Consider the following 227037-nt stretch of genomic DNA (forward strand, 5'->3'; position numbering starts at 1 on the left):
CTAAATGGAAGAGCAAAAGCGGTGTGTGTAGTATGTCTATTGGGATCACTCTGTAAAGCAGGCAAAGAGAGACCGATGAGTTTCCAGAAATAAAGGGAGGTTCAAACCCCAGAAACCTAAAGCACACAAGGAGATTATTTGGTTCATTTAAGTTAAGTTAAATTTAAGTTTATTTATTGATGCCACAAGTAAGTTGAGTTCTTTGAAAATGTAACAAACAAGCTGGATAATGGGGATCCTGTAGATGTAGTTTTTTTTAAAGTTTATTTATTAGTGTCACAAGTAGGCTTACATTAATATTGCAGTGAAGTTATTGTGAAAATCCCCTAGTCGCCACACTCTGGCGCCTGTTCGGGTACACTGAGGGAGAATTTAGCACGGCCAATGCACCCTAACCAGCACATCTTTCGGACTGTGGGAGGAAACCAGAGCACCCGGAGGAAACCCACACAGACACGGGGAGAACGTGCAGACTCCGCATAGACAGTGACCCAAGTCAGGAATTGAACCCGGGTCCCTGGCGCTGTGAGGCAGCAGCGCTAACCTCTGTGCCACTATGCTGCCTCATTTTGTTGATGCAGAACAAATCCCAAACAATATTGAATTTTTTGTTTTTAAAATCGCTATTGTTGACATTGATACGAGCAGCTGTGGAGGGATAGAATGGCTCTCTTCTTTTCCCACTCCTTGTTTGACCGTGACATTTTAAAAAAATGAACACATTTGCCAATTCAGTGAGTTTTTAACTGTTTAAGTGCTGTGACTGTAAAAAACACACTTGGACAGGTTTCCTTCTAAGTTTTTACAAAGAGGAAAGAATAATATTTATTGTAGTCAAACTTAGTGTAAAAAAATAAAAATTCACCAACTTTCACACACACATGCATTCAAGGGTTTACACACATACACACCGTGTAGTTACAAAGTGGGAGGGTAAATGAAGCAGATTTTGTGAAGTCCAATAAATGTCAGTAGGATATGTGTCTTCGAGATTGATAATTTGGATGGTTTCAGTCTGGGCTTAATAGTCCCTCAGGATTCACATCAAGATGGGTTAAAGAGAGGTTGATATGGTTTATTGAGCAGGGGCTGGGTTGATTCTTAAAACACTGCCTGTAGTGAGTGGACGGTCAAACAACAGGCAGGGCTCAAGTTTGCAGAATGGATGGAAAGAGAGAGAGAAAGGGATAATGATCTGGAAGATGTACCTGAGGGCATGGTTGCTAAATTTGCGGATGAAACAAAGATATGTAGAGGGACAGGTAGTGTTGAGGAAGTGGGAAGGCTGCAGAATGACTTGGATAGGCTAGGAGAGTGGGCAAAAAAGTGGCAGATGGAATACAGTGTGGGAAAGTGTGAGGTTATGCACGTTGGTAGGAAGAATATAGGTGTAGACTATTTTCTAAATGGGGAGAGGATTTTGGAAATCTGAAGCACAAAGGGACTTGGGAATCCTTGTTCAAGGTTCAGCTGGCAGTTAGGAAGGCAAATTCATTTCTAGAGGGCTAGAATACAAGAACAGGGATGTACTTCTGAGGCTGTATAAGGCTCTAGTCAAACCCCATTTGGAATATTGTGAGCAGTTTTGAGCCCCATACCTAAGGAAGGATGTGCTGGCCTTGGGGTGGGGTGGGGGGGGATGGGGAGGGATGGATGGATGGGGCAAAGGAGGTTCACAAGAATGATCCCAGGAATGAAGGGTTTGTCATATGAGGAGTGCTTGAGAAGTCTGGGTCTGTACTCAATGGAGTTTAGAAGGATGAGGGGGGATCTAATTGAAACTTATAGAATACAGAGAGGCCTGGATAGAGTGGATGTGGAGAGGATGGTTCCATTAGTGGGAGAGACTAGAACTCGAGGGCACAACTTCAGAGTGAAGGGAAGCTCCTTTAAAACTGAGATGAGGAGAAATTTCTTCAGCCAGAGGGTGGCAAATCTGTGGAACTCATTGCCACAGAGGGCTGTGGAGGCCAGGTCATTGTGTCTTTAAGACAGAGATAGATAGGTTCTTGATCAATGAGGGGATCATGGGTTACGGGGAGGAGACAGGAGAATGGGGATGAGAATCATATCAGCCATGATTGAATGGTGGAGCAGACTCGATGGGCCGAATGGCCTAATTCTGCTCCGATATCTTATGGTCTTACGGTCTTGTGGAGAGAGTCTGCTTAGGGATCTTCTTCTGTTTTCTCCTGTCCTGGAGAAAAGCAGTTTCTTAAACATAAAAGCGGGGTTAGCTGGCTTATCATCTGCTCTCTGCTGTTACGACCAGCTGAGGAGGAATGAGTTTGTTCCCCTGTTTGTTTAACCCCTTCAATTAAACTGTTTAAAATACTTTCCCCATGGATGCCTTTTTCCAATCCAAAAGCATTTACTTTTTATAAGGAGCTAATTCAACCGGGTTTTCTGTCAAAGAGATACATTTATTAGTTATTAAAAACTGAGGACAAATAGTAAAATAAGTTGGCATTGCTAAAAATGAGTCAATTCTCAATCAGTAATTGCCATGGTGTTTTATTGACATTTTCCATTGCATGCATTGCAACTGTTAGAGGAACAACATTGTGTTCAGTACTGTACAGAAGCTTTGTGAAAATACAATTAACATTCAGAGGTAGGATTTCTTCCTTACCAATGTTACAGAACGGCTGAATGAACATTTCAGCGACAAGGGGGGATTGTCACTAAAGATTTGACTTTCAAAGTTGTTTTTCAACTTTATTTTTTAACAGCTTTTGATTTGATTTATTATTGTCACATACAGTGAAAAGTATTGTTTCTTGCACGCTATGCAGACAAAACATACCGTTCATAGAGAAGGAAAGGAGAGAGTGCAGAATGTAGTGTTACAGTCACAGCTAGGGTGTAGAGAAATATCAACTTAATGCGAGGAAGGTCCATTCAAAAGTCTGACAGCAGCAGGGAAGAAGCTGTTCTTGAGTCGGTTGGTACGTGACTTCAGACTTTTGTATCTTTTTCCCGAAGGAAGAAGGTGGAAGAGAAAATGTCCGGGGTGCATGGGGTCCTTAATTATGCTGGCTGCTTTGCTGAGGCAGTGGGAAGTGTAGACAGAGTCAATGGATGGGAGGCTGGTTTGCGTGATGGATTGGGCTACGTTCACGACCTTTTGTAGTTCCTTGCGGTCTTGGTCAGAGCAGGAGCCATTCCAAGCTGTGATACAACCAGAAAGAATGCTTCCTATGGTGCATCTGTAAAAGTTGGTGAGAGTCTTAGCTGACATGCCAAATTTCCTTAGTCTTCTGAGAAAGTAGAGGCGTTGGTGGGCTTTCTTAACTATAGTGTCGGCGTGGGGGGACCAGGACAGGTTGTTGGTGATCTGGACACCTAAAAACTTTTGAAGCTCTCGATCCTTTCCAATTCGTCCCCATTGATGTAGACAGGGACATGTTCTCCTTTACGCTTCCTGAAGACAATGACAATCTCCTTCACTTTGTTGACATTGAGGGAGAGATTATTGTTGCCGCACCAGTTCACCAGATTCTCTATCTCATTCCTGTACCCTGTCTCGTCATTGTTTGAGGTCCGACCTACTACGGTGGTGTTGTCAGCAAAATTGAAAATCGAATTTGAGGGGAGATTTGATAGAGGTGTATAAGATTTTGATGGGTATAGATAGAGTGAATGCAAGCAGGCTTTTTCCGCTGAGGCTAGGGGAGAAAAAAACCAGAGGGCATGGGTTAAGGGTGAAAGGAGAAAAGTTTAAAGGGAATATTAGGGGGGGCTTCTTCACGCAGAGAGTGGTGGGAGTGTGGAATGAGCTGCCGGATAAAGTGGTAAATGCGGGGTCACTTTTAACATTTAAGAAAAACTTGGACGGGTTCATGGATGAGAGGGGTGTGGAGGGATATGGTCCAAGTGCAGGTCAGTGGGACTAGGCATAAAATGGTTCGGCACAGACAAGAAGGGCCAAAAGGCCTGTTTCTGAACTGTAATTTTCTATGGTTCTATGGAATTGGAGGGGAATTTGGCCACACAGTTATGGGTGTATAAGGAGTATAGTAGGGGGCTGAGAACACAGCCTTGTGGGGCACCGGTGTTGAGGATGATCGTGGAGGAGGTGTTGTTGCCTATCCTTACTGATTATGGTCTGTGAGTTAGGAAATTCAGGATCCAGTCGCAGAGGGAGGAGCCGAGGCCCAGGCCATGGAGTTTGGAGTTTCATGGGAATAATAGTGTTGAAGGCTGAGCTGTAGTCAATAAATAGCAATCTGACATAGATGTCCTTGTTATCTAGATGTTCCAGGGTTGAGCACAGGGCCAGGGAAATGGTGTCTGCTGTGGACCTGTTGCGGTGGTAGACAAACTGTAGTGGATCAAGGCAGTCCGGGAGGCTGGAATTGATTCATGCATTGGCTAACCTTTCAAAGCATTTCGTAATGATGGATGTCAGAGCCACTGGCCGATAGTCATTAAGGCACGTTGCTTGGTTTTTCCTAGGTACCGGGATGGTGGTCATCTTCTTGAAGCAGATAGGGACCTCAGATTGTTGTAAAGAGAGGTTGAAGATGTCTGCCAGCTGATCCACGCAGGATCTGAGTGCACGTCCGGGTACCCCACCCGGCCAGTTGCTTTCCGTGGGTTGACCGTCAAGAAAGCTGCTCTGACATCTGCAATGGAGACCCCAGATACAGGTTCATCCAGGGCTTCCAGGGTGGAGGGCATGCTCTCGCTGGCCTCTTGCTAAAAATGGGCATAGAATGTATTGAGCTCATCAGGGAGGGGTGCGTTGGAGCCGGCGATTTTACATCCTTCATCTTGTAGCCTGTTATGTCTTGCAGACCTTTCCATAGCCGGCAGGGTCGGTGTGACTAGCCTGGGACTCTAGCTTGGTCTGGTACTGTCTTTTGGCATCTTTGATGGATATCCTTAGATCGTATCTGGCTTTCTTGTATAGGTCAGTGTCGCCTGACTTGAACACCTCAGACCTGGACTTCAGCAAGCAGTGAATATCCCTGTTCATCCATGGTTTCCGGTTGGGGAACAGACGGATTTGCTTCTTTAAATCATAAATTACTGCAGCTGAATTTCAGCAGAAAGGTCACCATCTGTATGTAGTCTTCATGGGGCAAAGCCGCTGGTGCTTCCTTCACCATTTTGCAGGACTGGAAGAATTGGTGCTCCTGTTCTTGTGGGTTTACAGCAAATATTAAAAGTTCACTAATTCCCCCATGGTCTAGTGTGAAAATGTTTGATTCAACATAATACTAAGTCAAAATAAAAGCAAAATATTGCAGATGCTGGAAGCTGAAACAAAAGCAGAAATCTCAGTAGGTCTGACAGCACCTGTGGAGAGAGAATAGAGCCAATGTTTTGAGTCTGGATGACTCAAGATCATAGAATCACAGAACCCTACAGTGCAGAAGAAGGCTATTCGGCCTATTGAGTCTGCACTGGCATCAATCCAGCCCAGGCCCTATCCTCATAGCCCCATACATTGACCCTAGTTAGTTCCCCCTGACACTAAGGGGCAATCTAGCATGGCCAATCCGCCTAACCCGCACATCTTTGTACTGTGGGAGAAAACCGGAGTATCCGGAGGAAATCCATGCAGACATGGGGAGAACGTGCAAACTCCACACAGGCAGTGATCCAAGCCAGGAATTAAACCCGGGTCCCTGGCGCTGTGAGGCAGCAGTGCTAACCATTCTGCCACCAAGCCACCCATCCAGACTCGCAACATTGGCCCACAGGTGCTGTCAAACCCGCTGATAATTCTAAGTCAATTCAATTCCAGATTTGGTTCCGATTTGGTGTTTTCTGATCTCAGCACAGGATGTAGTTGAGTGGAACATTCCTAAGGCTAGAATTCCTGAGAACAATCATTATCCATTGACATGAGCCGGCAATTACACCCATGTCCACATTGGTTGAGAACGGGCTTGATGTCCTCTGGTTAATATTCTGCTGATTCCAAGCTTACACAAAGGATGGTCATTTGGAGGAGGTGCTACAGGATTAATTGAACCTGTGGGACGCTATGCTATTTCCTTCATCTATGTCAACCTTCCTCTGGCTTCCTGACCCATTCTCTTTTTGCAGTCTTGCCTGCATTTCGACTAAATTATAAGTGTTGATAACGCCATTGAAGATAAGGTGCACCCATCATCTTGGGGATGTATGGTCAACAAGCTACTTTATAAATTGCATCCCTCCAGTCACCGAGCTTTGTTTCAGCCCTTCAGCCACAGCAAACATCAGGGAGCCATTGAGCCATTTACCAGAACAGAAAAAAACTGGAGAAAAATTAGCGGGCCACTAATGGAGAAGCGAAGAAAGCCAGTACTTAAGTTGTGAAAACACGGAAATTCAATGATTAGCAGTGCTTAGTTTCCAATATTGTTTGTGCTGTGTTGCACAACACCAGTGAAAACCTGTTGCTTTTTCATTTTCCCTCTTTGTGGCCCCCAAGTCAGGGGGACAATTGTCGGAGAATCATCCTGAATGATTTGTCCCACCTTCTATCATCTATCTGGTAGGATAGCATCTCAGGATGGCATCTTACCAATGGAAGATGTACAACATCAATGCCAAAGAGAAACTGGGAGATTATTTTCTCTTAAATTGCTAAAGTGTTTGGGGATTTTCACAGTAACTTCAGTGCAGTGTGAATGTAAGTCGACTTGTGAGTAATAAATAAACTTTCACTTTACAAAAAAGTAGTGGAGTATATATCTGACTTCACTTTTTTTTGCTGGTTCAGTTTTATTTTATTGCTTTAACCTTCATTCATTCACTGGACAGACTGCTCTCCCGCCCCCCACAGCTCAACTGGACACATCCTTCTCCAGCTAGCAACTTTCCTCCATTGGGTGGCGCTGTCTGCGGCTCCATACTTCTCCAGTTGGTGGCGCTGCGGACCAGCTTCGCTCTTCCCTCCAGCTGGTGGCGCTGTCTGCGGCTGACTCGCTGCGCTCTTCCCTCCAGTTAGCTGCCCTCTCTGCGGCGGACCCGCTCCGCTCTTTCCCTTCAAGTTGGTGGCGCTCTCAGCGGCTGACGCGCTGCGCTCTTCGCCTCCAGTTGGTGGCGCTGTCTCCGGTGGGCCTGCTCCGCTCTTCCCCTCCAGTCGGCGGCGCTATCTCCGGCGGACCCGCTCCGCTCTTCCCCTCCGGTTGGCGGCGCTGTCTCCGGCGGACCCGCTCCGCTCTTCCCCTCCGGTTGGCGGCGCTGTCTCCGGCGGACCCGCTCCGCTCTTCCCCTCCGGTTGGCGGCGCTGTCTCCGGCTGACCCGCTCCGCTCTTCCAATCCGGGTGGTGGCGCTATCTCCGGCGGACCCGCTCCGCTCTTCCCCTCCGGTTGGCGGCGCTGTCTCCGGCGGACCCGCTCCGCTCTTCCCCTCCGGTTGGCGGCGCTGTCTCCGGCGGACCCGCTCCGCTCTTCCCCTCCGGTTGGCGGCGCTGTCTCCGGCGGACCCGCTCCGCTCTTCCCCTCCGGTTGGCGGCGCTGTCTCCGGCGGACCCGCTCCGCTCTTTACCTCCGGTTGTGGGCGCTGTCTCCGGCTGACCCGCTCCGCTCTTCCCTTCCGGTTGGCGGCGCTGTCTCCGGCGGACCTGCTCCGCTCTTCCCCTCCAGTTGGCGGCGCTGTCTCCGGCGGACCCGCTCCGCTCTTCCCCCCCCAGTTGGCGGCGCTGCATCTTTAAGTCAGGCACGGTCTTTTTCCGACCGTGGCGGCCCAGGGAGAGCGGTCACGAAATGAACACGTTAGTATCTGCTGGGAATCACTGCAAATAATTTGTGGTCAACACAGTAAGAAGTCTCACAACATCAGGTTAAAGTCTAACAGGTTTATTTGGTAGCAAAAGCTAGTGGCGTTTGCTACCAAATAAACCTGTTGAACTTTAACCTGGTGTCAGACTTCTGACTGTGTTTACCCCAGTCCAGCGCCGGCATCTCCACATCACTATAATTTGTGGTGCCAGCGGGGCGGGAGGTCGAGGCTTCAGCCTGGAGCCAGGCCTCTCCTGTGGGAAATGGCCTCGGGTTTTCCTGAAGGGGTTTGGGAGGAAGCCGCGCTCCCAGGATTAGGAACATAATCCAGCCGGGATCGCACTGAGAATCTGTGACCAGTGGAATACTGGGCTGTAAACACTGTGTAACTATTTACACTAATGTACACTAAGTCAGCTCACAGTCTCACAACACCAGGTTAAAGTCCAACAGGTTTATTTGGTAGCACCAGCTTTCGGAGCACTGACCTTTCATCAGGTGAATGGGGGATTGGGTTCACAAACAGAGCAGTTATAGACACAGACTCAATTACAAGATAATGGTTGGAATGTGAGTCTTAACAGGTAATCAAGTCTTTACAGCTGCAGGCAATGTGAGTGGAGAGAGGGTTAAGCACAGGTTAAAGAGGTGTGAATTGTCTCCAGCTGGGACAGTTAGTGAGATTTTGCAAGCCCAGGCAAGTCGTGGGGGTTACAGATAGTGTGACATGAACCCAAGATCCCGGTTGAGGTCGTCCTCATGTGTGCGGAACTTGGCTATCAGTCTCTGCTCAGTGATTCTGCGTTGTGTGTCGCGAAGGCTGTCTTGGAGAACGCTTACCCGAATGCTGAGTGGGCTGAATGCCTTCGACTGCTGAAGTGTTCCCCAACAGGAAGGGAACACTCCTGCCTGGTGATTATCCAGCGGTGTCCATTCATCCGTTGTCGTATTCTCTGCATGGTCGTCTCCCCAATGTCCTGGATTCACTTGATGAAGGGGCAGTGCTCTGAAAGCTCATGCTACCAAATAAACCTGTTGGACTTTAACCTGGTGATGTGAGACTACTTACTGTGCCTACCCCAGTCCAACGCCGGCAACTCCACATTATACATTAACACTGTAATGAAGTCACTGAAAATCCCCTAGTCGCCACACTCCGGTGCCTATTCGGGTAAACTGGGGGAGGATTTAGCATGGCCAATGCACCTAACAAGCACGTTTTTCGGACTCTGGGAGGAAACTGGAGCACTCGGAGGAAACCCACGCAGACGTTGGGAGAACGTACAAACTCCGCACAATCACCCAAGCTGGGAATCAAACCCGGGTTGCTGGCGCTATGAGGCAGCAGTGCTAACCACTGTGCCACCGTGGTGCCCTATGTGTGGACAAAACCAGGAACCCAGCAGAAAGCCGAGTGTTTGGCAAAATAGATGTAGAATTCGGAATTGCTGAGACATGGACAATGTATGTGACATTATAAAACCAGGGATCAAAAATGTCAGGGAGAAACATGTAGTTGTCACTGAAAGTAAGGTGAAGTCACCCTAACCCCAGATGACTGTAGTCCGCTCTCCCCTTTAAGGTGATTTTAACCTTAGGATCGCCGTCAGGCATGGTTGAGCTATTGCTTCTTGGCCTTTTGGCTAAGATCAAGTATAGTTTCTGTTCTTAATCAGTTTAATATATGTCCGAAAGACACGCTGGTTAGGTGCATTGGCCATGCTAAATTCTCCCTCAGTGTACCCAAACAGGTGCCAGAGTGTGGCAACTAGGGGATTTTCACAGTAACTTCACTGCAGTGTTAATGTAAGCCTACCTGTGACACTAATAAATAAACTTTAAAACCTAAATATCTGATATGTCCACTATCTGGGGGCCAAATATTAAATTGATTTTTGGGACAGTGAGGTGGAACAGGGGCTTGTTTCTTCCACTCTAAGCATCAACCTAGTCTTGCAGTGTCTCCAGGAATGGTGCACCCATTCCTCTTCGGAGAATTTTTAAAGTTTATGGGTGGTATGGTGGCACAGTGGTTAGCACTGCTGCCCCACAGCACCAGGGACCCAGGTTCGATTCCCGGCTTGGGTCACTGTCTGTGCGGGGTCTGCACCGTGTCTGCTCCGGTTTCCTCCCAGTCAGAAAGACGTGCTGGTTAAGTGCATTGGCCAAGCTAAATTCTCCCTCAATGTACCCGAACAGGCACCGGAGTGTGGCGTCCAGGGGATTTTCACAGTAACTTCATTGCTGTGTCAACATAATCCTGCTTGTGACACTAATAAATAAACTTTAAAAACCTTAAAGAAGTCAGGACCTTCACAAATAATCTCAGCCGGTATGGGAATTGAACCCACGTTGTTGGTGTCGCTCTGCATCATAAGCCAGCTTTCCAGCCAACTGAGCTTCCTCACCCCACCAACCCACCACCATTAGCAATGCCAGAGAATAGAGCTCACACATTAGTGCCTGCAATCAGAAATGTCAACATACAAAATAATTTGTGAATGACCTGCCACTTGGCGCAGTATTTAGCTCTTGTTGCAACAGTTTGTTGTTTAGTTGTGACAGTTTGTTTTCATTGTCCTTTTTGCCCTATTCAGAATCAGAGCTGGTACAGCACAGGAGGTCATTTGACTTATTTCTATGCCCGCTCTCTGTAAGATCTAGTCCTAACCCTCCACCTTTTCTCTGGATCCCTTGCGAATTTGTTCTTGTCAGATAATTATCCAATTCCCCTTTGAAAGCCACAATTTAATTATAACTCCGGGTCCCTGGCAATGCATCCCAAATCCTCACTGCCTGATGCGTAAATACGATTTTCCAAATGTCACCTCTGATTCTTTGCCAATCACCATAAATTGGTGCCCTCTGATTCTCAACCCTTCTGCCAATAGGAACAGTTTCTCCCCTTTAAAATTAACAGGGGTCCCAGTTAAAAATTAACAGGGATCCGTTCAGATTCCTCTTGATGTGGATTTCTCTTTTTTTTTTCCAAGGAGACCAGCCCCAGCTTCACCGGTTTACTGATGTAACTGTCTTTTACCCTGGCAGCATTCTTGTAAATGTTTTCCTACTTCAGTTCCTTCCCATCCTTCCTAAAGCCCAATGTTGAGGCCCAACTGACGTTTTATACAGGTTCACGAAAACTTCCTTGTTTCTATGTTATTTGTAAAATCTAAAAATCCTTCTGCCTTATCTCAACCTCAGTAAGAAGTCTCACAACACCAGGTTAAAGTCCAACAGGTTTATTTGGGAGCAAATACCATAAGCTTTCGGAGCGATGCCCCTTTGTCAGATGGAGTAGTTTGGGTAATGGGTCAACTACTCCATCTGACGAAGGGGCATCGCTCCGAAAGCTTATGGTATTTGCTACCAAATAAACCTGTTGGACTTTAACCTGGTGTTGTGAGACTTCTTACTGTGCTTACCCCAGTCCAACGCCGGCATCTCCACATCTTATCTCAACCTGCCATACCACCTTCAATGACTTGCGCCTATATCGCCCCAGGTCTCTCTGCTCCTGAGCCCCTTTTAAAATTGTATCCTTTATTTTATACTGACTCTCCTCATTCTTCCTATCAAAATATATAATTCCAAACTTCTCTGCATTGCCAAGAACAGCTTCTTCCCTGCTGCCCTCAGACTTTTGAATGGATTTACCTTGCATTAAGTTGACCTTTCTCTACACCCTAACTATGCCTATAACACTACATTCTGCACCCTCCTTTCCTTCCCTATGAACGGTATGCTTTGTACAGCGCGCAAGAAACAATACTTTTCACTGTGTTAATGTGACAATAAATCAAATCAAATACCGTCCATTCCACTAACCTATATCCTCTCACTGCTTCACAATACTTCCAAGTTTTGCCTCGTCTGCAAATTTTAAATGTGTCTTGTCTTCTCTGCTCTTGTTAACTGAGACTGTTGAGACATGTTTTAATATTTTTCTTTTCCCCTGGTCAATCCACAGCCCATTCTAGCCCTCCTGAAATGTTTGTAGAAATCCGATAATCAAAGGCGTTTTTATTTGCAATTTTCCCATTCGTTAATGGTGAGTTGCCGACTCTGCAGACTTGCTCACTCATTAATATCTTGCCCTGATGCAGGCATGCCTCCCATTGGCTGATGACAGGTTTCTGGTTGTCGCAGTTATGTCCAAGACAGGGGCCGGACGGCCTACAGGGTCGAGTGGAAGATGTGCAGAGCCAGGTGAAGGAAAGATTGAGGTAAGTTCATTGTCCAAGTGATTGACTAAATTTGGGTAATGGGTCAATATCTTTAAAATAAAAGTCATGAATCCCAAAACCCCCCATCCCTCTCCTTGAAGTCGCTTAAATCCTATGTTTTTGACCAAGCTTTTGTCCAAATGTCTTTGGCTATGTGTTAGTTTTGTCTGATTATGTCCCTGTGAAGTGTTTTGGTTCATTTTACATCGATGTTCATGTCTTAATGTTAATGTTCCACCTCACCTTGGCTTTCCTGAACACCATGTAACATTGTCTACACAGATCTGATAGTTGGAGCACTACACAGCAGTCAATCAATCACAATTCACCTCTTGTGATTGAAATAATTATCTCCAAATAAGAGTGCCTCTTCTCTGCTCCTGATAGTTTTGACAGCAGCTTCTATATCCTCTCACAGCTTGAGGAAGCCCAGAGACCATTAATGTCTCCTGGAAAAGTAAAAGGATCAGTGGGGAATAAATGGCCAAATATTTTTTGAATGGAATATGGTCGCAGTTGGCAAGACCAACGAGTACTGTCCGTACCCAGCTACCCTTGAGAAAGTGGTGGTGAGCTGCCTTCTTGAACCATTACAATGCCTGTGGTGTAGGTATTCTCCAAGAGTGCTTTTAGATAAGGAATTCCAGGATTTTGACCTGGTGACAGTGAAGAAACGGTTATATATTTCCAAGTCAGAATGGTGTGTGATTTGGAGGGGAGGTGGTAGAGTTTGAGAATTTGGGAGGTGCTGTCGAAGGAGCCTTGGCGAGTTGCTGCAGTGCATTTTGCAGCTGGCACACACTACTGCCACGGTGCACCTGGATGGTGTCGAACCGCTTGAGTGTTGTTGGAGCTGTACTCACCCAGGCGAGTATTCCATCACTCTCCTGATGGTGGACAGGCTTTGGGAAGATGGGAGGTGAGTTACTCACTCCAGAATTCCCAGGCTCTTACCAACTCTTGCAGCCAGAGTGTTTATGATCCAGTTAAGTTCCTGGTCAATGCTAACCCCCTCCCCCACCCCAGAATATGAGGATTCAATGGTTGGAACGCTGTTGAATATGAAGGGTTTTTGGTTAACTGTCTCTCGTTGCAGATGGTCATGCCTGGCAGTTGTGTGGTATAAGTGTTACTTTGAATTATCAACTTGAGTATTGCTGAATAAAGAGACATTCTGTCAAACTTTTTCATCTTGCATTCATCAGGACAATTTGCAATAATACCAATGTAGGAGAAAGCACATTTATACTGTTTGAGAAGAGAGCGTTTGTTTCTTTGCTGTACCCATCACTCCTGATAGAAGTCTACAAGATTATGAGGGGCATGGACAGAGTGGATAGTCAGAAGCTTTTTCCCAGGGCGGAAGAGTCAATTGCTAGGGGGCACAGGTTTACGGTGCGAGGGGCAAGGTTTAAAGGAGATGTACGAGGTAGGTTTTTTACACAGAGGGTGGTGGGTGCCTGGAGGTAGTGGAAGCGGATATGATGGTGAATTTTAAGGGGCGTCTGGACAAATACATGAATAGGATGGGAATATGTCCCCGGAAGGATAGGGGGTTTTAGTTCAGTCAGGCAGCATGGTCAGTGCAGGCTTGGAGGGCCAAAGGGCCTGTTCCTGTGCTATAATTTTCTTTCATAGAAATCATAGAAACCCTACAGCACAGAAAGAGGCCTTTCGGCCCATCGAGTCTGCACCGACCACAATCCCACCCAGGGCCTACTCCCATATATTTTACCCACTAATCCCTTTAACCTACGCATTCCAAGACACTCAGGGCAATTTTAGCATAGCCAATCAACCTAACCCGCACATCTTTGGACTGTGGGAGGAAACCGGAGCACCCGGAGGAAACCCACGCAGACACGAGGAGAATGTGCAAACTCCACACAGACAGTGACCCATGCCGGGAATCGAACCCAGATCTCTGGAGCTGTGAAGCAGCAGTGCTAACCACTGTGCTACCGTGCCGCCCTTTGTTCTTTGTTCTATCACCACTTCCTTTGGCTTTTGTACCATGAAACCTTTTGTCATTTAATCCCTTCTCCCATCCATCCTATCACAGACCTTCCCTTTTGTTCTTCCTCCCCCTCCTCCCTTTCACTTGCTCAAAACATTTCTGTCTTTGATCAGTTTGATGAAGGGTCATCGACCTGAAACATTAACTCTGTTTCTCTCCACAGGTGCTGCCTGACCCAGGGTTTATGGCCAAAACTTGCTTTGTGTGTCCATGATTCTGTGAGGTGGTGGTGGGAATCGATTATTCCTTTTTCCTCATTTTCTTTCTCCCTACTCAGGCAAATGTTGGGGTACATTTTAAATGCACAGACAACACTTCTGTACCACATTGTTAATCAGTCTGACAACACTAGGTTAAAGTCCAACAGGTTTATTGGGAATCACGAGCTTTTGGAGCGCTGCTCCTTCATCAGGTGAGTGAGTGAGTGGACTGATCTGAGGAAGGGGCAGTGCTCCAAAAGCTTGTGATTCCAAATAAACTTGTTGGACTTTAACCTGGTGTTGTGAGACTTCTTACTGTGCCCACCCCAGTCCAACGCCAGCATCTCCACATCATATTGTTAATGTTGACAAGATGCAGTGGCAGGCTTTTTAGTTCTTTTGTGGGAAATAAGTGTTGTGGAAAGGTCAACATTAGTTTCTCATTCCCAGTTGCACTTGGGAAGGTGGTGGTGAGCCGCCTTCCTGAACCACCATTGGATTCAGGTGCACCTACTGGTTGATACCGGAGATGAGGGGTTTGGATTATGAGGAGAGGCTGAGGAGATTGGGTTTGTACTCGTTGGAGTTTAGAAGGATGAGGGGGGTTCTTATGGAGACTTATAAGATAATGCGGGGGCTGGATAGGGTGGAGGCGGAGAGATTCTTTCCACTTAGTAAGGAAGTTAAAACTAGAGGACACAGCCTCAAAATAAAGGGGGGTCGGTTTAAGACAGAGTTGAGGAGGAACTTCTTCTCCCAGAGGGTGGTGAATCTCTGGAATTCTCTGCCCACTGAGGTGGTGGAGGCTACCTCGCTGAATATGTTTAAAGCGCGGATGGATGGATTCCTGATCGGTAAGGGAATTAAGGGTTATGGGGATCAGGCGGGTAAGTGGTACTGATCCACTTCAGATCAGCCATGATCTTATTGAATGGCGGGGCAGGCTCGAGGGGCTAGATGGCCTACTCCTGCTCCTATTTCTTATGTTCTTATGTTCTTACTGTGCCATTCGGAAAGTAGTTTTGATCCAGTGACACTGAAGGAATGCTGTTATAGTTACATGTCAGGATGGATTGATGGGGGGAGTTTGCAGGTGGTGATGAGCCCACGGTGGTAGATTCTAAGTGCCAGAGATCGCAAATTTGAAAATGCTGTCGAAGGAACCTTGGTGTGTTTCTGCAGCGCATCTTGTATTTGTTAAAAATTAATCCAAGGGATGTGGGCGTCGCTGGCTAGGTCAGCATTTATTATCCATCCCTATCTGCCCTTGAGAAGGTGGGTGGTGAACTACCTCCTTGAACCATTGCGGTCCATATGGTGTAGGTACACCCACAGTGCTGCTAGAGAGGGAATTCAGGGATTTTGACCCAGCCACAATGCAGGAATGGCGAAAAGTTCCAAATCAGGATGGTTTGTGATGTGGAGGGAGGGGAACATGCAGGTGATGGTGTTCCCATGCATCTGATGCTCTTGTCCTGTCAGGTGTTTGTTTGGAAGGTGCTATCAAATGATGGAGGGAAGGTCATTGATGAAACAGCTAAGATAGTTGGGTATGAGGCACTCCTGCAGTGATTCCCTGGGACTGAGATTCATTGTAGAATACAACATGTTCAGTCCTATGCTCACCCAGTATCCAGGCCTGCATGCTTTATTAGTGCTACTCATTACAGCAAGACAACACGTGGAGACATTTGTTTTTCTTCCTGGTTTTTAAACTTTCCTGCTACTCTGTGTCTTGACAATGAGAATTGTTTAGCATCACAACCAAACCTGACTCGGGCATCACCTGGGATCCTCTCACTCCCTGCAGAACATAAGAACTAGGAGCAGGAGTCGGCCATCTGGCCCCTCGAGCCTGCTCTGCCATTCAATAAGATCATGGCTGATCTTTTCATTGACTGAGCTCGTCTTACCCGCCCGTTCACCATAAACCTTAATTCCTTTACTGTTCAAAAATGTATCTATCCTTGCCTTAAAAACATTCAATGAGGTCGCCTCAACTGTTTCACTGAGCAGGGAATTCCACAGATTCACAACCCTTTGTGTGAAGAAGTTCCTCCTCAACTCAGTCCCAAATCTGCTTCCCCTTATTGTGAGGCCATGCCCCCTAGTTCTAGTTTCACCCGCCAGTGGAAACCACTTCCCTACTTCTATCTGATCTATCCCTTCATAATCTTATATGTTTCCATAAGATCTCCCCTCATTCTTCTGAATTCCAATGAGTATAGTCCCAGTCTACTCAGTCTCTCCTCATAAGCCAACCCTCTCAACTCCGGAATCAACCTAGTGAATCTCCTCTGCACCCCCTCCAGTGCCAGTATATTCTTTCTCAAGTAAGGAGACTAAAACTGTACATAGTCCTCCAGGTGTGGCCTCACCAGCACCCTATACAGCTGCAACATAACCTCATTGTTTTTAAACTCCATCCCTCTAGCAATGAGGGACAAAATTCCATTTGCCTTCTTAATTACCTGCTGCACCTGCAAACCAACTCCTTGAGGTTCCTGCACAAGGACACCCAGGTCCCTCTGCACAGCAGCATGTTGCAATTTAATAATAGTCCATTTTGCTATTATTCCTACCAAAATGGATGACCTCACATTTACCAACATTGTACTCCATCTGCCAGACCCTCGCCCACTCATTTAGACTATCTATATCCCTTTGCAGACTTTCAGCGTCCTCTGCACACTTTGCTCTGCCATTCACCTTGGTGTCATCTGTGAATTTTGACACACTATGCTTGGTCTCCAAATCATCTATGTAAATCGTAAACAATTGCGGTCCCAACACTGATCCCTGAGGCACACCACTAGTCACTGATCGCCAACCAGAAAAACACCCATTTACCCCCACTCTTTGCTTTCTGTTAGTTAACCAATCCTCTATCCATGCTAATACATCTTATGAAGCAGTCTTTGGTGCGGCACCTTGTCAAATGCCTTCTGGAAATCCAGATACACCACATCCACAGGTTCCCCATTGTCCACTGTACATGGAATGTTCTCAAAGAATTCCACCAAATTAGTCAAACATGACCTGCCCTTCATGAACCCATGCTGCGTCTTACCAATGGGACAATTTATATCCAGATGTCTCGCTATTTCTTCCTTGATGATAGATTCAAGCATTTTCCCTACAACAGAAGTTTAGCTAACCAGCCTGTAGTTACCCGCCTTTTGCCTACTGCCTTTTTTAAACAGTGGGGTTACATTTGCTGTTTTCCAATCTGCGGGAACCATCCCAGAGTCCAGCGAATTTTGGTAAATTACCGCTAGTGCATTTGCTATTTCTCCCGCCATCCTTTTTAGTACCCTGGGATGCTTTCCATCAGGACCAGGAGACTTGTCTACCTTTAACTTACCCAACACTACCTCTTTCGTGATAATAGTTTCTAGGTTCTCACCTGCCACAGCCTTCCTGTCATCAATTTTTGGCATGTTATTTGTGTCTTCCACTGTGAAGACCGACACAAAATACCTGTTCAATGCCTCAGCCATTTTCTCATTTCCAATTATTACATCCCCCTTCTCATCCTCTAAAAGACCAATGTTTACTTTAGCCACTCTTTCATTTTATATATTTGTAGAAACTTTTGCAATCTGTTTTTATATTCTGAGCTAGTTTTCTCTCATAATCCATCTTACTTTTCTTTATAGCTTTTTTTGTGGTTTTCTGCTGACCTTTAAAGATTTCCCAATCCTCTAGGTTCCCACTAATCTTTGCCATATAGCTGCTATATAAACAACCTGGCCAATATTCCTTTCTCGAACCCCAGAATTACAGAGCCTAACTATAGCAGTCCTTGGCTGAGTAAGCTGAGTACAGACTGGCTTTGAATTGAGACTTCCTTGATCTCTTCAGCTGAACTGTTCACTGGATAAACTCAATGAGCAACTGGGAGATTTCCTTTTGATGAAATCTGCCTTTCACTTGTGGAAAGTCAAAAAGTGATACGTTAATGCATTTCCCCATTTTCAAACCACACATTAATCAACGTTTGCAACTGGAAGATATTGTTTGAATGAAATGAGTCAAGCTAACCACAGCTGTTTTCTTGATCACGCAGCCGGTTGATTAAATTGTGTATGGAGAAATGGTGGAAGTCATTCTGTTTCATATAAAATTCCTCTGCTGTGCAAGATACCTTGATCAATCTGGGCGGCATGGTGACACGGCGGTTAGCACTGCTGCCTCACAGCACCAGGGACCCGGGCTCGATTCCCGGCTTGGGTGACTGCCTGTGTAGAGTCTGCATGTTCTCCCCGTGTCAGCGTGGGTTTCCTCCGGGTGGTCCAGTTTCCTCCCACAGTCCAAAAGACGTGCTTGTTAGGTGCATTGGCCATGCTAAATTCTCCCTCAGTGTACCCGAACAGGCACCGGAATGTAGTTACTCGGGGAGTTTTGCAGTAATTTCGTTGCAGTATTAATGTAAGCCTATTTGTGACACGAATAAGTAAACTTGATGATTGTTACAGCTAATAATATGCATTTTATAGAAAGAAAGTGCATTTATATAGCGCCTCTTATGACCGTAGGATGTCCCACAGTGCTTCATGGGCAATGAAGTAGTTTGGAAGTCCAGTCATTATTGTAATTCAGGGATACATGGTAGCCAACTTTATGCATAGCAAGGTCCCACTGACAGCAACGAGGTAAATGATCAAAAATAAGTGATGTTTGTTGATGGATAAATGTTGGACAGGAAATCCCCTGCTCTTTCTGGAGTAGTACCATGGGATCTTTTTCATCCACTTATCGAGTCATAGAGGTTTACAGCATGGAAACAGGCCCTTCGGCCCAACCTGGCCATGCTGCCTTTTTTTAAACGCCTAAGCTAGTCCCAATTGCCCGCATTTGGCCCATATCCCTCTATACCCAACTTACCCATGTAACTATCTAAATGTTTTTTAAAAGACAAAATTGTACCCGCCTCTACTGCTACCTCTGGCAGCTTGTTCCACACACTCACCACCCTCTGTGTGAAAAAATTGCCCCTCTGGACACTTTTGTATCTCTCCCCTATCAGCTTAAACCTATGCCCTCTAGTTTTAGACACCTCTACCTTTGGAAAAGATATTGACTATCTAGCTGATCTGTGCCCCTCATTATTTTATAGACCACTATAAGATCACCCCTCAGCCTCCTACGCTCCAGAGAAAAAAGTCCCAGTCTATCCAGCCTCTCCTTATAACTCAAACCATCAAGTCCCGGTAGCATCCTAGTAAATCTTTTCTGCTCTCTTTCTAGTTTAATAATATCCTTTCTATAACTTGAGGGTCCTACATGTCCCACGTATCACATGACCAGCGGTGTGCCTCAGGGATCAGTGCTGGGTCCACTGTTATTTGTCATTTATATTAATGATTTGGATGAGAATATAGGAGGCATGGTTATTAAGTTTGCAAATGACACCAAGATTGGTGGCATGGTGGACAGTGAAAAAAGTTATCTCCAATTGCAACGGGATCTTGATCAATTGGGCCAGTGGGCTGATGAATGGCAAATGGAGTTTAATTTAGACAAATGCGAGGTGATGCATTACTGTCTCCTTCACATTTGTGCAATGTGATAGCTATCATGTCCTTCAGCCCTCAGGAACCACTTCTTTATCTCAGATTAGCATGTGACCCCAGAGCGAGGGGTGTGGGTGGGTGGATGGGTGGGAGAGTTACTGTTTTGAAGGCTGTGAACCTCCCTGTACTGATCCCCAGCAACTAAGAGGGAATTCCTCGGCCCTCTTTGTGATATGAAAGCTTGTGCCGCCTCCCTCCTGTTTGACGTCTCTTCCTGTCGCTGCTCCCTGTGGCTCGTCCTCCCCTTCCCTGCTGCTCGCCAACTGTCCCTTCCAACTTGCAGTTTCCCTGTGAATGAGGGCTGAACAGAGGGGTAGCAAGAGGGCAGGAAGCAACCGAGGGAACAAGGGAGGCAGCGAACGGGAAAGGGAGTTGGTGAGCAGCAACATTCTATAGATCCATTCAATAACTTAATTTGCATACACTTGTCAGCTTCTTAGTAAATTAGATATTTCCGAATTAAAAATCTTTCAAGATGTGCATGTGAGGTGGTTTGTGGGTCTAAGAAAATGAACACAATTTGAAAAGTCTTCAGGAATATGTGCAATCAGTGGAATCTCTCAGTTCCAACTTGGAGGGCATGACCAGTTTGAGAACATGATTCAGGCAAATTGAATCTTGAACCAACATAAAAGATAACGGAAAACACAAACGTAAGCATATTTGGGCATAACTCACACTTACTTTGCATGTTTTCCCCGTGCCTACGTGGATTTTCTCCGGGTGCTCCGGTTTCCTCCCACAATCCAAAGATGTGCATGTTAGGTGGATTGGCCATGCTACCTTATCCCTTAGTGTCCCATAATCTGTAGGTTAGGAGATTAGCAGGGTAAATGCATGGGGTGAAAGGGATAGGGCAGGGCGGGTGGGCCTGGGTAAGATGCTGAAAGTAAGCATGCAGGCACAGCAGGCAGTAAAGAAGGCAAATGGTATGTTGGCCTTCATAGCGAGAGGATTTGAGTATAGGGATAGGGATGTTTTGCCGCAATTGTATAGGGCGTTGGTGCGGCCACATCTGGAGTATCATGTGCAGATTTGGTGTCCTTATCTGAGGAAGGATGTCCTTGCTATAGAGGGAGTGCAGTGAAGGTTTACCAGGCTGATTCCTGGGATGGCAGGTCTGACTATGAGGAGAGACGAAGTTGGTTAGGATTATATTCACTGGAGTTTAGAAGAGTGAGAGGGGACCTCATAGAATTATAAAATCCTCACAGGGTTAGACAGGGTGGATTCAGAAAGAATGTTCCCAATGGTGGGAGAGTCCAGAACTAGGGGTCATAGTTTGAGGATAAGAGGTAAAACGTTTAGAACTGAGGTGAGGAAAAAATTCTTCACCAAGAGGGTGGTGAATGTGTGGAATTCACTCCCACAGAATGTAGTTGAGGCCAAAACGTTGTGTGATTTCAAGAAGAAATTAGATATAGCTCTTGGGGCTAAAGGGATCAAGGGGAGGGGGGGGGGGGGATAGGATATTGAATTCGATGATCAGCCATGATCAAAATGAATGGCAGAGCAGGCTCAAAGGGCTGAATGGCCTCCTCCTGCTTCTAGTTTCTATGCTCTGTCAGAGAGTCGGTGCACACTCAATGGGCTGAATGGCCTCCTTCTGCACTGGAGGGATTCTGTGATACTTAATCCTGTGTTTAAAACTCCATCTTTATGGAAGTTCATCTGATTGAACTTGAAATTGGGCACACAATGAATGGAAGCTCCTATCTTGTGAGTGGGATTTAACACACAGCTCTGGATTCAGCTGAGCAGTAAGAATGTCAATGGATTAAATCAGTGCAAACTGACAAGGTAGTTGAAGATGCCAAAACAAATGGCATCAGTTTTGTGGATGCTGAGATGTGGGAAATTGCGACTGAGCCAGGACTTGATGCAGGCGAGGCGGGAAAATTCAACTTGAAATTGAATAAAAGTGGTTCCATACTATGGAAGATTTTGGGTTGAACAATCTTTCCAATGTCCGTTCACCCACTGTTCAAGTAAAAATTGTCCTTGTGTTAATTACCAAAATAATCATATCTCAAGAGTAATTGATTTATAATCATTTGTAACAATGGTGGTTGGGACTTTTAGTTTCCCATTCAATATAATATAAACTTTAAAAATAAAAAGTACAACAAAGTTTAATGCAACTTCTCTGGGCTCAAAGAAATTATCTTTCTGATTGTGAGTTTACACTTCAAATCATAATACTGAACAGTGACCAAATTAAAAAAATGGCATTTGCGTGTATTTATTCTGACAAAGTTGAAAAAGGGATTTGCTCAGAAATATATTTTTATGATTGTCACAAGGTATCTTAGTCACTTCCTGCAGCTTAAGTCGTTCCGAAACCTTTTCCCTGCCAAGGTTGTTCTAGTTATGTTGTAGTTCTGTTCACTGATTCCTGCAATCCATCCGAGGATAACTCTCCCAAACACACTGGCATTTCACCACTTGGTAAGTTAAATGCTGCTAAAAGTTAGACTATGCAGACTATGTTTTCAGATGTATTTTTGAAACTATGTTATTCAAATCACAGTGCTCTTAAAATCTGTCTTGTATTTCCTAAGAAAGTGGAAGCAGACGAGAACTGACTGTGTCACCACACTCTCCATTTTTCTCTTTCTAACTTTCCTTTAGATATTACCATGCTTTGCATCTGTTACTGATTATCAATTAAATTTCCTTCCACGTTGAAGTACAAAAGGGATTGTTGTTTTCTTCTTAACTTGTCCAGTCCTATACCCTTTTGCATAACGTGTGCAAACAAGACTCAAACAGAAGAGATAGGTGTAATGAATACAGTGCTTTTGCCCAAAATGCTTCAGGCATACAGATGTCCTTTTGTTTTCCTGCACAGTGACTGTTGGAACTAGTTTCAAATCACAATGCATTTCTGTGGAACTACATATGTACTGTTGTGGAATCAATCACATGTACCACAAACATATGAAATAGGAGCAGGATTGGGGCAATCAGCCCCTTGAGTCTGCTCCACCATTCAATAAGATCATGGCTGATCTGTTTGTGTTTCAAATTCCACATTCCCATCTATCCCAATAACCTTTGACTCCCTTGCCTAATAGGAATCTATCTATCTCTGCATTAAAAATGTTCAATTACCCGCCTCTACCACCTTCGAAGGCAGCGAGTTCCAGAGTCGCACAACCCACTGAGGGAATTAAAAAATCAACTCTGTCCTAAAAGAGGGACCCTTGGTACTGTGTGCCCTAGTTCTGGCCACAAGAGGAAACATTCTTTCCATGTCCACTTTGCCGAGACTGTTCAGGACCTTATATACTTCAATCAGGTTACCCCTTACTCTTCTAAACTCCCGCAGAAACAAGCCCAGTAAGTCCAACTTTGCCTTATAAGACAACACATTCCTTAAGGAGGCCAAAGCTGCACATAGTATTTGAGATGAGGTCTCACCAATTCCCTGTATAACTGAAGCATGATGTGGAGATGCCGGCGTTGGACTGGGGTGAACACAGTAAGAAGTCTCACAACACCAGGTTAAAGTCCAACAGGTTTATTTGGTAGCAAATACCATAAGCTTTCGGAGCATAGCTCCTTCGTCAGATGGAGTGGAAATGTGCTCTCAAAACAGTGCAAACAGCCACAAAATCAAGTTACAGAATACTGGGCTTGCAGAATCTCACTAGCTGTTCTGTCTGGAGACAATACACATCTCTTTAACCGGTGTTTAATGCTCCCTCCACCCACATTGTCTGTACCTTTAAGACCTAGCTGGCTGTAGGGATTCGCATTCTAATCAGTATTCTGTAACTTGATTTTGTGTCTGTTTGCACTATTTGAGAGCACATTTCCACTCCATCTGACCAAGGAGCCGTGCTCCGAAAGCTTATGGTATTTGCGACCAAATAAACCTGTTGGACTTTAAACTGAAGCATAACATCCTTATTTTTATGTTCAATTCCTCTTGTAATAAAGGACAGCATTCCATTAGCCTTCTTAATTACTTGCTCTACCTACATTCTAACTTTTTGTGACTCGTGCAGTTGAACACCTAGATCCCTCTGCACTTTGGAATACTGAGCGGTGTGCCTCAGGGATCGGTGCTGGTTCCACTGTTATTTGTCATTTATATTAATGATTTGGATGAGAATTTAGTATGCATGGTTAGTAAGTTTGCAGATGACCTCAAGCTTGGTGGCATAGTGGACAGTGAAGAGGGTTATCTCGGATTGCAATGGGATCTTGATCAATTGGGCCAGTGCGCTGACGAAAGGCAGATGGAGTTTAATTTAGATAAATGCGAGGTGATGCATTTTGGTTGATCGAACCAGGGCAGGACTCACTCAGTTAATGGTAGGGCGTTGGGGAGAGAACAAAGAAAATTACAGCACAGGAACAGGCCCTTCAGCCCTCCAAGCCTGTACTGACCTGCCTGACTTAACTAAAACCCCCTATTCTTCTGGGGACCATATCCCTCTATTCCCATCCTATTCATGTATTTGTCAAGACGCCCCTTAAAAGTCACTACCGTATCCACTTCCACTACCTCCCCTGGCAATGAGTTCCAGGCACCCACTATTCTCTGTGTAAAAAATTGCCTCGTACATCTCCTTTAAACCTTAAACCTGTGCCCTCTAGTAATTGACTCTTCCACCCTGGGAAAAAGCTTCTAACTATCCACTCTGTCCATGCCTCTCATAATCTTGTAGATTTCTATCAGGCCACCCCTCGACCTCCGTTGTTCCAGTGAGAACAAACCAAGTTTCTCCAACCTCTCCTCATAGCTAATGCCCTCCATACCAAGCAACATCCTGGTAAATCTTTTCTATACTCTCTCCAAAGCCTCCACATCCTTCTGGTAGTGTGGTGACCAGAATTGAATACTATATTCCAAGTGCGGCCTAAATAAGGTTCAATAAAGCTGCAACATGACTTGCCAATTTTTAAACTCAATGCCCCGGCCGATGAAGGCAAGCATGCCGTATGCCTTCTTGACTACCTTCTCCACCTGCATTGCCACTTACAGTGACCTGTGTACCTGTACACCCAGATCCCTTTGCCTATCAATACTCTTAAGGGTTCTGCTATTTACTGTACATTTCCTATCTGCATTAGACCTTCCAAAATGCATTACCTCACATTTGTCCGGATTAAACTCCATCTGCCATCTCTCCGCCCAAGTCTCCAACCGATTTATATCCTGCTGTATTCTCTGATGGTCCTCATCGCTATCCGCAAATCCACCAAACTTTGTGTCGTCCGCAAACTTACTAAAGCGAACCAGTTACATTTTCCTCCAAATCATTTATATATATTACAAACAGCAAAGGTCCCAGCACTGATCCCTGAGGAACGCCACTTGTCACAGCCCTCCATTCAGAAACGCACTCTTCCACTGCTACCCTCTGTCTTTTTTGACTGAGCAGTTTTGTATCCACCTTGCCAGCTCACCTCTGATCCCATGCGCCTTCACCTTCTGCATCAGTCTGCCATGAGGGACCTTGTCAAAGGCCTTACTGATGTCCATGTGGACAACATCCATTGCCCTACCCTCATCAATCATCTTTGTCACTTCCTCGAAAAACCCGATCAAGTTCGTGAGACACGACCTCCCCTTCACAAAACCATGTTGCCTCTCACTAATACATCCACTTATTTCCAAGTGGGAATAAATCCTGTCTCGAAGAATCCTCTCCAATAATTTCCCTACCACTGATGTAAGGCTCACCAGCCTGTAATTACCTGGATTATTCTTGCTACCCTTCTTGAACAAAAGAACAACATTGCCTATTCTCCAATCATCTGGGACCTCCTCTGTAGCCAGTGAGGATACAAAGATTTCTCTCAAGGCCCCAGCAGTTTCTCCCTTGCCTCTCTCAGTATTCTGGGGTATATCCCATCAGGCGATGGGGACTTTTCTACCTTAATGTTTCTCAAGAAACCTCCTTTTTGATCTCAACATGACTCAAACTATCTACACATCCTTTCCCAGACTCATCATCCACCAAGTCCTTCTCTTTGGTGAATACGGATGCAAAGTACTCATTTAATACCTCGCCTATTTCCTCTGGCTCCATGCATAGATTCCCTCCCTTGTCCTTGAGTGGGCCAACCCTCTTCCTGGCTACCCTCTTGCCCTTTATATATGTATAAAAAGCCTTGAGATTTTCCTTAATCTTACTGCCCAATGCTTTTATAGAACAAAGAGACCTAGGGGTACATGTTCATAGCTACTTGAAAGTGGAAGAAGGTATTCGGCATGCTTGGTTTCGTTGGTCAGAACATTGAATACAGGAGTTGGGACTTCTTGTTGAAGTTGTACAAGACATTGGTAAGGCCACACTTGCAATACTGTGTACAGTTCTGGTTACCCTATTATAGAAAGGATATTATTCAACTAGAAAGAGTGCAGAAAAGATTTACTGGGATGCTATCGGGACTTGATGTTTTGAGTTATAAGGAGAAGCTAGATAGACTGGAACTTTTTTCTCTGGAGCATAGGAGGCTTAGGGGTGATCTTATAGAGGTCTATAAAATAATGAGGGGCATAGATCAGTCAATATCTTTTCCCAAAGATAGAGGAATCTTAAACTAGAGGGCATAAGTTTAAGGTGAGAGGGGAGAGATACAAAAGGATCCAGAGGGGCAATTTTTTCACACACAGGGTGGTGAGTGTCTAGAACAAGCTGCCAGAGGTAATCGTCGAGGTTGGTTCAATTTTGTCTTTTAAAAAGCGTTTAGACAGATACCTGAGTAAAATGGGTATAGAGGGATATGGGCCAAACACGAGCAATTGGGACAAGCGTAGGGGTTAAAAAAAGGGGAGGCATGGACGAGTTGGGCCGAAGGGCCTGTTTCCATGCTGTAAACCTTATGACTCTACTGCAGTCATTCTCTGTTTAAGTAATACCCTGCTTTTTTATTCTTCCGGCCAGAGTGAACAACCTCATATTTTCCCACATTATACATCTTCCAGATTATTGTCCATTGACTTAATCTATCTGTATCTGTCTGCAACCTCCTTATGTCTCCTTCACAATATACTTTCCTACCTACCTTTGTGTCATCTGCAAATTTGGTTACCATGCCTTTGCGTCCCTCATCTAAGTAATTGATACAAATTGGAATGAGTTGAGGCCCCAGCACATCCTGGCAATCAAGCAAAGAGCACTTGTGCATATTCTCTGTTTTCTGTCAGCCAGCCAATCTGCTATCCACGCTAGTATGTTACCAGATGCCTTGGGTGACTGTGTGGAGTTTGCACGTTCTCCCCATGTCTGTGTGGGTTTCCTCCGGGTGCTCGGGTCTCTTCCCACAGTCCAAAGATGTGCAGGATAGATGAACTAGCCATGGGAAATGTGTGGGGTTACTCTAATTTCTTTCTCCTGATTAACCTTTTGGTCATTCTCCACTATTCTTTATATTCTGACCAATCATCTGACCTGCCACTTAGCTTTGCACAGTTAGATGTTTTTTCCTTAAGTTTGGTACCCTCTCCTAACTTCTATAGTTAACCATGGATGGTGGGGCCTCCCATTCAAGTTTTTCTTTATAATAGGAATATACTTGTACTGAGTATTATGAAATAGCCCCTTCTCCATGGATCGATCCTCTAGCCTAGTATCCCGATTCACTCCAGTTAGTTCAGCTTTCATGCTCACATAATTGCTCTTATTTAAGCTTAAAATAATTGTCTTAGACCCACACCTCTCCCTTTCAAACTGGATGTAAAAATCATTCACATTGGACATTTATGTAAATCTGCTTTGCTGTACTCCTTCAAATGGTAAGAAGTCTCACAACACCAGGTTAAAGTCCAACAGGTTTATTTGGTAGCAAATACCATAAGCTTTCGGAGCACAGCTCCTTCGTCAGATGGAGTGGATATCTGTTCTCCAACAGTGCACAGACACAGAAAACAAGTTACAGAATACTAATTAGAATGCAAATGGTAACAGAGAAGGCATCATTATAGTGGGACTGTTGGTCTGTCACAAACTGGCTTGACATTGTTGTCACTAGGATTTCAGTAGATTCTAATGGTGAGCATGTGATATTTCTGTGCATTTATTATGTTAAAGATCTGAAAAATAGCCAAGGTCACATCTAGGTTTTATCTCATAATCGTCATGAACTTGGGTTGTGTCTGAGAGAAGTTTGAGAAATTTAACACTTTGTTAAAGTACCAATGTTCACAGGTGTCTCATTGGTGGTACAGAACAGTTATCAGTAATGGATTGAGTATCACATGAGAATCATACTTTAGCGTCAGCCTCAATCGTTGAGTGCCTCTTAATTGTACAAGGAAAGACTGTTGTTGGTTTATGTCCCACAAGCTCTGTTTATTTAATCCACTGTTTCCTTCAGGTTATTATCACCCCTTATGTGCAGCGATCCAAATGGTGAATTGTACCCATAATTTATGGTGTCCAAATTTGTCCATTTGGTTTTTGATTTGAATCAGAAAGTTTTGGGGAGGGTGGGAGAGCCCTCCTACTTGGGCTGATTATCTAGGCAGTCATGCCAGTCAGGTACTAAGAGAGAGTGCTGTATAATGGTGCCAGCTTTTGTGTCAGACTTTAAACCAAGGTTCTGTCAACCTGTTCAAGAACAGCAATGATTTCTGGTCTTGTCAGAAAAACGCATTAACTGGCCACACTCTTATTTTATAATTCATTCACACAGTGAAGAACTTTGATTTGTTTTCTTTAAATCGGAAATATTCTTCGACGTTAATTCTGAAAGACTTCAGTGAATAGGCCATACAGAAATCAAAGGCTTAAATATATGGGCTTGTGTGCATTCATTTGTTCAAATCATTAATGAATTTAATACACAACTGGCTTTTTGAAAAGGAATGTGATCTGAAAAGCACTCAAGCCTCAACTAGCTGTTTGAAATAGTCCTTTCAGTTTTATAAAACATTACTGTTTGGACTTGAGCAAGAGTCTCTCCCTCCGTCACCTGTACCAGATTGCTGCAGTGTGTGGAGGACGGTGAATACAGAACAATGGGTTTAGAGGACATTTTGAGCTGGGTGTTCTCAGGCTTCTCAGTCACAAATTGAAGAGTCAGCCTCTTACCCTCTTGGCTCTCCCTGCTGCCTCTCAGCCAGGCAATGTTGTACAACACTAAGTGAGCTTGGAGTGATGGGGGAGAAAATGATTAATCCAGCGGTGAAACTCTATGGAATAGGAGCATCTGTTTGCTTGAAGCTGGAAAATATTGTATAATACAGCACCTCTCCATCAGAACTCCAGTGAATGCCATCGCACCTGGAAAGGATCTAATTGGTTGAGAAGATGACTGCAATTTCCTGCTTTGTCAGTTTTTCAATGTAATGGGACACTTGGGTGGATAATGAATCCAACACATTCTGGAGTTTCTGCTCCTGTTCTTGCACATCCACCTGTTCCCTTATAGACAAAATCATTCACAGTGCGCCCGACCAATGGATTCTCTATTTTTTTTTGTGGTGCACAACCGATTTGTTTTAGTTCGCAGGCCCTTTAGATTTTCTTGTACAACTGAAGTAACTTAGAGGGATCGACTTGTGCATGGCCTGTGTGGGAACCTTTGGGTGCAGGAACGCACTGCATCCAACATGTACAGTACTGACAGAGCATTTCCTAGCATATTCCCCTTCATTTGCACCATAGTGATGCTGGATGTCAAGGGCACATTTTGACCTATGGAGTAGGAATTTTTGCTGACTATTCCATGGTGTTCAGCTATATTTATACTTCATTTAATGAAGCAGCTCGTCAGCCTATCGCCAGACTTGAATAAGCATTCAGTCTTGGGCTAACGGGATAGAGATAATGTTTGTGTGACAGGTAGTGACCGTATTGAACAAAAGTAAAGCCTGGCCACCTCCCCTCGATCCAGAATCGCACCACCATCAGCAAGGCCCCCCTACCATGAATGTCTAGAGGTCAACTTTGGACAGAAGTTGAACTGAACCAGGTATATAAACACCATGGCTACTTAAACAGAACAGAGGTTGGGCTCACTTCATGACCTTTCAAAATTTCTCCACACTGGAGTCAGGAACTTGATGGAATACTCACCCCTTTTCTGGATAGGTGCAACCACAACATTCAAGTTGCTCAACACCTTCCAGTGTCGAGCAATTCACTTGGTGGTGCCCTTGCTGCTGGATTCAGTGAGTACACAGCCCATCCATTACAGATGCATTGTGGCTGCAGTGTGCACCCCCCCGCTCTGAGAGGCACATTTTTGTGGCAGGCATACCCCACCCACAAAATCCCAGCTACAATGTTTTCAGCAAAAACAAAGGGAAGAGTTTCAATAGATGCGATTTACTCAAGAATGATATGAAATACAAACAGAAAGTGCTGGAAGTGCTCAGTTGGTCAAGGCAGTTTTCATGGTGAGAGAAACGGGAGTTAATTGTTCAGGTTGCTGACCTTTTGTCACATTTCAGATTGGTGAGTTTTTGTTGAACGATAAGAGTTGAGCAGGTAATACTGCAGTGATGAGTCTGTTTTCATCTTTATATAGCGTCCCAAATGATAGGAGTTAACGGTAAAAGAAATCTTTTGAGTTGGGCTATTATTTCAGCATTTAATAAATATGTTTTAATAAAACTGTCGAAGAATCGTGAACACTGATTTGAGAGGTGTCCACAAGGCATCCTCTTTATTTTTTCCCTCAAACATTATTTTACCTGTTTCTGTTAAGTCACATCAACCACAGTCTTGTTTCATTTCATGTTGGATTTGCACTGTTTTGAATGTCAGAGAACTGTAGAAATGGTTCCTGAAAATATCCTCCCATGGGTGAGCTTAACATTTCCTTACCAGAGAGGCTCACCATCAACAGTCCCTTTTACCTTCAGACCATAGATTTCGAATTGCACATGCCATGAGTGTCTACTGCTGTTATTCCTAGTGTTCTTTTCTGATGTTCGAATATTTCTAATTTGCAACCGAACATCAGTCGGTTTCAAGAACACCGACAGTAATACACAGCCGCAAAAATAAAACCACGGATGCTGGAAATCTGAAATATAAATAGAAAATGTTCAACAGGTCAGGCAGCATTTGGGGAGAGGGAAATATTAGTTTACATTGCAGCACCTTCCATAGCTCCTTCCACAGCTCAGCTGCTAACCTTGTGTAAACACAGTAAGAAGTTTAACAACACCAGGTTAAAGTCCAACAGGTTTATTTGGTAGCAAAAGCCACACAAGCTTTTGCTACCAAATAAACCTGTTGGACTTTAACCTGGTGTTGTTAAACTTCTTACTGTGTTTACCCCAGTCCAACGCCGGCATCTCCACATCATGACAACCTTGTGTAAGACAGACCTCTGAACATGCAGCGTTTGGTCTGCTTTGCAAATTGCCTCTAAATTTAAAAAAAAATCACTTTGCATCGGTGTATTCTCTTTTCTCCTGGTCTGTTTTGTCTCTTAACACATTTTAATTTTGCTCCTGCTAGGGGAATTTCACAGTAACTTCATTGCAGTGATAATGTAAGCCTTACTTGTGACTAATAAATAAACTTCAAACTTTTTAAATTTTGCTTCTGCAGTCTGCAGCACTTCATCACAACCCACCCACCTGCCATTTAATCTGCTTTGTTGTAAATAATTGTAAATGATGTCAATAGTTTTTTGGCATCCCCTCACAGGCCCCTGCCAATTTTTTTTTTAGCCTTTCTCCTGGACTGGGGAAGTGAATGGGATGGGCGCTGGATCTGGGGCAATGAGGAGAAAAACAGAAGTGAATGGAAGCCAAAGATGAAGCAGCTTATCCTGCTGACCGTTTTTCAGTTTTGCTCCCTGTTTACTTTTTGCCAAGCTTGCCCTTTTACCTCCCCAATCATATCTTTTTATCTGACGCCCCTTGCTTTTTTTTTCCTCTTCCACTCCTCATTTTTGTTTGGACCCTCCAGTGCTGGACATATTGTTCAGTTCCATTTACTAGACTGTCCACCACCCAGCTTTTTAAAATGTTGCTTTATCTTTGGCTCTCATTCACATCAGTTTTTCTCCTCATTGCCCCTTTTCACTTTATTAAGGTATTGCTGCCCACACCTATTTATCACTGTTGCCTGTTGCTTTAATGTACTTAATTTTATTATTATACAGCTGCCAACTAATCCATTAGTTTTGTTTTTAGTTCTTCACTATGCTCTTCAGTATATTTATTAATGGTGTTCAGGCTCTCCAACTTTATTGATTCAGTGGTTGCTGGTGCTGTATTGACTCAATGCTGCCTGTAACGCTGTTTTGCAGTATCCCATCAGTGGCCTTTTGTTGTTGTCTGGGTGTTGTGATGCATGTGACTTGTGTTGGTTTTTGTAGTTTGGGCTTTACTGTTGCAATCGTATAATGTCTTAAAAACACATGTTTTGTAATACGTTAATTTTTTTTTGTAACTGTTTATCCTGTTAGTCTTCAATCACCTATTACACTAACCACTTACATTGTCCACTGTTCTATGGCTTACTGTCATCACATTCTTTCGAAACATCAAAATAGAACTTTACAATGTTGTATGGACCTTGCCTCCCCCCATGCACAATGGTCCAGGTTATTAACTGGTATATATTTAAAAATAAACCAGAGGAAGACTGACAAAATGGTGGCTTTCATGAGGCCACAGGACCTAGTTGGAGCGTGAGAGGAAAAATTAAATATTCAAACAATAGATTAATGAATTTGTTCTACAGTGATTGCAGAACGAGAAACCTGGTTTACGAAATTTTTAGTGCAACCTGCTTTCTTTTCCCAAAGGTGGACATTCTTTATGTTATCCCATGAATCGACACTAAATTGAATTCTAACATTTTATTGCTGTTAGTGTGAGAAGATCATTACTGAAGAGTTGAAAGCAGTTCCTCTACACTACTGTCCTGAGTTTGTGGAGGCCTGTGCAGACCTCATCAACGAAGAATGGAAGAGGAGCAAAGCATCTCGGATTCATTCACTCCAGAAATCCTCCAATTCTTTCCCAGTTTGTCTTGTGTTGATTAGGACTCAGAAGAATGACTGCAACCCTAGGAGTGAAACCAAAGGCCAATTGGTGGGTCACAGCAGGCTCTCCCATGTAGTTGGCAAACCCGCTGCCTTGTTTGTGGAGACAGTTGTTATTGCTAAGGAGCTTCGGGGCAAGGGTTACGGTAGAAAACTAATGGAGGCCACAGAAGCCTATGCCAAGCGCCGTGGGTTCAACACTCTGTATCTCACTACTCATGATAAACAACATTTCTATTCCCACTTGGGATACGAGTTATCCAAACCAGTCCAGAATGCAGGGTCAATGACGACATTCATGCACATGGAATTTCTTGAAAGGCTATCTCTGGGTTCTACTGTGCAATCCTCATGTAATTCCAGTCTCCCTCAATCATCAGGGACAGTTTCAGGTGTTGTATCGTCAGGTACTTCTCCCCACCCTATATCTGCTAACTCCTCCTCAGCTCACGCATGTTTACAGACCCCAATCCCAACTCCTAACCCTCCAGCTATGTCATCACCACTTCTCCCTCGCCCGTCTTTACAAATAACTTCTCCACCGATTTCTTCATCTGCTCAAATATATAGAACTAATCCTCCTCTAACATCTCATCCCATCTCACCTTCACATTCAATAAGTTCTCCATCCACTTCTATTATTACATGCTCTTCACAACCTGGACAATATCAGGCTCCCGTGTCTTGTATCTCAACCACTCCGCAATTAGAAGCCTGTACTCCTATTCCACCCCCACCTCCACCCCCACCTCCACCCCCACCCCCACCTCTACTCCCACCTCCACTCCCACAATTATCCCAATTTCCTTGCCATTCTAATACACCAGGAGACAAGCATAAGTCATTTAAGGACAAAGGAGACACCACACAGAACAAGTTGGAGACCCCCTACCGAGATGTCAAAGGCCTTCCTGTCTTCTGGATGAAGAAGGACATGTAACTTGATTTTTAAAAAATGTTTCAAATGCATTAAAGAAGCTGCTTGAAGGCTGTCTTTGAGCCAGCTGTACCACATGGAATACAATGGGAAACAATCTAAAATGACTACCTTAAAGACAGATGGTTGGTGGTCTTAATATTGGGTCAAGCTGGCATTGTTGCATTATTCAGATGAAAAATATATGTCTTATACATGTAAAAGCAGCTCCCTAGAAGTTCAAGATATCCTGGTCAAGGTATCTTTCAAAGCAATAATGTATTCAGTTACTTCACTGTTTTGAGAAATTTATGTTTCAGTTGAATGCACAAAGTATAAGGTTTACATGATCGATTATAGGTTTATTTCACTTGTATTTTGCTCAGTATCTTTAGATCTTCTAATTGGACAAGTACCCTTTCACAGATCTGCTCTTGTGCTAGCTGTTCTGAGTTACTGTTTTCCATCAGGGATGGATGTACCATCTTAAGTTTAAGCAAAACACATGAAGTCTCTCTTATCAAGACAGGCATGATTATACTTGCTTTGTGAATGTCTTGTTAGTAAGGATTCTAACATGACAGTAGGACACAAGACAATCCTAAATGGATTATGTTGAAACTAGAAAGAGTATAGTGTCTTACAGGCCACTGCACAATGGAGATGTCATAGAAGGGGAGCTCTGCAGACAGTTCACAGACAGGAACAGGGCAGCAATTATTAAAATAAAGATAGCGTGTAGTTAAGTGGGGAATGCTTTTTAGAATGAGTCCAGTCCTATTTCTTAGATCAGTATGTTTCTGATTCAAAGAAATACGAGTGTGAATAAATGGATTTCTATGATTGGCAGGAAATGATGAGTGGAGTCCCGCATGGGTTGGTGCTGGAGCCTCAACATTTTACAATTTCATCAGTAACTTAGATGAGGGGAACCAAGGCATGATAGCTAAATTTGCAGAAGACACAAAAAATAGGTCGGAAAGTAAGTTATGAAAAAGACATAAGGAGCTTGCAGGCAGATATAGATAGAACTATAGAATCTCTACAGTGCAGAAAGAGGCCAGTCGGTCCTTCGAGTCTGCACCAACCCTCCGAAAGATCATCCCTCCCCAGTTTAAAGCTAACCTGAACCTAAAAAGATGCACAGTGTCAAACATTAACTCTGATTCTCTCATGGAAGTGTTGAATATTTCCACCATTGTCTGTAATTATATGAACCAGTTAATATTATTTGTGGGAAAACTTAGAATTCATAATCCAAGATAAAAGTCATGTTAGAAATGCGTAAGTTTATGAAGGGCAGCCAGCAAGAATTCACTAAAGGCAAACTGTGTTTGCTAAACTTGTTGGAATATTTTTGAATAACTGAGTGATGTGACGAAGGCATAGGCTTAAATATATGGACTTTCAGATAGTATTCAATAAGCTGTCTCACAAGAGTGGTTGCAAAATTACAAGGATATGGTGTAAGAGGAAATGTAACAGCATAGATGGAAATTCGATAATGGACAAGAGATGAAGATCAGTGTTACTTGGATTGGAGTAGCATTGAATCCAGTTTTGTTCTTGTTATGTAAAAATGTTTTTATTTGGGCATAAGGAGAGAACTTTTCTAACAACTCGAAAGTAGGGGGCTTGACAACCAACATTTCATCTAGATTTTAAGGTTGTGAGAATATACTTAAAATGGCATTATAAAAAAGGACATTAAAACCTCAGAGAATATATTACATAGATTCACAAGTGTGATGCCAGCAATGGAAAGCGAGGAGGAGAAACTGGAGACCAATGGGCTAAAGAATGAGGAAATATACGAGGAAAATTACAGTGAGGATTATTGGAACATGGAATGCTCGGTCATGTGGATTGGTTGCAGCAAGGATTATTGTATCTTTTAAGGTCAAATCAAATAACAGGACAATTGGTAGAATGTGGTCATTGAACCCAGGTTTGGACTGGACTAGCAAAGCACAGCTCAGACACAATAAGCTAAATTGTTGTTTTCTATGATATAAGACTCAACTTGCATGGTTAATGCATGTTCGGCCCATGAACACCAAATTGGCAAAGTTAGTTGTCTGTTATATTTTGTTAATTCATTTACATGTGATTTTGAGTACTTATTTGAACGCTTCAGAATAAAACATTGTGTTCCTGTGATATGTTGCTTTGTATTCTGTTAACCAATCATTCGGACACTGGAGTAAATTAAATTATAAGTGAGTTAATGTTTCCATGAATCTGAGTTAGTTACCGTTCCCAAGTGGCTGACGTGGGATTGCAAACTTGATGTGCATTGGAAACTTGCATTTTTACCTCTACCACTGTGTCAGCCCAAAAGCAGTTAAATTGTTCACCCAAACTGATTTTGTTTATTTTATTGTGTAATTACTGCACTCGTTACACACACTGAATCAATATAGTGCCATTAGAGTTGCTTTGCAATCTATGCAATACTGTTGCTCTACAACCTTGGCAAGTTAACTATTTTGCAGAATGGTGCTTGTTCAATCGAATCAGTAACAATAACTTGGATTTAATTCTGTTCATTAGGCACAGAATATAGATTCATTTCAGTTCATTCCCTTCAGCTCATACTCTGCCAATTTTCCCGTTGGCTTTTCCATTTTGTTGAATTATTGTACTCCAAGGTGAGATTTATCTTTGCTAAAGAATGAAGCATCACCTCTACCTGATAATTGTGCTATAAAATTAGATTATCTGGTAATTTGAAACAAGCAATGCAAATAACACAGTAAAGTGAAAATTACATGCTTAAAAACGATCAGATAATTCAAATTGAACAAATTGAGTGAACTAGTTTGCAATTTTTTTCACCGCTCCAGGAAAAGGGGTAAAACAGGTTGGATGTTAGTTTTAATTGCCTTCCACGGTACTCTATTAATGAGTCTTAAACTTATTTATATAAATGTGCTATTTAAATTTCCCACACAATTTCCTTTTATGCCCCTTCTGAGTTAGGCTGCTAATTCAATAATTAATTAGTGTTAGTTTTGTTCTTGAATTTGCACGTGCTAGAATTGTGGTGAGGCTTCTGGTAACTGATTTCACTTCGGACCTGAATAATGCATAAAAGAGGAGGCTTTCATCCTGTTGATCCAAGCTGACATAGATCTTTGGTCACAGTACTTAAAGGACATTTTTTAACCTGCCTAAGACATCCCACCCCTTGACCTTTTATTTGAAATGGGACTTGTATATTCTGCATTGTAGGGGCACACAATTAATTATGTACTCTAACCTTCACAAGCAAATGAATAGGCCATCATCTGTAGTAGGGAAACTGTGGTAATACTGTCCCATTAAAAGCTTGACACTACACAGTATCACACATGTTGAAGGCCTTGATAAAGCTCTCTGCTTTAGGCCTAGTTCTGGTACGATAACAATGGAGCTTTTTTACTGCTTTTGTTATCAAAAGAACAAATTTCTGCTGTACAATAGAGGGAAATTCATTCTATAACATTTTACTTTCACAGAATTCCAATGCAATCAGAATTTCAATCTGATGTGACGTATGTACCTTGAGATTCCCACATGGATATTATTGGGATTCAGTGTTAGTAATGCTGGTGCTATAACAGACGCGTGGTGCTTTTGTTATTTCAACTATTTCTTCAGAAATGCCATTTAAAATTTTTAACTTTGGAACGAAACACAGGAATGTTCAACTGCTGGTTAGACACCTTTTTGAGAAAGTTGCTGTTTGTCGCTCGGACAACATTGAAGTTAATTTTACTAATAGAATGTTCCCATGAGGTTTACTAGCCATTGCATTTCATACAAAGTATTATTTTACTAATCAAATAGTCATTGATCTTTGAATGCAGCTGGTGATTCTTGACAAGTCACACCAAAAATTGCAATGGTTTTGAGATTTTATTTCCTCCCAGTTTCCGTAGAAACTCACTTGCATATTACACAAAATCTGTCACCCGGCATAATTGAATATTGTTTTGAAATGTTAATTTTAGAAAAAGAAAATTTTGTTTCAAAAAATTCCATCATGTGCTTCAGTGTGGTAACTTGGTGAAATTTGATTCGTAGAGCTGAAAATGGGTTTAAGAAGAAATTATATATAGCTTTTGGGGCTAAAGGAATCAAGGGATATGGGGGGAAGGGGGGGTTAAGGATATTGAATTTGATGATCAGCCATGATCAAAATGAATGGCAGAGCAGGCTCAAAGGGCCGAATGGCCTACTCCTGCTTCTAGTTTCCATGTTTACCACAAAAAATAAGCATTCTTAGTCTGTGTCAACTACTGCCTGTGAGTAACCTAATTATAAATGACTGTAAATTACTTTTTTAAAAATACAGAACCATTTCCTTGTTAGATTATGGTATAGTGGCTTATAAAAAACACATTCTATATCTTTTAAAACACTCCTATTTATGTCCTTGTGCACAAAGGACACAATTTACTCTTTGGAACCCCATTGAAAGACTGCAAACAAGTGCAGTGAGTGGAAACCCCCAATGGTGATTAATTCATACCACATGTGTGGTCAACTTTGCGGATAGGGCTTGCACCAAGAAGACTAGTGTAATCAAGTAGAAATTCCAGGTACTTCATGTCAAACCTCAGGTTTGCACTAAGGAGGAACTAGGATCATGCACTGAGCAGAAGGTATGTGGTGCCCTTTTCCTCCTAAGATTATTTTCTTGTCATTTGGTGGATTTTGTCTGGCTCATTTACAGAGGAACCCAAAGGACGTGGAAACATCATTTGTCCTTTAACGGATCATGTTTTTTTGTTTAGTCCAGTTTCTCCCTTTCCCATAAGTGCTTACCCCTATAAGACTCCACAACATCAGCAGACCCCTGGTAAGCCCTCTCAAGCAGGTAACTTCCATGCCTGTGTCTAGGCAGTGAGTGACAGCAAGCCAATTTCAAGGGAGGACATCAGAGCCCACTTGCTTCTGTTTACATTGTGTATCCATGTACACTTGGTCCAGCAAGGATCTCCATTTAATATTCAGAAGCTGGAAGTTGTTTTTATCCTTTTTATTCCAGGAGTGATAAAGAATGAAGCGTGGGGCTGGATTTTACAGTCTCAGCACCCTGCCACACGACCGCTGCGAGTGTTTCGACAGGGTTTGTGGCGGCCGAGCGAGAGAAGGCCACATAATCTACAAAGGGTGGACCACCACCTCACCCAATCCGAAGCTATCACCCATAATACAGAGTGGCTGGGCATGTGCCTAAACCCGCAGCCTCCAGCCACATGTAAATAAGTAATTCAAAATTGAGTTTGTTCACATGCCACAGCTATGCTGCCCATACTATAACATGGTCAGCATGGGCAGGCAGCCAGGAGTGGGCAACTCGGTTTTTGAAAAACATTTTTAATGGTACAGGAAGGAAGGGGAATACTATCTTCAGGTGGGTGCCCTTTGTTCATTGGGGAATATCCCCTACCACACACACCCTCCCATTCCACATCCATAGGTTTTATGTGTGTAGGGGCATGCCCCTTTAAGTGAACAGATCAGGTGACCTGGGACTCGAGCACCACCCTGGGTGGAGCTTACTTCGCCAGTCTCATGCTAACTGTGCTAGGAATAAGACATGTTAATAAACTGTCCCAGTTGGTTTGCTACCGCTGACCTGGCGGTCTATTATTTGTCGCAATATCAGACCTCAACCATAGTAACTGGTGACGACGCAGCGCCATAACCCACGACTGCATATCACCGCTGATTTTTGGGAGAGGGAGGAAGATTGAAGTTGCCGTCCTGGACTCCGAAAATGGCAGAAGTCACTGAGGTACTGGGGTACACTCGAGGGCACAGGCAGATCGAGGCATCGAGAGGCACGATCGCAAGGGGACGTGGACTGCGTTCGCGCTGCAGAAGGATTTGATTTATTATTGACTGAAGGTAGTGGTCATGAGGGGTCTCAGGCTACAGTCGGAGGCCAGGTATAGGAGAGGGATCTCCACCGGGAGCACCGAGACCCATTGGGAAGGAAGCAGTTGTGAGGGGCTGCGGATGGCAACCAACAGAAAGTAGGGAAAACAAGGGAGTGGCGCAAGATGTGTGCAAGAAGCAGCTACAGAACAGGAAGGTGGGAAAATCTCCCACCAAAGGAACCAGGAAATGGTGGGTCAGTTCGAGGCAATGGGGCCTTTCAGCGAAGACATGAAGAGCTGGACTCTGCATGGAGCATTTCAACGATTAATTAAAGATAAATAAGGTAAAGGATGAACTAACAGTAACAGTTTTCTTGAGCATTTTAGGGAATAAAATGTTTGCGACACCAAACAACCAGAGAAACCCGCAGAGCACCCCCTAGCAGAGCAATCATTTTGCCTTGAAGCCACTTATGATAGCAGAACAGTTCCAATTTTATAAGAGAATGCAATTGGAAGGTGAATCCATTGCGCAATTTGTGGCTGTGTTAATGAGACAGGCTGAGCACTGTGAATATGGCGCTTTCCGACAAGATGCCTTGAGGGACTGTTTAGTGTGTAGGCTTCACAGTGAAGTGATACAGTGGAAACTGCTGACTAAAAACAGTCTAGATTTTTAAAGTGGCTTTTGAGATAGCTGCTTCCATGGAACTGGCTACAAGTGAAGCAACACAGTTGGGTGTCGGTACCCCAGTGCACAAAGTAGCCAAGGAGCAACAAAATGTGGTGTCAACTATAGAATATCGCCATTGTGGCAAGTCCGGCCACTAAGAATCCACATGCTGAACTCTCAAAGCCCAATGCCGCCGGTGTAAGTGGGTGGGGCATATTTTCCGGAACTGTAGGGTGCAATTAAAAGAGGAAAAAGAGAGTTGGAGTGGAGCAAACCTGAAGACTAGGCACAAGATGCATGCCGCCAGCTTAGGAGAGGACAGGGATTCTGCCAAGACTGCAGAAGAACCCAAATCGGCAGAATTTCAGTTGAATGTTTTATCGATTGGAAGAGAAGCAGATATATTCTGGGTCCGTCCAAAGGTGGAAGGGAAGATAATCAAAATGTAAGTAGATATGGGGGCAGCGGTATCACTGATCCCAGACTCAGAATACAGTGACAGATTGGAAACACTGCCATTGAAGCCTTCAAAAATCACCTCACATACTTATACTGAAGAAGGAGAGTCCCAACCACCTCTGACGAAGGAAGTGTCTTCCTTTTGGGATTATGTCGGCACCAGCTCTTTTCCAAAGGGCATTGGACCAAATTCTAAGTGGGCTACCTGGGGTCCAGTGTTACCTGGATGACATTTTGGTGAAGGGCTCCACCGCGGAGGAGCATTTGAAGAATCTTGAAGAGACCCTCAGAAGTTTGCAGGAACATGGCCTGCAAGTAAAGAAAGAGAAATGCGAATTCTTTACAGGTTCGGTGAGTATCTGGGCCTTGTCATTAATAGTGAGGGACTACACAAGACACCCAAGAAAATGGAGGCCATCATGAAAACTCCCAGGCCAGAGAAAATATCACAGTTATGATCATTCCTGGGATTGATAAATTATTATGGTAAATTTGCGCCAGATTTGGCCACTGGACTGAGACCTTTACACCGTCTGCTGGGTAAAGGGCGACCATGGAGAAGGACCCAGAGGTGTGAAGGGGCTTACTGGGAGGTAAAACATGCCTTACAAAGGTCGGAAGTGTTGGTACTCTTCGATCCGAAGTTGCCATTGCAATTGGCCTGCGATGCCTCACCTTGTGGGGTTGGTGCAGTATTGTCACACGTGTTGTCCAATGGGGAAGAAAGGCCCATTGCCTTGGCGTCAAGGTTCCTGACAAAAGCAGAGGAAAGATATGCCCAGGTTGAGAAGGAAGGGTTAAGTATTGTATTTGCAGTGAAGAAATTCTCTCATTTTCAATACGGCTGGTATTTGTGCTGTTAACCAATCACAGGCTCCTGACCACCATCTTCGGGCCATACACAGGAATATCATCCATGACAGCAGCACGATTACAACAATGGGCACTACTTTTGGCAGCATATTCCTTTAACTTGCACTATAGACAATCTGAACATCATGGGAACACTGTGCACTTTTAAGGCTGCCTCTCCCGGTAGGAATGGATGTTCCTGATTGGCATTTGAAAATTATGTGTTATCACCTAGACGATAAAGTACCTGTATCAGCGACCCTGGATCGGAATGCAACAAGAAACAGCCCAGTCTTAAGTAAAGTAATGGATTTAGTCTTACAAAGGAAGACTATTCATAGAAATCTGTCTTATTTGAGTACCTACCTGTGAAAGAGGTGGGAGATGTCTGTAACAGACAGATGTCTTTTATGGGATATGAGAGTGGTCATTCCTCCCATGTTGCAAAGCAAGGTGCTGGATCAAGTGCAACAAGGGCACCCAGGTGTGGTGCGGATGGAAGAGTTTGCCAGGAGCTGTTTTTGGTGGCTAAGTGTTCGCTCCCAGATTGAGGAAGAGGCAGGTGCTTTTGAATCCTGTGCGGTAGTGCGGAAAGCTCCGCTGTTGTCACCCCTCCACCTGTGGGAATGCCCTGAAGCTCCTTGGCAAAGGATCCATGTAGACTTCGCAGATCCAATGGAAGGAAAGATGTTTTTGGTGGTGGTCGATGCCCACTCGAAATGGCCAGAAGTTGCAATATGAATTTGGTGTCCAGATAAGACCAAAGATGAGTTGTTTGGACGTCACAGTCACAGAGTGATTAACACTGCTGTCTCACAGCGCCAGGGACCCGGGTTCAATTCCAGCCTCAAGTTACTGTCTGTGTGGAGTTTGCACATTCTCCCCGTGTTTGCATAGGTTTCCTCCGGTTGCTTCGGTTTTCTCCCACAACCCAAAGATATGCGGGTTAGGTTGATTGGCCATGCTAAATTAACCCTGGTGCCAGGAAGATTAGCAGGCTAAATATGAGCGGTTATGGGAATAGGGCCTGGATAGGATTGTGGTCGGTGCAGACTCGATGGGCTGAATAGCCTCCTTCTACACTGTAGGGATTCTATGAATTCTAAGTGCTTGTTTTAGAAGCCCTGATCAAATCGTGAATGACAATGGGCCACAGTTTGAGGCAAAGGAATTTGAACTACCTCGACCAACAAGGGGTTTGCCAGGTTGAAGTCGGCTCCATACCACCCTGCAACAAATGGCCAAGCCGAAAGGTTTATCCAGACCTTGAAACAGGCACTGAAGATTTCCCAAGGGGTGGGTTCCCTTGGAAGGCGAGTGAATTGATTCTTAAGCACATATCACACAACACACCTCATGTGATGACCCAAGTTTCCCCAGCATCGTTGATGTTTGGCCACAGATTGAGGACCACTTCTGACCTGATGCGGCCACAGGAGACACGAGAAGTGGTAACAAAGAACCAAAAAGGGCAGATGGCCAAAAGAGAAGGAAAGATAAGGAAGTTCGGGAAGGGAGAAACCGTATTGGCAAGGAACTACATGGTGGGGGAAAAATGGGTTCCTGCCACCGTGGTGGCCCAGACAGTGCCAATGTCATACACTGTTCAGACCCAGGACGAATGGCTCTGGAGGTGATACACGGATCAGCTGGTGGCTGTTCCACATCACAGAAGGGAAATGCTCCCTGACATGGAACTGTTGCAAGAGGGCCCTGAGGAACTGACTCAGCCTTGTGTTCCTGAAACTGGGGAAGTTCTGACCAGAGAGGAAATGTCGACAGAAGCTGTTGAAGGCAGTAGCCAGCTTAGAGAGGAAGATCGAGAGCTTCTGGAAATGCGGGGAAGAACACCTGAGAGGAGCCAGGTGGCAACGAGATAGTCATCCAGGAACCTTCGTCCTCCAGATAGACTGATCGTGTCTATGTGGACCTTTTATTGGACGTTGATATTGTCATTCACAGTTGATGTTCATGTTTTTATATATAGTTGAATTGCGTATTTATATAATTGTGCTAAAAATGTATCTACATTATTTGGGGGTTTTGAAGTAAAGAGGGAGGAGTGTTATGTATGTTGGGGCATGCCCTTTAAGAAAATGGGTCAGGTGACCCGGGACCCGAGCTCCACCCTGGGTGGAGCTTGCCCAGGCAATCTTAAGCTGACTGTGCTTGAAGTAAGATGTGTTAATAAACTGTTCCAGTTGGTTTACTATCACTGATTTTGTGGTCCATTGTTAGTCTCAATATCAGACCTCAAAACGAAATAATGGACACTCCTGGTGTCTCATCATGCTAAACCAAAAAGCAGTACACCATCAAGGATTTGTCTTAACCAGGTTTGAGCCCACCATTTAAACCCAACTGGTTTATAACTAGATTCAGGAAAACCATCTTTTTTGTTGCTTTATTGCAATGTTTCCTGTAGGGTTTCTATCTGCAATAGGAAGCACCCACAGGAAGACCTGGAAAATCACTACTATGGGATTGTAATGGCTGTTGCTACTTAAAATGAGCTGGTTACCAACCACCCCACCTATTACACATCTGCACCTCGCTGCCCCTTCATTGTATCATTGCGGCACAGAAGGAGGCCATTTGGCCCATCAGATCAATGCTGGATCTGTACAGCAATCTAGTCAGTCCCCTTCTCCCCACTCAATTCCCATTGGTTTACCTCAAGTGCCCATTCAATTTCCTTTTGAATCACCTCGGCTTCCACTACCATTCTCAAGCATCACACCAATCCGTTTAATCTGTAAAACACATTTTTAAATATGGAGTATCTGTATGGAATGTAAGACTTACCAATGAGTATGTGAACAAGCTTGAAAGAATTAAGGGGGTCGGTTAGCTCTGTTGGCTGGGTGGCTGGTTTGTGATGTGGAGCAATGCCAACAGCGTGGGTTCAATTCCCACATCGGTGGAGGTTATTCTCAAACTTACCCCTCACCTGAGGTATGGTGATCCTCAGTTTAAATGACCGCCAGTCAGCTCTTCCCCTCAAAGGAGTGAGTAGCCTATGGTCTTCTGGGGCAATAGCGACTTTATCTTTACAAGTGTTTAAGTTTTTAATGAATTCAACATGACAGCATGGACATTAATACAGATGAAGAGTGCCCTAGAGTAGACCTTTTTAGACCTTGGCACACACAGTAATTAACACAGCTGCCTCACAACACCAAGGATCTGGGTTCAATTCCCGGCTTGGTCTGTGCGGAGTCTGCACATTCTCCCCGTGTCTGTGTGGGTTTCCTCTGGGTGCCCTGGTTTCCTCCCACAGTCTGAAAGACGTGCTGGTTAATTGACCATGCTAAATTGTCCCTCAGTGTACCCGAAACAGGCGCTGGAGTGTGGCAACAAGGGGATTTTCACAGGAACTTCATTGCAGTGTTAAAGTAAGCCTACTTGTGACACTAATTGATAAACTTAAAAAACTTAAAACTTACATTTTTATTCCGTAGATTAAGGAGACCTGCATTTTGCCGCATATTGTAATTATTTGAATACTGGAGTTATCATAATTGTGCAATCCTTTTATTATTTTATACAATTGTATTTATTTGATTGTAACTATTATGAATCATGATTACTTGTTTTATTTGTATCATCAATTTGACACCTGCCACCACCATAAGTTTTCAATAAAGAATTCTCTATCCGTTTAAAACATCCCAAGACACATCACTGGACAGACAAAAAAAAATCAACACCAAGTCAACAAAGGAAATATCAGGCAGATGACTAAAAGCCGAGTCAAACAAGTAGGTTTTAAAGACTATCTTAAAGGCGATTATCCATCAGCTTAAGAATCAGTTATCTCAAAATGTAAGTGTAATCTTATCGCTGTTAATTTGTGTCGAAGAAAGCCACTGTTAAGAGTTCCACAGAAGACCATTGGCTGCAGGGTTTCCCAACATGAAGCAGCCATTGGCTGCAAGTTACTCTGAAACATCCTCAGGATGTGATGAAGCAATAGATAAGGGCAAAGTCAAGTTTGTTTCTTCAGCCTTTCTGCTGGGAGACATAGAAGTACTAGCTCAGACAGTGGTAAGTCTTTCACATGTTGGCTGTGTATAAAACATTTTTAACGCTTTACAAAATATATATAATGACAGCTTGTAGAATCGGAGCTCCTGTTCCCTGAGGTTTATCTAAATCTGCCTTTAAAAACAGAACAATTATTGGTGATGTTTATGAAAGTACGGTTATTTTTCAGTTATTAAAATAAGAGTACTTACACCGCATGTAGTCAGTGAAAAGACTATCGTTTGGCCTCTTTGCAGCAAGAATCAACAACTATTTTTACTCAAGAGTACCACTAAGGTGTAAAAACGGCTGGAGAAAACTAACACTTAAAAATGTGGCTCCAGAAAATTAGTACAGTAAGAAGTTTAACAACACCAGGTTAAAGTCCAACAGGTTTATTTGGTAGCAAAAGCCACACGTGTGGCTTTTGCTACCAAATAAACCTGTTGGACTTCAACCTGGTGTTGTTAAACTTCTTACTGTGTTTACCCTAGTCCAACGCCGGCATCTCCAAATCCAGAAAATTAACCAGATATTAATGATGCAATTTGAGTAAAGTATTTTTGCTGCAAGTTATGATAGGAAAATAGAGATTGCACCAAATTGAAGTTGTGGGATCTATGTAGACACAGGTTGGACTAAATAGTATGGTCATTAGACATATATGCTGTATGAAAGTAGACCATGGATGGAGTCAGTATACATGTGTTACATACTAGTTAAACATAAGCATGGAAAACAGTATTCGTACGATATATGTGAAATATGCAGAAGTGTAGAGATACCTGCACTGAATTTAAGAAGCATGTAAGCTATTTTCAACAACCATGAGCTGTAAAGTTGAGCAAGAATGTGGTAGAGATCTTGATCATTTGTGTAGGGTTGCAACACAATGTGGCAGAAGGAGGAAGTGGGGGGTCCCAGATGGATCAGTGATGGGGACACTGTGTTCACACTTAATGTTAACAAGTTAGATTTAGAAATCAAAACCACAGTTTCTAAATTTGCAGATGGCACCAGATAGTCATTACTGAGGAGGATTTCAATGAATTGCAAGAAGACATTGACAAAGTTTCAGAATGGGTATATAATTGGCAAATGAATTTCAACATAGATAACTGATAATGTTGCATTTTGGGGGAAAAAATAAGAACAAGAACAATACAACACAGGAACAGGCCCTTCGGCCCTCCAAGCCCGTGCCGCTCCCTGGTCCAAACTAGACCATTCTTTTGTATCCCTCCATTCCCACTCCGTTCATATGGCTATCTAGATAAGTCTTAAACGTTCCCAGTGTGTCCGCCTCCACCACCTTGCCTGGCAGCGCATTCCAGGCCCCCACCACCCTCTGTGTAGAAATATGTCCTTCTGATATCTGTGTTAAACCTCCCCCCCTCACCTTGAACCTATGACCCCTCGTGAACATCACCACCGACCTGGGGAAAAGCTTCCCACCGTTCACCCTATCTATGCCTTTCATAATTTTATACACCTCTATTAAGTCTCCCCTCATCCTCCGTCTTTCCAGGGAGAACAACCCCAGTTTACCCAATCTCTCCTCATAACTAAGCCCCTCCATACCAGGCAACATCCTGGTAAACCTCCTCTGTACTCTCTCCAAAGCCTCCACGTCCTTCTGGTAGTGTGGTGACCAGAACTGGACGCAGTATTCCAAATGCGGCCGAACCAACGTTCTATACAACTGCAACATCAGACCCCAACTTTTATACTCTATGCCCCGTCCTATAAAGGCAAGCATGCCATATGCCTTCTTCACCACCTTCTCCACCTGTGACGTCACCTTCAAAGATCTGTGGACTTGCACACCCAGGTCCCTCTGCGTATCTACACCCTTTGTGGTTCTGCCATTTATCGTATAGCTCCTCCCTACATTATTTCTACCAAAATGCATCACTTCGCATTTATCAGGATTGAACTCCATCTGCCATTTCTTTGCCCAAATTTCCAGCCTATCTATATCCTTCTGTAGCTTCTGACAATGCTCCTCAGTATCTGCAAGTTCTGCCAATTTTGTGTCGTCCGCAAACTTACTGATCACCCCAATTACACCTTCCAGATCGTTTATATAAATCACAAACAGCAGAGGTCCCAATACAGAGCCCTGCGGAACACCACTAGTCACAGGCCTCCAGCCGGAAAAAGACCCTTCCACTACCACCCTCTGTCTTCTGTGACCAAGCCAGTTCTCCACCCATCTAGCCACCTCCCCCTTTATCCCATGACATCCAACCTTTTTCACCAGCCTACCATGAGGGATTTTGTCAAACGCTTTACTAAAGTCCATATAGACGACATCCACGGCCCTTCCCTCGTCAACCATTCTAGTTTCTAGTCACTTCTTCAAAAATCTCCACCAGGTTAGTGAGGCATGACCTCCCTCTCACAAAACCATGCTGACTATCGTTAATGAGTTTATTCCTTTCTAAATGCGCATATGGTGCATTACTTGGAAAATAAGCAGCCATAAAAAAGCAAAGCAAACACTCGGATTTACTTCCAGAGGAATGGAATTGAAAAATAAAGACATTATGCTGAACATGTATTGAACCTTGGTTAGACCATACTTGAAATACTATGCACAGTTCTGGTCACTGTTATAAAGACAATCAAGAGGCATGGGAGAGAGTGTGAGAAATGAGAAGAATGGTACCAGAAACTGCAAGGGAAAATGAATAGGCTGGTTCCCTTTCTCTGGGAAAGAGAAGGCTGTAGAATGACCTAATAGAGGTCCTTAAACTTAAGGAATGTTTTAGACACTGAGAAAGTAGGCAAAATCTTACCAAAAAATGGCAGATTGTTGGTTCTGGTGCAAAAAACGAGCGTTCCCCTTTGACGGCGCCAGCGTGTCTTTGGTTTGAATCTTACGGTTCATTCGTGTTAATTTTTATTCCCATGAGTTTCACGCCGCTGGAGCGGCGCGTTCCCTCTGATTCACCCACCAGATAACGGCTTAACTGCTGCACGCACTGGGGAGCTCCATATAAACGACTCCCCAGCGCTTGTTCCACAATGACTGCAGGGGATGGCAGGCAGGAAGGCATTTCGGAGGGGGCCCTGAACAGACTGCTGGATGGAGTGGAGCAGAGGAGGGAAATGCTGTACCCGCACTTCAGCGACTGCAGTCCAACAGGGTGACCCTGGGATGCAGTGGCAGCCCTGGTCAGTGCATGTGCACTCTAGAAGAGGATGGGACAGCAGTGTCGAAAGAATATGAATGATCTTCATCGCTCAGCCAGGGTAAGTGAACCATCCCCAGTCTCCCACTGGACCCCCTTTCACCCCAAAGCCTTGCACCTTCATCCTTGCACCTCCAACCCTTTCTCTCACTCAGCCACCTTGTCCTCTGCTAACACCTGGCACAAGGCCCCACCTCCCTTCCACAATCCCCCCCAGTCGCTGCTATGCTCCTCACACTCCGGCTCGCACCTAAGCCCCACGCTTACCACACCTCATCGCCATCTTAAATGTCAACACTCCCACTTACACTCTCCCCATCTGTGTCATTGCAGGACAAACTCTATCACAATGCACATGAGCAGGCACAGCCACCTGGAGCAATACTGGATCTCCAAACCCTTACACACTTTGAGGAGCGCGACTTGGCCGCAGAGGAGGAAGAGCGTGCCTGCACTGCTGGTGAAGTGGGGGCAGCAGAGAAATGTGAGAATCTTCAGCACATATGCTGTTATTCCTCAGGTCTCGAGTGAGTGATCAATGTTCCCTCCGTATCCCCTGTAATGCACTGATGCCATCTCCCTTCTGACTGACCTCTGGAACAGGCTGGACCATCCTTGTGCCCCCTGGACCCACTGGACTCCAGCAGCTCCAAGGAGGACTTCTCCAACCTCGCATTGAGGAGGCGTCACAGCTGTCACCCGCACCCAGAACCAGTGCAGATAACCACACTTCGGTGGGCCCAATAAGTAGGCAGGCCTCTGGGTCATTCACTGGCGAGCACCTCACAGCTGAAGATCCACAGTAGGTGGAGACAGGGACATCCCATAGAACCGGCACTCAAAGGGATGCCAGGGCCCAGGACTCCGCTGAGCCCCTTGCGGATGATGTGCTTCTGGGACCGGTCATCCCACAGCTGCTGGAGCTTCAAAGGCAGAGTCATGAGTATCAGGAAGGGATGACAGCAGCAGCCCTCCAAAGCAAGGCCGTTGGAGGAGTGCCATCGCCTTCTATCTGAGGAGATGCCATCACTGCAGCGCAACAAGACCAACACTGCGAGGTTGGCATCCGCGGTGGAGACTTTGGTGCAAGATATGCACTCCATGGCAGGAGATGTCTGCACCATGATGTAGGGCTTTGGTGCCTGGTGCACCCGCTGGTGGGAATCCACGAGTGTCATTGCCAAAGGACGTTGGGGCTCCTAGATCTCATCCAGCTGCACCTCCATCTCATGGAGGAACCCAGGGCCCCTGGGGATCTGAAGGGAAGAGGATGAGCAGGAGTACAGCCTGGGGGCCTCCAGCCAGGGAACCGTGGGTGTCTCCAGCCCATCTGACACCACCCTCCCTGTGAGTGACACACCTCCAGCCCCTGAACTGGAGAGGGAAGCAATCAATCATCTGTGTTGTCCTGAAAGCAGACCTGGATCTTCAAGGTCCCGGCCCCCCAGGGTTGCCCGCCAGGGTTAGCTGAGGCAGAGGGATGTGGAAGTCAGCAGGCCACCTCAACCTCCGCTGTGGATCCTGGAAATACACCTAGACATCGTGGGAGAGTCAGGAAGATTGAGAAACAGTAGGCACTTGGGTGAATATAGGCACCAATGTAGATAGGTCACCATTTTGTTTTGAATGTTTGGCAATAAATTTCACTTTGTGCACTCAGAGAGTCTCCGTCCTGTCTGTTCATGCCACCAAGCTTGGGGGAACATCCGTGCGTCTCATCTCTGTGGAGTGTGAGAATAGCAGTGCTATTCCCTCTCACCCTCTTGCCAGCCCCACTAAGGAAGGGCACTCCCTCCGCTGTGATATGGACAGGAACCCAGGAAGGAGGACATGGGAAGTGCTGCCTGCAAACCAGCCCTCACAACCCTTTTAAAGCAAGGGGTGCCCTGACATGAAAGAAAAGTGAAGCCTGCAATTGACCCCTCCTGACCTCTCTCCCCAAAATGGCGATTCTGGACCCTGAGTTAACTGCATCCCCCGAGTCCTCTCCGGTGCCCCCTGAGCAGTGAACACCGCGGAGGGAGCTGGCTGTCTGAGTGCTCACGTCTAAAAGATGAAGGCGCCAAGTTCATGCTTCGGTAGACCTGTTGTAAATGGTGCCGACATAACATCCAGTGAGGGAGGGAAGTCCTGGAGAGATTGCTCATTAATGACATGCTAATGTATTAAAATGAGCGTTTTGCAGTCCCGCAGCGGGTTTCACGCCACTCCACTGGCGACGGGGCTGGTAAGGTTGGAACTTGGAAACTGGCCAGCATGAAACGCACTCTCTGGATTCTGAGCATATCCTGCCATTCCTGCAGAAGGTACGGATTCAAAATCGCCCCCAATGTTTCCATTTGTGGACAAGAAAACCAGAGGCCATCAATGCAAGGTTGTCACCAAGAAATCAAACTGAAGAAACCTGTCGAAACCAGAGACTGGTGCAAAAGTGGAACACTCTACTGAGGGAAGTGGTTATACATATACATGCATTTAAGGGAAGTCTAAATGACTTTTTGAAAGAGAAGGAAATAGAGGGTTATGCTGATAGAGTTAGATAAGGAAAGATGGGTGGCATGGTGGCACTGTGGTTAGCGCTGCTGCCTCACAACGCCAGGGACCTGGGTTCAATTCCGGCCTCGGTGACTGTGTGGAGTTTGCACATTCTCCCCGTGTCTGCGGGGGTTTCCTCCAGGTGCTCCGGCTTCCTCCAACAGTCCAAAAATGTGTGGGTTAGGTAGATTGGCCAGGATAAATTGCCCCTTGTCAGGGGGATTAGGAGGGTAATATGTGAGGTTACGGGGCTAGGACAGGACCTGGGTGGGATTGTTGTCGGTGCAGGCTTGATGGGCCAAATGGCCTCCTTCTGCACTTTAGATTCTATGATTCAGTGGAACATAAATCCTGGTTAGGCTAAATGACCTGTTTCTGCGCTGTGTATTTCATATCATTGATTTAACATAATTATCACAGAATTGTTATTTCACAGAGGGAGGGCATTTGGCCCATTATGTCTGCACTGGCTCTCCAAACGAGCATCATGATTTAGTGCCATTCCCCTGCCTTTTCCCCGTACCTATGCAAATTGTTCCTATTCAAGTAATCATCTAGTGCACAAAATGTTCTACACTTTCCACTTCACAGTTTACGATACTTCTAAATTTTGTGTCATCCACAAACTTTGAAGAAAGATCCAGATTATTAATATATAATTGGAAAAGCAAGGGTCCCAATACCAACCCCTGGAAAATACCATTGTAAATCTTCTCCAACTCGAAAAATATCCAAGGACCGTTATCTCTGCTTCCTATTATTCAGCCAATTTTGTATCCATGTGGCTCCTGTCCATTTCATTTCATGAGCTATAACTTTTCTCACAAGTCTATTGTGTGGCACTGTATCAAATGCCTTCTGAAAGTCCAAGTACACCACATTAACAGCATTACCCACATCAACCCTATTTGTTACCTCCTCAACAAACTCCAGAAAATTAGTTAAATATGATTTCCCCTTTTGAAATCCATACTGGCTGTTCCTAATCAACCCACATTTTTTTATGCGACTACTAATTTTATCCCAAATAATTGTTTCTAGAAGCTTGCCCACCACTAATATTAAACTGACTGTAATTGCTGGGGCTATCCTTCCAACCTTTTTCAAGCAAGGGCATAACTTTTGCAATTCTCCAGTTCTCTGACACCTCCCTGAGTCTAGAGAAGACCAGAAGATTATGGCCAGCATCCCTGCAATTTCCATTCTCACGACCTTCAATATCCTTGGGTGCATCTCATCTGGTCCTGGTGTCTTGTCAGCTTTCAGGACTGACAGTCTATTCAACACTTTCTCATCAATATTGAACCCTTCTAGGGATAGAGGTTCCTTGTCTGTCACCATGTACTAAGTAGCATCTATCTCCTTAGTAAAGATGGATACCAAGTATTCATTTAATACCTCAGCTATGCTCCTAACCGCCATGTGTAAATTTTCTTTTTAGGTCCCTGTTTAGTCCGACTCTTCCTTTGACCAACTTTTTACTATTTATACACCTATAAAAGACTTTGGGATTCCCCTTTATGTTAGTTGCCAATCTTTTCTTATTGTTCCTCTTCACTTCTCTCATATGCTTTTTCACCTCTCCTCTTTGTTCTCAACTGTATTTTCTACCTGACACCTATCATAAGCACACCTTTTCTTAATTTCTACCTCACTTTTAATTGAGGGAGGTCTGGATTTGTTTGCTCTACCTTTCCATTTTAAAGAACAACACCTTGACTATGCCTGTACCATTCCTGTTTAGCCTGTCGGTCTTGAAAGCTGATAAGACAACAGGACCAGGTGAGATGCATCCAAGGATATTGAAGGAAATGAGAATGGAAATTGCAGGGTCATAATCTTCCACTCTACTCTAGACTCAGGGGAGGTGTTTGCGAAAGGTTTTTTTTCATTCATGGGACATGGGCATCGCTGGCTGGCCAGCATTTCTTGCCCATCCCTAGCTGCCCTTCTTGAGAGGGCAGTTGGGAGTCAACAACACATTGCTTTGGCTCTGAAGTCACATGTAGGCCAGACCAGGTAAGGACGGCCGATTTTCTTCCCGAAAGGACATTAGTGAACCAGATGGGTTTTTCCGACAATCAGCAATGGTTTCATGATCATCGGTAGATTCTTAATTCAAGGTATTTATTTATTATTGAATTCAAATTCCACCATCTGCTGTGGCGGGATTTGAACCTAGGTCCCCAGAACATTAGCTGAGTTTCTGGATTAATGGTCTAGCAACAATACCACTAGGCCATCACTCCCCAATAAGGATAGCCCCAACCCATTGTTCCGCTCTAGTTTTTCCTGCCAATCTTTCATTACCAGCACAATGAAGTTGGTTCTCCCCCACTTAATTATTTTTACTCTGGATTGCCCATTATCCTTTCCTATCATCATCCTAACCTTATGATACAATAATCACTGTCTCCTAAATGTTCCCTTACTGACACTTGAACTACTTGGCCCATCTCATTTCCAGGAATCAGGTCCAACAACAGTGCATCCTTTCTTGTTGGAATGGACACAGACTGCTGGAGAACATTTTCCAGAACACAGGAACTTTTGCTTAACATTCCTACTGTCCCAGTCTAGTAATTAGGGGAATTAAAATCCCCCATTATAATGTTTGCATCGCTTTGTAACTTCCCTGCAGATTTGTTCTTCAATAGTTTGAGGAGAAAATTATTGGAAATAAAGAACAGTAATTACACTTAATGAGCAGCCATTTAATGAGCAACATTTTAATCCATAAGCATGACACTATTATTTTAATATTAATCCATTACACATTAGGTTTGAAAATCATGATTTTAGAGCGGGGATTGGGGCATTAGTTCAGCAGACCTATTTAATTTGCACACATCCATCATCTCATGGCTGTGGACAACTAAACAACTCACTGGAGGAGGAGACTCCACAAATAGCTGACTCTGACGTAGTTTCCAGAATCGGTGGATTCTGGTGGGAATTCGGGGAGGCAGGCACTGTGGAGTCTACCACAAAGAGAAGGGACAGAAAATTACTGCTACATTTTTATGGAATCTGTAATAGCTTAAAGAGACCTGTTGCCAGAAAAACATGTCTCAGCAAAACCTGGAGTTTTTCACACCAATTGCCCACTTTGTGGACTATTTAACTGCTGAATTGAGCTCCACCAATCTTAACAATCACCTGTTGCACACTGGCATTATTAACGTCCAACATTTGAGGGTAAATAATTAATTTACAGGATGTGGGTGATGCTGGCTAGGCCAGCATTTATGACCATCCCTAGTCACTCTTCAGAAGCTGGTGGTGAGCTGCCTTCTAGAGCCGCAGTCCCTGAGGTGTAGGTGCACCCACCGTGCTCTTAGGGAGGAAATTCCACGATTTTGACACAGTGACAGTGAAGGAATGGCGTTATATCTCCAAGTCAGAATGATGACTGACTTGGAGGGGAACCTCCAGGTGCCAATGTTCCCATGTGACTGTTACTCTTGTCCTTCAGGATGGTAGTGGTCATGGGTTTGGAAGGTGCTGCCTAAGGAATCTTAGTGAGTTTCTGCAGTGCATCTTGTTGATGGTGCATATGGCTGCCACTGTTGGTCGATGGTGGAGGGCGTGAATGTTTGTGGAGCAGATAGCAATCAAGTGGGCTGCTTTGTCCTGGATAGTGTCAAGCTTCTTAAGGGTTGTTGGATTTGCATTCATCCAGGAAAGTGGGGAGTATTCCATTACACTCCTGACTTGTAGCATGATGGCATAATGGTTAGCACTCACAGCACCAGGGAACCGGGTTTGATTCTGGCCTTGGGTGACTGCCTGTGTGAAGTTTGCATATTCTCCCTGTGTCTGCATGGGTTTTCTCCAGGTGCTCCGGTTTCCTCCCATAGTCCAAAGATATGTAGGTTAGGTGGATTAGCCATGGTAAATGCACAGGGTTATGAGGCTAGGGCAGAAGGGAGAGTTGGTGCAGATTGTTTCTACATGGGAGGGGTTCTATGGTGGACAGGCTTTGGGAGTTAGATGAGTTACTCGCCACAGAATTTCTAGCCTTTGACCTGCTCTGTAGCAACGATTTCTGGTCAATAGCAACTCCAGGATGTTGATAGTGGGAGATTCAGCAATGTCATGGGGCGATGGTTAGATCCTCCCTTGTTGGAGGTGGTCATTGCCCAACACTTGTGTGGCGCAAATGTTACTTGCCATTTGTCAGCTCAAGCCTGGATATTGCATTTGGATGTGGATTGCTTCAATATCTGAGAAGTCACAAATAGTACTGGACATTATGCAGTGATCTGCAAACATCCCCACTTCTGACCTTATGATGGAGGGCAGGTCATTGATGAAGCAGCTGAAAATGGTTGGGCCTAGGACACTAAGCTGAGGTACTCCTGCAGTGATGGCCTGGAGCTGAGATGATTAACCTTCAACCACCGCAACCATCTTCCTTTATGCCAGGTATGACTCAACCAGCGGAGAGTTTTTCCCTTAATTCCCAAAGATTCTGGTTTTGCTAGGGTTCGTTGATGCCATACTCGGTCAAATACCAAGGGCAATCACTCTCACATCATCTACGAGTTCAGCTCTTTTGTCCATGTTTGAGCCAAGGCTGTAATGAGTAATAGTATTGAACTTCTAACAGGCTATCATTTAGATTAAAATAATAGATGCCACTAATATCATTGTAAGAAGTCTCACAACACCAGGTTAAAGTCCAACTGGTTTATTTGGTAGCAAATACCATAAGCTTTCGGAGCGTGCTGCTCCTTCGTCAGATGGAGTGGTTATCTACTGTGAGACTCACCACCAGCTTCTGAAAACAGATAACCACTCCATCTGACAAAGGAGCAGCACGCTCCGAAAGCTTATGGTATTTGCTACCAAATAAACCTGTTGGACTTTAACCTGGTGTTGTGAGACTTCTTACTGTGCTTACCCCAGTCCAACGCCGGCATCTCCACATCACTAATATCATTGTCAGCCTTGGTGATTTAGAACTGTTTGTTTTATGGTTTTTCTCTACTGGTGAAGACACAGGGGTAGATCTTGACTTTGTGCAGTCGTGTAAAATTGGGTGGTAGCCAGACAGCAGCCCCTTTACGTCTCTCTCAACTGAAGTCAGTGCAAATAACAATCATAAAATTAGCTACCACCTGCTTTATACTATCACACAAAGTCAGGACAACCCATTAATTTTTACTCGGTGTCGTTTTATCGGTGCAGGTACTTGACTGAAGTGGGTATTCTTCATCTTTAAGTGAGGTATTGATCAATAAGTTATTTTACTAGAACAAGTGCTTGCTGTCATCTGGTATCAGCACACAGGCACAAACTTGGTATAGCCTCAGGTCAATGGTAGCATTCCAAATGCTGTTCGGGCTGAGGCCACTTAACACGGAACAGGGATCAAACTTCGGTCCTCCTTCATTGCATATCTATTATATAATGGATCTAGAGTGTTTGTGTGCATAACTATTATTCAGTGGATCTAGAATGTTTGATAACTTGGCATTTCTTTGATTTCCAAATGAGCTTTTTTTGGTTCATATCTTACAGAATGATCTATTTGGGAGATCTTTACCAGCTACTGAGAAAAGAGCCACAGTCATGCTATCAGGCCTCGCACTGCTCGCATGCACTTTATTTTATCTCTCCACCCATCCAGCCAACATATGGGGGGTAGAATTTAAACCAACATCGGCCTCACCAAAGATCCACAGTAAACCATTTATTGTGATTTGGAACACACCTACTGCAGGCTGTAAGACTAAATTTAATGTTGATTTGGATCTGAGTGTCTTTGATATTGTTGAAAATGGAAATGAGAGCTTTGTCGGGAAGAATATCACCATATTTTACAAGAACAAATTGGGGCTCTACCCATACTATACCAATGAGGAGATCCCAGTGAATGGTGGCCTTGTGCAGGATGCCAGTCTATCCAACCACCTCACAGTAGCTTCAGAAGACATTGCCCATTTGCTGGACCAAGACTTCCACGGTCTTGCGGTGATCGATTGGGAAGAGTGGCGACCACTTTGGGACCGTAACTGGGGTCGTCTACATATCTACAGGGAAAGATCTGAAGAGCTAGTAAGAAGCAAACACCCACATTTGCCTGAGAGTGAGATTCTCCGGATTGCCAAGAAGCAATATGAAGCTGCTGCACAGATGTTTATGAGGCAAACACTAAAACTAGGACAGACCCTGAGACCAAAGGGCTACTGGGGCTTTTATAAATTTCCAGACTGCTATAATTACTTCAAAGAAGATGCACCAAATAATTACACTGGTCATTGTAATAAGAAAGATATCCCTAGAAATAATCAGCTAACATGGCTCTGGAAGATGTCGCGATGCCTGTATCCCAGTATCTACATCCCTGAGGACCTAAAGTCCTCACATAAAGTTCAAAAGTTTGTTCACTACAAGATTGAAGAGGCTCTCCGCGTTGCTGCCCTTGATCCAGACAGAGATGCCCTGCCTGTTTTGGTCTATTCCAAATATTCATACATAAAAACACTTGACTTCCTCACTGAGGTAAGCAACACATTGTTCCAAAATAAGTCAAATGGTGTTTGATAAAATAATTTGGGTTGTTAGTAGCATGGATTGCGAGACTCTGATTTCAATCCCAGTTTCAGCTGTTTTTGCATTTGGGCTTTCTTCCTGTTGTAGGGAGATGAAGCTGCAAGCAAAGGTGTGTTAACAGACTGTCAAAAAAGGCAAACAAATCTCCACCTTCAATACTCTTACACTGTACTGCTGGCTAGGAAAACTTCTGGAATGTTCAGCTATCCTTGCAATGGAGCTTTAAACTCTGGAATTGCTTCCTTACACCTCCTCATCTCTTTTAGCGCTCCATTAAGAAGTATTCCTAATTTCTTCTGCAAAGTGCCTTTGCTATCAAACTGCAAGTTGTTGTTTTCTGGAGACTAGTTGAAGCTGGCCGTGGAGGGAAGGAATTTGAGCTAAGGTATGACGGGATAGAAAAACATTTAACTATCAAAGTAGCTTAAAAATGATATACGCAACTTGAAAGTAAAGGGACTGGAATTTAGACTGAGCAATGTTTTGGCAGGCTCACTGGCAATCCTTTGATAGTTGATACGGAGAAGTGGGGAGAGGCACTATGTGCAGGGAAAGGGGGTGTGGGACCCATGGGGTTGGGCTTCCCCTGGACACATAGGGGGCCTGTAAAGGAGATGCACCGCCCCTTGCCCAGTCACCAACTTGCCCAGTGAAACTCCCAGGCTGCACACTTGGTGTAGGCCACTCCTGTTGCGGGTAAAATAACAGCAACGGTGGAAGGGCCTCCTGATGCCTCCCCCGCCACTGGTAAAACTTTGGTGAGTGTGAGCAGGTAGGTACCCAATTTTATGCCCCTCCCCCTCTCGCCTTGCCAGCCAACCCAATCCTAAGGGTGCCAGTAAAATCCAGCCCAAGGGGAAAAAAATAGGTAGTTGGAGCAATGAGCTCTTTAGAGCAAAGTATTCAAACACTAATATATTGTGAGATAGATTTCCCACCAGAGCAATGCTGGGGAAATCGTTTCCAAGCTGTTCCTCCCCCCTGCATTACTCTCCATCACCTTTGTTATTTACTCCGTTCAGCTGTCAATAAATGTGGAGTCATATTGAAATCTTCCATCTCTCACAAGCTGATATCAAGACAATATTCACAGGCACCAGGATTGATGTCACTGCCCACTTTCTGTTAGGCAATGGTACGTGGCAGAGGGTGAAACTAAAAGCTGAGAAAGGGGAAAGGATCTTAAAGGAATCAGAAAGGGAGGGCTTGCGAGAGGTGGCAGTATAACAACCTTGGGGACACCTAGACATGCACTCACAGTGAGATTTTTAATCTAATATGAACTCTATATGAGGAGACAAAAAGAAAAGACAGCTAACCTTGAGATGCTTTTGAGCACTGTCCATCAGCTGGCTCGAGATTCCCTTTAGTCAGCATGAGGGAGCTTCCCCATTTTGTTTTCCGTTATCGCGTGTGCTGTTGTAAAGTAGTCTAACATAACATGAAAAATAGTTTGAACTTCTAATGAGTTGAAACTCAGCTCGATCTAGAGTACCTGATGTTTCCAATCTATAATTCACATCTTTACCTGTCTTTTTTTTAGATTGATTTGGTTCACACCATTGGAGAGAGTGCAGCCATGGGGGCCTCTGGAGTGGTTCTATGGGGGGATATGGACTTTGCACGCACCATGGTAGGTATTTAATTCCCAGACATGTAAACACATTCAATTGAGGACAAATGAGAAGTAAAATAAAAACAAAAAAAGACTGAATAATTGAGCAGGTCTGGCAGCATCTATGGAGAGAGAAACCGAGTTAACATTTTTAGTTCATATGAACCCTTCTACAGAACAAGAGGCTGTGAGCTGGAGACAACCTTCTGTGATGGCCCAACCTTGTAATCTGGTTGTATTGGGTGGCACGGTAGCACAGTGGTTAGCACTGCTGCCGCATAGCACCAGGGATCCGGATTTGATTCCTGGCTTGGGTCACTGTGCGGAGTCTGCACGTTCTCCCCGTGTCTGCGTGGGTTTCCTCCGGGTGCTCCTGTTTTCTCCCACAGTCTAGTTAAATGCATTGACCCAAACAGGTGCCGAAGTCTGGCGATTAGGGGAATTTCACAGTAACTTCATTGCGGTGTTAATGTAAGCCTTGTGACTAATAAATAAACTTTATTGAGTCATTCCCACCTTCTGCGTCTTCCTCAGATAATCGACTGGAAGTTGCCCATTGTAACGTGAGAACCTAAATCTGTTACTTCATGGCAAAGCTCACCAATGTGCCTAAATCCCTTGTTAACTTTTTCTTGAAAATGTAGCACTGAACCTTAAACTCTCTTGACATGTGTGTGTACTTTTTCTATTAGGAACGCTGTGAGGCACTGAAGGGTTACATTGACAAGGAGCTTGGAAGATATGTTCTGAACACTACCATAGCTGCCATGTTGTGCAGCAAGGCTGTTTGCAATGACCATGGACGTTGTGTGCGGAAGGATCCTGAATCCAGAACTTACTTGCAGCTTGATCCCAAAAGCTTTGAAATTCTCTCTGATCTTAGTTCCACTGTGTTAACAGCCCGTGGAGAACTGCATTCTGAAGATGTGCAAAGCATGAAAGAGCAGTTCACCTGTCAGTGCTACAAGGGATGGATAGGGTCCCATTGTCAGGAAATGTCAAACTTTTAGATTGGGAATTGCGCATTCTTCCTCTGTTTTTACTTTATATTTCAACTGAAGGTGGTGATTCTCAATTGGAATCATAAGGTACGACATCTAAATGGATATTTTTCTCATAAGAGATTAGAGTGAAAGTCTCAGTAGGCTAATTCAATGTTACATTCCCCACATGATGTGCACTTTTCAGCAGGCAATCACAAAACAGCAATCGCGAACCGGAACCGTGGAGTCAATGCAGGTTGGTCAAAAAAAAAGGTGTGCACTGGTTTGCCAGTTTCTAGGCTGTCGTGATTTTGAGACCCATCCTCACCTGTATTTTAACAGGTTATCTGACAACTAGTGCTCACTGATCTTTGGTCTTAGGAATGTTAGCCAATCTGGCAGAGACCCTGGATGGGTGCTCAGAGGAGAGGGAGTCAAAGCCAGGATGGGGTGTGGCCGGGCCAGTAGTGCGCTGCAATATTTCTGTGGAGCCAGAAAGAGCACTCCTGTTCCGTCTGACTCCACAGTTACAAATGCCAGTAGCCATGGATGGAGAGTTTTGCATTGTACCTTCCACCCATGTGTCACAAACTTGCAATCGAGACCCTAACCATGGCATTCAGGACCTAATTTGCATGGCGAAAAGGTCTATCTCTGTTTCAGCCAGATTCATCAGCACCCTAGTGATAAGGATACCAGCTGAGCCCTTTCCCATCCTAACACCAACTGTTGGTAGAGGTAGACAAAATTGGCAGAGAAAGGTACGTGTGTGTCACCCTGATAGAAAATATCCATGTCGGCAACTCAGCTAATGTGTAAATTTTAAGTCTTCATCGCAGTACTTACACTAAAATTGGGTAACTGAAGAGGCCGTTGATGAGTTTTCAGACACTCAGCCTTGGCAACAGTGTAGTCCAAAATTGTACCCCAGATGCCCTGTCATTGTGCTTGCCACAGGAACATTTGTTCTATAGCCCTGAAGTTGGTCATTTTGGGTTTGTGTCTATGAGTCACATGCTGCACCCACACCAAGAGCAGGGTGGACTTGTCACACGAATAACTGAGTGGCTAAACAAATTGCAATAAGTTCCTAGTGTCTGGAAAACAGACACTGAGACCCAAGTCCATTAAAAGATAGAAATAATTAGTGAAGAAACCAAAGAAATATTATAATCTTGGTCGAGACCATAAAGAAATCTGAAATTCCAATTATTTACTGAAGGAATGAAGCCACAAGATTACACAGTTTAAAACAAAATATTTTTACATTGCACAGTAAGAAGTTTCACGATTCCAGGTTTAAGTCCAACAGGTTTATTTGGTATCACGAGCTTTCGGAGTTCGTGTTACCAAATAAACCTGTTGGACTTTAACCTGGTGTTGTGAGGCTTCTTACTGTGCCCACCTCAATCCAACGCCGGCATCTCCACATCATGGCTTTTATATTACAGGAATCAAATAAAGCAAACACTAAATACTACCTTGTATTACCACCAATGCTCTAAAACCCAGAATTAACGTAAGTTCAATGTGAACGAACAGGCAAATTGTGGTAGATTGTAAACTATAAATTACACATTAAATGTTTGCAATTATGTTACATCTGATATAAAAACAAAATACTGTGGATGTTGGAAATCTGAAATAAAAACAGTAAATGCTGGATAACCTCAGAGGCAGGTTCTGTAGAAGGGTCATTTGGGTCTAAATTTAGACCTGAAATGTTAACTCTGTTTCTCCTTGGTGCTTACCAGACCTGCTGAGTTTATCCGGCATTTTCTGTTTTTATATGTTACAATTAAGACAGATCTTATGAATTGACTGAGCAGTCCATTCAGCACATACATCATTTATCTCAGTCACAAAATACTTCCAAAACTCTTGTCTTCCTCCCTAAGAATTAAAGCTCTTCTAGAATTTCAGCTCTTCTAGAATTTAGCCTGATCCCTAGGAGAGCGCACCCAACCCAAGTTCCATGGGCATGGTTTTCACCAAAAATGGCACACGTCTGCAGAACCTCCTCAATTCTGCTTACAAGGGTCAAGAGGGCTTAGATACACCAATGTTTTCCTCAAGTGATGGAAACAGCCAGAGCGACTCTATATTCACTTATTCTCAACTTGTGGATCTTGCCTCTGTCTTTTTCAGCCTGCTTGTACTGCACCACTGGAATCAACATTGGAGCTCTGATGGCTGTGTCCCTTCATATGGTTTCAGTCAGTTTCAATCTCCCAAATTATGCTTTCCAATCTCAGCTTCAGGCTTGGTTTCCTTAGAAACTAGAACGATCAGTTTTGCAATTAGGGTCTGTCTCAAAAATACATGCTTTGAAACTACGGATTCCATCACAATATAGAGACCTGCTCCGAAGCACCCAGCCGTGCCATTGTCTAGCTCAAAATTTGGAGCTGCTAAAGAGAGTGCCAGTGCAATATTTTCTCCTGTTCTCATGTACATCTCCCCACCCTCTCAGCCAAGAGTGGCACACACAACGGGGAAAGCAAAGTGAAGAAACATAACAAAGTACCTCTGACTTGCTGCATTCCAAAGTTGCTAAACGTTTCCTTAATATGCCAAAACACATCAGCTCACAAGGGGGTTTCTTTTAATTCCCAGGGAGTGGGCATTACTGCTTAGGTCAGCAAATGTTGCCCATCTCCAGTTCCCCCTGAGAAAACACTGGTGAACAATCTCATTGGGTACAACTGAGCGGCTTACTCAGCCATTTCAAAGGGCAATTAAGAATCAATCACATTCCTGTGGGTCTGGAGTCACATATAGACCAGACCGAGTAAGGACGGCAGATTTAGTTTCTCAAAGGACATCAGTGAAACAGATTAGTTTTTACAACAATCCAGAGTTTCATGGTCACAATTAGTGATGTGAAATGAAATGAATTTAAATTCCCCACCACCATGGTGGATATCTCTCGATCATTATTCCAAGCCTCTAGATTGCTATGGAAGTAACGTAAACACTGTGCTACTGTAGCATAACTGCATTACTTTAACATAAAAAAGGAACATAGAGTTTTGATGATACTTTTCTAGTTATACTCGATTGCCAGCTCAGAAAGAGATAGAGGAAAGAGATCTTCGGTCATCAGGAGTTAATATAAGTGATCAAAAGACTTAGCTCAAGGTACTTAGTGCAACATATAAAATAACGTTCAGGTGAAGATCGGTAGCTCAACAACAATCAGCACAAAAATTCATCATACATAATAAGTGTCCTCTTACAGCCTTACTGGATTCCTGTCTCTGTTCATTGCTTCATCTGCAAAGCACATAGAGCCTCATACTTGTCTGTGAGGGTCATTGCCTCTCAAAGTTGCCAAGTGGAAACACTTCACTCAAATATTTTTCATTTGATTTATTATTGTTACATGTATTAGTATACAGTGAAAAGTATTGTTTCTTGCGCGCTACACAGACAAAGCATACCATACATAGGGAAGGAAACGAGAGAGTGCAGAATGTGTTACAGTGATAGCTAGGGCGTAGCGAAAGATCAACTTAATGCAAGGGTAGGTCCACTCAAAAGTCTGATGGCAGCAAGGAAGAAGTTGTTTTTGAGTTGGTTGGTACATGTCCTCAGACTTTTGTATCTTTTTCCTGATGGAAGAAGGTGGAAGAGAGTATGTCCGGGAAGCGTGGGGTTCTTGATTATGCTAGCTGCTTTTCCAAGGCAGTGGGAAGTGTAGACAGAGTCAATGGATGGGAGGCTGGTTTGAGTGATAGACTGGGCTTTGTTCTCAACTCTTTGTCGCTTATTACAGTCTTGGACAGAACAGGAGCCATACCAAGCAGTGATACAACCGGAAAGAATGCTTTCTATGGTGCATCTGTACAAAATTCGTTAGAGTTGTAGCAGACATTGCAAATTTCCTTAGTCTCCTGAGAAAGTAGAGGCATTGGTGAGTTTTCTTAACTATAGCATCCGCATGGAGGGACCAGGACAGGTTGTAGGTGATCTGGACACCTAAAAACTTGAAGCTGCCAACCATTTCTACTTCGTCCCCATTGATGTAGACAGGGGCATGTTCTCCTTTACGCTTCCTGAAGTCGATGACTATCTCCATCGTTTTGTTGACATTGAGGGAGAGATTATTGTTGCTGCACCAGTTCACCAGATTCTCTTTCCTGTACTGTGTCCCATCATTGTTTGAGATCCGACCCACAACTGCGGTGCAGTTCATCTTGCTTCCTGATGTCAAAGAATTTCTTTTTAGTCTATTGCCTAATCTATTTATCTGGTATACAATCAAAGCTGGTTTTGCTCAATCTTTGCTTCTTTATAGTATTATTTTTCAATATCCTGTTGACCAGATGCTTGCAGTGTACTGTAGTTATGCTTGTGTGAAGGCTATTGTTTGATGCACCATACAGTAGGGCCTGGAGTGACAAAATATGATGCTACCGCTGAACACATCTTCCTTTCACTCCCTCTGTCAGCATTCCACAGAGACCGTTCCCTCCAGGATAACCTAGTCCACTCCTCCACTCTTCCCAACACCTCTCCCGTCACTCATGGCACCTTCCCATGCAATCACAGAAGGTGTAACACTTTACCTTTTCCATGCTTACCATCCAAGGTCCAAAATACTCATCCAGGTTAAGCAGCATTTCACTTCTGCCTTTTTCAATTTCATCTATTGCATTCGCTGCTCCCAATGTGGTCTCCTCTATATCGGAGAGACCAAGCGTAGACTGGGTGATCGCTTTGCTGAGCACCTTCGGTCTGTGCACAATCAGGATGCTGACATTCCAGTTGCTTGCCATTTTAACACACGATCCTGCTCCCATGCCCCACATGTCTGTCCTTGGCTTGCTGCAATGTTCCAGGAAGCTCAACGCAAAATGGAGGAACAGCATCTCATCTTCCGGCTCGGCATTTTACAGCCTTCCGGTCTCAACATCGAATTCAACAACTTCAGATGATTTGCTCTATCCCACCTCGACCCCTTTGTTTTCATTTTATTTAATTTTTAACTGTTCTCTACCTTGTATTTCTTCATTGAATTTATTTTTCTTCCCCCCCACTTTTTTCGCCCTTTTTTATCCCCCTTCTCTTACCTTTACTCCCCATTTGCTTCTCCTTTCCCCCTTTTCCTCAATTTTATCTATCTCCCACCCATCTCCCCCCCCCCCACCCTCCCCCCACATCTCCATCTGTCACAGTTTACCCTCTGATTTCAGCTTTTCTGCTGTTTGGCCATTCACACCTTCTATTCCCTCTATGGACTGCCATTAGCGTCTTTCCCCTTGTTTTGTGGCTATGACTAATCTTTCATTACCTCACCCTCCAGTATAAATAGCTCCCACTCTCTATGCCTTTTAGCTTCGACAAAGGGTCATCTGGACTCGAAATGTCAGCTCTTTTCTCTCCTTACAGATGCCTCCAGACCTGCTGAGATTTTCCAGATTTTCTCTTGGTTTCAGATTCCAGCATCCGCAGTAATTTGCTGTTATCCAGTGACAAAATACAGCATGACTGTAACTTTTCACACACTGAGCTGGTCACAGCAGTGCTGTTATCAGTTTAGAGCTAAGAGGAGTCCAGATTATGGATGGAAAGTTGCAGATTGTGTCACCCCAGAGCCGCCCAATTCCAGAGCAGGATTGAAGGTGGTCGAAGAGAAGCTTGTCTACTTGCTCTCTCAGCTGGACGAGATGCCCGACAGAGAGGGAAAGGAGAGAGAATGACTGAAAGTATTGGCTTATAAGGAAACAAACAGGGACTTGGCTCAAAATCTAAATAGTTAAAGAAAGCTTCAGCTGGAACAGTTTTGTAAGATAAAAAGTGTGCTTAAACATGATTTTAGATTAACAGCTACAAGATAGCAAACAGCTTAAAAATTAAAAAAACCTGAGGTATCTTGTCATTGCAAACAAAAGAAAGGCATTTGAGATAAAGCAATTAAGATACTTATTTCACTGCAAGTGTTTTGTAATTCTCTGCTAATTTTCCAGCATTAAGATTTGCCAGAATGCATTTTACTATTACGTTTTGTTGGACCTTTTACTAATTTTAATAAAGAAATAATGAGAATAAAGCATGTTGTTTAGGCTGGGATTTCTTTACAGTTTGAATTATTAGTTTCGGTCTATAGGAGGAACCTGCCCAAACAGACAAGTCTGAATGAGCATCAACACCTCATATTAGATTAGAATAATTGTTGCAATGTTAAAGTGTCGCTCATTAGAACAAATGCTTGCAGGCCAGAAAGAGGAAAGCATTGTAACATGAAAGTATGAATAACAATATTCCCATCGAATGTGCCTTAGCCATAGTCATGCTCATTAAGACGTCACAATCAATTGTAAAGCTTTCCATCAAGAGTTGTTGTTCATTCTTACTGGCTAAAGGATTTGATTTGATTTGATTTATTATTGTCACGTATTAGTATACAGTGAAAAGTATTGTTTTGTGCACGCTATACAGATAAAGCATACCATTCATAGATAAAGAAGCGAGAGTGCAGAATGTTGTGTTATAGTTATAGGGTGTAGAGAAAGATCAACTTAATACAAGATAGGTCCATTCAAAAGTCTGACGGCAGCAGGGGAAAAGCTGTTCTTGAGTCGGTTGGTACGCCTCAGACTTTTGTATCTTTTTTCTGATGGAAGAAGGTGGAAGAGAGAATGTCCGGGGCACATGGGGTCCTTAATTATGCTGTCTGCTTTGTCGAGGCAGCGGGAATTGTAGACAGAATCAATGGATGGGAGGCTGGTTTGCGTGATGGATTGGGCTACATTCACGATCTTTTGTAGTTTCTTGCAGTCTTGGGCAGAGCAGGAGCCATAACAAGCTGTGATACAATCAGAAAGAATGCTTTCTATGGTGCATTTGTAAAAGTTGGTGAGAGTCGTAGCTGACATGCCAAATTTCCTAGTGTCAGCATGGGGGGACCAGGACAGGTTGTTGGTGATCTGGACACCTAAAAACTTGAAGCTCTCGACCCTTTCTACTTTGTCCCCATTGATGTAGACAGGGCATGTTCTCCTCTATGCTTTCTGAGGTCGATGACAATCTCCTTCATTTTGTTGACATTGAGGGAGAGATTATTGTCGCTGCACCGGTTCACCAGATTCTCTATCTCATTCCTGTACTCTGTCTCGTCATTGTTTGAGATCTGTCCCACTGGTGTCATCAGCAAACTTGAAAATCGAATTGGAGGGGAATTTGGCTACACAATCATAGGTGTATAAGGAGTATAGTAGAGGGCTGAGAACACTTGTGGGGCACCGATGTTGAGGATGATCGTGGAGGAGGTGTTGTTGCCTATCCTTACTGATTGTGGTCTGTGAGTTAGGAAGTTCAGGATCCAGTCCCAGAGGGAGGAACTGAGGCCCAGGCCACGGAGTTTGCAGATGAGTTTTGTGGGAATAATAGTGTTGAAGGCTGAGCTGTAGTCAACAAATAGGAGTCTGACAAGTTGTCTGTTATCTCGGTGTTCCAGGGTTGAGTGCAGGGCCAGGGAGATGGCATCTGCTGTGGACCTGTTGCAGCAGTAGGCAAACTGTAGTGGATCCAGGCAGTCTGGGAGGCTGGAATTAATTCGTGCCATGACTGGCCTTTCGAAGCACTTCATAATGGCGGATGTCAGAGCCACTGGACGATAGTCATTGAGGCACGTTGCTTGGTTTTTCTTAGGTACCGGGATGATGGCCGTCTTCTTAAAGCAGGTAGGGACCTCAGATTGTTGTAAAGAGAGGTTGAAGGTGTCTGCGAATACCCCCACCAGCTGATCCGTGCAGGATCTGAGTGCTCGTCCAGGCACCCCATCTGGGCCAGTCGCTTTCCGTGGGTTGACCTTCGAGAAAGCCGCTCTGACATCTGCATGTCAGAGAAAAGGGGAAGGAGAAATTGATGGACTGGAACAACAGTTGCGATAAAGGGTGGTTGGAACATTTAAGTTATAAGTATGTTGCTGCGCCTGCCACACAGTCTGTTTTAACCCTTATATGGTGGACAAAGAATTGCGAATAGACTTCTTGCTAGTACAATAATATTTATTAACACACAAATATTAATCACCCACCCAATCAACAATAAGTTAACTTACAGAATACTAAAATTCAAGTACAATACTAGACCTTGACTTAACTTCTGTGTGACTGGCAAGTACCCAGGCAGATATTGGCCTTTATCTGCGTCTTGGTCTCCATCATCCTCTGCGTAGTCTGATCCTTTGGTCTGGTCTGACACTCTGGCTCTGGTCTTCCTTCCTTGTGTGTGGTGGCTCTCCTCGTGCTGGTCGTTGCTAGTGATGGTCACAGTTGTTGTTGTTCGTTCGTTGGGGGAGAGAAAGAGATTCTTCTGTTGCACAGCACCCTTTATACCTCGTTAGTTTTCTTGCCCTTTTTGGCCGTTGCCAATCAGTCGATCAGGACTTGATCACCCTGATCGATAAGGTCCAATCAGATGCTGCCACACAGATCTCTGGGTGTGTACCCAACGGCCATGCCTGTAGGTGGTGGAGGCACATAGGTCACATACCTCCCTCCCAAATAAGGGGTTAAAGTGCCCCAATGTCTGATAAACAACCCAGTTTGACCAGAAAGTGTCCTTTGTCCTGGAGATGGCCTATATCCTATGTGTTCCAGCTCTTGCAGCTGCAGCCTGTTTATCTCTGTCCAATTTCTGTTTCTGTTCTTGTCCAATTATCCTAGCATGCTCTTGCAATCTTAGGTGACCCGTTTGGCCACAAGTAGGGAACTCAAAATTAACTCAGAGTAGAGCATTGAACAAGGAGCACCAGATGAGTGAATGCGGACAAAATTGTAGAGGGTGTGTAGAATGGAGTCATGGCTTCTACCCAAAGGGCGATATGATGTGGAGATGTCGGCATTGGATTGGGGTGGGCACAGTAAGAAGTCTCACGACACCAGGTTGAAGACCAACAGGTTTATCTGGAATTACGAGCTTTCTGAGCGCTGCTCCTTCATCAGGACGACAGACGATATAATTCACAGTTGCACATTCTAAATTGCTTCCTAACTACTGCAATCTCCTCATTCTTACTGGTGCCAAATAAAGTCATAACGACGAACAATCGGTGTCAGTGTTAAACAATTGAACAATGTCCAAGAGACTATGAGAGGAAATTGAAACTCCAAAGAGTTGAAATGATTTTGTTGTTTAGCCATTGCCATATCCTGAAAATGTGTCTGATCAGCAACGAATTAAACCAATCCTGGTGGAACCAAAATCTACAATTTTTTGGAAGCCATGCCTAATATGCTGATAGCTTTGAATTTTTAGTGTATGATATACGGGTAATGGTGTACAGGTATTTATCAATAAACATTCTACATATAGAAATAAACAGTGTGTGTATGGTATGTGTAGCATGTTCAGAAATGTGACTTCTATAAAGGCAGGCTTGGTAGCAGGCAGATACTGCAAAGAGAGAATACATTTTTAAACTTCCTATGATGGTGTTTGTGGGTTTTCGAGGTGTAAAATGTGGTGTCACACCAAATATGAGCCACACTGCGATGAGGTCCCTGTTGCTTGGTTTTGGAATTGAAAGCTCTTGGGGGTGAACTTTGACCTGTAAGACTAAAGCCAGACTGGTTTTTGGTAATGCTTTCTACGTGTGTAATGATTTGTTCTTTCTGCTCAAAATACCATTAAAGATTGGAACCACAGATCCTTAAAATACAGAAGGAAATTATTTGGACCACTTTATCAGTGCAAAACTAATCCTATACAGTATTGTTTGTTTACTTTTTAAATCATTATTGTTGATATCCTTTAAGCAACTTCATGCATTGTAGCAGAGTTGTGGTGAGATGTAAGTGGTTATGTACGCAAATAGATCCTGCATTTTAAAAACTGAGGGGGTGTTCTTGAGCCCATGATGGCTGTCCGTGTGAATGTGAATAGGGGCTCAAGATCCGGAAGTCACAGATCCCGCCTGTGAGATCGCAATCTTGGATCTTTCCCGCCCCTCGCTAGCGACATCATCAGGTTCACACCCAAAACGTTTAATATCATTAACCCACCCCCTCGCCAGATATTAACCCCCTGCCTTGTATTGACGCCACACCGACGTGACGTTACAACAGGTTCGCCCAGACATGAACCTGTGGAGGTGGGGGAAGGAGCTGATGATGTGAAGCGAGGGTTCAATGGTCGGGAGGGGCTGGAGGAAGGGGCCAATGATTGGAGCGAGGGGAGAGAAGTGCCAACTCTGATCAGGGGTGAGGAGGGAAGCTTCTGAGACCTCTATAGTGGACTGGGGTGGGGGCTAGGGAGATGGAATATTAAAAAAGGACTTTGTGCCTTCAAATTGACCCAAGTTTAACCAAGACAGTTGCTGACCAGAAAGTAACTTCAAGCTGTGAAAGAATATTAATGAACTTACTGATAGGAAAGTCAATGTTCTAAATGTATCTGTTCAAAGGTGACGTTTGTTTTAAAAAATGTATTGATCCTGGGTCACTCAACTGTAATCACGAGTCATTTTTGAAACATAGATGATATTGTGCCTGAACTAATAAAAGTAGAATTGTTCAAAGCTGTAGATGCAAAGAGTGAGCATTGACAAGTAATATCAAATGAAGCACTGGCCGTTTCAATTCCATTTGGAAGATACATTCCTGTGATACAAGTAGCTGTATATGTCAGGAAACAATTCTTGAGGCTCTTGAAATTTTGGATGGTGTCACTATCTATCATTGGAGATTACATTATAATCCACATTTTAGATGAAAGAGACCATGTTTGGATACTGGACACCCCATTAAAAGTGATGCCTTCAGAAAAATATCAAACTGAACAAGGGTAAGATGAGAAATGAAAGATTTAGTCAACAGGTTTCTTAACATGGACCAAAACAAACTCCCAAGAAGTTAGAGCGGCAATTAAAAAACTTCCCTCCTCCCACAACACCCCCCCCCCACCCCCCCCCCCCAACACCCCCCCCCCCCCCCAACATGACACAGTGGTTAGCACTGCTGCCTCACAGCGCCAGGGATCCGGGTTCAATTCTGGCCTTGGGTGACTGCGTGGAGTTTGCACATTCTTCCCATGTCTGCATAGGTTTCCTCCTGGTGCTCCAGTTTCCTCCCACAGACAAAAAGATGTACAGGTTAGGTAGATTGGGGCCATGCTAAATTGCTCCTTAGTGTCCCAAGATGTGTAGGTTAGGGTGAATACCTAAGTGAATACATGGGGTTACGCGGATAGGGCCTGGGTAAGATGCTTTGACAGTCGGTGCAGACTCAATGGGCTGAAAGGCCTCCTTCTGCACTATAGGATTCTATTCTTCCAGGACAGTGTTGATGGAATCAGCCTTAAGTACAGAGTGGATGGGAAGCTCTTCAACCTGAGGAGACTTCAAGCTATTACCAAAGTGAAGGAGACTGTTCTGAGAGAGTTCCTCTTTGCCGATGACTGCGCCCTGTATACTGGCTCAGAGCCAGAGATGCAAGTCGGTATGGACAAATTTTCCACAGCTTGTGACAACTTCGGACTCGCCATCAACATTAAAAAGACCGAAGTCATGCACCAGCCTGCTCCTCATGCACCGTACACAGAACCCATAATCACAATCAAAGGGCAGAAACTACAGGCAGTGGACCAGTTCACTTATCCTGGCAGTACCCTCTCCCAAGCAGTGACTATTGATACAGAAGTTAACTGCAGAATAGCAAAGGCAAGTTCTGCTTTCGGTAGACTGCGTTCCACTGTATGGGAACATTGAGGAATCAGCCCAGCAACAAAACTGAAGATCTACAGCGCCGTGGTACTCACTACCCTCCTGTATGCCTGTGAATCGTGGACTGTGTATCGAAGGCATGCAAGACAGCTCAATCATTTCCACATGACTTGTCTTCGCAGAATATTATGCATCAGATGGCAAGACAAAGTACCAGACGCTGAAGTTCTCTCTAGAGCAAGTCTACCATCAGTCCACACACTGCTGATGAGAGCACAGACCCGGTGGGCAGGTCATGTCATCTGTATGCCGGACGAGCGCATACCCAAGCAGCTCCTTTTTGGGGAACTCTCTGCTGGAAGACGCTCGCATGGAGGGCAGAAGAAACGTTACAAAGACACACTCAAGGCCTCCCTGAAGTCGCTTGACATAGACACGACCACCTGGCACAAAACCGCCCTACCTGGCGCTGCCTCACCCACAAGGGCTGTCAAGCTTATGAAGCAAGGTGCAATGCTGAAGCACAACTTAAGCGCGAGCTGCGCAAGTCCAGAGCCACCAGCGCAACAACTACAGCGCCTACACAAGTTTGCCCAATATGTGCCAGGACATTCCGTGCCCGAATTGGCCTGACCAGTCATCTTCGGACACACCGCATCCAGCCTCATAATGACTAATGGTGTCGAGATCTTCATCGACGACGATGGACGAACAACAACAGGATTCTATTCTATTCTATGAACAGCAAACAGGATACCCAAAGGATTTTTGAATGGTTAGATTGATTTATTTAATCCAAAATTATTAGAGTAAACCACTTCTCGTAATCTGCTTAATAGAAAAGCAACTTTAAATGAGACTTTCACTGTGAGTTTGTCAAGGATGACAAAGAGATCGCTGTTCAAGCATTACTTTGATCATCAATAAGGAGATATTCTACTCTATAGTAGGCAGGTGTGCTTGTATAATGGGAAGAAAAGGTTCATGCTCAGGATGAGTACTGTCCATCAGAACAAACCAATGGCTCAATCTCCATCTTTGGTTTTGACCTGTATTTTTTTCCCTTTTCCACAGGCTTCCTCCTCCAGTTTATCTTGCTTCTATTTCCACATGCCTTAGCTCCTTTTCTGTGGCCAGTAATTATCTTTTACCTGCTTGATTCTTTCATGTTAATATCACTTCAGCTTTTTAATCATCTCCTGTGTCTAGTTAAGTACTTTACAAGGTGGGCGGCATGGTAGCATGCTGCAGCTTCACAGCACCGGGGACTCGGGTTCGATTCTCGGCTTGGGTCATTGTCTGTGCGGAGTTTGCACGTTCTCCCCGTGTCTGCGTGGGTTTTCTCCGGGGGCTCCGGTTTCCTCCCACAGTCCAAAGATGTGCGGGTTAGGTGCATTGACCCGAACCGGCACCGGAGTGTGGCGACTAGGGGAATTTCACAGGAACTTGATTGCAGTGTTAATGTAAGCCTTACTTATGACTAATAAATAAACTTTACTTCTGTTTCTACTCTGGTGTGTGTTTTATTGTCTTCTGCACACTTTCCCTTTGTGCTGTTCCTTTTAAATTAAGAATATTCTGCGGAATATTCCGATTTGGACAAGGGTTGACAATATTAATGTCGGTATCATGTGTTTATTTAGCACCTTTAATATAATAAAAATTTCCCAAGGCACTCAAATTAAGGTGTCAATTTCACTTCTTTTAACACTTTGATTATGGGTTTCAGCTGTGGCTTAGTTGATAGCACTCTGAGTCAAAAGGTTGTGGGTTCAAGTCCCACTTCAAATGAGTTGGGCACAAAAATGTAGGCAAAGTTGCCAATGCAACATTAAGAAGCATAATATTTGAGATGTTAAACTCAGGCCTTCTCTGCCTTCTTAAGTTCTAAGGTGAATGTAAAAGATCCTATTGTAAGAAATCATAGAAGTTGGAATATAGTGTTCAATTCTGGTCGCCACACTACCAGAAGGATGTGGTGGGTTTGGAGAGGGTACAGAAAAGATTTATCAGGATGTTGCCTGGTATGGAGGGCATTGGCTATGAGAAGAGGTTGGAGAAACTTGGTTTGTTCTCACTGGAAAGACAGAGGTTGAGGGGCGACCTGATAGAAGTCTACAAGATTATGAGGGGCATGGACAGAGTGGATAGCTAGAAGCTTTTTCCCAGGGTGGAAGAGTCAATTACTAGGGAGCATAGGTTTAAGGTGCGAGGGGCAAGGTTTAAAGGAGATTCATAGAATCCCATCAGTACAGAAAGAGGCCCTTCGGCCCATCAAGTCTGTACCGACCACAATCTCACCCACACATTTACCCTGCTAATCCCCCTGACACTCGGGTCAATTTAGCATGCCCAATCAACATAACCCACACATCTTTGGAGTGTGGGAGGAAACCGGAGCACCCGGAGGAAACCCACGCAGACACGGGGAGAATGTGCAAACTCCACACAGACAGTGACCCAAGGCCGGAATTGAACCTGGGACCCTGGCGCTGTGAGGCAGCAGTGCTAACCATTGTACCATCGTGCCGCCATTTTATGATGATATGTACGAGGCAATTTTTTTTACACAGAGGATGGTGGGTGCCTGGAACTCGCTGCCGAGGGAAATAGTGGAAGCAGATACGATAGTGACTTTTAAGGGGCATCTTGACAAATACATGAATGGGATGGGAATGAAGGGATATAGTCCCCAGAAGGATAGGGGGTTTTAGTTCAGTCGAGCAGCATGGTCGGTGCAGGCTTGGAGGGCCGAAGGGCCTGTTCCTATGCTGTAATTTTCTTTGTTCTTTGTAATTTTAGAACATCCTAAGAAATGTATTGGATATTTTTTCCTTAGTTCCCATTGTAGTGTCTCAGACTAACAAACACAAGACAGCAAAGACTGTTATCTCTGCCAAGGACATGCCTCTAGCACAAGCTCTGAAACAACAGTGCTAATCTTGCTAGAGGGGGCAAGTGGTGACCTTATGTCCCATATGTAAGCCAACTGTCTGAAGGTTGAATAGCAGGATATCCTAACAAGTGATGAGCCACAAGGCTTCCTACTGAAATAGGAGGAGTTACCTTGAATACCTCATACTCATAGTGGACAAATGGATAAATGTTTGGCAAAGCCTCCCAGAAATGAAGTATAAAAATGGACACTCAAGATGGAAAAACAACAGTCTGAACAAAAGAGGGTTTTTCGAGGTGGATGAATGCTGGCTCCGGCTGAGTAGCTTGGTTAGCTCAAAACAACTGAAAAAAACAGAAGAAACTGCTGCTTTCAACCCTCATTTGATTTGATTTGATTTATTATTGTCACATGGATTGGGATATAGTGAAAAGTATTGTTTCTTGCACGCTATACGGACAAAACATACCATTCATAGAGTACGTAGGAGAGAAGGAAAGGAGAGGGTGCAGAATATTGTGTTACAGTCATAGCTAGAGTGAAGAGAAAGGTCAGCTTAATACATGGTAGGTCCATTCAAAGGTCTGATGGCAGCAGGGAAGAAGCTGTTCTTGAATCGGTTGGTACGCGTTCTCAGACTTTTGTATCTTTTTCCTGTCAGAAGGTGGAAGAGAGAATGTGCGGGATGTGTGGGATTATGCTGGCTGCTTTTCCAAGGCAGCGGGAAGTGTAGATGGAGTCAATGGATGGGAGACTGGTTTGCGAGATGGACTGGGCTATGTTCACAACCCTTCATAGTTTCTTGCAGTCTTGGTCAGAGCAAGAGCCATATCAAGCTGTGATACATCCGGAAAAGATGCTTTCTATGGTCCACTCTGTAAAACATTGGTGCAAGTCGGAGCAGACATGCCGAATTTCCTTAGCCTTCTGAGAAAGTAGAGGCGTTGGTAGGTTTTCTTAACTATAGCGTCAGCGTGGAGGGAGCAGAGCAGGTTGTTGGTGATTTGGACACCTAGAAACTTGAAGCTCTCCACCATTTTCACTTCATTCTGATTGATGTAGACAGGTGCCTGTCCTCCACTACGCTTCCTGAAGTTGATGACTTTCTCCTTCATTTTACTGACATTGAGAGAGAGATTATTGTCACAGCATTTCACCAGATACTCTATCTCTTTCCTATACTCATCAAGGAGAGGACAAAGAACTTCTTGAGATCACAGCCAACTCAAGGAAGCAAAGAAGAAAGAGAGAAGACTGCTGTCAACAAACAGACAAGAGGCTGTCACTTCCAGCCATAGATGTCATCTTCATCCATCTGTTTCTCTGATCCGGGACCAATAAACCATCCTGAGGAAACTGCCACCTCAGTCATGGCGATCAGCATCTCCCCTTTTCCCTCATCCATTATTCCGATTTGGGAGCAGTAAACAGTTCTCACCTTTCTTTTATTCTTTCATGGGATGTGGTCATCGCTGGCTTTGACAACATTTATTGCTCATCCCTAATTGTCTCTGAGAAGGTGCCAGTGTACTGCCTTCTTGAACCGCTGCAGTGCATATGGTGTGGGTGCACCCATAATGCTGTTAGGGAGGGAGTTCCGGGATTTTGACCCAGCGCTGTATTTCCAAGTCACGATGGTTTGTGGCTTGGAGTGGAGCTTGCAGATGGTGGTATTAGGAAGATAGTAACAGGAATAGGCCATTCAGCCTGTCAAGCCTAGTCCGTCATTCAATATGATCATGGCTGATTAGACACTTCAATGCCTTTTACATACACTCTCTCCATAACCGTTTACGTTATTGTTAATCAGAAATTTATCAATCCGTACCTTAAACATACTCAATAACTGAGCTTCCAAAACCCTTTGAGGTAGAGAATTCCAAAGATTCACAACCCTCTTTGTTTTGAAATTGTGTCCCCTGGATCTAGTTGCCCTTGTCTTTCTGGATGATGGAGGTCGCTGGTTTGGAAGGTACTGTCAAAGGAATCTTGGTGAGTTGCTGCAGTGCATCTTGTAAATGCTACACAGTACTGCATTGTTGGAGCTGCAGTCATTCAGGCAAGCAGAGAGTATCTGAACACACTCCAGACTTGTGCCTTGTACATGATGGACTGTCTTTGACAAGTCAGGAGGTAAGTTACTCTCCATAGAATTCCCAGCCTTTGACCTGCTCTTGCAGCCACAGCATTTAAATATTTCAAATCAAATTATGTTGATAGCGTGGAATTCACCGAAACATAGAAGATAGGAGCAGGAAGAGGCCATTTGGCCCATTACAATCATGGCTGATTGTCCAACTCAATAACCTAATCCTGCTTTCTCCTATAAACTTTGATCCCATTCACCCCAAGTGCTTTATCTAGCCACCTCTTGAATACATTCAATGTTTTGGCATCAACTACTTCCTGTGATAATGAATTCCACAGGCTCACCATTCTTTGGGTGAAGAAATGTCTCCTCCATCCTAAATGGTCTACCCTGAATCCTCAGACTGTGACCCCTGGTTCTGGACTCCCCCACCATCAAGAACATCCTCCCTGCATCTACCCTGTCTAGTCCTGTTAGAATTTTATAAGTCTCTATGAGATTCCCCCTCATTCGTTTGTACTCCAGCGAAAACAATCCTAACTTAGTCAATTTCTCCTCATAATCAGTCCCGCCATCCCCGGAATCAGCCTAGTAAACCTTCGCTGCACTCCCCCGAGAGCAAGAACATCCTTCCTCAGAAAAGGAGACCAATACTCATAATACTCTAGGTGTGGCCTCACCAAGGCCCTGTATAATTGCAACAACACATCCCTGCTCCTGTACTCGAAACCTCTCGCAATGAAGGCCAACATACCATTTGCCTTCTTTACCGCCTGCTGCACCTGCATGCTTACCTTCAATGACTGATGCACAAGGACACCCAGGTCCCGCTGCACACTCTCCTCTCCCAATTTACAACCATTCAGGTAGTAATCAGTCTTCTTGTTTTTACTTCCAAAGTGAATAACCTCACATTTATCCGAATTATACTGCATCTGCCATTGATTTGCATACTCACCCAACCTGTCCAGATCATTCTGAAGGATCTCTGCATCCTCGTCTTGGTTCACCCTCCTACCCAATTTGGCATTATCTGCAAACTTTTAGATGTTAAATTTTGTTCCCTCATCCAAATCATTAATATATTGGGGTCCCATCACCTATCCCTGTGGCACCCCATTAGTTACTGCCGACCAATTCCTCTCTGCCAACCAGTTTTCAATTCATCTCAATACACTTCCCCCCAATCCCATGAGCTTTAATCTTGCACAATAATCTCTTGTGCGGGACTTTGTCAAACACTTTCTGAAAGTCCAAATGTACTACATTGACTGGCTCCCCCTTGTCAACTCTACTAGTTACATCTTCAAAGAATTCCAACAGGTTTGTCAAGCATGATCTCCCCTTCATAAATCCATGCTGACTCTGTCTGATCCTGCCACTGTTTTCTAAATGCTCTGCAATAAAGTCCTTGATAATGGTTTCGAGAATTTTCCCCACTACCGATGTTAAGCTTACTGGTCTGTAATTCCCTGTTTTCTTTCTATGTCCCTTTTTGAATATTGGAGTGACATTAGCTACCCTCCAATCTGCAGGGACTGTTCCAGAATCTTTAGAATGCTGGAAGATGACCACCAATGCATCAACTATTTCTAGAGCCACTTCCTTAAGTACTCTGGGATGTAGATCATCACACCCTGGGGATTTATCCACCTTAATTCCATCAATTTTCCCAGCACCATTTCTCTACTAATATTAATCTCCCTCAATTCTTCCCTCTCACTAAATCTTGCATTCTACAACATTTCTGGCATCTGATTTGTGGCCTTTTTTGTGAAGACAGGATCAAAGTATGTATTCAGTTGCTCAGCCATTTCTTTGTCCCCTATTTTACATACCCCGTTTCTGTCTGTAAGACATTTGTCTTCACCAACCTCTTTCTCTTCACACATCTTGAGTGTCAGTCTTTATGTTCCCTGCAAGCTTACTTTCATACTCTATTTTCCCTTTCTTAATCAATCACTTGGTCCTTCTTTGCTGAATTCTAAACTGCTCCCAATCCTCAGACCTATTATTTTTCTTGGCCAATCTGTATACTTCTTCCTTAGATTGGATATTCTCTCTAATTTCCTTTGTAAGCCATGGATTGGCCCTCTTACCCATTTTGCTTTTGTGCCAGACAGGAATAAACAGTTGCTGCAGTTCCTCCATGCGTTCCTTGAATGTTTGCCATTGCCTATTCACTTTCATCCCTTTAAGTAACTCTCTCCAATGTATCAAGGCCATCTCACACCTCATATCCTCAGTTTACTTTATTAAGATTCAGCACTCTAGTCTCTGAATCAACTACTTCATGCTCCATCTTGATAAAGAATTCTGTCATGTTATGGTCGCTCATCCCCAAGCAGTCTCGTACAGCTTGATTGGAAATATTTCCCTTCTCATTACACAGTACCCAGTTTAAAATGGCCTGCTCTCTAGTTGATTCCTCCACATTTTGGTCAAGAAAACCATCCCGTATACTCTCCAGGAATTCCTCCTCTATGGCATTGTGGCTAATTTGATTTGCCCAATCTATGTGCAGATTAAAATCATCCATGATCATCAATATTCCCTTATCACATGCATCTTTAATTTTGTGTTTAGTGCCATTCCCAACATCACCACTGCTGTTTGGGGGTCTGTATATGGCACCCACTAACGTTTTTTGCCCCTTGGTATTTCTCAACGCTACCCATACAGACACCGCGTTGTCAGAGCTAATATCTTTCCTCACTATTGTGTTAATTTCCTCTTTAACAGCAGTGCCACTCCACCATCTTTTCCTGTTTGCCTGTCCTTTCTAAATATTGAATCCCCTGGAACATTCAGTTCCCATCCCTGGTCACCCTGCAGCCATGTCTCAGTAATCCCAATTATATCAAATCCATTTACATCTATCTGCGTGATTAGTTCATTGACTTTATTGCAAATGCTACACACATTAAGGCACAGAGCCTTTAAGCTTGTCTTTTATTGCCTTGCTCCCAATATTTTTCTCTATAGCCCTGCTTGAACTTTGTCCTTGGTTTCTCTGCCTATCACTTTTCTTATTCCCTTTTCTACCTTTTGTTTTTGTCCTTGCTCCCTCCTTCTCTGACATAGGAATATAGGTTCCCATCTCCCTGGAATATTAGTTTAAACCGTCCCCAACCGCTTTAATTCAGCGGCCATAATGCCATTGAATGTCAAGGGGAGATGGTTGGGTTCTCTCTTGTTGGAGATGGTCATTGCCTCACACTTGTATGGCACGAATATTACTTGCCACATATCAGGCAAGCCTGATCTTGCTGCATATAGACATAGACTGCTTCAGTATCTTATGAGTTATAAATGGTGCTAAACATTGTGCAATTATCAGCAAACATCGCCACTTCCGACCATATGATAGAAGGAAGGTCATTGATGAAACAAATGAAGATGTTTGGGTCTTGGACACTACTCTAAGAAACTCCTGTCGTGATGTCCTAGGACTGAGATGATTGACCTCCAACTTTGTGCTAGGTATGGCTTCAACCAGTAAAGAGTTTTCCTTCTTATTCCCATTGACTGCAATTTTCCTCAGGCTCCTTGATGCTATACTCAGACAAATACTGTCCTGATGTCAAAGGCAGTGACTTTCACTTCCTCTCTAGAGTTGAGCTCCTTTGTTTGAACCAAGGCTGTATGTAATAAGTCAGGAGTTGAGTGTCTCTGGCAAAATCCAAACTGATCATCAGTGAGCATGTTGTTGCTGAGTAGTGCCTCTTGATAGCACTATCAATGACACCTTCCATCACTTTGCTGATGATTGAAAGTAGACTGGATCAAAATTGGTCAGGTTGGATTTGTCCTGCTTTTTGTGGACAGGACACCCCTGGGCAATGTTGTTACTGTACTGGAACGGTGTTCCTAACTCTGAGGCACAAGTCTTTAAAACTATTGCTGAAATGCTATCAGGGCCCATAGCCTTTGCAGTATTGAGTATTTTCAGCTGTTTATGATATCACATGGAATGAATCAAATTTTCTGAAATCTGGCATCTGTGATGCTGAGGACCTCTGCAGGAGGCCAAAATGGATCATCACTCAGCACTTCTGTCTGAAGATGGCTGCAAATGCTTCAGCAGAGGGACCTGGGTGTGCAAGTCCACAGATCCTTGAAGGTGACGTCACAGGTGGAGAAGGTGGTGAAGAAGGCATATGGCATGCTTGCCTTTATAGGACGGGGCATAGAGTATAAAAGTTGGGGTCTGATGTTGCAGATGTATAGAACGTTGGTTCGGCCGCATTTGGAATACTGCGTCCAGTTCTGGTCGCCACACTACCAGAAGGACGTGGAGGCTTTGGAGAGAGTACAGAGGAGGTTTACCAGGATGTTGCCTGGTATGGAGGGGCTTAGTTATGAGGAGAGATTGGGTAAACTGGGGTTGTTCTCCCTGGAAAGACGGAGGATGAGGGGAGACTTAATAGAGGTGTATAAAATTATGAGAGGCATAGATAGGGTGAACGGTGGGAAGCTTTTCCCCAGGTCGGTGGTGACGTTCACGAGGGGTCATAGGTTCAAGGTGAAGGGGGGGGAGATTTAATACAGATATCAGAAGGACATATTTTGCACAGAGGGTGGTGGGGGCCTGGAATGCGCTGCCGGGCAAGGTGGTGGAGGCGGACACACTGGGAACGTTTAAGACTTATCTAGATAGCCATATGAACGGAGTGGGAATGGAGGGATACAAAAGAATGGTCTAGTTTGGACCAGGGAGCGGCACAGGCTTGGAGGGCCGAAGGGCCTGTTCCTGTGCTGTATTGTTCTTTGTTCCTTGTCTTTTGCACTGATGTACTGAGCTCCTCCATCAATGAGGATGGGGATATTTGTGATGCCTCCTCCTTCAGCTATTTGTTTAATTGTCCACCACCATTCGTTAATGGCATTTGTCTTGTAGATGGTGGAGTGGCTTTGGAGAGTGAAGAGGGAAGTTATTTACAGCAGAACTCCCCACCTCTGACTCTTATGACCACATATTTATATGGCTGGTGATCCACTTAAGGTCGGTCTTGTAGTAGTGATAACATCCCAGTCTCTGCTGAGTTGGTTTCTGCTCAGCCATACTGCAGAAAGCAAAGGCAAACCACTGCAGTAATTTGCCAAGCATAATCATCCAATTCAATGGAAATCCGTGGTCACAAGCACACTCTGTCTGGAAGCAGAGGTAGTTTTAAGTGATCTATGGTTGTACTGTTGGATATTAGAAATAACATAAGTGAGTTTAATTTAATGTTTTTGTGTAGGAAAGACTTTAGTGAGATTCATGTTAAACAGGTGTTGGTTTGGGGGGGGGGGGGTGGCGGCGGGAGTTGTTTCAATTCAAACTATCTCTATTGTGCTGAGGGAGAGTTTATGACTGGAAAAGTGAACACAAGCTTGAAGAAAGAATGAGCTGTTGCTAAGTAATCAGGGTTCACCTTTGAGACAAAACCTTTTGAGTGTATTTAACTGCACAACTTAAAGGGTTACGTGTGGAGAGCACAGGAGTTCTCCCGGAAAGCAAGAAGAGTGTAAACATGTGAGAGCTGCTTTACAGATGCACCTTTCCGGATGCATCATAGCTTGCTATGGCTCCTGCTCTGAGCAAGACTGCAAGAAACTACAAAGGGTTGTGAACGTAGCCCAGTTCACTACGCAAACCAGCCTCCCATCCATTGACCTTGTCTACACTTCCTGCTGCCTCAGAAAAGCAACTAGCATTATCAAGGACCCAATGCACCCCGGACATACTTTCTTCCACCTTCTTCCGTGGGAAAAACATACAAAAGTCTGAGATCACATACCAATCGAATCAAAGATAGCTTCTTCCATGTCATCAGACTTTATTGCACTGACCTTTCTCTACACCCTAACTATGGTTGTAACACTACATTCTGCACCCTCTCCTTTCCTTCTCCCCTATGTACTCTATGAACATCCATACATACAGTGCAGGAGACAATTTGGCCCATCGAGCATGCACCGACAACAATCCCATCCAGGCCCCATCCTTGAAACCACAAGTGTTTACCCTGCTAATCCCCCTAACACTGAGGGGCAATTTACTTTGGCCAGTCAACCTAACCCACACATCTTTGGACTGTGGGAGGGAACAGGAGTGCTCAGAGGAAACCCATGCAGACATGGGGAGAACATGCAGACTCCACACAGACAGTGACCTGAGGCCAGAATTGAACCGAAGTCCCTGGTGCTAAGGCAACAGTGCTAGCCACTGTGCCGTGCATATGGTATGCTTTGTATAGTGAGCAAGAAACAATATTTTTCACTGATTCCCAATATAAGTGACAAGAATAAATCAAATGAAAAAGTACTTAATAAACTGTTATTGTTATAAGTCCTGATGTAGAGATGCTGGTGTTGGACTGGGGTAGGTGTTTCCTTCCAATCAGGGAACACTTCACCAGGTTAAAGTCCAACAGGTTTATTTGGTAACACAAGCCACAAGCTTTTGGAGCGCTGCTCCTTCATCAGGTGAGTGGGAGTCGTGTTCACAAACAGGGCATATAAAGACACAAGACTTGATTACCTGTAAAGATTCACATTCCAACCATTATCTTGTAAATTGAGTTTGTGTCTTTCCATGCCCTGTTTGTGAACACAACTCCCACTCACCTGATGAAGGAGCAGCACTCCGAAAGCTTGTGCTTGTGCTACCAAATAAACCTGTTGGACTTTAACCTGGTGTTGTGAAACTTCTTACTGTGCTTACCCCAGTCCAACGCCGGCATCTCCACGTCGAGGGAACACTTCAGCAGTCAAGGGCACTCAGCCTCTGATCTCGGGTAAGCGTTCTCCAAGGCTGCCTTCAAGACACACGACAACACAGAGTCATTGAGCAGAAACTGATAGCCAAGTTCCGCACACATGAGGACAGCCTCAACCTGGATCTTGGGTTGATGTCACCCTACCTGTAACCCCCATGACTTGCCTGGGCTTGCAAAATTGGCTTGTGACAATTCACACCTCTTTAATCTGTACTTAACCCGCTCTCCACTCACATTGCCTGTACCTGTAAAGACTTGATTACCTGTTAAGACTCACATTCCAACCATTATCTTGTAATTGAGTCTGTGTCTATAACTGCTCAGTTTGTGAACCCAATCCCCCATTCACCTGATGAAAGGTCAGTGCTCCGAAAGCTGGTGCTACCAAATAAACCTGTTGGACTTTAACCTGGTGTTGTGAGACTTCTTACTGCTATAAGTCCTTGGTTGCTAGTCATTGGAATATTGCACATCTACAATGGTCATTGTCTGTTTCTGGACGGGAATGATGGGGAGAATTGCAAAAGAGGAATAACAAGGGCAAAAAAAATGTTGCAAAAATAATCTAAGCCAGAGCTGCGCGGGAAATTGGAATCCCCTGAATGACCTGTTCCCGCCCTGGGAGCGCCGCCGGATGGTCACGTGGTGCCGCTGCCCGCGGCCAGAGCGCGTCAGGCCGGATTGTGAGTCCGCGCCTGCGCCACCTGAGCGGGGCGTGCCGGGATTTGTAGTTTGTCCCCGGGCCCGCGGCCGCTGCCCGGGCGAGAGGCTGTGCGCCGGCGCGGACTACAACTCCCGGCAGCGCCCGCGGCACCGGCCGGCACAGTGTGGGAGTGAGAGGAAAGATGGTGGAGGTGTGCGCGTGGTTGTCCCCTCATCATAGCCAGAAAATCCACCGCATCCAGCCTTGTAACCAGCGCGGCCGCTCGTTTGTGACAACCCTCGACCGTGTCAAACCCCGGAGTCGGTCTCAAAGGCGGTTGGCGTCTGTTGGCTGATACAGGGCCCCTCACCAGCCGCCAGCCAGAGGGTCGTCCCGGCCGAGTCCAAGCGCCAAATACTCGAGAACGGAGATGCCGAAATCGCGGGGCCGGACTGGCCACAAGAAGGGTGAGAGGCAGGCTCGGGGCCCATGAGGGACAGAATACAGTCTGTACCAGTGCTGGGGGTGAGGGCGGGAGGGAGGCAGGGGAAGAGCCAGGCTCGGTTTGACATGTGCTGGGGATTAGAGATCTCTGCTCTGGGTTCGATATCTACCGAGAGTAGTAGTTTTCTTCTTGGGGGGGGGGGGGTTAGGGTTCCATGTGTTTATAATTTTTTTTTATTTATTAGTCACAAGTAAGGTTTACATTAACACTGCAATGAAGTTACTGCGAAAATCCCCTAGTCGCCACACTCCAGCGCCTGTTCGGGTACACTGAGGGAGAATTTAGCATGGCCAATACACCTAACCAGTGCGTCTTTCGGACTGTGGGAGGAAACCGGAGCACCCGGAGGAAACCCACGCAGACACGGGGAGAATGTCTAAACTCCGCACAGGCAGTAACCCAAGCCGGGAATCGAACCCAGGTCCCTGGTGCTTTGAGGCAGCAGCGCTAACCACTGTGCCACGGTGCTGCCCTCAATCCCTGGTCTGGGTTAGATATTTACTGAGACTCAGAGTTGGGGGGGTGCAGGCCTCCATGTATAGGTATGTACTGGGGGGGGAGAGTGGGTGAGAGCCTTAGACACAATGGACCAAGTTCTCATGCAAACACACATCACCCTGACTTGGAAATATATCACCGTCTCTTTACTGTCAAAATCCTGGAACTCCCTCTGTAACAGCACTGTGGGTGTACTTACACCACATGGACTGCAATGATTCAAGAAGATTGCTCTCCACCATTTTATTTCAGAGGCAATTGGAGATCGGCAATAAATGCTGACCTAAGCATCCATGCTTATGTTTGTACTGTTTATGAAAATATGCTTGTCCTGGACTGAGAGCTGCACAATGGTTAGCACTGTTGCATTACAGCGCCAGGGACCTGGGCTCATTCCAGCCTTGGGTGTTTGTCTGTGTGGAGTTTGCATGTTCTCATATTTACGTGGGTTTTCTCTGGATTCCTCCCACAGTCCAATGTACAGATCAGGTGGATTGGCCATGCTAAATTGTCCCTTAGTGTCCCAATATGTAAGAGTTAGGGGGATTAGCGGGGCAGTTACGAGGATAGGGCCTGGGGTGGGATGCTTTGTCGGAGAGCTAGTGTGGACTTGATGAGCCAAATAGTGGCCTCCTGTACTGTAGGGATTCTATGAAGGTAGGCTCGACTTCATTGTACGTTGGGGTGGGCGAGAACTGGGATTGATGTTTGAAATGTACCAGGATGTGGGGCTGATGAGAGCTGGGCCAAAGTTCTATGGGTTACTTGTGGTAAGTGCTGGGGCTCATGTCAGAGGTGAGCTGGGGCCACCAACAACTGAATTGTAACAAAGTGATCTAATATGCAAGGACTTGCATTAGTTTGGTGGGGTGACAAGTCCTAAGTGTCATTTAATATTTACAATGCAGAATCATGGAAAAGAATCATAAGAAAAGTAGCGAAGTAAAATAAAATTCTGACATTCTACTTGTCATAAGAGCAGACGTACGTTTATGTAGCACTGTTTGATTTTGAAATGTGATGTAATCACTGTTAGAATCTAGGGAAACGTGGCATCCTGTGGCAAGGTCCTATATTACAGAGCTCAGATTCCGATCTGGGTGTCCAAAAGGTTAGCGTGCAGGTACAACTAAGAGAATGTTATTTATTGCAAGAGTAACTGAATACAAGAGTAGGGAGGTTATGTTTTAGTTATACGGGGCACTGAGAAGACCACATCTGCAGTACTGTGTACAGCTCTCCTGATTTAAGGGAATATGTAACTACGTTAGAAGCAGTTCACAGAAAGTTTACTAGACTAATACCAGGAATGGGCGGGTTGTTTTAAGAGGAACAGACTAGGCTTGTATCCACTAGAGATTAGGAAAGTAACATTGACTTGATTGAAGCATTTAAGATCCTGAGGGGTCTTGACAGTGAATTTGGAGGGGATAGTCCTCTTGTGGCAGAATCTTGAACGAGGGGTCATGTGTTAAAAATAAGTGGTCACTCATTTAAGGCAGATGAGAGGATTTTCTTTTAGGGTTGAGTCTTTAAAACTCAGGCAGTGAAAGGGTTTTTGAATATTTTTAAGGCAGAGCTAGCTGGCGGTTCACTGATTAACAAGGCGATGAAAGGTTATCGGGAATGTGGAGTGGATGTTACGATGAGATCAGCCATGATGAAGGGTTGTCCAGACCCGAAACGTTGGCTCTATGCTCTTTCCACAGATACTGTCAAACCTGCTGAGATTTTCCAGCATTTTCCATTTTTGTTTCAGATTCCAGCATCTGCAGTCGTTTGCTTTTATATCAGCCATGATCTTCTTGAATGTTGGAGGGAATTGAGTGACCTAGCCCTTGTTTGTTTGGATGCTGGAAATATGAAATACAAAGCAGAAAGTTCTGGAAACATTCAGCAGGTCTGGCAGCATCTAAGGAGAGGGAAACAGTTAAGGGGTCAAGTCCAATATTTTCTTTGCAACTGAAAAGAGGTAGAAATGTGGTGGGTTTTATGCTGTTGAAAATGGGGAGGTGGAGCAAAATAAAGGTGAAGGGATAGGTTACAGGGTAGGAGAGATTAAATGACAAAGATGTAATGGAACACAAGACAAAAGGATTGGTAATTATAGTATTGAACACTAAAGCTTTGGTCCAGATGAGGTGTTAATATCAGAATAAAGTCAATGCTGTCTGAATAGCAGAATGTGTTAATAGCAAATAAAGGGTCAGCGTGATAAATAACTAGATCATCTGTTTTAAGGTATTCGTTCAGGGATAAGTTATTTCACATACAGAGCCTTGGCTTAACGTCACATCCAAAAGGTGATGCCGCTTAACAGTGCAGCACTCCCTCAGTACTGTACTGAAGTGTCAGTTGTTTTATGGGCATGACAGAATTAAATAATTTAGATTTACTAATAGAAGGTTAGATCATTGAAGCTGTTAGCACATAAAGATGATGCACAAGTTCTTGGCAAGTACAGATAAAACAGCAAAAACCTCAGGACATGATCAAGTTGCATGAATACAGTTTCAACCCTGCTTGTGAGTTCCATGCACAATTCTGGTTCTTTACACTGAGGATGTGTGTACCCACACATTGAAGCTTGCTCAGTGAAGAGCAGGTAAATTACCTGGGATACACTACCTGAGTCATAATGTGTTTATATTTGAGAGATCTTTAATGGTAAAATGATTGAATTATTCAGGATCCTCAGGGTATCAACGAAATAAATGATAGTATGTTTAATACAATAAACGCGCAGCCTCAAACTTAGAAGAGAAAACTGATAAGTGTTGACATTGAACTACATCAAGGGCTGTGAATTCTTTGGAATTAATTCTAGGATCGGTGTTTAGCTGTCAGGGCCAGTATTTATTGCTAACCCCCAACTGCCCTTGAAAAGATGCTTATGAGTCGGTTTCTCCAACCACAGCAGTATTGTGTGATGACGGTATTCCCATAGTGCCATTAGGCAAGGAGCTCCCTGATTTTGACCCAATGACTTCAAAAAGAATCGTGGAATGTGACCACATCAGACTGGTATGTGGCTTGGAAGTGATGATGCTTCCATGCACCTGCCTTGACCTCTTAAGTGGTGAAGATTTGGGAAATCCTGCCATCTTTAGATTGTAGACATGATACACAGCTGGTGGAGGGAATTGATGCTTAGGCTGGTGGATGAAGTGGCAATCAAATAGAGCTCTTTTCCATGAATGATGAGTGCTCTTGCAGCTGCCCATGGTGTCAAGCCATTTACTGCAGCCTTTGACCTGTTCCAGTTACCATAGCATTTATGCGACACGGTAGCACAGTGGCCTCAGAGCACCAGGGACTCTGGTTCAATTCCCAGTTTGGGACACTATCTGTGCGGATTCTGCGCATTCTCCATGGCTGCGTAGGTTTGCTCCAGTTTCCTTCCACAGTCCAAAGACGTGCTGGTTAGGTTGATTGGCCATGGTAAATTGACCCTAGTGTCAGGGGATTATCAAGGTAAAAATACATGGGGTTGTGGTGCTAGGACCTGGGTGGGATTGTTGCCGGTCCAGACTCAATGGGCCAAATGGCCTCCTCCTGCACTGTAGGGATTCTATGTGACTGGGTGCAGTTGAATTTCTAGGCAGTGGTGACCTCAGGATATTGAAAATGGGATTTCTGGTGATTGTATTGTCATTAAATGTCGAGGAGAGGTTAGGTGCTCTGTTTGGCAATGATCAGTGCTTGGTACATGAGACACCAATACTCTTGTCATTCATCTGCCCTGCCTTGGATGTTGACCAGGCTTTGCTGCATACAAGCATTGATTACTTCACAAATAGAACTGAACACTATGCAATCATCAGCAAACAGACTCACTTCGTACAATACCGATGACTACGTGCCATTTGATTGTACTGATAATGGCTTCTTACATTATTTGCAGATGGGAGCAGCCTTAAAGGGTTGTGATTGACCCGGATAAATTTTTTCCTGCTTTTTGCGAACAGGACGTACTTGTGCAATCTTCCATATTGGATAGATGCCAGTGTTGTAGCTGTATTAAAACAGTTTAGTGATGGACATAGCTAGTTCTAGAGCGCATATCATTAGCATTACTGCGAGGACGTTGTTAGATACCCTAGCCTTTACCATATATAGTACGTTAGGAATACAGCATTTAAATTTGAGCATTTCGTGACAGGAAGGAGATTAACACAATAGTGTTTGATGGAGGTTCACTGAGATGTTCACTAGGATGAGGAATTAGTTATTAGGAAAAAGTGGATACAAAAGTAAAAGGAAATATCATTTATGTAGCAATGGTTCATATACTCAGGATGTCCCAAAGTGTTTCCCAGTCAATTAATTTTTTGTGTGTATTACTGTTGGATAGCTAATTTTGAACAGTGAGATCTCACAAAACAGCAAATAAAATAGATGACCAGATAGTCTGCCTTATAATCTTGGTTGAGTGATCGTTGCTGTCTGGGACAATAGGATAATAGGACAGGCAAAGGTGGACTCAATGAAACCATAGCCATCTGACTGTAGGAACAGGGAGAGTCCTGTTCAAAGCCCTTGATAGAATTGCCCAACAAATATTGATCAGTCTGGGAATTGCAAGTTCCATTGACCCAGCATTCAGTCTTTTAGTGAGAAATTTCAGATTTCCAACAGTGTGTTAAAAGGTGCTTTCTGACTCTTAAATGGCCCATCAAGCCACTCGGTTCAAGAGCAATTAGGGATATGGGCAATAAAAGCTGGTCCAACCAGGGATGCCCATATCCCATGAGCGAATTTTTAAAAATTCAATCTTGTATGGCCTAGTTCTGATTTTAAGATTGAAGCCATTTGTTTTAGATTCCGTTAGCAGAGGAAATGGTTTCTCTGTGGCTATTCTATTTAAACATCTCAGTTAAATCATTCCCCTTGAGATCATACCTCGAGAAGGATATGCAGAAAACTTTGTGTTAACGTCCAACCGGAATTTTCTAGTAACTGGAATTTCTGACAACTTGATTTTTTTTGAAAAGCCAATCACTTTGTGTTCAGAAAATCCACTCTTTAAAAATAAACTTTATGGGGGGATTTGAGGGCAAACCTTTTTACCCAGAGGATGGTGATAGTCTGGAATGCACTGCCTAAGAAAGTGGTGGAGGCGGGATGTCTCTTAGTACCTGGATGAGTGCTTGGCATGCCAAGGCTATGGGCCAAATGCTGGCAAGTGGGATTAGGTGGGCAGGTCAGGGCCTTTCATGTGTCGGTGCAGACTCGATGGGCTGAAGAGCCTCTTCTGCGCTGTAGGATTCTGTGATTCTGAAACTGATAATACTAACAGGAAATTGTAAATCTGCAGAATTGGTCTTGGCCATTACATTAAAATTGTTAAATTATTGGATCATTGTTTACTCAGGCAAGAACAAGCTATACTGCAGCTTGTTTTGTGTCCAGCGTAAGGTAATTCTCTGTTAATTGACGTCACTCATTCCCGAGCTTGGCAGATAAAGACTTTACTGTATTGGGCTTAAAGAGGGTGGGGTGGCAACACAGATTAAGCAGAATGATACATGGATGCAAAGGTTTAAATTTTGAGGACAGATTGCATAGACCATCTTTGTATTCCTTGAATGTAGAAGATTATCACGTGACCTAATTGAAGGTTTGATTTAATAGATTGAGCGAAAACTAGAAATAAAAGTAGGCAATTTGACCCATTGAATCTGCTGCACCAATGAACAAGATTGTGAATGATCTTCTATTTCAACTCCAGCTTCCCATACTTCTTAATTCTCCTGGGCTGATAGATTTTTGGGCGCTATGTCATGAATATACTCAACGACGGAGCATCCCAGTTCTCTGGGGTAGAAATTTCCAGAGATTCATAATCCTTTGAGTGAAGAAATTTCTTCTCATCAGTGCCAAATGGCTGACCCCTTATTCTGGTATTGTAACCCTGTGTTCTAGATTCCCCAACCAGGGGAAACATTTTTTGTCAAGCTGGTTAAGAATTTTATATGTTCCAGTTAGATCATAATTAATCCTTCTAAACTTTGAAAGATGCAGGTCATTCTACGCAATCTGTCCTTATCGGACAATCCCTTCATCCCAGGAACCAGTCTAACCAGCTTTTGTTGCACCCCTTCGAGGGCACCTATGCCTTTCCTAAGATAAGGAGGCCAAATCTGCGCACTGTATTCTAGCTGTGGCCTCACCATTTCAGCGTAAAGACTTCCTTATTCCCCAAGCCCTGCGAAACAAAAGCTAACATGCCATTAGCCTTCCTAACTGCTTACTATTGTTACAGTTATAAGTTTACAAACAGACATGTTAATTAGGAGTAGACGACTTGGCCCCTTGAGCCTGCTCCGCCATTTGATAAGATCATGGCTGATATGGTAGTAACCTCAACTCACTTTCCTGCCTACCCTGATAACCTTTTACCCCCTTGTTTATCAAGAATCTATCTAGCTCTGCCTTAAAATGTTCAAAGGCTCTGCTTCCACTGCTTTTGAAGTAGAAAGTTTCAGAGACACTCAACCCTCCAAGAACAAGAATTTCTCCTCACATCTGTCTTAAATAGGCGACCCTTAATTTTTAAACAGTGACCCCTAGTTCAAGATTCTCCAACAAAAGGAAACATCCTTTCCACATGCACCCATTTAAGACCACGCAGGATCTTGTATGTTTTAATCAAGTCGTCTCTTACTCTTCTAAACTCCAATGGATATAAGCCTAGCCTATCCAACCTTTCCTCATACGACAACCCACCCTTTCCAAGTATTAGTCTGGTAAACCTTCTCTGAACGGCTTCCATTGCATTTGCATCCTTCCTTACATGAGGAGAAAAATACTACTCCACATGCCCTGCATAACTGAAGCAAATCCCTATTTTTACATTTAATTCCCCTCACAAATAATATTCTATTAGCTTTCGTAATTACTTGCTTTACCTGCAAATTAACCTTTTGTGATTTATGCACATGTACATCCACATCTCTGTATCTCAGAGCTTTACAATCTCTCATCATTTAGATAATATGCTTTATTTTTCAATTCTACCTGCCAAAGTGGACAATTTCACATGTTCCCACATTATACTGCATTTGCCAGATCTTTGCCCACTCATGTAATCTATCGGAATCCCTTTGTAGCCTCCTAATGCCCTCTTCAGAATAGGTTTATAAGTTGCTGATGTTTCAGGGCTGCGTCTCTAATTTGAGGTGAAATGAAGGAATTCATGTGATCAGTCCTGAAGTCTGCTTGACAACAAGCCTGGTTTTGATTGTTAGAGATTAAAGGGGGCCCAAATTGTTTTGCTGGGAAGACGGTGCAAAGTGTTTACTCTTGGAGACAATGGTAGCAGCTTGTCTGCTAACAGTGGACAGACCATGTTAAAAATGTCGGGCTGTAAATAGTTGTGCTTTAAACTTCATTTAGTTCCAAGGTGGAAGAGAGTTGGACTCTTGTGGATAACTAATCAGTATTTTTACCTGGATACAAGGCCAACGTGATTTATGTTGCCATGGAGATGGGCTCTGAGAGAGTAGCGATTTCTAAGATATCCCTGGAAACACTCAGACAAGGTTAGTCTTCCAGGGTCCAAGAGGGAGAGTGTAGCAAGTCTCTATGGTTCTCAGCGCTGGAAAAATTAAATTGAAAGATTCACCTAGTTTACACTAGAGGAAGGATTTCTAGTAACCCTGTCACTGAAGGACAGTTCTGGGGATAGAAGTTCCCAGGCTTAGAAAGAAAAAAGAACAGAAGTAAACCCCAGGAGCCAAGAATCATTTTAGACTGATTTCAGGAGAATTAAATAACTGAAAGACAGTGCCATGAATATCTATGAAGTGTGTTTTCTTGGTAGTGCCAAAACAAGGAGGAGGGTATTCTGTTCTGTGGTTTTTAAAGTACAATTTACCTACAAAAATAATGTTTAGTCAATCGAGCCTTTAGCCTTTTATTACAGTAAACGTCTTAAAATGTGAAATCTTATTTCAGATATTAACTGGAAGTTCAAATTTCTTTAGCAAAGCTATTGGTCTCCACGGGGATTGTAACACAATACTTGGATTTAAAATTTATTGTGATTCTTGTACAAGAGCATCCCCTCTGAGTGCAGATCTTTTCCTGTCCCTCACCATTTCAAAATATAGTCTGTTCTTTCATTTTTCAGGTAGAAAGCAAGGCAGATAGATATAGCTGCAGGCTTATGCCAGTTAAGCTCAGATTAAAATCAACTTTATGTGAAACTAAATGACTGCATAAAGGGATATCGTAATGTAAAAAGGAGTCACTTGCTGACATTAACATTTTGCTTGTTACTGAGTTTCTTGAAAGTGAAATGTAAAACAATGAAAATTAATGGAAGTGACCCCAGTTGTAAGGCTACATTTTGTGCTGGATGCCAAAATAAATTTTTTAAAAGCACCAGGTGTTTGGCAGGATGTTATCTCATTTCATGTAGCAATATGCTGAGAACAATGCTGTAGAATAAAAAACATCCATACTTTCCCTGTGTTTTATGTATAATCTGCTTGATGACAGCAGTAAGTGTGGGGAGATGAATAACCTTAAATGATGCGTTTTAACATAATTGCCCAAATCTAGAGTGGACTCTGATGTCAATGGTAATGTTTATTTAATAGACGTCTTAGGAATAGATCAGTTGGCATGGGTGAGAACAAGTCGATTGCTTTGGACGATTGCCTGGAATTTTTACTGACAGCTGTGTTTGCATGGCACGTATTGTCTCTGGTAGAAGAAATAGGAGTTCGTTAAAAATCCGTTAACATTCAGAAATGGTATTTTAACAAAATTATTTACCAAGATTTACTGAATAGTGAACATTTTGGCAGTGAGGGGAAGAGTCGCAAAATGCTTGACTTTTAAAGTGGTCTTCCAACTTTGTTTTTTAACAGGTTCTTTAAGACATGAACTACTACAGCTGAAGGTTTCAGCCAAAGTAGCTCAGCAGAAAGGTACATAGTCATCATCTGTAATCTGCATGATGCATGGCTACTGTTGCTTCTTTCATCATTTTGCGGGTTTGGAAGAATTGATGCTTCTACTCTTGGATTTACAGCAAATATTAAAATGTAAAGCTGCACAAATCCCAGTGATCTAGTGTGTAAAGGTACAATTCAGAGTAATACACTATTTCAATTCCAGATTCAATTCCTGTTCTGTCTTAGAAATAGAATCATAGAATCCCTACAGTGCAGAAGGAGACCATTCGGCCCGTCGAGTCTGCACCGGCAACAATCCCACCCCAGGCCCTATCCCCACAATCGCACACATTTACCCCGCTAATCCCTCTAACCTATGCATCCCGGGACACTGGGCAATTTAGCATGGCCAATCGACCTAACCCACACATCTGGGAGGAAACCGGAGCACCCGGAGGAAACCCACGCAGACACGGGGAGAACGTGCAAACTCCACACAGACAGTGACCCAAGCTGGGAATCGAACCCAGGTCACTGGAGCTGTGAGGCAGCAGTGCTAACCACTGTGCCGCCCCTTATCTGATGTCAATCCAGTATGCAGTTGAGTGTGATAATTGACCTTGGGGCTGGGAAAGGGTAAAATCAGCTAGAATTCCTGAGAGCAATCATTATCCATTGCTATCTGCTGGTAAATGCACCCATGTATATAATGATTGCGAGAAGGGTTGATGCCCCTCTGCTTAATAATCTACTGACATTTGTACTCCAGGTTTATATGAATGACCATTTGGATGAACTACCAAAAGGTGGGTTGATAATAGTAGTACGCTATTGCCTCTAGGAAGTGGGTGAGGGTGCAAGTATAAAACATTCTTGGATTATTTTGTTACCTTTCCTGTTTTCTTAATCTTGTTCAAACTTCATCCGGATTCCAGCCCATTTTTTGCAGTCTTGACAGTTCAGTCTGGGTAAAATGTTGATAATGCCATGGGAGATAGGGTATACCCATAATCTTGCTGAAGTTGCTATGTTTTCTTTAGGCCAACAGCAGATTGTCACCTTACCAGCAGGTGGTGTGTAACATCAAGGTCCAAGAGAAACTTGGGGATATTTTTCTCCTAATTTGCAATGCAGGTGAAGGAGGTATCAGCTGGAGAGACAGTGAGAGACCTGTTTGCCCCTTTGGAGAAGGTCTGCTGAATTAGAATCCCTACAGTACAGATGGAGGCCATTTGGCCCATTGAATGCACTGATGCTCAGAAAGAACAACTTATCCTGTAAGCCCCTATCCCTATAACCCCACTGATTTAGAAATCATAGAAACCCTACAGTGCAGAAGGAGGCCATTCGGCCCATCGAGTCTGCACCGACCACAATCCCACCCAGGCCCTACCCCCACATATTTACCTGCTAATCCCTCTAACCTACACATCCCAAGACTCTAAGGGGCAATTTTTCAACCTGGCCAATCAACCTAACCCGCACATCTTTGGACTGTGGGAGGAAACCGGAGCACCCGGAGGAAACCCACGCAGACACGAGGAGAATGTGCAAACTCCACACAGACAGTGACCCGAGCCGGGAATCGAACCCGGGACCCTGGAGCTGTGAAGCAGCAGTGCTAACCACTGTGCTACCGTGCCGCCCCACGTGTTTCTCACTAACTACCCTGCTATTCCCCCTAACCTATGCATTTTAGGATACTCAGGTGGATTGGCCATGCTAAATTGCCCCTAACTACACATCTTTGGACTGTGGGAGGAAACTGGAGCACCTGCAGGAAACCCACGCAGACATAGGGAGAACACAGAGGGTGGTGGGCGAGTGGAATCGGCTGCCGTCAGTGGTGGTGGAGGCTAACTCAATAGGGTCTTTTAAGAGACTCCTGGATGAGTACATGGAGCTTAATAGGATGGAGGGTTATAGGTAGGTCTAGAAGGTAGGGATGTGTTCGGCACAACTTGTGGGCCGAAGGGCCTGTTTGTGCTGTAGTTTTTCTATGTTTCTATGTTTAACTTGCTAAATCCACACAGATAGTCGCCCAAAGCTGTAATTGAACCCGAGCCCTGGTGCTGTGAGGCAGCGGTGCTAACCGCTGTGCCACCTGATAAATTGAGTCAATCAGGCAATTAACACATAATGGATGGGCCTTCCAGAACCTCGGGCCGTAGGTCCTCCCACCAAGGGCTGCCAACCATTTAGTTAACCTGTTTGAAAACAATGTGACAATATATGATCTGTGGGCTTTAATACAAAATGCAGAGTGCAGTAGACCTTTCATTTTTATTCCGTAAATTAAGGAGACTTGCATTTTTCAATGTACTGTAATAATTTGTATACTGAAATGGCTCTAACTGTACAATCCTTTTGTTATTTTAACTGTTATGAATTATGAGTAATTGTTTTATTTGTATCAAGATCACAATTTGACTTGTGTCACCGTAATGATTTTTCGCAATAAAACTATCCTAATTTTCTCTCTTCACCTGTTTAAAATACTTTTCCTACATTACTTTCCTATTTGTTATCTCCATGACAGTGTACTAAATTTTATTTGGGGGGGGGGGGGGTTTATGCTATCGTTATTTTTATAATAAAACTGCTTCACTTTCACACTCCCATTTAATATGCAGTGCAGATTGTTTTTGATCTGAGAAAATGGGAAATACATATTTCCTAGGCCAATCTCTGGAGATGCTCTTAGACCTCCTTTATGCACAATGTGGTTCACTAGATGGAGCATTTCCATAATTTATAAAGGTTCACCGTTTGTTTTTTTTACAAATTGTTTGGCTTGGCCAGGAGGGAGGAGAATGGTGGAGATTCTTCAATCCTTTCTTCCTTCCTTGTATTCCTATCAGAAATGTGCAGGTTGATTAAGGTGTTTTTAGTTTAGAACTTTTGCTACACTGCTGTCAATAATGTGTCTGATTTCAGACTCCAAAATCATAGAATTCCTACAGTGCAGAAGGAGGATATTCGGCCCATCAGGTCTGCACCAACTCATGTCTTACCCAGGTCCCCATCCCCACCTTATCGCTGTAACCCTGCACATTCACCATGGCTAATCCAGTCGACCTACATATCTTGGAACACAAAGGGACAATTTAGCATGTTCAGTCAGCCTAACACACACACCTTCGGACTGTGGGAGGAAACCAGAGTACCCGGAGGAAACCCACGCAGACACTGGGAGAATGTGTAAACTCCACACACAGTCAGTCAAGGCTGGAATTGAACCCGGATTCCTGGGACTGTGAGGCAGCAGTGTTAACCGCTGTCCCACCCAGATGATTGTGGTTTAATTTGTACGGTGTTTTGCTTCTTGTATCTAATATAGTTTCTATAATCTTTTCTGTGTCAAGTTTAGCAGCCACTGCTTGCTTTCCTCCTTTCCCCATCCTAAAGCATCTCTGCCGAATTTTCAAGCTTCGCTTCACTTCTGACCTGAAGGCTGTATCTGTTCCACAGCCGTGGGATACAAAAGTTACAAATGCCTAGTTTTGTGGTCAGACTGTGTTGTGATGGAACCAAATTGGAGCAGGCAGTTCCATTCAACAGTGTGCAGAAGTCTTCTAGCTTATCACCACTGATGTTCAGTGCCACTCACCATGTTGTGAAAATTGTAGGTCAGTGTTTTACACTGCGATAACTCAGAATTGCTACTGATTGGATATATGGTATCCAAACCCAATTGTAGCTGCTCTTGATCAGATGGCAGCTTATTTCTGAATGCTGCAGTGAGAAATTAAGTGTATATTGGATGATTAAAGTAGCATCTGCAAATCTCTGCTATAGAATAAATACAAATAAATTATGTAATAAAATTCACCTTTATCTTCTAGCCTGCATGTAGAAGAGATTAATTATTCTAGAGAAAGGTGCTTTATGTACTTGAGATTATATCAGGGAAAGGCACTTCATGTGCTTGAGATTATATTAGGGAAAGGTACTAGATGTGCTAGAGATAAGGATATGTGAGATTGAGTGCTGTTCAGTGAAAATATTGGCATTGTTACGTGATCTGAGTTTTCTTTAGTTCTCACCAACAGCATATGTTTTTATCAAAAAGCTGCCTTGTGTGGGAAGTCTGTGTTGTTGGTCTTTAATCTGGACAGAATGATTTTCTGCTTATTTAGTACAACGTTCCTTGTGTTACTTTTTAAAATGCTGTGTTCACATTTGGGGCTCTGGTTCAGCACACAGATAAAATTTTGATAACTCAATTTTTATTAATTTTCCTGACTGAGGAACCATCACCGTCACCAGTATCCAAAAGAGAAATCAGTTTGTGAACGAGGTTGACTCAGGGACTCTTGCACCACCTGTCTGGTTTCCCCATACTGGCAGTCACCCATTCTCTCTCTTTGCCTGCTAACCTGCGGTGTACCACCTCCCTAAGCATGCTACCTACGTGGTTCTGTGCCTTATGCATGCATTACAGTGACTGCAACCGCTGTTCAAGTTCCACAGCATGTGATACTGTTGAAGGTCAGCGTATTTATCATTACATTCCATCCACCACATATTCCATTAGGAGCTTTCCAACACCAATATTTAACAGAAAAATAAATACGCATTAGCAGTTATCTCCGATTGGCTGCTGAGAGTACCTGGATTTTTCAGTGGTCGGTAATATAGCCATCCTATTTCCATATATTTTCACTAAAACATTATTTTCAGTCATTAGATCAATGAAAACACCTGTGAGTAAATACTTACCTTGGGAGAGTTACAGATGGATTATCTTTGTTGCTGGTGACGGCGAGTATTTAGATGTATGTTGGGTTCTACTGCAGCTAAGGTGTTACGATAGATGGCTAAGAGCCAGGCTCATACAGGAACATTGGGGTGGATGTAGGCCATTCGGCCCCTTGAGCCTGTTCCATATTCGGTGAACTCATGGCTGACAACATCCATTTATCTGCCTTGGCAACACATACATTCCTTAATACCCCGGATAACAAAAATCTATCAATCTCAGTTTAAAATTATTAATAGAGCTTGTACCTATTGTGCTTTTGTGGGAAAGAATGCCACACACCCATTGTGTGAGAAAATATTCCCTAATCTTTTTGCTGAATGGTCTGATTCTGATTTTAAGGCTATGCCCTGTTATCCAAGATTGTCCCACTAGTGGAGAATGTTTCTCACTAACTACCCAATCAATTTCTTTCAAAATCCTTTAGCCTCAATCAAATTGATCCTTCGCCTCTTGTATTCCAGGGAATGCAAACCTGGACTATATAATCTCTCGTAAATTAATCTTTGGAGTTTGATGATGTTTGAGTGAATCTACACAACATTCCTTCCAAGGCCAGTGTAGCTATGTTGCAATACCCAGTACTGTATAGTTACTGCAGATGTGGTCTGACCACGTTTATATGCAACGTTCCCTCACTTTTATTTTAATCCTCCTAGATATAAAGCCTAACATTTAATTAGCCTTTTTGATTATATTTTGTATCGAGCCAGCAGCTGTATGAAAGGATGAATATAAAATTCATTGGATGTGATTTATCAATATTCACAAAGCACTTTTCTCCTTCCTTCCTGTCATCTGTGCTGTTGCTTATTTCAGTTATTTTTCTGTATTCTGGCTACGTTTGAGACCAGTTTCCAGTTGTGAAAGGGGTTCTTGTTCCATTCACTGTTTCACAGCTCCTCCTGAATACCAGAGATTTTGTTTGCGGAAGAGAATTATAATCCAGGTGTTGTAAGGGTATGCCAAATGTATGCCGCCATGAATATCTTGAGCACCAATATTGCCTGTTTTTGTCATTAAGTTGTGTAGGACAGGTACTTTTGTACAGTGAAGGGAGGCTCCATAAGTTGCTAGGCTGCATGGGTGCTGCCTGTCAGGATTTATAATGGCATTATTGAAGGCCTTGAAACTAGTCATGAGCTTTAGATGAAATGATGTATGCTCTGACAGAAGAGTGAAGATGTTTTATAACATACAGTTTAAAACAAAATCGCATGCTTGGAAAAGGTTATAAAATTATCGTATTGAATATCGCTGTTACGGGCACGAGGGCGAGGTGAATTGAATTATTATTACCGTTCCCCACTTCTGTCCATGACAGTGGTAGTTTTTGTTTTGAATCTAATTTGTTTCCCTTGGTATCCTTTGCCTTGTTAAAATGGTGTGGAGATGCCGGCGTTGGACTGGGGTAAACACAGTAAGCGTTTTAACAACACCAGGTTAAAGTCCAACAGGTTTATTTGGTAGCAAATACCATTGGCTTTCGGAGCACTGCTCCTTCGACGAAGGAGCAGCGCTCCGAAAGCTAATGGTATTTGTTACCAAATAAACCTGTTGGACTTTGACCTGGTGTTGTTAAAATGGGCCATGGCGTGTATCCCAAACCCGGCTTATGAGGTCCAGTATTAAAAATTACCCCACAGCAACTCTTTAAGGTGAAACAAAACTCGAATTTATTAGTGCGTTCAAACCCCAAGGGATGGATTTTGACACCTTCATACATGCTAGTATACAAGGTAGAAAGGCAGAGAAAGAAAGAGGAGGAAGTTACAAATTGCAAGTTACTTAAAAGAAAATCAAAAAAGGTATTGGCATTAATTTACGTCCAGTAAGTCAATGTCCAATGATGGTTCTTTCAGGTGGCTTTTTTGATTCGATTTATTATTGTTACATGTATTAACATACAGTGAAAAGTATTGTTTCTTGTGCGCTGTACAGACAAAGCATACCATTCATAGAGAAGGAAACCAGAGAATGCAGATTGTAGTGTTACAGTCATAGCTAGGGTGTAGCGAAAGATCAATTTAATGCAAGGTAGGTCCATTCAAGAGTCTGACAGCAGCAGGGAAGAAGCTGTTCTTGAGTCGATTGGTACGTGACCTCAGACTTTTATATCTTTTTCCGACGGAAGAAAGTGGAAGAGAGAATGTCCAGGGTGCGTGGGGTCCTTAATTATGCAGGCTGGTTTGCGCGATGGATTGGGCTACATTCTCGACCTTTTGTAGTTCCTTTGTCTAGCTGCATTCCTGGCCTTAATCCTGGGAATTAGGTGAAGGTGGTTGAAGATGCAACAAAGTATTCTTGTATTCTGGGAGTTAGTTCACCCTGTAGGAATCCTTCTGGAGATCTGACTTAGAGAAAAATGGAGGTCAGAGGCAGCCTGCTAGCTCAGAGTCCGATTTCCTCATCTGGGGTTAAACCGCAATGTAAAACCGAGTCTAAAAGCTGTATAATTAAATTAATTCAAACAGTTAAAGTCTCAGTCGTGACAGGTTGGTTTCAGGTCGAGCCATTCGGCTAACCATGTACTCTAAGGACCCTTGTTGAAAGTCCATTGTATTTTGAGCAGGTAATCGTGGCACCATTAGCACAACATTGGGGATGAGGAGTCACCAATAGCTCTGCTTCTGCCCAGAGGCGTTTTGAGTAGACATCTCATCTTCTGGTCCTTTGTGTTGGCTTGGCTGGAATGTTCATGCAATACAAAGTGAGGTTGCGTTCCCGGAGGATGATGAGTTAGCTTTTATCCCTTTGGAATGACTTAGAATCTTCCAGAACTACCAGCATTAGACCAACAGCGACCATTTTATAAACAACTGTCCATTTTTTAGAAAACAGAATTTAAAGCAGAGAAAGTGGAAGGGAAATAAATTTCTTTTAGTTTTTTTTCTTCATGCCTTCTCGCAAAAAAAAGTTCGCATTTTGGTAGCATTGAAAAGATTGTGATGCAACTTGTATTTTCAAACTATTAAAGGGAAGAAAAGCATGGTTCAATGCAGCGCTTTACATGTGTGTCACAAATGTCTGAAAGCTTTTCGTCTGCAGTGGATTGTAAATGCATGTGTAGTACCACACAAAGCAGTGCTTGCACAGTTACAAATTCGAGTTAGCCACACCACAGCACTCGTACCCTGTAGAGCCGGAACGCTATTAATTTTACTATACTTTCTCTGCAGGAGGACGGAATGGAATTAAGGGGGAGACTCAGGCCAGTGATGATGATCTTGCCAGTGAAGTGCTGAGCCATTGCAGCAGTACCAGTGAGACGGCCAGTGTGCCTGAAGAAGGTAGTAATCTGATGCATTTCCTTTGATGTTTTGAGACCTGGTACATACATTTGAAGCGTGTTCCAAGCCCTTGGGTTTTAAGAGTGTGAATGTGAACCACCTTGATGCTTGGGACTTTACAAAGTAAACTGCAGGTCTATAGCTTTGCTTTTATACTTAATTATCATTGAGAAGAAAGCGAATTTTGCTTTCTGTCCTTCACCTTTAGAAGTCCTAACTGGTGTTTCAAAGTTTTTTAAAGTTTATTTACTAGTCACAAGCAAGGCTGACATTAACACTGCAATGAAGTTACTGTGAAATTCCCCTAGTCGCCACAGTCCAGCGCTTGTTCAGGTCAATGCATCTAACCAGCACGTCTTTCAGAATGTGAATGTCTTTCACATGTTTGAAAAGATTAGAAAAGCTGTGGGGAATCATTAATTGTGGTTATTCTGCACAAAGTGCTCCCTAGCCACATTTACATGGCAAATTTTCCAGGTATGTCCTGTCTACAAAAAGCAGGACAGATTCTATTTAATCAATGGTCCCCAATAGTCTACTTTTAATCATCATCAAAGTGATGGGGCAGATTTGTTGTACTAACAAACAACACTTATTCAGCAATAACCTCCTGAATAACCTCACTGGTACACAGTTTGAGTTCCACCAGGGCCACTTGGCTCCAGACCTCATTCCAGCTTGTGTCCAAATGTGGACAAAAGGACTGAATTGCAGAAGTGAGGTGAAACCACATTTGACTGTCAAGGCGCCCTAGCAAAACGGAAGTTAATATGAAACGGAGGGGAAATCGTTCCACTGGTTGGAATTGCATCTAGCTCAAAAGAAGGTGGCTGTGTTGTTGGTAGGCCAGTCATCTTAGCCCCAGGGTATCCCTTGCCAATGTTACTTGCCACTTACCCATCCAGACCTGAATGTTGTTCAGACCTTGCTTCATCAGGGCATGGCAGCTTCATTATCTGATGAGATGCAAATGGAACTGAGCACTGTAATCATCCGCAAGCATTTCCATTTCTGACCTTATGACAGAGGGAAGATCGTCTGTTGAAATATTTCTACATTGTTTGCGTCAACCACCCTTTTTGGTAATGTGTTTCACATTCTTTACCACAATCTGACTATTTTGCAAGAACTAATTTTGCAATTAGATGCTGCACTGCTCTGGAGAGTTAAATATCCTTTACAGTATCATCCAGATTATGATGATCAATGTTCAGTGGCAGGTTTTATAATATGTTCTTTTATTGTTAAAGATTTCATTTGTTTCCCCCTCACCATTTTCTTGCTAACGTCCTAGGAGATGGGAGAAAATTGACAAATATCCCTGTATTCTTTTTATTTTTAGGAAATGAAGCCATTAATGAACAAATGGCCCAAGAGGAAGCTGAAGATAAATTGAAGGAATGTATTGATAATACAATGGATAAAAGGTGAGGCAGGCTTGAGAGCTTTGTATTTGCGTTTGGGTTTTCATGCTAGCTGGAGTTATTTATCATTGTTTTTGTTACATTCACTCATTTTCTATTTTTAGTGCAAAAACGAGACAATATGCCCTCGAAAGCCTCAAGTTAGCATTTTCTTCCAAAATCCTGTCAGACTTCTTGGTGGAAAGGAGAATCACCCTCACTGACTGCTTGGAACGCTGCTTAAAGAAAGGTGCGTGTGTCTTGCGAAACTGAAGTGGAAGGTTCAAAGATGGTTAGTTTGAAGAGGTGACTGGTGGATCCTTATCTTGCAGAACTGACCTTGAACACAATGAAATGCTTGTAATAATCTATTTTCACCTTCTTTTGAGCTGGATGCAATTCCAACCAGTGGAACGATATTTTGCCATGGTGAACTACATGGCAAATCTATTTTAAATCTAATTGATTTGAAATAAAATGAAAACACTGAAAATGGGTCAGGTAGCGTTTGTGGAGAGAGCAATGACGGTAGCATTTTGCAATGATTTTGATTGGCAACCGGAAGATGTTGGCAAAGAGCTGTTCTTAAGCAAGTAACTGAGTCAGTGAAAGAATGAAAGTGAAACATCTGGTAGGATGGAAGGCAGGAGGAATTAAATGATAAAAAGGGACAAAGGTGCAAGGCAAAGGGAACTCGTAATGGGGCAAACACAGAACCAAAGGATAGGCCCAGCAGAGGTGTAAATGGTTCCCAAAGTACCGAGGGGAAAATACTGATAAAATTTAAAAACAACTATAATTTTGTGTTTACTTTTCTTTCTAAAGGGAAAGGTGAAGAACAAGCCATTGCCGCTACTGTCGTATCCTTACTATGTGTTCAACTGGGGTCATGCAAAGAAGGAGAAGATGTTTTCAAAACCCTGAAGTCTGTCCTAATTAATATCTTTACTGACAAATCAGCTAGCTTGGCTGCCAGACACAGTGTAAGTATTGTAATTTCCAGGTGATACATGTGCATGCTTCAATGCTTCGTCCTTACGCCCTAATGAGGCCAGAACACTGTAAGGCAGTGGACTTGTAAAGCTGTGCCTAGAGATTCTTGAAATAAATACTGAATTGAATTTTTGACATTAAATCGGTGGCAGTAAAGTATATTTAGGAAATGGGAGTGCTTCATACTGTATGAATATAACCTATAATGAGAGATTCTGAGGCACAAAGCAGATGTTTGTAGCATTGTGCGTAGAGAGTCCTGCATTTGGTCTTCAGCCCCATGCTTCCATAAACGTCTAGGACCTATCAACCAGTTGATCCATATCCAAATGTTCTTGCCCTTTCATTGCCAACGTTTGGGACAGAGATGTCAGCCTCTCCTATAGCAGTAGACAAGATTAGACAAATGGAGTCAAACATTCTGTTTAATTTGACTTTCCCAGTTCTTTCCTTTTGTTTAGGGTTCCAAGGAGACACGTACCAGCACAAATTGACGCAATTCCAGAGAATGCTATAGTCTTTGTTTTTGGGCATACAAAAAATAATAAAAAGCTGGGCATGTCTTATTATGTGGCCGATCCCATGGTCGTCAGCAGCCATGTACAAAGCAAATAAAGCAGGCTTTAAACAAAGGATTGATTATAGGACAAAGCACAAATTGAATTTTACCGCAGACTGGCCTGTACGTTATACCCATCTATACCAATCTATGCAATGCATCATGCAAATCAAATGAAGTGCCTCATACATGGGAGGCACTTATCTGCATCAGCATCAGCCAAAACCTATACACGTGCAAAATGCAACAGCACAACAGGCTTTTGGATTGTTCTGGGGCGGCACGGTAGCACAGTGGTTAGCACTGCTGCCTCAGCGCCAGGGACCTGGGTTCGATTCCCGGCTTGGGTCACTGTCTGTGTGGAGTTTGCACATTCTCCCCGTGTCTGCGTGGGTTTCCTCCGGGTGCTCTGGTTTCCTCCCACATTCTGAAAGACGTGCTGGTTAGGTGCATTGACACGAACAGGCGCCGGACTGTGGCGACTAGGGGAATTTCACAGTAATTTCATTGCCGTGTTAATGTAAGCCTTACTTGTGACTAATAAATAAACTTTCAAACTTTACAAAATTTCCGTTCCCGACCAGGGTACTGTGACTGCCCAAACTTGCCTCTCATCAGAATCGCGCAGAAAGAATAGTTTATAATAACTTAGCTGAGCACATTAAAGTTAAAACTTCCATTTGAGTTTTGTAGAGAAAATATCAGCTTGTCTGTGCTGCTGAAGCATGAATCCCACGTGGCTCAAAAAACTACATGATTTTGTATAATGCTGGAACAAACCACACCAGACAGCCAAGATAATACAACCCTTTCATGTCCCAGTTGCTGATTTTTTTAAATAGGTATCTGAAAAATAGGAACAGGAGTAGGCCATTAAGCCCCTCGAGCCTGGTCTGCCATTCAATGAGATCAGGCTGATCATATAAGAACATAAGAAATAGAAGCAGGAGTACGCCATCTGGCCCCTCAAGCCTGCTCCGCCATTCAATAAGATCATGGCTGATCTGATAGTGGGTTCAGTTCCACTTACCCGCCCGCTCCCCATAACCCTTAATTCCCTTATTGACTAAAAACCTATCTATCTGTGACTTAAACACATTTAATGAGGTAGCCTCTACCGCTTAATTGGGCAGAGAATTCCAAAGATTCACTAACCTCTGGGAGAAGAAGTTCCTCCTCAACTCTGTTCTAAATTGACTCTCCCGTATTTTGAGGCTATGCCCCCTTGTTCTTGTTTCCATTGTAAGTGGAAACAATCTCGATGTTTCTACCCTGTCTAACCCCTTCATTATCTTATATGTCTCTATAAGATCTCCCCTCAACCTTCTAAACTCCAAAGAGTACAGGTCCAGTCTGCTCAATCTCTCCTCATAAGCCAACCCCCTCATCTCTGGAATCAACCTAGTAAACCTTCTCTGCACCCCTTCCAAAGCCAATACATTCTTTCTTAAATAAGGGGACCAAAACTGTACACAGTACTCTAGGTACAGCTTCACCAGCACCTTGTACAGTTGCAGCATGACCTCCCTGCTTCTATACTCCATTCCTCTCGCGATAAAGGCCAACATTCCATTTGCCTTCTTGACCACCTGCTGCATCTCCAAACTGAGTTTTTGTGATTCATGCACAAGGATCCCCAGGTCCCTCTGTACAGTAGCATGTTGTAATTTTTCACCGTTTAAACAATAGTCCCTTTTCCTATTATTCCTTCTAAAGTGGATAACCTCACACTTACCAAAGTTAGGATACTCCATCTGCCAGATCCTCGCCCACTCACTTAACCTATCCAAATCTCTCTGCAGACTCTGTCTTCCACGCAATTTGCTTTCCCACCCATCTTAGTGTCATCCGAAACGTTGTTACCTTACACTCGGTCCCCATCTCCAGATCGTCTATGTATATGGTAAATAGTTGAGGCCCCAGCACCGATCCCTGCGGCACGCCACTAGTCACGGATTGCCAACCAGAAAAGCACCCATTTATACCTACTCTGTTTTCTGTTAGCTCGCCAATCTTCAATCCACGCTAACACTTTACCCCAACTCCGTGCACCTGTCTTTGGTCCATTTGCTTAACAAAAATTTATCTATCTCGGATTTAAAATTAGCAACTGATCTAGCCTCAACTGCCATTTGTGGACATGAGCTCCAAACCTCCATCACCCTTTGTGTAGAAGTGCTTCTAACATCTCTCCTGAACGATCTGGCCCTAAGTTTAGACTATGCCCCCTTATTCTAGAATCTCGAACCAGTGGAAATTGTTTATCTAACCTGTCCTTTCCTGTTAATTTTCCTGTAATTTGTATAATCTCTCCTCATAACTTAACCCCTGAAGTCCAGGTATCACTCGTGTAAACCTACATTGTGCTCCTTCAGGGTCTATGTGTCCTTCAAGGTGTGGTGCCCAGATCTGTTCAAAGTATGTTAAGTCAACTCCTGTTTTACGATTCTGAGAATTAAGTATGACCATAAAACTGTTGATGCACCTTCATTGTAGAGGCATAGCTAGTCCAAAACAGTAAAATTATTTAAAGTTTAAATATTTTGCCCCATCGTCCTCCATATAGTGCACATTTTGCATACTAATTATAGGGCTTCAGACTATCCAAACTAAGGTAAAGCTCTACTAATTTTGACAGAAGCTGAAATGATTAATGGATTGAACCTTCACCTATTCAGCCTTTTGGTTTGGAAATACATTTGGCTATCTGTTACTTACTGTCTTTATTGTTTTATAGTGTGTCACTGCTCTAGGCATATGCTGCTACATTGCTGCTAATGAAGCAGAGGTGAGTCTTGGATTTGCTGATTAATTTTGCCTTTTTAAAAGAGTAGCTACTTGTTCTGGTATTCGGTCAATGAAACTGATGGCACATTAAATGTACAGTAATGTATCACGGTGCTCATTTTGAGGCTCAAAGCTCATTGCTGACAATAAAATAATTTTTGTACCTGTGATCCTCGGACCATAGTGGGACCAGTTACTCTGGGGAGGCAATGGTGTAGTGGTATTGTCACTGGACTAGTAATCCAGAGACCCAGGGTAATCCTCTGGGGACCTGGGTTTGTATCCCACCATGACAGATGGTTAAATTTGAATTCAATAGAAAACTGGTATTAAAAGTCTAATGATGACCATGAAACCATTGTCAATTGTCATTTAAAAAAATCTGGTTCAATAATGTTCTTCAGGGAAGTAAATCTGTCATCCTTACCTGGTCTGGCCTATAGGTGACTCCAGATCCACAGCAATGTGGTTGACTATTAAATGCCCTCAGGGTTGGACAATAAATATTGGCCCAGCCAGTGACAACCTATCCCATAAACGAATGTGATAACAAAATCTGACTGTGGAAATGGCTTCTGTGAAATTAAGTTAATCAATGTTGTTAAATTTGTTATCCTAGAGTTTTACCAAATACTCTGGGGATCAGAGAAATTTTGTAGCAGTTTGGCTTGTTCCTTCTAAATTGAATGGAGCCCACCTTGGGGCAAATTGTATATGGTCTATAAAGGTAATTGATTCAAACAATAAGGGTCTGAACTATAAGCATTGAAAGTGGAAATATACAGGGCTGTTAGCATTGATATTGAGAGAAGATAATTTAGCATGTACTTCTAATGAAGGTTATGCATCTGAAATGCTGACACTTTTTCCAAATGCACATGCTGCCTATTTCAAATATGTTCTGTTTATGGAATTCACTTGAGTTGAATAAAACTTTCGACCATATTTTCTTGTCACTCAGTTGTAGTTTTTACAACTATACGGTCAATGGGTGAGGATCTACTTTGGTACCTTCCACTTTAAGTATGTTACATCAATTCAAACTGTTTCCCATTTCTATAGACTTGAGAGAATCAAGAGAAATTCTGATTACAGAGATAAAGTAAAACTGAAAAACAAGTGTTTCAGGTCTATACTCTTCATCAAGGTGTCTCAACCTGTAAAATATTGACCAGTAATTGACATGAGATTGAGGCGATGGGTAGACAAACAATAAAGAACTAGTGAGAGTCATAGGGCTAGAGAGAGTAATGGTATGTTGTAAAGAACATAAGTAATATTGGAAAGAATCATTTGAATTTTATTTTCTGTATTCGTCATATTATATGACATATTATATCATATTGGGGGAGGCGAAGGCCTAGCGGTATTATCGCTAGTCTAATAATCCAGAAACTCAGCTAATGTTCTGGGAACCAGGTTCGAATCCCTGGTTTCATGGTCATCAGTAGATTCCTAATTCCAGATTTTTTTTATTGAATTGGCAAATTGATTATAATGTGAAATTGTCCATTTTGGCAGGAAGAATAAAAAAGCTTATTATCTAAATAGGGGGAGTTGCAGATATCTGAGGTGCAGAGGGATCTGGGCGTCCTCATGCATGAATCGCTAAAGGCTAGTACAGAGATACAGCTAGTAATTATGAAAGCTCATAGAATGTTGCCATTTATTGTGAGGGGAATTGAATGCAAAAGTAAGGAGTTACACATTGGTTGTACGGGGCATTGGTGAGATCACATCAGGAGTATTGTGTACAGGATTGGTTGTCTTATTTAAGGAAAGATATCAATGCGTTAGAAGAAATGCAGACATTTACTAGACTAACACCAGGAGTGGGCGGATTGTCTTACGAGGAAAGGTTGGACAGGTTAGGCATGTATCCGTTAGAGTTTAGAAGAGAAAGAGGTGACTTGATTAAATCCTTTAAGATCCTGAGGGATCTTGATAGTTTGGATGTGGAGGGGATATTTCCTCTTGTAGGAGAATTTAGAACTAGGTCGCTGTTCAAAAATAAGGGGTCACTCATTTAAGACACAGATTAAGAGAATTGTTTTTTCTTGAGGGTCATGAATCTCTGAAACACTCTTCCTCTAAAGGCAGTGGAAGAACAACCTTTAAATATTTTTAAGGCAGGGCTGGATAGATTCTTGATTAATAAAGGGATGAAAGATTACAGGGAGTAGGCAGGAATGTGGGGTTGAGGTTACAATCAGATAAACCATGGTCTAATTGAATGGCAAAGCAGTCTCGAGGAGCTGGGTGGCCTACTCCTGCTCCTGGTGTGTTTGTATGTTCTTATGTATGTGTGTTTATCTTTTTCAGGACCTTGTATCTTGCCTGACCTGTTTGGAGAGTGTCTTTAGTGCTTCATATATAAAGGGTGATGGATCAGTCCCCTCTCCCAATTCTCAGACTCAAGCCCTTCACTGCAGTGCTCTCCAGTCCTGGTCCTTACTTGTTACCATCTGCCCACCTTCCAAAATCCAAAAGCTCTTGGAAAAGTAAGTGATGACTGATTTAGGTCTGCTGCCTGTAGTTGCATCTTAATATTTTGTTTTGATACCCAGTTATGATAAAGCCAGGTTAAGTACCTGAAGATTGATCAGTAATGTCACTGTAAAGGTTTTAAAGAAGAAATACCATTCTGTGACATTAGAAGGTGCTCTTTTGAGGTTATTCAGGAAATGCTGCCAAATGAATCACCTAGTCTTGGCAATCCCTTAAATTCCTGAGAGAATAAATCAGCCTTTCATCTTTTATTTTGGGGGAAAGTGGTTTAAGTGTAAATCAAGCTCCTATCCTTAGTGATCCAAAACTAATTAAGACCTCCACTTTAAAAGACATCAAAATTTGGATTTTTTAAATTGCAGCCTTATGCATATCTGACATTGAGAAGATTCAAACAGCAGATCCTACAGGCACCCAACTATTCAGTACTTTTAATTGAATTCTTGTTAAATATGTTTCTCTTTTCAGTCTCTGGACAACTTGTTACTGTTTAACTATATTGATTGGAGCCCACTCCCAGGACTCTACCAATGCTGTAATACAGTTAGTCATTAGTGCGTGAGGAATGCCAAGGGTGAGTCACCATCATTTTGGTAACCATTGGGCACTAACACGAGGAACTCCGTTCACTGAGAATATCTCGAGGGTCAATACAGGTGTCCAGGAGGGATTAGGGACCTCAAAGAAAAGATGAAACAACCTTCTGCGACTTCAAGAACTTGAAATTAAAATGTTCATCTTGATTTATCTGTCTGCTGTCATCTGATCCCCAACCCCCCCGTGAGCAGATGCATGACCTCAGCTGGTTACCTCAAAATGTTGAGACAGCTGAAATTAGAACATCGCCCTGTTGAGTGTGAACTCGTGTCCTGTTACTCCTATGGCACGGTTCATTGTGCAGACAGCTTATCTAGACCCTCAAAGAAACTCAGATTTCATTAAAAGGAAAGGTTATGTTATATGGAATATTGATCTGGCAGAAATGTTGTTGTACTAATGAATTGTTAACTATATTTTCCAGTCATCTGTCCAAATTACCTGGCCTCCTGTGTAGTGACAATGTGACCTTGCGAATAGCAGCTGGGGAAGCGATAGCACTTCTGTTTGAATTGGCACGCAAGACTGATCAAGTAAGAAGCTTTTTGTGCTGTGCACTTTCCTGAACAGAAATTACACCATCGCTTCTCAATGCAAAGAATTTGCTGCTTATTTGTGCAGAAATGTATTAAATATTCAAAGATCCAGGAGCTTTTCCCGTCAACTTTCTCATCCCCTCCCCACATTCGATTGACAAGCTTGCCTCTTGGGGGAATTGAAGTCCAGTGTTATTTAGTTTATTTACTTTCTTAACGTTAATTTTACATCAAAAATAAGGACCTGACTTTCTTTTGTTATTGGTTTAGTATTATGTAAGCAATCGCACAGGCAAATCAATCTCCTGATTGATGGCACTGAAGCATTAACCAGTCGTCATGTTTGTCCTACAGATGCTTATTGAATTGGGTACACAGGAGAGCTTTGTGTTAAAATTGACGGCTTAGTGGTTAGTACTGCAGCCTCACAGCGCCAGGGACTCTGGTTCAATTCCTTGGGTGACTGTGTGGAGTTTGCACGTTCTCCCCGTGGGTTTCTTCTGAGTACTCCAGTTTTCTTCCATAATCCAAAGATGTGCAGGTTAGGTTGGTTGACCATGCTAAATTATCCCTTAGTGTCCCAAGATGTGGAGGTTTGATGGATTAACCATGGTAAATGTGTGGGGTTACAGGGATAGGGCTGGGGAGATGGCCTGGGTAAGATACTCTGTTAGAGAATTTGTGCAGACTCAGTGGGCCAAATAACCTCCTTCTGCGCTGTAGGCATTCAATGAAATGAGGCTTTCTTGTATCTCCTTTGCCTGTGCTCACGTATTCAATGAATGTTTGCTCTTTTGGCAGGTATTTATTGACATACATAAGTTACACTACTGGGTTTGAATGTCAGAAAAAAAACTACAGCTCAGCAAAGTGTAAATTAATGACTGGAGTTTTTGATAATTCCCATGTGAAGCCTTGAAAACATAAATATTCTATATGGTCTGGTGCTGACTGGGAAGTTCCCAGTTCAGTGCTCCATATGCACACGTTACTGTAGTCCTTGCTTAAACTGAACCGGACAGTCATTGCAGTGCTTGTTGTGTAAACTAGCAATTTGACTATGCAGCCTCAGTATACAAGGAGTGCTTCTCTCTGTTTGTGACAAATGTGTTGGTGAATCTGAGAACCTCTGCACTTGAATCTGGTAAGAACTGATCCCGGTAGTGTTGAATCCTGTTAACACAAAAAAGTGTTATACAGCCAACTATTCCTTCAAAACTGAATCTTGATAAACACGTACATAAAACTCACTTTTGTTGTATCTTGATTCTGCTATCTGATCTCCTGTGTATTGCTGTTTTATTTCAAAGGAGTTTTTGTATGACAACACTGATCAACTTTGTGAAAGGTTGAAGGCGTTGGCAACCGACAGTAACAAATACAGGGCAAAAAACGATCGTCGAAAGCAGCGTTCTATTTTCCGAGATGTCATGCATTTCATTGAGGTATGTTATGTTCAAATTGCCCTGACGACAGAAAAATAGGTTCAGTGCTTTCTAACCAGCAAGAATGAGTGCAACACATCAAACCACAAAATTAATGGAAAACTTGGAGACTTCTCAATTTCAAGATACACATTCCAAGAATTTTGTTTGCTTATATTAATGCCTTCGTGCACTGAATTGAGAGACAAGAGTTGAAGCTTCAGTGAAATTTGGTGGGGAGGAATTAGCGTTTTGTGATCTAATGCCTTTGTTTTTACAAAAATCATCTCTAATAATATATATTATAATATATACTCCATTGATGCCTCCATGGACAAATGTATCATGCGCAGTGGTGCTGCACTGTGAGAACTCTATTAGCCTGAAGGCATATCCTGTGCAGGAGGTGCTCTTTTGATACCGGGAAATCTGGAAGAACTGATTTCCAAAATGACCTGCTTCTCCCAGCTCACCAGCTGTGTTGCGAAGACATTTCGTAGATTCAGAACCCTTCTCTCGCCTTCTTTCACTTGCTAGATTTCCTGAGGCCTGGGACACCCTGCTGAGATGAATTTAAAATAGCATTACTCTTGATGAAGCTGTCTTTCTCATTTTATGATCGTTAAATGACCAAGCCATCTCCCTGAACTGATTGCTTGCCCACCCCTTGTCCCACTTCTATTAAAACTGAAAGCAAGCGAGTTGGGTTCCAGTTTCCAATTTTAAAAAAATTTAATCTTTGACCTCATCTGTCTGCCTTTAGGAGTTGAGATTCAACCCATAGTATCGTTTTTTAGCGCTTTCCTGAGATGGAAGATTGTGGTGGGTTCATACTTGCAATCCAGTGACAATAAACGGATGTGTCCCACACTATCTTGCACATATTAGGTCTTCCTTCAGGGCATTAGGAGGCTTGAGCTTGCCAAAGAGGTGGCCCAAGGTAAAGCTACCTGGAGAATTCAGAAACATAATAGCTACGTAATTCAATTCTGTGTTGCATTAGGTGCTGCAAGTGAACTGCAGCTTGTTGTGAGTACTTAATGGTTGGGGGCGGGGGGAGTGAGAAGATACTGTGCCTGAGGTTAAATCAGGTATAAACTTGTTTTCTTTCTGAACTGCATGATTTAGCTTCAAGTGGTTCTTTTAGAAAAATACTACCTTCAAATGCTGTAGAACTGTATGCTTAAAATCGGCTATAATTCAGTTGACTGCATGAAATACTTACAAATAAAAGCCAATCATGTTAATACCATTGATTACTAAACTATGAATGCTTCTGGGTGACTGATAACCAAGTCCTACTAATTATTTACAGCATGCATTATCAGACCATTAATTTTTATATAATTGAACCAGAATAACATGCTATAACTTGCCAGGCATAAGTATATTTTTTGCACATGTATCTTGGGGGTTGCAATCCATTTATTAAAGTACCTGTGCCTCAAAGCATTTTATGGGCGCAAAAATAAACTTTTGATGACTGGTAATTCAGTTTTGACTGACCCACATTGGACTGAGGAAAGATGTAGCTCGCTTTCAATGCACTCTCGAGGTAGACTGTAACTGAATTCAATACTGCAGAAAATATAGAAAGCACATGGGTGAAATTATAAAGGAAATTGGGAAAGCAGAGAGAGCATAAAAAATATTGGCAAGTAAATTCAAGCAAAACTCAAATATGGTATCGTCATACAAGCATAAAGAACAAGAGAGTAACTAAGAAAAGTTAAGGACCAATTAGAGACCAAAAATATCATTTTTGTCTGGTGATACAGGACATGGGCATAGTTCTTAATGCATACTTTCTGTGTGTATTAAGAACTAAGACAGACGAAGCATTTGTAGCTAAGGAGGAGTCTGAAATATTGGATGGGATAAACTTGCCAGGCCCGAATCTCTCCACCGCTCTGCAACCGGGCTATAGATGTGTTGCTGGAGAGGGAAACAGGGTAAGGCAATGCAGAATAAATGATAGGATTCAGAGGGGCAGCCTTGTACACAGATTCCTGAAGGTAGCAGGACAGGTAGGTAAGGTGGTTGAGGAAGCATACACAAATTCCTTTATTGGTCAAGACCTACTGTATAAGAGCAGAGAAATTATTCTCAAAAATTGTACAAAACACTACAGCTAGAGTATGATTTATAGTTCTAATCACATTACAGGAAGGCATGTTTGCATTAGCGAGAGTGCAGACGGGATTTACAAGGCTGTTGCTAGGAATAGAGAGTTATAGCTAAAAGGATTGGATAGGTTGGGATTGTTCACTTTCGGAACTGAGGAGATTGAGGCATGTAAAATTATGAGAGACCTGGATAGTGGATAGAAAGGACCTATTTCCTCTAGTATAAGATAGGTCAATAACCAGGAGCTTAGATAAGTAATTAGTAGAAGGATTCGGGAAGGAGGGGCGAATAAATTATTTCACTGAGAGATTGGTGCAGATCTGGAACTAGCTGCCTGAAGAATTACAAGAGGCTGAAACCTTTATCGCATTTGAAAACAACACTTAGACATGCTTTTAAGGTAACCTACATGTCTCCAGATCAAAAGCTGGAAGGTGGGATTAGCTCTTTTTTGATCAGCACAGACAGAGTGGGCCAAATGGCTGCTTGCTTTGCTGCAAATTGTTGTATCTTTCTGTGTGTCTGGTTTTGAGAGGACAGAAGATCCATCGACAGTGGTGGGTTGGTGGGTGGTCGCAAGATTGCACTTGGGTGTCTTGCAGTAGCCTGTTTGAGCTTGGTTGTCGGAAATTCTTCAGCACAAAACTGAGTTGACATTTTCAGGGGGCAAAGAATTGAACTCTCCAGCAAATGAATTAATATAAGATATAGGAGCAGAATTGGGCCACTCGGCCCATCGTGTCTGCTCCGCCATTCAATCATGGCTGATATTTTTCTCATCCCCATTCTCCTGCCTTTTCCCCACAACCCCTGATCCCCTTATTAATCAAGAACCTATCTATCTCTGTCTTAAAGACCTCAATGACCTGGTCTCCACAGTTTTCTGTGGCAGAGTGTTCCGCAGATTCACCACTCTCTGGCTGAAGAAATTCCTCCTCATTTCTGTTTTAAAGGATCATCCCTTTAGCCTGAGGTGTTCTGGTTCTAGTTTTTCGTACTAGTGGAAACATCCTCTCCACGTCCACTCTATCCAGGCCTCGCAGTCCCTGTAAGTCTCAATAAGATCTCCCCTCACCCTTCTAAACCCCAATGAATCCAGACCCAGAGTCCTCATCCATTCCTCATATGACAAGCTCTTCATTCTAGGGATAATTTTTGTGAACCACCTCTGGACCCTTTCCAAGGCTAGTACATCCTTCCTTCGATATGGGGCCTAAAACTGCTCTCAGTACTCCAAATGGAGCCTGACCAGAGCCTTATACAGCCTCAGAAGTGCATCCCTTTTCTTGTATTCTAGCCCTCGACATGAACGCTAACATTGAATTTGCCTTCCTAACTGTCGACTGAACCTGCGCGTAACCTTAAGAGAACCTTGAACAAGGACTCCCAAGTCCCTTTGTGTTTCTGATTTCCTAAGCATTTCTCCATTTAGAAAATAGTCTATGCCTCCATTCCTCCTCCCAAAGTGCATAACCTTACACTTTGCCACGTTGTATTCCATCTGTCACTTCTTTGCCCACTCTCCTAACCTGTCCAAGTCCTTCTGCAGCCCCCCCTGCTTCCTCAATACTACCTGTCCCTTTACATATCTTTGTATCATCTGCAAACTTAGCAACAGTGTCTTCAGTTCCTCCTTCCAAATCATTCATGTATGTTGTGAAAATTTGTGGTCCCAGCACTGACCCCTGAGGCACACCACTAGTCACCGGCTGCCATCCTGAAAAAGATCCATTTATCCCCACTCTCTGCCTTCTGCCAGTCAACCAATCCTCTATGCATGCCAGGATCTTACCTTTCACATCATGGGCTCTTGACTTATTTAACAGTCTCCTACGTGGCACCTTGTCAAAGGCCTTTTGGAAATCTAAATAAATCTTGTCCACTGGTTCTCTTTTATCTAACTTCCTTGTTACCTCCTCGAAGAACTGTGTGCCACCACTACTGAACAAATGGGGAGTTTCTGCTTTCTGTGGTTAAGTTGAACATTTTTGCACTGAATAAGGATGTTACTAATTTGCCTTAAACAAAAGTAGTTGTGACAAGCTTGTTACTTAATTGGTAATCTTCCAGAAAAACAGTTTGCCGCAACTGTTATTTTAATTTTAGAAAATGTCTTGGGGCGGCATGGTGGCACAGTGGTTAGCACTGCTACCTCACAGCACCAAGGACCTGGGTTCAATTCCGGTCTTGAGTGACTGTGTAGAGTTGCATGTTCTCCCCATGTCTGTGTGGGTTTTCTCCAGGTGTTCTGGTTTCCTCCCACAGTCCAAAGATGTGCAGGATAGGTTGATCAGCCATGATAAATTGTCCCTTAGTGTCCCTTATGACACTAAGGGACAATTAGCGGGATAAATATGTGGGGTTACGGGGATAGGGCCTGGGTCGGATTGTTGTCGACAAAGACTCGATGGGCCCAATTGACCTCCTCCTGCACTCTAGCGATTCTATGATTTGCTCTTCTGAGGGGGAAATTATTGTAAGCTATTTGTAGGAAGATAGTACAGCTATGCATATGTAAACCTGATTTGTGTCCTGCATTGATCATGCTTTAGTATAGAATCAAATGGAATTTATAAATTACCGGTTGCTTTTTATTTGGTAGGATAAAGAGTATCCAGAGGAAACAATCAAGTTTGGGATTGAGTGCCTTTACATTGACACTTGGGTCAGAAGAAGAGTCTATGATGCCTTCAAGGAGATTCTTGGATCTGGTATCAGACATCATCTGCAGGTAAAACAAAAACAAGGCACATGTGAAGCAAATTAAGTGAAGTTAACTGTTTGGAACTCATTAATAGCTGTTGGGATATGCATTTTGACATGGATATTTGTGCAGTTTTAAGCAAAGAATTACAAGCAGGGGCGCACTAACTTTTTTCTACCCCTCTCCTGCCAACAGACCTAAAGGCTGCAGTGCACACAAGCCAGTCCATAAAATCGTAAGAAATAGGAAGGGAGTGGCCCACTCAGCCCATCGAGCCTGCTCAGCCATGCCATAAGATCATGCACTTGCTTGCCTGCCTCCGTAATCCTTGACTTGCTAATCAAAAATCTGTAACTCAAGCCTTGAATATATTTAACAATCCAGCCTCCACTGCTCTCTGTAGAAGAGAATCCCAAAGACTAACGCCCCTTTGAGAGTAGAACTTTTGACCCCTATCTGATATCATCTGACTTGGTACAGACCGGGTCAGACACAGGACCTTTCTACTCTCTAGTTCAGGACCATATCGTTCTGACATTGAATGCCATCAACGTTTTGCTAGTTGAGACTTGATAGGGAGTGTAAGAAATCTTCCCTCAGGCCAATGACACTGGTGCCGATGAACAAGCTGCTCAGACTGCTATAAGCAGCAATAATTAGCAAGCTTTGTTTGTTAGGAGTGGAAGGATTCTCCTGATGGTGAGGAATCATGCAATCTTTATCTTGTCTTCTTCCCCTTTCTTAAAAATAAAAATAAAATGCTTTGCCACCTTAAAACATTTGAACAGAGTTCAGAAATTTTCTCCAGAGTGGTGGTTCCCTGATATGATCCTGAAACTTGTTTCAGCATGTAAAATCACACTGCTCATTAGGCCAAAGGAACTCTGGACTCCCTGTTTACACTCTGAAATGTACCAATTTTTAATTTAAAAAACTTTGTCAAAAAATTATTCTGATCTCAATTCAACATTCAACTTTGGTTACCTTTCTCCTTCCAAAGCATAATGAACTGCTGCGGGATATCTTTGAACTGGGTCCTCCTCTAATGCTAGATGCTGCTGCTATCAGGGCCAACAAAATTTCAAGATTCGAAAAGGTAAGTGCTTTATAGCCCACATATTTAATAGTATGTATCCTATTTGAAATGCTTACGGTCTGGCTTTTTCCTCCTCATTCTCCCTCTTGCCCGATTTGCAAATTTGGGTATGGGATGAGCATGAATGAGTCACATTTTTCCTTCTCTTGTGGAACGGATTCATTGTGATCTAGAACTGGTCACACTGGGAATTTTGGACAGTTAGTAGTTGGCCAGGTGTACTTGAGACCTGAAATTTGGTTCAGATTTAAAAATATTCTCTCATTGATTGGAAATTGCACGAGGAAAACCATGGGGTGGTTTTCTGACTGCTCTTCCTCCGTGAGAAGATGCTTCCTATGCAATCATTGTTCAGGTATGAGAGCTGCATCTTAAATTACTACCCTCTACACCCGATTTGCAGGGTTTATAATTGGGATGTAGTTTGAATTATTAGCTTGTGGTTTCCTTTTGTGTTTAAGATATTGAAGATCACTATTTGTGGCTTAGTGGGTAGCACTCTCACCTCAGAATCACAAGGTTCCAAGTTCAAAACTCACTCCAGGACTTGAACACACAAAAAAATCAAGCATTGTTGTAATTAATTAGGCACAGTAAGTAGTCTCACAACACCAGGTTAAAGTCCAACAGGTTTATTTGGTAGCACGAGCTTTCGGAGTGCTGCTCCTTCATCAGGTGAGTACTGCACTCACCTGATGAAGGAGCAGTGCTCCAAAAGCTCGTGCTACCAAATAAACCTGTTGGACTTTAACCTGGTGTTGTGAGACTACTTACTGTGCCTACCCCAGTCCAACGCTGGCAACTCCACATCGTAATTAATTAGGCCATTCCAGGCCTTATTGAAGCGAATTGCCTTTGTGAACCTGTTTAAAGTAAATTCTTGTTCTTGTCTGCTGGAGTCTGATGCTGCTTACTGGTTTGTTGAGACTTTGCTACAGTTTAATTATATATCCATATCCACTTTTGCGTATTATTAAGAAGTTTCCACTCTGGTGGAGTACTGTTCAGGTCTGCCCCAAATAATATGTTGACTAAAAGGATGTACAGACTGGCTATCAGGTACTTGCCATTCCTGCATGAAATTGACCCTTGAATAGTGTGCTGGTTTTGTGGCATACTTACTGGGGAAATGTCTTTAAAAGATATACTTTTACCAACTCCTGTTGCCATCATCTGGAAGTTGCTACATTGAACCTGCCATTTCCTTTACTCATAATGGGTCATTGCTATCACAATATATATATATATTTGTGTCTGTTAGAAAGTAAGAGTAATTTGTTGATTTACATCTTTCCTGAAACAGCATCTGTACAATTCTGCGGCATTCAAAGCAAGGACCAAGGCAAGAAGCAAAGTCCGGGACAAAAGAGCTGATGTACTTTGAGGAACCAAAACAGAAATCATGTCAGACCTCTTTCTGTAAATTTTAATGTTTCTGGTCACTGTGATATAAAGTACACTCAACAGGGTTTTCTGAATTGTGTAAGCAATCATGGGGCCTTTTAATATTGCATACATGCACAGTTCTCCTTGCTGTGTTTGCTTTTTATTTAATTGTCATTTCACAAAATCAGCATTTTAAATTATATAAAAAAATATATAATTTTAGGATTGATTCAGAAAAAGTGTTACTATGGATTGATCCAGTCATCAGGTTAAGTAAATTAACACAGTTGTCTCCACTTGACCTTCTGCCTTGCAGTGAGCTTGTAAATTTAATCACTTCATTCAAGATGTATTATGGCGAAATTGATTAAATATTTCAAAATTAATTTAATTTTGCAAAAAAAAAGAAAAGCACAAAAATAAGTGGGTAGCTTTTTGTATTTTTTCTACCTACCTTTTATACCACTATGCTTCTTTTTAAATACGAACGATGGTCACAGTGAGAGCTGGGACTGGAGTTGGATTTGGGAAAGGCTGAATGTATAGACTCACCCTTTTGAATGTGGTAACCAGATGTTTTAATCATGCCTAGGATTTTGAATTTGAAATGGAAAATCATTCCTCTCTGGTTGCCTTGCGTTACACACCTAGTCAGTATAATTCATGTCTTGCAAATTTAACCTCGCCTCCAGACTTTTCACTTTCAATGTAAGGTAGGTAGGCAGTGCAAATGATCTTTGACAAGGGCCTATCTCCACAATTTAAATGGTAGAGTAGAAGTCATTTACGGCTGAATACGGGTCAGTTGAAAAGTACAAGGCTTTGGCAGGACTTGTCATGCATGACTCCATACATGCATTTTAGATTTATGCTTTTACTTAGTGCAGCATAACATTTCCACGCTAGGTCTGTGACACTTCTGTCTTAAAATTATTTATTCAGAGCATACTTGAAGCCAAAATATTGTGTATTCAATTTGTGTGAAAGAATTATTGAAGAAAAAGTTTTCTTAAACCCCAGACATTTCCGTTTAATTCACACCAAAGGGTAAAATAATGGGTCTAATGTGATTGTTCTCCTCTTAATTTTATCTTTATGAATCTTATCATTGACACTTCCTGGAGCCTCTATCCCATCCTCTGGTTGGGAGAATTCCACAGGTTTTACCATGTTGTTCTGTGTCCATAAGGATTGCTCGAGTGCTGACTGGGATTGATTCTCCTCTTCCACTTGGTGGTTCTTGTAGTTAGTCTCAGTTCAGTGCTGTACCCAAGGGCCCAGCTAGCAATGGTGTTCTTTCTTTGGGCATCCTGGGGATGAGAGAAGGAAAAAGCGAGGGGAATTGTGAACTATATGCTATTAGAACTATTTTGATCCCGGGATTCCAAGTCTGTGATTTTAGTATACTCTCATGAAATCAGTCAGTCTCCTTGCCTATGCTTATGCCTATTGATCCCTTGTTTTCTACAAACATACTAGAATTGTTGTTGCTGGCATTTGGATGTTGACCATGAGAGTTTGTTTTCACTCTATCTGACAAACTAGCTGTAAATGTTTTGACCTTGAAAATCGTCTTGCCCCGATGAAGATGGCACTGGAGCTATTTCCTGACAGTCCCAGGACTATAATTTAGCAGTAGCTGTGTACTTTTACTCAGGAAAAAGAAGTGGCATAGCAATGTTGTACAATTTTTTTTCTCCACCATGAATGTTTGGTGCTGCCCAGTTGTAGACGAGAGCTCACTCTGCGTCCCATCGCCCTTGCTTCTCCAATTGCCAACTTGAAAATACATGTCAGAAAAGATGTACCTCTTGTGGATGTAAAGGAACTATCGCTTTTTGTTCATGAAAAGAAACTGATTGATTTTCACACATTGACTACCAATTAGGAAGATGGATAGGGATTATTGCTCTGAAATCAAACAACAGTGGACCCAGGAGATCATAGAATAGAAACCCTACAGTACAGAAAGAGGCCATTCGGCCCATCGAATCTGCACCGACCACAATCCCACCCAGGCTCTACCCCCATATCCCTACATATTTTACCCACTAATCCCTCTAATCTATGCATCCCAGGACACTAAGGGGCAATTTTAACATGGCCAATCAACCTAACCCACACATCTTTGGACTGTGGGAGGAAACCGGAGCACCCAGAGGAAACCCACGCAGACACGAGGAGAATGTGCAAACTCCACACAGACAGTGACCCAAGCCGGGAATCGAACCCAGGTCCCTGGAGCTGTGAAGCAGCAGTGCTAACCACTGTGCTACCGTGCCGCCCAAGCTGAGATGTCATAGATGTTGCAATTTTCAGCATTTTAAAAACTCCATTATGTCTGTAAATGGCTATGTTTGGCAGTGATACGTGTAAACCTCAAACCTATTCCTGATTTGGCAACACCCAAATGTCAGATGGAATAAAAATGTAAAAGTGAATCTCCCTCCTTCCCCTGCCTGAGTAGATTGGATTTGGGTACTTGGTCTTTATCTCCCCATTCTGCAGAGTTGGATTTAGGGTTCCTTAGTGCCCTCCCACTCAGCTACCCTGGGTAGATTGAATCTGAGCTACCTGGTTTCCACCAAATCTGATGAGTCTGTCTCCAGCTGCTTCAAACAAGTGATACTTTTATGCAAACAGTTTTTAACAACTAAATCCTTTCCCAAGTCTCACTCGCTGTAAAGAATAAGGAAGGATTTTTGTGTATGTGCCTTTGCATCATGTATGCTGTATCTGGAAGAGCTTATTAAATATTGCAGAAGTAATTGTGGTTTATTTATTTTGTTGCTGGAGTGTTGGGGAGCGACTTTGGAAGCACAGAGGCGGCAAGCGCCTGACAAAAATGATTTGGAAAAGGGATTTTTTTTTAAAATGCCTTTTAAACCAAAATTGAAGGAAAGTCTATCATCACTGTGGACATTCAAAACCTCGTTTTCCAGTTGTCTTCGAGCTGAGATCATCTTCAACTGAGAAAATGTATTCCTGATTCGGTTGATTGGCTATGCTAAATTGACAGTATCAGGAAGATTAGCAGGGTAAATATGTAGGGTTACGGGAATGGGGCCTGGGTGGGATTGCGGTCAGTGCAGACTCAATGGGCTAACTGGCTTCCTTTGACACTGTAGGGATTCTATGATTCAACTGCACATGGGATCAGTACTCAGTAAGGCCTTCTATCTGCCAGGTAAGTTACAGAAGTTCACTTTTAACACTGGGAAAACTGCTTATATGTACTTAAACAGCATACACTGTATACATTGGCATTGCATAATGTGCTTTATATGCCAGTACTTCACCATTATACTTTGATCTCAAAGTAGAGGTAAAGGTTTGGAAGTCTCTTCCACAAACAGCAATTGACGCTAGATCAGTTGTTATCCTTAAATCTGGGGTAGATAATTTTTTGTTAAGGAAAGGTATTAAACGATATGGATATGGAGTTAGGCCACAGATAAACTGCAGCTAATCACGGGTGTTTCCTAAGTCATCCGTTTATAAATGAGCAGTAATTAATGTTTCAAATGTGAGATTTGCTCGAACCTTTCTACATAATATTTTTGAAAGTCAATCTCTGATCCTCAGGATTTGAACATTTTACATCTGCTGAGAAATTCACTGATGCAAGCAGGGCAAGTCTGTGCATGCACAAATGTGACTGACAGCTCTGTCCTGAGACCTTGAAGCTTTAATGAAGGACTTTGGTACACTTCGTTTGATGGGTGAATAAGACGAATTCAATTTTTTTTTCCCTTCAGGGGCTGCATGGTGTCACAGTGGTTAGCACTGCTGCCTCACAGCACCAGGGACCCGGGTTCGATTCTCGGCTTGGGTCACTGTGTGGAGTTTGCACGTTCTCCCCGTGTCAGCGTGGGTTTCCTCCCACAGTCTGAATGACGTACTGGTTAGGTGCATTGACCCGAACAGGCGCCGTAGTGTGGTGACTAGGGGAATTTCACAGCAACTTCATTGCAGTGTTAATGTAAGTCTTACTTGTGACTAATAAATAAATTTTAACGTTAAACTTTATTTTAATTCTTCTAACCAATAATTAAGGATTATTTGTGTTCGAGCCTGTTCCACCATTTAATGAGATCATGGCCAATCTGTGGCCTAACTCCATATCCATATCGTTTAATACCTTTGCTCAACAAAAAATTATCTACCCCAGATTTAAGGATAACAACTGATCTAGCATCAATTGCTGTTTGTGGAAGAGACTTCCAAACCTTTACCTCTACTTTGAGATCAAAGTATAATGGTGAAGTACTGGCATACAAAGCACATTATGCAATGCCAATGTATACAGTGTATGCTGTTTAAGTACATATAAGCAGTTTTCCCACAGTGTTAAAAGTGAACTTCTGTAACTTACCTGGCAGATAGAAGGCCTTACTGAGTACTGATCCCATGTGCAGTTGAATCATAGAATCCCTACAGTGTCAAAGGAAGCCAGTTAGCCCATTGAGTCTGCACCGACCGCAATCCCACCCAGGCCCCATTCCCGTAACCCTACATATTTACCCTGCTAATCTTCCTGATACCGTCAACTTAGCATAGCCAATCAACCTAATCCGCACATCTTTGGACTGTGGGAGGAAACCCACGCAGACACGGAGAATGTGCAAACTCCACACAGATAGTGACCCAAGGCCGGAATTCAACCTGGGTCCCTGGTGCTTTGAGGCAGTGCTAACTACTGTGCCACCGTTAAACCAGTACAAAGCTAAATTGATTTTTGAGAAAATCTTAAGTTGATTTATCTTTTGACTGCAAACTATTCAAAATCTAAGTGTTGGCAAAAACCAATTAGAAAAATGTAGCTACAAATCACCCACAGTCAACCAATGACCTGATCATAGCAATAAAGAGCAGGAATTCGGCCTATTGTGGCTATGCCTGCTGTTTGAAAGGCCCATTTAATCACCACTTCCCTCTTTTCCTGTCACCCTGTACATTTCTTTTTCCTTTTCAAGTATAACTCAGCATCCCTTTCTGAGTTTGAGGTTTTAAATGGCAACTGTTTAGGATTTCCTCTTAACTCTTCCTTTGGATTCCTGTTAGTGGCTGGTACTTAAACCATTTTCACTCGGCAGCTGAACAACTTGGCAGGACTGTGGCAGCTGCCTTACCCCTCCATTCACAGCTGCACCATTATCTGGAGTGCCTTCAATGTAAACTAAGGGGCTATTTTTAACTGGTTATCCTCGGATCGCTCCTATTTTAGAAGAGAAATTCTTCAGTAAGTGAATGCGACAGCAGGTTGTTGTCTCTCTCACACACACAAAAAAGTCCATTCAGCTCTGGAAAGACCTCTGTGGCGAGTTTCATCCGATGGGCTGCTTCTTGGTGTGTCCTTTCCATTCCGTCAGAGCTGCAGAAGCACACAGCAGAGGAGGGGAATGAAATGTAAAGAAGCATACCATCTGTGATCGCTGGTATTGAGAATAGTGTTATCCTGGCACTTTTAATCCAGGTAAGCGAGTTGAAGCTTCAATGAATTTCTCGAGTGTTTGCAATTGGCATAGTGGTTAGCGCTGCTGCTTCACAGCACCAGGGACCCGGGTTCAATTCCCAGCTTGGGTCACTGTGCGAAGTTTGCACATTCTCCCCGTGTCTGCCTGGGTTTCCTCCGGGTGTTCCAGTTTCCTCCCACAGTCCAAAGATGTGCTGGTTAGGTGCATTGGCCATGCTAAATTCTCCCTCAGTGTTCCCGAACAGGTGCCGGAGTGTGGCGACTAGGGGATTTGCACAGTAACGTTTTTAATTGATAATGCAGCAGGCGCACCCATTTGATACAGTTTACATTAGATCAATGTTTTAGCACACTTGTATTGTTCTTTAATATCTTTATTAAGAAACCTCGTAGATCAGGTTTCAAGTCCAGTCCCCTCCTCTGGCTAATTGTCACTTTCAGTCCAATCATTCTTTTCTGAAATGCTTTGGGATTATTTCTCCAATTTTAAAGGTGTTTCCTGATGTATTTGTTTGGACGCAGTCATTTGATTTCATTTTCTTCCATATCCCACCTCCCAGCTTTGATCTGATTTATTATTGTCACCTGTATTAGCATACAGTGAAAAGTATTGTTTCTTGTGTGCTATACAGACAAAGCATACCGTTCATAGAGAAGGAAAGGAGAGAGTGCAGAATGTAGTGTTACAGTTATAGCTAGGGTGTAGAGAAAGATCAATTTAATGCGAGGTAGGTCCATTCAAAAGTCTTATGCCAGCAGGGAAGAAGTTGTTATTGAGTTGGTTGGTCCGTGACCTCCGCCTTTTGTATCTTTCTCATGACAGAAGAAGGTGGAAGAGAGTATGTCTGGGGTGCATGGGGTCCTTAATTAAAGCACTGTTAGAGAGTTTAAATGAGTTAGAGTGAAGTTTGAGAAGCATAGAACGAGAGTAAAAGATAGGATTAGAAGGTATGCTGGGCACAGCTTGCAAAAAGTCGCCTAGCTCCGGCGCCATCTTGGAAATCAAGCTTGAGTCCATTCATATTTTGCCCGTTTAATTTGTCCATCCGTGTCTGTCTCGGGCACAGACATGGTTGGTCTTGACATATTCGCTGCGGTTACCCTAAGGGACTATGTACAAAGTTCTGCATGAAATGGGTGGACTGATTTGGAGCAGTCCATAATTTCGTATCTGAGCCTTAAATTCTGTACAGTGTGTGGGTGCATTGAGGCACTAGTGAAGATCAATCAACCTCGCTGCCCCTGTTGCCGCCTCCAAAGCATAAGAAGGAACGGTTCTACCTCAAATCAGATCACCGGTGTTGCTAAGTGCATCATATACATCAAGGTCCATTCAGACTGAGGAACAATCCTGCAAACTTCTGATCCCAGCTTCTGGCTTTCAGAATTTGGCTTTAAGTCAACTAATTGGCAACTAACCTGGCAACTAATTGAATGTTGGCCCATATTTCATGGGGGTTGGAGTATGAGAGTTAGGAGGGTGTTGCTGCTGCAAGGTACTGGTAAGACCATGGGGGGAGTTTTTCCATCCCGCCCGTCACAGGAATTGTAGTGGAGGCAGGAGGGCGAAAGGGGGTGGGTGGACAATGCAAAGGTCTGTTGACCTCAGGCAGGATTTTCCAGTTTTGGGGCAAGCATGGCTGGAAAATCCCACCCTGCACCTGGAGTACTGTGATCAGTTTTTGGCCCCCCTTATTTAAAGAAAAATTATTATTTAATTGGAGGCACATCAGAGAAGGTTTACTAGGATGATCCCTGTTATGAAGGGATTGTTTTATGAGGAAAGGTTAAATAGGTCAGGACTCTATATAGTAAATGGCAGAACCCTTAAGAGTATTGATAGACAGAGGGATCTGGGTGTACAGGTACACACACAGTCACTGAAAGTGACAACGCAGGTAGCAAAGGTAGTCAAGAAGGCATACGGCATGCTTGCCTCCATCGGCCAGGGCATTGAGTTAAAAAATCGGCAAGTCATGTTGCAGCTTTATAGAACCCTAGTTAGGCCACATTTGGAATATAGTGTTCAATTCTGGTCGCCACACTACCAGAAAGATGTGGAGGCTTTGGAGACGGTACAGAAAAGATTTACCAGGGTGTTGCCTGGTATGGAGGGCATCAGATATGAGGAGAGGCTGGAGAAACTTGGTTTGTTCTCACTGGAATGACGGAGGTTGAGGGGCGACCTGATAGAAGTCTACAAGATTATGAGAAGCATAGACAGAGTGGATAGTCAGAAGCTTTTTCCCAGGGTGGAAGAGTCAATTACTAGGCGGCATAGGTTTAAGGGACAAGGTTTAAAGGCGATGTACGAGGCAAATCTTTTACACAGAGAGTAGTGGGTGCCTGGAACTCGTTGCTGGGGAGGTAGTGGAAGTAGATACGATAGTGACTTTTAAGGGGCATCTTGACAAATACATGAAAAGGATGGGAATAGAGGGATATGGTCCCCGGAAGGGTAGGAGGTTTTAGTTCAGTCGGACAGCATGGTCGGTGCAGGCTTGGAGGGCCGAAGGGCCTGTTCCTGTGCTGTAATTTTCTTTGTTCCTTGTTCTACTGATTGGAATTTAGAAGAACGAGAGGTGATCTCATTGAAACATGTAGGATTCTTAAGGGGCTTGACAGGGTAAATGCTGAGAGGATGTTTCCCCTTGGGAAAGTCTAGGACCAGAGGGTCTATCTCAGAATAAAGGGGTGCCAATTTAAGACTGAGATGAGGAATTCCCTCTGAGGATTGGGGCTCCTTGTCACAGAGAGCTGTGGGGGCAGAATCCTTGTGCATATTTAAGGCTGAGATATATTGTTTGATCAGTAAGGGAATCCAGGGTTATGGGGGAAGGACAGGAAAGTGGACGTGAGAAACGTTGGAACAGCCATGAGCCTATTGAATGGCAGAGCAGGCTCGAGGGGCCAAATGGCCTACTCCTGTTTCTAATTCTTATGGTCTAACCCGATCTAGTTTCCCCTGGATAGGGGAATACTTCTAGATTTACATACTAAATTTATCTTTACATCAATGCGTGTGCGAGGGATGCAGTTATTAACTGTGGGACAGTCGAAGGTTCTTAGAGGTATATTGTTGGAAGAAAAGTGGAGATAACTTTATTTTGCTCCTGAACTGGAACCTGTTGTTGCTGACACTACATGCCATGCCAAAACATAACCCGTTTCCATTTCCCAATGCTGATAGCCTTCACTTGCAGATTTTTAAAAAAGGCAAAATGGAATTTAAAAAGATTAATCTGTTGAGCAGAATAAACTAACACATGATGCTTAGATTATGGTATGTGATCATCTGGAGCACATCTTAGATCTCAAATATATCAGAGTGAAGATTATTTTTAAGTATAATGAATCCAGTTACCAATATTGGGAATAAACAAGATCAGGGCCTGAGGTGGAAAATCACCAGGTCAACGATTGGTTATTGTTAACAGATTTCACTCTTCAAAGTAGTCTCCCCACCCCATTCAAATCTGTCATCATCATCTATCCTCCAAAAAAAAATTCATAACCTCTCTGTGCTTGCAAACTACTTCCCCACCTCTAACCTTCCATTGCTCTCCAAATTCTTGAATGTGTTGTCACCTCCCAGATCGTTGACATCTTTCCAGGAATTCCACTTTTGAATTTCCTGCAATCAGGTTTTTGTCTCCGCAGTACCACAAAGGCTCTTATCATTGTCTCAAATTGTGACCGTAACAAAGGTAAATTATTCATCCTTATCCTATGACCATGTTTCTAGGTCTCCAGATCACCAGCAACCTGTCCTGGTCCCTCCATGCTGATGCTATCGTTAAGAAAGCCCACCAACGCCTCTACTTTCTCAGGAAGCTAAGGAAATTCGGCCTGTCTGCTACGACTCTCACCAATTTTTACAGATGCACCATAGAAAGTATACTTTCCAGATGTATTACAGGTTGGTATGGCTCCTGCTCTGTCAAGACTGCAAGAAATTACAAAGGGTTGTGAAAGTAACCCAGTCCATCATGCAAACTAGCCTCCCCACCCATTGACACTGTCTACACTTCCCGCTGCCTCAGAAAAGCAACCAGCATAATTAAAGATCCCACACACCCCAGACATTCTCTCTTCCTCCTTCTATTGGGAAAAAGATACAAAAGTCTGAGATCGCGTTTCAACTGACTCAAGAACAGCTTCTTCCCTGCTGCCATCAGACTTTTGAATGGACCCACCTTATATTAAGTTGATCTTTGTCCATATCCTAGCTATGACTGCAACACTATATTCTGCGCCCTCTCCTTTCCTTCTTTCCTATGTACTCTATGAACAGTATGCGTTGTCTGTATAGCATGCAAGAAACAATCAATACACTGTATAGAATCATAGAATACCCCACAGTGGCAATAATTAATCAAATCACATCCTCCTCCAAAGCCTCTCCACCATCTTCCAGATGTGTGAGGCTGCATTCTCCTTGTTACATTCTTATCTCTCCTGCCGTAGCCAGAGAATCAACTGCAATTATTTCTCTTCCCGCTCCCACAGTTACCATGGTGTCCTCCAAGACTTCATCCTTGGTCCCATTCTATTTCTCATCTATATGCTACCCCTTAGTGACATCATCTGAAAATGCAGCATCAGATTCCAAATGGACGCTGATGACATCTCAACCTTATCTTTCTCATAACTTAAAGGTGCTATCTAAATACATGTTGTTATTGTGTGGCTGGGATCTTCCCATGTACCATAGCATTTGGCAATTATTGGCACTCAATGGAAAATCGTTTTTAGCTGCAAAATGTACTTTCAATTGGTGAATTCCTCGACAGCTTAGTTGGTAAATGCACTGTCCAGTGTAGAATCTAGCTGAAGAATGAGTTAACTGGTCGGAATGATAGCAACAGTACAATTCATCTCAGTGTCCCTGGAATAGGGGGAAATAAATCGGCACTGGAGGTAACCCATTGCAAACCAGCGAGCTACACTGAAATACATGATAGTCCAATCATGGAATCCCACAGTGCAGAAGGAGGCCATTCGGCCCATTGAGTCTGCATTGACCACAATCCCACCCAGGCCCTATTCCCGTAACCCCACATATTTGCCCTGCTAATCCCCCAACACGAGGGTCAATTTAGCATGGCCAATCCACCTAACCCGCACATCTTTGGACTGTCGGAGGAAACCGGAGCACCTGGAGAAAACCCAGGCAGACAGGGGAGAATGTGCAGAATCCACACGGACAGTGACCCAAGGCCCGAATTGACCCTGGGTCCCTGGTGCTGTGAGGCAGCAGTGCTAACCACTGTGCCACCCCAACGAGAGGTGCAGGCTCGGCTGTGTTATTTCCCACTCAGTCTGGACTTGCTCATCATGGCTGGCAGTCTCTGTGAGTTACAGACAGTCTGTGCGAGTTACAGTCTGCGCGAGTTTCAGACGGTCTGTGCGAGTTGCAGACAGTCTGTGAGAGTTACAGAAGGATGGCTAGCAGCTGTGAAATTGTACCCAATCAGAGGTCAGAGAGAAGGGGGAAAACAGGAATTCAAAACACCAGAGTGAGTATTTATTACCACTAATTTAGCGCTGATTTAATCGTCACTTTTCAGCGTTGCAACCTATACCACATATTCTCTTACAGATGTAAGCTATGCCTGGGAAAAATAAAACTTTTTCACATATTTGGAAAATGAGGACAGTGCTGATTGACTATAATGTGAGAATTCTCCACTGTGCATTACATAGAATACAGAATATAAAAACAGATCATTTGACCCAATTAATCTGTGCTGGTTTTTATATTCCACACGAGCCTCACCCCACCCAGCCTTTCAGATCATTTTCAATTCTTTATATCTCATGTACCCATCTAGTTTCCTCTTGAAAATACCTGAGCTATTTGCCTCAACTACTTCCTGTTCTCGTGCATTCCAGTTTCAAACCATGCTAAATAAAGTAATGAAATTTCTCTTGGTTTCCTGAATGGATTTATTGTTAGCTGCCATGCGTTTATGGCCCCTAATTTTGGATTCTCCCACAAGTGGGAACAATTTCTCCACTTTTGCCCTGTTTGACATACTAATAATTTTAAAGACCTCTGTCATATTACCTTGAAGTCAAGGTTTTCTAAAGAAAAAAATCCCAACCTGTTCAATAGCTATAATCTCTCAATTCTCTCATCATCCTTGTAAATCAATTTTGCACTTTTCCCCCAGGGCTTCTATGTCCTGTTTTCAATATTGAGAAGTCCAATCATAAAACCAGCCTAGTGAGTGCAACACATTAAAATCTGGTTTAAGATTTAAATAAAATGCTCTGCTCCCATACGAACATTAACAAATGGAAGGAGAGAATTTCACAAGCTATTGTGTGGCGATGACAAAAAGTGGACAATTTGAGTTTATTTGAAAAGAATTGCCAACCCTCCACTTTATTTTAAATGTACTTCAAATAAAAAAGGTATCATGTTTCTTTAGAAACATTGAAGATAGGAGCAGGAGGGGGCCATTTGGTCTTTCGAGCCTGCTCCGCCATTCAACACGACCATGGCTGATCATCCAACTCAATAGCCTAATCCTGCTTTCTCTCCATAATCTTTGATGCCATTCACCCCAAGTGCTATAGAAACATAGAACCCTTCCTCTTCCTGTTGAAAATCATTGCTCCTTTGCTGTTGACTGTACAGATGCTTGTTAACCTCCAAAGATATGCGGGTTAACTTGATTGGCCATGCTAGATTGTCCCTTAGTGTCAAGGGGATTAGCAGGGTAAATATGTGGGGTGACCGGGTTAGTGCCTGGGTGGGACTGTTGTCGGTGCAGGCTCGATGGGCCGAGTGGCCTCCTTCTGCACTGCAGGGACTCTTAAAAAAAAACCTCTGCTAACTTTTGCAACTGATTGTCTTTTGTGGATAAGTGCAGATAGTCGAGGCTGTTTGAGGCATAACCAAATCCAGTCATGTCTTCACCTTGTGGTGTCTACGCACATTCAGTTTGAGCCGGAGTCAGGAATGTGGAATTCCTCACAAGGCCAGCATTTGCTGCCCATTCCTAAATGCTCTTGAGACAGTGGTGGAGGTGCCTTCTTGAATTGTTGCGATCCAGCAGGTACACCCACATTGCTGTCAGGAAGGGATCCAGGATTTTAACCCAGCAATGGTGATGTAATTCTAAGTTAGAATAGCATATGGCTCGGAGGGGAACTTGCCACTAGTCGTGTTCCCATGGGTCTGCCACCATTATTCTTTAGGTGTCAGACGTTTTAATGTGCTGTTAAAGGAGTCTTACTCAGCTGTTGCAGTACACTTTGTAGATCATGCATACTGCTACCACTGTCTGGTGGTGGAGCAAATGAATGTTTAAGCTAGTGGATAAGGTGCTGATCAGGCAGGCTTCTTTGCTCTGAATGATGTCAAACTTCTATGGGGATTTTCCGGCCGTGCTTGCCCCAAAACTGGAAAATCCCACCCGAGGTTAACAGACCTTTGTGTGGTCCACTCCCCGCCCGCTACGATTCCCATGGCGGGTGGGATGGGAAAATTACTCTCGGGGTGTATTCTTGGGGCTGCACTTGTTTAGGCAAGTGGGGAGTATTTGATCACATCTGACTTGTTCCTTTAGAAAGTGGATAGGTTTTGAGGACCTAGGAGGTGAGTTAATCACCCATCAGAATTCCCAGTCTCTGAACAGCTCTTCTGGGCACAGTATTAATATAGCTGGTTTAGAATAATAAGGTCAGTGAGTCATCATGGTCCAGAAGGAGGCAGTTCAGCCCATTAAGTTCATGCTCACTCTCTGTAGAACCATCCAGTCAGGCCCAATCCCCAGCTCTATCACTCTAGCCATGCAAGTGCTTGTCCAATTTAACCAGTACCTATCCAATTTAACTAGTGCCTTTCCAATTTAACTAGTGCCTACCTAATTTAACTAGTACCTATCCAATTTCCTCTTGAAATCATTGACTGTCTGTTTTTGCCACCATTGCAGGCAGCAAATTCCATGTCATCACTACTCACTTCTCACATTTCCCCATTATCTCTTGCCCAAAATGTTAAGTCTGTCTCCTCCAGTCCGTATATCATCAGTTAATGGGAACTGCTCCTCGTTGTCTATCTTTATCTAAACCTTTCATAATCTTGTACACCTCAATCAGATCTCTCCCCAACCTCCTTTTCTCCAAGGAAAATAATCCCAACTTCACCAAACTAACCTGGTAGCAAGAATCCATTTTCTCTGGAACCATTCTGGTAAATCTCCTCTGTACCATAGAATCATAGAATCCCTACAGTGCAGAAGAAGGCCATTTGGCCCATCGAGTCTGCACCAACCACAATCCCACCAAGGCCTTATCCCCATCACCCCACATATTTACCCCGCTAATCCCTCTAACCTACGCATCCCGGGACACTAAGGGGTAATTTAGCATGGCCAATCAACCTAACCCACACATCTTTGGGCTGTGGGAGGAAACCGGAGCACCCGGAGGAAATACGTTCTCCTTCGCAGACATGGGGAGAACATGTAGATTCCACACAGACAGTGACCCAAGCCGGCAATCGAACCCAGGTCCCTGGAGCATTGAGGCAGCAGTGCTAACCACTGTGCCACCATGTCACCCCATCTCAAAGGTCTTCACATCCTTCCTAAAGTGAGAAGAGCAGAATTGAACACAGTACTCTAGCCAAACTAGAACTTCATAAAGGTTCCGGTTTTGTACTGAATGCTGCTATTTATGAACTCACTCACTCACACCTGAAGAAGGGGCTTGCAGCTCCGAAAGCTTGTGTGGCTTTTGCTACCAAATAAACCTGTTGGACTTTAACCTGGTGTTGTTAAACTTCTTACGCTATTTATGAAGCCAAAGTCCTCTTATTCTTTGCTAACTACTCTTTCAATAGGTCCTGCCACCTTTAAAGATCTATGCACATGAACCCCAGGTACTCTGTCCCTGCAATACTTATATACTGCCTTGGCCAGTTTCCTCCCACAATCTGAAGATGTGCAGGTTAGGTTGATTGGCCATGCTAAATTGCCCCATAGTGTCAGGGGGACTTGCAGGGTAAATACATGAGGTTACGGGGATAGGTCTTGGGTGAGATTGGTGTTGGTGCAGGCTTGATGGGCCAAATGGCCTACTTCGGCACTGTAGGGGTTCTATTCTATTCTATTCTATTCTATTCTCTCTTTTCATCATACTAAAATTGCATCACCTCACATTTCTCTGTGTTAAATTCCGTCTGCCACTTTCCTTCCATCCTCCGAGCCTGTCTGTGATCCGTTGCAGTCGATTGGTATCATCCTCAGTTTGCCACACCTCAGGTTATATATCAATCAAGGCAATGACCCTAACACTGACTCTTGCGGAACAATTATTTACCTTGACCTGCTCTTTTCTGTCTTACGGCCAATTGTTTTGTTCAAACTGACTCTGAATCTCATGTTACAAGAGCGTCAATTCTGGTAACCAGTCTTTTATTGTACTTTCTCAAATGCATTTTTTCAAATCCATTTCAATACCATCCACTGCTTTCCCTTCATCATCCCTCTCTGGTACTTAATTTTAAAAATCATTTAGATTACTCAAATACAATCTGACTTTTATAAATTAAGCTGGCTCTGCTTAATTAACTCAAACCTCTCCAGATGCCATCAATTTTCTCCCTGACTATTGTTTCTTACCCACCCCTGACATTAAACTTTCCAGCATGTTGTTATGAAGAATGTCCTTATTTCTTGAACTACAAAGTAATTTTTGCCACAGCACAGGGACAGGCCCTTCGGCCCTCCAAGCCTGCACCGACCAAGCTGCCCAACTGAACTAAAACCCCCTACCCTTCCAGAAAAGAACAAAGAAGATTACAGAAACAAAGAAAATTACAGAAATGAAAGTGGTAAAAAGTTTATTTATTAGTCACAAGTAAAGCTTACATTAACACTGCAATGTGGTTACTGAGAAATTCCCCTTGTCACCACAGTCCGGCCCCTGTTCGGGCCAGTGCACCTAACCAGCACATCTTTCAGACTGTGGGAGAAACCAGAGCACCCGGAGGAAACCCACACTGACACGGGGTGAATGTGCAAACTCCACGCAGACAGTGACCCAAGCCAGGAATCGAACCCAGGTCCCTGGCGCTGTGAGGCAACAGTGCTAACCACTGTGCTACCGTGCCGCCCACTTTAAAAGTCAAACATACGCTAATAACATAAAGGACATTAGCAATCAATAGCCTTCACCTCACTCCCAGCAGCTATCAGGAAGAATACAAAACAAATAAATAAGCAATTGAAAAGTTATTTTTCAGCTCTGGCTAGGAGACGCAGCAGCAGCAAGTAGCATTCGTAAATCAGTGAAAAGATAGAAAAATAAATCCCCAACTTCCTTCGCTTCACCATTGCTGACCTTGCCTTCCGTTCTCTTAAATTCCATTTCTAAACCACTCCACCACTCTCTCTTCCTGTAAGATACCACTTCAAAATCTTTGTCCAAGATTTCGATCACCGGTCGCTTCAATTTCTACTTCATTACACTCCGGTGAATGTTGGAACTTTTTATCATGCTAAAGGCGCTATATAGATGCAAACACCTATTGCTATGGGTTAAATGATGATTGCCAGGGCAGTGAAAGAGATACTAGAAGGGAGTGACTAAATGTTTAGTCAATAAAGTGGATCTTAAGGATAGCATTAAGGGAAAATAGGGAGGTTAAAGGGTTTTTAAATTGAAACAGCAAACAGGTTCTCCTGGACATGGTCACCAATGGTGGGGAAAGAGGAAATTAATATAGAAAACCGTGAATGGCACGGTGGCAGAGTGGTTAGCACTGCTGCCTCACAGCGCCAGGGACCCGGGTTCAATTCCCGGCTTGGGTCACTGATGCGCGACAGTCAAGCACGAGGTACAAGGCTTCAGCGATTGAAGGCTTTTATTGACAAACAATGGAACTATCTAAACACGAGTACACCAATCCAGACTGGAGGGGTCCCGCCTGAGCAGAGGGTCTTATACCTCTCCCAGGAGGCGGGGCCCGACCGGGATGTGCCATAACAGCATCCACCACAGGTATATTAATCCCACAGTGTAAACACCCTAACCCAACAGCAACATTGGAATAACCCCACAGTGGTAACCAACGATGGTTCACCACATTCACCCCTCCTTTGAAAACAAAGGCCGGCGGGGTGCGAAAACAGATTACATATATACAAAAAAATCTACAAGTCCAGACGGTCTGGAGGACCGCACCGTCGCTGTGATCTCCTCAACACCGGTTGTGACACCGGAGCAGGTGCTTGTGGTGGCGTTCTCTCCAAAACAGCGTCCGGCTGTCCCCTCGAGGACTCACGGGCCGGTTGACCCTGGTGAAGCGGTGGTGCAGGGGATCCCGGTACCTTCTGTGGTGGCGCCGATCTCCGAGTCTCAGGCAAGCTGTACATGGGAGTATAACTGTTATGCACTGGTCCCGGTGCTGACCGCGCCACGTCCGGGGAAGAAATAAGTGATAGGGGATTCGTGACAGGGGGTATGGGAGCGACAGGAGTTGCTACGTCCCCTGCGGGCGCCAGGTCTCGAATCGAGACTGTGTCCTCTCGCCCGTCAGGATATGCCACATAGGCATACTGAGGGTTGGCGTGGAGGAGTTGGACCGGTTCGACCAAGGGGTCGGACTTGCGGGCCCTTGCATGTCGCCGCAGAAGGACGGGTCCTGGGTATGTCAACCAGGCTGGTAAAGATATCCCCGAGGACGACTTCCGAGGGAATGAGAACATCCTCTCGTGGGGAGTAGCATTGGTTGCCGTACACAGGAGGGAGCGAATGGAATGAAGCGCATTTGGAAGGACCTCCTGCCAACGGGAGACTGGAAGGCCCCTGGACTTCAGCGCCAATAGGACAGCCTTCCAGACTGTAGCATTCTCTCTCTCCACCTGTCCGTTGCCCCTAGGGTTGTAACTCGTGGTTCTACTAGAGGCAATCCCGTATGAGAGCAGGAATTGCCTCAAGTCGTTACTCATGAACGACGAGCCCCTGTCGCTATGTATGTAGCAGGGGTACCCGAACAGGGTAAAAAGATCACGGAATGCCTTGATCACGTGGCAGTCGACGTGTCCGCACAGGGGACAACAAACGGGAACCGGGAGTATTCATCTATGATATTGAGAAAGTACACATTCCGGTCCGTTGAGGGAAGGGGGCCCTTAAAAACCACACTCAGCCTCTTGAAGGGGCGAGTGGCCTTGATCAATTGTGCCCGGTCAGGTCGATAAAAGTGCGGTTTGCATTCCGCGCAAATCCAACAGCTTCTCGTTACTGACCTGACATCCTCCACCGAGTAGGGCAGGTTGCGGGCTTTTATGAAGTGGTAGAGCCGAGTGACCCCAGGATGGCACAGGTCATTATGGAGGGCGTTAAAGCGGTCCTCCTGCATGATAGCGCATGTTCCGTGCGAGAGGGCATCCGAGGGCTCATTGAGTTTCCCTGGACGATACATAATATCGTAATTATAGGTGGAGAGCTCAATTCTCCACCGCAAGATCTTGTCATTCTTGATCTTGCCCCTCTGCGTATTACTGAACATAAACGCCACGGATCGCTGATCCGTGATCAGGGTGAACCGCTTCCCCGCCAGGTAATGGCGCCAGTGTCTGATGGCCTCCACAATAGCCTGGGCCTCCTTCTCCACCGCTGAATGCCGAATTTCGGGACCTTGAAGGGTGCGGGAAAAAAACGCGACGGGCCTGCCTGCCTGGTTTAGTGTGGCGGCCAGGGCGAAATCCGATGCATCACTTTCCACCTGAAAAGGGATGGATTCATCCACCGCGTGCATCGTGGCTTTCGCAATGTCGCTTTTCAAAGCCTTGAAGGCCAATTGGGCCTCCGGCGTGAGTGGGAAAGTCGTGGACTTGATGAGCGGACGGGCTTTGTCCGCGTAGTTGGGGACCCACTGCGCATAATAAGAGAAGAAGCCGAGGCATCTCCTCAGTGCTTTTGCGCTAGCGGGCAAGGGAAGTTCAGTAAGGGGGCGCATACGGTCTGGATCAGGGCCGATGACCCCGTTTTCCACCACGTATCCCAGGATAGCTAACCTGCGCGTACGGAATACACACTTCTCCCTGTTATAGGTCAGATTCAGGCGAGACGCAGTGCGCAAAAAGTTCTGGAGGTTTGTGTCATGGTCCTGCTGGTCATGGCCGCAGATGGTGACATTATCCAGGTACGGGAAGGTAGCCCGCAACCCGTTCTGGTCCACCATTCGGTCCATAGCACGCTGGAAGACCGAGACCCCATTGGTGACACCAAATGGAACCCTAAGAAACTGATACAGACGACCATCCGCCTCAAAAGCCGTGTATTGTCGGTCCTCTGGGCGGATGGGGAGTTGGTGGTAGGCGGACTTAAGGTCTATGGTGGAGAACACCCGGTACTGCGCAATCTGATTGACCATATCAGATATGCGCGGGAGAGGATACGCATCCAGCTGCGTATAACGATTAATGGTCTGACTGTAGTCGATGACCATCCGGGGTTTGTTCCCGCTTTTAACCACCACGACCTGTGCTCTCCACGGACTAGCGCTGGGCTGTATGATCCCTTCTTTGAGGAGCCGCTGAACCTCAGATCTGATGAAGATCCGGTCTTCAGCGCTGTAACGCCTACTTTTAGTAGCGATGGGCTTGCAGCCTGGTACCAGATTCTTAAATAAAGAGGGTGTGGTGATCTTTAGTGTGGAAAGATTGCATGCGGGGCGCTTTGGACGATTTGGAGGCTGCGGCTGATTCCCTACTGCCAGCGAAGGGAGTGGCCCACCGTACTGTAGGATCACATTCTTCATGTGGACCATAAAGTTTAGTCCGAGGAGAATTGGCACGCAAAGATGCGGCAACACAAGGAGCCTGTATCGCTCGTAAATTGTGCCCTGCACCTCCAGAGTTACCACACAACGTCCTTGGATCGGTACAGACCGGGACCGTGATGCCATAGAAATTGTCTGTTTGGCAGGTAGAACCCGGAGTCCACACCTCTTTGCAGTGTCAGGGTGAATAAAACTCTCGGTGCTCCCACTGTCAAACAGACAATACACAGTATGACCATTTACCTTGATGTTCATCATCGAACAGTCAAGCCTGTGATGCTTTGTCTGATCCAGAGTGATCGACGCCACCGTTGGCCCTTGGACGTCACTGCAGGCAGCCGAGGTTGATACTGAGGACCCCTGCTGGTCGCTCCTGGTCGTCGTCGACCAAGATGGCCGCCCCCATGAATCGCACGTGGGTGAGGGCGCCAAGCGTAGCGACTCCTGGTGGTCATCCTCCTCCTCCGCCAGCCACAATGGCGTCGTCCTGGGTTCGCACGTGGTCGGACCTCGTGGGTACTGCGACGCCGATGGAGATTGTCTCCGTTCTGGAGGGTCACAGGCTGCACTGCCGTTCTTGGGCTTCGATCTGCAGACTTTCGCGTAGTGCCCCTTTTTGCCGCACTGACTGCAGATCACCGTTTTAGCTGGACACTGTTGCCGTGGATGCTTGGCTCCTCCGCAAAAATAGCACCGCGGGCCGCCTGGAGCTGCCGCCGTCGTCGGGTCGATATGGGAGCGCGAGCCCGTGGGGCGAGGAGGGATTTGTGCCTGCTCCTGCCACGTTGTCTCCACGTGGTCTTCGGGGTACAGGGCCAAGCTTTTCGACGCCGCCTCCAGCATCTCAGCCATCTCCATCGCTTGGGTCAGGTTGAGATTCCCTTTCTCCAACAGCTTAAGCCGGATGTACGAAGACCCTACCCCTGCCACAAACGCATCTCGGGCGAGGTCGTACATGTACTGCTCAGCCGACACAGCTTTGCAGTCGCAGCCCCTGGCAAGCTGCAAGAGCTCATTGGCGTAGTCCTCCATGGTTTCGCCCGACTGCCGACGTCGTGTAGCGAGGAGGTAACGTGCGTGAATCTCGTTGGGTGGTCTCGTGTATCGCTTTTTCAAGAGCTCGATGGCCCTCGGGTAAGTGGTGGCCGCACGAATCGCGAGATAGACCGTGTCGCTTACCCTCGCATGGAGGACCTGGAGTCTGTCGTTGTCCGTAGTAACTGCTGCAGAGGCTGCCAGGTAGTCCTCGAAACACTTCAGCCAGTGGTCGAAGGTGTTAGAGGCGCCGACCGCACGTGGGTCCAGCGTCAGACGCTCTGGTTTCAGCATTTGCTCCATACTCTCTTTACTGTCGAGAGTTTTGTGTTTGTCAATAAAATTGATGCGCGACAATCAAGCACGAGGTACAAGGCTTCAGCGATTGAAGGCTTTTATTGACAAACAATGGAACTATCTAAACACGAGTACACCATTCCAGACTGGAGGGGTCCCGCCTGAGCAGAGGGTCTTATACCTCTCCCAGGAGGCGGAGCCTGACCGGGATGTGCCATAACAACATCCACCACAGGTATATTAATCCCACAGTGTAAACACCCTAACCCAACAGCAACATTGGAATAACCCCACAGTGGTAACCAACGATGGTTCACCACAGTCACTGTCTGTGTGGAGTCTCCATGTTCTCCCCGTGTCTGCGTGGATTTCCTCCGGGTGCTCCGGTTTCCTCCCACAGTCTAAAAAATGTGCTGGTTAGGCGCATTGGCTGTGCTAAAGTCTCCCTCATTGTACCCGAATAGGCACCCGAGTGTGGCGATGAGGAGATTTTTGCAGTAACTTCATTGCAGTGTTAATGTAAGCCTAATTGTGCCACTAATAAATAAACTTTAAACAATGGAATCAGAGATTACCTTTCTTCCCGCCAAAGATCTTCCCTCTCCCCCTCCCAAAATCCTGCCAATGCTAACTATCTGGATTCATGTGTGAAGGATCATATGTGACTAGTGACAGTATACGATGGCAGTCTTGGACTTGTTCCAAATAACGGAATATGTGGGAGACGAGAGTGACTATTGCTAGATGATGAAGTGCTTGGAGAGTTGCCACTCCACCCAAATGTTGGAGTGCCGCTTTATCCACTCCCATCTGCTGGTCACACAGCGGCCTCTCAATCACCTGAGTCAAGCACTGTCCTCATTTAAATCAGCCACTAGCCTGTAAAGAGTCTCTGCTGTTTAATTCAAGCAACCTTCACTGTACTTTAATCTCATTGTAAATGGTAATGGTGTTTTTGGTTTTGTTTTAATGCAGATATTGAAAGTGGAACCTTCCAGGTCAGGTAGATCCTCAATGCAGAGCGACAGTGACCTACACGAAATTGAGCTCCATGTTGTGGAGTCCATTAATGATTTACACCGTACCAACTCCAACCTCGAGGTCACTAAGTCTTATTCAGGTAACTGCTGTGTTGTCAGTCTGTGTATTAGATACATCCTCAATTCAAATGAACACAGTGATAATAAAGTGCTCCATCAAGGATTTGGTTCAAAGATTAAGACCATGTTGATGTGCCAGCATCGGTAGTTAGAAATCATAGAATCCCTAAAGTACAGAAGGAGGCCATTCGGCCCATCGAGTCTGCACCGACCACAATCCCACCCAGGCCCTACCCCCATATCCCTACATATTTTACCCACTAATTCCTCTAACCTACACATCTCGGGACCCTAAGGGACAATTTAATCATGGCCAATCAACCTAACCCGCACATCTTTGGAATGTGGGAGGAAACCGGAGCACTTGGAGGAAACTCACGCAGACACTAGGAGAATGTGCACAGACAGTGACCTAAGCCGGGAGTCGAACCCAGGTCCCTGGAGCTGTGAAGCAGCAGTGCTAACCACTGTGCTACCGTGCCGCCCTAGTTGGTCAGTTGGTAGTTGGTCACAATAGAGTAAAATTGAGATAATGTAGTTATGACACATGAAAAACTCTGAGGGGAATTGCAAGCGGATATGGACAGGTTAGGGGAGTGGGCAGATATATGGTAAATGTCGATAAATAGGAACCACCATTTGAAGGAAAAGAGAAATTAAATATATCCAAAATGGTGCTCTCAGACATTTTGTATGAATTTCACTGGAGTGGTGGGAAAAAGAGCTCGAGATATTCAGAAACCCTTTTTAAAAAAAAGTGGCACTGGAGACTTTACACAGAGTGGCACTGAGTACAAAAGCAGGGAAGTGATGACGAAATTGTGCAAATATTTGATAAGATTGCAGTTGGAGCACGAGATTATAGACTGGATATTGGAAGCAAGGGCAAGGTGCATGAACAACTTGCTGGAATGATAACTCTATTAAAGGACAATGTTATGGTGATCATATTCTCTAGAGCACAGGAGACTATCTGGGGTGCTGGGGTGGGTGAACTAATCAAAAATATTGAAAGGTTTGTAAAGACTGAAGCTGGTAAATTGTAAACATATAAGACGCATCTTTCCCTCCTTTCCTTGTGTATTTTGTTGAGTGTGTTTCATAAGCTCAGGATATCCCAAAGCACTTTATCAAGCATCTTTGAAGTTTAATTCTGCTGTAATGAAGGAAATACATAGCGGCACGGTGGCACAGTGGTTAGCACTGCTGCCTCACAACTCCAGGGATTTGGGTTCAATTCCCGGCTTGGGTCACTGTCTGTGTGGAGTTTGCACGTTCTCCCCGTGTCTGCGTGGGTTTCCTTCGGGTGCTCCAGTTTCCTCCCACAGTCCAAAGACGTGCTGGTTAGGTGCATTGGCCATGCTAAATTCTCCCTCAGTGTAGCCAAACAGGCGCTGGAGTGTGGCGACTAGGGGATTTTCACAGTAACTTCATTGCAGTGTTAATGTAAGCTTACTTGTGACTAATAAATAAATAAACTTTTAAAAATGGGCAAATTTAAGCACCACAAAGTCCCTGAAACAAATGTTAGTGATGTTGGCTGAGCTATATGTATTGAACATGATACCTGGGATAGCTTCCCAGTTTTTCTTCAGTATAGTGCCATAGGATCTCTCACAATAACCTGAGAAGGTGGATGCAGCCCTGTTTAATGTTTTAACTGAAAGACAGCACCTCTGCCATTGTAGCCCTTCCTTAGTACTGCACTGACAATGCACACCTAGATGATGTGCTCTGGTGTAGAACTTGAATCTACAACCGTTTGTCTCAGGCACCCTCGTTTTTGCTGACTCTGGATGAGTGTGCAGCCCATCTACCTCCGTTTCACTTCTGTGTTGGAGCTCCAACTTCCTTGGCTCCTATGAGCTGGATTCCTTCTCACTTTCAAAAGCCTCTGAACATGCCTTCAGTTGTTTCCCTTGATGGGGAGACAGTGGAATAGAGGTGACATCTTGGGACTAGTAATCCAGTGGCCCAGGCTAATGCTCCAGGGATATGGGTTCAAATCTCACCATGACGGCCTGTGGAACTTAAACTTCATGAATAAATCTGGAATGTAAAACTAACCTCATTGATGGTGACCATGAAACTATCGACCGTTGTAAAAATACATCTGGTTCACTGATGTCCTTTAAGGAAGGAAATCTGCCGTCCTTGTCTGGTCTGGCCTGCATGTGACTCCAGACCTGCAGCAATGTGGTTGATCCTTAACTGCCCTCTGAAAGCCACTCAGTTCAAGCGATGGGCAACAAATGCTGGTCTTGCCCGTTTCACCCACATGTCATGAAATAATTTTTAAAAAGCTAACAAAGATCAGTATTCCCTTTCTCTCCTTTGTTTAGCACCTTGGACGTGCTCACAATGTTGAAGGAGCTGTAAAAAGGCAAGTTGCCACTGTATTATTAGACCATAAGATGGTAAGATATAGGAGCAGAATTACGCCATTCGGCCCATCGAGTCTGCTCCGCCATTCAATCATGGCTGATATGATTCTCATCCCCATTCTCCTGCCTTCTCCCCATAACCCTTGATCCCCTTATTAATCAAGAACCTATCTATCTCTATTGCCAAAGAAATCTCCCAAAATGTCTGTCAGAAACCATTCCATTCGATATGCAGATTTCACATAGAAGCATCGTATTTAGAGAAAGTAATCGCTCTCTTAAATATTGTTGCATTATTCACATTGCAGGTCAGATCCGTTCAAGGCCTTCAACCATCATAATTGCTCAGGAGACCTCTGCAAATGGGCTGGTGACGGCTCCTTTGCTGGAAGAGAGGCAGCGTGAGCCAGCCTTCAGTCATCTGCTTGATTCAGTCCGTGAGTCTCGAGAGCGATGTGAGTGCAGCTGTATCTGCTGTCAATCTACGGGCTGTGATAAAGTTTTCTACGCTGCATTAATCACGCTGGTACTGGTCAGTATTGCCATTGGCATCTTCACCATTTATTATACGGGTAAGTTTGAACTGTCTGATCCTTTCCCTTCCAACCTGGTGCGTGTCTTGGCCACCGCCTGCCCCACCTGTGACAGAGACTGTAGTTTGTGCATTGGACTCCTCAGTCACCTGAGAACCCACTTTCAGTGTGGAAGCAAATCAACCTGGGCGGCACAGTGGTTAGCACTGCTGCCTCACGGCACCAGGGACCCGGGTTCAAGTGAACCAGATTAGGTCACTGTCTGCGTGGAGTTTGCACGTTCTCCCTGTGTCTGTGTGGGTTTCCTCCGGGTGCTCTGATTTCCTCCCACAGTCCAAAGATGTGCAGGTTAGGTGGATTGGCCATGCTAAATTGCCCCTTAGTGTCAGGGGGACTTAGTGTCAAGGTGCTTGTTTTTGATGTGGCCTTCTCTCTTCTCCTTGTGAGGCACTCTCTGAGGATTGTTTTCTTCCACTTGGTTTGATGGGTTCTGAGATGGCTGATGAGTCCAATGTGTGATCTGCAGATTCTGCCACAAGCGGGGAAGGTGGTGCTTGAAGGGTTGGGTAGATACGTTGTTTGGACGTTTGTGTGCTCCCTTGGAAGCCTCGGTTTTGCCTCTGCGTATTCCCAGTGAAGTTTCCCCTATTGTTTTCTTCTTTTCCAAATAAACCCTTTCCATTTTTGTCAGTCTCCAAGCCAGGGCCATCCAAGAATTGGAGGGAAGCTTGAACTCTTCAGGAGATGCTTTGAGGACATCTCCAATGTGTTTTCATTGTCTTCTTTGGCACTCCTGTCCCGACCAAGTTCCAATTAGAAGTTGCTTTGTCAGGCATACGGACAGTATGCCCACCTAGCAGAGCTTGTTTTCAGTGATTAGGGCTCACACACTTACCTGTACTGTAATCAAGCTGAAGTTGGTGTGTCCTCCTTCCCAGTGATGGCTGCCAGGTGTCAAGTGAATGTGAAATGGTGTGATGTCCAACATGTCACTTCAAGTCAGATGGTGTGAATTGGTGCACAATTCAGTGATAGGGACTTTCCGGGTTGCTTTAGACTTCTACCTGTGAAATAGAGAAGTTGTTTTTACTGGAAACAGATTACTTTGCTTTTAAAAATTGCAGATTTGATTTAAAAACTTTCCCAAATTTTCATTTGAAGTCAAAACTCTGTAGACTGAGTGGGTGAAGAGTATAGAGAGAGGCTAATGACATGAAGAATGTGTTAGGTTTCTGACACCCCCCCCCACACATACTCTAACGGGAGCTGTTTGCACTCATAGTGAGCTCCAAGGCCGAGTCTTATAATATGCTTCTCTCGTGAGAGTTGCACATTTGACTTTGGAGCCTAATTAGTCCCGTGAATCGCTCGGAATGCTCGCTTCAACATGGCATCCTGATTAGAAATAATGTCAGCACTTAACATCTGAATGGAAAGTGTTGCAACCTTTGTCGGTAGATTCAGACAAAAATATTCTTAATGAGGGTCAGCCTGTTGCTTTTTAAGTTTCAGTGGCCCAGTGTGATAGAGTATTGGGTTTGCGTGAGCAATTCCCTACAGTACTCAGTTCTGAAACTCAGCTGCTGGCGAGGGGAAAGAATCCAACAAGTGATTGGGCACTTTCTTCCAAGAAAGACGGACAAGTTCAGGAGGAGAGTGAGACCAGCCCACTCCCGCACATCTTCTACCCAACGCTATCAAGTGGGCGGCACGGTGGCACAGTGGTTAGCACTGCTACCTCACAGCACCAGGGACCCGGGTTCGATTCCCAGCTTGGGTCACTGTCTGTGTGGGGTTTGCACATTCTCCCCGTGTCTGCGTGGGTTTCCTCCGGCTGCTCCAGTTTCCTCCCACAGTCCAAAGGTGTGCGGGTTAGGTGGATTGGCCATTCTAAATTGCCCCTTAGTGTCAGGGGGACTAGCTAGGGTAAATGCACGGGGTTTTGGGGATAGGGCCTGGGTGGGATTGTGTTCGGTGCAAACTTGTTGGGCCGAATGGCCTCCTTCTGCACTGTAGGATTCTGTGATTAGCATATGGGAGCTGGTTGGCCTGTTCACCCTTGACGTTGAGTGCAGGAGTCGAAGGAGAAGGAATAAAGGATTGGAAGAACTCTTCAAATTTCCAAGAGAAAATTCTAAATGTGCTTCACAGTTGAGACTTAAGCTAATTTTTAAATTAAATCTTAACAGAAAAAATTAGCAAAGAAGTTGGGGAGATTTCCCGTCGCCTGGATTCCTTGGACCAGAGTGTGAAGCAGGTGAAATTTACAAACTTCCTACTGCGAAATCCAATGAATGCGACAGAAAGCATGGACACGCTCATCAAGAATACATGAGTCGTATTTCAAAGAGAGCATAATGAAAATGTGATTATGGCGTGTTTTGATTGCAACAAGGGATTACCCAAGGCACATGGTAAAAGGGGTGATCGGGCTGAAGCTGCACACTAATTTAACAGGAACATTAGACTGATGTTTCACCATCTCCATGCCAACACGGGCTCTCTCTGTGTGAGTTTGGTGAATACAAGTGCAACAGAGAAACATCATAGAAAAGTGGCACAGTGGTTAGCACTGCTGCCTCACAGCGCCAGGGATCCAGGTTCGATTCCCAGCTTGGGACACTGACTGTGCTGAGTCTGCACTTTCTCCCCGTGTCTGCGTGGGTTTCCTCCGGGTGCTCCGGTTTCCTCCCACAGTCCGAAAGACATGTTGGTGAGGTGCATTGGCCACGCTAAATTCTCCCTCAGTGTACACGAACAGGCACCAGAGTGTAGGGGATTTTCACAGTAACTTCATTGCAGTGTTAATGTAAGCCGACTTGTGACACTAATAAATAAACTTTAAAAAAAGGACTTCAATAATAAAAGAAGAAAATGCTGGAAATATACAACAGTCCTGGCAGCATCTGTAGACATGATGTGGAGATGCCGGCGTTGGACTGGGATAAACACAGGAAGCACAGGTGTTTCTGGTGTTGGTGTTGTTAGACTTACAGCATCTGGAGCATCTGGACAGAAATGGAGTTAACATTTCAGGTTGTGACCTTTCATCAGAACTTCACTTTGTGAACTCCAATCAACATGGAAAGCAGGAATCATCAATTGATTCTCACACACAAGTTACAACAAATATAGATATTAACAATAAAAATTGAAAATGCTGGAAATATTCAGCCAGTCCGGCAGCCTCTGTGGAGACAGAAACAGAAGTTAACACTTCAGGTCGATGGCCTTTCTTCAGGAGTGGAGATGTCAAAATATTAACAATCTTAAAGCAAATTCAGAGCTGGGGATGGGAGGGGGGTAGGGTTGGGGTGGGGCAGAGAACGTTGGAGAGCAAAGTGGACAAAGTAGAGTTTGGAAATGACTAAATGGCAAAAGAGACCAAGGCGCATAGCAAAAGGGGGTGAGATGGCAAGAAACAAATGATGGGTTCACAGGAGGTGTAGATGGTTATAACAAAGTGGCAGAAGGAGAGGGAATAAGAACATAAGAAATAGGAGCAGGAGTAGGCCATCTAACCCCTCGAGCCTGCCCCACCATTCAATAAGATCATGGCTGATCTGAAGTGGATCAGTTCCACTTACCCGCCTGATCCCCATAACCCCTAATTCCCTTACCGATCAAGAATCCATCTATCCGTGATTTAAACATATTCAACGAGGTAGCCTCCACCACTTCAGTGGGCAGAGAATTCCAGAGATTCACCACCCTCTGAGAGAAGAAGTTCCTCCTCAACTCTGTCCTAAACTGACCCCCCTTTATTTTGAGGCTGTGCCCTCTAGTTCTAGCTTCCTTTCTAAGTGGAAAGAATCTCGCCGCCTCTGCCCTATCCAGCCCCTTCATTATCTTATAGGTCTCTATAAGATCCCCCCTCAGCCTTCTAAATTCCAACGAGTACAAAACCAATCTGCTCAGTCTCTCCTCATAAACAACACCCCTCATTTCTGGTATCAACCTGGTGAACCTTCTCTGCACTCCCGCCAAGGCCAATATATCCTTCCGCAAATAAGGGGACCAATACTGCACACAGTATTCCAGCTGTGGCCTCACCAATGCCCTGTACAGATGCAGCAAGACATCTCTGCTTTTATATTCTATCCCCCTTGCGATAGAGGCCAACATCCCATTCGCCTTCTTGATCACCTGTTGCACCTGCAGACTGGGTTTTTGCGTCTCATGCACAAGGACCCCCAGGTCCCTTTGCACAGTGGCATGTTGTAATTTTTTTCCATTTAGATAATAATCCAATTTGCTATTATTTCCTCCAAAGAAAATCCAAAGAATAAAAGATAATCCCACTCAGATTGTTTTCAAAGCACCCACCCTCCACTCCGCACCATCCCCCGACTCCATCCCTTTTTTACTGGCTCGTTACAAGATTATAATCTGTTAAATAGTTAACATTTTCCAATTCTGCTGAAGTCACAGATCTGAAAGCTTAATTCCATTTCTCTCTTCACTGATTCCACTCAACATTTCTGGCATTTTGTGTTTTTTTTATTTCAGATTTCCGGCAAAGTAATATTTTGTTTTTGTTCCTAGATTATTAACCGCAGTGTGATCCCTGTTTTGAATTCATTACAATTTTTGTCAATGCAGTCACCTATTTGTTACAGGTTAACAGAGTTTGGATGTTTTGTGACTTCTTTTGCGTACTGTAAATAAAGTGCAGAAATTGCAAGTTGTTCACTTTTGAATATTTTAAGAGCAGAGGGATATTAAGTTCATCAATGTGACCCTGTGACAAGACAACACTTTTTTATATTTGAAATCTCTTTTCAATAAATTGAACATCCCCACTGTTCACTGCTCTGTCGTCATGAGTACTATGGCATGTTCTGTAGTTATGCAACATATACTACTTACACCATGCAATGAATGATGTAATGATGTGGAGATGCCGGCGTTGGACTGGGGTAAACACAGTAAGAAGTTTAACAACACCAGGTTAAAGTCCAACAGGTTTATTTGGTAGCTTGTGTGGCTTTTGCTACCAAATAAACCTGTTGGACTTTAACCTGGTGTCGTTAAACTTCTTAATGAATGATGTAAGGCAGTGCAAGGACTGGTCATTTAAGAGATACTGTTGTTGGAATGTTGGAAACTTTTTTATCTTTGTGGACCATTTAATAACCCAGCACTGAGTCTCATGGATCATGTATAAAATGTACAGCAATGTACCCGTTGAGTTGCTTATATATCAAACACACTAACCAGGTCTTAGATTTCTAATTCTGGGCATTTTTTTTCATTATTCATTCGTGGGACATGGGTGTCGCTGGCGGGCCAGCATTTATTGCCCACCCCTTGGTTGTCCTTGTTCAGAGGTCAGCTGAGAGTCAACCACATTGCTGTGGCTCTGGAGTCACATGTAGACCAGACCAGGTAAGGACGGCAGATTTCCTTCCCTAAAGGACATTAATGAACCAGATGGAATTTTCCAACAATCGACAATCATCAGTAGATTCTTAATTCCAGATATTTTTTATTGCATTCAGATTCCATCTACTGTGGCAGGATTCAAACCCGGGTCCCCAGGATATTAGCTAAGTTTCTGGATTAATAGTCTAGCGATAATACCACTGGGCCATCACCTCCCCTAAGGTCTTAGTGCTGTGAATAGTCATTCCACACCCGTAAAATTAAAACACGACAAGCCAGATAATGATACATACCAATTCAAATAGAACTGCATTGCCGGGGATTCATGTGTTACTTTACCAAGATGCATTGGCCACAGGTGACTATGGGCTTGTAGTTGGGACGTCCCTGACATATTGTGTGTAAAATGGAGATAGCTATTGATCAGTGTAAGGAATGTGATCCTCTTTGTATACACTTATAAGAAATATTGTGCGCTGGTGTACACTTGTATTTAGAATGATTGGCTTGTCAACAGTTCTGAATCGAGGTGATCAGATCTGAAGTCACAACATGCTGTACCAACCAAATGTTTTTCAATTCAGTTAAAATCCTTGAGGTGACAGGTAATATTGAATAGTCATCCTGTTCCATAATCTTCTATTTGACACACAATATACATCAACATTCAGAGAGCATATATTATCTTCAACAAGTCAGTTTAAATAGACGCTCCTGTACAAGTTTCTACATGGCATGTTCTCCATTTAATGTAGATTAGGGTTAACTGGATGATGGGCATATGCCTGAAGATATAAAGATAAATTTGGCCAGTATGTAATCACTGACTCCTTTTGTGGAGTATAGCCTTTTAAAAATTTATTATTTATTAGTGCCACAAGTAGACTTACATTCACACTGCAATGAAGTTGCTGTGAAAATCCCCTAGTCACCACATTCCAGCTCCTGTTTGGGTACACTGAGGGAGAATTTTGCATGGCCAATGCACCTAACCAGCATGTCTTTTGGTCTGTGGGAAAAAACCAGAGCACCCGGAGGAAACCCATGCAGGCATGAGGAGAATGTGCAGACTCCGCACAGACAGTGACCCAAGCTGGGAATCGAACCCAGGTCCCTGGCACTGTGAGGCAGCAGTGCTAACCACTGTACCACTGTGCTGCCCAATGATTGTGACATGGAGCCTAACCTGGTTTTGGTTATTGGAAATCTGTTCCAGTTAGGTATAGTCTGATAACGCTTTCTGCATCTATCATTAAAGTAGAAAGAACAGAGTGCGTTTGGTACCAGCGCACTGCACCAGACGTGACCAGTTTCTAATCTCAGATTTGTTATTGAGTCAAGGTTGGAACCCAGGGCTGTTTATACGTCATAGTTGGTATATTGACACACCAGATTAGTCTAATAAATGGACCGCTGAGGTGTGGCTTTACATTAACAATCATCGATGTTTAAGATCTTGACCTTAATCGTGACAATGAAAGGAAATGTCAAGTCAGTCCATAGTTTATTGCATATTTCAGGGGAATGGGAGGAATTATACAATCATCCCTGAGTTTTCCGTATGCTGGTTTATTGGGCTAGTTCTGTCATTAGGGAATGAAGTTACCCAGTCACATTCTTCGAGAGCTGATGTATTGCTCACAGGATGATGAAATGGGGGCAAGAGGGTTTATCCTTGTATACTTGTATAAGTGGTATTGTAAAATTCTTTCCAGGTCTTGTCTATTCTGCGAGCCAGAGAATGGTTCATTGGCCAGAGAGGAAAGATTCGTTAAATTTGTCCTGAGGATGAAGAGTTCTCCCTTTACTATCACCATGCTCGTGTAACATCACCTAGTCTGCTCAGATGTGAAACAGCAACCCGAGTGCAATTGTAAAGGCGTTAATCACAATATCTAATCTAATTTAAAATCAATCAGCAGTTCTCCCATCAGTGTTGAACTTCACAATAAAACACACATAATCTTTGATGGAGGAGCAGTAACGCAAATGCAGCAAAGACCTGAGTTCGTTATATTTTAGCCTTCAAAGGGTGCTCTCCTGTAACTAAATATCTCCAAATAAAACAATGGTCTCTTTCCTTTGTAACAAATGCACTCGTTGCTCCTTATATATTGTGTGAATTATTTGTGCTTTTTCCTTGCCAGGTTTAAAGTTTATTTATTTATTAGCCACAAGTAGGCTTACATTAACACTGCAATGAAATTACTGTGAAAATCCCCTAGTCCACGCAGACACGGGGAGAATGTGCAGACTCCGCACGGACAGTAACCCAAGATGGGAAACGAACCCAGGTCCCTGGCCCTATGAGGCAGCAGTGCTAACCACTGTACCACCACGCCGCATTGACTTGCTCCTCTAACATAGGACACTGTGCCGCTACATGTAATGTCAGCAAGGCCCACTGTTTGTTTAGAATTCATAGCGGTGAAACATGTATTCATCAAGCAAAGAATTCAGCGCAGCAGTCCGCAAGGCACAGAATTGAAAGCACAAAATTCTTCCTACAATTATCCTAAATGTTTATTGGAGAACAAGGAAAAGCATATTGCTTGAGTATTGCATGCATGAGATGTGAGGATAATTGTTTTGGTGTGGTGCGTAGTGTTGTGATATTTTCAATCCAGTTATGATACCGCTGATAAGATCAAATCTCCCTCCATGATTGGAAAGGAGTTGTGGATGTGTGCTGAACCCTTTTGTCCCCATTTCATCATCCTGTGAGGAATACATCAGCTCTCGAAGAATGTGACTGGGTAACTTCATTCCCTAATGACAGGCACGGTAGCACAGTGGTTAGCACTGCTGCTTCACAGCTCCAGGGACCTGGGTTCGATTCCCGGCTTGGGTCACTGTCCGTGTGGAGTTTGCACATTCTCCTCGTGTCTGCGTGGGTTTCCTCCGGGTGCTCCGGTTTCCTCCCACAGTCCAAAGATGTGCGGGTTAGGTTGATTGGCCATGCTAAAAATTGCCCTTAGTGTCCTGAGATGCGTAGGTTGGAGGGATTAGTGGGTAGATATGGGGGTAGGGCCTGGGTGGGATTGTGGTCGGTGCAGACTCGATGGGCCGAATGGCCTCTTTCTGTACTGTAGGGTTTCTATGATTTCTACCCATTCAGAAGTCATCTCGTTCTAGCGAGGAAGGGATTTTTAAAAATTGGGCCAATAAACAAAAGATACATTAGTTACACAGCAACCGTGTGTGAAATGCTGTGGGTATAGCAACTACCTGTTTTTTGCTTAACAGTGACTGACAGGCTGAGGTCAGGACTGCAAACAATAGGGGTTTATGCAGCTCCTATGCACCGTTTCAGCTCAGAATCCACGATAATGTGTTTGGAAACTGCAGAAGTTCTGAGCAGCTGAGTTTTGCATTCTTTTGCCTAGTCCTCAAGGGAATCATAGAGTCCTTACAGTGCAGAAGGAGGCTATTTGGCTCATCGAGTCTGCACCCACTCTCTGACACAGTATCTTAACCAGGCCCTATTCCTGTAACCCCTCACATTTACCCCATTCATCGACCTAACCTACACATTTAGAGACATTAAGGGGCAATTTAACATGGCCAATCCACCAAACTTGCACATCTTTGAAGTGTGGGAGGAAACCCACGCAGACACGGGGAGAATGTGCAAACTCCACAGAGATAGTCACCCAAGGCTGGAATTGAACCTGTATCCCTGGCGCTGTCAGGCAGCAGTGCTAACCACTGTGCCACCGTGCCACGGAAGCACTTCACACCTGTCTTAATTGCATGTCCTGGTGTTTTCACTAATGAATTAAACAGAGTATTCATGGAGAAATGAGGATGAAGCACTGATTAATAATCAAAATAGAATTTAAAAGTTTGTGTTGTACAGAAAGTGCTTTCAGTAACTCAATAAGTACACTTGACTGCCACCAAGCCATATAGAATGGGAAGGTCTTGGGTTCAATCCTTGACCTCTGGCCGATCTTAGTTATTTAAATTCTGGGCATTATATAATTTACTTCATTAGCCACCATGATGGAATGGGAAATCAGTCAGGGTTCCTGCTTGTCAAATTACCCATTCCGCAATGAGGTATGTGTCATAGATAAATCTAAAAACAAAACAAAAAAATGCCAAGTTAGTTAGGGAGAGATGGAAAAGACAAATAAAAAAGTATTTGTTACCACAAGAGAGAACAAGTGACTGATGAATGACTTCAACAAGTTTTTACTGGCATTGATGGGTTACAGGAGGCTTTTGTGAAATAATAATTTAAGGATGTGGGTTACATCCTTCTTGTTGACCCCCCAGCTAGGGTTGGACATATCCCGAGGGCTGTTTCTCTCTTTATGTTCACATGTGGGTGTCACGGGTTAGACCAGCATTTATTGCCCATCTATGATCGCCCTTGAGGAGATGACAAAGAGTCATCTGTACTCGAAACATCAGCTCTTTTCTCTCCTTACAGATGCTGCCAGACCTGCTGAGATTTTCCAGCGTTTCTCTTTTGGTTTTAAATGTGTGGGGTTACAGGAATAGGGCAGAAGGGAGGGCCTGGGTGGGATTCTGTTCCGGAGAGTCAGTGCAGACTCGATGGGCCGGATAGCCTCTTTCTGCACTGTAGGGATTCTGTGGTTTTGTTCCATTAGCCTTCCAAATAGTTTACTGCACCTGCAATCCGGTCTTCGGTGACTTATGGACACGGACACCCAGGTCCCTTTGTACATCTACACTTTCTAATATCTTAGCAGTTAGGAAATACTCTGCATATCTGTTCCTTCTGTCAAAGCGAGTTATCTCACATCTTTCCACTTATATTCAATCTGCCATGCTCTTGTCTACTCACTGAATCATAGAATCATAGAATCCCTACAGTACAGAAAGAGGCCATTCGGCCCATCGAGTCTGCACCGACCACAATCCCACCAAGGCCCTACCCCAATATCCCTACATATTTACCCACTAATCCCTCTAAACTACGCATCTCTGGACTCTAACGGGCAATTTTTTTTTTTAGCATGGCCAATCAACCTAACCCACACATCTTTGGACTGAACCTAGGTCCAGTTCACTGAATCTGTCCAAACTTTCCTGTAGCCGCTCCACATCTTCCTCACAGCACACATTTCCTCCCAGCTTTGTATCATCCGCAAACTTGGAAATATTACATTTGGGGCGGGGGTTTGCCCGGAAACTGTCCCGGAACAGTAAAATCCTGCCTGAGGTCAATGGACTTTTCCATGTTGCACCCCTCGCCCGCTCCAATTCCCATGGTGAGTGGAATGGTAAAATTCCAGCCATGGTCCCCACATCCAAATAATTGATACATATTGTGAACAGCTGGAGCTCATGTACCCCACAGCCTGCCAATGTGAAAATCACCTGTTTATTCCTACTCTCTGCTTTCTGCTTGTTAGCCAATCCTCAACCCATAACAGCATCAATCCACCACATGGTCATTCTATCTCTCAGACTACCTTGCCACCACACTCCTGCCATTGGACTGTGTGGAGTTTGCATGTCTGTGTGGGACCCAGTTCAATTCCGGTCTTGTGTGACTGTGCGGAGTTTGCATATTCTCCCCGTGTCTGTGTGGGTTTCCTCCGGGTGCTCCAGTTTCCTCCCATAGTCCAAAGATGTGCAGGTTAGGTGGATTGGCCATGTTAAATTGCCCTTTGGTATCCCAAGAAATGTAGGTTAGGGGGAGTTAGTGGGGTAAATGCTAGGGGTCACGGGGATAGGGCAGGGTGGACCTAGGTAAGATGCTCTTTTGGAGAGTCGGTGCAGACCGGATGGGCCGAATGTCCTCCTTCTGCCGGGATTCTAGGTTGGCCATAGGCCCCCACTTGCAGTGTGCCATCTCTGTAGCCAATCGGAAATACTCCATTGTCCCATTGGAAGATTCTTGACAATTAGTTAAAAAAACTTTTCCTTCCAAATGTAATTTTTTTTCTATTGCCCCCATGATCTGTCTACTGGGTTTGCTCAGAGCAGCGTCCTTTAGTATGCTGAAGGCTGGCCGATCCTATGTCCCAACTGGTGTTCTTGCCAGTTGCAGTGATGTCCAGGTTGGTTTGGGGCGGTCTTGTCCAAGCTCAGCCACTAGGGGAAGGCTGTGTGCCTGTGCAAAGGCAAAGGCTGAGAAGCTACACTTGGAGACAGAGTGGAGAGAGGGGCAGGAGGGTGTGTAACAGAGAGACAAAAAAACAAATCGGCAACACGGAGGAAACAACCGAAATCAAGCCGGAACGAACACCATGTCCAGCCCAAGAGGAGGCCAGCCCGGAAGGGTGGCGGAACCTCCTGAAGGAGGCTGGGGCTGGGTCATCGTCTTCGATCTCTTTGCGGTAAGTGAGAAGTTTCACAGCGAGAGGATGAATTGCAGCAAGTACCTGTTGCAATACCAGGAGAGAGTTGCAAGCAGCGGATGAGCCTCTGTGCCAATGGGTTCTGCACGAAACTAAACTCTGTGTGTGTGTGTGCGGGAGGGGGTTCTCACTCCAGCTGGATTTTTTTGGGGGGGAGAATTTATTTCAGAATCTGTCCGGGATAAGAGGCGATTGACGGAGACGCTATTTTTCTATTAAACAAAGTGAAAGTCTCTGTAATGAAGGAAGCTTTCCTGTTTTCGAGTCAGATTGGAAATTGAATGCTAAAAATGAGGATGAAACGAATTAGTCACATCGCTGTAGCTCAAAAGTTTTTTTGATTTGATTTAATATTGTCACATGTATTGGGATACAATGAAAGTATTGTTTGTTGCGCACTGTACAGACACAAACATACCGTTCATAGAGTACATAAGGGAGAAGGAAAGGAGAGGGTGCAGAATGTAGTGTTACAGTCACAGATAGGGTGTAGAGAAAGATCTCGAATTACTAAACTAGAAAGAGTGCAGAAAAGATTTACTAGGATGCTACCGGGACTTGACGGTTTGAGTTATAAGGAGAGGCTGGATAGATTCAGATTTTTTTCCCTGGAGCGTAGGAGGAGCGTAGTGATCTTATAGAGGTTAATAAAATAATGAGGGGCATAGATCAGCTAGTCAACATCTTTTCCCAAAGGTAGGGGAGTCTAAAACTAGAGGGCATAGGTTTAAGGTGAGAGGGGAGAGATACAAAAGGGTCCAGAGAGGCACTTTTTTTCACAAAGAGGGTGGTGTGTGTATGGAACAAGCTGCCAGAGGTAGTAGTAGAGGCAGGTACAATTTTGTCTTTTAGAAAGCATTTAGACAGTTACATGGGTAAGATGAGTATAGAGGGATATGGGCCAAATGCGGGCAATTGGGATTAGCTTAGTGCTTGAAAAAAGGGCAGCATGGACAAGTTGGGCCAAAGGGCCTATTTCCATGCTGTAAACCTCCATGACTCTATGACTCTATGAGTCATATGAAGAGGAGCAGTGTATTTATAATAATATAAATAATTACAAGTGTGCGTTGGTTATTTTAATGTTGCAATTTGTGAAGATTGTTCAAAGCAATTTTCACTGGTGTGTAGCTAAAATTGGCATAGCCTCACTCAATGTCCCAAGATCCTTAAGTTGGCTTGAAGGTGGCCGGCAAGCTTCTGGCGATAGTTTAATGGCTGGCTGGTGGCTTGCATTGCTGGTCAATGATAGTCAGAAGCCCCCAAAATGTGGCCCATAAGTTTCCCTGCTCCAGTGCTGCTTTACACCTACCATCTGCAGCTTGGTTACCAAGAAGACAAGTGGGGTGAAAGGGACAATGGGCTGTGAGAAGGTGGCCTGTGAGGTTCAGGGTGGGAATATCATCTCCAACGGTTTCAGCCCCGCCAATGGCCACAGCCTGAGTGGTGGCCATTCCAATGGCAAGCACCCTCTACTTTCTGGAGAGCGAGGATATGTTGTGCCTGACTTTGCTGGTTAACTCCTGCCTCCTGTGACATGCCCCCCCCCCCCCCCCTTGTCTTGCAAGAGAGTTAAGAGTGCCAGTGAGTGTGATATACTATGGTTGTTGTGCCTGTCATAGTTGAATAGCTGGCAGTGCATACAAGCGGAGAGATTTGGTTGTGAGGCTCAGAGCAGTGTTAAACACTGAGACGAGGTTATGAATGTTGGGTGTGAATTATTGAATCATAGAATCCTACAGTGCATAAGGAAGCCACTCAGCCCATTGAGTCTGCACCGACCACAATCCCACCAGGTCCTATCACCACAACCCCATGCATTTACTCTGCCAGTCCCCCTGTGCTTGATAGAGAATGCCGGTAGATGAGTGATGGGTTAAGGGTGCATTGAGCAGTCTGGGTGGTGGGTAGTGCGGTAGTTGGGATAGGGCATCCGAAGATACTGACCTTGACCTCTCATGCTAGGTCATGAAATTTCTTTCTGCACTGCGTCCAGATCTTCCAGGCTACATTGCTGACATTGCCAGCGATTCACTATCTGCTCTCACAGCTTTCTCAGTGCCTGTCTGGGCCTCTTGCCCCTTCTGCGAAGACAGCCTGCCTCTCTCCTCCTGTCCAGATCCTGCAGTAAAACCCCCATTGCTGCCTCAGAGAATCCGGGAGCTCACATTTTGTCCTCAAGGGCTATATTCACTCTTCTTCCTGCTCAGAGACTATCCTTCAACTATTTCCAGCACTTCCAGCCAGAATGCACTTTCCCTTTAAGAGAGGCTTTAAGTAACGCAGGTTATCTTTAAATGCTGCTAGCGGGAGGCCTGGTGGCACTGTGGGTGGCAGCCTTGCCTCAGCCAGAAGATTTGGGCTTCGAGTCCCGCCTCGGACTTTGTTGGCCATGGGCGTTCATAATCTGCAAATCCTTCCTGTGTACCCATAGAAAGTGCTATGAGCAGGGGATCCTGGTAAGCTAGAACTGTGTGGTCACTGCATTCTCTCCATGTTGAAAAAAAACACAGTAAGAAGCCTCACAACACCAGGTTAAAGTCCAACAGGTCCAACCAAACCTGTTGGACTTTAACCTGGTGTTGTGAGACTTCTTACTGTGCTTACCCCACTCCAACGCTGGCATCTCCGCATCATGAAAAAAACACTCCATGCACAAGCTCTTGCCATGTGTTGCAAGCACCCTCCTCACTTTGAGGGACTGATGATGAAATGCTGCCAGCCTTACACGAACTTGGGGCCCTCGCTGATGTTTGCGTGCAGCCACTCAGCAGTATGGTTACTCCGGAGCTGCACACTGGCATCATGGAAAATAGCAGGCAGCATGAATGAATGAATTGGCTTTGGTTGATTCCTCATCCCCTTTGCTCATTTTTCAGCATTATCCAGGTTTTCCCCCAGTGTGTGGTACAGGGACCCGGGTTTAGTTCCCGGCTTGAGTCACTGTCTGTGTGGAGTTTGCACATTCTCCCCGTGTCTGCGTGGGTTTCCTCCGGGTGCTCCGGTTTCTTCTCACAGTCCAAAGATGTGCGGCCTAGGTGGATTGGCCACGCTAAATTGCCCCTTAGTGTCAGGGGGACTAGCTAGGGTAAATGCATGGGGTTATGGGGATAGAGTCTGGGTGGGATTGTGGTCGGTGCAGACTTGGTGGGCCAAATGGCCTCCTTCAGCACTGTAAGGTTCTATGATTCTACCTGCAGCCTCCGATGATCCACGCAATGTGCACAACTGACTCCAGGACTGGTGTCAGAAGTTACTTCATGTTACAAAATATCATGGAAATTCAAGTTTCTTCTTTTGTTTTCCTACTTCATCTTGATGGTAGATTGTTGCTGAAGTTTGATCATGCACCTAATCTGTGGCATATTTGGTCAAGGTGGACTTGATGTGTACAAAGCAAAGAAGCATTCATTCCCAAGTACTGCTATTCCTCAATAGGATGGGTACATCTTGTTCTTGAACAAATTAAGTTTGTGTAAAGAAAAATTGCAGAACACGAGATGTAAGGATATTAATGAATTGCATCCATTTTAATTGCTTAAAAAGGTCCACTGGTAACAAAGCAGGCACAAAGAGTTGCTAGGCTTCCTTCTTTACCTAAATTCCAATTATTTTATACCCTGTGTGTTTCGTCTTAGCTGTGGAATATTTTGTGTGTCACTCTAGTACCAGCACAATGGGCTCGGTGGAGCCCATATATGGGTGGATGTAAGAAGTAACAATGGGAAGAAGACACTGGTGGCAATAATCTATAGGCCCCCTACCAGCATCTATACTGCAGGGTGGAGAATAAATCAGGAGAAAATGAGAGTATGTAAAAAAGGCAGTATATTAATCATGGCTGACTTTAATCTTCATGTGGATTGGGAAAATCAAACTGGCGGAGGTAGGTAGCCATGAGGAGGAATTCACAGACTGTATTCGGGACAGTTTTCGAGAACAATATGTTGCACAATGTGCGGGTTAGGTTGATTGGCCATGCTAAATTGACCCTAGTTTCAGGGGGGGTTAGCAGGATAAATGTGTGGGGTTATGGGAACAGGGATCTGGGTGGGACTGTGGTCAGTGCAGACTCGATGGGCCGAATGGCCTCCTTCTGAACTCTTGGGATTCTATGATTCTATGGAATCAACCAGGGACCAGGCTATTTTGCTTCTGATAATGTGTAATGATATAGGTTTAGTTAACAATCTCAGAGTAAAAGATTCCCTAGGAAACACTGACCATAACTTGTTAGAATTAGCATTTAGTTTGAGAGTGAGAAATTTGGGTCAGAAGCAAGTGTGCTAAACTTTAATAATTTTTACAAAGAAACGAGAGCGGAGTTGGCTGGTGTGGACTGGGAAAGGAGTTTAGCAGAAAAGACAGTTGATCAGCAATGAAAACAGTTCATGAATCACAACAAAGATATTTCCCAATGAGGAAATAATCAACCTTGGTCAACCAAGGAAGTCAAAGATTGTATTAAGCTGAAGCATATAATGTGGCAAAAATTAATGGTAAGCCTGAGGATTGGGAAAGTTTTAAGAACCAACAAAAGGTCCAAAAAATTCAAAAAGAAAATAGAAGAGAGAGAAGCTAAACGATGAGGGCAAACTGGCAAGTAATATAAAAATGGAAAATAAGAGCTTCTTTAAATACATAAAAAGGAAGAGAGGTCAAAGTGAACATAGGCCCCTTAGAGAATGAGACTGGGGAAATAATAATGGGGAACCAGGAAATGGCAGAGAAGTTAAATAAATACTTTGCTTCTGTCTTCATGGTTGAAGACACTAATAACATTCCAGAAATACGAAATAATCCAGGTGCAAAAAGGAAGGAGAAAATAAACACAATAACTATCACTAGAGAAAAAATACTAGGGAAACCAATGGCTGATCAGCCCCCTGGGACTGATGAGTTGCATCCTAGGATATTAAAGGAAGTAGCTACAGAGACAATGGCCGGAAGTTTACCAGCCTGCCCGCCACGGGAATTGGAGCAGGCGAGGGGCGGACCATGGAGAGATCTGTTGACCTCGGGCGGGATTTTATGGTTTCGGGACGAGCGAGGCCGTGAAATCCTGCGCAGTGGATGCGCTGATAGTAATCTTCCTTAAATTCTGGAAAAGTTCCAGAGGATTGGAAAACTGCCAATGTAAAACCCTTATTCAAAATGGGAGGGAGACAAAATGGGTAACTATAGGCCAGTTAGCTTAGCATCTGTCATTGGAAAAATGTTAGAGTAAAGGATGTAACAGCAGAGGATTTCGAAATGCATTGGCCAGAATTCTCCAGTCTTGCATGCTGTGCTACTGCTGTCAGCGAGAATGGGGTATTTGGCGCTCAGCCAAATCTCTGTTCACAGCAGCAGGACTAGATCATCCCAGCCACGGGCGACGTCAGAGAATTCTGACCATAATATAATCAAGCAGAGTCAGCATGGCTTTGTGAAGGGGAAATAATGCCTGATAAATTTATTAGAGTCCCTGGTGCTGTGAGGCAGCAGTGCTAACCAGTGTGCCACGGTGGTCCCCTTATCTAAGGAAAGATATTGTAAAGTAAAGTAAAGTTTATTTATTAGTCACAAATAAGGCTTACATTAACACTGCAATGAAGTTACTGTGAAATTCCCCTAGTTGCCACATTCTGGCGCCTGTTTGGGTCAATGCACCCAACCAGCACGTCTTTCAGAATGTGGGAGGAAACCAGAGCACCCGGAGGAAACCCACGCAGACATGAGGAGAATGTGTAAACTCCACACAGACAGTGACCCAAGCCGGGAATTAAACCCGGGTCCCTGACACTGTGAAGCAGCAGTGCTAACCACTGTACTACCGTGCTGCCCCAGGAAAGATATTGGAGGTAATCCAAGAAGGTGCACTAAGTTGATCCCATGTATGGAGGGATTTTCTTATGAGGAAAGGCTGAGTAGGTTGGACCTGTACTCACTGGAGTTTAGAAGAATGAGAGGCGACCTTATTGAGGCATATAGGATTCTCAGGGGGCTTGACAGGGTAGAGAGGTTGTTTCCCCCTGTTTGAGAGTCTTAAGACTAGAGGGCATAATCTCAGAGTAAAGGGTTGCCCATTTAAGACAGAGGACAATGTTGTGGGCAGGACATGGCCCGTGCAAAGATCCATTAACCTTGGGCGGGAGTTTCTGGCCTTGGGGTGAGCATGGCTGGAAAATCCCACCCAGAGATAAGGAGGAATTTCTTTCCTCGGGAGGGTAGTGAATCTGTGGAACTATTCACCACAGAGGGCTGTAGGGGTTGGGTCGTTAAGCATGTTCAAGACGGAGATAGATTTTCAATGGGTAAGAGAATTGAGGATTATGGGTATAAGGTGGGAAAGTGGAGTTGAGGATTATATCAGATCAGTTGTGATCTCATTGAATGACGTAGCAGACTCAATGAGCCAAATGGCCTACTTCTAATCCTATGTTTTATGATCTTATGGTGACATTAGTTTGAGAGCTTGACCATGACTCGCATGTTGGTGTTTGCTCATGGATTGCTTAGTCATGAATTGGAATAGAAACTATCCCCAGTTGGTTTCTAGTACTTAGAATTAAGGGTATTTTACATCTGTGATACAGAAAGAGGTAGTATTCCAGACATCATAACTCATATAGCTTTGGTATTAGAAAATAAGTAGTAAATTATATGAGTCATGTCAGAATGGAATGTTGGACTGTGTTTCATATTACTTCCCTGATGAAGAAGGATCCACGAACAATCCATTTATATTTATAGGGTGTCGCGGCAGCACAGTGGTTAACGCTGCTACCTCACAATGCTAGGGACCCAGGTTCAGTTACGACCTTGGGTGACTTTGTGGAGCTTCCATGTTTTTCCTGTGTCTGTGTGGGTTTCCTCCAGGCACTCCAATTTCCTCCCACAGTCCAAAGATGTGCATGTTAGGTGGATTGGTCGTGGTAAATTGCCTGTTAGTGTCCCATGCATAAATTAGATGGATTAGCCATGGGTAATGCATGGGGTTACAGGCATACGGCGTCGGAGAGGGCCTGGGTAAGATACTCTGTCAGACAATTGCTGCAGACTCAATGGGCTGAACGGCCTCTTCTGCATTGGAGGGATTCTATGATTCTATCGTGAACAGTGTCACGATGAGGGATGTGTTGTCGAGAATGTTTTGTAGTTTCTCTTAAAGAGACCTCAGCAATGTGGGTACCTAGGCTATAAGCTATTAGCAGATACGTACTTAAGAGGACCATGAGCATTTTCATATGTTACAATTTGCTATATTGCCTCCACACCAAGTTAATGAACAAAAAGTAATGTGAGAGTTTACATGAGGTGAATGAGATGATATAATAAAACCCGTCAGAAGCAGAGGAGACAATGCGTGCAGTTTTGAACAAGCAAATCGCTCTTTGTTGAGTAGCAGTCTTTTATTTGCATGTCAAATTTCCTACCTTCATTCTTTCTGAATTTGTTACAGATAAACTTTAATTGTGTTGAGGCCATTCAGTTGCTTTTTATGTTGCTCAACTGTCTCCAAATTACGGAATACATTTATTGTTCAGATTCTCTGAACCCAGCTACAAGGGAACCTAAGGGAGGATTTTCATTTAAACTAAATTTTTGGATCAGTTATTGTGAATCTAGCCAATCATTCCTGCAGCACTGAGTTCAGTCAGTACTTATTGGCAATTTGTTGCCAAGGTCATCAAGTGAGTTCTCTCATGACTCATCGTTTCAGAGATGGTGGAAGAATTCCCGTTCAACGTTGAAGTTTTGAAATCGGTGACAATTATGTACTTCCTGTGCGCAGAAAATGGAAAAACCCATTTAAATGCCCCCTCGAGATGATCTCAACCAGCTAACTGAGATTGTCAAACTTGCCTGTTCTGTACTCGAGACGGATTGAAAATGTTGAGAGCATAAAAAGTTCCATATTTCTAAATGAGCCGAGTCTCTGGGAAGAGGCATCTTGTATGCAACATGAAGTGCGATAACCAGTCTTCAGCAAAGCATTCCCCTCATGGCTGGGGTAAGAACAAAAGTGACTGTCGATAGTTTGGCGCCACTTTGGACTTCGCTCTGTATCCCACAATCCTCTCCAAGTTGCCATAGTGACATACGCAAAGACATTATGGCCAGGCCCTTTTGTAGTAGTAATGATATTGCCATTGCTGTTTGCTTTCATCATTCCACTGAAACTGACAGCAACCTCTGCAGTCCACATCTGTACATAATAAGCCACAAATCCAGAAGTTGCAATCAGTGATTCTCCACTTGTGTGGGTGTACTATTCAGGTATCCTTACATAATGCAAGTCTGGGAATCAATGGAATTGGCAAGAACTTGGATTCATACGGCAGCTCACCACCACCTTCTCGGGGGCAATTTGGGGTGGGCAATAAAATGCTGGCCTTGCCAGTGATGCCCACATTCTGTGAAAGAGTGAAGAAAAAGACTGCATTTCAAAGCCCCTTGAAAATTTGCACCATGTGGAATGAAGTGGGGCTGAGTTTTTAACAATGTTCTGACTTCATAATTGCTGCTAAATATAGTCACTGGCTATGCAGAACTGCTTTTCTGTTTGTGGAACATTACTAAAAAAAAATGCTGTTTAAAAAATTTATTTTTTAAAGTTTATTCATCCTTATTTTTGATTTAACTTAAAATCATTGTCATTTATTTGCTGTCTCAATATCGGTTACTTTTAATTTAAATTTTAAGTGCTTTTAACTTCCTAGTTTGCGGCGTAATAGGGGTGACAAACTCGAGCCATGGAGGCACCCTGACCAAAGCCAGAACTATGGCTGCATTCAGCATCTTCAGCTCAACATCATAGAATCCCTACAGTGCAGAAAGAGGCCATTCAGCCCATCGAGTCTGCATTGACAACAATCCCTCCCAGGCCCTATTCCTGTAACCTCACGTATTTATCCTGTCACTAAGGGGCAATTTAGCATGGCCAATTAACCTAACCTGCACATCTTTGGACTGTGGGAGGAAACCAGAGCATCTGGAGGAAACCCACGCAGACATGGGGAGACGTGCAGATTCCGCACAGACAGTGACCCAAGCTGGGAATCGAACCCGGGTCCCTGGCGCTGTGAGGCGGCAGTGCTAACCACTGTGCCACCATGCCACCCACCGTCAGAATCCAGCCTAATGAGCATCAGTGTCCCACCTCACAAGTCAGAGTGAGACCATGTTCGTTGTTCTGATAAAAGGTCATCAATCTGAAACGTTAACTCTGTTCGACTCCACAGATGCTGCTTAACCTGTTGAGTATTTCCGCTTTTATGTTCTGTGGGCTGTGTGATCCTTTGTCCTCTTCACTGTCTGGTCTAACTCTGTTTAGGTGCTGGTAATGTGGTTCAAAATGGCCGCAGTATCTACCAGATACGGGGGGGGGGGGGGGGGGGGGGGGGATAGTCAAAATAAAGCAGAAATTGGTCACGTTGGAGTGACTCTTCCTGTCCTCTGTGGGTGATCATCAGTGCAAGTTACTCTTGGTGTGGCTGGACGTAGCACAGATCTGGTCCATATCCCAATCCTGCACTGCTGTAGTAACCTAAGCCATCTTCCACTTTCTCTGGAGATCGAATATGCACTTTGTACGAATCTCCAGATAAAGAATTAAGACAGGTGCCTAATGTTGCCTGCATCCTGAAGGCCACCTTTATGAGTGGCTACATCAAGTTGTGTGTACACAAACGGCAAATGGTGAGCTCCTATCTGTCCCTGATGTTGTGAAGGATGGATTTGGCCACATTACCATGGAATGTTCGATTCAGTTGAATCATGCCGCACCACCTTTCCCTCTTGGTAAGGTTTGTGCTAAAAAAACACTTTTGACCACAAATCCATCAAGCAATGGTCCATATAGAAGGATCCTTGAGGCCCTGTGGGAAAAGGTGATGATGGATCCTGTCAGATGACTCCTTGAACAGACTTTCAAAGCCATTTGGCAAAATGTCTCATCACAAGAACTTTCAAACAAGCATCAGTCCATAGCTTTGTTGGTGGTGAGAATGGCTTTCCCCATCAGACCCTTCCTGCACGCTCAGAGTTTCATCATCTCCACACGCAGCTGCAATGGAGAAAAGACCATCGTCCATTGCCTTTCAGAATGTAACTTTGCAAAGAATGTCTAGAAAGAGATGCAGTGGCTTTTATTGGAGTTCACCCCTAGCAACTATAATGGGGCAGCACAGTGGCACGGGGGGGGGGTGACACGGTGCCACAGGGGGCAGCACGGTGGCACAGGGGGCAGCACGGTGGCACAGGGGGCAGCACGGTAGCACAGTGGTTAGCACGGCTGCCTCACAGCACCAGGGACCCGTGTTCAATTCCAGCCTCGGGTGTGGAGTCTACATGTTCTCCCTGTGTTTGTGTGGGTTTCCTCCCACAGTCCAAAGATGTAGAGGTTAGGTGGATTGGCCATGGTAAATTGCCCCTTAGTGTCAGGGGATTAGCAGGGTAAATGCATAGGGTTGCAGGTGTAGGGCCTGGCTGGGATTGTTTTCGGTACAGACTCAATGGGCTGAAGGGCCTCCTTCTGCACAGTAGGGATTCTATGATGATACCAGACTGTGTGCTCTATGGCCTGATCCCAGCGATGCACACTGAGACAACCATGGAGGACTATCAACTTGGGCTGTCTTTGGTCAGCCCAAAACGTGTTGGTCTTCCAATCTAAAGTGCCGTCCATGGCCAAGTGTTGCAAATTGGAACATTCCAAGGTTCAGGACTAGGTGTTGCCGGATGCAGTGAAGCTTGGTGCCACAATGATCCCATGGGGTAAGGCCACTGTTCATAGGCTCCTCCTGCCATAGCACATTGAGGGGCTGGATCCCATGCAAAACCCCTTCGGCTGTATGTATCTGTTTGATTCATAGAATTCATAGAAACCCTACAGTACAGGAAGAGGCCATTCGGCCCATCGAGTCTGCACCGACCACAATCCCACCTAGGCCCTACCCCCACAGCCCTACACATTTTACCCACTAATCCCTCCAACCTACGCATCTCAGGACACTAAGGGCAATTTTAGCATGGCCAATCAACCTAACCCGCACATCTTTGGACTGTGGGAGGAAACCGGAGCACCCGGAGGAAACCCACGCAGACACGAGGAGAATGTGCAAACTCCACACAGACAGTGGCCCAAGCCGGGAATCGAACCCAGGTCCCTGGAGCTGTGAAGCAGCAGTGCTAACCACTGTGCTACCGTGCCGCCCACATTTGCAATCTGCATTGTAAGTGGCATCAGGCACCCTAGATTGCCAGGTACTGTATTTAACCAAAATGATCCGTATTGTACATTACAACCTGCCACACCAGAAGTGGATTGCAGCGTACCTTCATAAATTTAATGAATATGTTTTATTTTTGGGAAAGAACTCACGTTCCCGCAGTAGAGGAATGGAAAGAATCTAAAATGAGAGGAAAATGTCAAGAAATAGCACATGGAAATAATAACTGTAGTCTGCTTAGCTGCTCACAATGAATTCCTTGGGATGGTTCAGCATCACTCCCTTCTGCCTCCCAACACTTTCAGAAATTCCTCCAACAACACAGTACAAAGTATTTCCACTAACTCCACTGCCACAAAAGCAAGTCAAAAAGCACTTAAGTCTAAGGCTGAACCCTCTGCACAGCGCCAGTGAGATGGTTCCTCATGCAGCTGAATGCACATGGAACTGAGAAAGTTTAAAAAAGATCACTAACAGGACCTGTGAAATCCAAAAAGGCAGGTCCGGCACCAAATCACCGTTAGATGCTGACTGATGTAATAATCTGCCCACTCCACATGCATCCACTGTGTACAGCACTAATGCCCTTTCAAGCATGGTTGGCAGTGCCATAAGTGGTCGGAAATTGGTTGGCCACCATTTCCAGTACCTACGGTATTACAGAGTCCAAACTTACACCCTTGTGTTTACCCTCATATCCCACAGAACATTAAGCGCGCAATCTTACCGGCAATTCACGCCGGGCTCCCGCTGCAGCGAAGTCGGAGTATTGGGTACCCAGCCAAAACTCCGTTCGCTGCAGCGGGATGGGAAACCTTACCCGTAGAATGTAACATTCTGGCCCGAGATTTTCTCACCAAGTGGTAAATATCCCTGCATTATAATTAATGCTGGAACAAATTGATTCATTCGCAACTCCAGCACCACATTTGCGATGTTTTCTTTTGTTGAAGGCTGTGTTTACTTTTTGACAGTACATTGCAGATTGTTTAAAGCTACCTCGGAATAATTAAGCGACGGAGCAGGAGTTTGTGCCCTGTAAGGAGACACAACAATCACACAGATCAACGCATCAGCACAAAACTGATTGTGCAAATTTGCCTGCTCCTATGTATGCGATAAAGGTTGTTGGAGTTAAATGCTTTCGCTTCAGAGAGATACTGCTTATTGTCAAATACTTCATTGTAAATCGGGTTGATATAGGACAGTCAGACAGCAGGCAGGAATTAATTTAATATTTCAAAGCTGCCTTGTTAATTTTTATAGAGGATATAAGCCACAGAAACTATTCCACCTCAGTGTTTATGCTCCACCTGAGCTTCCTTACATCTTTTCCCATCTAAATCTACCATTGTAATCTTCTATTAGGAGGTCTTGTGTGCTGTGGGTGGTTTACCGACCTCTGAGCCTAAAGTCCCACCCCAGGACTTGATGGCCAAGGAAGATTCACATTCATAACGTGGCTAACAGGTTGAATATCAACCTGCAAATTCCTTCTGACATATGGCAGGTGGTAAGAGCGGGAGAGAGTCCTGGTCAGCTTTGCTGGAGTGACGTCCCTCAGGCTATAAGCCTCTGCCAACAGGCTAGCGACCTGTTCCAGGTAAAACTCGCTATAGGAGCGGACGAAAATCCGTTAAGTGTGGAAAAAGAAATAAAACAAAACCTTCTATTCCATTCTTCGTCATGCGGTTGTCTAACTTACCCTTAAACACACCTATACTATTCACTTCAACCGCTCCTTGCATTAGTAAGTTCTGCATTAGAGTCATAGAGGTTTACAGCATGGAAACAGGCCCTTCGGCCCAACTTGTCCATGCCACCCTTTTTTAAAACCGCTAAGCTAATCCCAATTGCCCGCACTTGGCCCATATCCCTCTATACCCATCGTACCCATGTAACTATCTAAATGCTTTTTAAAAGATAAAATTATACCCGCTTCTACTACTACCTCTGGCAGCTTGTTCCAGACATTCACCACCCTCTGTGTGAAAAAATTGCCCCTCTGGACACTTTTGTATCTCTCCCCTCTCACCTTAAACCTATGCCCTCTAGTTTTAGACTCCCCTACCTTTGGGAAAAGATATTGACTATCGAGCTGATCTGTGCCCCTCATTATTTTATAGACCTCTATAAGATCACTCCTTAACCTCCTATGCTCCAGAGTCCCAGTCTATCCAGCCTCTCCTTATAACTCAATCCATCAAGTCCCGGTAGCATCCTGGTAAATCTTTTCTGCACTCTTTCTAGTTTAATAATATCCTTTCTATAATAGGGTGACCAGAATTGCACACAGTATTCCAAGTGTGGCCTTACCAATGTCTTGTACAACTTCAACAAGACATTCCAACTCCTGTATTCAATGTTCTGACCGATGAAACCAAGCATGCCGAATGCCTTCTTCACCACTCTGTCCACCTGTGACTCCACTTTCAAAGAGCTATGAACATGCACCCCTAGATCTCTTTGTTTTGTAACTCTCCCCAACGCCCCACCATTAACTGAGTAAGTCCTGCCCTGGTTCAATTTACCAAAATGCATCACCTCGCATTTGTCTAAATGAAACTCCATCTGCCATTCGTCAGCCCACTGGCCCAATTGATCAAGATCCCGTTGCATTTGGAGATAACTTTCTTCACTGTCTACTATGACACCAATCTTAGTGTCATCTGCAAACTTACTAACCATGCCTCCTATAATCTCATCCAAATTATTAATATAAATGACAAATAACAGTGGACCCAGCACTGATCCCTGAGGCACACCGCTGGTCACAGGCCTCGAGTTTGAGAAACAATTCTCTACAAACACCCTCTGGCTTCTGTCAAGAAGCCAATTTTGTATCCATTTAGAAACCTCACCCTGCATCCTGTAAGATTTAACCTAATGCAACAACCTACCATGCGGTACCTTGTCAAAGGCCTTGCTAAAGTCCATGTAGACAACATCAACTGCACTGCCCTCATCTACCTTCTTGGTTACCCCTTCAAAAAACTCAGTCAAATTTATGAGACATGATTTTCCACTCACAAAGCCATGCTGACTGTCCCTAATCAATCCTTGCGTCTCTAAATGCCAGTAGATCCTGTCTCTCAAAATACCTTCCAACAATTTACCCACCACAGATGTGAGGCTCACTGGCCTGTAGTTCCCAGGCTTTTCCCTGCAGCCCTTTTAAAACAAAGGCACAACATTTGCCACTCTCCAATCTTCAGGCACCTCACCCTGTGACAATCGATGATTCAAATATTTCGGCTAGGGGACCCGCAATTTCCTCCCTAGCGTCCCACAATGTCCTGGGATACACTTCATCAGGTCCCGGGGATTTATCTACCTTGATGCGCTTTAAGAATTCCAGCACCTCCTTCTCTCTAATATGTACACTCCTCAAGACATCACTATTTATTTCCCCAAGTTCCCTGATATCCATGCTTTTCTCAACAGTAAATGCTGATGAGAAATATTCATTTAGGATCTCACCCATCTCTTGTGGATCTGCACATAGATGACCTTGTTGATCCTTAAGAGGCCCTACTCTCTCCCTTGTTACCCTTTTGCCCTTTATGTATTTGTAGAAGCTCTTTGGATTCTCCTTTGCCTTATCTGCCAGAACAATCTCACCATTCTATTGATAAAAGAGTTTCACTGAATTTCTGATTGGATTTCTTGGTGACGATTTCATTTCTCTGGTTTTTTTTTTGCAAAAGTCAGTGTGGACTCGATGGGCTGAAGGACCTCTTCTGCACTGTGATTATAGAGTCATAGAGGTTTACAGCATGGAAACAGGCCCTTTGGCCCAACTTGTCCATGCCGCCCCTTTTTTTTAACCCCCAAGCTAGTCCCAATTGCCCACGTTTGGCCTATCTCCCTCTATACCCATCTTACCCATGTAACTGTCTAAAAGCTTTTTAAAAGACAAAATTGTACCCGCCAATGATATGAAAAGAGACCCATTCTTTCCTGATATTTAAACGCTCAGATTTCTGTTGTCATCTCTGTGGATCATCTCTGCATCCTCTCTGACACCTCTACGTTCTTTTCCTAATATGATGACCAGCACTGTACGTAGCCCTCTAAGTGTGATCCGACTAAGGTTTGATTCAGGTTTAGAATCAACCTGATCTTTTTAATTCTATCCGTCCTGAAATAAAACCTCGCTCTGGGTTTACTTTTTTTTAATGGCCTTTAAGGCCATTAAGGGCGGCACGGTAGCACAGTGGTTAGCACTGCTGCTTCACAGCTCCAGGGACCTGGGTTCGATTCCCGGCTTGGGTCACTGTCTGTGTGGAGTTTGCACATTCTCCTCGTGTCTGCGTGGGTTTCCTCCGGGTGCTCTGGTTTCCTCCCACAGTCCAAAGGTGTGCGGGTTAGGTGGATTGGCCATGCTAAAAAATTGCCCCTTAGTGTCCTGAGATGCGTAGATTAGAGAGATTAGCGGGTAAGGTATGGGGGTAGGGCCTGGGTGGGATTGTGGTCGGTGCAGACTCGATGGGCCAAATGGCTTCTTTCTGCACTGTAGGGTTTCTATGATTCTATGATAATCATTGACGCAGCTTTTAATGGTTGTTGTAGTGTGAAACTCCTTTGTTCCTCTACCCTACCTAGACTTATACCTTCCAAATAATAAGTGATCTACCTAGTCTACCTACCAAAATGTGTGACTTTACTTTTATCTGTGTTGAATTTCATTTGCCAATTATTTGCCCGTTCTGTAAGTATAATACTATCCCCAGTAATTAGTTGCAGTCCTCCTCCTCAGTTTTGACTATTTCATAGAATCATGCATTGCAGAAGGAGGCCATTTGTCCCATCAGTTCTGCACCAAACACAATCCCACCCCATAACCCATGTATTTACCCTAGTTAATCCCTCTGAACGAAGGGGCAATTTAGCATTGCCAATCAACCTAACTTACTGGACATCTCGACGTCTCTCTCCTAACCGTCAGTTGCTCCCTTATGCCTTTGTCCTTACTGGAGTCTCACTAGTGTTGAGTTTGTTCTTGAATATTGCTGGAAAGCGAGACATGCCATTGAAGCTTTTTCAACTTGCACCCATCAGGACAAACCCAAGAATGCCAGATTTCAAACAATGACAACAATTTATAGTACTGGAGAAGATGGCACTGATTGGTCGGCAAGATGACTCTGGCTGCTCGAGACGTTGCCATGGAGAAAGCTGTGGGGACCTGGAGGCTCTCCAAGAGCTTGTAATTGTTTGAAATTTGGCATTCTTGTGTTTATCCTGATAAGTGCAAGACGAAAAGCAATATTCAAGTTTTGTACTGCCAAGTTTGTTCTTTCCTTTTAACAGGATATAGTTTTCCTGCAATCTGTCAAAAACTGTTTCTATTGGCTGTTCTTCATCACTGTTTTCCAATATTGTTGCCAATTCCATTTTCCCAAGTTCTATCCAGTGGAGGGCTGTTGTAGGCTGCAAAGAGACATAGATAGGATGCAAAGCTGGGCTGAAAAATGGCAAATGGAGTTTAACCCTGATAAATGTGAGGTGATTCATTTTGGTAGGACTAATTTAAATTGTGGATTACAGGGTCAAAGGTAGGGTTCTGAAGACTGTGGAGGAACAGATGGATCTTGGGGTCCATATCCACAGATCTCTAAAGGTTGCCACTCAAGTGGATAGAGCTGTGAAGAAGGCCTATAGTGTGCTGGCTTTTGTTAACAGGGGGTTGGAGTTCAAGAGCCGTGGGGTTATGCTGCAACTGTACAGGACCTTGGTGAGACCACATTTGGAATATTGTGTGCAGTTCTGGTCACCTCACTATAAGAAGGATGTGGAAGTGCTGGAAAGAGTGCAGAGGAGATTTACCAGGATGCTGCCTGGTTTGGAGGGTAGGTCTTATGAGGAAAGGTTGAGGGAGCGAGGGCTGTTCTCTCTGGAGCAGAGGAGGCTGAGGGGAGACTTAATAGAGGTTTATAAAATGATGAAGGGGATAGATAGAGTGAACGTTCAAAGACTATTTCCTCGGGTGGATGGAGCTATTACAAGGGGGCATAACTATAGGGTTCATGGTGGGAGATATAGGAAGGATATCAGAGGTAGGTTCTTTACGCAGAGAGTGGTTGGGGTGTGGAATGGACTGCCTGCAGTGATAGTGGAGTCAGACACTTTAGGAACATTTAAGCGGTTATTGGAAAGGCACATGGAGCACACCAGGATGATAGGGAGTGGGATAGCTTGATCTTGGTTTCAGATAAAGCTTGGCACAACATCGTGGGCCGAAGGGCCTGTTCTGTGCTGTGCTGTTCTATGTTCTATCCCCACTGGGACTTTAAGAGTCCTGAGGGCGACACAGTGGCACAGTGGTTAGCTCTGCTGCCTCACAGCGCCAGGGAATTGGGTTCGATTCTAGTTTTGGCTGACTATCTGTGTGGAGTTTGCATGTTCTCCCTGTGTCTGCGTGGCTTCCTCCGGGTGCTCCAGTTTCCTCCCCAGATGTGCAGGTTAGGTTGATTGGCCGTGTTGAATTGCCCCTTCGTGTCATGGGAATTTTGATTCTTTAAATTTGATTTGATTTATTATTGTGACATGTATTAGTATACAGTGAAAAGTATTGTTTCTTGCGCATTATACAAACAAAGCATTCCGTTCATAGAGAAGGAGAGAGTGCAGAATGTAATGTTACAGTTGTGGAGTTATGGGGATAGGCCTTGGGTGGGATTGTTGTTGGTGCAGGCCTGATGGCCTGAATGACCTCCTTCTGTACTGTAGGGATTCTATGATTCCATGAAAGTATGTGGAGCGGTGCAGGTTAGAGAAGACATTGTGCACAAATCTAAGAGGAATTATCTCCTTCAGATTCTAAGGCAGGGTGGGGCACCCTTTCTTGTAGTCAGTGCTGAAACTGTAATCATTAACCACTGCAGACTGTAGGATATTGTTCATAGTAACAGTCATTAAACCGATTTGTTAATAAGTACCATAGAGACAAGGCAGTAGTCATGATCACAGGCAGTTGTGTAATGAGGTGAATAATAGGGATTGCATCTCATAGTATCATGGAATCATAGGATCCCTACAGTGCAAAAGGAGGCCATTCGGCCCATCGAGTCTGTACTGACAACAATCCCACCCAGGCCCCATTCCCAGGCCCCATTCCCGTAACCCCACACATTTACCCTGCTAATCCCTCTGATACTAGGGTCAATTTAGCATGGCCAATCAACCTAACCGCACATCTTTGGACTGTGGGAGGAAACTGGAGCACCCGGAGGAAACCCACGCAGACATGGGGAAAATGTGCAAACTCCACACAGACAGTGACCTGAGGCCGGAATTGAACCCGGGTCTCTGGCGCTGTGAGGCAGCAGTGCTAACCACTGTGCCACCGTGCCGCCCATCTGCACTGGTTTAGCTATATCTTCCCTCTAGCTGTTGATTTTGACTTTTTAAAAATTTGATTTGATTTATTATTATCACGTATTAACATACAGTGAAAAGTATTGTTTCTTGCGCACTATACAGACAAAACATACCGTTCATAGAGAAGGAAACAAGAGAGTGCAGAATGTAGTGTTACAGCCATAGCTAGGGTGTAGGGAAAGATCAACTTAATGCAAGGTAGGTCCATTCAAAAGTCTGACAGCAGCAGGGCAGAAGCTGTTCTTGAGTCGGTTGGTATGTGACCTCAGACTTTTATATCTTTTTCCCGAAGAAAGAAGGTGGAAGAGAGAATGCCCGGGGTCCGTGGGGTCCTTAATTATGCTGGCTGCTTTGCCGAGGCAGCGGGAAGTGTAGACAGAGTCAATGGATGGGAGGCTGGTTTGCGTGATGGATTGGGCTATATTCATGACCTTTTGTAGTTCCTTGGGCGGTCTTAGTCAGAGCAGGAGCCATACCAAGCTGTGATTCAACAGAAAGAATGCTTTCTATGGGGCATCTGTAAAAGTTGGTGAGAGTCGTAGCTGACATGCCAAATTTCCTTAGAAAGTAGAGGCATTGGTGGGCTTTCTTAACCATAGTGTCGGCATGGGGGGACCAGGACAGGTTGTTGGTAATCTGGACACCTAAAAACTTGAAGCTTTCGACCCTTTCTACTTTGTCCCTGTTGTTGTCGACAGGGACATGTTCTCCTTTACGCTTTTTATTAATGTTGATGCAGAATTGTGTGACAAAGGGGAAGTGGAGGGGTTCAGAAGGTATGTGGTCAAAATGGAGGAATATTTCAGCCGTTCTGCCGCGAGGAAGAACAGCAAAAAGCAGAAGGTTGGACACACAGGATTACTCCTTTGGAAACCATTGAATCCACTTTAAAGACGTTAGCAGAGAAACAAGAACAGTTTGCTTGTTTACCATCTTGATTTTCAGAGCAGTAGGTAGAGACAGGTTAGGTAGCACATACAAGGAAGTGAAAATGTGGATCACCTGAATTAGTAATCAGGGGATCAGAAGCTCAAACTAAAACAGAAAATGCTGCAAAATCTCAGCAGGTCTGACAGTATCTGTGAAGAGAGAATAGAGCGAACATTACTGAAGCACTATCAATTAGGCAAAAGACTACTTGTGTGCCAATACAACTGTAGGCTTTTATTCATTACAGAACTAGGAGCATATCCTAACAGATAACCGACCCGAACTGAACAAGGGGGAGGAAACAGCCACCTTTATACTAGGTGACAAGGGGAGGAGCCGGCAGGGGATGTGTCCAGGCATGACAAACACAACAACGGTGGTCCAGACAGGACAAAGGCACAACTGTAGTCCACCACAATTACCCCCCGAGGGCTCCCCTCTGACGAAGGGCCATCTAGACTCGAAACGTTGGCTCTATTCTCTCTTCACAGAGGTTGTCAGACCTGCTGAGATGTTCCAACATCTTCCGTTTTGTTTCAGATTCCAGCATCTGCAGTATTTTGCCTTTGACCAGAAGCTCAGTGCGTTTTGATTTGATTTATTAATCTTTCTTATTTAGCTGTTGTTAGCCATTTTGAGACCTAGCTGTTACTGCAGCTTTATTTAAAAATTTAAAAGAGTGGCAACCCTGAGCAGGAAGAGTTTGAAAATGGAATGCAAGCTGTGAGCCTGTGAGAGACAGAGGAGAAAAGAGGTGAATATCTGGGATTGCCTCTGCACTGGTCTAGCTATATCCTCTCTCTGGCTGCTGATGCAGAGTTGAGTGACAAAGAGAAGGGGGGAGGGGACGTAAGTTACCAGTAAATATTTAATCTGCTTGTAACTTAAACTAGATTGAGCAATTAGTGAAAAAAATTAATATATATTTGGGGTGGCACGGTGGCACAGTGAGCAGCACTGCTGCCTCACAGCACCAGGGACCTGGGTTCAATTCCAGCCTCGGGTCACTGTCTGCGTGGAGTTTGTACATTCTCCCCGTGTCTGCGTGTGTTTCCTCCGCGTGTTCCGGTATCCTCCCACACTCCAAAAATGTGTGGGTTAGGTGGATTGGCCATGCTAAATTGCCCCTAAGTGTCAGGGGTATTAGCGTGGGGTTGTGGTCGGTGCAGACTCGATGGGCCAGGTGGCCTCCTTCTGCACTGTAGGGATCCTATGAACTTCTAAGTTGATTTATTACTTTAATTAATTATATAGGGATGGCAGTTCAGGTGGTGTGCCACCACTACAGATTATAGAAGTTTCTGGAGGGTGTTATGAACCTGCCAACCATATTTGCAGTGAGTGTTTACATCGTGAGGAACTTTAGCTCGGACTGGTTGAGCTGGAGTCTGAGGTGCAGATATTGTGTGGTGTCAGGAATGGGGACATTTATCAGGGCGCCTTTGTTTCCGGGAGGCAGTCAGTCACACCCCTTCGATTGGGTAGTTGTATGGATCCAGTTAATGGTCGGGGATAGGAGGGTGCGACCGTGAGTCAATCCTGTAAGGGGTACAGTAGGTGCATTGTTGGAAAAACCTCGGCCTTTGCTGTTATCCAACAGGTACAGATGTGTGGGTGAGGGTAATGTTTGCAGGATGGATGAGCAAACTTTCCGTGACATGATGGTGCAGGAGGCCATTCAAGTGGGGGCAGCAGAGGCGGATTTACACTATGTGGACCCACGCTCACCATTTCTGCCACCCCTCCCCAACAATGTAATGTCCGTCCTGACCATACCCACTCTCACCCCACAGGATGCAAAAGCACAAGCCACAAATATACACAAATTGATCACTGCTTTAGTGCTTCTTAACTTCTAAAAAATGCTGAATTGAAATCCAAGCTTATCTCTTGTCAGAATGACACTGAAGAAGGTCAGTGTTGTGACGTGTGTCTTGACATGGATGAGCAAACAAGGATGAGCAAACAAGATGGAAAAAGCACCCAATTACAATCACTGCAGCACTGGCCAGTTCAGGACAGAATGAGTCACTCCAGTGCAGGAGTAAACCCTCCAATCAACAAGATGCATACGCTGCCATTCAGTATATTTCAGAGTCTCATTCAGTTTCAGAAGTTAACTTTCTTACTTCACTCAAAATCAAAGAAGTTATTGCCATAAATTTGCATGAGGGGAGTGCCCAGTGAGCCCAAGACCAATAGCAATTGCTCTGTCTGCAAGATTCCGTTCTTTGTCCAAGAAGAGACATTCTGAAGGCCAGTCTTCCATCAGGCCGTCCCTCAACCTCTGTCGTTCCAGTGAGAACAAACCAAGTTCCTCCAACCTCTCCTCATAGCTAATGCCCTCCATACCAGGCAACATCCTGGTGAATCTTTTTTGTACCCTCTCCAAAGCCTCCACATCCTTCAGGTAGTGTGACGACCAGAATTGAACAGTATGGGGGGGAATTTTACCATTTTGAGTCTAAGTGCCGGATCTGGGCGTCAAATAGATCCGCGCCTGGAATCCTCTTTCCAGCGCGCCCACACGTGTTTTGCCGGCTCCGGCCCAATCTGTGCTGTGAGCGGGGCTTAGCGCTGGCGGACTGGTCAGAGCTCTGAACTGCGCATGCGCGGTTCGAAAAAAATCTGACAGCGCGCCCGGGCGCGAAAACAAAAGCAGAAAGCGGAGAGAGCGGCTCTCTGATGTTCATCCTCTGGTCGGGGGGTGTGGTTGGGGGGGGGAGTGGGGGGGGTGGGTAGTGTGAGGGGAGGAGGTGCGACCGATAATCCCCTGGGCGGTGGGGGGGGGGAGGGGGGGGGGGGTGTGACTGATCATCCCCTGGGGGGGAGGGGGGAGAGGGAGTGTGACGTCTCATCCTCTGGTCGGGGGGGGTTCCGCTGCCTGTCTGCGGCCGATCCCTCCTGGCACCATCACTGGTACACCGATCCCTCCTGGCACCATCTGGGCCTGGGCATGAAAGGAGGGCCAGCAATCAGGCCGTGGGAGGGGGTGGAGAGCCGGCGATGCAGGGGTCGCAGGGCTGGCCAGCGATCAGGCTGGCTAGCAATCGGGAGGCCAGCAGTATGGGGCCACTGCAGATGCGCTGATCTCGGCGCTGACAGTTCGGTGTATGCACAGTGGCCCACTCAGCACTATGCTGCGGCTTCTCTGGCAGGAATAGGCCCCCCCCCCACTGAATTTCAGCGTGAATTCACGCTGCTGCACTCTGCAGTAAACAGAGTGTGGGAGATTCATTTTGAAAATCCCCGCTGAAAAATTCAACGTGATTTACACCAACTTTTACACAAATTCAACACTTAGAATTTTTGGGGGGGAATTCCGGCCCGTATTCCTGCTGATTGTGGAGTCTAGCAGGGGCATAGTCTAAATATTAAAGCCTATTTATTCGTGTCACAAGTAGGCTTACAGTCACACTGCAATGAAGTTACTGTGAAATTCCCCTAGTCGCCACACTCTGGCGCCTGTTCGGGTACACTGAGGGAGAATTTAGCACAGCCAATGCACCTAACCAGCACCTCTTTCGGACTGTGGGAGGAAACCGGAGCACCTGGAGGAAACCCACGCAGACATGGGGAGAACGTGCAGACTCTGCACAACCCAAGCCGGGATTCGAATCTGTGTCTCTGGCGCCGTGAAGCAGCAGTGCCAACCACTGTGCCACCGTGCCGCCCAAGAATGAGAGTCAAACCGTTCAGGAGTGAAATTTAGAAACACCTTTTGCGCCCATTCCAAGTTTGGAACACCCTTCTGCAAAAAGCAGTTGAAGCAAGATCAGTTGTAAATCTTATAACGGAGGTGAATAGATTTTTATGATCCAAGGGACATGGGGCAGTGGTGGGTAATTAGAGCTAGGTCAGAGATCAGTAATGATCTGTGAATGGTGGAATAGGCTTGAGGGGAGAAATGGCCTACACCTGTTCCTATGTTATTATGCGACGTGAAAAAGTAAAGTTTATTTATTAGTTGCAAGTAAGGCTTACATTAAATTCCCCTAGTCGCCACACTCTGGTGCTTTTTTAATGGAATCATTAAGCTGTTTAAAATAAAATCCAAGACAGAAACTCAGTATTAGTTCATGACGATTTGTACGGCAGTATCACACAGTATATTTGATGTTAAAATGGATTAGCTGTACATTAAACTAGAAGCTGAACGAATCTCATATGAGCGTACTGCAAGTTGATAAGCTAATGTTACACAGTACAAAACCAAGGCCGTAGAATCACACGTTGAGAAAAGAAAGATTAAAACCGAAACATTATGTGAGGAATTTCTTACTCATTATTCAGACTCTGAGGTCTGGCATTCAACTTGATAGCAACGAGCACAAACAACTCAGTGAAGCTTGCAGGGGACCAAGGTCAACTAGTGTAGATGCAGCAAAATAGTGATTACTGGTATGCCTTGTATCAATGTATACCTCAAACGGTTTCCATTTCCTCAGCAGAGCTATTCAAACTGCAGTCTGAAAATGGCATGCAGCTCCTGAACCCCGTCAAACCAAACTTATTTGGCCTTGGCACACTATAATGTTTCTGCTGTGCCACCTTATTATTGACTGCTGATCATCTACACTTCCCACTGCCTTGGAAAAGCAACCAGCATCATCAAGGACCTCCACGCACCCCGGACATAATCGCTTCCGCCTTCATCTGTCGGGAAAAAGATACAAAAGTCTGAGGTCACGTACCAACCGACTCAAGAACTGCTTCTTCCCTGCTGCCATCAGACTTCTGAATGGACCTACCTCGCATTAAGTTGCTCTTTCTCTACACCCTAGCTATGACTGTAACGCTACATTCTGCACTCTCTCCTTTCCTTCTCTCTGAATGGTATGCTTTGTCTGTATAGCACGCAAGAAACAACACTTTTCACTGTATACTAATACATGTGACAGTAATAAATCGAATCAAAATCTTGCAATTTTGAGGGCTCAGAGGTTTTGAAAGCATTGTTCTTAGCGCTGTTTTACTCCACCGGCAAGTATCTCTTAAACCACTGCCAATCAGTGTAAGCAACTTGAGATATATACAACACAGTGAGTACAGTGATTTAAGCTGTATCCTATACATGGCCAGAGGTAGACACATGAGCAGCCCCAAGACTCAATGCTATGACACTCCTCTTGTATTCTTGGGTAATGCATTTGCGTTTAACACCATCACAGTGAATGGCAAACTAAAACAGGTTCTGTACTGAAAAGGAGACAGAAGGCAAGTTTATGCAGAGGATTGAAAGTTGGACAAAGCACAACCTCCAGCAGTTGTTTTCTTCCGAAACAACTTTAGGTTCTTGATACATGGTTATGGATAAGGCTCAATTTAAAAGAAAAATTCATGCCTGGCATGGGCTGCATTTATTGCCATCCTTACTTGACCTGAGAAGGTAGTGAAGGACATTTTTACTGGCACTGTTGGTAATGATTTGATACATTTTTGTGTGGCTGGCTACGCTACTTCTGGGTCAACCATGTTGGTGTGGGACTGGGGTCACAGATAGATCAGACCGAGTGAGGACAGCAGGTCTCCTTCCCTTGAGGACAAGCTGCCAGAGGTAGTAGAAGAGGCGGGTACAATTTTGTCTTTTGGAAAGTGTTCAGACAGTTACATGGGAAAGATGGGTATAGAGGGATATGGGCCAAACGCAGGCAATTGGGACTAGCTTAAGGGTTAAAAAAAGGGGGCGGCATGGACAAGTTGGGCCTGTTTCCATGCTGTAAACCTCTATGACTCTGTGACTATGACATTACTGAGTCAGCTCTGGTGTTGCATATTTAGACAGTTTCATGGTCACTTTTACTGATACCAACTTTCATTCAGGGACTTTTTCATCAACTGATTTGGAATTCTCAAGCAGCCAGTAGTCCAAGACTTAGGATTACAGGTAGTGTACCTCAAATCTGGCTCTCCAAGAATTGGCAATATCAAGAGCTGGATATATTTTTCCTGTGCTCCAGTGAACCTTGACCCCACCCAATCCAGCTTGGATAGGTTTGGGGAGTTGCTGAATGCTGATTGGCTTTGTGTGTCTGACTTTCCCCGCACTCCAGCAGACCTTGACTGTTTTGATGAGATTTCACTCACTCTATGAATGACTTTGGAGACCTTCAGTATATCTTTATCTTGGAACTATTTATTTACAAAGACCTCACGGTAAGTACATTGTTCCCTGGACACAGACTGTCCTGTGTCTTGCTCTCTCAGAGCCTCTTGGTCATCTGACCCCGATGTCATGCTTGCATCATAGAATCATAGTATCCCAACCGTGCAAAAGGAGGCCATTCGGCCCATCGGGTCTGCAGCAACAACAATCCCACCCTAACCCTATCCCCATAACCACTCATGATCCCCCTGACACTAAGGGGCAATCCCACCCAGACCTGTTCCAAGTATTTACCCCGTTAATCCCCTGAACCTAAACATCTTTGGACACTAAGGGGCAATTTAACATGGCCAATCCACTAACCGGCACATCTTTGGACACTAAGGGGCAATTTAGCATGGCCAATCCACCTAACCTGCACATCCTTGGAGTGTGGGAGGAAACTGGATCACCCGGAGGAAACCCACGAGACATGGGGACATTAGTATACATCATTAACACAATTGTCTAATTAATGTAACCATTAACCGTTTACCCTATATTACATAAGAACATAAGAAATAGGAGCAGGAGTAGGCCATCTAGCCCCTCGAGCCTGCCCCGCCATTCAATAAGATCATGGCTGATCTGACGTGGATCAGTACCACTTACCCGCCTGATCCCCATAACCCTTAATTCCCTTACCGATCAGGAATCCATCCATCCGCGCTTTAAACATATTCAGCGAGGTAGCCTCCACCACCTCAGTGGGCAGAGAATTCCAGAGATTCACCACCCTCTGGGAGAAGAAGTTCCTCCTCAACTCTGTCTTAAACCTACCCCCCTTTATTTTGAGGCTGTGTCCTCTAGTTTTAACTTCCTTACTAAGTGGAAAGAATCTCTCCGCCTCCACCCTATCCAGCCCCCGCATTATCTTATAAGTCTCCATAAGATCCCCCCTCATCCTTCTAAACTCCAACGAGTACAAACCCAATCTCCTCAGCCTCTCCTCATAATCCAAACCCCTCATCTCCGGTATCAACCTGGTGAACCTTCTCTGCACTCCCTCCAATGCCAATATATCCTTCCTCATATAAGGGGACCAATACTGCACACAGTATTCCAGCTGCGGCCTCACCAATGCCCTGTACAGGTGCATCAAGACATCCCTGCTTTTATATTCTATCCCCCTCGCGATATAGGCCAACATCCCATTTGCCTTCTTGATCACCTGTTGTACCTGCAGACTGGGCTTTTGCGTCTCATGCACAAGGACCCCCAGGTCCCTTTGCACGGTAGCATGTTTTAATTTGTTTCCATTGAGATAATAATCCCATTTGTTATTATTTCCTCCAAAGTGTATAACCTCGCATTTCTCAACGTTATACTCCATTTGCCATATCCTCGCCGACTCACTCAGCCTGCCCAAATCTCTCTGCAGATCTTCTCCGTCCTCCACACGATTCACTTTTCCACTTATCTTTGTGTCGTCTGCAAACTTCGTTACCCTACACTCCGTCCCCTCCTCCAGATCATCTATATAAATGGTAAATAGTTGCGGCCCGAGTACCGATCCCTGCGGCACGCCGCTAGTTACCTTCCTCCAACCGGAAAAACACCCATTTATTCCGACTCTTTGCTTCCTGTCGGATAGCCAGTCCCCAATGCACTTTAACACACTACCCCCAACTCTGTGTGCCATAATCTTCTTCAGCCTTTTATGGGGCACCTTATCAAACGCCTTTTGGAAATCCAAAAACACCGCATCCACCGGTTCTCCTCCATCAACCGCCCTAGTCACATCTTCATAAAAATCCAACATGTTCGTCAAGCACGACTTTCCCCTCATGAATCCATGCTGCGTCTGATTGATCGAACCATTTCTATCCAGATGCCCTGCTATCTCCTCTTTAATAATGGATTCCAGCATTTTCCCTACTACAGACGTTAAGCTGACCGGCCTATAGTTACCCGCCTTTTGTCTCCTTCCTTTTTTAAACAGCGGCGTAACATTAGCCGTTTTCCAATCAACCGGCACTACCCCAGAATGCAACAAGTTTTGATAAATAATCACTAACGCATCCACTATTACCTCTGACATTTCTTTCAATACCCTGGGATGCATTCCATCCGGACCCGGGGACTTGTCCACCTTCAGTCCCATTAGTCTACCCAGCACTGCCTCTCTGGTAACATTAATTGTATTAAGTATTTCTCCTGCTGCCAACCCTCTATCGTTAATATTTGGCAAACTATTTGTGTCCTCCACCGTGAAGACCGACACAAAAAACTTATTTAAAGACTCAGCCATATCCTCATTTCCCACTATTGACCCCACCCGATCCACCTCGGGCAATTGCTGAGTTCTGACCAGTTTCACTCGCCCAATTCCTGCGAACCTTGACCCCAGTGCAGATGTGGCAGAAAAGGTTGAACTCATCCAGGTAGAACAAGACTGTTCTATGTTCTATCACCAGGATGATAGGGAGTGGGATAGCTTGATCTTCGTTTCAGATAAAGCTCGCCACAACATCGTGGGCCGAAGGGCCTGTTCTGTGCTGTACTGTTCTATGTTCTATGTTAAGACTCTTGTAAAATCCAGTGAGGTAAAATATTTTGCCATCTATTGTGCTTGAGATCAGGACACAAGGTAGACACAAGGTACCTGCTCCAGTATGGGGTGCCTGTATTGAACTTTGATGCCATTGAGGCCTCCCGCAAAGAAGCCCGCTTCACTGGCTTAAATTCAAATATTACCCTTGATTCCTATAAGCCTTTAAGTTCCATGGGCACTGGCTGCTTTCTTGCAATTGGTCCAAGTCAGTTCAGAGAGCGATATTAATGAGTACTGTGCAATCTTGCATGAATATAACACTATACAGGGTATTTTTAACACCATTTCAGTTAGATTAACCCTTTTCCTTTGGATGTAGAGTAGTGAGGGAGGCATGGAAGAGTCATTGCATGAGAAGTGAGTTAATATGAGATGTGACACTGTTCATAATTGTTCTGTATCTAAAGAGAATGTGTCAAGTGTTCATAGTGGAATGTGAACTCTGGGGGCCCAGTGAACAAGGGATGTCTACATGATTCTAGTCACAGAGGTGAGGTGACACCAGATGACCCACACCCTACACCCAGAATAAGGGATTCTGGAATAATGCAAAGTGAGGTTAAAGTTGGAAAATCCAAGTCTTTGTTGGCACAGTTTTACCATGGTTTCTGTGGTATGATTCTTCTGAGACACAGTTCAACATCACTTCAGCGCCAGAAGACATTAACTGTGGAGGCAATACACAAGGAATCCTCGGGGCTTGAGGGATGAGCGACGTCTGTGTTGTCTTCACTGTATGTTTTTGTTAAGTTTATGTAAAATTTTCCTTAATAGAATCGTAGAATCCCTACAGTGCAGAAGGAGGCCATTCGACCCATCGAGCCTACATCAACAATAATTTCACCCAGGCCCCATCCCTGTAACCCTATGCATTCATTCACGCTAATTCCCCTGACACTAAGGGGCAATTTATCATGGCCAATCAACCTAACTCGCACACTTGACTTGATTCATGAATGCTAGTTATTTGTACCTTGTTTGGTCAGGCACCACTGTAGACCCTAGTGTTGGAAATTAAGAATACAGAACATAGAGATTTGAATTGCAAAGGTTTTATGTCTTGAAATCCTTACATCATACGATGTGAAGGCCAGTAAGGGATTCTGTTCTAACATCACAGAACAGAGGCCATTATTTGCCTCATTGAGGCTAATCCACTATTCTATGAGATTGTGGCTGATCTGAGATTTAACTCCACCATTCAGAAAATGCTCCAACTAATCTGATCTATCTTTTAGGGCCAAACCATGTATGACCTCTCACTTGTCCATGTTGAAATCCATGTGTCACAATTAGGTCCGTGCACTTAATCTGTTACCATTTATTTATAATTGTATGCTCCAATCTCAGCTAAGTCATTAATAAACATGGTGATATGTTGCGACTCTAAACGCAGAGCTTTCCGGTATACCGTTAACCACATCCTGCCAATTAGAGTAACTGTGCATTATCTCTATCCTGTGTCTCCTACTGCTCAGACAATACCCTGAGCAGAAATCAGTAATTTACAATCACGCAAACCAGCCTCCCATCCATTGATTCTGACTACACTTCCCGCTGCCATGGAAACGCAGCCAGCATAGTCAAGGACCCCACGCACCCCGGACATTCTCTCTTCCACCTTTTCCGTTGGAAAAAAGATACAAAAGTCTGAGGTCACGTGCCAACCGACTCAAGAGCAGCTCCTTCCCTGCTGCTTCCCTGCTTTTGAATGGACCTACCATATATTAAGTCGCTCTTTCTCTACCCCTAGCTATGACTGTAACACTACATTCTACGCTCTCTCCTTCTCTATGAACGGTATGCTTTGTCTGTATAGCGGGCAAGAAACAATACTTTTCACTGTATGTTAATACATGTGACAATAGTACATCAACTCAAATGATTCAACTTCATCTAACAGTCTGTTATGAGGACTTTTATCAAATACATTCTGGAAGTCCATTTTAAAAGCATCTACAGACATTCCTCAGTTTGCTACTTTAACTGGCCTATTCAGAAAACCCTTCAGGTGTAACCTACTGCTTATAAATGTATATTGGCTGTCTGATCAGCTAAAAGTTTCCAAGGTGTTTCTTCACCCTATCCTTAATAACTGGCAGGAGCAGGATTGTTTTAAAATGGTGGGTGTTTGCACCCTACTTCCTGAATAGTCAGCAGGGAATACATCCACAGCCAGTAAATTGATGTGATTAACTCTCAAATATGTTCTGAAATTGAGGGCAGTTAGGGATGGACCCAACCAGTGACGCCACATACCATAGAATTCCTACAGTGCATAAGAGGCCCATTGAGTTTATGGGCAGCACGGTGGCACAGTGGTTAGCGCTGCTGCCTCATAGCACCAGGGACCCAGTTTCAATTCCGGCCTCGGTCACTGTTTTTGTGGAGTTTGCACTTTCTCCCCATATCTGCGTGGGTTTCCTCTGGGTGCTCCGGTTTCTTCCCACAATCCAAAGATATGCAGGTTATGTTGATTGGCCATGCTAAATTGACCCTAGTTTCAGGGGGATTAGCAGGGTAAATATGTGTGGTATGGGAATAGGGCCTGGGTGGGATTGTGACCGGTACAGATTCGATGGGTTGAATGGCCTCCTTCTCTACTGTAGGAATTCTATGGGTCTGCACCAAACCTCTGAAATAGCACCTTACCGAGGCCCAATCCTAACCCCATAACCCTGCTCTTTGATCGACCTACCTAACCTGCACATTGTGGATACTGAGGGACAATTTAACATGGCCAATCCACCTAACCTACACATCTTTAGACATCCTGTAATTAATTTTTAAAAAGCTTTGTTGTCCCACCAGCAACACCCTGAGTAGTATCCATGGTGACTAGGTGGCCAATGGTTGGCCAAGTAAGGGCATCAATTGGGGTGAAGGTGAGCAGGCTGTCCTAGCCCCTGCTTGTCCTCCATTAAATTGCAGAGAGTTTGGGGGGCAGGCAGAAAGCCGATGGCAATACCACAAAAGCCCAGGTGCTTCCTTGCCCACTCCCCCAGGCCTCTCCTTCGAACCCTGGTATGTGACCTTCACGTTGATCTCCATCCTGGCTCTGGGCCTAGAACCTGAGGACTGTTTGTACTCAGAGCAATGGCCAGCGTTCTCTGTAACACTGCTGGGACTATAGAGCTGCCACTCAATCTGATTGGCCAGTAGCTCTCTGAGGCGGGACTTCCTCCTGAGGGAGGGGCAGAAATCTCACCCCGAGCCAATTAACACCCACCACTGTGTGAAATGGTTGCTGGTCAGCTGACATTGGCGAGGATACGCTTCCCGCCAATTCTTCCGGTGGCGGATTGGGAAACTCGACAACCCTTTCAATTGTGCCCCATGTGGCTAAGTGAAAGAGAACATGGTGAGCCAACTAACTCCATATAGCAGGGGCAGCATGGTGGCACAGTGGTTAGCACTGCTGCCCCACAGCACCAGGGACCTGGGTTCGATTCCCGGCTTGGGTCACTGTGTGGAGTTTGCACATTCTCCCCGTGTCTGCGTGGGTTTCCTCCGGATGCTCCGGTTTCCTCCCACAGTCCAAAGATGTGCAGGTTAGGTGAATTGGTCATGATAAATTCTCCCTCAGTGTACCCGAACAGACGCTGGAGTGTGGCGACTAGAGGATTTTCACAGTAACTTCATTGCAGTGTTAATGTAAGCCTACTTGTGACACAAATAAATAAACTTTAAAACTAATTGTTACTCCTGTTATACAGGCTACCACATTGGAAGATACCTAAGGATGTGCATTAAGGTGCAAACCTACTTATGGAAATTAGCTGTTGCCATGGAGTTGGTTAAAAGTTGGAAAGAAAACCCAAACTTGTAACATAATGGATGTATGCCCTTGAACTTTATAACACCCATGCCATTTTTAAACTGCGTTACACAAGATTTAAACAATAACCTTGTTTTTTGAGAGTATTTCATATCTGAAAAAGAACCCATCATAATTTGAGGCAGTGGATCTGGTCCCTTCTTCTGTATATGAGACAATGGGTGGGAATTGCTGTGCCCCTCCCGGGCCCCATCACGGCTGGCAGTGGGGTCTTCTGCGACCGCCGCTGGCAGTGGGGTATCCTGCTGTATTCACCCCTCCTGCCTCCGGGATACGCAGGGCAGGGGTTCACCGTCAGCAGGACTGGCCAGGAAATTGCGTCCAATTTCTGCATGACATCCAACTCTTATCAAGCCCTCAGTTTTGCCAATCTCTGATACAATCCCTTCATGTTATTATGTTCTTCGTTACAACATTATCTCTGTTGTACATCCCATCCACATTTGGAAGCTCGCCGTTACAAGTGCAATAGACCGAATTTACAATTTATCCACTATAAAATGCTGTGGGAAATTCCGGATTGAGCATCCTTTGTTATCTTACACATACGTACAGTTTGTAAGGAACATTTTGCAATATAACAGAGTACACAATGTGAGATACAGCAAAGGAGATGCAGTCCCAATATTTACCCTAACGTGACAGCCCTCCATTTCCATTATTGCAAAATCACTTTACCGTTGACAGAGCATTGGAAATGTTTACTCAGTAAAAAAAGATAAACCTACAGGAACAACGTCATAAATCTTTAATTATTTTAGCACAATGTAAAATGGAAGTGGGAGCACTTGTTGAGTCTTTTTTTTCATAGAACAGTACAGCACAGAACAGGCTCTTCGGCCCACGATGTTGTGCCGAGCTTTATCTGAAACCAAGATCAAGCTATCCCACTCCCTATCATCCTGGTGTGCTCCATGTGCCTACCCAATAACCGCTTAAATGTTCCTAAAGTGTCTGACTCCACTATCACTGCAGGCAGTCCATTCCACACCCCAACCACTCTCTGCATAAAGAACCTACCTCTGATATCCTTCCTGTATCTCCCACCACGAACCCTATAGTTATGCCCCCTTGTAATAGCTCCATCCACCCGAGGAAATAGTCTTTGAACGTTCACTCTATCTATCCCCTTCATCATTTTATAAACCTCTATTAAGTCTCCCCTCAGCCTCCTCCGCTCCAGAGAGAACAGCCCTGGCTCCCTCAACCTTTCCTCATAAGACCTACCCTCCAAACCAGGCAGCATCCTGGTAAATCTCCTCTGCACTCTTTCCAGCGCTTCCACATCCTTCTTATAGTGAGGTGACCAGAACTGCACACAATATTCCAAATGTGGTCTCACCAAGGTCCTGTACAGTTGCAGCATTACCCCACGGCTCTTGAACTCCAACCCCCTGTTAATAAAAGCTAACACACTATAGGCCTTCTTCACAGCTCTATCCACTTGAGTGGCAACCTTTAGAGATCTGTGGATATGGACCCCAAGATCTCTCTGTTCCTCCACAGTCTTCAGAACCCTACCTTTGACCCTGTAATCCACATTTAAATTAGTCCTACCAAAATGAATCACCTCACATTTATCAGGGTTAAACTCCATTTGCCATTTTTCAGCCCAGCTTTGCATCCTATCTATTTTGGATAAAGGCAAAATTTTGTGGATGATGGAAATCTGAAACAAAAACAGGAAATAGATAAACTCAGCAGGACTGGCAACATCTGTGGAGAGAGAAACAGAGTTAATATTGCCAATCCAATATGACTTCTTCTGAATTGAGGAGAGGTAGGGATGTGGTGGGGTTTATGCTGTTGAAAAGGGAAGGGGGAGCAAAAGAGAAGGTCAAGGATATGTTAGAGGGCGGGGGAGGTTAAATGACAAAGCTGTGTTGGAACAAAGGCGAAGGGAGTGGTAATCCTAGAATCCTTAGAGCGCAGAAGGAGGCTATTCAGCCCATCAAGTCCGCATCGACTCTCTGACAGAGTGTCTTTCCCAGGCCTTCTACCCTGGCCTGTCCCCATGACCCTGCATGTGGCTAATCTATCTAACCTACGCATCTTGGGACACTAAAGGGCAATTTAGCATGGCCAATCTACAAATAAATATCAATCACCAATCTGATCCAGACCAGCAACCAGACAAGGAGTCAACAAACCGCAAGCTCCCAGAACACAGCAGTGTGATAACGACCAGATAATCTATATTAGTGATTGAGCTATGAAAATTGGCCAGGACACCAGGCACACTTCCTTGCTTTTAGTATTATGAGTTTTTTTACATTCACCTGACGCAGCAGATGACATCCTAGTTCAATGCCTCATCCAAAACACAGCACCTCCAACAGTGTAGCACCCTCTCAGTACGGTACTGGAGTCTCAAGCTGAATTTCATGCATTCAAAGAGTGGTTTCAAAGAGTGAGACTTGAATCCACAAATCTTTGGATTCAGCGATAAAAGTGATGTTAATTAAATTGGCAATAGGGTTGCTGCATTTATTTTTGTGTGCAGGACCTGGGCTAGGGAGGGGATAAGCCCTGATTCTTATTCCATAGAACCATAGAATATTACAGCACAGAAACAGGCCTTTTGGCCCTTCTTGGCTGTGCCGAACCATTTTTCTGCCTAGTCCCACTGACCTGCACCTGGACCATATCCCTCCACACCCCTCTCATCCATATACCTGTCCAAGTTTTTCTTAAATGTTAAAAGTGAGCCCGCATTCACCACTTCATCTGGCAGCTCATTCCACACTCCCACCACTCTCTGTGTGAAGCAGCCCCTCCTAATATTCCCTTTAAACTTTTCACCCTTAACCCATGTCCTCTAGTTTTTTTCTCCCCTAGCCTCAGTGGAAAAAGCCTGCTTGCCTTCACTCTATCTATATCCATCATAATTTTATACACCTCTATCAAATCTCCCCTCATTCTTCTACGCTCCAGGGAATAACGTCCTAACCTATTCAACCTTTCTCTGTAACTCAGTTTCTCAAGTCCCGGCAACATCCTTGTAAACCTTCTCTGCACTCTTTCAACCTTATTTATATCCTTCCTGTAATTAGGTGACCGAAACTGCACACAATACTCTAAATTCGGCCTCACCAATGTCTTATACAACCTCACCATTACATTCCAATTCTTATACTCAATACTTTGATTTATAAAGGCCAATGTACCAAAAGCACTCTTTACGACCCTATCTACCTGTGACCCAACTTTTAGGGATTTATGTATCTGTATTCCCAGATCCGTCTGTTCTTCTGCACTCTTCAGTGTCCTACCATTTACCTTGTATGTTCTACCTTGGTTTGTCCTTCCAAAGTGCAATACCTCACACTTGTCTGCATTAAACTCCATCTGCCATTTTTCAGCCCATTTTTCTAGCTGGTCCAAATTCCTCTGCAAGCTTTGAAAACTTTCCTCATTGTCCACTACACCTCCAATCTTTGTATCATCAGCAAATTTGCTGATCCAATTTACCACATTATCATCCAGATCATTGATATAGATGACAAACAACAATGGACCCAGCACTGATCCCTGTGGCACACCACTAGTCACAGGCCTCCACTCAGAGAAGCAATCCTCCACTACCACTCTCTGGCTTCTTCCATTGAGCCAATGTCTAATCTAATTTACTACCTCTCCATGTATACCTAGCGACTGAACCTTCCTAACTAACCTCCCATGCGGGACCTTGTCAAAGGCCTTACTGAAGTCCATGTAGACAACATCCACTGCCTTCCCTTCATCCACTTTCCCGGTAACCTCCTTGAAAAACTCTAATAGATTGGTTAAACATGACCTACCACGCACGAAGCCATATTGACTCTCCCTGATAAGTCCCTGTCTATCCAAATATTTGTAGATCCTATCTCTTAGTACTCCTTCCAATAATTTACCTACTACTGACGTCAAACTTACCGGTCTATAATTTCCCGCATTACTTTATGAGCCTTTTTTAAACAACGGAACAACATGAGCTATCCTCCAATCATCCGGCACCTCACCCGTGGATACCGACATTTTAAATATATCTGCCAGGGCCCCTGCAATTTCAACACTAGCCTCCTTCAAGGTCCGAGGGAATACCCTGTCCGGTCCTGGGGATTTATCTACTCTGATTTGCCTCAAGACAGCAAGCACCTCCTCCCCTTTAATCTGTATAGGTTCCGTGATCTCCCTACTTGTTTGCCTTATTTCCATAGGCTCCATGCCAGTTTCCTTAGTAAATACGGATGCAAAAAACCCATTTAATATCTCCCCCATTTCTTTTGGTTCCATACATAGCCGACCACTCTGATCTTCAAGAGGACCAATTTTATCCCTTACTATCCTTTTGCTCTTAATATACCTGTAGAAGCTCTTAGGATTATCCTTCACCTTGTCTGCCAAAGCAACCTCATGTCTTCTTTTAGCCCTCCTGATTTCTTTCTTACATAGTTTCTTGCACTTTTTATACTCCTCAAGCATCTTATTTGCTCCCTGTTGCCTATACATGTCATACATCTCTCTCTTCTTCTTTATCAGAGTTCCAATATCCCTTGAGAACCAAGGTTCCTTATTCTTATTCACTTTGCCTTTAATCCTGACAGGAACATACAAACTCTGCACTCTCAAAATTTCTCCTTTGAAGGCCTCCCACTTACCAATCACATCCTTGCCAGAGAACAGCCTGTCCCAATCCACGCTTTTTAGATCCTTTCTCATTTCTTCAAATTTGGCCTTTTTCCAGTTTAGAACCTCAACCCGAGGACCAGATCTATCTTTATCCATGATCAAGTTGAAACTAAGGGCGTTATGATCACTGGAACCAAAGTGTTCCCCTACACACACTTCCGTCACTTGTCCTAACTTGTTTCCTAATAGGAGATCTAATATTGCATCCTCTCTAGTTGGTACCTCTATATATTGATTTAGAAAATTTTCCTGAACACATTTTACAAACTCTAACCCGTCTAGACCTTTAGCAGTATGGGAGTCCCAATCTATATGTGGAAAGTTATTCCTGATTGTTACTGGAAAAATGCATGTGCGTGGGCATTTGTAAGGACTGCACAATGCTAGTAAATAATATTCTCCAGTTAAGGATCTCCACTTGCTATCTTCTCTACGCCTCCCTCCTTCACTCTCACAGGGAGGTGTGCCTGAGGCAGAGTTTCCGCAATGTGCAGTCAATGCTTCTCTGTATTGACTGAATGGAGACATTCTCCACCAGATAGCAAGGCCACTCTGCTGAATATTTTCTGTTGTTTTCTTCCTTGTTTTGTTCAGCTGAATGCTCCATACCAGGGGATGCTTCACAAAATAGGACAGCTAAGAATTTGTAGTACTTACTTAAAATGAAGTAGCCACGTTCGAATCACAGAAATGGAATTTGGGCGACACGGTGGCACAGTGGTTAGCACTGCTACCTCAGAGCCCCAGGGACCCGGGTTCGATTCCCAGCTCGGATCACTGTCTGTGCGGAGTTTGCACATTCTCCCCGTGTCTGCTTGGGTTTCGTCCAGGTGCTCCGCTTTCCTCCCACAGTCTGAAAGATGTGCTGGTTAGGTGCATTGGCCATGCTAAATTCCCCCTCAGTGTACCCAAACAGGCACCAGAGTGTGGCGACTAAGGATTTTCACAGTAATTTCATTGCAGTATTAATGCAAGTTTATTTGTGGCACTAATAAGTAAACTTTAAATTAAAATCAGGTAGAAAATGGAAGTCCCACCTTTGTACCAGGAGACTTTATAGTCCCGTGAATAGGAGCTCAAGAAGATTTCTAAAGTTAAAGTTTATTTATTAGTCACAAGTAGGCTTACATTAACACTGTAATGAAGTTACTGTGAAAATCCCCTAGTCGCCACATTCCAGCACCTGTTCGGGTCAATGCACCAAACCAGCACGTCTTTCAGACTGTGGGAGGAATCCGGAGTACCCGGAAGAAACCCACGCAGACAACATGCAGACTCCGCACAGACAGTGACCCGAGCTGGGAATCGAACCTGAGTCCCTGGTGCTGTGAGGCAGCAATGCTAACCACTGTGCTGCCCCCTATTGACATGTTAATTGGGACAGGAAATGGAATTCCTGATACCAAAAGAGAAAACGCTGGAAAATCTCAGCAGGTCTGGCAGCATCTATAAGGCGAGAAAAGAGCTGACGTTTTGAGTCCAGACGACCGTCAGCTCTTTTCTCGCTTTACAGATGCTGCCAGACTTGCTGAGATTTTCCAGCATTTTCTCTTTTGGCTTCAGATTCCAGCGTCCGCAGTAATTTGCTTTTATCTGGAATTCCTGAAAGATGGAACATGTATAGAACTCCTTCCTCAGGTGGGACATTCAGATACCTGTGAAGAAGATAAATAACTGGCAGCCCCAATTCAAGTTTGCCCATTTTTACAGTACCATCAATGATTAAAATGGCCATTGTAGAGTGCTTTTGCACCTTTCATTGGAAAGTTTACATCATAACTTAAATACAGTAATCAGTGGTTAGCACTGCTGCCTCTCAGTGCCAGGGCCGGGTTCAATTCCTGGCTTGGGTCACTGTCTGTGTGGAATCTGCACGTTCTCCCCGTGTCTGCGTGGGTTTCCTCCCACAGTCCAAAGATGTGCGGGTTAGGTTGATTGGCCATGCTAAATTGCCCCTTCGTATCAGGGTGAACTAGCAGGGTAAATATGTGGAGTTATGGGGATAGGGCCTAGGTGGGATTGCAGGCTCGTTGGGCCAAATGGCTTCCTTCTGCACTGTTGGGGTTCTATTCTACGATCCAGACTTTGTGTTGAACCTTTTGGCAATGCCACATTCCCAGTGCTGGAATATAAAGTCGTATTTCAATTTCTGGGTCTCACTTACAGAAGTGATCCACAAGTTTCTGCTTTGGGTAAAATCAGCCACTCAAGTGCAAATTGTGCTCAAGGCTTGTACTCATAGATCATAGAATCATCGAATCCCCATGGTGCAGAAGGAGGCCATTCAGCCCATCGAGTCTGCACTGACAACAATCCCACCCAGGCCCTATCCCTGCAACAATTACCCACTAATCCCTCTAATCTACACATCGCAGGACACTAAGGGGCAATTTAGCATGGCCAATGCACCTAACCCGCACATCTTTGGACTGTTGGAGGAAACCGGAGCACCCGGAAGAAACCCACGCAGACACTAGGAGAACATGCAAACTCCACACAGACAGTGACTTAAGCCGGGAATCGAACCCGGGTCCTTGGCGCTGTGAGGCAGCAGTGCTAACCACTGTGCCAACGTGCCACCCACTCATTTTAAGAAACATGTTGGAGGGAATTTTCCAGCCATTCATGCCGGTGGGATTCTCTGGTCCTGCTGCAGCGAACAGAAATTTGGCTAAACGCGGCAGGCTGTGAATGACCGGAAAATTCCGGCCGTTTTTATTTGCTTCGGGTTTCCACTCAAACCCATTTGGACATCACCAGGTGTCAAATCTTTCATGAAGCAGCGCCAGTGAGCAGTGTTCCGGAAATTAATTTTTATTTTAATTGTTTTTGCACAAAAATCTATTCCTCGTTTCTGTTTAAGACTTGGTAACCTGGAGCAGTTTGAATGATGTAACTGAAAACAGGTTTAGCATCAAAAAAGGTGAGATGTTTTCATATGAACGTCTGGTCTAACTCCTATTTTAAATTGTTACTGCTCAAGCTTGAAACTCTAAAGTGTTTTATGAAGCCTGCCTGAATCATAAGTTTTGCATCTTGAATTTGGCTAAGATAAGCGTGAGATGTTTTTCACTTCAGGTATGATTCAAGTGACCCACTAGGGAGCTTTTATCAAACAAAGTTTATTTAAGAATATAGATAACCTGTATGGTAAGAAAATTAGCAAGAACTTTTATCAATTACAAACAAGAAACAAACAATAATGACAATGCATAGCCCTTAACAAGGAGATCTACAATGTTCCAATCAAACCAATCCCATAGACAAAAGACCCTTTTCACAGGTTTATCACAGCAAAGACTAATGCTCATGTGATACTGGAAATTGAGTCCTTGGGTTGGAGAATTGAACACTCCCAGTCTTAATTCACTCAGAACAGGTTGAAGACAAGACAGCTTCCCAAAACACCAGAGAAGCTCTGGTCCAGCCCCCAACAACAGCAAGTTTTCACCCTTCAGAAAAGCCACAGAATTTCAGAACAAAACAGGGAGAGAGAGAGACTTCTCTTCCAGCTTGATGCTTCTAACACTCCAACTGCTAAAACTGAAAATGAACTCCTGTCACCTGACCTGCACACAATTTTTTCTTCCTCTCAACAATGACATCACCTAAGGTTGTGAGTATGATTTAAAAAGAAATCTCTTCAAGGTGCACTAACATCGCAAATAACGGAAAATGGCTTTAAAAATCTGGACAGAACGATTTACGAATTACATTGGTGTAGACCAATTACATTAAAAATATAACATGGAAAAGTTCTAAAATGACAAAAAACACACAAAAAAAAGTACAGCACAGAAACAGGCCCTTCGGCCCTCCAAGCCTGCGCCGATCATGATGCCTGCCTGAACTAAAACTGTATGTACTTACGGAGTCTGTATCCTTCCATTCCCATCCTATTCATGTATTCCTCTAGATGCCCCTTAAATGCCGCTATCGTACCTGCTCCCACCACCTCCCCGGGCAGCGCGTTCCAGACATTCACCCCCCTCTGTGTAAAAAGCGTGCCTCGCACATCTCCTCTAAACTTTTCCCCACGCACCTTAAACCTATGTCCCCTAGTACTTGACTTTTCTATTCTCGGAAACAGCATCTGACTATCCACCCTGTCCATGCATCTTGTAAATCTCTATCAGATCGCCCCTCAACCTCTGTCATTCCAGTGAGAACAAACTGAGTTTATCCAACCTCTCGTCATAGCTAATACCCCCCAGATGAGGCAACATCCTGGTAAACCTCTTCTGTACCCTCTCCAAAGCATCCACATCCTTCTGGTAGTGTGGCGACCAGTATTGTACACAATATTCCAAATGAGGCCAAACTAAGGTTCTGTACAGCTGCAGCATGAACAACCAATTTTTATACTCAATGCCCCGACCGATGAAGGCAAGCATGCCGGATGCCTTCTTGATGACCTTGTCCACTTGTGTTGCTACTTTCAGTGATTGGTAGACATGTATGCCCAGTTCTCTCTGCCTGTCAGTACTCCTAAGGATTCTACCATTTACTGTATAATTCCTATATGTATTGGACCTTCCAAAATGCATTATCTCACACTTGTCTGGATTAAATTCCATCTGCCATTTCTCCGCTGAAGTCTCCAACCGGTCTGTATCTTGCTGTATCCTCTGACAATCCGCTTCACTATCCGCTACTCCACCAATTTTTGTGTTGTCTGCGAACTTACTAATCATACCAGCTACATTTTCCTCCAAGTCATTTATATATACTATGAACAACTGATCCCTGTGGAACACCGCTAGTCACAGCCTTCCATTCAGAAAAGCACCCCTCGACAGCTACCCTCTGTCTTCTATGGCCAAGCCAGTTCTGCGTCCATCTTGATAATAAACGGTGGCCTTGCCAGCAACACCCGCAACTGTGAATGAATTACAAAAAAGACGACTTGCCTGATCAGCTAATGAGTGTGAAATCAAGGCTAGATTTCGGTTCAGAGAGCACAGCGATAAACTGGAAACTGCAACTCCCAGTGACCTCTATCCTGTGACTCATCAAAAAACGTAATAAATCTTTTGAATTTAACTCCGTATGACTTCTACAGAACTGAAGAGGGATACAAATGTCATGGATCATATAGTTGGAGAGGCTGGTGCAGGATAAGGGGCAGAATAGAAGCACTGGGATAAATTGGAGCAAAGGAGAAATTGATAAATTTGTCATAGACATGAGACATGGCGGCATTAAGGACTGAAGAAGGTGCTAATAGTGGCAAAAGGTAGGATAGCAGAATATGTTCACAGGAGAATAAAGGTCAGTGGGAGCAAAACTGAACAATAAGGGACAGGGGGCCATGAGGGGAGGAGTGGGTTATGTTGGGGCAAGCCAAGAGAATAAATAACAAACGAGGAGGGGGAGGTCAAGGTAGAGGAGAAAGTTCACCCTCTAAAGTTGTTGAACTCAATGTTGAGTCCTGAGGACTGTAACATGCCTGATCGGAAGATGAGGTGCTGCTCCTCCATTTGCGTTGGCCGTCACTGGAACATTGCAGCAGGCCAAGAACAGACAAGCGGGCATGAGAGCAAGATGCTAAGTTGAAATGGCAAGCGGCGGGAAGGTTGGGGTTATGCTTGTGGACAGAGCAAAGGTGTTTCGCAATATTTCGCCTTACCAGGTTTGCATTAGATTTGCTGTAACTGTACCATGATGTAATTATGTCAGCATGATACAATTTGATATCAATATATGACACTTGGTACAGTGCCATGCAATATTAAGACACAGTAGAGTATTTACCTTTCCTATAATGATACTTATTCACAACCTGTACAATACTTTGGATATGTCTGGTCTCTGTTTTAATTGTAATTTACATCGGGATTCCGATGCCGTGCCATTTCATGAACTATGCAAACAAAACAATTGGAGAACTTTGTTTGGTCCATTGTAATTTTGTGTTTCAATTAGAATTCTATTTGAATCAGGTAAAATGAAGGTGAATAACAATGTTTTTACACAGTAAGCTGGAACTTATATATTTTAAATAAGGAATAATATTTCTCTCAGTAACTGGCAATGTTATCACAATCACATTTAATTTAAATAGACAAGTAAGTCTAACCATGAGTATCATTCTGGGAATTATGTAGATAGTGGGTATAATAGTTTATTAGATAAAAGCAAATTACTGTGGATGCTGGAATCTGAAACCAAAAGAGAAAATGCTGGAAAATCTCAGCAGGTCTGGCAACATCTGTAAGGAGAGAAAAGAGCTGACGTTTCGAGTCCAGAAGGGTCTTCTGGAGTCACTCACCTGATGAAGGAACAGCTCTCCGAAATAAACCTGTTGGACTTTAACCAGGTGCTGTGAGACTTCTTTCTGTCCTTTAGGGAAGCCACATTTTAAAAATTAGTTCAGGTGATTTGGACTTCGCCGGCCAGGCCAGCATTTGTTGCCCATCCCTATTTGCCCTTGAGAAGGGAAATCTACTATCTTTACCTCTTCTGATCTAAATGTGACTCCAGGCCCTCACTAAGGTGGCTGACTCTTAATTGCACTTGGAAATGGGCCAGTGGGTTAATTCAAGGGCAATTAGAGATTGACAATAAACTTTGGCCTTGCCAGCAACACCCACAATTGTGAATGAATTATAAAAATGATGACTTGCCTGATCAGCTAATGAGTGTGAAATCAAGGCTAGATTTCTGTTTCAAAGAGCACAGTGATAAACTGGAAACTGCAACTCGTAATGATCTCTACTCTGTGACTCATCGAAAAACTTAATAAATCTTTCGAATTTAATCCATTCCCACCTCTCATCCTCTTGTGTGATTTACATCAATCCCAGAGGAATGTGGTGTTACATGGCTCCATGAATGTCAATTCAATGCAGACTGGGCCTGACAGGTCACCACTGGAAGTTACTGAGAGCCCCTAGATGCTATTTTCCCCACAGGAAAGGGAGAGGTAGTCACAGCAAGTCTCTCTCGCACACCTCCGGATTGTGGGATTTTCCAGCTGTTCCCGTCGGAGGGGTCTTCCGATCCCACTGACTGTGACCCCCCCCCCCCCCTCCCACGGGTTCCCTGGCAGCATCAGGGAGACAAGGTGCAAACAACAGGAAACTCGGTTGGCAGCGGTGGGACCAGAAGATCCCACCGCTGGCTAATGGTGGTCTACCTCCGCTGCCGCAAAATGGGGAGGGGGGGTCATGGTGGCACAGTGGTTAGCACTGCTGCCTCACAGTGCCAGGGACCCAGGTTCAATTCCTGGCTTGGGTCACTGTGTGGAGTTGACACATTCTCCCCATAGGTTTCCTCCGGGTGCTCCGGTTTCCTCCCACAGTCCGAAAGACATGCTGGTTAGGGTGCATTGGCCGTGCTAAATTCTCCCTCAGTGGATTTTCACTCGGGGATTTTCACAGTAACTTCATTGTTTCAATTTAAGTTTATTTATTAGTGTCGCAAGTAGGCTTACATTAACACTGTAATGAAGTTACTGTGAAAATCCCTTAGTCACCACACTCTGGCGCCTGTTCGGGTACTCTGAGGGAAAATTTAGCACGGCCGATGCACCAAACCAGCACGTCTTTCAGACTGTGGGAGGAAACCGGAGGAAACGCACGCAGACACGGGAAGAACGTGCAAACTCTGACAGTCACCCAAGGAGGGAATTGAACCTGGGTCCCTGGCGCTGTGAGGCAGCAGTGCTAACCACTGCGCCACCCATTGCAATCTCAATGTAAGCCTATTTGTCACAGTAATAATAAATAAATTCTGCCTGGGTTGGGGCGGGATGGGGGGTGTGGTGGGAGGGGTGGAATCCCAGCCATTAGTCTATCGCAAAATGGAAGAAGTGATTAATTTTGTAGGAAGAACAAGAAGAGGCCAGAGGAAATAAAAGATACAATTCCAAATGGGCTGAAGGAGCAGAGTGATGGGGGGGACGAGGGGACATTAGTGCATCCATCATTGCAGGAGGCGGGGCAGATTGAGAGTGCAGTTAATTCACAATCCTGGGCTTTATTATTTGAGGAACAGAGTACAAAACTGTGCCAAACACTGGCTCAGCCTCAGCTGACATATTGGATGCGATCTTATCAGCCGTTCACGCCACGCTCCCACTGCAATGAGGTCACAGAATTTGGTGTCCAGCCAAATCATCGTTCACTGCGGTGGGATGGGAAAATCCTACCCGCGGTGAACAGCCCGGTAAGATTCCGGCCATTGTGCCCACTCTTTAGGAAGGATGGGAAGGCATTGGAACGTGTGCAGGAAAGATGCACAAAGTGGTTTTCGGGATGAGGGACTTCAGCTACGTACGGAGAAGCTGCCGCTCTTCTCCTTGGAGAAGAGTAGATTAAAAGGAGATTTGAGAGAGGTGTCCAAAATCGTGGGAGGTCTGGATGGAGTGGAGAGGGAGAAATTGTTTCTGTTAGTGGAAGGATCAAGAACCACAGGGCACCGGTTTAGGGTGATTGGCAAAAGAAGCAATGGCAATATGAGGAAAAGCGTTTCTGGGCAGCGGGTGGTTCGGATCTGGAATGCGCTGCCTGAGAGTGTGCTGGAGGAGAGGCTTCAACTGAGGCCTTCAAAAGAGAATTGGATAATTATCTAAAGAACAAAACCAAGAGGAAATGGCCCTTTGCCCTATCTGGCCAAGAATTTCACAAGGCAGAGGAATATAGTGATCCTTGGAGAAAAGAAATGAGATTTCCAACACTGGCGTCTTATATTCACAGCAAAAAGCAGTTTCCTAAAATCTCCTGATGGTCCTGCTGTTCTCTATCTCTGGAATCTCCTCCAATCCGACTACCTCCTCCCCAACTCAACCCACTACAATCTCTGGCCTCTCATGCACTTTAAGAGCCTGTTTAAAGCCCGAATGAAACTTTTGATAACCTCTTCCCCACTTTTGGCTCAGCATCCATTTTGTCTGATGATATCTCTGTGAAATCAGTGATAGTTTCCACATGTGCACTGACAGGCCCGAGCTTGAACTCCCCACCACCTCCCTCTCTCGAGCTCCCTCCACTGTCTCAATGTTGTCAGACAACTTTTCTCCCAACTGCTAATAAATGAGCAGAATTTTCCTCATGGCCAAATGTTGAGAAATCGAAATCTTCAATCCTTGCCTCAAACTCCGTCCCTCTCCCTGACATCTATCCTTTTGCACCCTTAGTGCCAAACCTGACCATGAGATAAGCTTCTAATCACTCATCCATGCTTATGGGGAGGTGTTGGCCTAGTGGTATCATTGCTAGACAATGAATCCAGAAACTCAGCTAATGTTCTGGGGACCCGGGTTCGAATCCCGCCACGGCAGATGGTGGAATTTGAATTCAATACAAAATATCTGGAATTACGAATCTACTGATGACCATGAAACCATTGTTAATTGCCAGAAAAAACCCATCTGGTTCACTAATGTCCTTTGGGGAAGGGAATATGCCGTCCTTACCTGATCTGGCCTACATGTGGTTGACTCTCAACTGCCCTCCAAGGGCAATTAGGGATGGGCAATAAATGCTGGCCAGCCAGTAAACATGTCCTACAAATGAGTAAAAAAAGAAGTACTATCACGAAGGCCGCCTACTTCCATAATGTAGGCCAGTTTGTCCCCGTCTCTCCTCATCTGAAACTTTATCCATGCTTTTGTTATCTCAGGATTTGACTATTCCAACTTCTCCTGGCTGGCCTTCCATCTTCTACCCTCCAGAAACTTGAGATCCTCCAATGCTCCTCTGCCCATGTCCGAACTTGCACCAAGTCCTATTCACCTCATGCACGCTCACCTACGTTGGCTTCCAGTTAAACAATACTGTTATTTTAATATTCTAATGATTTGTCTTTTAAACCTCTCCCTGGCCTATCCCCTCCCTTTCTCTATAATCTAGCTCGTTTCCACCCTGGGTCTGAGATAGCTGCTCGATCCAAGGCACCATCTGTAGAATTTGCCACATGTGGGGTGGGGGTTACTTGATTGGCTGGGTAGGTGGGTTGTCTGGGTGTTTGTGCACTCCTTCGACTTTGCCTCCATGTGTTTCCAATGAAGCCTGTCCATATGCTTGCTGTCTTGTCAGATGAACCTTCTCCATTAGAGTTGATCACAGGTCTGGGATTCCCCGGGAGTGGACGGGGCCGTTTGGCCTCTTCAGCCTGGCCAGCCCCACGAGCCTTCAACAAATCTGCGCTGCTCTAATTCTGGCCTCCCAAGCTTCACGGACTTTAATTGGTGTCTGTACCTTCAGCTACCAACACTCCGAGCTTTGGAATTCCCTCCCTCGGCCTCTTGCTCACCCTACCTCTCTTTTCAGACACTCCTTAAAACTTCTGACGCGGGGCCAGCCAGACTGGAAACGTTGGCTCTATTCTGTCCCCACAGATGCTGTCAGACCTGCTGAGATTTTCCAGCACTTTTCTGTTTTTGTTTCCGATTCCAGCATCCGTAGCATGTTGCCTTTACTGCTCCTTATAGCCTACTTGTTTGACAATGCTGTTAGTCATCTTCCTCCAGTATCTCTTTAAGTGGCTCTGTGTCAATTTTTGCATGCTCCTGGGAAGCACTTCGGGTCATTTACCATGTGACAGCCTGATGTAAGTGCACATAAGTCTCCGTTGTTGTGAAGTTAGTGGTGTTACGTGAAGAACATTGGCTGAGGGTGGGAGCCAGGTGAATGAGCCAGTTAACTTCATGCGGGCGCAGCGCGAGTTCAGTGCTGAAAGGAAGCAACAATAACACCAGTGACAACTGTAAGCAATGTTGCCCACAGCTGTGGAATAGTAGTGGAGCTTGTTGGTTTCACAACAGTCTGTGCTGTGTGGGATCTTGGATTTTACAATCCCCCATTGATAACCACACGTGGTGTGTTGCTCAGCAGAGGGTTGTCATGGTGGGAAGGTGCCAGATTCAAGCTCTGAATGTAATTTTTGTTCTATCTCTTCGATTCTTGCAGATAAATGTGTTGGCAATGGGAATACTGAAATCATTTGGGATCTTATCTGCTGTACTTCAGGAAACATTCCAGGCTTCTATGGAACAGATCAGCTGGATTGGATCTATTATGTCATGTGTACGTTTAACAGCAGGTATTATTAATATGTAAGGCATTCCTCTGTAGTGTAGAAATATGATACATAATGATATAACATATTAAAAATAATACATTCGCATGCACACACTCTCTACAAAGTTGTTGGGGTATTCTTGCCACAGTGGCACAGTGGTTAGCACTGCTGCCTCACAGCGCCAGGGACCCAGGTTCGATTCCCAGCTTGGGTGACTGTCTGTGTGGAGTTTGCACGTTCTCCCCGTGTCTGCGTGGGTTTCCTCTGGGTGCTCCGGTTTCCTCCCACAGTCCAAAGATGTGCTGGTTAGGTGGATTGGCCATATATAAAATCAAATGTTATAAATTGGGGCGGCACGATGGCACAGTGGTTAGCACTGCTGCCTTACAACGCCAAAGACCTGGGTTTGATTCCCGGCTTGGGTCACTGTCTGTGTGGAGTTTTCACAATCCCCTCGTGTCTGCGTGGGTTTCCTCCGGGTGCTCCGGTTTCCTCCCACAGTCCAAAGATGTGCGGGTTAGGGGCATTGGCTGTGCTAAATTGCCTTTTAGTGTCCCAGAATGTGTAGTTTAAAGGGATTAACAGGGTAAATATGTGGAGTTATGAGGATAGGGACTGGGTGGGATTTTGGTCGGTGCAGACTTGATTGGCCGAACGGCCTCCTTCTGCACTGTAGGGATTCTATGATTCTATGATTTTAAATTGCCCCTTGATTTGATTTGATTTATTATTGTCACATGTATTAGTATACAGTGAAAAGTATTGTTTCTTGAACACGATACAGACAAAGCATAACATTCATAGAGAAGGAAAGGAGAGAGTGCAGAATGTAGTGTTACAGTCATAGCTAGGGTGTAGAGAAAGATCAACTTAATGCGAGGTAGGCCCATTCAAAAGTCTGACAGCCGCAAGGAAGAAGCTGTTCTTCAGTCACTTGTTAGTGTCAGGGGGATCAGGCCCTGGATAGGATTGTCGTCGGTACAGACTCAATGGGCTGAATGGCCTCCTTCTGCACTGTAGGGATTCTATGATTTTACGATTCTGCTTCTTGTCAATCTTTTTTCCATTATAAATTGTTGAGTCCACATTTATAATGGAAATTACTGCTTCAATCTTATAAGCTTATCCTCCTGCCAGTGTTTGCAATGCAGCACCTCAGTCCTGTGCCTCCCAGCTCCACCGACTGTTCTTCAGCGATACTTGAATGTTCCAGAGACCCGGGGGTAATGCTTTGAGGACCCAGGTTCGAATCCCACCACAGCAGATGGTGAAATTTGAATTCAATGAAAGAAAATCTTAAAATTAAAAAGTCTAATGATGACCATGGAACCATGGTATAAAAAGCCATCTGGTTCACTGGAGAAATTCCATCTTCCTTAAGGGAAGGAAATCTGCCATCCTTACCTGGACTAGCCTCCATGTGACTCCAGATTCGCAACAATGCAGTTGACTCCGAAATGGCCCAGTGGACAATTAGGGATGGGCAATAAATACTGGCCCAGCCAACATCCCATGAATGAATTTTAAAAGCACATCAGTTATGAAGAGAATGACTCCGTGTCTCTACATGGTGCTGGCAATCACTAGAACAAGGACATGTAAATTGAGCGGTAAATTGAATCTACCTGGATAGTAGCTGAAACCCACCTACTCAGTTTAAGACACCTACTTGATGTAGCAACTGTAGCCGACCTGACAGGATTAACAATCAATCCCTCAATCAACATCTCAAAAGCAGATTCTCCTCCGATCCTTATTGCTGCTTGTGGGAGCTTGCTGTGCACAAATTGATTGTTGCACTTCCTACATTATAGCGGTAAGCACACTTCGAAAGCACTTCATTGGCTGTGAAGCACTTTGAGATGTCGAGTGGTCATGAAAGGCGTTATATGTATTAAATATATATAGAGTCATAGAGTTTACAGCGTGGAAACAGGCCCTTCGGCCCAACTTGTCCATGCTGCCCCTTTTTCAACGACTAAGCTAGTCCCAATTGCCCGCATTTGACCCATATCCCTCTATACCCATCTTACCATGTAACTGTCTAAACGCATTTTAAAAGACAAAATTGTACCCGCCTCTACTACTACCTCTGGCAGCTTGTTCCAGACACTCACCACCCTCTGTGTGAAAAAATTGCCCCTCTGGACACTTTTATATCTCTCCCCTCTCACCTTAAACCTATGCCCTCTAGTTTTAGACTCCCCTACCTTTGGGAGAAGATATTGACTATCTAGCTGATCTATTTTATTTTATAGACCTCTATAAGATCATCCCTCAGCCTCCTACGCGCCAGAGAAAAAAGTCCCAGTCTATCCAGCCTCTCCTTATAACTCAGACCATCAAGTCCTGGTAGCATCCTAGTAAATCTTTCTAGTTTAATAATATCCTTTCTATAAGCAAATCTTTCTTTTTATCAGATTTGTAACAACAGCCTATCTGCTTTGACAAGCACCCGCAATCCCAAAAACTAATCTCGACCCTATCATTCATCCCCTGTTCTCATCAATAGGATTATTGTTAAAGAAATAAAGGTATTATTGGTATGTTTTTAAAGAAATTTCTCAATAAAATGAAACGAAAGCCATCAGGCTCAGAACATTCCTGGGCCTACTCCTGTGTTGGTGGCCTTTCCTCCTCAGTATGTTGAGGTCAGAGGTGGGGAGGGGACTTAATTTAAAGGGCAGAGGTGGGCATCAGTGAGAGTGGCATGATCTAAGCAGCATTACCCTGTCGGCTCCATTTATAGCTAGCTCTGTTCAGCCATCTGATCACCCCTCTTGAGCAAAACATTGCTGTTAAGATGTTTAGGGGGGTTCAGGACAGAGAAATGGCTATCTCTGAAATGGAGGTAGCAATCAGAGCACAGTGATTAGCACTGTTGCCTCACAGCGCCAGGGACCCGGGTTTGATTCTGGCCTTGGGTCACTGTTTGTGTGGAGTTTGCACATTCCCCCTGTATCTGTGTGGGTTTCCTCTGGGTGCTCCAGTTTCCTCCCGCACTCCAGAGATGCGCAGGTTTGGTGGATTGGCCATGCTAAATTGCCCCTTAGTATCCAAAGATGTTAGTTTAGGGCGATTAGTGAGGTAAAATCATGGGGCGACGGGGATAGGGCCTGGGTGGGATGCTCTGCTGGACAGTCTGTGCAGACCTGATGGGCCAAATGGCCCCCTTCTGCACTGTAGGGATTCTATAATTCAAGTCAAGGGCTGTGGAAACTTGCGACCTGGCCTGGGGTGTGGTTTGGGTAATTATCTATCTTTGCCGTCACGGTCAGTCTATACTGGGGGTGGGCCGCTGAGACTATGGAACTTAAAGGCTACAGTTTCATTATATAGAACATAGAACATAGAAAGCCACAGCACAAACAGGCCCTTCGGCCCACAGGTTGCGCCGATCACATCCCCACCTCTAGGCCTATCTATAGCCCTCAATCCCATTAAATCCCATGTACTCATCCAGAAGTCTCTTAAAAGACCCCAACGAGTTTGCCTCCACCACCACCGACGTCAGCCGATTCCACTCACCCACCACCCTCTGAGTGAAAAACTTACCCCTGACATCTCCTCTGTACCTACCCCCCAGCACCTTAAACCTGTGTCCTCTCGTAGCAACCATTTCAGCCCTTGGAAATAGCCTCTGAGAGTCTACCCTATCCAGACCTCTCAACATCTTGTAAACCTCTATCAGGTCACCTCTCATCCTTCGTCTCTCCAGGGAGAAGAGACCAAGCTCCCTCAACCTATCCTCATAAGGCATGCCCCCCAATCCAGGCAACATCCTTGTAAATCTCCTCTGCACCCTTTCAATGGCTTCAACATCTTTCCTGTAATGAGGTGACCAGAACTGCGCGCAGTACTCCAAGTGGGGTCTAACCAGGGTCCTATAAAGCTGCAGCATTATCTCCCGACTCCTAAACTCAATCCCTCGATTAATGAAGGCCAGTACGCCGTACGCCTTCTTGACCGCATCCTCCACCTGCGAGGCCGATTTAAGAGTCCTATGGACCCGGACCCCAAGGTCCTTCTGATCCTCTACACTGCTAAGAATGGTACCCTTCATATTATATTGCTGCTTCATCCCATTGGATCTGCCAAAATGGATCACCACACACTTATCCGGGTTGAAGTCCATCTGCCACTTCTCCGCCCAGTCTTGCATTCTATCTATGTCTCGCTGCAACTTCTGACATCCCTCCAAACTATCCACAACACCACCTACCTTGGTGTCGTCAGCAAACTTACCAACCCATCCCTCCACTTCCTCATCCAGGTCATTTATGAAAATGACAAACAGCAAGGGTCCCAGAACAGATCCCTGGGGCACTCCACTGGTCACTGACCGCCATGCAGAGAAAGACCCCTCCACAGCCACTCTCTGCCTTCTGCAGGCAAGCCAGTTCTGGATCCACAAGGCAACAGCCCCTTGGATCCCATGCCCTCTCACTTTCTCAAGAAGTCTTGCATGGGGGACCTTATCGAACGCCTTGCTGAAGTCCATATAGACCACATCCACCGCTCTTCCTTCGTCTAATGAACCTGGACAGGTGGAGGATCTCTCGGTGGGTGAGCATCTTGGGGATAGCGATCATAATTCTATCTCCTTCACGATAGCATTGGAAAGAGATAGGATCAGGCAGGCTAGGAAAGTGTTTCTCTGGAGTAAAGGGAAATACAGTGTCATCAGGGAGGAAATTAGACGGGTAAATTGGAAGGAGGCATTCTTGGGGAAAAGTACCGAAGGAAAGTGGAGGATTTTCAAGGAATGTTTGTCTGGAGCTCTGCATGACAACGTTCCGATGAGACAGGGGGGTGTTGGTAGGGTACGGGAACCGTGGTGCACGAAGGTTGTGATGAACCTGGTGAATAAGAAAAGAGAGGCGTACAGAAGGTTCAGAGAGCTAGGAGGTGTTAAGGATTTAGAGGAGTATACGGGATGTAGGAAGGAGCTTAAGAAGGAAATTAGGAGAGCGAGAAGGGGTCATGAGAAGGCCTTGGCGGGTAAGATTAAGGAGAACCCCAAGGCTTTCTACAAATATGTCAAGAGTAAAAGGATGAGATGTGAAGGCATAGGACCCTTAAAAGGTGAAGGGGGAAAAGTTTGTGCGGAACCGTTAGAAATGGCGGAGCTGCTTAATGAATACTTTACCTCGGTATTCACGGTGGAAAGGGATCTGGGTGGTTGTACTGCTGGTTTGCGGTGGACAGAAAGGATCGAGCATGTGGACATAAAGAAAGAGGATGTGTTGGAACTATTGAATGGCATCAAGGTTGGTAAGTCAGGATAATGTCAGGATAACTTACCTACCATTATTAAATTCAACATCTAGAAATTTGTTCGTGTGCACAATGCTAATTTGCAAGGATCCATTTTGATGGACTAATTTCCTAATTACTTCTGCCCCTTTAATTAGATCTAATTTTCCTTTGACAAGTGCTGCGACAAAGAGGTGACTCGGTCTTCGATTCAAAATGAAGTCTACAACAAGATTTGTGCGTGTAGGAAGGCAAACCAATGAGCTGCAAAGTAGTTAAAACAAATGCAATTAAAATCCAGCATTCTGGAATAAATTCCTTTGGGAATCAATTTACTCTTTGTATTCATTAAACAGAATCCACAGGAGAGCCAAGCAGTTAACATCAGTGGTAGCGATTCTAAAGTTATCACACCAAATAGTTTCTGCTTGGGCCTAGTTTAGGTTTGTAGTGATAATGTACCATTTTTCTCTTTTTTTCTGCCATTTTTCTCACATTCTTCTGGCTCCCTTTCTCTTGCTGTAGATCAGTGCCTGCTGCTTAGTTGTCCTCTGATATATTGCCCAAATGACCATCATTACTAGGGGATTCATGAGTGTTAGGAACTATAGTGAGTGTTCCACCATGGGTAGGGTTAAAGCCAGGCCAAATCATAGAGCTTTACAGCACAGAAAGAGGCCCTTTCGGCCCATAACGTCTGTGCCGGCCATTGATTCTAACCCCATTTTCAAGCACTCGGTCCGTAGCTTTGTATGTAATGGCATTTCAAGTGCTCATTTAAATGTTGTGAGTTTCCCATCTCCATCTTCCTTTCAGGCAGTGAGTTCCAGATTCCCACCACCCACTGGGTAAAAACATTTTGCCCCAAATCCCCTCTATATCTCCTGCCCCTTACCTTAAATCCATATCCCTGGTTATTGACCCCTGTAGTAAGGGGAAAGATTTCTTCCTCTCTATCCTATCTATGGCCCTCGTAATTTTGTACACCTCAATCAGGTCTCCCTTCTGCCTTCTCTGCTTTAAGGAAAACAACCCCAGCCTAATCAGCCTCTCTTCACAGCTGAAACGCTCCCTCCCAGGCAACATCCTGGTAAATCTCCTCTGCACCTTCTCTAGTGCAGTCACATTCCACAGGGGTGGCACAGTGGTTAGCACTGCTGCTTCACAGCGCCAGGGACCCAGGTTCAATTCCCGACTTGGGTCACGGTCTGTGTGGAATTTGTATGTTCTCCCCGTGTCTGCGTGGGTTTCCTCCGGGTCCCGTTTCCTCCCACAGTCCAAAAGACGTGCTGGTTAGGTGCATTGGCCGTGCTAAATTTTCCCTCAGTGTATCCGAACAGGTGGCAACTAGGGGATTTTCACAGTAACTTCATTGCAGTGTTAATGTAAGCTAACTTGTGATTAATAAATATGCTTTAACTTGACATTCTTCCTATAGTGTGGCGACTAGGACTGCACGCAGTGCTCCAGCTGTGGCCTAACAAGCATTTTATTACAGCTCACTCATATCCTCTTTGCTTTTATATTCTCTGCCTCAGCTAATAAGGGCAAATATCCTGAATCCTTTCATTGCTCACTGCACACAGTGAGAGGGTCGCTGACCAGGAACTGGACCAGACTTGATTTCTTGTTCCCCAGCCCAGGGGTACTGAGGCCAATTGTAGCATGCCTGTCTGAACTCTGTGAACCCTGGCTACCGAACATGGAATTGTAATTGTCTGACTGACTCACCTACTCACTGGAGTCATTGGTGGGGTGAGGGGAGAGTTAATGTCGATTTGATGCTGCCATTGGAAATACACCTGGGCCATGTTCAATGGAACACCAAGTGATCGGCACTTTCTCCCCCAAGTAATATTGTTTCGGACTTCTGTCATGTTTCTGTTCCAGGTCCGATTGCTTGTATATTCTGTGCAAAGATAGGCGAGAAGCAAACTGGAATTCTGGGAGCAGCCATGGTATCTACTGGATTGTTCTTAAGTTCGTACGTTGACAGAATTGCCTTCCTCTACGTCACCCTTGGCTTATTGACAGGTGAGAACAATATTTACCAAAATATTCAGGAGAAACATCCTTTGTAGTAAGGCTTTACTGGAAGACCCATTCCTGAACTCTTTCCCGTTATTTTCCCAGTGTAAGAGAGACAGATATAACGGGCCAAATTGTCTCCTTCCAGGTTGAATGATTCAATATTAAGGGAGCTACTTAAATATTTCATTTAGGGTGGAGCAGGAACTCAGATTGGGTGACAAGGCTCTGAGCAAAGCAGAGCAACATGGCACGGCCAAATCTTAACCACACTAGCCAGTTCCCCATCCGTTATAGGCAGCCCCTCCGTCACACAGAAGAACTACAGCAGAGAGTGTTGTCTAGTTGCAGTTCCTCGGGAACAACCCTTACTCGAGCGGAAATTCAAATTCAATCATGCTGCATTTGTGGCGTAAATCGGTCAGAAACATACCTGTGCTCTCATCAAATGGTCTGTGCAGGAGGCACAGAAGCAGCGTTTATCTTCCATCTTTTTCTACAAATGGGAAGTTATTTTCCCGACACCGCACCCTTCCAACCCCCTAATAAAAGCAAATTACTGCGGATGCTGGAATCTGAAACCACAAGAGAAAATGCTGGAAAATCTCTGCAGGTCTGGCAGCATCTGTAAGGAGCGAAATGAGCTGACGTTTCGAGTCCAGATGACCCTTTGTCAAAGCCTTGATCTGGACTCGAAACGTCAGCTCTTTTCTCTCCTTACAGAGGCTGCCAGACGTTCCAACCTCCTCTTGCTTTCTCCTTAAGAAGCTCTGAGTGCCGTGCTCCAGACATGTTGGAGATTTTCCCCAGCCCTTTCACCATCCTATTTTTCAGTATTCACCCAGTCTGTGAGAGTTGAACATCTAATATTCCTCCCTCTCATCCTACACTAGCTATCTTCATTTCGACAACACCATTACCATTGCTAAATGTGCCAAGGCGCTGCACAGGAATATTATCAAACAACATTTGACATTGTTACATAAGGATACATTAAGTGGTGATCAAAAGCTTGGTCGCAGAAATAGCTTTTAAAGGATGACATGGTGGCACTGTGGTTAGTACTGCTGTCTCACAGCACCAGGGACCTGGATTCAATTCCAGCCTCGGGTGACTGTCTGTGCTGAGACTGCACATTCTCCCCGTGTCTGCGTGGGCTTCCTTCGGGTGCTCCGGTTTCCTCCCGGAGGAAGGTGCGCAGGTTAGGTGGATTGGCCATGCTAAATTGTCCCTTAGTGTGTCCCAAGATTAAGCGGTGTAAATATGTGGGGTTACAGGAATAGGGCCTAGGTGGGATGATCTGTCAGACAATCGCTGTAGCCTCAATGGGCTGAATGGCCTCATTCTGCACTGTAGGGAAATTATTCTATTCTAAGTTGAGATCCTGCTCTCAGCTTGAGTCTCCTGATGTCAGTGTAGCCTAAACTGGAAACCTGCATGTGGGCAATCGCGGGCTAGATTAATGCTCCTCTCCTGCTATGGACGACAGCATTAACTCACCAACTTGTAGTGCCTCACCTTACTTCTCAAACCTCTGTTGTTCAGGAAATCCTGAAGGTAATAAGTTGTCTGTCACTCTGAATTCTCCTGTTCTGCAGACCCATGGTGATGTGTTTCTTGATATCTTTTTGTAGGCTGTGGATTTGCCTTTCTATCTCAGGCTGCAGCTCTTAACACAACCAAGTACTTCCGCAGAAGACTTTCCACCGCTTGTGCCATTTCCCGCTCAGGGACCGGGCTAACGTTCGCCCTGGCTCCATTCCTGCAGTACCTCCTCAATGAGTATGGTTGGCGAGGTAGGTAACTGACTGAACTCTCATTGCACTTGAATCATTTTTTAAGTGTGTCACTTAATCAGATACTCATACAGCTATTGTCAACTGGGTTTTAATAGACTGAGCTATCTTTGAATTTCCACTGAGCCTTTATTAGCTGGACCCAATCTCAAACAAATGACGCATGGGGCTGGAAAATTTGGCACAATTCTCCCATAAGTCCGCCGGTGGATTCAATGGCGGGGCAGGAATTCGGTGGGAGTGCAAAAATCGGTTTCACACCACCGTGAATTTCCCACAGGATCCGCCTCTGGTGCCTGCCACTGTGGATCTGGAATCGTGTTGGAGGCTGGCAGGAATCTGATTTGCATGCCGCTAATGGGATGCAGATGAAGGTCCAGCAGCCACGCCCGATTCCCCATAGCGCCAGCGGGAAAACACACCGGTCCAGAGCACATCTGGAACAATGTGGCGTGCAGATGTCGGAAATCACCTGACCAATGCCTGGGGCTACCTCCGAAGATGGGAATTAAGGCTTGCTGACACCCTGGACCCCTGAACACCGCGGCAACGGGTTGGGGGTGGGGGCTGCATCTATAGGTGGATCTTCTAGATTCAATGTAATCGAAGAAGTCCATTTTCCAACCTCAGAATGTTCCCAGAAACCCGTCTTCCTTTTCAGGAGGTCCATCAGCTTTCTTCAATAGTGGGTCAGTGATATTGGCTGGCACGGTGGCACAGTGGATAGTGCTGCTGCCTCACAGCGCCAGGGACCCGGGTTCGATTCCCGGCTTGGGTCACTGTCTGTGTGGAGTCTGCACGTTCTCCCCGTGCCTGCATGGGTTTCCTTTAGGTGCTCCGGTTTCCTACCACAGTCCGAAAGATTGCTGGTTATGTGAATTGGCAGTGCTAAATTCTCCTTCAGTGTACCCGAACAGGTGCCGAGTGTGGCGACTAGGGGATTTTCACAGTAACTTCATTGCAGTGTTAATGTAAGCCTATTTGTGACTAATAAACTTTAAAAAAAATTCAATATGGCACTTGGGCACGACGGTGGACTACACGCATCAGAAATGTGAAACACCCAGTTCCAAAATTAATGAGGTCGGGGCTGGAAGATAGGTGGCGAACTTACCGTTACGTCCCGCCGACTGATGGTGGGACAACCGGTAAGATTGAGCGAAAGCCGAGAAATCAGGTTTGCGCCCGATTTCTCACCTCTCGCAACCTTACTGGCACCGGATATCCGGCAAGATCAGTATTTCTGGCATGAGGCCGAATAATTTATTTAAATATATTTGAATATTATTTTACATGGAATTAATGAGCCCGAGTTGTTATTGCCTCTGTGACCTTGCACTCTTTCTAGTTTAATAATATCCTCGCAATGCGACCAGCCGTGATGGCCTCGCCAGTAGAACCGGAGACCATTTAGGACCCCCAGGAAAGTTGGAGGCAAGTTGGAGTGCCCGATTTGTCCATGCCGCCCTTTTATTTCAAACCCCTAAGCTAATCCCTGTTTGACCCATATCCCTCTATACCCATCTTATCCATGTAACCTCTAAATGGTTTTTAAAAGACAAAATTGTACCTGCCTCTACTACTACCTCTGGCAGCTTGTTGCAGACACACAGCGCCCTCTGTGTGAAAACATTGCCCCTCTGGACCCTTTAGTATCTCTCCCCTCTCACCTTAAACCTATACCCTCTAGTATTAGACTCCCCTACCTTTGGGAAAAGACGTTGATCTTATCTATGTCCCTCATTATTTTATAGACCTCTATACGATCACCCTTCAGCCTCCTACGCCAGGGAAAAAAGTCCCAGTCTACCTAGCTTCTCCTTATAACTCAAACCATCAAGTCCCGGGAGCATCCTAGTAAACCTTTTCTGCACTCTTTCTAGTTTAATAATATCCTTTCTATAATAAGCCTTTCTCTCCACGGTTGTTCACTTCACTCGACAAAGAGTGGATAAATGTTGACATAGTTAATTTTCCATGCTTGTTTTAGTGAAAAAGGGGACTGGTAACATTGTACCTTTCAAAGGTGGAACGTTCATCAAATTAACAATTTCTGCTGCTTGTGTTGTACAGGTGCAATACTCATTCTGTGCGGATTGACACTCCACCTGATCCCGCTGGGAATGCTAAATCGTCCAATCTATCTCAAGCAAGACGTGACCGAGGATAGCGAGTGCCGGCAGGGAAGACTGCAGCTACTCAGTAACAAAAGGGACACGATGACCGCCGGGACGTCAAGGGCGCAGCTTCCGGTCAGCCACCATCCGAATCTTGCCCCAGGACTTCCTCCGAGTCAGAATGGACTGGAGGAATCTAACTCCTTGCCATGGAAGGAGAAGGAGGCTGTGGAACAATATCGCCGTGCTCCCCGTGACTTGTCAGTCTTGCAACCCAAGGACCTCTGCTCAGCTCATGAACCCATTTTGTTAAAACAATTGCATTCCACTGCCCTGCCGGGCTGCAGAGTCCAACATAGAAATTCAAACCCAGTGCTGGCCACAATTACCATGCCAACTGACACCCGACACAAGGGCTTGTGCAGGGAGTTTGGTGCCCAACTGAAGTCTATTTCTGTTGGTGTGAAAAATCTCATTGACTTCACTCTGCTGACAAACCCACTCTTCATTATTTACACCATTTGCACCTTCTTCAGCCAATTGGCCTACTTCATACCATATTTTCACCTGGTAGCCAAGGCCAGGGCTTTGGGCATTGAACTATTTCAAGCCACCTTGCTCATTTGTGTTGCTGGTAAGTACTTTGCTGTATAGTCCAAATATATCTCATCTAATTATCACAGCCAATTCCTATTATCCTCCTCCTGTTATGTTATCACTGTGGTATAAAGGTAATAATGTTTGGATATGATCAGCCTACACTTTGATTGGCAGGAAAAAAACATCAATGATACAGGAGGTTATAGAGTCATCGAGATATACAGCACGGAAACAGGCCATTTGGCCCTTCAACCCCATCGAGTCTGCACCAACCACAATTCCACCCAGACCTTATCCCCATAACCCCATACATTTACCCTAGTTAGTCCCCCTGACACTAAGGGGCAATTTAGCACGGCCAATCCACCTAACCCAAACATCTTTGAACTATGGGAGAAAATTGGAGCACCCGGAAAAAACCCATACAGACATGGGGAGAACATGCAAACTCCACACAGTGACCCAAGCCGGGAATTGAACCCAGGTCCCTGACACTGTGCTAAACCACTGTGCCACCCATTTTATTTTATATTGGTTTTTTCTTGTGCTTTCTGACAAAATGTGCCCCTTCCCACCTCTCTGCATTTCATTGCTCCCTGTTCCACCAGAAACTCGAAACCAGACAGGGACAGACTGGCACCATTATCCTTTGGCTTTCTCCACAGAAAGACTTGCCATTCCTTAATTGCGGCTGCCCCCTTGGTTCAAGCAAGGTGGTCCCACTGGACCTGGGAGCTCACTACACGAGGAACTGGAGGCTGTAACCCATGCCCTACATAACATCACACCACTCACCTTCTTCTAGAAATAAAATCCTTCTCTCACTGGAACGACAAAGGTTGAGGGGCGACCTGATAGAAGTCTACAAGATAATGAGAGGCATGGACAGAGTGGATAGCCAGAAGCTTTTTCCCAGCGTGGTAGAGTCATTTATTAGGGGGCATAGTTTAAGGTGCGAGGGGCAAGGTTTAAAGGAGATGTACGAGGCAAGTTTTTTTAGACAGAGGGTGGTGGGTGCCTGGAACTCACTGCCGGGGGAGTGGTGGAAGCAGATACAATAGTGACATTTAAGGGGCATCTTGACAAATACATGAATAGGATGGGAATGGAGGGATATGGTCCCCGGAAGGGTAGGGGGTGTTAGTTCAGTCGGGCAGTATGGTCGGTGCAGGCTTGGAGGGCCAAAGGGCCTGTTCCTGTGCTGTATTTTTCTTTGTTCTTTGTGACTGATTACCATGGGCAGATTTCAGCTATATAGTGCTACTGTGTAATGCACAAAGTAAGTTATTCATAGAATCCCTACAGTGCAAAAGGAGGCCATTCGGCCCATCGAGTCTGCACCAACAACAATCCCACCCAGGCCTTACCCCGTAACTCTACATAGTTACCCTGCTAATCCCCCTAATCTACACATGTTGGGACACTAAGGGGCAATTTTGCATGGCTAATCCGCCTAACCCGCACATCTTTGGACTGTGGGAGGAAACCGAAGCATCCGGAGGAAACCCACGCAGACACGGGGAGAACATGCAGACTCCACACGCACAGTGACCCGAGGCCTGAATCGAACCCGGGTCCCTGGCGCTGTGAGGCAGCAGTGCTAACCATTGTGCCACTGTGCCGCCTCGTTGGTCTCTGTGCTTGCCCTTTGTTTGTTTAAAGTTAAAGTTTATTTATTAGTCACAAGTACATTAACACTACAATGAAGTTACTGTGAAATTTCCCTAGTCGCCACACTCTGGTGCCTGTTCAGGTCAATACACCTAACCAACACGTCTTTCAGAATGTGGGAGGAAACCAGAGCACCTGGAGGAAACCCACGCAGACACGGGGAGAACGTGCAAACTCCACACAGACAGTGACCCAAGCCGGGAATCAAACCCGGTTCCCTGGCGCTGTGAGGCAGCAGTGCTAACCACTGTGCCACCGTGCTGCCTATGTGTGGAAAGAGTGAGCGTGAGTCTGAGAGTGGGCAACCATTTATTTCACCCGTATGTTGGGGGGGTGGGGGGGGAGGTCTGCTCATTATTTTGTCTTCAGTTCTTCACAGCAGGGAGGCTGAATCCAATCCAACTCTCGACCCGACTAATTCGCCTTAGACAGAGCTCATCAACTCTTCTTTGCTTTAACGATGTATGATAGAGAGACAGATTCGCAACAGAGCAATTCTTCCCATTTGGCAAAACATCACTTCAATGGTTGCAAAGTACAAGCTGTTCTAAGGAGCAAGTTAAATTAGTTATCAATTGCCGATGAGGTGCTTAATAATGAAACAGGATCTTGTTAACTTTTTTGGTCCCAATCATTACAAAGTTGGCAACAAATCTGGATTAAATAATTATTCTCTTCCGCTTCTCAAGCGTGTTTTTAAGATTTACTTCCAAGTGAATCTTTGGCCTATCCACTCCCTATCCTGGAAGGTGAGTGAGATTGCTGCCATCTTTTAGTTATTACTTCATAATTGGCCACCAGGGGATCTTCAAGCAATGGGCACACAGCACTCAGAATTCCCACTCACCTGAAGAAGGAGCTTAAGGCTCCGAAAGCTAGTGGCTTTTGCTACCAAATAAACCTGTTGGACTTTAACCTGGTGTTGTTAAACTTCTTACACAGCACCACACAGTGGTCGGACATATTACTGCAGCTGCAAAGAAAGGAGAGAGGCCATACAGGCACTTAACCAGGCCTCAGAACGCCCCGAATCACCTCACGGCTTGCAAAAGACTTTTGAAACGGAGTTGTTGATGTGATAAAGAGAAACATGACACAAAACAGGTTAAATAAATGACCAGATAATGGGCGAGATTTTCCAGCCTCGTCAGACAGCCCGCGGGAATCCCGCTGAATGGGGCTTCGGCCAAACATCGGGGTTCCCAATGGGTGTCGAGGCAACCTAGAGTCACCCGACCCGACCCGCCCCGCCGGCCCCAATCAGGTTCCCACCCAGAGCGAGAGCTGTCGATGTTCAGTTGTCGAGTACGTTCAAGATAAGACTTCAACAATTGTTTGGGTCCTATTGGAATTAAGGGATACAAGGAGAGTGCAGAAACCTGAGGCTAAGATAAAAGATCAGCCAAGATCTCTTCATTTATTCATTCACGGGATTTGGGTGTCGCTGGCTAGGCCTGCGTTTATTGCCCATCCCTAATTGCCCTTGAGAAGATGGTGGTGAGCTGCCTTCCTGAACTGCTGCAGTTTTATTGAACGGCGCAGGCTTGAAGGGCCAAATGGTCTAATTGAGCTCCTATTTCTTTCACTCTTGTGTTCTTATGAGTGGGACTGATCGGGAAGCTCTTTCAAAGAGCTGCCTAGGCCTTGCTGTGCCTAATGGCCTCTTTCTGTGCTGTATAATTTGACAATTCTACAAAAGGAATGACCTTAATACCACGTGGTTCTAACTTATATTGTTTCTTTGTCAAAATTCAGTGTGTCTCAGTTGCAGACAATTCTAAAATACGCGTTTCTGTTGCAGGAATCGTTGAGATTGTGGCTCAGCTTATCTCTGGCTATGTTGCCGACCGCAATTGGATGGCAAAGTATCATTACCACAAGATCTACCTGCTGTTCTGTGGAGCTGTCAATCTCCTGGCACCCTTGGCAAAAACATTCCCAACACTAATGGTGTACATAGTGTTTCTCGCCACATTCTGTGGGGCTTATCTGACTTTATTGCTTCCAGTCCTGGTGAGAGGGGGCTTATTCACTTTTACAATTCTCACCCCGTTTGGGCTGTCCCCAGCACTCACTACATAAAGTCCACCTCCCAGCCCTCCACATCAGTTTCTCAGTAAGAAGTCGAAGGGATGTCTGAATCACGATTTAGGATGATTTTCCCACCTTTTGTTTGAGTGGGCCTTCAACTAGCCACCTAAAATAGCAGTGCAGGTGGATGTGATCATAACAGGTCTAAAGAACATCCAGGAGTTATTTTCTAGAGAACAGAATTGAAAAAACAATGGCACTTGGGGGCAGCACGGTGGCACTGCTGCCTCACAGCGCCAGGGACCCGGGTTCGATCCCAGCCTTGGGTGACTGTGTGGAGTCTGCACATTCTCCCTGTGTCTACGTGGGTTTCTTCCGAGTGCTCCGGTTTCCTCCCACAGTCCAGAGGTGTGTGGGTTAGGTGGTTTGGCCATTCTAAATTGCCCCTTAGTGTCAGGGAGTTTAGCTAGGATCAATATGTGGAGTTATAGGGATAGGGCCTGGGTGGGATTGTTATCGGTGCAGGCTCAATAGGCCAAATGGCCTCCTTCTGTACAGATTTATTGATTCTGTCCTGTTCTATGATATACACCAGCATAGTCAACTTACACTGAATGGCCATTTCTTTTATTATAGATTGTATGTAATTCCTCTTAGTTCTATTTCAAGTAAAGAAACTTATCAGAAAATAGTCGCGTGAATATTAATGGCTCCAACAATTTAGCAAATTACAACAAACTTAAAGTAATGATCTCTTACAATAAACTACATCATAAATCTGTTTAACTCATGATAAATGCGTCATTTCAGTCAGAGAGCATCTTAGCTAAAACTCAACACAGCCAATTCTTGCAGTGAAGTGCAGCAAGTTTAAATATCAGGGGCCAGATTCTCGTCCACAGCTGGGATTCTCCAGTCCTGCTGCAATGAATAGAAACATAGAAACATTGAAGATAGGAGCAGGAGGAGGCCATTTGGCCCTTTGAGCCTGCTCCCCCATTCATTACGATCATGGCTGATCATCCAACTCACCCTGCTTTTTCCCCATAATCTTTGATCCCATTCGCCCCAAGTGCTATATCCAGCCGCGTTTTGAATACATTCAATGTTTTGGCACCAACTACGTCCTGTAGTAATGAATTCCACAGGCTCACCACTCTCTGGGTGAAGAAATGTCTCCTCACCTCCGTCCACCTCCGGTCTACCCTGAATCCTGAATGGAGTTTGGCTGAGTGCCAAATTCTCCATCCTCGCTGGCAGTGGTGACAGAGCGTGAATGTCCGGAAAATTCCGGCCCCAGATTTGAACTCAACAGTGAAGTCCTTGATTAGGTTAATATTCCAGTGCTGGAGCTAGTGGACCTCGCCTTCCCCTGAGTATTCATTATCCTGGCTTCTGAAGAATGTAAGCCCGTGACACATTTTATGTCTGAACCTTGCTTTGATAAGGATTTTTTTTTTTTTAGGTTGACTTCATTGGAATCCATAGACTGCATAAAGGAATGGGCCTCTACCAGTTCTTTGTGGGGATTGGCTGTTTGATCGGGCCACCTGCAGCAGGTAAGCAGAACCTCATGGTGAACTGAAAGTGCTGTCAGAAGCTGAGAACAAAAGAAATAACTTAGGGCTGTAGGAAAAGTTGAGAAGTGGGCGATTCAGTGATTGTTGAAATGTTTTATACGTGGATACTTTCAACTCGTTGTTTGGGAAAAAATGTCTCAACAGGCCCAGGAGGGCATCAGGAGGTGACAAAAGGATATAGATAGGTTAGTGAGTGGGCAAAGGTCTGGCAACTGGAGTATAATGCGGTAAAATGTGAGGCTGTCCATTTTGGCAGGAAGAATAAAAAGAAGCATATTATTCAAATAGTAAGAGATTGCAGAGCCATGAGATGCAGAGGGATCTGGGCATCCTAGTGCATGAATCGCAAAAAATTAGTATGCAGGTATAGCAAGTAATTAGGAAAGCTAATGGAATGTTGATGTTTACCGTGAGGGGGGTTGAATATAAGAATAGGGAGGCAATGCTTCAAATTATATGGGGCATTGGTGAAGCCACATCTGGGGTACTGTGTAGAGACTGGAGGACTGGCAACCCAGTTTTTACTAACTGATTCTGAAGAGGAGCTTACGTCTATGGGGATATTGCTTAAATTGGTACTAATAGCTATAGCTAGCAGTTAAGAATTCTACCTTGTCATGTTTGAGTATTTCAATTGGTAGAATTAATGCTAATTATTTTTGTTTTAATTAAACAATTGTTAAACACATTTTTATTCAGTAAAAGCTCCCTAGTGGGTCAACAGAATCATATTTGAAGCAAAACACCTTATGCTCACACTTGTGCCAAAATCAAAAACAGTTGGGGTCTAAGCTAACTTCATAATATACCTTGGTGTTTCTGATCTGGTCCCCAACAAGTCATATATGTTGCAAGTCCAGTAATCCAGAGGCCTGGATTTCTGATCCATGGCCGTGAGTTCAAATCCCACCACAGCAGATGGAATTTCAATCCATTAATTTAAAAAATCATAGACACCTATAGTGCAAAAGGAGGCCATTCGGTCCATCAAGTCTGTACTGACCATAATCCATCCAGGCCCTATCCCCATAACCCCCTGCATTTACCCTAGCCAGTCCCCCTGACACTAAGGGGCAATTTAGTATGGCCAATCCACCTAATCCACACATCTTTGGACGGTGGGAAGAAACCGGAACACCCGGAGGAAACCCACGCAGACATGGGGAGACCGTGCAAACTCCACACGGACAGTAACCCAATCTGGGAATCAAACCCGGCGCTGTGAAGCAGTAGTGCTAACCACTGTGCCACCGTGCCACCCAAAATATGGAATAAAATGCTAGTGTCAGTAACGGTGACCATGAAACTATTAGAGAGCTATTAGATTCACTAATGTCTGCCATCCCTAGCCACTCTGGCCAAGGCTATGATAGCACTAGAGGGGATACAGAGGAGGTTCACCAGGATGTTACCTGGGATAGAGCATATGAGCTATAAGGAGAGACTGTATAGGTTTGGATTGTTTTCTCTAGAGCAGAGAAGGCTGAGGGGGGGCATGATTGAGATGTATAAGATTATGATGGGTATGGACAGGGCGAGTAGGGAACAGCTGTTCTCCTTGGTTGAGGGTCCAGTTACAAGGAGGCATAGGGAGAGGGGCAGGAGATTCACAGGGGATTTGAGAAAAAAACTTTTTCAGTCAATGGGCTTGATTTTACCATTTTGAGTCCAAGTGCCGAATCTGGGCGCCAAATAGATCCGAGCCTGGAATCCGCTTTGCAGCACGCCCATACGTGTTTTGCCGTCTCCATTCCGATCCGTGCTGTGGGCGGGGCTTAGCGCTGGCCGACCGTTCGGAGGTCTGAACTGCGCGTGCGCAGTTCGAAAAAAATCTGACAGAGCACGCCCGGGCGCGAAAGAAAAAAAAAGCAGAGAGCGGAGAGAGCGGCTCTCTGGCGATCATCCTCTGGTCTGGGGGGTGGGGGGAGGGAGGAGGGGGGGGGTGCTGGGAGGGGGGGTGGTGGGAGGAGGAGGGAGGATACACTACCAGCCACAGATTACTCTTCCCTGCAGGGGCAAGAGAGCGGGAGAGATGGCTGTGGCTGGTAGTGTACCAGTGATGGTGTATCCCTTTACAGGCCCAGCTTGGTCCTTCTCCAGTGTCTCCTCTTGGACTTGTACTGATCTTGTAGCCGGTTTTCATGCGGTTCCACTGTGGAATCAGCCGGTTCTGCTTCATCTTCTTAGCGAGGAATCGCTTCATCCTGAAGGTTTTGTGGGATGGCATGGCTGCACGTCCACTCCGGCAGGAGAGATTCGTTCCTCTGGTGGGGAGGAGGGATCGCCCGCAGAGTGGCGGCGGACACCCCCCCCGACCAGAGGATGATCTGGGTTCCGCCCCTCCTCCCCCCCCCCTCCCCCCTCCCCCCCAGAGGATGACCTGGGTCAGAGAGCCGTTGCAGGCTCTGACCCCGCTCTTCGGAAGCTGCAGCGACGACTTCAGACTTTTATTTTGCAGGTCGGTTACAGCGCGGATTCGGAACGGGCCAGAAGACGGTAAAGTGGGATTTGGCGGTAGGGTTGGGCGCGCGGTTCATTAAGTCGATTTAAATGCATGCAAATGCATTTGAATCGTCGGGCCACCCGATTTGGGCGCGGGCCAGACCCGCGCCCGAATCGGATGTCGGTAAAGCCGCGATCGGCTCGGAATTGGGTGCAGATCGCGGTATAGGCCAACTTTACCGCGATTTCACGCCCGAAAATCGGGCCCAGTGGGTGCTGGAAATCTGGAATGCACTGCCTGGGAAGGTAGTGGAGGTCTGAAACCTTACAACCTTTAAAAAATATTTGGATGAGCTCTTAAAATATCATAAGATTCAAGGATATGGGACAAGCACAGGAAAATGGGATTAGTGCGACTTTAGTGGTAGATATTGTCGGTGCAGACTCAATGGGCTGAGGGGCCTTTTCTGCACTGTACGACTCTATGGGTGGAATTTTCCCGTCCTGCCCGCCATGGGAATCATAGCAGGTGGGACAGGACCATGCAAAGGTCTGTTGGCCTCGGATAGGATTTTCCGGTCTTGGGGCGAGCGTGGCCGGAAAATCCCTGTGTGTGACTCTAATGTGTTACTGCAGACCCACTATAATGCGATGGAGTCTTAACTGCCCTGTGAAATGGCCTATTAAGCCTCTTAGTTAGAAGCAAGAAGATAGCTCACATTCCCCTTCTCAAGGGCACCTGGGGATGGGCAGTGTCCACTGGCAGTGAATTCATTGAGGGAAAGGTTTTGATTTGAGTAGAAGTTTTGAATGGAAGTTCCTGTTGGTCGGCTAAAGTCCGTTTTGCTTGTTCCTAGGTGCACTTCATGACTTCACCAAAAATTATGATGCCTCATTCCAGCTGGCTGGATCTTGTTACTTTGTCTCCTGCCTCGTTTTGTTTTTCATCCCACTGGCTGAGCGAAAGCTGGCCAAAGATGCCAAGAAGAGGATAATGGAAGAGTCCAACGACTTGGCTCAGACCAGCATTCTCCCTGCGTCTCTTGAGGTCCCACCCGTGAAAGAGTACTTGGAGCTGGAAACCATGGTCTGAGGGTGGCTCCAGCCAGCAGTGCTTTAACGAGCTTGGGCGTTGCGAGTACCAGGAGTACCCTGAGGTTTGCCCATGCTGTTGTCTTCAGCTTAGACGGTAACAGAATAATCAATGAATGAAACCATTTCTGTCCAAAAAGAAAAGGAAGTCAGATATTTCCGGGTACGACATCGACTGGACGTTTGACAGATTTTTATGGCGTAACTTTTTATACTGATCTCAAGCCAATCGAAGTTGGAAAGGAGAGCAGCACTTTATTTAAAAATTCATATTGAATTCTGAAGAGTATAATAATTTCAACAGAGCAATATTTATAACATTTTGGTTTTATATATTTTCAACATGTGTATTCGACAATACATAACCACAACCTGGGGACTGTTGCAATTAAGACCACCAGTGTTTTCCGAGAAGTATAATGGAAGTTTTTAATGGATTGGAGGTGACTAGAATATTATCATTAAAGGAATCCGATGGAGTTCTAAATTGGATTCCAATGTCGCTGTTAATCACATTGTGGAATGATTACATTACGAACACTGGGAAAGTCTTGAGAGCATCTCACCTTGGTTCCTGGCTGCAAATTGCAGTGCTGCACACTACTTAATACGGCATCTGTTCCTTTTTATCCTTCGCTCTTGTATAGTGCCTTGGGACAGTTTTTCTATATTGAAGCTGCTGTATAAAGACAAGTGTTTATTGATTGGATTCTTGCCTTAGTCCTTACCTGCCTCAGTGTTTTGTGATTGAAAATGGAATCCTTGCCCTCCCCCAGTTTGCTCTTTCTGATTCAATACTGTTCTTTGCCCGCTATGAGTTCATTATCTGCTCCCATCTCTCTTGGTTTGATGTTATTTTGCTTTATGATTTCTCCTATCCTTCTCTCAACACTGCAATATGCTTGATTTGCTGCACACTTGGCCTGGCTTGGTTGCTATTCTATTCTGCTTTCCATTTTATCTCCCTCATCTAAATGGTTGGTAACAATCATAGAATCCCTACAGTGCCATTCGGCCCATCAAGTCTGGACCTGACCACAATCCCATCCAGGCCCTATCCCCATAACCCCATGCATTCACCCTCGCTAGTCCCCCTGACACTAAGGGGCAATTTTAGCATGGCCAATCCACCTAACTGCCACATCTTTTGGACTGTGGGAGGAAACTGGAGCACCCAGAGGAAACCCACGCAGACACGGGGAGGATGTGCAAACTCCACACAGACAGTGACCCAAGCCGGGAATCGAACCCGGGTCCCTGGCACTGTGAGGCAGCAGTGCTAACCACTGTGCCACCGTGCCATGCAAACAATAAGGTTTGAAACTCAGCTAAGGCTGCACATAACGTGGACGATGTTTACTTATATCAATTCAGGTGGGCAGGTCTGGCCGGTAAAACTCCCCCCACTATGTACAACAGGGAATTTTATCATTTTTTATAAAAATGTTAATTGTGCAGCCACTGGTTGTTTGTAACCTGCAAGATCCAGTTGATAGAAGATATAAATGACCATTTTCACAGATGTTTTATTTGGCAAGCACAGTTTGTTTAATTTATTTCTACCCTGACACATTTTCAGCAAACTCGCAGACAATTCGGCTCAATTCATTATTAGATAATGCGCAGAAGGCAGGGGATGGGAATGGTACATCAGAATTTTGTATTTAAGTATGTCCCTTTTTTTCTCCTGCAAATTCTCAGTCGCTACCTCACCAAAAATACTGAGTTGGTGGAGGGGAGGGCAGGAGAGT

The 227037-nt window shown here is 44.5% G+C and overlaps 4 protein-coding genes and 1 pseudogene across 7 annotated transcripts; all 5 read left to right on the forward strand.

The window, feature by feature from the left end:
• The first annotated feature begins 7644 nt into the window (after positions 1–7644).
• On the forward strand, positions 7645–69728 carry LOC144491685 (hyaluronidase-like). Of its 3 annotated transcripts, XM_078209856.1 has the most exons (5): positions 7645–7718; positions 11832–11951; positions 56777–57760; positions 59355–59444; positions 60119–69728. In XM_078209856.1, exons 2-5 carry the CDS (start codon positions 11877–11879, stop codon positions 60434–60436), a joined length of 1467 nt encoding a protein of 488 aa, XP_078065982.1. In that variant the 5' UTR covers positions 7645–7718; positions 11832–11876; the 3' UTR covers positions 60437–69728. The 3 variants fall into 3 exon arrangements, with proteins under 3 accessions (XP_078065982.1, XP_078065984.1, XP_078065983.1); XM_078209857.1 differs by lacking the exons at positions 7645–7718; positions 11832–11951 and adding an exon at positions 21261–22192; XM_078209858.1 differs by lacking the exons at positions 56777–57760; positions 59355–59444; positions 60119–69728 and adding an exon at positions 32547–35795.
• LOC144491997 (U2 spliceosomal RNA) lies at positions 9349–9473 on the forward strand (annotated as a pseudogene).
• A 14927-nt stretch (positions 69729–84655) lies between the features above and the next one.
• Positions 84656–123318, forward strand: LOC144491686 (interferon-related developmental regulator 2-like). 2 transcript variants are annotated; one of them, XM_078209860.1, is made up of 13 exons: positions 84656–84942; positions 94358–94417; positions 102326–102436; positions 103779–103863; positions 103965–104089; positions 104665–104822; positions 108129–108179; positions 110501–110679; positions 111708–111816; positions 113130–113264; positions 117973–118101; positions 119075–119170; positions 120474–123318. In XM_078209860.1, the coding sequence occupies exons 1-13, from the start codon at positions 84906–84908 to the stop codon at positions 120552–120554; spliced, it is 1356 nt and encodes a 451-aa protein (XP_078065986.1). In that variant the 5' UTR covers positions 84656–84905; the 3' UTR covers positions 120555–123318. The 2 variants fall into 2 exon arrangements, with proteins under 2 accessions (XP_078065986.1, XP_078065987.1); XM_078209861.1 differs by lacking the exon at positions 94358–94417.
• A 6481-nt stretch (positions 123319–129799) lies between these two features.
• LOC144485145 (uncharacterized) lies at positions 129800–148462 on the forward strand. Its single transcript, XM_078203393.1, has 4 exons — positions 129800–129951; positions 142147–142291; positions 144964–145227; positions 147378–148462. The coding sequence occupies exons 2-4, from the start codon at positions 142186–142188 to the stop codon at positions 147521–147523; spliced, it is 516 nt and encodes a 171-aa protein (XP_078059519.1). The 5' UTR covers positions 129800–129951; positions 142147–142185; the 3' UTR covers positions 147524–148462.
• Positions 148463–156693: 8231 nt separating this feature from the next.
• LOC144491683 (monocarboxylate transporter 5-like) lies at positions 156694–226031 on the forward strand. The gene is made up of 8 exons (XM_078209855.1): positions 156694–156890; positions 204562–204694; positions 211820–211963; positions 213592–213753; positions 215827–216504; positions 219943–220154; positions 221638–221731; positions 225052–226031. Exons 1-8 carry the CDS (start codon positions 156801–156803, stop codon positions 225285–225287), a joined length of 1749 nt encoding a protein of 582 aa, XP_078065981.1. The 5' UTR covers positions 156694–156800; the 3' UTR covers positions 225288–226031.
• The last annotated feature ends 1006 nt before the right edge of the window (positions 226032–227037 follow it).

This window comes from Mustelus asterias, chromosome 3, assembly GCF_964213995.1.
Source record: "Mustelus asterias chromosome 3, sMusAst1.hap1.1, whole genome shotgun sequence".
In the NCBI taxonomy this organism is placed as follows: Eukaryota; Metazoa; Chordata; class Chondrichthyes; order Carcharhiniformes; family Triakidae; genus Mustelus; species Mustelus asterias.

Excerpts from the sequence above, each read along its gene's own strand:
- LOC144485145 (XM_078203393.1), top strand. The coding sequence starts at position 142,186 with ATGCAGAGCGACAGTGACCTACACGAAATTGAGCTCCATGTTGTGGAG. Across the intron at positions 142,292-144,963 it reads GGTCACTAAGTCTTATTCAG|GTCAGATCCGTTCAAGGCCT; the intron begins GTAACTGCTGTG and ends TTCACATTGCAG. Across the intron at positions 145,228-147,377 it reads CTTCACCATTTATTATACGG|AAAAAATTAGCAAAGAAGTT; the intron begins GTAAGTTTGAAC and ends AAATCTTAACAG.
- LOC144491686 (XM_078209860.1), top strand. The coding sequence starts at position 84,906 with ATGCCGAAATCGCGGGGCCGGACTGGCCACAAGAAGG. Across the intron at positions 104,090-104,664 it reads GGAACGCTGCTTAAAGAAAG|GGAAAGGTGAAGAACAAGCC; the intron begins GTGCGTGTGTCT and ends TTCTTTCTAAAG. Across the intron at positions 113,265-117,972 it reads ATGTCATGCATTTCATTGAG|GATAAAGAGTATCCAGAGGA; the intron begins GTATGTTATGTT and ends TTTATTTGGTAG.
- LOC144491683 (XM_078209855.1), top strand. The coding sequence starts at position 156,801 with ATGTCCAGCCCAAGAGGAGGCCAGCCCGGAAGGGTGGCGGAACCTCCT. Across the intron at positions 216,505-219,942 it reads CTTGCTCATTTGTGTTGCTG|GAATCGTTGAGATTGTGGCT; the intron begins GTAAGTACTTTG and ends TTTCTGTTGCAG. Across the intron at positions 220,155-221,637 it reads CTTTATTGCTTCCAGTCCTG|GTTGACTTCATTGGAATCCA; the intron begins GTGAGAGGGGGC and ends TTTTTTTTTTAG.
- LOC144491685 (XM_078209856.1), top strand. The coding sequence starts at position 11,877 with ATGTCCAAGACAGGGGCCGGACGGCCTACAGGGTCGAGTGGAAGATGT. Across the intron at positions 11,952-56,776 it reads CAGGTGAAGGAAAGATTGAG|AATGATCTATTTGGGAGATC; the intron begins GTAAGTTCATTG and ends CATATCTTACAG. Across the intron at positions 57,761-59,354 it reads CACTTGACTTCCTCACTGAG|ATTGATTTGGTTCACACCAT; the intron begins GTAAGCAACACA and ends TCTTTTTTTTAG.